This window comes from Sciurus carolinensis, chromosome 14 (genome assembly GCF_902686445.1).
Source record: "Sciurus carolinensis chromosome 14, mSciCar1.2, whole genome shotgun sequence".
Taxonomy (NCBI): Eukaryota; Metazoa; Chordata; class Mammalia; order Rodentia; family Sciuridae; genus Sciurus; species Sciurus carolinensis.
The window spans coordinates 19757332-20017672 of NC_062226.1; the positions used below are offsets into that span (position 1 = coordinate 19757332).

At 58.3% G+C, this 260341-nt stretch overlaps 5 protein-coding genes across 25 annotated transcripts; 3 read left to right on the plus strand and 2 right to left on the minus strand.

Moving 5' to 3' along the window:
* The first annotated feature begins 2094 nt into the window (after positions 1-2094).
* Akna (AT-hook transcription factor) lies at positions 2095-44926 on the plus strand. 12 transcript variants are annotated; one of them, XM_047524620.1, is made up of 25 exons: positions 2095-2198; positions 8417-9194; positions 9523-9653; positions 10352-10537; positions 11600-11976; positions 14400-15457; positions 17131-17205; positions 22329-22485; positions 23076-23230; positions 25305-25364; positions 27681-27808; positions 28191-28395; positions 28680-28966; positions 29060-29263; positions 30222-30450; positions 31218-31324; positions 31972-32183; positions 33721-33883; positions 36691-36867; positions 37488-37597; positions 38184-38330; positions 39678-39773; positions 41122-41238; positions 41356-41632; positions 43675-44926. In XM_047524620.1, the coding sequence occupies exons 5-25, from the start codon at positions 11724-11726 to the stop codon at positions 43904-43906; spliced, it is 4449 nt and encodes a 1482-aa protein (XP_047380576.1). In that variant the 5' UTR covers positions 2095-2198; positions 8417-9194; positions 9523-9653; positions 10352-10537; positions 11600-11723; the 3' UTR covers positions 43907-44926. The 12 variants fall into 12 exon arrangements, with proteins under 12 accessions (XP_047380576.1, XP_047380577.1, XP_047380575.1 ...); XM_047524621.1 differs by lacking the exon at positions 10352-10537; XM_047524619.1 differs by lacking the exons at positions 9523-9653; positions 10352-10537.
* A 1527-nt stretch (positions 44927-46453) lies between these two features.
* Positions 46454-49324, minus strand: Orm1 (orosomucoid 1). The gene is made up of 6 exons (XM_047524936.1): positions 49163-49324; positions 48723-48865; positions 48488-48558; positions 47762-47869; positions 47530-47633; positions 46454-46623 (listed from the first exon to the last, which is right to left on the minus strand). Exons 1-6 carry the CDS (start codon positions 49274-49276, stop codon positions 46558-46560), a joined length of 606 nt encoding a protein of 201 aa, XP_047380892.1. The 5' UTR covers positions 49277-49324; the 3' UTR covers positions 46454-46557.
* An 8227-nt stretch (positions 49325-57551) lies between these two features.
* Col27a1 (collagen type XXVII alpha 1 chain) lies at positions 57552-185163 on the minus strand. 4 transcript variants are annotated; one of them, XM_047524083.1, is made up of 61 exons: positions 185093-185163; positions 177750-177820; positions 172983-174733; positions 165393-165446; positions 161557-161610; positions 152201-152254; positions 150861-150914; positions 142378-142422; positions 141750-141803; positions 141343-141387; positions 138592-138645; positions 137367-137411; positions 130482-130535; positions 128588-128632; positions 122109-122162; positions 121477-121521; positions 118468-118521; positions 117342-117395; positions 116715-116768; positions 114299-114352; positions 114102-114155; positions 112694-112738; positions 111509-111562; positions 110348-110392; positions 106038-106091; positions 102199-102252; positions 101946-101999; positions 98716-98769; positions 94871-94924; positions 94305-94349; positions 94164-94208; positions 93843-93896; positions 92944-92997; positions 92242-92295; positions 90340-90393; positions 89702-89755; positions 85933-86040; positions 81432-81485; positions 81162-81269; positions 80101-80154; positions 79476-79529; positions 76509-76565; positions 76320-76373; positions 75788-75841; positions 75466-75519; positions 74815-74868; positions 74627-74734; positions 74194-74301; positions 73343-73450; positions 69178-69231; positions 68650-68712; positions 68277-68330; positions 68133-68168; positions 68029-68046; positions 67760-67795; positions 67423-67449; positions 65616-65681; positions 63322-63490; positions 62426-62535; positions 60512-60730; positions 57552-59367 (listed from the first exon to the last, which is right to left on the minus strand). In XM_047524083.1, exons 1-61 carry the CDS (start codon positions 185146-185148, stop codon positions 59221-59223), a joined length of 5553 nt encoding a protein of 1850 aa, XP_047380039.1. In that variant the 5' UTR covers positions 185149-185163; the 3' UTR covers positions 57552-59220. The 4 variants fall into 4 exon arrangements, with proteins under 4 accessions (XP_047380039.1, XP_047380038.1, XP_047380040.1 ...); XM_047524082.1 differs by lacking the exon at positions 185093-185163 and adding an exon at positions 183483-184013; XM_047524084.1 differs by lacking the exons at positions 152201-152254; positions 185093-185163 and adding an exon at positions 183483-184013.
* Positions 185164-231114: 45951 nt separating this feature from the next.
* Positions 231115-237889, plus strand: Kif12 (kinesin family member 12). 7 transcript variants are annotated; one of them, XM_047523714.1, is made up of 20 exons: positions 231116-231273; positions 231369-231434; positions 231525-231603; positions 231729-231856; positions 231953-232028; positions 232372-232506; positions 232672-232807; positions 233531-233622; positions 233798-233954; positions 234539-234657; positions 234737-234841; positions 235226-235273; positions 235390-235492; positions 235580-235670; positions 235872-235958; positions 236251-236341; positions 236415-236558; positions 237004-237104; positions 237192-237307; positions 237536-237889. In XM_047523714.1, exons 1-20 carry the CDS (start codon positions 231227-231229, stop codon positions 237673-237675), a joined length of 2061 nt encoding a protein of 686 aa, XP_047379670.1. In that variant the 5' UTR covers positions 231116-231226; the 3' UTR covers positions 237676-237889. The 7 variants fall into 7 exon arrangements, 6 of the variants coding, with proteins under 6 accessions (XP_047379670.1, XP_047379671.1, XP_047379672.1 ...); XM_047523715.1 differs by having other exon boundaries at positions 236415-236519; XR_007104852.1 differs by lacking the exon at positions 236251-236341 and having other exon boundaries at positions 231115-231273; positions 236415-236519; positions 237536-237678.
* A 10156-nt stretch (positions 237890-248045) lies between these two features.
* Positions 248046-258050, plus strand: Ambp (alpha-1-microglobulin/bikunin precursor). Its single transcript, XM_047525711.1, has 10 exons — positions 248046-248258; positions 249122-249264; positions 250498-250574; positions 251285-251401; positions 251789-251890; positions 252556-252602; positions 255560-255641; positions 256699-256866; positions 257150-257323; positions 257926-258050. Exons 1-10 carry the CDS (start codon positions 248112-248114, stop codon positions 257955-257957), a joined length of 1089 nt encoding a protein of 362 aa, XP_047381667.1. The 5' UTR covers positions 248046-248111; the 3' UTR covers positions 257958-258050.
* Positions 258051-260341: the final 2291 nt, after the last annotated feature.

Genomic DNA, 260341 nt, shown 5'->3' on the forward strand with positions numbered 1-260341 from the left:
CTCACGCATTCCAAGGTCAGAAAGGAGGAAGCCACAGCCCGAAGAAGGGAAGGGGTGTTGACAATGCCACTGATAACGGTCACTGATGTTTCTTGAATGCTGGCTTCGAGCTGCCGTGCCTGGGTTCTGCTGCAAGGAGGTCCAGGAAGGCTGAATCTCTTCTCTGATTTGTCCCCTCTGCTGTTCCCCAGTGCCCAATACACAGATCTACAAGATTCTGTCATTTCATTTCATGATATTGCCTTGGAGGAGATGTTATGGTTGTCCCCATTTTGCAGATGAGAAGCCTGAGGTTCAGAGAGGTTGAGTCACTTGCCTGAAGTCACACAGCTCTTCTCTAGGGTCTTTACTTCGGAATGTGCAAGGGTGTGGAAGCTGATGGTGCCCCCTCTACCCAGGGGTAATTCATGTGTGCAGTAATCTCATGTTGGCAGCTGGAAATTGGCCATGGTGAGGTAGGTAAGGAAATCAGTAAATGACACAGTGGGGCTTTTTCTTGTCTTTTTTAAGAAGCTGCGTGTAGAGTGCTCTGGGGGATGGACCTCCAGCCTCGCCTTTACAAGGGGGCTGGGATTGGGGGTTCCTGGCAATTCAGGGAGCCTGGCCCCCACAACAGGGTTGTTTGGTCAGGCCACCTGTGAGCCACGAGGCTCAGCCCACGGTGTGAGTCACGCAGTGGCGGCCCCTGATCAGGAACAGGCCCGTGGGAGCCCAGACTCCAGGCCAACATGACGGGAGCCATCAGTAGTCTTTAACCAGAATGGCGCCCAAGGAGATTCCCTGGCAGCCCTACTCCGCGCAGGTCCCCTTGCCTAGCGTGGGATCGAGCCTCATGTTGTCTTCCCCACTCACCCCCAGGAAGCCTCCTCCTCGGGGGTGGTCGAGGTCATTGGAGGCTCAGAGACACACCTGAGGTCTGACCCACTGGCCCAGGACCCAGGCCCTCAGGCCCCAAAGCCTCACACTGGACGCCTGGGACCCTCCTCCGACCCCACCGCTGTCCCCTCTTGACTCTGGTCTCCCCTGCCAAGGGCAGCCAGACTCCAGCTGGGTTGCCAGGTGAGACCCAGGGCTGCTCCCACACTAGTCCCAGGTCCCTGCCAGCATCTCCCTCAAGAGCACGTTTTGGGGAGAGACCCAGATCCAAGCAGTAGTGGGAACCCAAGGGTCAGTCTCCCTGGGGTCCTGGGATCACAGCCAAGGACTAGAGGGAGGAGTCAGGGTCCCAGGGGCTCCTCCCAGCATCCTTAAATAAGGAGTGAATCTGGAGGATAATTATTTGTGGATACAGACCCTGTTCTGCCCCTAATGTGCTGTGTGACTTCAGGCAAGTCATATAACCTCTCTGAGTCTTCTCTAATCTATCACATGCATGATTACTTAGGAAGGTCCAATGAGACAACTCGTCATACCCCAAAATGCTGAGTGGTTAAGACTGGAGTGACTGCTCCCTTTCCTTTTTGTGATTTCCACATAACCACATGTTGTGCGGTGGCTGCGTGTGCAGAGCGTGTGTCAGACCTTCGAGGGAGGAGGGGTGGCAGGCACGGAATGCCAGAGCTCCTGAGGCCTCACAGCCAGGCCACTGGCCCCCGTCTTCATAGGTGGAGAGCCGAGGAGGGACACGCCCCAGGTCTCCACAGAACAAAGCCCTGTGCAGACCCAGGGTGGTGTGTCTCACAGCTAGCAGATGTTCATTTAATGCTTATGTTAAAGCAGCTGTTATTTTTAGAAGATATGCATAATGAAAAGGTAAACTTGCCTACAACTCCACCTGGTGATAATCATCGCAAACATTTTCTTTCTTTTTCCTTGTCTCCCTCTCTTCTTCTGTGTTTTACTGTATTTTCTTTTCCATCTGTGGACTCAGACTCCACCCCTATCACTGTATAACTGGCTGGTTCTCTTAAGGCACCACGACTTTTTACCATTTTGATTCCCCTGCAGCATGCCTTTGGTGGCTGCAGAGTCTCCCTTTGAGTGGAATGCAGTTCATTTCACGGATCCCCTTGTGTTGGACACTGAGATTATTTCCAACCTTCTCACCGCTGCAGGTTTCAGTCACGAGGTGGTGAAGGTTGTGCTTCCTGGATGTGGACAGGCTGGAACCCACGTTCCCCACCTGTGACACGTCTGCCCCCTTGGATTGGCACCAGGGCTAAGTAGTGAAAACGAAGCAATGCAGAGGTGTTAACAAGGTACCGGTCGCATAGTAGGTGCTCAGCGAAGTTTTGCTGTGAGCAGTACACTGTGGCCTGTTCTCGTGTTTTTGATTTCTTGAAAAGCATTAATTGTGGGGCGTGGGCACCTGTGCCTCACCCTCCGGGTAACCTGTGTCTCGATTGGCTAAGGGAGGCCTGTTTCCTGCCTTCTGTAACTACTCAGGGTGGGGACCCTGTTTCTAGCTGGGTCACCAGCCCCCAGGACTGGTTTGGGGTCTACCGGGAGACGGTAGCATTTCCCTCCTCTTGGAAGGACTGGCTGTCCCTTTCTGTATCTGGGCTTCCAAACTAGAACTTTGGCTGATACTGGGGGGAAGCTCCAGAGTCAGGAACGGTAAAGCTGTTCTTGCAGGGATCAGGCTGCACGGGGTGTTTCGCTGAGGCCGAAGCCATTGTTTGTGAGTGCTAAGAACTTGAGGCACATAATCTCATTTAGCATCCCGAGAACCAGGTGGAGTCCACATTGCCTGCATCTTACAGATAGGGAATCTGGGGTTCAGAATGGTTAAGTGACTTTCCTGAGGCCACACAGCTTCCAGAGGAGGACCTAGAGTTTCCACTTGCTCACAAGGCCCTGGGCTGCCCGTGGGCAAATGAACGGAGAACCCTGGAGGTCGGGTTAGAGGATTATCTCTGAGGGCCTCAGAGAGAATCTCATTAAGCCCTGGCTTCTGAGAAGGGAAGACACTTGTCCTGGGTCACCCAGGCTGGGGTTGGGTCTCCGCTTCCCAAAGCCAGGCTTCTCTCTGTTCTTGGTCCACTCCTGAAGTCCTCACCTGCCCTCCGCCACCAACTCCCTTGGATTTTAATTCCAGGGGTGAATTAGCAACCTGGGCAGCAGACTGTGGGTGAACTGGAGAGGGGGCCATTGCTGGGGCAGGGAGAGGTGGGAGGCCTAGGAGGAGCCAGAGACAGAGCAGCACAGCGCGTCTCCTGAGGTCGCCGGCCCCGGGCTCCCCAGGGTGGCTGTCCTGCAGCCCTGGACCAGAGGACGAGGTCTGAGGGTTGACTGTTCAGGGCTCAGCGGGTCAGCAGCTGTGGCCTCCCGTGTCCTGGGTGTGCCCCAGGCTGGGTGAGCAGGGCTTGGGGGGTAAGTGCTGGCCCCCTGAGGAAGGCTGCCCGGGAAGGGCTTGGTGATCTGGGACCCGGGGTGGGGTGCCTGCCAGCGGAGCCACCTGGCCTGGCTGGCAGAGCTGCCCGCATTAATGACCAGGGAGGGTGGGTTGATGAGTGACAGGATGTCAGGGGAGCCCGCCTCTCTCACAATGGCCCACATGGGCCCCCGGGGCTTGGCTCAGCTCCACAGTGGGCTGGGGCGGGGGTGGAGCCCTGCCAGCCAGATGTGAGTGAAAGGCAGGGAAGACACGGAGGGGCGGGGCTCCGCCAGGCGTCCCGTGCCAGCCCCACTCTGCCGACTCTGCAAGCTGACTGTGGGGAAGGCCACTCACCCCCTCAGTCACCCATCCATCCACTCAGTCACTCAGTCACCCATCCATCCACTCACCCCCTCAGTCACCCATCCATCCACTCAGTCACTCAGTCACCCATCCATCCACTCACCCCCTCAGTCACCCATCCATCCACTCACCCCCTCAGTCACCCATCCATCCACTCACTCCCTCAGTCACCCATCCATCCACTCAGTCACTCAGTCACCCATCCATCCACTCACCCCCTCAGTCACCCATCCATCCACTCACCCACTCAGTCACCCATCCATCCACTCACCCCCTCAGTCACCCATCCATCCACTCAGTCACCCCCTCAGTCACCCATCCATCCACTCAGTCACTCAGTCACCCATCCATCCACTCACCTCCTCAGTCACCCATCCATCCACTCAGTCACTCAGTCACCCATCCATCCACTCACCCACTCAGTCACCCATCCATCCACTCACCCCCTCAGTCACCCATCCATCCACTCAGTCACCCCCTCAGTCACCCACCCATTCACTCAGTCACTCAGTCACCCATCCATCCACTCACCCCCTCAGTCACCCATCCATCCACTCAGTCACTCAGTCACCCATCCATCCACTCACCCCCTCAGTCACCCATCCATCCACTCACCCCCTCAGTCACCCATCCATCCACTCAGTCACCCCCTCAGTCACCCATCCATCCACTCAGTCACTCAGTCACCCATCCATCCACTCAGTCACTCAGTCACCCATCCATCCACTCACCCCCTCAGTCACCCATCCATCCACTCAGTCACTCAGTCACCCATCCATCCACTCACCCACTCAGTCACCCATCCATCCACTCACCCCCTCAGTCACCCATCCATCCACTCAGTCACTCAGTCACCCATCCATCCACTCACCCCCTCAGTCACCCATCCATCCACTCAGTCACTCAGTCACCCATCCATCCACTCAGTCACTCAGTCACCCATCCATCCACTCAGTCACCCCCTCAGTCACCCATCCATCCACTCAGTCACTCAGTCACCCATCCATCCACTCAGTCACTCAGTCACCCATCCATCCACTCACCCCCTCAGTCACCCATCCATCCACTCACCCCCTCAGTCACCCATCCATCCACTCACCCACTCAGTCACCCATCCATCCACTCACCCCCTCAGTCACCCATCCATCCACTCACCCCCTCAGTCACCCATCCATCCACTCACCCCCTCAGTCACCCATCCATCCACTCAGTCACCCCCTCAGTCACCCATCCATCCACTCAGTCACTCAGTCACCCATCCATCCACTCAGTCACTCAGTCACCCATCCATCCACTCACCCCCTCAGTCACCATCCATCCACTCACCCCCTCAGTCACCCATCCATCCACTCACCCACTCAGTCACCCATCCATCCACTCACCCCCTCAGTCACCCATCCATCCACTCAGTCACCCCCTCAGTCACCCATCCATCCACTCACTCGCCCACTCACTCCCTCAGTCACCCATCCATCCACTCACTCGCCCACTCAGTCACTCAGTCACTCACTCAGTCACCCACCCATCCACTCAGTCACCTGCTCACTCGCTCTCAGCAGACGTTCACTGCTGCAGAAGGTGCCCCAGGCCGCAGGACAAGCCCTCCCCTTCAGCCCATGGAGGGGACCAGAGCCTTGGACCTGGTCAGCCCTAGTAGGAGTGGTGGCGAGCTGGCTGCCTGAGTGCTGAGGTGCCCCTGAGGTGCTCGGGGTCCCCTGCCCCGCCCTTGGCAGGAGTCCTCTCCACACTGTGGCATGGCGACTCCTGTCCCCAGTTTGCAGGCCCAGAAACCTAGGCTTAAAGGAGGTCGGAGGTGACAGCCAGCCAGAGGTGGGGCTGGGACGCAGGTCGGGACGCCCTTTCTCCAATGGGGACCGCTGCTGTCAGCCACCTGGACCTCTAGGACAGCTCCAGGGCTCTCCACTGCTCGCTGCTCCCTGAGCCCCGTGGGCCGGCGTGCCCCTCTCCACCGTGGCTCCGCCACTCTGGCTGGCCTTGCTGGTCTCCTCTCAGGCCAGCCCAGCCGGCTCCCGCCTTGGGCCCTGCACCTGCCTTCTGGGAGGGTGGCCCAGCCCTCCTGCCAATGCTCTGGCCCCACCTTCCTGTCCCCTTCCTGCCTGTCCCAACCCTCCTCCCCAACCTGCCGCTCTGGTCCCGCGGCTTCTCCACGGGGCACAGCCCCAGCCACCTGGACCCTGGAAGTCACGGTGACCCGAGGGAGACTCTGCTGCTCTGGGCGAGCCCTGGCATCAGAAGTGCAGGCGCAGCCTGGGATGCAGGCACCACTGCCCCCTCTACACACGCGCTCCTCGTGTGTCTCAGGGCAGCGGGAGGCAGGGCGCCCCCAGCTACGCCGGCCGCCGGCCGTACGCCCAGCACAAGCCCTGCAGCAGAGCTCCGGGGCGCCTGCTGAATGAGCAGCGGGCAGCCTGGGGCAGGATGGCATGGCCACTGGATGAATCTGCCTGGATCTCTGGGGGGTCCTCCTGGGGACTCAAAACAGGGAAGTTCACCGGATCAGCCAGTTCCCTACCCCGGGGTGGCTGTGCGCCCATGTCAGGGTGATGCATGGCCGAGGCGAGGAACCTCACCCCCCCTGGGGTGGCGGGTCTCATTTGGCAAGTAGCCTTGGAGCTGAACGGGCGCCAGTGACCCCAGTCTGAGCTCCCGCTGTGCAGACAGGCAGCCTCGGCCAAGGTCATGGGAGGAAGAAGAAGCCCCAGAGGGTAGAGGCTTCAGGCCTCCTCCCAGGCACAGCTGTGTGACCTTGCCAAGCCTCTAAACGTCTCTGGGCTCCAGTCTGTCAGTCTGTACCTGGAGAGTAGTGGGTAAGATGGTCCCACGCCCGAGACATGAGAAGATCCCGCAAGCACCTTGCCTGGGCCGCCAGGACCTGCATTTGAACTGCAAGGGGTTAAGCCTCCGGCTCTTGCTCTGCACGCCGCAAACCCCCTCCTTCTGACAAACACTTGTAGGAAATCAGGCCGGGCGCTTCCTGCCGAGGCAGGCGGTGGCCTCAGCTGCGCGGGCGGGAGCGGTGGGGAGCGATGCTCGTCTGTGAGCGCAGCTTGGGCTGCCTGGCAGAGCAGCCCGCGGCGGGCCAGGGCGCAATGGGGGCAGGCGCCTCCCTGGAACAAAGGCCTCCCGGGCAGGTCCCCTGAGCCCCAGCGGCAGGATGGCGGTGGATCCCCGGCGAGGTAAGGAGGCGGGCTGGCGGGAAGGACGCCCTCCCTGCGGACCGGCCAGTCGCAGAGCAGACTCCGGACAGCCAGACCAGCCCAGTCAGGAAGTCGCCCTGCGGCAGCTGTTACCACTTCTCTCTGGGCTTAACGGGCCGTCCCCCAGGCCAGGGTGGACTTTAGGGATTTGCTCAGGCTCAGGGTGCTAGAGTCCAGGCCCAGCCCAGATTCCAGTCTCTCGGGAACTTGGATGGTGTTGTCCCTCTGTGTGCCTGGCCCTCCTCTCCTGCACATGCAGAGTTGGTACTCCGGGTTGCTAAGGGGCCTCAGAGACACGCAGGATGGGAAGCAGCTCGGGAGGCAGCAGGGGTCCCCCCAGGAGTGGCCTTTCTGCTACATAAGGGCAGGCAGAAAGCCCAGGTTCTGAGGGTCAGAGGATGGTGGGAGCAGAGTCCCCAAGGCCCAGGCCCCTTTCCTCTTCCTCCTCAACCCCTGCTGGGGAGAGTGGGCATCCAGAGGGAGTGGCCCGCACTTCTTTGAGGTCTGGCCTCTGCACAGCCCAAGACCAACCCTTGAAAGCAGCGGTCTGTGCCCTGCCAGCTGATCGGGCCACTGAGCTCCATGGCCAGCTCTCCTGCAGACCCAGCTGCTGGCCACGGGGCGGGTGGGGGAGAGGCTTCCTTCCCTGTGCTCCTGCTGCCCCACCAGTCTGGTGGCCTTCGTTTGAGTCCTGGCGCCCCAGAGCACCCTGGCTTGTGGCTGTGAGTCTCTGAGGGCCTGCTTCTTGTCTGTGCCTGTTTCCTCGAGTGGGAGATGTCAGGGTCGGGTGGGAGCAGAGGGTGTCCCTGGACAGCCTCCTTGGAGGGCACGAGGAGGCCGGGGTAGGCGGTGTGGCAGCACAAGCAGTAGCACCCAGGAATCAGATGGCACCAGCCCTGAGCCAGGAGGGAAGGGCCTTCAGTTTTGGAATGGCTGAGGAGCCCCTTCTGTGTGGGCTGGTGGGGAAGAGGAGTCTGGCCTTCCCGAGAACCTTAAGAAGGTCACCAGGGCGACATGGAGGTAGGGAGCCGATTTGCAGAAGGTGGGGTGGTCCAGGGCACGTGGGGACCCTGAGCCCAGAGGCCCAGTCCTTGGGGGCCTTGGTCCTGACGGGGCTGGGCCTCCTGGGGTCAGTTCCGGCTCAGGTTTGGCAGGAGGAGCAGCCAAGCCCACCCTGCCCTCCTGAAGGCTGCTGCCTTTGGCCCTGCCTGCCTAGCTCTCCAAGTTCAGCTCCTGCCTTTGGACCCGGTGCCTTTGCCTGCACTGTCCCTCTGCCCAGAGTGCCTTTCCTCGCTCTCCCCCAAATCCGCTTTCTCTCTCAAGCCCGCCCTAAAGCTTCCTCCTTCAGTGTCCCTTCTGTAATGTCCCCTTCCCATCCAGTATGGAATTTGGAAAACTTCTACTCTTTTCTGTATTCCTGTGTCTGTAGGACCCAGTAGGAGGTCCCAGGGTTGTTTTGTTTTGTTTTAATTGATTTGCACCCACTGGGTGTTCCGTATGTCTCTTTGGTCCTTTGCAGTGTGACCCCACGGAGGAGGGTGACAGTTCTGAGGCAGTCTTCAGCCCCCCTGCCTGCCTCCTGCCCAGCAGGGCCCTGCCCTCTCGGCAGCAGCCAGGGCGTGGTGTTTTCTGTGTACAGTGAGGACAGCTCCAGCCCGGTCACACACGCTGAGTGGCAGCAACACGGGGGCACACGATGCCCAGCCTGCTTCTCTTGTTACCGCTCCAGCACATGATGGGCACTAATGTGTGTCTGTCGACTGACTAGCTGGTGGGTGCTGGGCTTGGTGGCACTGAAGGCTTTGGCTGGCATGGTGGACATAGGTCTTGCCCAGGCTCACAGACTTAGGGGCCCGAGGGGCAATTGCAGAACTGCAGCCAGCGACCGCAGTGGCCTCTGACAGTCACATCCCCTGGTCACAGTGAGATTTCTGCAGTGACTGAGTCATCCCAGGAGACAGGATGTTCCTCTTTGTGCACACACAGGCCTCTGTGATTGGTCAGGCTGCCCTGTGGCAGGGCTAGAAAAAGGCCCTTCAAAAAGTCAGAAAACCACACACCTCCCCCAGCTCTTCGTCAGTGGAGGCTTCGGAGAGAGAAGCAGCAGGTAGTCGGGAGCACCTCCAGCACCTGCTGCTGTAGGTCCTGGGAAGAAGGAGCAGCCAGTGAGCTTCCAAGAGCGGCCCTGCCCGAGGCCCGGCTAAGTGCAGCTCCTGGGCCCGTCCCCAGCAGAGCCAGGCTCTCTGCAGCTGGACCCTGGCACCTACCTGCTCAGAGGATTCTCACGTACACTCAAGGTCAGGGTCACTGCCAGGGATTTCCGGGAGGGCCACAGTTTGTACAGAAGGCAGGGGAACCCAGGAGGACTAGCGCTTCTATTTAAAATAATCGTTTTCTATCGCACCTTTTGGAAAATTAACTTTTGAAGATATTCTATCTAATACCCATAGTATATTAGCCCAAGATTGTATATGTGAAGTTGTAAGAAAAATATGTATGTACACATTTACATATATACATGTATATCTATGTATGGGAGCGAGAGTATTCTTAACGATGAGTTATGATTAAGAATAAAAATCAGGAGCCCACCAGGCCAGGACTGACAGTTGCAGGTCTGCCCAGGCACTGACCAGCTGGGGGACCTTGGCCTCGTCACTAGTCTCTGCTGAGCTTCAGCTTTATCGTTTGAAAGAAGTTCACCTGTGACCAGAGGCAGGGGAAGCAGATTGAGAAGATATCAAGTGTCCAGCCAGGTGGGCAGAGTGGGGACATCACACGTGGTGGAGACGGTGGGACTGAGGGTTGATACGGAAGAAATTCTGGGGCTCGGCACTAGGGGAAAGAGAGGAGGAACAGGCAGGAGGGAGAGAGGAGAAGCCCTGGAGCCCCATCCCTGAGCGGGGCTGCACGAGCCGGGGAGTTGCTCCCTGTGCTTGCCCCAGTCCTTGAGAGGCGGCCTTTCCAGGGCTGAGCTGCTCCCTGGGGAGTGTGTGTCCAGAAATAGCTGCCTGTTCACTCTCTACTGAAGGGAGCGAGGCTCCTGCAGGATTCAGTGGCTCACAAGGTAAAGGCCTGCCGTTGTCCCCACTGGGCCACAGCACAGAGGGAAGAGCCCATGCCTGCCTGACCCCTGCGTGCCTCGGGCAAGGCCTTCCACTCCTTGGGTTTGCTTTCCCACCTGTAGAGGAAGACCTGTGCATGAGCTCGCCGGGCCCTGCCACCCAGACGAGGTCCAGTTCTTTGAGACTCCATGGCCGGGAGCTCCGAGGGTGGGCTGTGCCCCTGCTCTGTCGGCCTGGGGTTCCAGGCCTGGCACAGTGCTTGGCACAGGGAGTGCTAGAAGGTGTTTGCATAACAGGGGAGTTGAAAGCAGCAGAGGGAGGAAGGGCAGGAGGCGAGGACAGCGGAAGGGAGCCATGGGGCCTCCTCGGCCCGCCTTCTGCTTCACCAGGCTCTGTCCCGGCAGCCAGCCCTGTGGCCGGGCCTCCGACTCAGCTTCACTCTCCTGGAGAGCCAGAGAAGGGCCTGAAGCTCCCCTGGACCACACTCTTCTTGAGGGACCCGAGGGGCCCTCCGGGGCTGGCTGCCCTACCCTTGCCTCCCCTGCCATCAGCATCACCAGGTCCCAGTCGCCACAGTACGTGAAAGCCTCCTCTTGGCCAGTATAGTGCTCACCAGGCTCGCCCCCTGGTCCCCTTATCTGGAATACTCTGGTTTTTCTTCTTTATTGAAGTGAAATTAATTATAACACGAAATTAACCATTTCAAGAAGGGTTCAGTGGCAGTTAGTACGTTCACAACGCTGGGTCACCCTCCCTCTGCCGTTCCAGAACACTTTTGTCATCCCAAAAGGAAACCCTGTGCCCATCGAGCAGTTCTGGACCACTCTGTCCCCTACCTCGGCCACCCTGTCCTGCCTGCCCTCTGTTGACTTGCCTCGTCTGGACATCGCTTGTACAGGGCATCGTGCACAGGGTGGCTTGTGTGTCTGGCTCCCCTCACTTAGCATGACGTGAGGGACAGGTGTCAAGACTCCACCCCCTTCGTCCCCCTTCATCCCTTTCTGGGGCATCGTGTGCAGAAACCACAAATAGCCTGTGCATCCACCCATCCGGGACTCCCCGGTGCTTCACCTTCGGGCTGTTGTGAACAGGTGTGGAGTGTGTTTGTTTGAGTGCCTGTTTTCAATTATTTCAGATACTGAGATGATCTTTTCAGCATTCCCCACTTTGAACCTAAATTCTACCCCCAGGGAGGAAAGGGAAGGTCCCCAGAGGAAGTGGCCTCTGCGCTGGCCCCACTCCTCCCCCACCTCTTCTCACCTGGAGCTCTGCAGGCCTGGGTGTCTGTCTGCTCCCCCACCCAGGCTGTCAGTCCCCCAGGGAGCAGGGCCTGTGCGTGGAACCTGGTCCAAAGGAACAGTCCCTGGGTAGCCAGTGATAACAGTAACACCAGACACCTGTGGTCAGTGTGCGGGCCCAGGGCTTCCTTATCTAGTGTCCTGGAGGGAGAGGAATGTTCATTCCAGTGTTACCAATGTAGCAAATGAAGACAAAATGACTCCCCCAAGGTCCCACAGCTTCAGGAGGACGGAGCGGAGTGAACCAGGACCCTCTGACTCCTGAGTCCTGTGGTGACTTCTTGATCTGAACAAAGGGTCTACTGACATGAGTGTTGTCTCTTGGTGTGTCCTCAACAGGTCACAGGCAGGATGGCTGGTGCTGAGATGAGCCTGCGGTGACTCGGGGGTCCCCAGCAGCAGCTCTGTCTCCTGAGGATGAAGCGCCCGAGGTGAAGCCCGAGGTGAAGCCCGAGCCAGGCTGATGGCCAGCTCAGGGACTGAGGTCCGCTGGGCCGGGCCAGGCCTAGGGAAGGGGCCCCAGCAGCGGCGGCGCTGGGCCTGGGCTGAGGAAGAGGCTGCGGAGAGGAGGAATGCCCACGGCTGGGGGGACGGGCAGCCCTTCCCCGGTGGCGCCAGCCCTGAGCTCCTGGAGGACTTCCGCCTGGCCCAGCAGCACCTGCTGCCCCTGGCGTGGGCCCCAGGCCCCCAGGCGTCAGGAGCGTCTTCAGGAGAAGGTCAGTCTGAGCCCCCACTCCCACCCTGCAGTCACATCTTGTCCCCCAAACATCCCAGCTTCCCGCGGAGGGTGTGGAGTGGGGGAGCCTTAAGTGTCTTAATTAAACTGTACGAAGCCTATGACTTAAAACTTTAATGACCTCAAGGGTATAAGTAACGCTGCGCATTGCATCCGGGATGAAAATCGTTCTCATCCCACCCACCGAGAACCGCCCATGTCCCCAGCACGGGTGTGCAGACGGGACGTGGGTCTGGAACAGCGTCCTGCCCCTCTGCTCGCTTTCCGCTCCCCAGACACCTTCCACTGCCCCTCCTGACACAGGCCTTCACGCGCTCCTCGTGCTTTCTGATGGTAGATGGCACAGAGACAGGCTTGTCCTTGCTCTTGGTTCTGTAGCGTCTTTGCTGATGTGAATTGCTCAGTTCCAGGACCATGTTCATGTTGAAGACTTTTGAAATCCCAGCCGGCAGGGTCATCTTGGCATTCCTTGTTTCCCTTTGCATCGAGACCGACCTAGACCAGCCAGCTCCCTGGCTTTGCTTGGTGGCTCCTCCTCCCTGAACCTCAGTTGCCCCCTCTGTGAACGGAGCACTCGTGCCCTTGAACACAGAACTTGACACATGGGTGCGATTGCTCTGAGATCATGAAGGAAAGGCCCGTGTCAGGGCCCTGGGCATCAGCGGAGCCCTGAGGGGTGGAGAGACCATTCAGCTGGACCGTCTCGTGCCTGATCCACTCCCGTGCATCTGCCCAGTTGCTGCTCAGTGGCCTTTCTGAGCTCCTTCAGGGAAGGGGGACTGAGAAGCACTGGGTGACAGCAGAGAGGCGTCCTTCCTGGGGTCACATGGTAACTAACCCCTGCTATGATGTAACAGCTGCCACCATGTCCTGGTCCTCACTGTGTGCTGGGCACAGGACTGGACGGGGCCCGGCCCTCCCCTCCCTTCACTCCATGCTCTGCCAGGTAGGGCCAGGCCTCAAGTTTGAATAAGGACACCAGAGAGGTCAGTGACTTGCCTGTGGCCCCAGGGAGGGGTCAGAGGACCTGAGTGAACCCCGGCTCCAGGGTCCACTCTTCCCCTCGGGGACGGACACACTGGACTGCATGCCGGGCCTCGGTTCCAGGTCCAGGGTGTCTCTGAAGTTACCCAGGAGCAAGTTAATGTCTCTGGGCTTCAGGTGCACCGCTCTGAAGGGGCTGTTAAGGGAGGGGAAAGAGCATGGGAGGCGCAGGTGACACCGGGTGACAAAGTTGTGTCCAGCCAGAGCAGAGAGCCTGTTCTTGGCATCACCCAGACTAGCTCATAGAACTGTTTCTATCCCAGAAGAAGAAAGACCTGGTGCTCAGTGATCATAGCTGTTGGATGTCGGGCAGATGGGTGGGTGGGGGGTGAGAGGACGGAGTGCTGGGTGGGCGGTGAGAGGATGGGGTGCTGGGTGGGGTGGCTACTCCCCAGCACCTATGGTGTAATAATCAACGCAGCTCCTCCATCCTGGGGCTCCCCGTGCTGGACCGTCCCCCGCCCCCGCTTCCCGTCAGGCAGCGTGGAGTCGGGCACCCACTCTGCAGATGCAGCCGTGCCCGCCGGCGCCTGCCTTGCCTGTGGAGCGGGCAGTGGAGCGGGGCAGCTTCACTATGAGCTGCTCACATAACCAAATGGGCCACGGTCCCTGACATGGGTGTGGCAAAGTGCAGCCGCCCGTCCCACCGGAGTCCGTAAACGGGAGAACACAGCCTAGTCAGGGAGCTGCCGACTTCCTTCGCAGAGTCGAGGTGGAGCTAGCATCTCAAGGACAAATAGGAAGGTGCTCCCTGGAGAGGCAGAGAGGAGAGCCCTGCAGAGGGAGAAGGGTGTGCGCCCTGCAGGGAATGAGGGGGCTCCGTGGGGAGCAGGGAGCACCTAGGGGAACACGGAGAGAAATGGGTCAGAAGCCCGTGGGGTTGGAGTGGCAGGGACCTTAGGGCTCTGCTTTTGTCCTGGAGCAACAGGGAGCAATAGATGAGTTTTCAAGGGATGGGGTGTGGCCTGAGGAGAGGAGTAGGTGGCCACTGCAGTGCTCAGGCACGTGGGCCGGAGCAGTGGTACTGACAGACTTAAGAGCGTCAGCAAGTCTGAGATTGGGAGAGAAGTGACCAAGATGCCTCCAGGCCTCTGTCTTGTGCAGCAGGGTGGGGCCACGTTGCCATTAGCTGAGATGGGAGACCCGGCAGGGGGTGGGGCTCAACTGGGTGTGAGGTTTGAGTTGGAGGACTGTTGAGACCCCCAGAAAAGGTGTTATAAAAGGCCTTGGCTGTGTGGAGGGCTCGTCAGGATTCTTGCCATCCCCCCATGAGGAACAGTGCAAGCCAGAGATCGACATGGGGTTAGGTTACACAGCCCGACTGGACCCTTGCTAAGTGATGGTGGCCTGTCTTTCCAGAGGTTGAAGCAGAGGATGTGGACAGCCCAGAAAGTTCCACCCTGCCTCTCAACTGGCTCGCCCAGCAGGACCATCAGTTGGACATGACTGAAGAAGAGCCAGATGAAACCCCTGGAAGTCCTGAGGCTGAGGACCCTGGAGAGAGCTCCCCAAGGCCGGGGCAGGAGGCTGCTCTCCACCCAGAGCACAGTGGGAACACCTGCCCTATGGCCCTGGGGCGGAGTCAGGTCAGAGGCTGGGTGGCCTCTGGCGAACAAGCCAGTGGAAGCAAACTTCCAGAACATTCTGAGGTCAACCCATCTGTTGAACTCGGCTCTACCAGGTCTTGGAGCAGTGGGACCATGAGCATGAGCCGCAGCAGTGACAGCCTTGATTCTACCTGGGAAGGAGAGGCTGATGTCCCCCAGCCCGCTGCCCTGGCAGAAGCCCTGCCACAGAGCCCCCACCACCACCTAAACCCAGATGACAGAACCGGAGGCAGTGTTGCTCCGGCAACGCCCACAGAATTCCAGGACCCCTCAGCACCACCAGCCCAGAGCCCCCAGAACGCTGCCGGCAGATGGAAGAGAGAAACCACCAGCCTGCCCCTGCCTGCAGACCAGGCCTGGAAGCAGACCAAGACGTCACCTAGGCCGTTGCCCTGCCGCTTCACCGGCTCCATCAGCCCCCCGAATCCTCGGCCTCGGCCAGCTCGGAAGGACAGGTCTCTGCCCAGCCACGGAGCCACTCTGGCCAACCACTCCTCTTCTGATGCCCCCAAGTACGGCCGGGGGCGTCTGAACTACCCGCTCCCTGATTTCTCCAAGGTGGGGCCGCGAGTGAGGTTTCCCAAAGATGAGAGCTACCGCCCCCCCAAGTCCAGAAGCCATAACAAGCAGCCCCAGGGCCCGGCTAGGCCCCTGATCTTCAAGTCACCGGCTGAGATTGTGCGGGAGGTGCTGCTGAGCAGCGGAGAAGCCTCCCTGGCCAAAGACCCACCTCCTGCCCACCCTGTCACCAGGGTACCACAGGAGTTTCAGACGCCTGAACAGGCCACTGAGCTGGTCCATCAACTCCAGGTAAGCGGGGCTCCCATCGAGGATCAGGACACCTGGCTACCTGTTGGCTGTGATGGAGGCAGGTGGGGATCGGAGGCCTTGGGTCTGGCCAGGAGTCCCCTGCTGGTGGAGGGAGAGCTGTCTCCAGAGCCATGACGCAGAACTAAAAGCCTTTTGCTCAAAAAAAGCAACAACTCTGCTCATGTCTCAAGCTTGATCTGCTTGCATGATCTATTTGCTTGTTGTCAACTTCTGCTGTGAACAAACTCAAACATATTCAGGAGAGCAAATAGTGTAATATGGCGCCTTGTCCCTGTGCCCTGCATCGCCTGCCCAGCCCCTGCCAAAGCCTTGATTTTCATCTGTGCCTGACTCTCCCCCTCGAGCCCCATCTACAGGCAAAGTTCCAGGCACCCAGTCACTTCGTATCTCAGCGTGCCTGTGTGCGGAGATGAGGACTTACTTTAAGCATAACGGCAGTGCCACCCTGGTGCCTGAAAGCTAACACCGGTTCCTCACCCTGTGGTGTCAGGTATCCAGGCGGCTCTCGGCTCTTGCGGTCTCTGGGCCCTGGTGTTCCTTTCAGGGAGTTTGACTCAGGGTCCAGACACGGCTCCCGTCTGACGAGCCTGACGTGTGGCTCGCATGCCTTTCCCGCCACCCTGCCTTTTTCTTTTTCCCTTCTTTCCAAGTCTCTCTTGACCCATGTCTCTGCTCTTGCTTCTTCCTCCTAATTAATTGTCGGAGGCTGGATCTCTGGGAGCCGCCTGCATCCTGCATCCTTGCACCTGTGGCATTTCATGGTGCCAATTGTCCCCTTTTCCTGGCTGCCCGTAGGTTCTGAGCAAGAAGCTTTTTTGGGCCAGAGTTGTCTGTGCGTGATTGTCCCCTGTAGACCCAGGCTCCGGGGAAGGGGTGTGTGACCGCAGATTGCCCAGCAGGCCTGCTGGCCTCCCTCAGGGAAGGGCCTCGATTGTGATGTGCGCAGCCAGACGGTCGTGACCTTGACCACGCCCTTCATTTGGGGTGACAAAATGCCAGTATTCCTATGTTGTCACTCCTCGTGCTTCAGTACCAGAAATCTAAAAGTAAACGTCTGCCTCTCGCGGGGTGGTGGCCAAGGCCTGGCTGGCGTGGGGAAGCCCCGAGAAGGCTCCTCCGGCCTTTTCCTGACGTGTCTTCAGAGCCTTGAGTCGGCTGCCTCTCATCCTGCGCAGGTGATCGGTGATGCTGGCTTTTGCTTCTTGTGTGTGACGGACTTGTTTTGATGACAAGTCAAACAATCTGCCTTTGTTGAAAGCAGATTCGTCGTAAATGAAGCTGTGACTTTTGAGTCGTCTGTTTTCCTGTCTAGGGACTCTCGGGTGATTCACCCAGCCAGCCATTTAAAAGTACTTACAAAGCTGGGTGTCCTTACCCCAGTGCGGGGCAGGGACTGTGGACAAGGAAGAGAGAAGGGACAGCCCTGCAGGGTGGCGAGCACCCAGGTGCCCTGCCGAGGCCTCACCAGGCTCCCCGCAGTGGCCTTGCTGTCGGCTGCTGCCACTCCAGGGTCTGGAGGGGGTCTGTGTGCATGGTGGCCTGGTGAAGTCTGCTCAAGGACCGGGACCCCAGGAGGGGGCAGCCTGCAGGGGCTCTGGCAGGGAGGGCGTGCTGCGTGCCTGGCGTGTGACGCGGTGCTCTCCTTCCCGCAGGAGGACTACCACAAGCTCCTCACCAAGTATGCGGAGGCCGAGAACACCATCGACCAGCTGCGCCTTGGGGCCAAGGTACCTGGCGGGGAGGGGTCCAAGGCCCCCGGAGGTGGCACTTTCTCATGGTCTTAGGGAAAGGCCACCATCTCCTGCCTCACCTTAGAAAAGGAAAGGTCCCACATGCAGTGGTCCCTCCTGAGGATGGTGGGACCTCAGTTCTGATCCAACCTCAGTCTCTCCGTGACCTTGGGCCATGACTTTACCCTCTCTGGGCCCACTGCTGATGAGCTTAGATATCTGTGAACGCTTAACTCTGGGGTGCCCAGGAAATTCACCAGAAGCTTTTTCCTTCTTAGATGAGCTTTGGGGTAAGTCCGCTGGGGAGCAATGCCTTACTCCATCACTAACCAGCCATGTGACCTTAAGGAAATTACTTGGACTCTCTGAGTCTCAAGGGAATAGCACAGACTTTCTTCTGAGCCCCTGGTGCTTGTTTCCTGGGCCTCGTCTTCCTGGGTCACACCTTTGCTGTCTCACCCACATCCTGCCCCTCATGACAGGGACTGAGCAGCATGTGTGGCGGGTCGTGTGGAGGGGAGACATGTCCCCTGGAGATGGGCTGCTGGTGCTGCCCAGCTCCGACCTGTCTGGGGAAGAGGCCAAATCCTGCTCTTGGGACCTTCCTCTTTCCTGGGGTGAGGCAGGAAGTGGGCCCGTCACAGCCCCCGTGGCTTCCTGCTCTCCACATGCCCACACTTGCCCCTCGAGGCTGCCAAGGAGGCGTGGCAGCCCCTCCCCTGGCCCCTGCTCATCTGGCGTGGACGCACCCTCGCCCCTGCACAGGCAGCTTCCGGTGTCTCGAGGTGCTTCCGGGTGTGGGTGGATGCCACAGTGAGAAAAGAGAAGGGGCCCGTTCTGGGGCACGCTCTCCTCCGTCCCCACGTCCGCCACCCAGTGTGGACTCCCTCCGCCTGCTCTGATGGGCACCTCTGTGAGGGGGACTCAGCCCACCTTCCTCCTGAAGGCCAGACCTGGGCTGCGTCTCCGCCTCCTTTAGGCTCTCCCAGGGCTGAGCCAGAACCAGGGCTGGAAGGGAGGCAGCCGGGGGCTTGGCGAGGCCCCCTCTCAGGGGCTGCAGACCCCAGAAAGTCCCAGGAGAAAGGAGCTGGTCACCAGGGCTAAACCTGCCAGCAGCCCCATTTCACAGACTAGGAAACCAGGGGCCTGAGCTGGGGCAGTTGCTGAAGGCCCGGAAGTGGCCTGGCAGGGTGCCGCAGCTTCTCCTCCCTCCTCCCTCCTCCCACTGTTGAAGGGAGTGCTGAGCATGGAAGGTGCTTGCCTGGTGCACAGCAGGCACCGGGCAGGATTTAGGGGTGCTACTATTGGCACACTGTGCTGGGCAGGGGGGACACCTGGGAGCAACCGGGACCTCCTCTTCTGGGTGCTCCTGGCCCAGGACTCAGAGGCCTCCCTGTGGGCACTTGGGCTGCCTGGCTGGAGCCCTGGGCAGGTGCCTGGCTGGTGGACCAAAGGCGGGAGAGGCTGGGAGCAACCCAGCGTGGCTCCCTGTTCTTGCTTCCCGGAATGCCGAGCCTGAGGGCTCTCCCAGGAGAAGGGTGTGCTCAGTCAGCTGGACTCTGCTGGAGACACGGCTCTGCAGAGGAGACCGGCCCCAGGCCCCACAGCATGCTTATTCTATAGCCTCTGTACACTCTGCAGGCTCAGGAGACCCAGAGAACGCCCCTGCTCAGAGCCCTGGACCGAGATCCCCTGCCAGGGAGCCCAGTTCACACCACCAATCCTGCCCCTCAGGCTGAGCAGCAGGCATGACTCCCTGGGCCTGCTCAGCCCCCTCGCCCTGCCCAGAGCCCATGGGGGTGGGGACTGGAGCAGCCTGTGGCCACCAGGCCAGGCCTGCAGTGGGTGGGTGGGCACAGGTGTGGACCCATGGGAGGAGACACTTACCAGGCTGGTCAGAGGTGCCAGGCCCAGGCCCAGGCCCAGGGTCATCTCACTTGACCCTCTCCACATGCAGAAACTGAGGCTGAGCCGGGTGAGCGGTGAAGGTGGGAGTTGACGTCTGTCTGCAGGCTCTAGGTGTCCCCAACCCCACAGGCCTGAAGCCTGCTGGACCCTGGCACAGGTGTGACAGGCCTGGGCATGAGGCAGGCCGGGGCAGGTGGTGGCAATAAGAATGGCGGGCTGTGCTTGCTGAGGGCAGGCCTGGGTGGAGCGCAGGGGGCCTGTGAGCACTTGCCCGCGGCCCCCCAGCAAGGAGGCCTGGAGCTGGCGTCTGGACCCACAGCTCTGCCTCAGAGCGCCCCTTCACACCAGCTGCCAGAACTAGACTACAGGCTGCAGGGTCTGCAGCCAGGGAAGCTGACCAGCTAGTGCAAGCCCGGCCTGGAGACCCCAGAGGATCTGGGCCCGGCTCCCAGGGCAGGGTGGCATGGGGCTGGGCACCAGCATGACCAGGGGTCTGCTGGGCTCTGGCCGGAGTGTGCATGGCCATCACCACATTTGCTACCTTGTCACCAGCCCCCCGCCCCTACCTCTCCCTCTCAGCTGCAGGGAATGTGGAAGGGCTGAGGTGACCAGAAGTTACCCCAGAAGGAGAGATGACATCAACTGCCTCCCCAAAGCGCGTTCTTGGCCCAGAAGCCCCTGTGGGGGCGGGCAGGAGGCTGCGTTGGGGTGCGGCTCCCCTGCCCTGCCCGGCCCATTCATGAGGCCCATTAGCATTCTGCAGGCGCGGGAGCCGTCTGTCGGGGAATGCTCCTGCGGCTGACCCAGCCTTTCCCACACGCAGCCTGCCCTGCGCAGAAGCCCTCAGGGAGACTTCCGCCCGGCCTCAGGGAGCGGCGTGGGACATCTGTCTTAAAAGGGGTGCCCTAGCCCCAGGGGTGGTGTCTTCCTGTCCAGGAGGGACTGGCCACAGTTGCCACCCATCACCCCCTCCCTGCCTTCTCTGGGCATCTGCCGAGGCTGTGGGCCTCTACTTCATGCTTCTCTGGTCCCTCAAAACACAGGGGCCTCTGGCTCCTTGGGTGACCCAGCCTGGGAGCTGCCACCTTCCTGCTGCTCCCCAGGTAGGGCCTGGGTTGCAGGAGGGGAGGTGTGGGCGTGAGGAGGAAGGCTGGGCCTCCCCTGGGATTTGGGTCACCTCAGGAGGAGAGGGGTGCTGTGGGCAAGCCCCCCTGCCTGCCCCTGCAGGCGCAGGTGGAGGGCGAGGCTGAGCAGATGGCGAGGGGATTATTAAAATCCAGCTTTGTTCTCATCTGGTGGGGCTCAGCCTGGAAGGGGGGAGGCATGGGGCCAAGTCACACATGGAATAGATTTTTCTGCCACAGCCAGGACCTGTAGAGCAACATAAGCATGAGAAGCTGCTTACCTGGGGACCAGGGAGCCCCCAGCCATAGGCCCACTTTCAACTGCCTTTGACTTTGGGGCAGCAGGAAGCCAGTCAGGATAGCCCACCTGACATCATGATGGGGCCCAAGTTGGCTCTGGAGTGTAGTTGTTCCATGGACCTGCTCCATGCTGGCCATTGAATAGTTATGGTGGGGACGATGATGGTGGTAGTGATGATGGTGGTGATGGTGATGGTAGTAGTGTTGTGGTGATGGCGATGGTGGTGGTGGTGGTGGTGGTGGCGGCGATGGTGGTGGTGGTGGTGGTGGTGGTGGTGATGATGATGGTGATGGTTGTGTGGTGGTGGTGGCAGTGATGGTGGTGGTGGTGATGGTGATGGTGGTGGTGGTGGTATGGTTGTGTGGTGGGGGTGGTGATAATGGTGGTGATGGTGGTGGTGGTGATGATGGTGGTGATGGTGGTGGTGGCGATGGTGATAGTGGTGATGAAGGTGGCGGTGATGATAATGATGGTGGTGATGGTAGTGGTGGTGATGATGGTGGTGATGGTGATGGTTGTGTGGTGGTGGTGGCAGTGATGGTGGTGGTGGTGATAGTGATGGTGGTGCCAATGATGGTAGTCACGATGGCGATCATGATGGTCATGGTGATAATGAATGTGAGGTTGGGACCTGCTACTTATTGGGCACTTACTTTGTGCCCAGAGACATTAGCTCTGGGACTCCCAGGGGTGTGGTTGGGAGCTTGTTCAGGAAGCCGGGCTGTGACTGCCGAGCACGTGCACTAAGCCAGGACTGGCACACTGTGGAGGGCCAGATGACAGTTGGTTTGTGGCCCATGCAGTCTCTGCCTCAGGTGCTCAGCACTGCTGCTGTGGAATGGAAGTGGCCGTGGCCATCATGGGAGCTTGTGGCATGGCGTGCTCAGGAGGCCCTGTTCACAGAAGCAGACCCTCGTACCCCACTACTCCCAACCCTCGCGCAGAATGTGGGTTTCCTCTGCTTCTGAGCTTCAGATGGTCTTCCTTGGTCACCTGCTCACTCCAGACTCCCCCCTCCTACTGGGCTCATTAAGTCATTCTCAAATGGTGGAGATCTGCTGTAGTGGGGGACCCGTTTGTCCACTTGGTGTCTCATTCATTCATTAAAACTGCTATTGGTTGCTATTTATTAGCAATATAATGATTATTGGAAATATTTTAATTTTATTAAAAATATCAATAATTATAACTGTTATATATTATAAAATAACATAATCGCATCATTAATAGCAATTATTTTTACTAGTGGAAAACCAAACTGGGCACAGTGGCGCACACTTGTAATCCCAGCAGCTCAGGAGGCTGAGGCAGGAGGATCGCAAGTTCAAAGCCAGCCTTAGCAGTTGTGAGGCACTAACTCAGTGAGACCCTGTCTCTAAATAAAATACAAAGGGTTGGGGATGTGGCTCAGTGGTTGAGGATCCCTGAGTTCAATCCCTGGTAACAAAACAAAACAAAAAAAACTAGTGGAAAACCATAGACCTTGGGGTCAGATAGAGCAGTGTTATAATCCTAGTTCAAGGATTTATCAGCTGGAAATTTTGAGTAAGTGACTCAACCTCTCTGAGTCTCAGTTTTCTCTTCTGGAAAATGGGCCTGGTGGTTCCTGCCCCGCCTCTCTTTTGGGACACTGTGAGAAGCGGATGAAAGGGCACATAAGCTGTCCACCCCAGGGCTCGCTTGGGGCTGCTGGTTTCATCAGGCCTGCCCGGGGCTCCTGGGAAGGGTGGAGACGAGAGGCCCCAGGCGAGTCTGCCGGCCTGACTGCGGGGCCTCCCTCCTCCCAGGTGAACCTGTACTCAGACCCACCCCAGCCCAGCCACAGCATCCACATGGGGGCGATGCCCCCGGGGACCAAGGCCCTGTCCTTCACCATCCCTCAGCCCCGCTCGGTGGAGTGCTGGCCGGGCCCCACCCAGAAGCCCCAGGCCTCGGAGGCTGCAGGTGAGTCAGGAGGGGCCACGCTGGGGCTCCTGCCTGCGGTGCTGCTGGGGCCTCGGTTTGCAGGGGGCTGGCCCCTGGCCTCAGGCAGGGGACGAGGGAAGCAAGGTCACTCCCTGGGCCCTTCGACCTGAAGGGGTCAAACGGATGTGGAAAGTGCCCTGCTTTCCAGAGAGGCTTGGGTGAGCCTGGCTCTGCCGCTTGGTGGCCGGTGAGTCGTGAGAGCATCGTCCCCAGGGAGCCTGCATCACGCGTGCCACGGTGGTCTCCCCATCGACTGCGGCTCGCACCATCGTTACCCCGGGACGGCTGGGAGGTGGGGCTCGCGGAGGTCGTGCTGTGCCAAGGGGAAGGGTCAGGACCGAACCCGTGTCCCAAGCTGGAGCCTAGAGCGGCTCCGCTCCTCCCCGTCGAGCCATCGGGGCACCTCCGACCTGGTTCCTGCCTTCGGATGGGGTGACCTCTGCCCAGGCCTTCTCCTTAGGCCACCGGGTGCAGCCGTCCGAGCGGCAGACAAGGTGGCCTCGGGGTGGCTCAGGCTCTCTGCCCGTGAGGACTGCCCTCGGTCCCAGTGCCTAGTCTGTGTCTTTCAGGGTGGTCGTCAGCACGAGGAGACCTGAGCCCCTCCTCGCCCCCCAGCGTGCCCGCCCCAGGGTGGCTTCCAGAGAACCAGGGCGTCACCAGGGACCAGTCCTCCCCGGAGTGGACACAGGCGCTGGCTTCTCAGGCCAGCCGGTTCCTGGCCAAGGTGAGCAGCCCCCAGCTTTGCCCCAGCAAGACCCAGCTGCCTGGGGTCTCAGGGCCTCAGCCGCGTGGACGAGAGGCCTCTGCAGTACCCGCGTGTCCCCCTGCCCTGCACCTTCCAGACACCGTCCTCTCTCCTGGCTTGGAGGCCACACCACCCAGCCCCTCCCCAGCCCCCCGCAGCAGCTGTGACCTCTGTGGGCATCGCCTCCAGTCAGAAACCTGCATTTGTGTTCAACGTGTCTCCTGGGGACCCCAGGGAGGCTCCGCTCTTTGAGAATTCTGGAGGAGTGACAGGGCGTCCATCGCCCCTTTCTTAGTTCATTTCATTATTGAAAGCAATTCTGTTACCTCTCAAAGGGTCTTTATAGTCTCATCAAACCCTCCAAGTAACTGAATTGTTTGCAGGTTTTTTTCATAAATACACAGTTGGCCCTATTCCAAAAGCGCTTACAGCAGCTTATGAAAATACCTAACGTTTTAACCACATTCTAAAAACGGAAGTTAAGAAACTGGGGCAGAGAGGAAGTAAGGGTAGAGAAAAGTAGATGAACTCAGTGAGTTGAATAAACAAAGTGTTCGATTGGACTCTGAGCACTTGACCAGAACCCCACCGTGGGAATTGAGCTTCCCAGTTGCCAAGGCAAAAGTGGAAATACAATCATTACATGCACCATGACCTTAAAAGCAGTTCCTTCAGAGAAACACCAGCATTCTTTCTGTGACACTGTCCCTCCCTGTCCCACCGTCCCAGCCACCACAGCTGCTCACCCACTTTCTCTCTGTGTTGGCCTATTCTGGACATTTCACACGAACAAACTCTGTTGCTGGCCACGGTGTTTCCAAGGCTTATCCACTTAGAGTAGCAGGTCCAGGTACCTCACTCACATCTCCACCATCCTGGTCCTGTACCTGGACAGACATTGCTTCTTTATCCCGTGTGTTGTCCATAAAACAAAGCAAAGTCAGGCCATCACACGAGCAGGCGCTGGCCACCAGCTGGCCCCCTGTGACTCTTGGGGAATTGACACTTGATGGGTCTGAATGGAGACAAGCGGTGTGTGATCAAAGAGTGTGAGAAAGAGAACGTAAGCTACCCCCCGGGTCACTTGTTATATTGGAAAATGTTGAAATGATGTTGGGGTTAAATAAACTGTTAAAATTAGTTTTACCTTTTTTTTTTTTTTTCTTTTTACATTTTAACATGGCTCCTAGAAAAAAAATTTAATTGTCTGTGTAGCTCATATCACACTTTTAATTTATAAATTACATATTTTAGTATAATTGCATGCATATCTATATTATACTTCAGTACTGATCTAGAGACTTCCTAAAAGTGAACCCAAATCATCCTTTGCTATTTTTGGGGGGGAGGGGATAAAAAAATAAACAAAAAATTCTGAATAAATAGATGCATATGGCATGTCTAGACCCCCACAGAGCACAGAGGGTCTGTTCAATGGGAAAGACGTCTCCCCCACACAGAGGAAGATGCAGGTCATGGGCAGATCCTCCATTCAACATAAGAGGCTTGAGCATCTTCAGATTTTGATTTCTCTGGGGTCCTGGGACCAGGCCCTCACTGATACCAAGGGACAACTGTACAAGAAAATGTCTGCATATTTTCTGTTTCCTGTGGATTTTATAGACGGCATTGGTCCATAGACACTGTCCAGTGCCTTGATTTGACACTGAAGGTGTCTGCTCATGAGAACGCTGCCGCGTCCCCCTGCTGCTGGGGACAGCCTGGCGTTCCCTGGACAGGCATGTAGGCCTCTTACAGCCTGACCCCCAGCAGGCTGCAGGGACACGGTTCATGGCTTTCCATGCCCAGGACTGGACGTGCTTTGTTGTCAGTAGGTTCTGCAGGTTCCACTGGGCCTTCTCCCGAGGTGTCCTGCCAAGGCCAGTGGCTGTCTCTTTCTAGAACCTGCCTCTCTGCTGGGCAGAAGCCCCACATCCCCAAGCCAGACCCAGCTCTGCATGCAGACGCGCGACCGCGGCCGAGCAGGGCGGTCTGCAGGGTGCAGCCGGGTCTGGGTTAACGGAGCACATTTCTCTCCCCTCCCAATGTCCAGGTAGAATCCTTCGAGGGACTGGTGCAGGCGGGGCAGCTGTCACCCCAGGACCAGCTCAAGGTACTGACCGTCCAGGAGAGGCCATGGAGCCACTAGACAGTTCTGTCCCCAGAGCAGAATCTTGGGGGTCTCTTACTGCAAGACAGATGAGAGAGTCCCAGACAGTGTTTCCTTGTAGAGCAAACAGCTCCTGCTTAGCTTCCCAGGGCAGCGGTCACTGTGTCACCACCTTATCAGCCACAGCAGTGGCCTGCCAGGCACTGTGGTAAGCCCTCGATGTCCATTATTCCATTTCATTGTCATAAAAACCCAGAAGGCGATTGTGGCCATCACCCTATATTTAGCTATGGTGGGATTGAAGCCCAGAGAAGCTACTGGAGTGTCACACATCTTGGGCGGCAGAGCCTGGAGCCAGCTCCTCCTGACGCCCACATCCACTGATTAGCCTTCCCACAGCCATCAGCAAAGAGCCTTTCCCTTTCCCTTTCCCTCCTTTATAAAAGTAATCGCCAAAGTTTGGAAATTAGGGTGAGTAGAGGGAGGAGACCCTTAACCTGACCATGATGGCTCGCTTTCTCTGGACTTTGGAGCCTTAGATAACTGGGGTCACGTGGATACTTCTTGGCTTCCCACCGCAGCCGCCAGGGCCCCATTGAGGAGGGGCACCGACAGGGCTGTTAGCACAGGTGTGGGCAGCATGGGGACCCAGCGAGGGAAGCCCCCGGCAGAAGCAGCTGCACAGAGCTGTCCCCATTCCCAACTCCAGGGTCACATATGGGTCCCTCCCTCGGGACAGACAACCAGAAGCCAGCAGGTAGAGGGCCCAGCTGAGGCTCACAGCACAGGACACGGTGCAGAGGTAGCAGCGGGAGGCCCTGGGGGCAGAGGCAGCACCGGGGTTGTAAAGACGTGCCCTGCAGGAGCATGGCCCTGGGTGGTTACACACATTTTAAAATTTTTAATTGGCACATAATAGTCGTGCCTCTCTGTGGGGTGCAGGGTGATGCTCAACCCGGGGTGATGGGCATTTCCGTCTCCTTAAGCTTCCTTCCTTTGTGGGATCTTTTGAACTCCTGTCTTCCAGGTCTTTATTAAATATGTGAGTTATGGTGAACTGCAGTCACCTGGAGGGCACCAGAGTGTGCTCCTCCTGTTGGACCACATGCTGGGGCCTCCGTCCTGCCTCCCTCCGCCCTCCACTCCCCCCTTCATCTCTGGAGCTCACTCTTTCCTCCTCCCCTCCCCCCTCCTCCCCCCTGCCCTCCTCCCCCTCCCTCCCCTCCTCCCCCCTCCCCTCCTCCCCCCTGCCCTCCCCTCCCCCTCCCCTCCTCCCCCCTCCCCCCTCCCCTCCTCCCCCCTGCCCTCCCCTCCCCCTCCCCTCCTCCCCCCTCCCCTCCTCCCCCCTGTCCTCCCCTCCCCTCCCCCTCCCTCCCCTCCTCCCCCCTGCCCTCCTCCCCCCTGCCCTCCCCTCCCCTCCCCTGTCTTCCCTGCTCTGAGGTCACTTTCTCAGCCTCCTCGTTCAGTGAGGACATGCAGCTCTTGGTCTCCTGTTCCTGCCTCCTTTCACTTAACATGCTGTCCTCTAGTTCTTTGTTGCCCCAAATGACAAAAAAAAAAATACAAATCCCGTGCTTTATTTCTGCCAATGCCCCCACATCCCGGGAGGCCGAGCTCTGTGGAAGGTGGAGCGTGACGGGCAGCTGGAGTCTAGGTTGTCCTGGGAGTCGGGTGGGATGGCGGGGAGCGGGGAGAGGACCCCACCTGCTGGGGCTTCAGCGGCTCAGCTGTGGCCGCGTGTGCGTGGGGCCGGGTGTGATCGCCAGGACGGGAACTCCGGCCAGGGCGCGGGTGCAGACCTTGGCTGTGCCACTCACTTGGTCACCATGACCTTCAGTCACCAACTTCAGTGACCTCCCTGCACCTCCACTGCCTCCTGTTCAAGTGACGATGGTAAACCGTCCTCACTCGGCGAGTGCTTGTCATCGTCACAGGGAGCGTGTTCCCATCCGGCCATCTGTCACCATAGGCTACCAGGATTTGGGCGAGAGGCTAGTTTTCTGAAACCCATCAGGAGTGAAGACCCAGAGCCTTTCGAGTGTGCTTCTTACAGGGACGTAGTGATAGTGCGTTGGGCACTGCAACTGTGTGGCCTCGGGTCCCTCTGTGCCTGCCCAGGGTGGCGTCCAGGCTGAGTCGTGCCTCTGCCCGTTGGTCTGGTGTTTGAGAGCTGGTGACAGAGACCTGGATGGGGGCAACAGCCTCCAGAGTTCCAGCCCCACTCCTGTCTCCCCGGGGCCCCCACAGGTTGTCCACTGGGTGTGCAGGACAGGGTCTGCAGGCCTGGGCACTCAGGCTTCCTGGCTTGTCTGGTTTCAGGGCTTCCAGCAGCTGAAGGCCACCCACGCTGCCCTGGAAGAGGAGTACCTGCGGGCCTGCAGGGAGCCACACCTGGCTCCACACCCGGCCAGCTCCAAGGGGGTCGCTGGGAAATTCGATCCTGCCAGGTACAAGCTGGGAGGCCCCTGGGTTCCCCAGGTCACCAGCAGGGAGTCACTTCCTCATGATTCACACACGAGGGAGCCAAGAGCAGTCCCAGAGCAGACCCCCTGCCCAATCGGCAACACGTCCAGATGGCAGGGCACGGGTGCCTCGGGATCCGTGCCCCCTCTGAGCCACTGCAGGGGCGGGGCCTGGGAGGAGGACGAGCCCCTCACTGGGCAATGGGAAACCAAGGCCGGAGGGACAGTCTGGGGACAGTGGAGGGGCCTGGGCTGAAGTCTCCTGGTTCCCCGTGGAGTCCCACCTCACCTGGTGACATTAAGTGGCCCGGCATTCCCGGGGCTCCGTCTGACACCCGCTTCCTGGTTTTGATGTTTCGCGGTCCAGGGAGCTGGAGGTGGAGATCTACCACCTGGGGACTCGCCTGGAAGAGCTGAAGGGCCACATGGAGCAGACCCAGCGAGGGCCTGAGCTGGCAGGGTCTGACTCGGCCCTGGACCGGTCCCCCATCACCCACTTCCCCCACACGCCAGCGCATCCAGCCGCTTCTGGACAGGTCTCCACGCCAGCCTTCCGGACCCCCTACCCAGAGGTACCTCTGTGCCCAGCCACCCGGGGCTGCTGCTCCACTAATCACTCTCTCACGACCCGTGTGTGAAGTGTGTGCCACGTGCCGTGTGCCACGACCTGGGATGTTGGTGGCGGCTCAGTGGGGCGGGGAGCGGGGAAGGCGACCTCTGCCCTCGCGGAGGTTCCGGGTGGTTGGACTAGTTCCTGTCTGGAGGGGCCGCGTGGCTGGGAATTGCTGAGAGCAGTGTCTGTGTGGCGCCCGCGCCTCGCAGCTGCTCATCACGGGGCACTTCTGGGGGCCCACAGGCCAGGCCCCACAGCTCGCACACGCCTGACGGGTGTTGGCCGGTGGCTCTCAAGTACCTCACTCTTCAGCACTGGCCACAAGAACATCGAGGCAGGCGCGTGGGAGCCGTGCTTCACTCTGCCCCCACCTTTCTGGCCCAGCCCACCGCCAGCACCTGCCTGCTGCACACGAACGTGGAGGCCAGCCTTGGCAGCAGTGAGCTGGAGGACAGGCCTCCAGGCCTCCCAGCCCCACTCAAGCATAAGGAGCTGCAGGTGGAGCAGGACTTCCATGGCCTCCTGGAGAGGTGAGCACCCCCCAGAGGGAGGCCAGCCACGGGCAGGGTGTCGGTCTCTGCCGTCCCGCTGGGCAGAGGTCACCGCCGCCGTGTGTCCTGCAGGTACCTCAGTGTGAAGTCCCTCCCTGAAGCCTTGAGGGTGGAGGAGGAGAGGGAGAGGGACGAGGAGGAGCAGGAGGAAGAGGAGGAGCATCATGGCACCCTGGAAGTTGACGGGCCAGCTGCAGCTCCGGGGAGGGCCAAAGCCACCAGGGCTCTGCCGAGGCACCTGGTGCGGGTGGAGAAGAGTCACAGGGCTCCTCTGCAGTAAGTCACCAGGCCTCCCCTACGGGCCCCACACCCGTCTGAAACCAGAGACGATTGCTGTCCCAGCAGCTGGACGGCTCTTCAGTGGTCGTGACTAGCCCGTCCTGTCTCCACCATGTGAGGACATGAGCAGGGCCTTTGGGTGCTGGGGGACACGATTCTGAGCAGGGCAGGTGCTGTGTTAAGTAGCGTCCCCCCTCGTCAGCCTGGGACCTTCTGATGTCCAGGAGAATCTCAGCTGGTGCTCTCCTGTCTCTGACGCCTGTCTTGATCTTCCTTTGGAGAAAGAGACACAGAGGCTGGGAGACCAGAGCAGCGTGCGTGCGTGCGGGGTGGGAGGGGGAGGCAGCACGAGTGAGCACGCAGGCCACAGGCTTTCTCCAGAGTAGGACGTTTGCCATGGCTTCGTCATTTATTTCCAGAGTTGGTTTCTGTGTGTAACATGAAGTGCTGGTCTTCCAAGTTCAGTATGGGCTCAGTCTCTGAGTCTGTGGGAGCCCATGGGAATGACTCGGGGTGGGGAGGATGGGGTGCAGACTCCCGAGGTCTAGGAAACGCTGCCGCACCTCATGGATTTTCACAGAAGTTCTGCCGTGGTGTATCGGGTGGGTTTTGTTGGGATCCTCATTTTACAGTTAAAAAAATATGAGGTTCAAATCAAACAACATTACCCTGTGTAAATTTATGATTACACAAATGGTATGCCGTTACGCCATGTACAAACAGAAACAACATGTATCCCATTTGTTTACAATAAAAAAAAAATATATGAGGTTCAGAGCCGGGAAGTACCTTGGCCAGGGTCACACAGCAAGAAAATGGTAGAACCAGGATGGGCACCCCAGGGTGTCAGCCTGCAGGGCTTGTCCGTGGCTAGCCTGGCTCCCAGGAGGGGCTGAGCCCCAGGCCTGGCTGCCCAGCTCATGTCAGGGCTCAGAGGTGCTGGGCTTCTCTCCAGGGATGCCGGAGAGCAGATGGTACCCGTGAAACCACCCAGCTTCCAGACTTCCACGACCAGAGACGGGCACACGTTGAGCCCGGGCAGGGCCAGTGGCGCTCCTCCAGGGCCTGGCGTGCCACCTGACCGTGCGTACCACCAGAGCAGTCTGACCAGCCTGGAGGGAAGCGGCATCTCCGAACACCTTCCGCAGAAGTCTCTGCGCCTCGCTGGCCGGCCCCACGCAGAGGTGAGCGTCCACACGGCGGCGGGGCCGGACCCCCGCCGTCCTGAGCTCCTCCTCCAGGCTGGCTGCCGCTCCCACTCTGCCTGTCACTCGGGCTTAGGCCCAGGGCCACCCCCACCGTCCCTCCCTCCGCCTGAGCTCTCGTTCCTCCCTGGGGGGGTCACAGCGGGGCTCACCGTCAGAGCAGCTGCTCTCAACTGTGGCGGGGCCGCAGACACTGTGCCCTCTCCTGGCGTTAGTGGGGCCAGCGAGCAGACGCGCACACGCACACCTTGGGATCTGCCAGCCATGGCCCGGCTCTGCTCTCATGGAGCGCCCTCAGGGAGGGTGCCCGTCACTCTCACGTTCTCTGGGCCTCTCTTGAGCCCAGCGTGCGGGACGCGTGCATGTTTGTCGGGTTGTTTTCCGACGCGTTGGGCCTGAGTGTTTCTGCGGTCGGGTGAGGCCATGGCACCTCGGGCCTTCTGTGGATTCTGGAATGAGACCTCCTTTCCATGCCTCCTCGCCACCGTGCCTGCCCCAGGAGGCTGGCTGCCAGTCCTCAGGGAGGCTGGACTTGCTGGGGTCCTCTCAGTATGGAGATCCTGCTGCTAACTGGGTGCTCCTGTCGGGCCTGCGGACCTTCACGCCCTGGATCTGGCTGGGCATGGGAGCCTGGCAGCCTCCCTGGCCCCTGAGCCCTGGAATGTGAGGTGGGCAGCCCCTGGGAGGGGCTTCCCACGGTGCCCCACACACATTCCTCAGGCTTAAAGGGATGCGGCCTCTTTTAGGAGCCCTGGATGGCATCCCCAGAGACAGACAGTGGCTTCGTGGGCTCAGAAACCAGCAGAGTGTCACCCCTCACCCAGACCCCAGAGCACCGACTCTCCCACAGCAGGTATCCCAGGGCCCCCACTGACCCATCCGTGCACCCCTGGGACAGCCTGGGATTCAGATGCCCAGGGCAGCCCAGCACAGAGCTTGGGATCTGGGCGTTCCCAGGCCTGCATTTCACGTTTCATTCTTTGTTCCCATCTGAGTGCTGGGGGACAGAAGCTCAGAGAGGGGAGGCGCCTTGCTCATTGTCACTCAGCCAATTAGGGACAGTCCTGGAAGTTGATAGTCGCTGGACAAATAAACAGCTGAATGGATGAATGAGTAAAAACTTCAGGGCGTGGTGAGGTGAACAGAAGCCATGGATGTGGGGAGCCCAAGGGAAGAGAGAGGGCAGAGGAGAGGTGGGCCACCAAGCAGACTGGCAGCCTCCAGAGTGGGTCCCACATGTGTGTGAGGAACAGAGAAGACATGATTTATGTTGTCTGCAAAGGAAATGGAGCTCACCGTTTCCCACACGCGTGCTAGGTGTGCTGCTGCCATGTGAGGGCCTGTGATCCAGTGTCCTTGGAAACGTACTGCCAGAGCTTGAAGGTTGCAGGTCCCAAAGTTTGGGAGGCCATCGCTTTAGCATGTGGAGGGGTTTGGGTGCCAGGGCCTGAGGCCTATCTTGGTGAGACCTCAGTGTGTCTCTCCCTGCCTGGTCCCCAGCAATCCAGGAGCAGCAGCCCGGCACTTCACTGCATCTGCACCCTGTGACGGGTCCTCCCACCCCAAGACCAGGGGTCCTCTTGTTCCCAGAAGAACCTCTGAGCCCAGCACACCCAGGAGCCGAGCCCAGAGGCACCCCTCCAGCCAGAGCTGTCCTCTCCGGCAGAGGAAGCCCAGCTCCCACCTGGACCAAGAGCTGGCGGCTGAGATGGGTGAGTCTGGGTGGGTGGGAACCTGGGCGGGGCCAAACTGCATGGATGGAAATTTCAAACAACGGGAACTCTTTAGGATGCAAAACTGTACCCAGGTTCGTGGTCAGAAAATCTGATATTACAGATAGGGCTAACAGAAAGGAACAAAAGAAAAAAAATACCTGTGAGCTATTTTCCATGCTGATAAAGGTGTGTGTTTATTTACTTAAAACAGAAATGGGACCACACTCTAGATGACAGCCTCCTTTTTCCACTAAGCATTGTCTCATGAACATTTTCCACACCTATAAAAATCTATGTATGATACCATTTTTATCTTTATAAAATGCACACAAACTTTTTACTGAAATAAACACAGAGAAGAAATTAAATATTGATGAATTTGAACGTAGAACATGATCACAACTCCAGAACTCAAGCTCCTTCCAGCCACCACCCCAGGCGCAACCACTGCTGGAACTTGTGACACCTCAGATTAACTGCCTCTTCCTATGGTTCATCTTTAAAAAGAGATTTTTAATTAATTTTTTTTATTTTGAGAAAACGGTGGATTCCTGTGCAATTTGAAGAGAGAACACAGGAGATCTCAAGTGCCTCTCCCAGCTTCCCCCAGAGGTCACATCTGGCAAAACTAGTGCAGGGTCACAGCAGCTGTCTGCATTGATGACATCACCCTGGCCAGGAACCACTCATCTCTTCTTACGTCAATCATTTTTAAAATTTTTTTTGTATTTTTGGTACTGGGCATTGAACTCACGGGCGCTTAACCACTGAGCCACATCCCTAGCCCTTTTTATTTTTTATTTAGAGACAGGGTCTTGCTGACTTGCTTAGGGCCTCACTAAATTGCTGAGGCTTGCTTTGAACTTGAAATCCTGCCTCAGCCTCCCAAGCCATTGGGATTACAAGCATGTGTCATCGTGCCTGGCTTCATGTCTATCATTTTGTCATTTCGAGAATGTGGAATGAATGGAATCAGACAATGTGCGTTCTCTTTTGGGATGGGCGTTTTCACTTGGTGAACTACTTGAGATTCACCTGAATTGTCCCGTGTCAGTAGTGTCCTGTGTATGTTGCTAGGTAGTGTCCCAAGGGCCCTTGCTTTTACACATGGGCCAGAACCACAGGTGTCCACCTTGGTCCCTGTCCCTTTAAGAAGCCAGGGTTTGTCACGCTCTCCCCACGCACAGGTAAGGGTGTGACTGACTCCAGAAGGACATGGAGGCCCCAAAGCCTGTCCCTGAATGACCTAGTGAGATGGCCCCAGCACTTGGCAAGTGCTTCCTGGAGACTCGAGGGTGTGAGATGGGGGAGCAGGGTGCTCTTCAGAGCAGCCCAAGGCCCGGCAGCGCAGCCCCCTGTGCTCCCACAGTAGGCCAGGCTTCTGGTTCTGAGGTCAGTGGGCCGCTGGACACTCAGGAACTTCACCTGGGACCTCAGTAGAGCACCATCTCCTCACCCACCACCGCGCTCCACCCAGCTGAAGCCTCCAGCGTCCTCTGCCTCCACTCACGTCGGCCTCTCTCTGCCTCCCTAGTGGACCCGGGCCCCGAGTTCGAGGGGCGAAAGCAGATTTCTGAGCAGCTTTTCCCCAGCAGTACAATCAGCCTGCCTCCCACCCCAGCCCCTGCAGCTGCCCCTCTGCCTGGCGGATCTCGAGAGACTACTCCCAGCCTCCTCCTCTCCAGGACGGGACGCGAGTAAGTAGGGCACTTGGGCTGTGCAGACCCCAGCCCCGGGCAGCAGGGAGCAGAGGTGACAGGGATGGGCCTGCTAGCTCACACCCAGGTGCCAGGCTGGGGCCAGGCAGACCCAGGCCAGGGCTGCTTCTCTGGGACTTCCTTGATCTAGACTTTGGGGACATTTTCCAGCCAGGGGAAATGACCTAGAGGGTCACCTGCCTGGGGCCAAGACGTCCCCTCCCTCATCTAGGACAAGTCTGCCCTTCAGACAGGTGACTTCTACAGATGGCTTGTTCACTGTAGGAACTCAGAAGCCACTGCGTGTGTCTGTCTCTCTCACTCTGTCTCTGTCTCTCTCACTCCCTTTTTCTCACATCTCTCACTGTGTCTCTCTCACTCTGCCTCCTTCTCTCTGTCTCTCTGCAGTTTCTGCCAAGCTCCTCTGGTGGGAGAGGGTGGTAGGCAGCCTGCTCAGGCCTCGCCCTCTCCCCCTGCCCATGGCCTGCAGTCTGGCCAGGGCCCTTGCTGTGTCTGCCTCAGAGCTCAGCACTCACCTCCAGGGCTCCCGTGGCCCATGCACTAGTCCTCCCCACGTGCACAGTGGTGTCCAGCTGCCGTTGGGTGGTGTCCAGGCCTAGGTTGACCAGGTCTGTCTCTGCATTCTCCCCCATGACTACTTAGGCCTAGAAGCATATTTGCCTGTGTTGTGCCAGGTGCTGGGGACACAATGGCGGACAGTTCACTGTCCTTGGCTTCGGAAGGCTCGCTGTCTCATGAAATGGACAGAGAAGCAGGCAGCGGCTCCCCAGCGTGGGGAAGCAGGCAGTGGAGAGGCCCCAAGCTAAGGCAGTATAAGGGTTCAAGGTGCAGGGAGGGACATGGTGTCTCAGCCAAGACCCAGAGGAGGAGAGATGGCAGAAGGGACAGTGCGCAGAGGCCTGGAGGTGAGGAGGGCTGTCACCTTTGACGAGATGTTGGTGACAGCTGGGTCCTAGCGTGTGAGCAGGTGGGCGCCGAGCAGACAGGCTGGCAGAAGCTCCCTGCTCAATGCTCCCTCCTCAAAGGCCACCAGTCACACTGGACCAGGGCTGGGCTCAGAGAAAGCCCTCGTGGAACCTGCGCAGTGACTGAGGCCCACCTGAGGAGGGGGAGGGCTTGGGCAGGGGAGCGGTGTGGGGGGCTTTGTTTTAGAATGAGGCCTCTGGCCACCAGGGCTGAGGAGAGAGGCTGCCCCAGCAGGAGAGGAGGCTGGGGCCTGGACTCCAGGGACGGTCCAGAGGGAAGGAGGCTGAGAAGAGAAGTTTCGGCATTTGAGCCACAGGACTCAGTAGTTGGTTAGGAGGGGTGTTCAAGGAATCCGGAAGGAATCCTCCAACTTCCGGCTGTCTTGGGCAGGGATGGGACAAGTTTGCCAGGATCGATGGATTTCAGTGCCCCTGGGACACAGTGACCAAAGAGTTAAAGTCAGAAGTTCCAAAGCTTGAGGTGAACATCCCAGAGAGGGGGAGTGTGTGTCCAAGTTCCAGGTCTAAGGAGGGAGCTCCCCTTCCAGGGAGGGGTTAACTGTGGCAGGAGCCTCACTCTCCGCTCTCCGCAGCCTCCGCCCTGGTGGCTCGCCTGGGAATTGCCAGCTCGCGTCTCCCTGGGGATTGCCTGGGAAACCAGTTCCATTACACACAAACCTGGCTGGGACGTAGCCAGAGAGAGGGCTCCGGTGCCACCTTCCACACTCATTGGAGACCCGTGTTTGCTGGACGTGGCACTCGGAGACACCCAGAAGTCCAGGGACCACCAGGCGAGAACTGACCCTGAGGGCAGCCCCAGCCTGGAAGCCACCCCAGAGCCAGCATAGAGCGTGCCATCAGCCCAGAGGAGCACAGCAAGCTGGGCTCCAGCGCCGCACTGTGGGTAGGGGTCTCGGGTGCGGGCTGAGTGGTGGGGTTGCCTGCCACCATGCCAGCTTGGCCCATGGAATGCACCCTGTGGTGCAGGGGCTGATGGGAGAGAAACAATATGCTCCAGATGCTAGCGGCTTGGTGCCCGGCTTGTGAACAAGAGCAGGCTGTGCCTGGGTCCACAGGGGTCACAACCTTGCTGGTGGCACCCTGCACCTCCCCGCCCTGGCACTTCACCCTCTAGCTCAGCATGCTGGGTGCACCTAATGTCCCCTTATCTATCCTCCACGTGCGACATCTTGCTCCACACTCCGTGTGCGACGCCTTGCTCCCTCCTGAAGCATGAATCCAGCTCAGTGATGTTTCTGAGAACTGTCAGGTGTGAGGGTCTATAGGGTCAGGAGATAGGGACAACCTGGTCCCTGCCTGCCGGTGGCTCAGGGTTGAGGACATGGACAAGTATCTTCTGCCGGGAGCCAAGAGATGAACCATAGGAAATGTTTCAAGGATCCCAGGAGGAGGGGCTGAGCAAGGACAGAAAGGAGCCAGGCCCAGTCACAAAATTAAGGTTTCTAGAGAAGAGTGGTGGCAGAGGACAGCCCAGGGCCAGGGCAGGTCAGAAGGAAATTGTGAAGTGGACCTTTGGCCCGTGTGTCCTCCTCATCCCCACCTGGAGGATCACTGCTCATACCCTGTGTGGTAGGAAGGCTGACCCCAAAGGAAGTTTCCGATCTGCTCACAGAATGCTCAGAGACATGAACTCAGAGAGGTGTCCAGATGTGTAGCAAGAAAAGTAGATGCACAGGAAAGTTCTAGAATCATTCAACAGCAGCCTCGGCCCCTGTGCCTGCTGGGAAGGGACAAGACCACCGTATCTAGGCTGCCCTCAGGTTGCTATGCTCTGCTCTCTTTCTGTCTCCACCCCGCCAGCCAGGCCATCCTCGAACTGCAGGCGGAGGTGTCCCGGCTCCGTCTGCAGCTGGAGGACAGCCTGCACCGGCCACTCCAGGGCAGCCCGACACACCCAACATCCGCCTGTGACCAACCTGCCCTGACCCAGGACCGGCCAGCTGCTTCCTCAACCCCCTGGGGCTCCCACTGTGGCAGGTAGGTGACCCACCTCTGTTCCCTGTGGCAACTGTAGAAGATAGATGGTGGCCTGCCTCTGACTCTCCTAGACACAGGGACGTAGACCCAGCCACTTCCCCCGCGGTCAGTCAGTCCTTCGTTTATGCACTCTCAGTTTTTCATGGTGTGGTGTTTGATGCATAAAAGAATGTCTAAGCTTATGTGTTAGTAAGAAAGCGTGATGCAAAGCATATCCCTGAACCCACCTCTCACCCAGGAGCTGGTGCTCTTTCCGAATTCTCCTGTACTCATTTGGTGGACATGCGTTTGTGAAGACAACTTCTAAAATCAACTCACTTCTTTTGAGTGTTCCTGTGGAGGGCACTAGACTAAGGGTTTTATGGACAGTATCTCAATCCTTTCAACAGACATTAGAAGCCATCGCTCTTACAATCCCTGTTTGACAGATGAGGAAACTCAGGATCAGAGAGGCACAGAGCCACTTTCCCTGAGACTGGTTCCAGAGTCTGATTTTGTCCTCTACATTGTCCTTCTCCCACTGTGTGATTAACATTTCTCTGGGTGGCCTTTTTGTGGGCCATCTGTAAAAGCTGCACAAAATCTCATCCAGTGACATTACTTTCCTTCCCTATTGTTAGTAAATCCATAGAGCGATTGTCCGGGGAATCCGAAGGTACAGAGCAACCTGCAGGAAGGCAGCGAGCCAGGTCCTCCTCAGTGCCTCGGGAGGTGCCTCAACTGTCCCTGAGTAAGTGCTGACCAGGTCTGGTTTCTGGAGGCCATGGCGTGGGCGTGTTCCTCCGTGGTCACAGACCATGGCTGCAACCTTTCAGGAAACCAGGAGGAGGTCATTTGTGTATTGTGCCTGCGGCAGTGCTCTGAGTGACGGTGCGCATCCCTGTGTGGTCCCTGCTGTGTGAGGGGCAGCTGTAAGGGCTCTGCAGATGTCACCTTGCAGACCTGCTCTGCCGGGGTCATCCTGTCCATGTTCTGCTCATGAGGACCCTGAGTCCCAGGCCCAGAGAGCCTGGGAATGTGCCTGAGGGAACCTGGCTCTCTCTGGGTTGTTACCCCTCGGAGCAGTTAAAGGGATGCTGACCATGCAGTGGTGGTGACCTCCCTCCCAGGATTGCTGCAGAGGTGCAGGATTGCTCCAGGGTGACTGGACTGGCTTAGCACAGGGTCAGGGTTCCGAGGTGCAAGCTGTATTCCCGAGAGGCAGCTCAGGGTCACAACTCAGTCATGGTCCTGGAGCCTGAACTTGCCATGAGCTCACTCCTCGAGCTATGCGGCCCCACCCCTGCCCCCCTGAACTCCCTATTTTTTTACCCCAGGTTTGGACTCTGAGCCGCCCTCCCCCCAGGTGTCAACTGGGAAGAACAGGAACACAGAGGATGGTCCCTGGGCCTCTCAAGAGGAAACGAGAAGGGCAGGCAGTGGCAGACGGCCTGACAGGGTCTCCTTCCGTGGGCAGTACACAGGTGCGTCAGGCCGGGGACAGGGGGACATGGCAGAGTCCAGAGGAAGGTCTCTTCCATGGCAGGCTCTTTCCATTTACCCTGTGGCCACTCCAATCTCATCTGCCACTTCTGATAGGAGGAGCATCGGGGGTGTGGCATCCTAGTCCCAGGTTCTGATAGCGTCAGGGGTGTGGCCTCCTCTGCCATGTTCTGATAGGAGGAGCATTGGGGCGTGGCCCCTGCCAGCATTCTGATAGGAGAAGCATCAGGGCAAGGCCTCCCCTGCCATGTTCTGATAGGTGGAGCATCAGGGATTGGCCTCCCTGATCTGGGGGCTGTGTTCCTTCATCATTCATTGTGCAGACATCTGCCCCAGGCCTCCCTTTGCTGGAGCCCATGCTTGGTTCTGGGGTGCCCATTCAGCTCAGCCAGCTAATGATAAAGAGGTCCATGATCTCCTTTGCCACTCAAGCCTGGTCAAAGCACTGAATGTCACACATTGGCATCTGGCTTGCCCTCTGATTGCCAGGGACCTCTGCTCCTTGTGAACTAGACATTTGGCTCAGGTGATACCTAGTAGCATTTTAGAGTACTTGACACTTAGAAAATCCACAGGATTTTCTGCAGGAGCGTAGCTGGCCAGCAGAGGCACTGGCCAGCAGTTGCAATGAGCCAAGTGACAGTGTCAGGGGGCACCACCCTCAGTCCCCACTGTGCTGAGGAGGCAGGAATGGCCTCACCTGCCCACAGAGATGTCAGAGAGCAAGCAGTCCCCACCCCTTACGTGGCTTCAGGCCCATGTCAGGGGCCTCTTTAAGACTCAGACCTGCTCAGCAGAGGGTGGTGAGGATTTGAGAGCCCACCCAGCTTTCTAGAGGCATCCAGAGCTTTCCATTTTCCCAAACTGGGTGGAGACCTCACAGACATGGCCCATTTGGTTCACTCAGCGAACCAGGAAGCTGCCACCCCAACTGGCCCCTCTTGCAGCCAGAGCACAAAGGAAAAGCCACTGGGGTTCAAACCAGCAGGGGGCACTGGGGAGCAGCACTGCTCTTCGCCACAGCTTAGTTCAGCTCCCCACCCAGCCTGGGCGTGCTGATTGCTCTGTGTGGTGACCGCCAGGCAGCTGCTCCTAGGAGTGAGGAGGCAGGGGAGAGCTTACACAAGTGAGCACACCTTAAACGAGTTTTACACATGCATGTGCATGCATACATGTTTGACGTGTATGTGCTCATGTGCGCACATGAGACAGGGAGCATCTGTTAAGCCATTGAGAGGGAGAGGGCTGAGGTCACTCAGCAGAGTCCTCTGGGTTCTGCACACCCGGCCCCCACCAGGCTGATGCTGACTGCCCAGTTTCTCCCCCAGGTCAGGAGTACCACCTTCTGCCCTCCAAGGCTGCCCTGAGAAACAGTGGCACAGCCTCCTGTCCCCGCTGCCAGCCCATCAGATCACGGGACACAGGTAAGGGATGGGACCTGGGGCAGCCACAGGTGCAACTTCTTGCTGTCGGGACCCCATGTGGCTGGCCCTGTGGGCCTGGAAGCCCGCAGCTGGGGGTGGTGTGGACACAGGCGAGGAGGGGACTTTTCTGGGCTTCTCAGCCTTGCCAGGTACCTGCCACCACCCTATTGCTCCCAGGGCCACTGCCTGAAGCCACCTTCTGGGATTTTAGAAGTCCCTAAAGAGTCCTGGTGGACAGCCGTGGCTGCAGGGCAGCTGGCAGCAGTAGTTATGCCTCTTCCCCCATCCTGCCTTCACCCACATCCTTTCCCCAAACATAGCAAGTGTTGAAGAAGGTGGTGGCCTAAGAATCCAAGCATCGGGTTCTGGTTCCAGTGCTGCCACTAGCTTGCTGTGTGACCTTAGGTCAGTTCCTTGACTGTTCTGATCCTCAGGTTCCATGTCCAAAATGAGAGCCCCAGAGAGGGTCTCTGAGGCTTTTTAAGCAATGACAGTGATAATGACGGAGTTACCATTTATCCAGTCCTGCTGCTCAGAGGAAATCACACTCTATACTGCATAGCCTGTGTCGATCCTCAGGTCTATGAAGTATTACTGTTGTGTCCATTTTGAACTTCCTGATACAGGCTCAGAGAGATTAGGTAACTTGCCTGGTGGCACACAGCTTATGAGTAGTAAAGACTTGAATGCAGGACTCTGACTCAGAGCCTCAGCTCCACTGCCGGGCCTCAGCCTCTACTGGAGTCCCTACAGGCCCCTCCCTCCAGTCCTTCCTTCCTTCCTCATCCACTCGGCAACTACCCATGCCACCATGCCAGGCCTCGGGCCCGACCCCAAGCTGCCAGTGGCAGAGCTGGGATGGGAGCGCAGGGTGGGCTGGGGACAGCAGCTGTCGGGCAGGGGGCTCCCCAGAGGGCATGCAGGTCCAGCCAAGTCCAGAGGAGATGCAGGCGGCCTGGAACACCAGGTGCAGAGCGGGGATTTGTAAGGGAGAGCACCGATGCCCTTCCTGCTGCTCAGTGGGCTTCTGCTGACCTTGTCCCTGGAGGCCTGGACGCCACTCCCATGCGGGACAGGTCAGATGAGCGCTGCTTCCCAGCCCTGAGACCTTAGCTTGCAGAGCCTCAGTTTCCCCAACCATAGAATGGGAAGTAAACAGCAATAGCCCAGGGCCTGAGGGTGGGGTCAGTGCTGCAGGATGGCCCTCGGCCAGTGCCTGGCCCAGGCGGGGTGCACTCTGACGTTGTGCTGTCTCTGCGCTGGCTCCTGACAGCAGCTCGGTGCTGTGGGGCCTGTGGGAGCTCCAGGCCTGACGATCCAGACACAGTCCTCTCCTGCCCCCTTCCAGGCAGTGCCGCCACCAGGGAGCCACAGGGACCGTCCGCCACTGATGCCCTCCGATGTCCCTTGTGTGGTCACATCAAGTCCCTTCCAGAAGGAGATGGCCCAGGCTCAGGCACCCCTGGTAGGGACAAGTGCTCAGTGTCTGCTTGTGTCCAGACTGCAGCTCTGCCTGACCTGGGGACCGGGGGTGAGTCTAGTGGGGTGGCGGGAATGGGATTCCACGGAGCGGCTTCCCTAGGGGGCCTGCCCAGGAGCGCGAGGGGCCACGCCCACCCTCGGCGGAATATGCCAGGCGGTCGACGTGTCCTGGCTCCTCCCACAGGAGCGGAAAAGTCCTCCGCCAAGAGAAACGCACCTACGACTTCCAGCCCCAAGCAGAGGAGTCAGCGGGCAGGCTCGCCCGCACGGCCACCCCCTGGACTGTGGTACCTGGCGGCCGCGCCCTCAGCACGGCGTCCCCCGGCCTTCGCCTACGTCCCCTCGGTTCCCGTCATGCCTTATCCACCAGCCACTGTGTAAGAGCCCCCGACTGCTCCAGCCTCTGAATCACAGAGGAGGCTGCTGGGCACAGCCGTGGGGGGCGGAGCAGCACGGCTCTCCTGGGGCCCGTCCCGGGTGGCTGACCGCTGCCTCTCCCGGCGCTCCGGGAGTCCCTCGGCTTGCTGGGGAGGAGAGTGCTCGGCCCTGGGGGCCCAGCAAGGAAGGAGGCTGGCCAGAGGGAGACTGCCCCTGGGAGCTCCTGAGGGCCTGGAACCCTAAGGTCCCCTAATTATCCTCCAGGAGGGCCATTTCCTTGTGGCCAAGCAAGCAATGAAGCCTCGCTAGTTTTTTTAAATAGACTTCCTGTTTCAGAACAGTTTTGGATTTGGGGGCATTGAGCAGACCGCAGGGAGGTCCCTCGTGCCAGGCCCTCCCCACAGCGCCCGTTCTGAACATCTTAGGATGTTAGTAGGGTATGTTGGTCCCCAGGAGGGAGCCGGCATTAGCAATGGTGGTTAACCAAGTCCATGGCTTGTTCAGAGCCCTTTGTTGGTCTTCCGGGGTGCCGTCCAGGATCTCCTGCATTTCCTGCAGCCCCTTAACTGCTTCCCAGACTGACCTTGTTTCTAGGCGACATGGAGGTGCTCCTGCCAGGTGTTCTGGAGGATGTGTTACCTGCCAAGAGGGTAGAGAGTAGTGGGGCTGAGCGGCGGGGGCTTTGGAGTCAGGGAGGGCAGCTTTGGAATCCACCCCATGACGTGGCAAAGCTGCCTGCTCTGAGCCTCGGTTTCCCCTATAGTGAAACGAGCCAGTCAGGGTTCAGTGGCCATGCTCTGGGCAGCAGGTGCCTGGGCAGTGAGGGCAGAGTCACTGTGCAGGATGATGCTTGAGGGGAGCAGATGCCCAGGTGCCGTCCACCCTGGGCCTTCCCAAGGAGGCTGGCCTGTGCTGGGTTTCTTGCTGAACCAGGGCAGGCCCCCAAGGAACCTTCCCCCCAGCACCCGCCGGCACGCTCAGGGCCTGGCAGAAGCACGTGCACACACCTGTTGATGTGCCTACTCGCTGGGCGGGAAAGGCTTTGCCTGGAACTTGGTGGCCCTCTGGGTCTCCTTACTGCTCCTGAGGCTGTGTCTTTCCAGCCATGCCTGTGGGGACAACTAGCCAGGCAGGCAGCAGCTCCAGACCTGGGTGGGACATGGGGGAGGGGAAAGGAGTTAGGGGCCAATGGTGGCCTCTGAAAACGGCCTGTGGTGAGGATCAGGTGGAGGAAGCACAGGCTGTGCTCCTGGTGCGGAGGAGCTGGGCTCAGGACTGAGCATGCTCAGTAGTGCCCTGTGGTTCAGGAAGCTCTTGGCCTGGGCTGCCACCTGCTGGCCGCCACCCACAGCCCGCTGCAGAGGCTCTGCACCAGAGGGTTTGTGGGGGCTTCTACCCTAGGGGGCTTAGGGGGCTTCTTGGGCCAGCTGGTCATCCAGGAGCAGGTGGGGTGTGGGGAGCTCCCCAGAGGCAGGAGCGCGTCTGCCATTCCCTTGGCCCAGCCGCTCACCAGCAGGCCACTCCCTGACTGGCGCGTGCCGGAGATGCTGGCCTCAGCTCTGGGCTGCCTCCAGCTGCCCTTCCCCCTGCCCCTGGGCCTAGGAGCTGACCATGACAGAGCACCTACCTGGCCTGGCACGGCGAGCTTTTTACTTGACTTCCCGTTGGCTCTGCCCTCGGCGGCAGCTGACTGTGGCCATTGTAGGGGAGAAATCAGGCCTTGAATGGGAAGCTGACCAAGCAGAAGGACCAGGGTTCAGGGCAGGCCGGTTCCACTGGCCTCTGCTCAGGTGTGGTACCCGGTCCCTTGGTCACTCAGCTCCTCTGAGTTTCAGCACTCCTGCGGTGCTGGGTGCCAAGGGTGCCAGCCTGGCTCTGCGTACTGGAGGAGGCCAGCGGGCACTTACCTTCCCCAGCAGTGCATGAGGGTCCCGGTGGCCGCCGTCCCCCAGCACTTTGCTGGCCATCGTCCCCCTTGCAGCCCTCCCGTGGGTGCTGAGTGCCCAGCCCCATGCTGATACGCGCCTCCGCCTCTCCCCAGGTACTATGCGCCCACCGCGCCTACCTCAGCCCCTACGGCCTCGCCGCGGCCAGCCCGGGGACACCGGCACTCCATCCAGCTGGACCCCGAGGACCTGGAGGAGCTGCACGCGGCCCTGAACCAGGCAGTGCAGGCCGCGGAGGACGTGCGCTCCACCACCCGGCGGATGACCCGCTCGCTGTCGGCCGACCTGCGCCAGGCCCGCAGCCCGCGGGGCGCCTGCCTCTTCTGATTCCCTAGAGGCTCTGAGACCAGGAGGGGCGGGCAGCCCCTGCCGTCCCCTCCAGGAGGTGGCTGGAGCCCCTGATGCCAGAAAGCCCTCTGGTCCCTCCCCAGGAGAGCGGCCACCTGCTCGCCCGTGTGTTCAGAGTGGAGCGGCACCGCCTGGAAGGGGGACCAGCTTCTCGGGGGACCGGCCCCATCCAGAGGTGCTGCGCCCACGGCCACCTGCATCCAGGCAGCCTCCGCGGACTCTCCTGTCCTGCGCTTGTTCACCTCCAGCCAATAACATACATCTTATATCCGGATGGGCAGAAGCTTTCTGTACTGGGAGTCGCCCTGGTCCTTGGCCTCTTAGAGGGCCAGACACGGTGGGAAGGGCCAGGCTCTCTGGAGCAGCACTGTCCCCTCCCGTGTCCAGCCACCTCTGGGAAGGGCCTGGTCAGAGGCCTCACTCCGGTGACGCGGTCAGGGGGGCGTCTGTGGACTGTGGGACATCTTGGTCATGGGCCCAGGGCGACCTGCACCCAGCTCCTTTCCTGGTTGCGGAGGCCTCTCCCGTGGGCCGGCTGGGCTGAGGACAACTTCAGGGGCCCAGGAAGCCACCGCCAGTGGCTCTCCGCACCTCGTCCCAAGACCTGGGCTCTTCCCGGGATCTCAGTGGCATCTGACTGGTGACCAGCCACCGCCAGGCCCCAGCTGGGGGCCATGAAGCCAGGCCATCTTCTGTTCCCCACCCCGTAGCAGCACATACCTCGGCGTTCTGGAACGTGCGTGCGTGGCAGATATTTGTATATTTGAGGCATTTAAAAGTCTATTTTCGTTACAAGAGTAAATGAAGAAGAATGAATAATGATCTAACGAATAGAAAAGACGACCAAAAAGAACCACAAACATTCCCAAAACTGCCTGCGTCTGTGGTGTGTGTCATGGATCTGTGGTTTCTGAAGTCAAGTGTGTGGAGAGGGAAGGTCTGATGCCCAGCCCTGCCTCCCCCAGGGGACCTGTGGGGCGAGCGCTCCCTGACTCTGCCGCCTCCTTCTGTGGCCTTCTGTTCCTCCAGCTTTCCCCCACCTGTCCAGCCAAGCCTCTTTGTGGTGAGCCCAGAGAGGTCATGAGACACACACAGCAGAAGCCCAAGCCTGGGCTCTGCTTCCAGTGCTCTGTTCAGTAGAGAAGCAGCTGCTGGCTCCTGAGCCCTGCTCACCTGACCTGAGCCCCACACAGCCCACCCACAGGCCTCCTGCCCACCCCGCCACACTGATGGGCAAGGATGTTCTTTGACCTTTGCCTTCCGACCCCACCTCTCATGTCTCCCCGCCCTGCCGGTCAGCGCCCATGTCCAGTTCAGGTTTGAGCGGATCCTCTGCAGCCTTGGAAAGGCCTGTCCCTGGGACACACTGAGCTCAAAACCTCGCTGGTTCTGGGCCTCCAGGGGCCAGAGGCCGTCCCTTCCGCTCATGTTCTGAGGGCATCAGGAAGCGGGGGGGCTAAGCTGGGGACCCAGGGCAACCTTCCCAGCCTCAGTGCTGTGGGCCCACCAGTGTCCAGCTGTTGAGCAAGGGGTGCTGTTGCCCTTTGGGAATGGGGGCAACATGGGCCTTGGCTGGGGGCTCAGCGCTGGGCACGGGCATCTTGAGCTGTCACTCGGGAGAGCTGGGCAGCTGTGTGCGGAGACGGTCTGAACGGCCCGGCCCCAGCTCTTCTGCCAGCCGAGGGGTCTGCTTCCCTCCCGTACCCGAGGCCGTCCAGCGCGAGCTTCCCCGCGGCCTCCTGCAGGACTCCGGACCCCGGGGCTCGACTCTGTTTGTGCCACTCGGTGGACTCTACCTTGGGCGGGGCTCTCACTCAAGGGCTCCGACTGAGTTTGCCAGGGATGTGAGCTGGCTTCTGGGGGCCTCATCTCCAGGTGCCATTGTCCTCTGGGCACCCTGAGGACACTTCGCCCAGCCCCTCCAGCCGAGGCCTGAGTCCTCCACGTCACCCCTGCCTGGCCCAGGCAGCTGCTAGGATGTCCACTGCAGCCTCTGCCCGCCTTCTTGCCTCCAGCCTCCCAGCTCGGCTGGGCTCCCTGCATGGCGGGGTGGTGTGCCTGAAGTAGGGGCCCTGGCAGTGAGCACCCCAGGCCTGGGTCCCCCTCCTGCCCTCCTAGTCCTCTGCCTCCTGCTCCTCCGATGTGCGCCTCAGCTTTGCAACCTGCAGCAGGAGCAGCAGGTTCCTGCAGCCCCCGATCCTCCTGGACGGGCGCGGTCCCCCACTGCGGAGGAGCCCGCTGAGCCAGGCCCCCACAGCACGCCGCCGCCCGTGCACCTGGCTCCTACACCAGGCGCTGGGGCTTAGCCAGGGCCCCGCTCAGGGCAGGCTTGTCCATCAAGACATGAGCCGACATCAGTTTTCTACCAACTTGGTGCTGAATAGCACACTCATTTCATTGGCCAGAACAAGGAGGGGTTGGTAAACTGTGTACCAGTTGATCCCACCCAATTCTGTGTCCTTAGTGCCAGAGGAAAAAAAAAAAAAAAGACATGAGCCAGCGCAAGTCAATGGACAGAGGCCAGCAAACTGTTCCAAGCAGAACCTTTACTGATGCGGAGAGATCCCCAGCAAAAGGGGTGCGGGGGTGCGTGGCTCCCCGGACCTCCGGGGACGACCCCCCCAGGCCGGCTAGGGCTCCTCTTCTGCCTTCTTCCTCTCCAGCTCATGCTGCTTCTGCAGCGGCTCACACACGTCCTAGGAGAGAGCAGGGGCAGCTCAGTGGCTGCAGGTGCAGGGGCCTGCTGGTCAGGACACCAGCCCCTGCTCCCTGGCTCCCCAGCCGGAGGGCCTGGGCGAGTCCTTCCCTCTCTTGAGCCTCAGCTTGCTGAGCCTAGAGTGGGGGCATCTGCTGAGCACGCAGGCCCTGTGGGGGCCCTGATTTGCAGATGCAGCAGCTGAGACTGGCGGTGGGCAGGTGTCCTGTTGAGGTCCCCTGGCCCGGGAACGGGAGAGGCGACTGTGGAGTGGGTGGGCCGGCTCTGGAGGTTGCGTTCTTGAAACCTTTCCCAGGGCCCCCACGGCTGGCGACCAGGGGAGAAAGGGTCTCAGGTGGCAAATGGATGGCAAGGTCTAAAGTCTCCTGTGTGTCCAGTTGCACGTCACCAGCTCATCGGCTCCGTGCTTTTGCAGAAACGGCCAGGAGGGTAGCAAGGGGAGCCTTTCCATCAACACAGGGTCAGAGGAACCCGTCAGGCAGCTGTTCCCATGCACAACCGAACTCAGGACCGCAGTCCTGGGCTCCGTGCAGTTTGAGGCAGCATGGAGACCATGACCCCAACTCCCCATTGCATGGGTGGTAAAGACGGGGGCAGGTAGTGCCTGGGGCATGGGAGGTGCCTGCGATCTCTGCCTCTCCCCTGTGCCTCTTGCCTCTCCCACTGTCCTTTCCAGTCCTCCTCTCCACTCCAGTGTCCACCTGGCTCTCCATGGATGGTTTTCTCCTGGGCTCTCATCTCCCACCCACAGTCTCTGAGTCTCAAAGGCAGGTTCTTAAAATCGAGGGAACTGCTTTGCTGTGCAGCCTTAGTGGGCAGCTTTCCCTCTCTGGGCCTCTGGGGTTGCCCGAAATGGGGCCACTCCCACCTGGTCCCTCACGTTCACCTTTTTCCAGTCTGTGTACATGACCTCTGACTTGTTCATGCCCTTGCACACGAGAGCCTCGTGGAATTCCTCCAGCTGCTCGGGGGTGGCCTCGGGCTTGTCAGCTGTGAGGAGTAAGAGGCAGGCTGGGTGAGGAGTCTCGGGAGTGGGAGGCCAGGTGGGGTTGGGGTTCTGGGGTGGGGGACCGAGGGAGGGGCTGGGGCGAGGGGGAACTCGGGCTGCGGGGGCCCACCGTAGAAGGACATCCCCTGGTTCTTCTCGTCGTCCAGCGAGAAGGCCAGAATGTAGGTCCTGGGGTCCCTGAGGAGCAGCAGGTAAGCGATGTGCTCTCTGGCGCCCTCTGCAGGAGAACGGGATCTGGGTGAGCCTGAGGCAGCACAAAGCCGGGGAAGCGCTCTACGGACATGGAAGGTTGAGAGCCCCACGCAGACCGTGGCTGCCAGAGTCTCTGTCCCCAAGTCACAGATGAGGGAGACGAGACGCTCAGTCTGCTAAGTGGTACCAGTTCCGTCCCAACAGCTCATGTGTGCTTACTCTGTGCCATCTCTGGCGATAGAGGGGACATGCATGAAGTCATCTGCCCAATGCACAGGTTTCCACCCTTAGCTCCCAGACAATCTTAAAGGGTGCTTAAGAAAGAGAGGAGGTCGGGTGCTAGATTTGGATTTGAATTCTAATTCCAAGCTGTGTGATCTAAGGGAAAATGCTCGATGTCTCTGTTCTCTTTCCTCACCTAATCCTTGTAAGTGCCCCCTTAGGGTTATTTGTGAGTTGTAAATGGGTTAATTTCATAAAGCACTTGAAACGCTGCCTGTGTTTATTGCAGTGCCACAGAGATGTCAGGAGTAGCGCTGCCCCGAGTTTTCTGCGCTCAAAGTCCCCAGGGCCTTAGTCACAGCCCTCCTCCCTGGGCGGCCCAGGCCCTTCCATTGCCTCCCGGTGGAGGTCTGGCCCTCACCGAATTTGGAGAGGGTCCCATTCTCTCGCCGGACCTTCAGGTAGCTGGAGTTGTAGACGCACCGGTCCCCACTAAAGTCAGATGGAAGGCAGTCAAGAGGTGACTGTCCCCACCAGAGGGCAGCGGGGGGACCGTTGGAGGGTCAGCTGTCCCCCTCCCCAGTGGGAAGGGTGGCCGGGAGGGAGGGGCTGCCCGAGGTCTGGCCCCAAGCTGGGCAGGAGCGGGTGTGGCTCACACGCTCTGGTACTCATGGAGCAGAATCGTGTCCGCCGTCAGGTTGGGGCTGAAGTAGAAGAAGTCCGCTTGGATCTTTTGCGCCTCCTGCTTGTACTCAGGGTTCCGAAAAGCTGAGCCGATGTAAAACCACTTGCCAGAGAGCTGGGGAGGGGGCACCCACAGGGGTGGGACTTGGGCAACAAGCCTCCCCTGGTGGGCCTCGCCTCTCGGCACAGAGCTGTCCCTGCCGAGGGACTTTGCCTTGGAGCGTCTGGGTTTGGAGGCGCGGGGAGGCCGCCAACACCCCATGGCTGGTCAGAATCTCATCCCACCACCCAGGAAAGAAGAGGGCATGCCAGGAGCAAGGGGCTGACCCCGTCCAGTAGGGACAGAAAGGCCCAGAGAGGAGGGGAGGCTGTTGCCCCTGGCACCAGGGCCAGGCTGGCCCCAGGCACTTACCCAGTCCAGGGTGGCGTTGGTGATGGGCTTAACTGTGAGGTTGGCACACGCCGGGCTCTGAGCCTCCAGCAGCGGCAGGAGGCTCAAGACGGTGAGGGCCCAGAGCAGCGCCATGCTGAGAGCAGGAGGCACTTGGAGCCAGGCAGAGCTGGGGCAGGAGGGCACAGGGCCTTTTAACCAGACGTGGGCGGGTCACTTGGAGCAAGGGTCAGCCCAGGGCTGTGGCCCAATCCTGCCAGTGCTTGGGAAATCCCCCAAAGGTGTAAGTCCCGCCTCCAAGGCCAGGACAGTGACTTCCTCCCCCGCAGGGCCTGAGTCCAGGTCCCGGTGGGTGTGGGGCTGGGGGAGCGCACTCTTCAATCGGGCCGCACCCCACAGTCGCTCCTGCTGCCACCCGGTTCTTACCCCACAGACTGGAGTGGATCCAGCCGTCAGTCAAACGCTGGAGGCAGCGAGGCTTCCTGGGCAGTGTGGGGTGGCAGGCACTCAGGGGAGGGCAGGGGACCCACGGATGGAGTGCCAACTGCACCTGGCACCAACTGTGACCCCCGCCCGCACTCGAGGCAGGGACTTCTCCAAAAGGGGCCACCGGGGAGGGTGCCAACTTCAGTTAAGGCATTGCCTGGGGTCTTCCCCCAAAGAAAAAGCAGGGGACCATCTCCCCAGGGCCCCCACCTCCTGCCCCTGAAGCAGGCGCCCCCTCCTCTCACCCACACCCCTCGATCCTGGGCCAGCGCCGCGCTCTATACACATGGCGGACTGAACAACTCCTCCGCTCGCTTGCGCTCCTACCTCGTGGTGCCAAATCTTTATCCGTGTGAATAAGCAAGCTCTCCCCAACAGCACAGGAGTGGTGTTCCGGGGGCTGGCCAAGCCGTCTTCTTGCTCAGTTCACACAGGGACAGTGACTTGTCACGTTTCGGCGTATTTGTGGTTAGAATTTGGAGGAGGCACACATTCTCGTTCCTCCCTAAATTCTAACTTAAGGACGCCCTTGCTCGACATCTGCAGCATTGCACGTTGCACTTTTTCCCTCTGCTCTTGAGTATCGGAGGGGCCATCCGAGAAAGACAGGCGGGCCGCGTGCAGTATCTCCTGTGCATGGCGGCGTGTGCCAGAGGAGCCCGAGCTAGAAATCCACATGCCCCTCACCAGGAGGGCAAGAGTGGCATCTTGATGCAAAGCAGCATCACCCGGCAACAGAAAGACCCAAACTGCTGGTGCTGGTAACCTTGCCCACGGTGCGGCCCCAAGGCCACCGTCCGTCTGGGGCCCACGCCTGATTCTACCCGCAGCAGGAGTTCAGAGCCAGACCCTTCTGCAAGGGTGGCCTCAGGCGGCGGTGGCCTCGGGCAAAACTGTGACCCAGAAGGGCCTGAGACAAGTTCCTGAGGTGGGGGGAGTCCAAATTGTCTCTGCGACTGTCCCTACATAGGGACGCTTGTGACGCTCACTGAACCGTCAGCCTAAAATGTGCGCATTTTATTGATTCTAACTCAGTAAAGTTGATTCTGAAAACAACAACAACAACCGTCTTCCCCAAACAGAGACGGCAAAGGCAAGACAAGGCCCAAGCCAGCGGTGACTCCAGCCTCCGGCCACGCACAGGAGAGGCTTTCTTCGCCTCCTCGTCAGAGCGGGAAGCTCCCCTTGCTCTCTTCCTTCCGTAAGTTCAGTTTTAAATTTTTTTTAACCTTTGCCGGTCGGCTTGTCTCTTGGCTTGGGGGGGAAACCTCCTGGCGTTGATCAGGGAGACAGCAGGGCGAGCGTGCGGGGTGTGTCCAGGAACCGAGGCCCGTGCCAGGGACGGGAGTCGGGCTGGGGGTGAGGCCGCAGGAGCCGGGCTGGGGAGTGGGCAGGGCCTTGTCTGCCTGCGGGGTAGGACATGGTGACCCAGGAAGAGGGGAGGCTGTTACAGTGGCCCAGGGGCGAGAGGAAGCACAGGATCAAGAGACCGTTGATGGCAAGGAGAGACTGAGCGTGCTGTGGGGGCAGCATGGCCATTAGACCTGGACTAAAGATTAGACCAGCACCAGAGATTCAGAGGCAGGGCCCTAGAGTGCACGCGCTAGCGCTCTCTCCCTCCCTTCCTCTCTCTCTCTCTCACACACACACACACACACACACACACACACTCAGGCCCTCTCTGGACTGCTGGCCTGCTGCGGGCACTGAGTGGCCGTACCCCTGCTCTTTGACCACCAGCACCGTCAGACCCCATGGAAACAACTCTTTACCCCTGGCGCCGCCCCTGACCAGCACACCACCATGTCTAGCCGCCTCGTGCTTTGTGGGTGGTGCTGCTGCTGGTTTCGGGGCGCAGGGAGGCTCAGAGCAGACCTGGAGGTAAAAGAGAAGAGCGCTTGGTCGCGCTCGGGTTCCTCTTTCTCGGCATCGACGCAATACATTCTTTCATTACCCACCCGTGTTTTCCCAATAATACCGCAAGTCCCTTTTCTCAGCGTGTGTTGGGGACATCTTCCTGAGTTAAAAATAGGCGGAATTTGCAGCTGTTGCACAAGGTAGCTGAGAAAAGTTTTGCATTATTACATCATTCCCATTATTCCCGAATCTGTGGACAGGAGCGTGGCAGGCACATTCAGCGTGAATCAGGTGCTTGGCACTGGCCACCAAAGGCTGACTGCTAGCCTCTTGAAATGCTTTCAGTTGTACAAACCTTTTGGACAAGATTTAAATATTTAATTAATTGAATTCCCAAGGCTTAAATTTGAAAATGTCAACTTTATTGATACACTGTCGACTCTAATGCTTAGGTATGTAGACCAACATCTATGAGCTTCTATTTTGGTTCAGCGGCAGAAATCCAAGGGGTGGTTCACGTAGGGGAGGGGTGATCACAGGGAGGCCCGGCGCCCCAGGAAAGCCCATGAGTAACTGCAGTGCCACCCTGAAAAGAGCAAGGGTCCCCGATGTCCTCACTGTTGGTCAGGCTGCCCTTCTGGGGTCTCACTCTCCACCCAAGAGGTTGACTAAATGGTTCCTCTAAGTGTAGCCAGTTCCCACCTCGACACAATTCAATTCTCTCCTTCTTCTTACATCCCTGCGATTCTTAAGGGCCTTTACAAATCTGGGTTCTTGGTCAGCCCTTCCTAACCTGTCTCTCCACTGGGCTTTGGCATAATGTCAGAAGTTCATGGGAAACAAAGAGACAGAAAAACTGTCAGCCCTCAGGGCAGTCAAGAACGGTGGTGAAGCACCCCCTGGGCATTACCGTTTGCTAGCTGTGTGACCTTGGGCAAGTTACTTAACTGCTCTGTGCCTTAATATCTCTACCTGTAAAATGGAGATAATAATTGATCTGACTTCATTCAGTTGTTATGAAGATTTAAAGAGTTCATATTTGCAAAATGCTCATTACATGAAACCAACTTCCTTCTAAGGTCCACTGATAGAACAGCCGTCATCCAACTTTGATGTCAAGCTGGGGTGGGGAGGAAAGAAAGCCAGACTTCGGCACTGCCTGCGGGCTTCAGGGATTGCAGCTTATATTCTGTTTTTAAAGGCAGCAAGATGCACCAGAGCCTAATGCAGGTTGGAGAGAACAGGACATTTCCCCATTGTATAGACAGCTCGGAAAGGTGAGAGGACCTGGTAACACTCGGCAGGTGAGCTACAGGTAACCAGGGACATGCACCCATCTGAAATGATTTCTTTCCTGAAAAAGCCACTTCGCACCTTTCTCCACCAAGGCCTCTGCTGAGCCCCGAGTCTGAGGATCAACCCGCCCCACCTTCCACACCGGCGACCACAAAGGATCGTGAGCAAAGCCCGTGATCCTAATTAGGAAGGTCTAGGGACTCTGTGTCTCGGCTGAGGAAATAGACAAGACTTGTTCAAGCAACATCTGATGTGACCTCTTTAGACTCAGCTCCCGCCTGGGAAAAGCCGGAGTCGACCACAAGGCCGCTGAGTGTGAGTGTGTCACACTAGTCCTGTACCAGGATGGTGGCAGCCTGCAGAAATTGCAGCTTGGTCACCCGAGCGTGCCATGGTCGGGCTGAAGCATGCGAAGCTGGATTCCCCGTGCTCGTCCGACTCTTCTGCGACAGTAGCTCCTCCGGGGCTGGCAGGCAGCGGGGCCGCATCTCCATTTTGCAGAGAGACTGAGGCCCAGAGAGAGCAGGAGCCACCTGCCCAATGCCCAGGGCTGAGCCCCAGGCAGGACACCAGGCCCTCTCCTCCCGCCAGCCTCTCCCCTTCTCACTCTCCTTCCCTGGCTTTCCCAGAACTGGGCTGCTGGTCATCGTGGCTGGACAGGGTCCAGGGTGCACAGAGCGCGCAGAGCCACCTGGGCTTTCCCCTGGCGTCCTGACACCACCGGGTTGTGCAACAGGAGACTGGGAACCGCGGGCTCCGCCGGTTCAGGGAGAGCGGTCTTCTGTCCTCACCGCCTGCGCCCTGTCCCTGCTGGGAAGGCGCTGGCCCAGCTTCAGTGAACTCGCTGGCCAGGTCGCAGGGCCCGTGGATGGGCACCTGACCGAGCGTGAGTGTCACAGCTTTGACGCAGCCCCCTGCCTTTCCCCTCTGACCCCACTCGCTGGCCTGCCCCCGCTCTGGGGCGCTGACTGGGGTGCACACCTCTGTCCTGCCCACCCCTCCCCCGGCCCCACCAGAAGCCACCGAACCGCTGTGCTCCGGAGCCCGCACAGCGCACACCCAAGGTGCCAGCCCCAAGCCCTGCTCCTCTGTGCAGGCCCACGCCTCTGTGCCTGAGACCCCCAGCCTCCCCGCACACGTGGGTGCCGCTTGTGTTCCCAGCGTGCACACGAGGCCTGGCCCCTCCGGCTGCGTCCTCTGACTTAGAGCCACTCAAATGTGATGGCGGGCTGTTCCGGAGCCTAGCGTCCCCACACGACTGGACACGGGGAAGGTGCCTAAGGACTTGTCAGGGAAATGCAGAGGAGGGTTCCTTGAGCAGGTGGGACGGCTTTCCTGGGCCTGCGGGCTGTGACTCCAGCACTGAACCAGTCCCCTCTCCTGGCCTCTATGGGGAAAATAGGCAGGACAGGACTCAGCCTTCCCAGCTGGGAAGCCTGCTTCAGCAGCTGGCCGGCCAGCTGGAGGTACGAGCATCCCGCAGATCGCAGCCGACGGCTGAGGAAATGGGCCCTTCCTGCTCAATTTCATTTCTGATCATCAGTCCAAGAAGTGAGAAGAACATTCTCTCCATTCCCAAGTGTTATTTTTACTTTATCCTGTGCTCGGAAACCTTTCGACTGTAGGAAACAGTACAGGACCACAGTCCTGGGGCTTCAGTCGGCACCAGAACCTCCAAGGGGCTGCAGGACCCAGACTTGCGGGGTGTGATTTTTCCAGATTTGGGGTGAGGCTGAGAATCCCTGGTTCACACAAGCTCCATTGCCTTCAGGTGGATGCGCCTAGTGGTGCAGTCAGCGTGCTGGGCTTGAATCACAGCTCTGCCTGGGCCTACCCTGTGACCCCAAGCTCTTCTTTGGGCTTGAGTTGCCCTCTATGCAAAAGGGTAGTGTGTCCTGGACGTGGCGATTGTGATGGGTTGACATATTTGGCTCCATGGAAATATGGACCAGGCTACATGGGCAATGACCAAACAGACTCCATTTCACCCTGAGACTCCATGTTACGTAGGAAATGCTTCTCCCGTGGGAACACCCGCCTCTGTACCCATCAGTTGCTTAACATAGCAGGTTTGGCAACATAAAATGGCAGTTCTTATATAATGTAAAATTATTCTCTTTTGGATTCCTATTTTTCTTGGACAATGTACCATGTCAGCAACAATTGTCTAGATGTTAGTAACCATTCTTTAACTTGCACCCAACCAAGGTCATTTTGACCCACTTCCCCTTCTGCTTACTATTTTAGAGCTCATGATCACAGCAACAGACACATGTGATCGATGTACTGACTGGTGGTATAAAAACCCCTTGCAACCCTATGGTTGAGGCTGTTCTCCCAAGAGCCATTTTGGGTGTTGTGTGAGACAGTCAGACGGCCAGCTAATACAGACTCTCAGATTTGAACTTCTCAGTGGTGACGGTCTGTTCTTAAGTTGCGCCCACAACAACCACCCCTGTGCCTTCCAGACCAGGCACCCCACTCTGTGTGCAGCTCTTGGGGCCTGGGCAGGGCACCTCTGGGGCTCACAGTCTGCAGCAGGTGGCGGGAGGAGGTCCGGGAGACTGAGCTGGGTGTGGAAGCTCAGCGCCGGCTTTGGAACCCTCAGGTCACCTGTATGAACCCAACTGCTCGTGACTTGTTCTTTCTCCTAGATGAGGAAGGTAGGAAAGTTCTGATCCATCCACCTTCCCAGGGAAGGAGGAGAGAGTTAAAAAAGAAAGAAATCTGAACCCAAGGGTCAGGAGATGTGGATTCCTGACAGTCAACCCAGAACAATTTAAATTTAAGATAACAACTTTTTCTCCCTTAGCTTAAGTATATTGCAAATATTATATGGAGCACACTTACACTGAAAAAATTCTTTATTTTTTATCTGAAATTGAAATTTATTTGAGCACCTCTTTTGGGGGGTGGGGTTTGGGAGACCAGAGATTGAACCCAGGGGCACTTAACCACTGAGCCACATCCCCAGCCCTTTTTTTTTTTTTTTTTTTTTTTGTATTTTATTTAGAGATAGGGTGTTGCTGAGTTGCTTAGGGCCTCGCTAGGTTGCTGAGGCTGGTTTTGAACTTTCAATCCTCTGGCCTCAGCATCCCCAGCAGCTGGGATCACAGGCACAGGCCACCATGCCCCGCATACCTTGCATCTTTATTAGTTAAATCAGGCAGGTCTGTCATGTACTTCTACCATGGCAACTGCTTCTGCAACTTCTCTCAAGAATCTCAAGGCGATGCGGCCCAGACAGACACCCATCAACCGACCAGCAGACACACAAGTGTGTTCTAGCCACAGGGTGTGGGTGCAGCTTGACTCGGTTGCAGCCATCTTCAGTCACCACCACCAGGTGGCCCCTGAGCACCCCTTGTGGTGTTTTGCCTGCAAAGCTTCCAGCAAACTACAAACAGACAAAACCATTAGAGAGGTGCCTGGAGCATTATGGCTGGTCCCTGTGCCAGGACCGGGCCTGACTCTTTGATGTAAGCTGAAGATAAACCAGGTACAAGCCAGTTAAGATGAAGTCCTTTCGTCCCAACGGATATACACACACTCCTGCTGACCTGAATCGCAGGGATCTTGCTGGTCTCGCTGTTGCCCAGGACAATGCTTCTGTCAGCGAGTCCCGGGTGAACTAAGCTAGGGGCGGGCCCAGACCTGTCTTCCTCTTTCCTTATGCCGTGGTACCTGGAGCCAGTTGTGTACCCTGGGTTGTTCTAGAACAACGGTATCTTGTGTGGAAAAGGAGTGAAGTACTGATACATGATACGGCGTGGATGACCTTAAAGACATCACGCTGAAAGAACACTGTGTCACCAAAGGCCACCTATTGTATGATCCTCTCCACACAAAATAACCAGAGCAAACAAAGTCACAGAGGCAGAAAGTCAGTTGGTGATTCTCCAGGTTCTGTGGAGGCAGGAATAGGAGTAACTGCTAAATAGGTACGGGGTTTCCTTTGGGGCCATGGGAGTCATGGAACTAGGCGGTGGCCGCAGAACACAGAACAACTGTCATTTTGGTAAAGTCTATGTTACATGTATTTTGCCATAAAAATAACAACAAAAAAGAATTGCTTGTGTTAACCTCAGTGTATGTCCTCCCGACGCCTTATGGGCTGGATTGTCTTCCCCGAAAGACATGTTCAAGTCCTAAGCCCCATCAGTACCTGGGAATGTGCTCTTCCTTGGATGTCTTTGTAGACATAATCAAGTTAAGAGGGGATCATTAGGGTGTGCCCAAGTCACACGCCTGGTGTCCTTATGAAAAATGTGAACATGGAGAAACAGGGAGAACACCTCCTGACCTCCAAGGAAAAGACTGGAAGCCAAGGAATGCCTGGGGTACCAAATGCTGGAGGGGAGGTCTGGGGGCAACTCAGCGCCTGGCACATGCGCTGGCCTGGGGTGGGTCCCTCGTACTGCACATACTGATACTAGAGGAGGAGGAGGAGGAAGGCAAACAGGAAGAGGTAGATGGGGGGGGAGGAGCAGGAAAAAGAGACGGAGGAAGAAAAAGAGGAAGAAGAACGAGGAGGAGGAGCATCCTTCCCTAGGGGATTTGGAGACAGCCAGGCCCCGCCGCACTTTGATCTCCCACTTCCGGCCTCCAGAACCGGAAGAGAAGATGCCTGTGGGCTTTAAGCCCCCACGTTGGTGGGACTGGTTACCACACAAGCCGGGCATCCTCTGAGCGTCTGCCCTCCACCACGCGCTGGCAGAAACTGCCCACCCAGCTTTGCAAAGAAGCACGTGACCACAGACCATCGTTCCGTTGCCTCAGTTTTAAATATTTATTTAAAATCCAGAAGGGAAAAAGGAGAGGTGGAACCCACTGGGGTTTTAACGCACTGACATTTGGACAGAGAAAAAAAAAACGAGGACAGCAGATAAACCCAAGATAGAGACAGGGCCGGTGGAGCCTGGCGGCAGGGGGACATGGAGCTCTGAGATGGGGCCCCAGCAGTGACAAAGCTGCCCTTCCCTGGGGCAGCGAGGGATGCGGGGGTGAGGTATTAAATAATGCAAACCAAACCCAATTCCCAAAGAGACACGACTTTAGAAATACACAAAGACCTTCAGAGAAAGTTCCCCCTTCTATAAAAATAATTCCATAGATAAAATAACTTCAACACTCCGATCCAGGCCCTGACTCATTTGCTGATAGGGTCACAGTGAGTGCCACCAGCACGCAGGTGGCCAAGATACCCAGAATTATCCCTTTCTCCCCAGCCTGCATGGACGCCTGGAGCTAATGACGGTGGGTTTCTGCAGGATTTAATAACACTGAACAAGCAAGGATGACGACTGGACTCGGGGACGGGCTCCTGGGAGGGAGAGCCCGGGGACTTCCCCAGCTGTGTGAGATGGTTCGGTATTTACATTCCAAGGCTAGCCCGGCCACGCTGCCCTGGGAACCGGTTTCTTCAAGGTCAAGGCTGCTCCCAGGGCCTCTCTGGGGCAACAACCTCCCTCCAGGACTACGGAAGGTCCCGGCCAGACGCTTTGTACAAGACAGACATTTCCAAGTCCTTAAGTTAAAGGAAATCGCTCTACTTCCGGTTTCTGGTCGGGTTTTTCTTTTTTCGTTTTCTTCTTTTTTCCTCCTTAGCAGATGACCGGACAAGCATAAAGATGATGCTAGGAAAATCGAACAATTCCCCAAACTTTGTCATTTGGAGGAGAGAGAATGATGTGAACCACGTCCCACATCAGAAAGTTTCTTCAAAGTCTGTGGCAAAAATAGTAGCACCTTCAGAATCTTAAATAAGTTTTTTTTTTTTTTTTCCTTTTTTTCCTTAAAAAAAAAAAAAAAAATCACATACACTACGAGAGACGATTGTGAGCACCGGCGATTTCACAGTGGAGGTAGCAACGGCGGGTACCCCAGCCCAAGGATCTCACCTTCCCCACCCCGGCTGCTCCTCCTCACCCTCTCACCTCTTCCCCAGGTGAAAAAATAGTTAACACACCTTCTTTTGGTTTGTTTAAATAATAATAATAATATATATACTTCTTTCTTTCCTTTTCTCCTTTTTCATGTCTCCTTTCTAATATTGCACATCAAAAGCTCCCTGGCGGGGGCCAGCTGACAAGATGCCCCCTTCCCTCGAGTTGGCCTGACGTGGGGCTCTTTGGACTGGAAGCCGGGGAGGGAAGCCGGCAGCCGCAGAGCTGGAGACGGCCCGGGGCTGGCGGGCGTGGGCTCGGCTTGCTCTGCTGGCTCTTTGGTTGGTCTTGGGGGCTGAGCGGTGATCGGCTCTTCCCAAGGACACCCGTGCCCTGCTCCCCGCCTCCCCGGCTACTGAGCAGACAAGATCCAGGGGCCCCCGAGCAGAGCAGAGGGGCTGTCTCCCCTGGGTCACTGCCCCTGGGCGCCCTCCCCTCCCCTCGCCTCTGCCTCCTCCCTCTGCCACGGGGCCAGAGGAGCCAGGAGGCCAGAGGTCAGAGGAAGCACGCGGGTCCAACTTCGAGGCGGTACTGCTTCCCTGATGAGGCAGGAGGGAGGTTGTCCACACTGACGATGGGCAGCTGATGGGGGTCCTGCGTCCGGAAGGTGAAGAGCGTCTGGTGCCAGCGGCCGTCGTGGACCTGTGGGCAGAAGGCAGGGCGTACAGGGACCCGAGTGCTTCCCCTCGCGCTGGGGCGCATCCTCCCGGGTCTTCCCCCAGCTCCGGGGGCGCCCTGCTACCTCACAATAGCAATGACCTCTATTTACACACTTACATTGCTCCTGTTTTTTATTCTCATGAACACCCCGGAACTAAACCGTTCTGGATTGTTTCCCTACGGAAAAGTCTAGAAGGAAAACTGCCTGACCAAAGAATGGGTACCTATGTACAGTTTGAGATATATATTGGATATACATTTATACACACCAGCTTTCTGGAAAGTTCTACCAATGTCGTTTCTCCAATCTGTCCACCCAGGAGTGCTGGTTCCCCCACATCCCCACCCTGACTGTGTATTATCGGTTTTGTTTCACCTCGTAAAACTGGTTTTTTACCTTTGGATAACTTTCTGTCTCCCCCTCCCCCGACAATCCAGCAGGTTTGGAGCATTTTTTAAATGACCGAAACTATTCAGAGAAGAAATGAGTCCGGCAAGGGTGGGACGGGAGAAATATGTCCTCTTTCCAGAAGCCTTGCAAGTAAGACAGGCTTAGAGTTAAGCCAGCGCAGGATGGAGCTCACCAGGGAAATGGGTCAGCGTGCAGAACGCTGGCCTTCCTTATCCCACGTCATGAACACGCTGCCCCGTGTTACCGGCTAAAAGATGGAGGTCTAAAGTCCACCTCTGTTTTTGTGCTTAGGGTCAGATTGCATTGTTTTTATACGGAAATGCCAGTGTCTTAACGCCATTTATCAGAAAGGCCAAGCTTTCCCCATTCATCATCTCGCAAGGCCGACTTTGTGACACATCATGTCCACACACAAGCCCCAAAGAGAATTTCACTGGAATCATCAGTGGGGGGGGACACAAAGGCATCTTGCAGGCAAGCATCTGATCTATTAGTCTGCGTAATTGTTAGCAGCCCAGATCTCCCCTTAGAAGGTGCCCAGAGGAAAGGGAATAAAAACAACTTATGAAATTGCTCTAATAAAAGCAGTACATGAAAATAAGTTATACATAGCATGCTGCTGTGGTACAAGATTGTTAGACATAAAAAATAATTTTTTTCAAGCAAGTTTCCCCCCGTCCCCACGCAGAGTCCAGGATGGGCTCCAGTGATTACCTTACAGCCGTCCACGGACACCTCCGGCCTGAACTGGCCCCCAGCTTCAAAGATCTGCCCGTTCCAGGCCCGGAAGCGCACGGCCTGCTTGGCTGGGGTGCGCCCCGAGGTCTCCTGCCACACGGTCATGTTCAGGCAGTGGATGGTGATGTGCTGGGTCACCTCGGAGCTCAGCAGGTGCAGGAAGTTCATCTGGACCCGGCTGACGGCAAACTCCACCTGCGGGGGAGACGGGTCGTGAGGGTGGGGTGCAGCTGTCTGCAGCCCTCAGAGCTCCAGCCTCTCTCTGGAGAGGACAAGGATGAGCCCTTTCCTGGTCCGTGTTCCCCAATCCAAATGGATCCCACTTGGAAGACGGGGAAACTGAGGTCTGTGTGAGCTGGTGCCACAGCCCCTTGGCTGCATAAGGAGAAAAGGCTGCCTGAAGCCAGAGCAGGAGGATCTTGCCCAAGACGGAGAGGCATCTGGCCAGCAGAGGAAATGACAAGTGCTTTCTGAAGCCTACGTCCTGAGAGGCTGTGCGGGTGTGGGTGCTGCGGCCAAAGGCAGAGCCAAGAGCATCGGGGTAGGACTTGCAGCCTTCGCAGGCACCACTGAAATCCAGGGTCTTTCCCTGTGCTGTAGTTTAGGGAAGTGTTCCCCAGAGGCCGTCGGGTTGAAGGCTTGGCCACCAACCATCGGGAAGTGGTGGAACCTTTGAGAAGTGAAGGCTAGTGGAAGAGAGGCAGGTCACTGGGGCTGCCCTTGAAGGGGCTATTGGAACATGATCCCTTCTTGTCTCATTTTGCTTCCCAGTCATCCCGAGGAGAGCAGCTCTGCTCCCACCATGATGCCCTGCTCCACCACAGGCCCAAAGACAATGGGGCTAACCTACCACAGACTGAAACTCTGATCCTGTGAGTCAAAATAAGTCTTTCTCCTTATAAGTTGTGTACCTCAGGTATTTTGTTACAGTAACACAAAGCTGACTAACACACGTGCCATGCTTTCTGATGAGAACAGCAAATGCAAACAGGCAGTCACCTTGCCAACTCCGGCCTTACCCCTCTGCAGGGCAGGCTTGCCATGCAGCCCCTTAATCTCTGAGTCACAGGGGAGAGCCATCTGCAGTAGCCACTATGGCCTTGCTGGCCTGTGAGCTCTGGCTGCAGGGGCAGCAGCAAGTCTGGCTTCCTCACACCCAGCACCCTCACACCTTCCTCACACCCAGGGTCTGGCACCTGTTGGGACTTAAGGATGACTTGTTGACCTGCTGACTGATACACTGCATCCCCTCGAGATTCTCAAACTCCAGGGGTGGCACGATCAGCAGGTCGCACCTTTGAGAGCTTCCCAGGGGGTGGGGCTGGTGGGATAGGATGCAAAGGGCCCTGGGGGCCCAATCCCCTGCAGCCAGAGCAGCTTCTCACTGTGCCATGAATCACCCCCAAATGTGGAAGGCTGCAGACCCACAAACTGCAGAGGGGAACCCTGGGAAGGGAGGGTGGTCACTCCGTACCACCTAAAAAGCTCATTCCCAAAAACAGGCATGTGGCAAGCAGGCATTGAGCAGGAGTTCACGAGTGCATGTGCCTGGGAGGAATGTTCCAGAAGAGCATCACACTTATTTGCTTCATGCTGATTGCTCATGGTTCTGAGCCAGGCCCCGTGTGGCTGGTGGACTGCTCTGCTTCACAGAGAGGCAGAGGAGTGGACGTGGAGGAACCTCTCCAGAATCCCAGTGGGAGAGGACTGGGAAACCAGGCTGCTGTAACCCATCCCCAATGCACAGAGGAGGAAACTGAGTCTCAGAAAGAGGAGGTCTTTCTCAGGGCCATGCGGCAAGATGGGCAGGGCTCAGAACAGCACTTGGGTTGGCTGTGGCCCAGGGCAGGGCGGGGGCAGGGAGGGCCAGCCTGGGGCAGGGATGGGCACCTTGGAGGCCGTGATGGGCTTCAGACACGTCTGTCCACCGTGTGTGAAGTTGCAGGAGACTTCAATGGTGTCAGAGGAGCAGCCGAGATTCGGATCCACCCAGTAGGTGCCTGCAGACAGCGCGGGATGGGGGCGATGTACGGACCTGGGGAGGAGCCCAGCTCTGGTTCTGCAGAAGACTCTGCACCTGTGACCCACTGAGCCCCACTTGGGCATAAAGTCAGGGTGAGCTGAGCAGAAAAGGGATTCCCCACGCCCCAGGGAAGGTCCCATGTGGAGCGCTTCCTATGTTGCCACTGGGGTGTGTCCATCTTACAGAGGAGGTGAAGCCACATGTCCCAGGAGTGGGGGGTCATCTGTTGATAGCTTCCTCTGAGGCCCAGGCTCCTCCCAGGCCTTCCCAGGCAGCCAAAGGCTCAGCACAAAAGTGGGACACAGGCCACCCAGCCCCAGCTTCCCGTACAGAGGGGAGGGGACTCAGGTGATGCCACGGTGGGCCCCGGCACAAAGACGGGAGTTGAGGGAGGTGTAGACAGAAGGCGGAACCCCTGGCTCACCCGGGAAGCCCTCCTGGGACTGGGTTTTTTCTGCCAGAGCTCTTATCTCATTGCACTGAAATGGGTGTCCCCAGCTTGTGGGATCTGTGGCTCTGGAACAGTGGGACCATTCTGCTGTGTACCCCACAAAACCCTAGACCATGAAGTACAGGCCTGGCATACTGAGCTCAGCAACTGAGTAAGTGACTGTCCATCTGTCTGTCTCCTCAAGGACAGAAACTTGGCCCAGACGTGCCGAGAATCAAGTGCCCCATCTGCCCCAGCTCCTCCTGGAACTGCCTCACCCCAGTGCCACCAGCCAGGGCAGGAAGCCTCTTGAGCCCCCGCAGCTGCTCTCACCATCCGCCATCTTCTGCTCACAGTCCATGAGGTCCCGGCAGACCCGGGCGGGGTTCTCCTTGGTGCCCAGGGGTGTCTTAATGCTCTGGATGAGGTTGCTGAGGTAGTGTAAGGTTTTGAAGATCTCCCCTCCCTGGTCCAGCACCAGCCGGTCTGGATAGCTGTAGCCCTGTCACAGGAGAGGCATGGCCATTGGTCCCTCAAGTCCTGACCCAGCCTAAGGTCCTGCACCTGCGACCTCACGTCCTCACTAACTAGGAGAGCGCTGAGCTCCCAGGCTCGTGGCTGGGCCAGGCTGGGTCTCTTTCCATTTCATAAAGAAATGGGGCCAGGGATGAGTGGCAGGGAGGGGACGGGGCTGCCACCTGGGCTCAGATTTGAGCAGCACAGGAGATTCCCTGTTCTCCAGCACAGGAAGTGCAGAGCCCCAGGAGGAAGGAGGCAGGCGCACGGGACACTGGGGCACAGCCTGTGAGGGAGAGTCCGTGGAGGAGGAGCTGCCGACATGGGGGCTCCCATGCCCTGCGAGGCTCCCCTGGGTGGGAGCAGGAGCTCCTGGGAGGCACTGAGACACAGAACTGAGCCAACAGACACGAGTGCCCCGGGGGGAGGACTGCAGCTCGGAGATCTCCAGTGGGGGGCAGGGGTGGTCGGAGTGCTGGGGAGCAGGGCCTTCGGGTGGCCCTGAGCAGCCCGAAGCCGCTGCATGACCTCCAGCCAGATTCCAGAGTCACAGACCAGAGCTCAGTGAGACTTCTGCACTGGACCTGGCCGAGGTCATGTGTGTGTGTGTGTGCATGCACGTGGACGTGCACACGTGTGCATGTCAGTGTGCAGGTGAGTGTGCATGTGTGCATGTGGCTGGGCACGTGTACATGCATGCAGGTGTGTGGGTGTGTATGCATATGGATGTGCATGCATGTGGCTGAATGTGCATGTGCGTGTGCATACATATGTGCATGCATGCATGTGTGTGCATACATATGGATGTGCATGTGTGCACATGTGTGTGCAGTGTGCAAGCATGTAGGTGTGCATGCAGGTGTGGGTGTGCATGTGTGTGTGCACATGGGCATGTGGGTGTGCACATGCAAGCATGCATGTGGGTGTGCATGTGAGTACTAAGTGTGCACATGTATGTGTGCAGGTGTATGGGTGTGCATATGCGTGGTGTGAGACTGGCAGCTGCCTGCCCAGCCTGGGTCTTGTGTGTGGGCACAAACCACCTCCCGAGCCTCCTCTACAGTGGGTGGCGGGCAGGAGACCGTGCTCTAGCCAATGCAATGGCAACAAGGCAACGTGGACCGCACAAAGTCCTGACCCTGGTCTCCTGCAGTCCTCTGTGCTCTCTTCTTCTGGCCAGGCCTCCCCTGGCATGGGACAACCTTTGGGGATCGTGGATGGGGAGGAAGAGAGCAGAATCCCTGGCAGACAACCTAGGCCTGTCATTACCAAGCCAACAGCCTTTATGTGCACCAGAAATACACTCCCACGGTTTTCTGCGGCCACTGATCTGCTGTGCGTGGGCACGTGTGGAGGTGCTGCGTGTGCAGCCATTCCGTGACACCGTTAAGGGCGGCTACAGGCCAGCTGTCTCCCTGGGAGTGGTGCACCTGACCTCCGGAGGGGAGGGAAACTCTCCTTCTCTACCCCACTGAAAATCTGTCTCTCTCTCCACTGACCTCCCTGGGTGGATGGCAGGGGCTCATCCATGCTCTGTCCCCTGGATGGTGAGCCCAGCAATTGGCACAGGGAACAGACAGAAATGCTGTCTGGAGAGTGATTGGGGGCAGAGAGCCCCCATCAGGGCAGGGGGGCAAGGCTACAAGGGGCTCCCAACACGGGGTGGGGCAGGGGACCTGAGGCCCTCCTCAGCCTGGACCTTGGGCCAGGGTCTCAGCAAAGCCAAGCCCAGGGGCTGACTGTGAGCTTCCTGCTCCAGGAAGATCCCCGGGCAAACCATGGGAAGCTCAGTGCCCTGGGCCTAGGCGAGCATCTCTCCCTGCCTCAGGCCAGCAAGCACTTCGGGACCTCAGAGGCCTCTGGAGAAAACACAGGGCAAGAGGCTGCTTCTGGTCTAGCCCTGCCCTGCCCGGGCTGTGCTGGCCGTGGGACCTTGGACGTGCTGAGCCCTCGGAGCCCCAGGAAGAGCCTCCATCTGGGATCGTGAGCTGTCATCAGGACAGGACTGACACTCTCGGTGCAGGCCAGGTGGAGGGCACTGATCACACAAGGGACATGAGTGACGCTTCTCCCAGGACTGGATACCATGTGGGCAGAGCTCCCGGAGGTACCTCTGGTCTGAGCGCTCCATTAGTGTCCATCCACGTCTGGAAAGCTGCCCCAAGGTCATCTTGTTGCTGTGCAAGGAAAAGACAAGGTGTATATCCTGGTCCCCCCAGGCTCAGAAAGTGCCCCAGGACCCGAGTGCCCACTCCCCCACCCCACCTTGTCTGGCGGGATCTTGGCTAAATCACATGCTCCGCAGAACCCCTTCCTCCTGTGCAGAGTGGAAGCCAGCTCTGCCACTTCCCTCCTCCAGGCACTTCAATGGCTCCCCACTGCCCTCAGGACCAAGCTGAAACTTCTCCACACGGGTGAGGGCGTGGTCTACAGCCTTGTCCCTCCTCGTCCCCTCGCATGCACTGGGCACACTCGGAGCTTCTAAGTTCCTAAATGCCATGCTCTCTCTAGCGCTCCCTTTGCCTGGAAATCTTCCCTTTCTCCAGCTTTCGGGCTATCTCCTGTACCACTGCTCTCAACCGGGGTGAGGACGCTCCTGAGGGGCAGTTAGCAATACCTGGGGACATTCTGAATGGGAACAACTAGGGAAGGGGCACCACTTGCATCTTAAGGTCAAAGGCCAGGAAGTCCGCTCAGCATCCCATGAGGCCCAGAAGGAAGCCAATATCAGCAGTGCAAACCCCACGGGAGTTGGCGGGTGTTGGCAGGTGTCGGCGGGGCCGGGAGGCCTCTCCGATGTTCCTGGCTCCAGGCCGCTGAGGCCCCTGTCCCTACGTCCAGGTCCCTGTGTCTGGCTGTCCTGTACCACTCTCAGGAGCCTCCAGCCCTGCCCCTGGGGCTCCGCAGAGGCAGTCACAGCTGTGCCAGAGGACAAGGGCAGCGAGTGAAGCCCGGGAGCTGGAGGGACGCCTCAGGTTGCAACCAGCCTGCCACTGCTGTCCATGTCCCCGGGGCCAGCTGCTAGCTGCCCTTGGCCTCGGTTCTCTCATCCTGAAAATGGGCCCGACACCAAGATCCCTCACAGAACTGAGCAGCCGAACACAGGAGTGCGTGCACGGAGAGCTCTCCTCCGTGTCCAGCACCTGACCAGCCCTCGACAGACTTTAGCTGTGGTTCCAAAAATTCAAAATCCTCTTCTTTTCCATACTTTAGGAGGAAAGGCTTTTTCTTGGCCCCCTTGCCTCCCCAGGAGCTGTCTCCTGTGGCCGAGAGGGACCCAGGGAGGCTGGGGAGGAGAAGCCAGGGCTGCCTGCCATTTCTGTTTTTGTGGACAGTGGATGGAGGGGCGGTGAGAAACTGGGAGGAGCAGAGAAGCTGAGGGACTAGTGGCCCCAGGTGCCATCTCTGCCTGGTCTTCCTGTGGCCATGCCCAGGCTGCGGTCAAGGCCTGATCCAGAGGTCAATCAGCACAGTGGTAAAGTGGGGACACATCTGTCCCTGGGGGCAGTGAGGCCATGATCTCAAAAGGGGTGTGATACCCCGTGAGTGGCAAGGGGCCCCGTCTGTCTGCTTTTCTGTCCCTCTTCAGACTCAGAATCTGAGGCAGAGAGACCCCTAGCAGTCAGCCCATCCGTGTGGAGAGTACAGACAGGACCCGGAGCAGCAGCTGGGCAGGACTCTGAGCTCACGGTCCCCGGATATGCGTGCAGCCGGGAGGACACTCAGCTTTCCTGACTCCTGGCCCAGGCCTTCCTCGGGTTCTAGGGTCCAGGACTCCAGCATAAGGAACCAAAGGACATGGGCATCCCTGGGTCCAGCTTAGGACTCTAGCCACTGTGGCCAGAGAAGACTCAGTTCCCTCCCCTTCACCTCCCAGGCCTTACCCCAGAGAACCAAAGAGAATATTCTCCAACTTACAAACTGGATAGGGCGCCCTGGAGGTCCCTGCAAAAGAAGAGGGTAGGTCAGTACTGGACAGCCCGGTGCTGAGGTCGGGGCTAACAGAAGTTAGTGGGCAGTGGGGCGGGTGAGGACCCACCAAGCTGGTCTCCATTTTCCTGGAGGCCTGGATGACCCCCCACCCCCAGGCTGGTCTACACTGTCCCAGAAGTCTGTGGCTGCAAGAAGCATGTGTGTCCTGTGAGCCTCAGGGTCAAGGTTAGTCTGCGGACGAAGCCTTGGTCTCTTTCAGAGAGACCTCACCTACCACCCAGGAAGCCCACGGTGGTCCCGGCTAAGACACCAAGTTACCTACCGGTGGGCCAGGCCGCCCTCTTGGGCCGGGAGGACCCTGGAGGAAGAGAACAGTTAGCCTCGGTCAGCAAGGGCCTTCCTCCTCCCCACCCCAGGTTCTCGGCAGGCAGACCAGAGACCCAAGGGCCGTGGTTCCCCTGGTGTGACCGGGTGTGGGGGCTATGAGTGAGATCCAGAGAGAAAGGGCAGCCGAGGACGACGGTCGTCACAGAGAGGAGACCCAGAGCGCCCGCCACTCCCCGCCCTCCGCCCGCAGCCAAGCCCACTCACCCTCGGACCCTGTAGTCCCTGGAGGGAGACAGAATGGGGGAGAGAGAGTTAGGAGCCAGGGGCCGAGCTGGGGCCCACCCTGAGCCCCTCGCCCCTCCACTCACCCAGTCCCCTCGACTGCCTTTGTCGCCCTTCGGACCCTGCAACAAACCAGAGCCCAGGGAGACGGGGTCAGGGGGGAAGTCCAGCTCCCGGATGGGTCACTGAGACTCAGGCGAGCCGTCTTCCACCCCAGCCCCTGCACGTACCGGGAGTCCTGACGGTCCCAGGATTCCGAGGGGCCCAATGATGCCCTCCTTTCCCTAAGGGAGACAGAGAGGCTGAGCATCCTTGTTCCAGGCCTGGAAGAGTCCCAGGGACAGAGGGTGCGGGGCCGCCTGCGTGTCCCCAGGGACGGGAGGGAGACCTCCTCGAGCAGAGGCAGCGCTCCCGAGCTCCTCCTGCACACAGCCCCTTCTGTCGGCCCCAGGGTGGGGAGGAGGAGGAGGAGGAGGAGGAGGAGGAGGGGGGGGAGGAGGAGGGAAGGGCGGCGGCTGGTTGGTGGAAGGAGCAGGAGGAGGACGTGTGCCCGTCAGCTGGCGGCTGGCCGGCCTGGGGCTGGACCAGAGGGAGGGGCCTCACCATCAAGCCAGGAGGGCCCCGAGGGCCCTGGATGCCTTTGAAGCCGATGTCTCCCGGGGGGCCCTGAGGGAAGCAGAGGAAGGGCAGTTGGAGCCTGGGCAGCCCAGAGTGGGGCCCTTGCAGCTCCCTTGCCACTGGGGTCCGGGCCCCAGGAGGAGGGTGGTACAAGCCCATGGTCACTGTGCAGGTGCCAGCTGCGTGCCTGGTGGTGGAGTGGCGTGTGCCTCTGGCCTGAGTTTTTGCATCCAGCCTGGACTCACCCTTCCCACTTTACAGATCGGGAAAGCAAGGTTCAGTGAGACTAAGCCACGAGCCTGAGGCACGGAGCAGGTGAACTGCGGAGCTGGCCCGGGGCCCAGGTGTGCCGCAACAGCAGCGGGCGTGAGGATGCTCGTGGGAGCGGCTGGCCGTGTCCCCACATTGTCATGACGCCCACATTGTGAGCACTCCTCAATATTGTGGAGTGAATAAATGAATGAATGAGTGGGTGCAGGACCCCACAGGAGCGGGAGGAGTGGGGGTCCGTACCTTGGGTCCAAAGAGGCCGGACACTCCTGGGAAGCCCATCTCTCCAGTGTCACCCTGTGGGGAGAGCAGAACAGGACTAGGGTGCTGGCCGGTCACCTAGGACCCAGGGACCAATGGAGGAGCGTGAACAGCTCACACACTAGATGCCAGCCTGGGTGCTGAGGGGTCAGGAGGCTGTGTCCTGCGCCAGGCAAGCAGGGAATCCATGGGGAAAGCCCTGCGTCACGTCGTTCCTGTCCTGGTCCTCACGTAAGAGTGGAAGGACCCACGGAACCTCACCCATCCCAAGAGCTCAGTGAGGACAAGATCCCCTAAAAGTCAGCAGCACTTGGTGCCAGCTGCTTTGACGTTCCCACATCCACCCAAGAAGACACCAGAGGCCCTGTTTACAAGGACAGAACTGAGACTCAGAGGCGCAGGAACGTGCTCACAGTCACATGGATACTGTGCCACGGGGGGCGCTGGATTCAGACTGGGCGTGAGCAATTCCAGAGGCCCTGGTGCCTTCTCCCCTCGCCCTGACTCCCCATCTCCACAGGGTCAGATGACAACCAGTGAGGGGCACGTGGGGACAGGGTATGTTATGGTTTGGATGTGGGGTGCCCCACAAAAGCTCCCGTGTGAGACAGTGCAGGAAGGTTCAGAGGAGAAATGACTGGCTTGTGAGTCTTAACCCAATCCGTAACCTCCGATGGGTTAACCGACTGGTCACTCTGTGGTAGGTGTGGCTGGAGGAGGTGGGAATTGGGGCGTAGCTATGGGGTATCTATTTTGCATGTGGAGAGTGGAGACTCTCTCTGCCCACTGATTATTATGATGTGAGATGCTTCCCTCCAACATCCTCTCCCACCATGATGTTCAGCCTCACCTTGAGCTCTGAGGAATGTAGCCAGCCTTCTATGAACTAAGACCTCTGAAACCCTGAGCCCTCAAATAAAACCTTCCTCTGTTACAGCTGTGCCGGTCAGGTCATTTAGTCACAGTAGCGAAAAGCTGACTAAAACAGGGTAGAATAACATATTCTATTTGCTTACCCTATAGCTGTCCTATGCCTCTGCCACACTGTCCTGATTACTATAGCTCTGTCATAAGTTTTGAATTGGCAAGTGTGAGTCTTACTACTTTGATCTTTTCCAGATAAGAATCTATAGCACTTTAGCAGATTTTGATAGGGATTGAATTGAATTTGGGGGCCAGTTTGTGGGAAGTGTTGCACCATCTTAGCAATATTGTCTTCTGATCCATGAACATGGGATATCTTCTCACTTATTCAGATTTTTCTTCAATATTTTTCAACACTGTCTTGATTGTGTTCAATCCATAGACCAATATGAGAAAAATGGACATCTTAACAATATTGAGTCTTTTAACCCATGGACACTATGTAGGTATATGTGTATTCTTTAATTTTTCTTAGCAATGTTTTATAGTTTTCAGTATACATATCTTGCACCCTGGTATTAGATGTACCTCTAGGCATTTCATATTTTTATGCTATTATAAATGGTATTACTTTCTAAATTTCAATTTCTGGTTGCTTGTTGCTAGAAACTGCTATCTGGTTGTTTATTGTACAGAAATACATTTTATTGGTGCATATTGATCAGTTTCCTGTGATCTTACTAAACTTACTTATTCCAATAGCTTTCTTATAGATTTCATTTGATTTTCTCCATAGAAATCATTTCATTCTACAAGGAAAATTTCACCAGTTCCTTTTTTTATTTTTTATTTTGCGGTGCTGGGGATTGAACCCAGGGCCTTGTGTTTGCAAGGCAAGCACTCTACCAACTGAGCTATATCCCCAGCCCTCACTTCTTCCTTTTTTATACGGATGCCTTTTATTTCTTTTTCTTGCCTTACTACGCTGACTAGAAATGCCAGTATGACATTAGATAGAAGTGGTGGCTTGTTTCTGCTCTTTAATCAATCACTACTCCATATGACACTAACTGGGGTTTTCAAGGATGTTCTTTATCAAGTTGAAGAAGTTCCTCCTATAACTAGTTTATTGAGAGTTTTTGCTAGAAATGAAGTTGGATTTTTATTAAATGTTTTTCCTGCATCTACTGAGATGATCGAATGGCTTTTCTGTTTTAGTTTGTTAAATATGGTGGATACTATTGACTTATTTTCAAATGTAATACCATCCTTGCATTCCTGGGATAAATTCCAATTGGTCCTCTTGCACTGCCCTTTTTATATAATCTTAGATTCATTTTGTTAACATTATATTGAGAATTGCTGTGCCTATATTTTTGAGGTGTACTGGTCTGTAGTTTTCTTGTAATGTTTTTGGTTTGAACAACAGTTAATACTGGCTCATGGAATAAGCTGGTTCATGGAAATAAACTCACTTTCTGAATGAGTTTAGGTAGAATGGGTATTAACTGTTCCATAAATATTTAGTAAAACTCACCAGAGTTTTATTTGTGGAAAACTTTCAAACTAACTTATTTGACTTCTTTAAGAGATACGTGACTGCTTAGGTTGTCAATTTCTTCTTGAATGAGCTGCTAGTTTATCTTTGAAGAAACTGGTCCATTTCACCTGAGAGTTTTTTTGGCATAATGTTGTTCACAATATTCCCTTATTATTCTTTTAATATCTGTAGTATCTTTAAGGATAGCAATCATCTCTCTTATTCTGATACTAGTAATGTATGTATTCTCTCTCTCTCTCTCGCTCTCTTTTCCTGAGAAGTCTGGCTAGAAGTTTATCAGTTTTATTGACTTTCTCAAAAAATCAACTTCCCATTTTTCTTATTGTTTTCCTGGTTTTTATTTCTGCTCTTTATTATTTTCTTTCTTCTGCTTACTTGGTTTCTAATTTTTTTCCCTAGTTTCTTATGATGGAATCTGAGGCATTGATTTGAAAGCCTTCTCCATTCCTAACTGTATTTTTGCTTTCATAAAATGTTAATTTCCCTTTTGATTTCCTCTTTGATTCATGGATCATTTGGATGTTCTTTACATAGTTTCCAAACATTTGGAGATTTTTCAGGTATCTGTTATTGATTTTTCACTTCATCATGGTATAAGAAAATTCTTTGTGTGAAATGAATCTTTTTGACTTTTTAAGGCTGGTTTTTATAGGCTCACAATATGTTCTGTCTTGGCAAATGTTCTGTGTGCACTTGCAAAGAATGCCTATCTTGCTGGTATTTGGTGCATTGGTGCAGTGTTCTATTAGATTGCATCGGCCAATACTGTTGTTGGAGTTTACTACACCCTTACTGATTTTCTGACTATTTACTCTGTTCGTGATTAAGAGAAATATATAGAAATCTTCGACTGTAATTGTGGATCTATTTCCCATTATAGTTCTATCAGTTTTTGCTTAATGTATTAAACAAAATACAAGAAGATCTATTATTAGGTGTATAAACATTTAGGATTTCTATACCACCTTGACAAATTGACCCCTTGATCACTATGAAATGACCTTCTTCTTTACTGTTAATAATCATTGCTCCAAAATTCATTTTATCTGATGTTAAAATAGCTTCTCTAGCTTCCTTTTTTTAAAATAGTTTTTTGGATATCGATTGACCTTTATTTCCTTCATTTATTTATATGCAGATGGAACCCAGTGCCTCACATGTGCTAGGCAAATTCTCTACCACTGAGCCACAGCTCAGCCCCTGGTTTTCTTTTGACAAGTGTTAGCACAGTGTATTTTTATTCTGCATCATGACTTTAGATTATTTGTGTCTTTACATTCATAGGTCTTTACGTTCTTGTAGCAGTACATAATTGGGCCTTGGTTTTGCATCCAATTAAATTAAACACCTGTTTTTAACTGGGGTATTAGGGTCAGTTGCTATGTGTTTTCAAGGTCCCCTGTCTATTCTTCATGCGTTTCCCCCTCTTTGTCCAGGCAGGGTAAGGTACGGGAAGAGCACTGTCCTGGGAGTCCGCCGAGCCCTGGTGCTGGTTGCGATCCCCTCTCCTCATTCTGGAAAGCACAGCGCGGCACCTCCACCTCCTGCCCACCACCCAGCTCAGGGAGGCTCATGGTATTTGGTGGCCAGGGAGAGTATATCTCTGCCTTTGCCAACAAGTAGACAGGTGGCTTCTTGGCCTATGTGTACATGGATGAACACATGTGTCTGTGTGTGTGTGCATGAGTGTGCGGGCATGTGTGTGCCCTCCGACCCACTCACCGGCTGGCCTTTGGATCCTGGCTCCCCCTGCTTCCCAGGAAGCCCCGTTCCGCCCTCAGTTCCTCGCTTGCCAGGGGGACCCAGCTGCCCAGGTAACCCATTTTCACCCTAAAAGAAACACACCAAAGTTTCCAGTCACAGGGGGAAGTGACTCCAGGGGAGGGCTTAGGAGAACAGCAATTCCACAGGCCCCTTGCCATCTCGGGGCAGTGGGGTGACGGAGGGAGGCTGGGGAGGATGGGGCCACTCTGAGGAAGCCTCCTTCCTTCCTCTGGCTTCCCTCTCTTCTGCACTGCCCCTCCTCTCCCCAGCATGCCACAAGCCCCACCTCCAAGACCCGCCACAGTCCCTCCACCTACCACACCCCCTCCTCTTCTTTTCTCTGTCAAATCTCACTGGGCTAAAGCCATCTGTCCCTCTGCCTGCTGTCCTCTCAGGGGGTTCCAACCATTCCCGACCAGATCTCAAGCTCAGAGAGGGTGAGAGCTGTGTCTGGGTCCCTGGACTTAATCTTCCCCTCAGGCTCTGGGCTCAGCCTGATTCACAGCAGCCTGCCAGCCAGAGAAGCTTTCTAAGGATGCCCGCAGCATCCCAGAGGCTGTTCCACAAGGACCCACAAGAGGGCGCCCGCGGACAACTCAGCTACAGTGGCCATTTCCAGGGCCCCCCAGGGGGCAGTATTTATAGCTCCACGGATGAGCCACCCTTTAAGTCTGGGTCAAGACTGGGACGGGGCCCCAGAGAAAGGTCACGACATGGATTTCATTTTCACACAGGCCCTGGTAATCTACGAATCGGTACAGCCAGGCAGAAAGGGCAGAGAGCAGGTAAGTGGGTTAGAAGCACCTGACCTTGAATCCCGGGGGTCCCTGTGCTCCAGGCAAGCCGGCCACACCGGGATTTCCTCTCCTCCCAGCAGGGCCCACAGGGCCAGGGTCCCCGTCATCTCCCTGCTCACCCTGCAAAGAAAGTAGGCAAGGGAGGGTCTCCTGGGTTTCAGGAAACAGACAGCCCGGAGCCTGGGGGGGCCAGAGTGGGAGGGAGGTCACTCCTGCCTGTGTGAGACGGCTGACCAGCAGGGCCTGCAGCAGCTGAGGACTGCAGCACAGGCAGGGCGAGACCCCGAGAAGGTCCGTGCTCCCAGGCCCCAAGGGATGTGGCTGCGCCCACACCGAAGCATGCGGGAACTTCTGCCCCACCCCCGGCTCCCTACGGCTCCCTGGCCCGTGGCATGTGGAAGTCCCCCCTCCACACCTTTCTCACGTGGGGACACCATCTGCTCACCTGCGGTCCTGCTCGGCCGTCCCTGCCAGGAAGTCCATCTGGTCCAGCAACACCCTCCGGGCCCTGTCTTCCCACCACGCCCCGAGGCCCCGGCAGCCCCTGCAGCCCCTGGGGGTACACAGAAGGCGGTGAACGCTCCCCTGCGGGGCCCAGGGACCCGGGAGGCAGCGGCAGCCACAGGGACTCACCTGGATCCCCCTGCGACCTGGGGCCCCGGCCTTGCCCGGCTTTCCCTTCGGGCCCTGAAAGAGCAGAAGTGCGGGTGACAGGTCAGGCCACCCGCAGGAGGGCGCTCTGCAGGGAGGTGCCCGAAGATGGGGCCACAGCGCGCTCCCAGGTCCACGGTGCCCCACATGCTGGCCCCAGGGCCAGCTGCCTCGGGTCAGCCTGTGCTGTCCCCTGCTGCTCTGGCCCCCTGGCTGCTGAGCTCTGGGCATTGTCCTCATCTGGTGAGAGCAGGACCGGGGCTGGCTGGGCCACGGATGGGGAGTGTGGCTCTCCCGAGCAGGTGTGGGTGGATGGGCCGGCTGGAGGGCGTTTACTGGCCCAACCTTAGTGCTTCGAGGGGCCCTGGTCCAAGGCGGGGGTCCTCGTCCCTCTCCTGCTCCCCTCCCCGAGAGTGCCTGTCCACAGTGTGGTAAGGCCGTCAGAGAGGCCATTGTGGCTCCCGACTGCCCTGAGGTCAAGTCCCCCTGGCTGACCCGAGACAGGAGGCGCTTTCCAGGGCCCATTCCACAGGCTACGGGGCGCAGGGGCGAGGTCTGCTTCCAGGCCTGCCTCTGGCTGCTGTGTGACCGGGCCAGGCTCTCCCTTCTCTGGGCCTCCGTCTCCCTTCTCACCTCTTCGCCTTTTGATCCTCTGGGTCCCGGCCGCCCCCGGGGTCCCGGATGCCCCTGCAAACCAAGGGGAGATGACGCAAGGCAGCCCCAGGACTCTCTCCCGGGGAGGGTGGCCAGTCTCCGCCTGGAGGGGGAGGGGCGGGGAGGGGTTTGGGGGTGCAGGCTCTGGGGGTGCCCCCAGGGTCAAGCAGGAGAAGCCAGGATGGACTGTCCCCGCGGCCCCTGCAGGAGGCTCCCCTAAGCGTAAGGGCCCCCGCTCTTCCATCCCCACTGCTCCCCCCGCCTCAGGGCAGGAGGGGAGCCAACAGCAAGCACCACTCACGGGTTGGCCCTGCTGGCCGGGCTTTCCACGGAGGCCTTGAACACCCTCCTGTCCCTGGAAGCCAAGGAGAGACAGGTGAGGGACCCACCTGGGAGGGGCTGGGAGCCAGGGTGGGAACTGGGAGCCCAGGACCTTCCTAGCCATGTGTCACTGTCCCTCCCTGAGTCCCAGCTCCCCTGTCTGCAGAACCGGCGAGACAGTGACCCTCAGGGGGGCGAGAGCCCGGTGGCTCAATGGTTGCCACGGCTCCTGCTGGGGAAGCTGCTCCCAGCCACACCAAGGAAACCGAGGCCCTTGGAGGGAAGGGACTGCGCAGGACCACGCGGTGAGGGGACTGCCCACAGGCACGGACTCTCCCTCTGACCCCTCTTCTCTGTCCCTCAGCAAAGGCCAGGGCCCCTCCCTGGCAGTGTAAGTCCTGGCCTCTTAAAGGGATTTCGCTTCCATCTGGGCACTGGCCACAGAGGGAAGGACCTGTGTCCTGAAGAGGTGGCCTCACGGTCCTGCCTGCAGGTAGGGCTCTGGTACTTACAGGGTATCCTGGGTCCCCAGGCTCACCACGGTCTCCTCGGTCACCCACAGGGCCCTGAATGACGAGGATAATAGCAACATAAAGGCCACAGCCTCAGCTCTGCTCAGCCTGCCCCTGCCCCACAGCGGGAGGCTGGGGCCCCACCGGGAACCCCATCCGCTGCGGCCGGGAGGGAGGGAGGGGCCTTACCCGATCTCCAGGCGGCCCAGGGGGCCCCTCGGCCTTGCCGTCCTCACCCTGCTCACCCTGCGGACACAGAACCAGCTTTAGGCTGAGTCACCGTCCTGGGGACTCTGGGGACTCAGGGCAGCAGAGGCAGAGACACGAAAGCGTGCCTCAGGCAGACCCGGGGGTGCGACCTGGACCTGGGAGCATGGACCGCACCGGGTGCCCAGCCGGGCCCTGCGGAGGCAGGTGGCACGAGGCCCCTTCCCGGCGAGGCTCAGGGCCAGCCTGGGAGCCTTCGGCTCGCCCTGCGGACTTGGCTCTTCTCAGCTGGGGAAGGGCCGAGCGGGGTGAAGGGAGAATGGTAATGCGGGGCTGCTGTGCTGGCGGGCACTGCCCTGGGTCACCGGAGCTCAGGACAGCCCTGTCACTCCTCCTGTTTTGCAGAGGGCGGGGGCGCGGGGGGCCATGGGAGCGCTCAGCTGCTCCGTCCTCAGCGGAAGAGACCCTTTCTCTGATCCTGGCTGCTCCTGGAGACACCGCAGCTGACCAACTGTAGTCCTGTCCCTTGTCAGCATGGACAGGGGACAAGAACCTCCAAGAGGCCTGTGAGGAGGTGTCACCCCTCAGCCCTGCTGCCTGCCCGTGGACTCTAGATGGCTGTCCAGATCCCTAATGTTGATAATAGCAACAGCGGTGACCGCCAAGGACAGACTGGGGAGGAGCAGAGTAGCGCTGTGACCCTTGGCCATGGTGGACCCAGAGGCCCTGGGCCAGCTGCACCCTCTTGCCAGCCACAAGGAAGGCACAGGGCAGAATCAGGGCTCTGAGACTCGACCCCCAGACAACTGCTGTCACCCCCCCTGGGGACCCTGAGCCCCCTCCTTGTCCACGGGGATTGCAAGGAGCTTGAGAGGTGGGCAAGGGGGAAAGGGGCCCTGGCAGGCCATGTCCTGGCCAGTGAGCAGAGGCCCGGGCTCCGTGGCTCCTGTGGCCAGTGGCTGAAGCAGGAGGGACTTGCCTGAGGCCAAGACCCAGTGGCCTGGGGAGTGGGGATTCCCTCTCCTTCCCGCCCACTCTGGCTGGCTGGCCCGGTACTCGGTCCCTCTGTGGAAGGCGACCTGGTGGGTGGGCTTGGGCAAGGGGCCCGTGTGCACCCGGCGTGTGCTATAACCCGGCACTTCCTGGGGCTCGTGCCACACAGCTCCTCACAGGATCTACGTGACAGTCCCCTGCTGCTGGGGCTGCTGCCTGCACTTGACAGAAAGGGAAGCCGAGGCCCAGGGAAGGGAGGTCCTGCCAGGGCCGCCGAGAAGCAGGGCCACACCAGGCCCTGCAGGTCTGCCCTGCGCCCGGAAGCCCATGGGCCTCGGCAGCCTCTTCACAGACACGTGTCGCATGGGGTCTTCAAGCAGTGGCTTGGCTCATCACAGGGGACCACGTGGGGCTATGGGAGCAGGGCCGGCTGGGCCTGCCACCTTTGCAGTACCCATCCTAAGCCAGCCTCTGGGCGTCACAGAAGCTCAGTTTCCCCACCTGTCATGCAGGACAATGACGTCCTCACACGAGGGTCACAGGAGAAACTCCGGGAGAGGGCACTGCTCCGGCCCTGGGCCTCGGGGGTCTCCTACTCTCTGGCCTGTGATCGGCCATGCATCAGGTGACTGCACCCCCATGCCACACGCGGGCACTCCCATAGCCCATGGACCGCGGGGCCCATAAGATGAGCTCACTTAATGATGTCATCGCCGTCGGGGACCTCAGTACGCTCTGTGATGGTGCTACCTTGATGAGATTGCCTAACCCCAGGACCCCTGAGGCTGGGGTTCTGCGTGGCAGCTCCTGCTCAGGCCTGGCGCGCCCCAGGTTGGACGGCCGGAGGAGCAAACGAACAGCACTGTGCCTCGTGAGTCAGGAGATGCGGCAGCCTGTCTGCGTCCTCCGCTGCCCTGCGCCCGGAGTGGGACCCACTGGACAGATGGGACATGGAGGCTCAGGCGACCTCAGGGACCCACCGACGCCCTGGCAGACTCCGAGCAGATGTGCCGTAGGGTCCCCTTCTGCAGCCACAGGGAAGGCTTCTGTGGCTGCAGAGGCCCAGAGTGGAGGCCCCTGTGGGGGACACAGGCTCGTCCTGGGGTCAGGGTCTATGTTAACCCCTTCTGCGCCGGCCCTGGCAGGTGCTGAGGGCCGAGGGAGGGGCAGGGGACTGAAGGGCGCCTCCTGCAGTCCACTCAGGCCTGCACTCCTAAGCAGCCACACAGCCGCCAGGCCGGCGTGGCGCCCATACTGCGACTTGGTGGGGAGCTGACTCAGCAAACGAAAGGAGGGCTGGGGAGGCTGGGAGGCTGGGGAGGCTGGGAGGCTGGCACCAAGGGGCCAGTGGCCAGCCAGGCAATCACAGGGACGAGGGGAGGGAGGAGGGATTCAGAGACTCGACTCCAGGCCAGCAGGGTGCTGCCTTGGACCACGACACAGGGTCCATGCAGTGCACTTGCTGGCCGGCCATCTCCCCACCACCGGGTCCCTGGCCAGCAAGGTGCCTTCGGCAATTCCTCTCCCGCCTGAGCCCAAGCCTGCAGCCCAGGGTGAGGGATGGACCAGCTTCCCCTCGGCATGGCGTTCCGTCTTCACCCCTGCCCCTCCGTGCTCAGCACAGGCCTCTCTCCCTCTGGGTGGTCCCAGCTCTGTGGGAGGCTGTGGTGCCCACGGCACGGTGGAGGGGGTGGCCAGCCTCGGTCACCTCATGGCTGACGTCATGCTTCTGCCTGACCCTCACCCCAGCAGGGCAGGGGTGAGCCTGTGGTTGCAGTGCTAGGCACAGGGACGACCCTGGAGCCCTCATGAACATGGAGCTCAGCGCCTGCCTGCCAGGCCCAGCCGAGGTGGCATGCCTAGCAGGCCAGTGCGAGTGAGCAGGGCAGCCCCGGGACCCGAGGCTGGTTCCTGCTGGCCCCAGACACAAGGGGCAGCTGCTCCACAAATACCCACCTTTTCACCTTTGGGTCCAGGAGGCCCAAGGGGTCCTACAATGCCTTTGTGTCCCTGCAGGCAAACAAGACAGAGTTGACGGGCAAATGGAGACTTGGAGAGACAAAGGACAAAGACCAGGAACTCAGATTTGGATGGACACTGGACTGTAGGACTGGGTCCCCGCTCAGCCCTAACTTGCTGTGTGGCTCTGAGCGACTCCCTGAGTCTCTGGGCCCCAGCTTCCAGGCACACCTCTGAGGGGTCTCAGACCAGCTGGTGTGGCTGGGGCTCAGTGGACTCCCCAGGCTGCGGCCAGAGCTGCACATGCAGGCCCCTCCCCCCACTCTCCCCAGTCCCTGCCTTCCTGTCCCCTGTCATCCTTGCCCTCTCCTCCCGTCCCTGTAGGGTCTCCTTCACCAAGACCCAGGCTGGGACCCTACAGGCCTCTCCCATGCTCCCTCACCCCCGGCCTCATTTTCTGGTTCTGACCAAGCCCCACTGCCACCTGTTCCACCCATGGCCCCCCTGCCCCACCCTCATCTGTGGGCCCAGGAGCTGCCCGGGCAGGGGACACCCACATCCTCAGTGGCCCCGGGGCTCCAGAGAGGGAGGGGGAGGCTTCTGAGAGGAGGTGTCCACTTACATCATAACCAGCCAGTCCTGGCTCTCCTTGGACCCCCATCCGACCTGGAGCACCCTAGGAGAGGAGGAGACCATCGTTGGTAAGAGTGTGGCTCCCGCAGCAGGGACACAGAGGGGACCCTCTCCCCAGGTCCCAGCCCCACTCTGTCCCGGGCCTGACATGTCACCTGCCCACGAGGATGGGGTTGGGGGCAGGATGTCACCTGCCCATGAGGAGAGGGGGTGGGAGCAAGCCCCAGGCCTCCGCCCCAGCACCCACTCTGCCCTTCCTTCTCCTGGTGCCTGTGGTCCACCACGGCCACCTGCTTCCTTTCTAGAGTTTTCACGAGCCATGTAAACAGAGCTGATATTAACGTTTAAATTTTATGAACTTAAGAGTTAAATCAATTTTACTACAAACAAAGATAATACTCAAAACGCATCCCTTCCCAGCCCTATGACCCCATCTTCCCAGTGCTGGTGCCCAGGAGGTGTCTGGGAGCCTGTGGAGGGACACTGTCTAATGAAGTGCTCCTGGCCTCTCCTCCTGACTCCGCCTTTGATGATGTCCCGACCTGCGGGTAGCAGGCGGTCAGCCCCAGCGAGCCGGCACACTGTCTGCCGCCCCTGGCCTCCCCTGAGGCCCTCTCCCTCAGCCTGGCGCCCCTCTGGGCCCCTTCCTGGAGGGCAGTGCAGTGCAGCCAAGCTCAGGGACACCCTCCGGTCATCAGGGACCAGGCCTGGCTTCACGCACCTCAGGAGCCCATTTCCAGTCGGAGGGCTTGCTTGATAAAATGCCCCCGAGGGTCTGGCCCCTTCTCCCCCACCCAACAGCAGGACTTTAGTAATTGGGGTCCACAGAAAGATCCAGGAGACCCACGGACCCCTTCAAACTGCAAGAAATCCTTTGCTTTGTGTGTTCGGAGGGTGGAGGCTCCCTGCAGGTTCCCAAGGGATCGCAATCCAAAGGGACAGGGACAGTGAACACCAGGTGCTCGGCGAACAGGCGGGGTGGGCGGTGCCCTCAGAAATAAGCCGGTCCCTCCCTTCCTGCCCTCGGTCCCTCCATCCCAGAGTCCTCACCGTTGGGCCCAGGCTGCCCCGGGAGCCTTTAGGACCTGGGGTGCCAGGGGATCCTGGGTCTCCGGGGACACCCATCTCGCCCAGCTGTCCTTGGTAGCCCTTGGCACCCTGCAGGGGGAGGAGAGACAGGTGTCACGGGGCGGGGAGGGGCGCGGCCGGTGGGGGCGTGGCCCTGGTGGGGAGGGGCGTGGTCCCGGTGGGGCGCGGCTCTGGTGAGGAGGGGTGTGGCCCCGGTGGGGGCGTGCCCACCGTGGCAGTCAGGGAACCCACCTTGGCCCCCGTCCGGCCCTTGTCGCCTTGCTTCCCTGGTTTTCCTTCAGGACCCTGGAAAGAGAGGACAGGAAAGAGCAAGAACGTGTGAGAGCTGAGCTCAGGCCACTGTCACCCCAAGGCTGCTTCATCACTCTGTCCCTGTGACCTTGAGTGCGACCCAACTTCCTGTGCTGGGTGTCCTGTCTGCATAGTGGGCACAGCGTGGAATATGCCTCATGGAGCTTAAGGATCCCACGTAGGGTCACAATAGTGTCTGGCCTGGTGAACTCTCCCAGGAATGGTGGCTGTGGCCTCTGCCACCGCGGGTGTCCACGGCAGGGCCCTTGTGGGCAGGGCCACCGTTGTGTGCAGGGGTGTCCCCCTGAGAGCAGCGCTCTGTCCTGACTCTCTGCAGGCCTGAGCACTGTTCCACCTCTCGTAACCCGGCTGTGGGCCCCAGCCCTTGCACAGACAGGGCAGCCTAGCTCCCCGGCTGGGTTCTGACCAGTGTCTGGGTCAGCTGGTTCCATGTCTGCCTGGTTTCCACCTCCCACCGCAGGGTCCCTGCTGGGGACACAGGCAGAGGGGTGGTATCTGGGGCCTCCTGTCTCTGGGACGTCATGCGTCACCTCTCTACCATCCCTGAGGCATGTCCCGCCACAGGGTCCCCCTTGCCCACTGCTGTGGGCCTCCTCAGGTGTGTGCTGTGCTGGGAAGTCGGCTGCCCCCACCCTGGGTCCCCAGGCTGCTCCCTCCACCAGGCCACCCTGTCCTCTCCCCTGCACGGCATCCCAACATGCTCTGGCCCTCCCTTGGGGGGTAATCAGCTCACAAGACACCACGTGGTGACAGTGTACAGGAGAGGATGACTGTCCCCAGGAAGACCACTCGTCAGACCGCACCATGGCTTTAAGGAGGACCAGGCACAGACTCCTGCAGCCCAGGGCTCCGGTGCTCCCGGGACCCTGGACAGCTCCTCCTCTTCTGGGGCCTGTTCCCCCCTCTAACGGGAAGGCTGCGTGGCCCAACCCGGGGCCTCCGACCCGTCAGGCAGCTGAGCACGCGGAACGTAGCTCTGGTTCCCAAGTTCACTCAACTTTCAAGTGAAATTGAAAAGTTCAGGTCTAAATCAGCAACTGCAAAACTTGCACGTCTGTTTGAAACAACTTGGGTCTACGAATCTCCATTTCCAACTGTGCCTCTAATGAAATCTAAATATAGGTCAAGTATTGCCAGTGAAAACTGACACACAAAGAGAATCTTCACACCAAGTATTTCTAGTTGAAATCTGCCTCTGAATTGGGGTGTGCTGGGAGCAGAAGCCGCACACTGAATTTCGAAGACTCAGTGCAAAAACCAAAAAGAGAAAGAATGCAAAATAGCTTGTTAATGATTTTTAAATGTTGATTACATGTGGAAATAATATTTTGGATTTATTCTTTCTAAACGAATGTGATTAAAATTAATTTCACCTGTTTGTTTTTACCTTTTTAAAATGTGGCTACTAGAAATTTTTAAATTATATATGTGGCTTGTATTCTGTTTCTTCTTATCCTCCCTCCCTCCCACCCTCCCTCCCTCCCGTCCTTCCTTATTTCCTTCCTTTTGTACTGGGGATTCAACCCAGAAACACTTGAACTACTGAGCCACATCCCCAGTCCTTTTTCTTTTTTCTTTTGAGAGAAGGTCTCACTAAGGGTCTCCCTAATTTGTTGAGGCTGGCCTCGAGCTTGCGATCCTCCTGCCTCAGCCTCTTCTGTTGCTGGGACCATAGGCACGTGCCACCACGCCTGCCTCTGTATTGTTTTTATTGGACAGCACTGAACTAAGCAATCTCAAGGTCTCTTGCTTTTCCAGTAATACAATTCTAACCATCCTCACGCTCTTAGCCACGGCTCAGGCTAAAGAAACCACGGCTGAGTGAAACGAGGTACTGCCTGTAGCCTACCCAGATGGGTTAGAAGTGATGTGCATTGTCGTTTCCTGGGGCACCCCAGGTCCAGGCTGGCCCTGTCAGGCCCTGGGCAGTGCTGGGGGAATCTGCAGTGGACTGGGGTGACCACAGTGGCTGACGGATTCCCCGTCAGAGGAAAGATGAATCAGCACGGAGCTCTGGGTACAGGTCAGGGGACGGAGACCAGGTCCTCTCCAGCTGTTCTCCGTCCTGCAAGGTGGGGGACCCTGAGGAAGGCTGGAGCACCCAGTGGGCTGAGGCTGTGGGACCGGGATGGTCACCATGGCTGGGCCCCATCCATAGGCAGCCAAATGCCACTTCCTGATGGGGACACCTTCTGGGAAATGTGTTGTTAGGCAATTCCGTCACTGTGTGCACATCACACAGTGCACTTATACGGGGTGACATGGCCGTGATGTCACCAGGCAACGGAGTCTCATGGGACCACAGGCACAATGACGATCACCATCGACCAAACATGAGAATGTGCAGCAAGGCTGGGGTGATTTCTGGAAAGGCCCTGATGGCTCGTCAAATTCTATTTTTAAATACTTGGCTGTTTCCAGAGGCTGGGAGGTATTTGTCCTGCACCCAGATGCCAAAGAAACTCGAATGCAGGCCCACGGCCTTGGTGACCCCGGCACGCATGCAGTCTGCCCAGAGAATCCTGGTGTATGGGAATCAGAGGTGACAACTGCTGACATCAGCTGTGCTACCAGCACTGCCACCACCACCACACACTATCACAGCCACTGCCACCATGTCACCACCACCACCACCACCACCATTACCACCATTACCACCATCACCACATCATCACCACCACCAACACCACCATCACCACCATCACCACCATCACCACCATTACCACCATTACCACCATCACCACATCATCACCACCACCAACATCATCATCACCACCACCACCATAACCACCACCACCATCACATCATCACCATCACCACCACTACACCATCACCACCACCACCACCACCATCACCACCATTACCACCATCACCACATCATCACCACCACCAACATCATCATCACCACCACCACCATCACCACCACCACCATCACATCATCACCATCACCACCACTACATCATCACCACCACCACCATCACATCATCACCATCACCACCACTACATCATCACCATCACCACCAAAACCATCACCACCATCATCACCACCACTATCATCACCACCACAATCATCACCATCATCGCCATCATCATCACCATTAGCATCACCACCATCGCTATCCACCATCACCACCATCACCATCACAACCATAATAACCACCACCACCATGACCACCACAATCATCACCATCGTCATCATCATTAGTATCACCATCACCACCATCATCACCACCACCACCACCATCACCACCATGACCTTCACAATCATAATAACCACCATCACCATTTTCATCACCATTACCATCACCACCACTACCACCATCACCATCGCCATCATCACCACCATAACTGTCACCACCACCCTCATTATCCTTTCTACCATCATCACAATCACCACCATCACCACCATCATCACCACCACTACCAGCACTACCTCGTGCGGTCACCACCAGCACCACACACAAATCCATCACCTCCAGACCAGCTTCTAGTCCTCTCTCCTCCAAGCTCACGGCTTTACATTTCTGGTGCATCTCCTACATAAAGTTTCATCTTCTCTTTATGCTGAGAAAATCAAGGCTCAGAGAGGGTGGTGATTTTCCTACAGTCACAAAGAGGGTGGGTTGCTGAAGCCATGAACGCAGAATCAACCTTTGGAATCTGGTTCTAAGGCTGTTTCTGACATAGTTTCTTCCATGTCATGGCGTGATACTCAAAACTCAGTATAACAGGGTGCCTGGAATGTGGGAACTCGAAGTGAGCTTAAGCATACATTTTCCCTACCCCCAAATCTTTCATCACGACAGGGTGAGACCAGAGAGGGCAAGAGGTGAGTGAAAGGTCACACAGCAAGTTACTGAGGGAGAATGGGGCCAGTGGCCCTCCTGCTGAGCTCCCCCTGGCCCACTTCCCCGCAGCCGAGCCAAGCCTGGGGAAGCCTCTGGCATGGCGAGTCCAACCAAGTGGCTTGTGTCCCTCTCCAGTTCTGTGGTGAGCTCATTCTGCTGCAGCTGTTAAGGGGGATTAACACTTTGGTTCTATTTTTAGGAAACAAATATTTTCCCACAGCCGTTTTGTTGCAGGCTAATTTGGATCTGCCCCAGGTTAGTCATCTCCACGCTCCGGGAGGGAAAAGAATGTCAAGAGCAGGCCCGACGTGCGCCCACGGGCCTCTCCACCTGGGGAGAGGAGGGAGACGCAGCCTGGAGGTGGCTGGTGGCCCTGTGGCCGTGGGCGCAGTGGGGTGGCGGGCTTGCGGTGTGGGCGGAGTCTGCAAGCTGCCTGCCCCTCCAGCGCCCGCTCAGCCGTGGACACCACCCCGGCCCCACTGCCTAGTCAGGCCCGGGCGCCAGCCAAGGTGCGGTCCCCGCCCGACGTGCAGGGACCGGGCACCAGCGCTGGCCCACGGCCGTACACTTACCCGGACACCGGTGACGCCAGGAGGCCCCGGGGGCCCGTCCTCGCCCTTCAGCCCTTCCTGGCCTTTCTCACCACGCTCACCATCGGGCCCTGGGTCACCTCTGTCCCCCTGGGTCGGAGAGGCACGAGGAGGAAGAGAGAGAGCACATCAGTCGCCAGGCCCGGCGGGGCCGCGAGCCCCAGGACTCCGCGGGAGGCCCCTGGATTCCTCCAGGGTGGCTGCCACACGTCCTTGTCTGGGCTGGCGCCAGGCAGGGGCGTGGCTCAGAGGGAAGCCAGACCCCTGTGCAGAGCCACCAGGGAGGTCCCGGAAGGGCCAGGAAGGGCCAAGGCGGCCTGGCCACACTCGGAACCCCAGGCACTCGGGCTGTGAGTCTGCACCAGGGGCAGCACTGTCCCAGGGCCTGCAGAACCCGCCCTGTGGCCCGAGTCACTGTCCACTGCGCTCACACTGAACAGCAGCAAGCCACAGGCTGCGGCGCCGGTCACCGCGCTGGGCTCCGAGCAGCGAGGCCACCGCCTCAGGCAGCGAAGCGAGTCAGCAGTGACCAGGCCGAGTCCAGCCGCCGCACCTGCCCACCTCCTGCCACCACTGTGGGTTGTGGCCTGCCGTGGGGCCTTGCCGTCGGTGACCTCAGGGCCCTGTCGGTGGACGGCAGCTAACGCCCACACGGTAACCTGACCCTCACAAAGGCCCTTCACAGTCGGGAATCCTTTGGGCCCCGTTTTACAGAGGAGGAAACTGAGGCAGGATCAGAAACGGAGCTGGAATTTGCCGCAGGCCCGCACACACCTGGCCAGCTCCCGTCAAGCAGAAGCCCAGGGGAGGCTCTGTATTGTCACTAGGGATGTCACCAAGGTCCTGGGACTGCGAGGTCCAGGGGTCCTGAGGTTCTGTCTGTGGGAAGGGACCCCGGCGTGGGCTCTCGCCCAGGGCGCGAGCTTTGTCTGCTCCTCCGCCAGCTCTGGCCTGGCAAAGGGTCTGATGCGGCCAGAGAGCTCTGAGCTCGCCATCTCCACAGGGTCCTGGGGACGGCAGGGCGGCCGGGCTCCTCCGGGTGGGGTGGGCTGTGGGTGGAGCTGGCCGGAGGGGGCGGCTGGGCTGCGGCAGAGGCAGGGCAGGGTCCACCTGAAGGCCATCACTGGGCCCATGACAAGAGCCTGTGGTTCTACCAGGGCCACTCAGGAGGCCCAGGAGGGAGCAGGCTGAAGTCACGTGGGTGGGGAAGGGGCCGTCTGGGAGCATCTAGGAAGAGCAGCGGGTGGCTTGGCCAGTTTGTCCTGGTGTCACAGCCGATGAGGGACCCACGCAAGGTGGCCCGCAGGGTCAGACGCAGCCCCAGCTAGGTCTCCGAGGTCCCCTGAGGTTCTCAGATTCCAGGCAAAGCCTGGGCAGAGTCAGGGCTGGCCCAGGGGCCGCCTTGCAGACTCTGCTGCTCCGGGCAGCTCCTGGCTGGCCGTGCTGGCCGTGCTGGCCGCCCGCAGTGCTGCCTGGGTGCAGGTGGCCTCTCCCAGACAGCCGGGCTGGTTTTCAGCGAGGGCCTGGCCTGGGCCCTGCGCAGGACCCGGCTCCAGGGGCGGTGAGCCCCATCCAGATCCCCCACACAGCCGGGTGTGTTGGTGTGATCCTGAAAAACAAGCCCTGGGGATTCCTGGGGACTCCCCGGATCTCCGGGCGTCCGCGATGTCCAGAGTTCCAAGCCGCTTGATTCAACTCTCCATTTACAGAAGGGAAGACAGAGGCCCAGAGGGAGGTGGGGACACGTCACGCCTGGCAGGAGCCAGTGGCAGAGTGTGGTGAGGACACGGTTCTGGGACCTCTGCTCAGGGACAAGCCTCCCTCGGCCCCGGGGCTGCACTCAACAGCGGGTGACCCCAATCCGTTTCCTCGTCTGTGAAACAAGATTCACGGAGTCACTGTGGGGCCTGAAGGACAGACACCGTGCCCACAGCTTAGCACAGCACCTGGAAATGAGGCTGGGAGGGGGAACGGTTCCTGGGCACCAGCACTGTAGCAGAGACACTGGGTCCAGAAGCACTCCTTCAACTGTCAAGTGCTGTGCGACCCAAGACACAGCTTTCACCATGAAGGTGACTCCTGGGCAGACACCACAGAAGGCAGAATCTCTCCTGGGATTCGTGCAAGGACCAGGGAAGGTGCTGTGCATCCGAGCAACTTCTCTGGTCCAAGGACAAGAGTAGAAATGGTTTTTGGGGATGGGTACCGGGGATTGAATTCAGGGGCACTCAACTACTGAGCCACATCCCCAGCCCTATTTTGTATTTTATTTAGAGACAGGGTCTCACTGAGCAGCTTAGTGCCTCCCTTTTGCAGAGGCTGGCTTGGAACTCCCGATCCTCCTGCCTCAGCCTCCCGAGCTGCTAGGATATCAGGCGTGTGCCACTGCACCTGACTTAGAATTGGCTTTGAAGGGAGTAAAAGAAGAGGAACCCGCAGCCAGGGAGCCCCGAGAGGTGGAGGAGGAAGACTGTGAGGCAGCCGGCCTGGAGATCCTTCCCTGCCACCTGGGCAGATGCCCTGGAGAAGCCTCCTGGAAGGCAGTGAGGAGGCCCGGTTTCCTCATCTGTCAAGCGGGAAAGCTGAAGTTTCTGGCTGGCGGGTGAAAGGGTTAGTTCACAGGAAGCCCCAGAGCAGGCAGTGCCTGGAGCCTCAGCCATGAGGCTTGTGGGCACCTGGTCCGGGGAGGACGTGAGGGCTGCAGGGGCTCAGGGGCTCCGCGGGAGCCAGCTGCACCCCAGCACCAGGGCCGAGGCCCGGGGAGAGTCGGCAGGTGCAAGCCTGGGGCTCGTCACCAAGGTGCCCGGGGAGAGCAGAGGTCCGGGCTCAGGGGCACGGGTCGAGGCCTGGGGACAGGGAAGTGTGGGCCAGAGAAGGGGGTGGTTGTCTGAGGCCACGGTGGGTGACAGGGATCGGGGATCTGGCTGGGGGCTCACTCAGGGCCCTGGAGGGGCTGGTGGCAGGTGATGTGCACAGTGCCCACCTGAGGGGCAGAGGTGGAGGTGGGCCAGCCCTGGGCCGAGCTGGGGCTGGTGAGTCAGGGCCACTGCCCGCAGTGCCCATGAGCCCCTGCGTCCCTCTCAGGTCCCTGTGTCCGTGCCAACAGGCAGCAGCAGGGCTGAGCCAGGCCCACGAGCTTTGGCTCTGTGAGCCGTGAGTTTGAATTCTGAATCCTCCATTCGCAGCCTCAGACTCTCAAGAGACACCTGCTGCCTTCCTAGGAGCCTCAATCTCGCCACCTTGAGATGGGTGCCCCGTGCAGCCGAGAGAGCAGCAGCTTGGAGCCAGACAGACCCGGATTGGGGTCCTGGGTTTTCCAGGTACTAGCTATGAGTCCTCGGGCTGTTGCTAACCCTCTCTGAGCCTCAGTTTCCTTCCTAAAGATATAAGTCCCTTGCAGCATTGAGGGAGGTGATAAATGCAAAGGGCTCGGTTCCTGAGTGACTCGTCCTCCCTCGATACTGGCTGCACAGTGGTTATTATTTGGTGGGAACGTTTAGAAGGGGACGGATATCAAAGCCCTGGCTCTGGGCCACCACAGACTCCTCCTTGGCCACGGGAAGCAGATGTCTCAGGGAGAAGGGCAGCAAGAAGAGTGGACGGTGGCCAAGGCCCCAACCCAGCCTGCGTGGGCAGCGTGCTGGCCCTCTCTCCTGCTCCCAGCGGCCCCAGCTGACCGCGGAGGCCGAGGCCTTGCCTGGGAGGGCAGCACCGCAGACCCTCGCCCAGCCACGACGCGGAGGGCACATACCTTTAGCCCGTCGGGCCCTGCGGGGCCACCGTCACCCTCGAGGCCTGGCTCCCCCTGGAAAGGGCGAAAGGACAGACGAGGATGTTACTGGGAGGGACCCCAAGTGCGAGAGCCGAGCCACCAACCCCCTCTCCCGGGGCCCCTTCCTCGTCAGGAAGGGCTGCGTCCGCACACTGCCCGGGCCCTGTTCAGGCAGGGCCTGGATAAACCAGGCACGGAGCATAAGCAAGGGACCCGGGCCTTGCAGGCTTCCCAGCCCCGGCGGGCTTGGAGGGCGGGACAACTGTCCGTGACACATTCTGAGGGTCCAATCACCTGGAGCTTCAGTGGGCCTGGAGGCCCTGGGTTGATCTGAAAAAGCCACTCTGACGGCGGGCCTCCTTGGGCCTGCAACACGCTGCTAGCGGGTAACGGGGAGCACCGAGCACGCAGCGTCCCCGACCTTCTCACCGCGGATTGCTTTTCTCTACATTGTAGGAATGCTGGTGACCAGTGGGGATGACAAGGCTGAGAGACTCCTGGTCTGTTTCTAAGCTAGGACACTGGGGGTCGGGGGCTGAGTAAAGCCCTTCCCTTCCTTCTGCTCGGTGCCCAAATGCCCTGGGGCTCTCCAGAGAGAAGGCCCTGCTGCTACTTACCCGCTGCCCAACGAGGCCCTGCTCCCCAGGGGTGCCCAGGGGTCCAAGGTCGCCCTAGGAGAAGCCAAACACAAGTCCATGAAGGCAGGTAGGGTCAGACCCAGTCCTCGCAACCCCTTCCTGCTTCTGCCAGCTGACCCAGGGACAGGAAGGGAGCTGGGAAAGTCCTTCTTCCAAAGGACCAAAGACAATAATAAACCACCAACCAGAGGCCCTATTCTAGGTCAGCCCTGGACTTGGGCTTCTCCAGCACCAGAGAAGAAAAACCATCACCACCACCACCATCACCACCATCACCACCACCACCACCACCATCACCACCACCACCACCACCATCACCACCATCACCACCACCATCACCACCATCACCACCACCATCACCACCACCACCATCACCACCACCATCACCACCACCACCACCATCACCACCATCACCACCACCACCACCATCACCACCATCACCACCACCATCACCACCATCACCACCACCATCACCACCACCACCATCACCACCACCATCACCACCACCACCACCATCACCACCACCACCACCATCACCACCACCACAACCACCACCACCACCACCACCACCATCACCACCATCACCATCACCACCACCATCACCATCACCACCACCACCACCATCACCATCACCACCACCATCACCACCACCATCACCACCACCACCACCACCACCACCATCACCATCACCACCACCATCACCATCACCACCACCACCACCACCACCATCACCACCACCATCACCATCACCATCACCACCACCACCATCACCACCACCACCATCACCACCACCATCACCACCACCATCACTACCACCACCACCATCACCATCACCATCACCACCATCACCACCATCACCACCACCACCACCACCATCACTACATCATCACCACCACCATCACCACCATCACCACCATCACCACCACCACCACCACCACCACCACCACCATCACTACATCATCACCACCACCATCACCACCACCGCCATTATCACTACCATCACCATCACCACCATCACCATCACCATCACTACCACCACCACCATCACCACCACCACTACCATCACCATGATTATCATCTCCACCATAATCACAATCCAACACCATCACCACCACCATCGCCACCACCACCATCACCACCACCACCATTACCACCACCACCACCACCACCATCACCATCACCATCACCATCACCATCACCACCATCACCATCATCACCATCATCACCATCATCATCACCATCGCAATCACCACCATCACGGGTGATGATGCACTGTTCCTTGATGACCTCTTGCTATGGACCCCTCTGACTCCCGCCACTACCCTGAAGGGAAGGATTCTGTCTGTCCCTGCACAGGGGTCTCATCTTTGTTCTTTGAGCAGAGGTTCTGGAATCCTGCCAGGTCTGACAGTCCCAGCTCCTGCTCGAGTGGCAGGGAGACTCAGGTGTGGAGGGGTGAGCCACCCCAGCCCACGGCCCTTGGCAGCTCCCTGGGCCTGGCCTCCGTGATGCCATTGGGCAGGCCAGCGTCACTCTGGGCTGCCAGGCCAGCCGGGTGGCAGGTCCTCTTCCAACAGCAGAAGTGGGAGGGGCTGTCCCCAGGGCCCAGGTATCGGTGGGCATCGGCCTCTCAGCAGGTAACGAGGGACAGCGGCGCTGAAGGCAGACGGTATCGCACAGGCCCAGAGGTGTGGCCACCCCGGCATGCAGGCCAGGCAGGTGCCAGAGAAAGCACTGCCCAGCAGGGGCCCTGCTCCCAGCCAGAGCACAGAGAACCCATTGTCTCGGGCACAAGAAGCCCTGTTTCCTTCCACGGGGGTGGGGACATAGCGACCAGCCGGTTTCAGCAAGTCATTTTTCTCATCTTTCGTCCCGCCTCACCTTCATCCCGGCTTCCCCAGGAAGGCCTGGTTCTCCCACTGCACCTGGTGGCCCCTGCAAGAAAACGCCATCAGTCTCTCCCACAGCAACGGCTGCCCCTGACTGTAAGCAAGGGTATAACTGAGGCCCAGAGAGGGCAAGGGATATACTCAGGTCACACAGCATGAGAGACACAGGCGGAAGCAGGCTGCAGCCTCTGGGAGCCTGGAACTGTGACTCAGGAGGGGTGGTGGGGCCTGGACTGGCCAAGCCTCAGGACTACCAGGGGCTGCTGGACCTCTGACCCTCTCCCTCTCCACGAGTGTGGTTTACCACACAGGAGTCCTTGGCAAGCCCGGGGGAAATCAATGATTCACATGAGGACGGGAGGAGGCCAGGGTAGGTTCAGGGCTGAGCAGTTCCAGCTCTTCTCTGCAGCCGGCCAGGATGACAAGGGCAAAGGGGCCCTCGTATCAAGGCCTGGCCTTGCCGTGATGGCCCCGGGTTGCTCTGCCCTCTGGACGAGGCCCTTCCAAGCTCCTGGCTGCATGAGCCTCATCTCAGGCTACACCTCTGTGCTGGGGTGAGTTCTCAGGGGAGGGGGGACTTTGAATGATGCAAGAGAGGCACTGCCAGCCCCCGCGAGGGCCCCCCACCCCCTGCATGCCCTGGGCCCGGGAGCCCAGCAGCAGCAAGGGACAGACGAGGGTCCTCAGCACTCACCTTGGGTCCCATCTCTCCCAGGGGGCCCACTGGTCCCTGGGGCCCCTGAGGGCCCTGCAAGACAGACAGACACACCGACAGTTGGGAGACGCCAGCTTCCTGTGACAGGTCTGGCGCGGTGGGTGAGGGAGGGGCCCGCAGACCCAGGGACAGAGCGGCCACCCCGCAGCCCGCCCCAGGCGCACCGCAGGTCCCGAGGTCTGTGGGTCCCCACCCCCGGCCCCTCCCACACCCCCCCAAACCAGCGGAGCCGGGCTCGGGAGCCACGCTGGCTCTGCCGAGAGCCGTCCAGTCTGGAGCCACCCCTGAAAGCCCCCAGCCCCGCCCCTGGTCCCGGGCAATCAGTGCTCACAGGGGCCTCTGCCTGGGCTCCAGAGGGGGCTGCCAACCAGGCCCTGGGGCAGGGCCTCCTGCCCACCCTCGGTGCCCTCTGGGGAGGCCCAGGGCGCCTCCTCTGACTCCTGGGGGCCCTCCGACCCCATCTCCAGCAGCAGCACCGACCCCACAGCCTCTGCAGGGAACGGGCACACCTGGGCCACCCCCAAACCCAGGCCTGGCACCTCCTGGAAGGCCCCTCGCCCTCGGGATGAAGGCGGGCGCTGGCCGAGGCGGCAGCCTCCCCTCCCGGCAGCCCGCGGCCCTGCCTCGCGCTCTGCTGCAGGTGCCGCAGCTCGCATCCCACTAACGAGGATGGGCAAGGCCGGGGCAGCTGTCCCCACCCCGCTGGCAGGACAGGCTGCGGGAAGCGCGCTGAGGCCAAGCCCGGGCTCCATCTGGCCAGGCCCAGGGGACAGCGGAGCCCCGCATGGTCCCTGCCCCGCCCTGCCCCTCGTCTGGCCCACCCCTGGCAGTGGTCTGAGACTGCCCGGGACACAGGTGCATGGGGTGCGGACACTAACCGGTTCTCCTGGGAGGCCCTTGGTGCCTGGGGGGCCTGAGGGACCTGGGATGCCCTGCAGAGAGAGACACAGTGACCACAGTCCCTTCCCCACCATCACCCCGCCTACCGCTGGACCTCAGGTGAGTAGCGCAGGTGTCTTAGGTCCCTCTGTCCCTGCAGGTGTGACCCCACGTGACAGGCCCGGAGGCTGAGACCCAGGGAGAGGAGGTGGATCAAGGGGCTAGAGCCCTGTGGGATGTCCCCGGCGGGTCAGGAGCCCATGGCTAGTGCACCCCACTCAGCCCCAGGGCCCCGCCCTGAGGACAGAAGCGTCACTTACGAGGAAGCCTCGTGGGCCCAAGTGACCTCGCTCGCCAGCCGCGCCCTGGAAGCACATTTGGGGGTCATTAGAGGCACACGTCACAGAGCAGGGAGTCGGGTGGGGGCTGGCGGCCAGCCGGCCTGACCCCGGCCTGCGTACCTGCTGTCCAGGCTGGCCGGGTCTGCCCCGAGGTCCGGCAGGGCCCTGCGGGAAGCGGAGCGCATCACGTGGGAGGGGGCGCTTGGGAGGACCCTTCCCCAGGAGGGGCCCACCTCAGGGGGGTCCGCAGGGCCCTCCCCTGTCCCCAGTGTGAGGGTGGAAAACCAAGGCCTGTGGGGAGAGGCTCTCCCAAGTCACCAGGACCCTCCTACTAACGGGGGCGTCAGGGGGGCTCAGCCTGGGAGCCTGGTGAGGCTGGGTCCTGGGGTTCCCAGGCTTGTGGGGTCCCCTCCCCTCACCCAGGACCCTCCTACTAACGGGGGCGTCAGGTGGGCTCAGCCTGGGAGCCTGGTGAGGCTGGGTCCTGGGGTTCCCAGGCTTGTGGGGTCCCCTCTTGTTCGCCCTTACTTCCCCTCCTCTGGGCCTGCAGGGGGCAGGAGGCGACAGGCCTGGGCCTCCCCAGGACTCTCTGCTGTCCCTCGGGTGGTGCTGAGGAGGGACAGACCCCTGGCTTCGGCTCTGGAATCCCTGCCCTGTGGGAGAAGGCCTGACATGGGGCTCGGTACCTTCAGGCCCCTGGTCCCCGGCTCCCCAGCTGGTCCATCTGGTCCTCTGGGGCCCTGAAAAAGGAAGCAGGCTCTAGCACAGTGGACAGCAGGAGTCCCTCAGGCTGGGAACCAGGAGGGCAGGGCCGCCAGAGCCCTGCACAAGCCTGGCCTCTGCCTCACGTGCCCCCCACACGCTGTCCTGAGGCACGTCACCCTTGGGCACCAGCTGAGACGGCTCTGCAGAGGGCCTGGCCAGGGAGACCCCGTGAGGCCCACTTCCCGGACCTCGTGTGACCCAGCCGACCCCCCCACCGGTGCGGAGCCTGAGGTCCAGGGCTGAGCGGCACGTGGCCACGTGCCCACGGCAGGGTCCTCGGACTCTGCTCCTCCCCGAGCACATTAAGGCGGAAGCAGGCATGTGGACTGCAGCCCGTGGGGACACTGAGAGACGGACACAGGAGGGTCTGTGGCCAGATGTGTGGGGCAGCCCCTTCCAGCCAGATGTGTGAGCTCGCCCGGCCGGGCTCCAGAGGAGAGCGGCAACAGGAGGGGCAGGGGCGGGTCGGAGCTGCGCACAGCGGGGCCACTATCCCCTGGAGCACTGTGCGCGGTTCTGACCCTGGAGACTGGGGCCTCAGTCCCCAGAGAGCTGGGCGGTCCTGGGGCAGGAGCAGCCCGGCCCCTCCCAGTGCACAATGGGGACACTGAAGCCCAGGCCAAGGAAGCAAACCACCCAAGGTCCCTCAGCACATTAGCAACTGGTCTGTCCTTCAGGGTCCCCTCCAGGGGGACTCCCACAGAGCCGCAGTGGGGTGCGGGTTCCTGGAAAAGTCCCTGGAGAACAGTTCAGTGTTTGTTCTGTGGGGCTGGAAGGGGCCGTGCGGGTGGGACAAAGCGTCCTGCAGAGGTGGCTGGCGTGCCGCAGCCCGGGAGGAACGGTCCGGGACACTCCCCCAGACCCAGAGGATGGGAGTGTCTGGGTGGGGGAGGGGAGGAACGCCAAGACCCGAGGAGGAAAAGTCACTGGGAAATAGGAGGGGACATTTTCAACAAAGAACGGGACAGAAAAAGTGTCCACTCCACTTCCTCAGCTGCCGGGCACTCGAGGAGCGGGGCCCAGAGGCGTCCCTGTGCGGCCTAAATGCCACAGCACCCTGCTCCACATGGGACTCCAGGCCCCGTGGGGACGTTGGCCAGCGGTGACAGTCACAGTAAGCAGCAGCAGCAGCAGCGATGAAGAAGAAAGCCGCTGCTCCTGTCTCACCCGAGGAGCCGGCTCTGGACGGAGGTCCCCGGCTACCCAGGGAGAACTAAGATCCGAACCCCGTCAGCCGGAGCCCATTTTGCCTCAGCCCTACCTCGCCCGCTGCAGGGGCGCAGGGGCGGGCAGCAGGCCTGGGCGCTGGAGAAGGCCTGCCCCGCGTCTGGGAGACCCTGTTAGGGGAGCCAGGGCAAGGCCAAGGCCTGGCTCGGGAGCGGGCAGCAGGCGGGGGACTCTGGAGAGCCCGCTCTGGCCTCCACGCCCCGGGATGTTCCCCTCCAGCCAGGCCTGGGGCAGACTGGGCGGAGAACCTGGCCACCTTCGGGCCCCCTGAGGAACGCTAAGGAGGGGACGGAGCAGCGTGGATTCTGCGGATCCCACGGGCTGCTTGTGAAGCGGCAGAATCCCTGAGCCATGCCCCTGGGGGGCCCTGTGGCCGCCCACTCTACAGAGGAAGAGCCAGAGGCTCAGAGGGAAAGGCCGTTGACTGAGGTCCCCAAGGGGGCACTGGGGACGAGCTGTGGCCCAGCCAGGGGAGCAGTGCCCAGGCCTGGGCCCCTGGATCTGAGGGTCCTTCTGACCCCTCAGAGCTACACACCGAGCGGAAGGAGAAAGCGCAGGGAGGTGGAGAAGCCGCAGGAGTCCCACCGCTGGTCAGCAGGGAGGCCCCCTCTGACCAGAGCCCTCCTTCTGCATCTGGTGACAGCAGCCACCGGCTCCCTGCCCAGAGGCCCCGCCTCAGCCCCTCAGGGCCCATTCGTCCCAGGGCGGGAGGAGGCTGGGCCGCAGGGCCCACCCCACACAGGGCCTGCTTCCCTCCCAAGCCCTCTCCCCTCGGGACTATGGGGAAACTGAGGCCCAGAGGGTAGCAAGGCCCTGCCAGGGCCCAGGGCAAACGGGAGCTTGTCTGCAGGCCTGCCCAGAGCGAGCACCCTCCCCGACGGGGCGCCTCTCCGGGTCCCACCCTCGGTGAGCGGGGAAAGCGGCCAAGCGAGGCCTGCCGGGCGGGCCTCAGGGTGGGCCTCAGCGTCTGCGCCCGGTCAAGCCTCCCTGGAGAGGGGCTCCATCCCCACTCTCCTCCCATCCCGGGACGCTGATGTGGCCGGGAGCCTGGGTTTCCTCAAACGGGAGAGAAATTCTTCAGGCTCTGCTGGGAAAGGGAGGTGCGGACGCCGGGGGACGCCGGGGCTGGGGCAGGGCCAGGGAGCTGGACCACCACAGCTCACCCTCTGACTGTCCGCTTCCCGGGCAGAGTGAACGCGCCGTGCTTGGGCCTCATCCCCCTGAGGACACCCGGGGCCCTGAGGGCGGGAGGCTGGGGACCGCCTCTTTATCTTCCCTGCCTGGGTCCAGCCACTCAGGCCATCTGGTGCAGGGAGATTTTAAACACTAGCTGAGATCCAGGCAAGAGGTGGACAGCGGTCAGCGCCCTCTGCCTGGGCGAGGCTATCAGGCCCCTGAGCTGCCCGCTCCATCCTGTTTCCTCTTCAGCAAGGGCTATATGGCCTGGCACCTGCTGGCCAGCTGGCAGAAGACCATTCCGTCCACCCTCCCTGCATGATCAAGGAGGCTGAGTTTGGTATGTAAAAGAGTCAGACTCCCTGGGTTCAAACCCCAGTTCTGCCCCCTTTCTAGCTGTGCAACATGAGGCAAGTGACTTAACCTCTCTGCATCTGTTTCCTTGTGTGTAAAATCAGAATAGCATCTACCTGACAGGGTAGTGCTAAGGGCTGGATGAGTTAATGTATGTGATAGAGACTGCCTGGCAGAGAGTCAGGGGTGACCCCAGGCCACTGTGCTCAGGCCAGCACTTCTCTAAAACCTTCTGTGGCTCCCCACTACCCTTAGAGCACAGCTGTGATTTTTTTTTTTTTTTTTTTTTTTTTTTTTTTTGGTGGTGCTGGGGATTGAACCCAGGGCCTCGTACATGCTAGGTAAGCACTCTGCCCACTGAGCTCTATCCCCAGCCCTGGCTGTGACAGAATTCTGAGACCCTATCTGGCATGCTGCCTTCTAAGTCTTGGCCCCAACCCTCTGCCCATCCTCTGTTGACCATGGATCCCTAAGTAAGGCACCCTTTCTCAACCTCAGGGCTCCCTGCAGCCCATCCTTCTGCCTGCAGCCTGGCAACAGCGCAAGCGTGGCCCTCTCGAACCTCCCCAGGTGCCTGCCAGGTGAGGCGCCTCCTCTGGGCTCCCAAGCGGCCCGTGCTCCCGCCACACGCGTTCTGATAACCCTGCAGCCTCTCGATGGGTCTGCCCACCCGTGTGTGCGACCTGTGATCAGGTCCCGAGGGCACAGGGTCACGCCCATGCCCGCCCTGTTCTCAGCCATGCTCTGGGGCCTCCAGTGGCGGTTGGCACGTGGAGGGCGGCCGAGTGACTGAGCGAACAAGTGGCTGGACGGAGCTCTGGCAGCCGAGTCCAGTTGTGCCCACTGGGCGTTAGAGCCAGGCCCAGGCCCAGCGCAAGCCCGGACCTTCCTTCGTGCTGTGAGAGCCACACGTCTCGGAGCTGGGCGGGGGACCGGGCTGTGTCTGCCGCAGGGGCCGCATCCCCAGTGTTCCGTGCCCAGGTCCGCCCCGGGACCTGGCCTGACTTACCCGGCGTCCCTTAGGTCCCCTCATGCCTGGCAGGCCTCGAGATCCTGGAGGACCCTGCAGGGAGGAACGAGGTTTAGAGAAGTCCTTGAGTGAGAGCACTCGGGGGCCAGGAGAGTGGGGGCGGAGCTGAGGCTGCAGCCTCCACCAAGTGCCACGCAGGAGCCTCCCTGCCTCCACCCAGTGGCCGCAGGCTGAGTGCAGGGTGCCAGCCCACTGGGAAAAGCAGCTGAGGGCCACCACCTTGGGCCAGGCCAGTGCCCTGGGCTACGGCTCAGCCTTTCCCCACAATCCCAGGAGCGGGCGGAGCCCATCTGGACGAGCATTTCCCTCTGGATCTCAGAATCAGCCAGACAGGTCTTCGTGACAGGTCTGGCGGAAGGTCTCCAACTCCACGTCCCCTTCCTTTCCCCAGCCACCAAGTTCTCTCCCTCATCTCCACCCAGACTCCAAATGTGACCCTGAACAGGTCTCCCCAGGGCTGGAAGAGCCCAGAACTCGGCCCAAGGGAGGCCGGGAGGCCAGGCCAGGTAGGGGAGAACCCAGGGGAGGCGGGGAGGCGGGGAGGCCGGGGCAGGAGGAGGGAGGGCCGCGGGGAGGGAAGGGGCAGGCCCAGCAGGATGCCCGTTACCCAGCTGAGCAAGAGCCAAGGGGAGAAGCAAGGGAGACAGGAGAGGGCGGGCAGCTCGGGGCTCTTGTTCTCCGGGGTCTCAGCACCGGCCTGCACGGGATGAGCAGGGGCGGGGGAGCCGGAGCGAGCAAGGGTCCTGGCAGGGGACGAAGAGGACCTCATCCCTCAGAGAGCTCAGGGGCCTCCCCACGCAGCACTGGCTCCCACGGCAGGCCGGGCTCCTCTTCCAACCAGGGGACAGCCATGTCCCCTCCCAGCCCCAGGGAGAGGCCAGCCCCCTTCGCTGCCTCCATTCCTCCCCACAGGGCCTCCAGGGGGACAGACACAGCCACAGCCACGCAGCAGACCCGACTGCAGCTGCGGGGCCCGGGTGTGGGCTGCGCCTCGCCCGCCCCTTAGCAGAGCCAGCGGGGGAGTGGTCCCTGACACCACCCAGGAGGAGGACCATCTGGCCGGTGGGAACGATGGGGCCAGACGAGCCCTCACTCTCACGAGGCACCGTGTGCGCTCGCAGAAGGGACCAGGGGCCAGTCTCCACGCAGAAGCCACAGCGCCACAGAGCCCGGTTCAAATCCCACCTCCGCCACTGACGGCCGCCTCCCCTGGAGCCGGCTATTTAAACTTGGGCCTCAGTCTCCTTCTCTGGGGGAGGACACAGGGAGTCCCTGCCTCCTGGGGTTGCTGGGAAGAGGGACAGGAAGGTCCTCAGTGAAAGGTAGCTCCCTGCTCTCCGACAGCAAGAGGTCAGATCTGGAGACCAGACCCAGCTTGGGTCCCCAGGTGCCCCTGGGCCTGCCCAGACCCCTCCCACCTGCCCCCACCCCCAGTTATGGGGCTCAGACTCTTGACCGACCTCAAAGGGCCCTAGTGGAAGGCAGATGTCAAAGTGACCGGAAACGTGGGAAAACGCTGATCAGAGGTGGAAGAGCATCACTCTAATGGTAACAGTGTGACAGTGGCCGTCAAAGTTGTCACAATTAACACACAGTCACTACCACTTGCTGAGTACCTGGTAACTGCAGGAGGGCTTGCTTAGCACTCCTAGGTCCTAAGCACCCTCTGGGCCAGGTGCTGCTCACAGTTTCTCACACTGAGGAAAAGATCACACTGACTTACAGAGGAGGAAACTGAGGTTCAGAGAAGCCGTGAACACTGCCATTAAGCACCCACACCACAGGCTCAGGTGTCTGGTGCTGAAGCAGGTTTCCTGGGTCTCTGTGCTGTAGGCACCTGGCTGGCCAGAGGGAGCCTCAAGAGACCCAAAGGACCAGTGCCACGTTGGGGCAGGGAAAGGCCAGTGGTGACCATCACATCGCAAAGTCTGGGCCGCCCCACTGAACAGATGGAAGCACTGAGGCTGGTGGGGATGGCGAGTGGAGCCAGGCAGAGATGCAGAGAAGGCCTGGCCTTCTCACTGTGCCCAGTCTGTCTGGTGGCTTTGCCACCCCAGCCTTCCACCTGTCCCAGTGACTCCTGTCCACTGGGACATGGTGGCCCAGGACCAGGGCACAGAAGGTAGAACCGAGGCTGGATCCCGAGCACCTCCCGTGCTGATGGGCTCCTTCTCTCCACCTTCCGACGTGGGGGAGGAGACTGCATAGCTGTGGGTCTGTGGGAGCTGCACCCTCGGCTCCACGGGGGCGCCTCAGCTGCCTGGGGCGCCCCACCCAGCAGAAGGCTGGTCCTCCGACGCCCCCTAGGGGTGAGACGCCTAAGAACAGGATCTGTTTCCTGCCAGTGGGCTCCTCCAAGTGTGCCGACCCATGCCCGGCACGCGGCAGGCACGTGGAAGGGTTTGGGGACGTGGGCCTTGTCCCCTAATCTGCACAGAGAACGGGTCTGCGGAGCCGGCCCTGGTTCGGACCATCGGAGGCACCCCGCCTTCCCGCGTGCCCCGCAGGGAGCTCCTCGGTCTGGGGTCTGCGGAACAGCAGCCTGACCTCATCCTTCCTGGCTCCGTCCTGGGACGCGGGCCTGGGAGGGCCCCCAGCCACCTGCAGGAACCCCACCTGGGACCAGGCTCCCAGACCTGAGCCCGGACTTGGGCCGAAGTCAGTTTCCTCCCCCAGGTTCCATCCTCGTGAGAAGAGGGACCCCAAGCAAGGGCCCCCGCTCTAAATGAAAGCAGCCTCCCAGTGACCCTCGGGGGAATGAAAAGGCCCCAAATCTGGGAGTTCCCGGCCACGCCTCTCCCGCTGCCCTCCCGTTGGCCCACCCCCTCAGGAACACCCCAGCTTCCTCAGCCATCACAGGAAGCCAGGTCCCCCGGGCCTGCATGTCACACGGTACTTCCTGAGTGGACAAGTGAACGGACCAAAGTGATTATGGTGACCAAGATGCTCCTGAGCAGCCTCGTCCCTCTGTAATGGACACTAGCTCATGGTTTCATTTAACCCACAGGATCACATGACCATGACCATGGTCACTTTCTGTTTTTCAGATGAGCAAAATTTGAACTCAGAGAAGTCAAAGGATCTGCCCCCGGGATGCGGACAGGCAGGGCGGAGCTGGGTTTCCAGCCCAGGTCTGTCTGATCTGAGGCTGGGCTCCGTGTCCTCACCCGACGGTAAGTTTGCACCCAGGAATGGGGGTCCTTGCTCACCGGGGGTCCAGGCTCTCCGGGGATCCCAACACCACCTGGCATTCCAGGATGACCCTGCCGTGGAGGAAGAGGAAGGGAGGGGTCAGCTGCGGCCTGCGCCTCCTCCTCCCGGGCAGGGAGGGCACAGGCCAGGCTCCTGGAGGGAGAAGCAGCTGGTTGCCCTGACCATCTTGGGAGGTGCAGGGAAGGAAGGCAGGACGGTGACCCAGGCTGCGACAGGAGAGGGCGAGGGGGAGGCAGACTTACTCCTTACCATCGACCCCTTGGGTCCGGGTGCGCCTGGGGGTCCCATCTCGCCACGGTCACCCTGTGACGGAGACAATGCAGAGAGGTCGCAGCTGTGGCTGCGGGTGACTGGGGGCAGCTGCAGAGGGCCTCCAGGGGCCCAAAGAGGGGCTGGGACTTGGCCACTGTCTGTAGAAAGTCCCTGCCCAGCTCACAGACGCACCATCCAGGTGGAAACCCAGACCAGTCCCGGGAGGCCGGGGCGTGCGCCACCATGCAGAGGGGCCAGGAAGACAAGGAGGGACACACTGGCCACTCAGCACCTTATCCCCCGGATCCTGACCACAGGATGGTTCTCGTTACTCCTGGGCTGGGCCGTTAAGGCAGGAAGGGCCACAAAAAGCCTTCCCTCCACTCTGCTCCCCACCGCCACACCCAGAGGAGATGCTGGAGGACCAGAGCTAACTCACTCCCTCTCCGCCAGTCCAGACTGAGGGTGGGGGCTGCGCACACAGCTATGGCGGGAAGACAGGGGCTCAGAGCTCACGTTCCACCTCTGTTTATGTTCAGCTGCATTTTCTGTCTCTGTCCAGCCAGCCAAAATTTGTTGAGCACCTACTATATGCCCAACACTATATATCAGGCCCTGGATATTTGATGAGGAGCAGAAACAGAGATTTGTCCCATGAGGCAGGATACTCAGTGTGGCAGGGAGATGAGGGGTCCCTCCAGAAGAGAAGCAGCCTGGAGCACTTGCTGGGAGGGAAGTCACTCCGGGCGGACCAAGAGCTGCGGGGCCATTAAGAATCATCCGAGCATGGTGACACAATTCCATATGTAGACGATCCAAAAAAATTCTACTAGTACACGTCCAGAACTCATCAACGAACTCAGCAAAGTAGCAGGATATAAAATCAACACCCATAAATCAAAGGCATTCCTATACATCAGTGATGGAGCCACTGAAAGAGAGATTAGGGAAACTACTGCATTGACGATAGCTTAAAAAAAATTGGGAATCCATCTAACAAAAGAGGTGAAAGGCCTCCACAATGAAAACTACAGACACTAAAGAAAGAAACTGAAGAAGACCTTAGGAGATGGAAACACTTCCCATGCTCCTGGAAAGGAAAAATTAACATTGTCAAAATGGCCATACTGCCAAAAGCATTATACAGATCTAATGCAATTCCTATCAAAATCCAATGACATTCTTCACAGAACTAGAAAAAGCAATCGTGAAATTCATTTTGAAAAATGAGAGGCCCAGAATAACCGAAGCAATCATTAACTTAACAAGAAGAGTGAAGCAGGAGGTATGGCAATACCAGACCTCAAACTATACCACAGAGCTATAGTAACAAAAACGGCATGGTAGTGACACCAAAACAGACATGAAGACCAATGGTACAGAATAGAAGACACAGAGACAAACCCACATAAATACAGTTATCTCATATTAGACAAAGGTGCCAAAAACATTCATTGGAGAAAAGATAGCCTCTTCAACAAATGGTGCTGGGAAAATTGGAAACCCATAGGTAACAAAATGAAATTAAATCCCTATCTCTCACCCTGCATGAAACTCAACTCAAAGTGGATCAAAGACTTAGGTATTAGAACAGAGACCCTGTGCCCTAATAGAAGAAAAAGTAGGCTCAAATCTTCCCTGTGTTGGCCTAGGATCTGACATCCTTAACAAGACTCCTAAAGTGCCTGAAGTAAAATCAAGAATCAGTAAGGGGGCTGGGCGCTGGGCTGTGGCTCAGATGGTGGAGCACTTACCTAGCACGGGTGAGGTACTGGCTTTGACCCTCAGCACCACATAAGTACATAAATAAAATAATGTCATTGAAAAATAAAAAATCTATGGGATGGATTCAAACTAAAAACCTTCTTCTCAGCAAAGGAAACAATAATGTGAAGAGAAGGCCTACAGATTGGGAGAAAATCTTCACCACATGTACCTCAGATAAAGCATTAATCTCCAGGATATATAAAGAACTCAAAAAACTCAACACCAAAAATAAAAATGATGACCCAATCAATAAATGGGCTAAGGATCTAAACAGACACTTCATAGAAGAAGAAATACAATCAATCAACAAATACATGAAAAAATGTTCAAAATCTTTAGCAATTAGAGAAATGCAAATCAAAACCACACTGAAATTCCATCTCGCTCCAGTCAGAATGGCAATTATCAAGAACACAAGCAACAATAAATGTTGACAAGCATGTGGGGAAAAGGTACACTCATACATTGCTTGTGGGACTGCAAATTGGTGCAATTGTTATGGAACACAGTATTGAAAATCCTCAGAAAACTTGGAATGAAACAACCATTTGACCCAGCTATCCCACTCCTCAGTTTATACCCAAAGGACTTAAAATCAGCATACTACAGAGATGCAGCCACATCAATGTTTATAGCAGCTCAACTCACAATGGCTAGACTATGGAACCAACCTAGATGCCCTTCAACAAATGAATGGATAAAGAAAATATGGTGTATATATACACAATGGAACATTACTCAGTCTTAAAGAAGAATAAAATTATGGCATTTGCTGGTAAATGAATAGAGACGGAGAATTTCATGCTAAGTGAAATAAGCCAATCCCTAAAACCAAAGACTGAATGTTTTCTCTGATATGCAGATGCTAATTCACAACAAGGTGGGGGCACTAGGGAATAATAGAGCTACTTTATATTAGGTAGAGGGGAGTGAAGAGAGGGAGCAGGTAAAGGGGTAGGAAGGATAGGACAGTGAATTAGATACTACTACGGCATGTACATATATAACTATTAGAGCGGTGCGACTCTGCACCCTGGACAACCAGGAGAAGGAGAAATTATACTCCAAGTATGTATGATGTGTCAAAGTGCATTTGACTGTCAGGTATAACTAATTGGAACAAAAACAACAGCAAAAAAAGAATTATCCAGGCAGAAAGGGTGGGGCGGGAGGGAGTGGGAAAGCGTGCCTGGCCAAGGCAAAGGTTTGTAGGTGAGGAAGGACCGGGAACAACCGAGCAATAAGACAGGCAGAAGGGCTCTGATGTCACATGCTGGGCATGTGAGCTGCCAGCCCTGGGGAACAGGTGAAGGGCACCTGGGACCTTTCCGTACTACTTTCTTGCAATGTCTTGTAAATCCGTAATTATTTCAAAATAAAATGTTAAATTTAAAGGAAAAGGACAATGAGGAGTCAGGGGGCAGCAGCCAGAGGGTCCCAGCCAGAGTGACAGAGGCAGCAGGGCAGGGGCCTGGAAGTTGGCGGGATTGACGGGGGTGGGCCTCATTCCCCTCCGGGGACGCAGCAGGCAGGACGCCCTGGGGTCCACAGGAGCTGCAAGGAAGGCAGGCCTCCCTGGGGGCCACCGTGGGACACGGGAAGCCGCAGGCTGCTTTGAGAAGGCAGAGTGGCTGAGTGGGCAGGTGCAGCCTTTGATGAGGAATCCGGTTCAAATCCCAGCTCTGCCACTAATCTGGGTGGCGGCCAGCAAGCCACCTCCCCTGCTGGAGCCCGGGTCACCTCACCTGTTAGAGCAGCTAGGAGCTGCCAAGGTGCCTGAGGGGATGTCCCCCTTCATCTTTCCAGAAGACAACTCCTCCCGCCTTTGCCCACCCCACAAAGTGCCTGCAGCCCAGGTCACAGGCGTCCACTGGCCGGCACACAAGACGTCTAACTGTGCCTGCGGTAAGGACAGGAGCCCCAGGGGGTGTCGGGAAATGGGAGGCAGGCCTCGCAGGGCGTGGAATGACCAGTCCCGCAAGAAGCCGGGCGGCGGTCTCAACGCGCCCTCTGCCTGGTCCATCTCGGAAAGCGCGTGCTGCTTGTGGATCGTCCACAGCACAACTTACCTTTTCTCCCACGATTCCTGGCTCCCCGACCAGACCAATGAATCCCAGAAGACCCTGCAGCACACGTTCATGAAAACACGAAGGAGGAAACAACATGAATCTGGAGTCGGGCTGAGTTTCCATGGAAACAGTCCGCACCTCCCCTCCCCTGGAGCTCAGTCCCCAGGTCCCTTCCAGTGTGCTGGGTAAGCCGCCCCTGATCCAGCCGGCTGGGGCTGCCACGGAGGAGAGCGCTGTCTTCCTGGGCACGGTCCCCACTTCCCTTGCTCCACAGATGGTTCTGATTTGGGAGCCAAGCGGGGCCCCTGCCAACATCCCTGGGAGTGCCACACATTCTTCCCGCGCCAGAAGCGGGCTGGGAGGCGGCCACGCTCGGAGAGCTGGGGCTGGTGGGGGGCCATCTGTCCCATCTCTGGGGGCTCTGGGGCTGTTTCAGAGAGAGAAACAAACCCGCTGGCTGGGACAGAAACACCGTAACAACATCTGCCAGAAGACCTGACTGGAATCTGGAAGCGAGGCCTCCCTCGGGTCTCCTGAAGGGCTGGCTGGTCCCTGACTGAGAGGACAGGCTGCGCACGCACACACGGGCTCCCTGGCGCCTCCGGCTCTTTTTAACTTCCCTGGGCGACAACTTGCCTCTGTGTTCCAGAGGCTCTTCTAGGTGGCCGCAGGCCCTGCTGCCACCCTAGTGGGCAGCACAGGTGGACAGCTGGAGGAGCCCCCCAGGAAGGCGGGCCAGCAGCTGGGCCTCCTCCTCCCTGCTTGGGATCCCAGCAGAGGGTTCTGCTCTGGTTCAAGTGCAGACGTGGCTGTGTAAGGACCCAGATGTGCAGCCGAGAATTTGCAGGAGTACCAGGAAAGGTGGGGGGTGGGGGTGCATTTGTCCCATAAGATCGACGACCTGTCCCCCCAGCTCTGGTCAGAGTGAGACCAGACCTGGAGCTGGTAAGAGCGGAGGTCACGTGCTCCAGCAGGAAAGCTGGTTCACCTGCCACTGGGCCGGGCAAGCGCCTGCCGCCCACGCCCAGCCCACTCCTCTGAGTCGCACTTCCTTCTCCAGCCACTTCGGCCAGGAGCGTACCAGCCTTGCTGCTGCCACCTGTGGTGGCCACTGTGGCCAGCATGACTCCAAATCCCACACACTTCCCCCGACCCCCAGGCCTCCAAAGCTGGTGGCCATGAGGAGGGCCCCATCTCCCTGGCCTGCTGGCACCATCACAATGGGGAGGGGACTCCCGGGCCTGCCCCTGGCTCCCTGGGCCCAGAGACGCTTCAGGGGTGAAGCATGAAGGGAGAGGGATGCAGCCCGAGGTCCCGATCGGCTGGGGTAGTTCTGAATAGTCCAGATCGCGTGTGGCGTGCGTGTGGCGTGCGTGGGTGCTCGATACAGGCTGGAACCTCCATCCCATCCGAACTTACTCCAAAAGGGCACGGGCTTGGGACAGTGGGCCCAGCTCCCCACGGGGAGCACTTGGACATGTAGAAGAGGCCAAAGGAAGGGCATAAAAACGGCTGTAAAAAGGCCCCAACCGACTGGCCCAGAGGAAGAGAAATTTCATAGCTACTTTGAATTTATGAGATGTTGGGACCTGGAAGACAGGCGGGTCATAAACCTCCAACAAGAAGCCAGCCGGGGTCCTAATGAAGGAGGGCCGTACAGTGAGTGCACCCACCCGCACCCCCTGGCATGCTGCCCCGGGACATCCTGGCAGGCCTGCCCTGTGGACCGAGCTAAGGCTGGCCCAGCAGAGCCAGCCTGAGGCCCAGGGCTTCCACCTGGCAGGCCGGTGGAGGAGCAGCCCCAAAAGCCAGGGGAAGGGCCAGCTCCTCTCGGGCCAGCAAGAGGGCACAGAAGAGGACAAGGTACTGTTACCTAGGTGGGTGCTGCACAGGCAGGACCTAAGCCCCCAGTTTTGGGGAGCAGTCTGGCCGGGTCCTCAGGCTGCCTACTGATAAAGGGCCACTGTCTGCTCTGGGATCTCCCCGCCCTTGCCCTTCCCTCCTGCCTGACATTCTGCTAGGCGCAGGGATACCACTGAGAACGAGACAGCTGCCCACCTCAGAGGGACCACACAGCTCAGGGTGGCAGGCATTGGCATGCTAGGCTGTCCTCAAAGCCAGGTGCTTTGTCCCCAGCACCTAGGACAGGGCCCTGCAAGCAGACTGCACTCTCACTGGCAGGTAAGCGCCCGGGCTCAGGAAGCCTGAGCTCTCCAGCTCCTGCAGTGCAGCCCCCGAACCCAGCAGGCTCCGCGCCGTCCGGGTTCTGACACGTGAATTCCTGCCCGTGCTACCCTGGACCAGTTACTTAACTTCTCAGAGCCTCGGTTTCCGCATTTGCAAAATGGGAGTAACAAGGCCTCCCATCACAGCACTGCTGGGGACACAGGGTGCACAGGGTGTTTGGCACAGGGCCTGGTAACCAACAGTAAACAGTAACTGGAGCTGTCACTGTGACGAGAAGGAGGGTCTGTGCCGCCAGCTCTGGAGCCCTTCTTGGGGACTCAGATTCTGATTCTGCCATGGACAGGAGATGCCTGCCCTTTCACCAGGGCCACCTCTGAAGGGGGGCCCTAGCAGGCCTGTGGCCACTGCAGGGGTCCCGCTCTGCCTGGCTCAGCTCTTCCTCCGTGGACAGCCGACTGGGGACTGTGGCCGGCCATGAGAGCCTGGGCTGCCCCCCAGGTAAGGTCGCCACGCCTCCCAGCACGAGTCACCATCCCTCCTGGTCATCTTGGTTGAGCCTGTGTCTCTTCTGCGGACCCTAGATTGTCAACATGGACCAGAATCCAGGCGTCCTTAACCAAGGGTCTCTCTGAGGTTCTAACAATAGAGTTCAGAGGGTCTATAAACCCAAATGGAAAACATTACAGTGTTTATTTTCATTAACCTCTAATTGGAATCCGGCCTTTCCTTCGAATATAGGAAACAAAACCCAGTCAACTCCTTGCACCCGCGACTGTCCCAGAGAGTCACATCTGACCTCAGTCACTGGTGCAGAAATCTTGAAATACCTTGAGAAGCCTGTCACCATTTCAAAATTGAAGTCATCCCTAGACCAGCTGCTAGATCTCATCATTTCATGCACTGAACAAGAAGGGTAGATGCGAGTATATCACATTTGGACAGATTTTTGTGACTATATTTCAATATAATAGGTTTCTTTTGAGTCCTTTGTTCTTGAAGTTATGCATTTAAAAACCAGTCTGAGGAGAGGGTCCAAGGACTGAGGTTTGCCAGCCTGGCACAGGAATCCGAAGCACTTGGACCAAGCAATTTCCAAGGACCCTTTGCGTCCTGCCATTCTAGGATTCTGGGTATCTATTTCCCGAGGGCCCTACCATTAGCATAACTATGAAATTGAATTTGCTGATCATATTGCCTTTCTTTTTTTTTTTCCAATCAGGAAATATATCCAGGCTGAGGCAGCCTTTCCAAACTCCTGGGCTTCCCACAGAATGCGCTCGAATGACACTGGAAAGATTTCAAAAATCCAGGCCTCTCCTGGCTTCAATTCCTTTCTTCCCCCCAACAGATGTTGCAGGGCTGGTGAGCAAGCCCACGGTGTGGACTCTCACGCCACTGAGGCTGCTTCTAGGTGCAACCGGACCCTTCTGGGTCCCCAGCATCGCCCCCTGACCCCAGGCCATGCCGAGGAGGCCCTTCCAGGGTACTCAGGGAGGGGTCCTTGCGCAAAGGGGATTGCCACCTCTGAGCCCAGAGAGCAAGCCTGAGGCAGGCGCCAGGGCTGGGCAGGAGGGGCTGAGGCTGCCAGTCCACTGGGCCCTGGGCTGCTTCTCTCAACTGTGAAAACTGAGCGTGGTGATCCACAACTTCTTACTTAATGACCAGTTGTGACCACCTCTCTCCCACAGACCTCGGCCTCCCTTCCCAGCGAGCCAGCTGCTGGTTTGAATTTCATCCTCTTTATAATTTAGGGATGCCCAGACCAAGAGCCCCTGGAGGGGTTCCACTTCGCCAGCCTCAGCCTCCTGGGCTGGGGACCTGGGACGCCTGGCGATGACTGTTAAGGGACCCTCCAGTTCTAACTCCAGTTCTGGAAGTGAAGTCACATAACATCTTGGGCAAAGGTGCCAACACCATCTGTGCCGAGTCGGGCCTGGGGAATGACTTCCTCATTCAGAGACGTCCCCCGAGGGCCGCCATCCACGTCCGTGGAAGGGAGAGATCGGCACGGATGCCGCAGCTGTTCTGGGATCGCACGAGGTGGTGTGTGCAGGGTACCTAGCCAAGGGCCTGGCATACAGCAGGCGCTCAGTCAAGGAAGCTCAGAGATGTTGATAACTTACCTGCTCGCCCACGGGCCCCGGTCGCCCAGGATCTCCTGGTTCCCCCTGCAAAGAAACAAGGAGGACGGATGGGGATGGGAGATGGGAGTCCGGGCCTCCTGAGGAACTCCCCAGGCCCTCCAGGCCACTGGCCTTGGTTGCCGTTGGTGCCAGGTCAGCTCTGGTTTCCAGGCTTGGCAGCCTGTCAGGGCCTTGCCCGGCATGAGCGAGAGGCGAGCAGACCCAGGGGACAAATCCCCCCAGACAGCGTCGCCTCCCACCCCAGAAACCCAGCCTCCATCTGAGGGATAGCAGGGAGACCTCGGCAGGCAGGACGTGGACTCAGACTGGCTGGGAGTTTGGTTGGAAAACAGAGTGGCCCACAGTGTCCTGGTGCAGCCTCGTCCCCCTCAGCTCCTTCACAGGACCACGTGTTCAGAGAACCCGAGGGCCAAGAAAGACACGTGGGCCAATCTCTTGAAGGGAGGGAGTCATGGGCCACCTGGGCTCCCTCTGGCTCTGCTCTGCCCTCCTGTGGGTTGGCCCACCTGAAAATCTGGCCCAACAACCTTGGCCAGAATTGAGGAGAACATCTAACCCCATCAGCATCCTCATCAAATGACACCGGCTCCTCTCCAGGGGAGTCCCTGGAACCCCATGAAGTGAGGGCCTTGATCTCCCACCCTGGGCCAGTTCTTTTGTGGTAACTGTTTAGGAATTCTGTCAACAAACGTAATACATATTTATTGCACACAAGGGGGGACATACAGAGGCCCAGAGAAGAAAATGGAAATCCCCTATTTCCCCATTACTCAGAGATGACCTGTCAATTTTCTAGTGTCTGCTTTGTGCCTGAAGACCCAGCACCAACAGCTAATGCACGTTTTAAAACCTGGTCCCCATCGCTATCCCACCACCCCACACAGAGGCATCTTCCCAACACCATCGTGGGCAGCTGTACTACAGTGCACTATTTGAACAATCCCCCTCTGTTGGACATTTAGGTTAGTTCTCCTTCTCCTTCTCCTTCTTCTTTTTTTTTTTTTTTTTTTTCGTTTTCAATACTTTGTTATAAATGAGGGCCAATTTTTTCTCCCTTTTCCAACTGGCCATGGGATTTGGGGCTCATTCTGGGGCTTTCATAGGTTGGACCCTCCCCACTTTCATCCCAGGATGCCTCACCTTCACACCATCGGGGCCGGGCCTCCCAGGAAATCCCTTCCTGCCAGGTTGACCCTACAACAGAGAGAGAGATGTGAGAGGAGCTGAACGGGAGCGTTGCCGGGGTCCCCAGGAACTCCGAGGACATGGCACAGGGTCCCCTCCTTGGGCTGGGAGGGCCTGAAGGGTCCTGGAAGGCAGGGTCAGTGAGCCCCGATGCCACCAGGCAGCCTGTGTCCCTCAACACAGGAAGGGCCTCCAGCCGGTGGCCTCAGAAGCCTCCCCACTCCCTGGTCTCCTTACTCATCAGTCAGAATGGTGACAACTGCCTTCAATGGCAGGTCACAGGGTGGTGGGTGTTTATTTAGTGGGTCTCAAAGTGTGACCAGAAGATCCTGCGTGTCCCCCTGACCCTCCCAAGAGGGTCAGGAGCTCAAAACTACTTTCACGAAACTCGGATGCCATTTGCCTCTGCGGCTCTCCCCCTCAGGAGCAAGAGGAGTCTGCTGGAGCCGCAGGACGCGTTCTCAGGGACAGACCAAAGGCAGAGGGGGCCGCGACTCCAGCGGACTCGGGTAAAGCCGGACGTTCAAGAGATTTGCAAAAATGGTAAAACAATGGTACTTTCTCCACTCGAATGTCTGGTTTTGGAAAAGAGAGTGATTTTTTGTAAAAAAAAAAAAAAAAAAAAAAAAAATCGTTGACATGCAGTGGGCTTATTATTAATTTCCAACGAATTAATAAATATATTTAAAGTGTCTGGATTTTAATGACGAATATCAATAGACAAAAGCCACACAAACGCAAGCCAAGCCCGTTGGGTCTTCTCCGTTTTAAGATGTACGGAGATCCGGAGAGCGAGCGCCTCCTGGCCTGCGGTCTGCAATGCCGGGAGGACGGGTGGTCAGGCCTCCTGGAGAGCGGCTGGGGCCCCAGGACACGGTGAGATCCTGGCTGACCCAGTCTCCACGGCCTCCCCTGAAGCAGCCAGGGAGAGCTGGGCCCCAGCACCCAGCCCACAGTGGGGACGAGGGCAGGTGCTGGCCTGCTTCCTATCCCTCCTCTGGCTCTGTCCCGGGGCTCTCGCCCAGGCCCAGGGCCCTCGCGGCTGACCGCCCTCTGGAGCACTGCCCAGGCGTCACCTGCCTGTTCAGGCTGCTTCAGCGCCAACACGTCCCCCACCCTCCCCAAGTCAGTGACACTCACCTCCAAGCCAGGGGTTCCTGGTGGCCCCATGGGTCCCTCATCTCCCTAGAGTTGGGAGACAGGAGAAAGCAGAAAGATAACTGGGTGGGAATCTTGGAGAACTTGTCCTGTAGGCAGGGAGAGGGGTGGACAGAGGGGAAACCTCCTGGACCCGAGGAACCTGTGCCCGGCCCGCCTGCGTGGCTTCACCCAGGTCAGCGGCAACACCCATCCCGGCCCAGAGGTCAGGTCACGTTCCGGTGGCCATGGGAGCAGAGCCTCGGACTGCAGTTCAAAGACACGACTCTATCCTGACTCCGCCAGGTGCGGGCGGCAGCCCCTAGCCTCTGGGCCTCAGTTTCCCCCACGTGGAGAGGACTTGGGACGTGATAAGTGGCTTCAGCTGGGTCCCTGGGGACAGTGACGATGCCTTGTTCTTTCTAGAAGTCCCTCTCCAAAAGTCACCACACATGGTGCAGCGTCCAGCGGGCGTCTGGTGACGAAGGCGGCCGTGGAGGAGCTCATGAAGTCGGGGGCGGTGACGAGAGTGTGACAGAAGCACGTGGCGGCCGTCCCTGCCTCTCTCCCTCCCTCCCCACCCTGCTTCCAGGACTCGCCAGTCCCCCTGTGGCCCCTGGAGCCTCCAAACTTGTCCCTCTGGTAGGCCAGGCCCGACCAAGGGGCCCCCCGAGCTTCCAGGAAAGCAGCCCCACGTGGCGGCTCCCAGAGCCAGTGCTGGGACCCTGCCAGACCAGACCCAGCGAGGAGAAGGGACGGGGTCAGCGGTGCCTGCCTGCGGTCAGTCCTGGGAGTCTGTGCCCATGTGCCACGGCCCTGGGCCACGTGTCGGGGGGCTGGGGGCGCTCGGGAGGGCCTCACGCACAGGTCTAACCCGGGGCTGCCTCTGGGTGCCCAACGGGCCCACAGAGACCCTCCTCGACCCCCGTGTGAGCGCAGGTGAATGAGCAGATCCTCACCCCACTGCTTACTAGGCCGCCAGTGAGCGCTGTGGCACTCCCAGGAGCACAGACGGTGACAGCGGAGACAGCGCAGGACCCGTGGCCAACACTGCAGGCTTAAGGAGCCCTGGGCTCATATGGAGGCCTTGCCTGCACCACCATGGGGCCTGCAGACCCTCGCCCCTCGGAGGCCCAGGGCCTCATCTGTAGATGGGCTGACAACCCCTACCCTCCTGGACAGACGTGCCAGCATGCCGCTGCTGTGCCATGGGACGGGAAATGCTGGGGCCGGGAGGGACAGGGCAGCAGAGAGGGGAGCGGCCTTCCTGCCGGCTGGGCAGACACGGTGCCTGGCTGGGCACAGGGGCAGGGGCAGAAGGGACAAGCTGGATGTGCTGGGGACGACGTCCTGGCTGAGCCCGGGGGCTGCAGAAAGGCCAGGGTGGGCGGTGGGGCAGGGCAAGTCTCACCTCGGGCCCCAGCTGTCCTCGGGGTCCCGGCAGGCCTCGAGCTCCAGGCTTTCCCTGAGGAAGGGGACGAGCGTCTCAGAGGCGGCGCCCGTCTCCACCACAGGCCAGGGAGACTCCCGCTCCCCGGCCAGGCGGCCGCTGGCCACGGCCCCGCGGAGCTGTCTGCTTCAGCTGGGGCGACGGGGGCAGGAACTCACCTTCTCGCCTTCCGGGCCGTTGTCCCCAGGGGGGCCGATGTCTCCGGGGAAGCCCTGAGGGGAAGCGGAGGCGGGGTCACCAGGGACCCGAAGGAAAGGGCTCAGGGCGTCCAGCAGACGCGGACCTGGGTCTGCACCCGTCCGCGGCGGGATGAGCCCCGGGGCTGCCACGCAGGAGGCCACCCGCGAGCTGGTCTGACCCAGAAGTCCCCAGGTCCGGGGGGGTCCCTGGGACGGAGTCTGGGTGTCGTGGGACGTTGCTCCGGCCATGCACCCTGCCTGGGAAGCCCTGCCCAGGAGCTGCGGCCGCCAGGCCACTGCCTTCCCTTTGTGGACACAGAAGGGCTGGGAAGCGCTGGCTTGGTCACCTGCAGCCCCTCCTGTCAGAAGCGGAAATCCCGGTGACACTTGAACCAGGAGTGTGGGACTCAGCCCTGCGCCGCCCACTGCGGCCCACAGCCCCCTGGTGAAGCCTGTCCCCACGGGACATGGGCAGGAGAACCGCTTCCCCTCCCCCTCGTGTCCTCCAGTTGCCCCTCGGGTCCCACAGGCACAGGGCTCCCTCGCTGTGGGTGCTCTTTGCACAATCTGGAGACCAGTTCCCATCCCCAAAGGTGGGCCCTGCTCTGGGCCTTCAGTGGCTGCCAGCCAGGGGCCCAGGGCCCCCAGCCTGGCTCTCTCCGATTGGCTGGTTGCCACTGCTGGTGACCACCAGGACACCCATGCTTCTCCTGGGGTGGGCTGAGTGGCACGAGCCAGTACAGGAACATCCCCTTCCTTGTTGTAGGTGCAAGGCCTCTGTTAATTCAGCCAAGAACCCCATTAGCTTTTAGGGCAGCCCCACTACTTCAGTTTCCTGCCAGCTAGAAACCAAAGACCTTTTATGAGTCTCTGTGACCAAAATGTTTCCTTTTGCTTTGCCTTCATAAGTTGTCTAGATTTTTTTTTCTTTCCTCTTTTAACCTTTTAGTAACTTTTATACAATTCTGGCTCAAACATCTTCTCGCCCTGCTCACAGGCAAAAAAAAAAAAAAAAAAAAAGCAAGAACAGTCCTGAATTTGGGGTTAAATCCATGAACCAAAACCCCATCCATGTCTTTTCCTTCATAATGGGAAGATTGAAATCTCCCCGGGCCGCTCACTCACTGTGTGGCAAGTTCCTTAGCCTCTCTGGGCCTTGGATTCCTCATCTGTACGGCACACCTTACCGGGCTGTACTGAGGTTTAAGTGAATAACACAGGCCAGGTGCTTAGTTTGGTGTCCAGCACGGAGTAAGTGCTCAATAAAAAATCTACATCCACAATGATTTTGAGTCCCTTGTTCTGGGTGGCCGAGGTCCAGTGAGAACTGGCATCCAGGATGCTGATAAATTCTGGTGCTCCCTCACATCCGGCCCAGGACGAGCGAGGGAGAGGATTCCCCGGGTGCCGAGGGCAGGAGCGGCGACCCACCCACCAGCTCCTGCCTGGGCCCAGCACAGTCCTGGCTGTGGAGTCAGCCAACCACAGCAGCGCCAAGGTGGGAGAGGAGGCCTGTCTGCCCAGGGCCCTGAAGACCGTCAAAGCCGCCCTGATTCACCGCTACACGCGGAGAGACCCTGAGGAAGCCCCTTCCCTGGGAAGGAGGGAGACCCTCCCCTCCCTGCCCGTTACGGTGGCGGTCCAGGGAGCTCTCAGCCTACGACACGCAGCCTGCTGGCAGCAGATGGGGCTGAGGAACCCCAGGGAGTGGGCCCTCCACCCTCCCTGGCCAGACTGCTGGGAATCCCGGACTCAGAAGTCTTTTTCCACAGTGACCAGCGGAGGGACTCAGGGCCAACTTCATCTGTCTAAAGATAGGGCTGTGTGGCGGCCAAAGTCAACACGGTGGAAAGTCAGACCGCGGCTTTTAGGAAACATTCCCTCATCTGCCCAAGAGATACTAGGAGTGATCTTTGGAAAGGTCCGCAGAACCCGCAGAGCCAGACTCTTCCCTTGGAGGCAGAGACAGCATGGAGGCTGGAGGCCTGGAGGCCAGGGGCTCTGGGTGCAGGGGTGGGGGGCTCTGGCTGGGGCTGGCCTGGGTGCAGGCGACCCTGACACAGACAACGGCCCTGGTTGCAGGAACATGCTGGGGGTAAAGAGCTCCTGTCATCCTACCAGAGGTGACGGTCAAGTGGACTTGGGTTCCACCTGGACCACAGAGTCAACGGAGGGAGGACTCTGAGGCCAGTTCCTTGTCTTGTTGTCTTTGGGAGCCCCTGGGCATGGCGGGAAAAGCAGCAGTAAGAGGAGAGGCCAGGATCCCAGAATCTGCACTCGGCTTCACTGCTCACACTCAATGACCTCAAGCACGTCCCCCCACATCCCTGGGCCTCAGATTCTCAAGGACAGCACCCAGTCGGAGCTGCAGCCAGAGAGACAGAGCAACACGTACCTCGGGTCCAGGGGGCCCAGGAAACCCCAGGGAGCCTTTGTCTCCAGCTCTGCCCTGTGGAAGAGAAGAGATTGGGGTGTGGCAGGTAATAAGGTCCCAGCTTCCATCAGCGCCCTGGGTCACCTCCTGGTTGTAGGCGGGTGGAAAGTTCTAGAGCAGATGGGCATGAAGTTCACCTGAGTTGTTAAAAAGAGCAGTTTCTCAAATGCCAACTTCTACACCCTCTAGTTGGGGGGACCCCAGGCAAGTGACTTGAGAATCTCAGTCTCCCCATCAATGAAGTGGGAACAAGAAGACTCCTAACTCCGGGGCTGTTGGTAGCCCTCAAAGAAACACAGGCACAAAGGGCCTAATGGGTGGCCTCGCCAACGACACTCACTGCTGTGACGAACAACCTCACTACAGTTCCCATCAGAGCCCACGGTGAACGAGGCCATCTGCAATGCGGTGACTGCTGCCCCTCGGGCCACAGCGTCCACATCAGGAAAATGGGAGCCCTGCCCTCCCGCCTCTGCTGGAGAAGGAGGGAGGTCCTGGTGTGAAGGCTCCCCAGCTACGTCCTATGACCAACGGCCTCCGTTTCCCAAGGACAACGCCCAGGCTGAGGGGTGTCGGGAAGGTACTCACCAGAGGCCCGGGCTTCCCCCGTGCACCCGGGAACCCTGGCAACCCCTGGCTGCCCTGGAAAAGACACGGGGCAGCTGGGTTAGTGAAGGGCGGCTGCCTGGCCCACCTTGGAGAGGACCTTTCTTTCCCGCTGGGGGTCACACCTGCCTGCACCCCTGTCCTCACCAGGACCCCAGGAGCCCTATGGGCCTGCAGGGCCTGGACATCATGGCCCAGGGAAGCAGCAACCGGGCCTGTGCAGCCACACCCTGGGGGGTCCCTCATACCCTGGAGACACCAAGGCCGGGTCAGGACAGCCAGCCAGGAGGGAGGGCCACAGAGGTGGAGCGAGAGCTGTCAACATCTGGGCCTGGTGAACAGGCTGGGAGAGGTCCAGGGGTAGCCACATGGCGTAGACATGGGCAAAGGGGAGCCTCAGGCCACGGCTGGCTCTGGATGCCAGGCCACGCTTGTGGTGATGAGCCACCTCTCCTGCTCGAATGGTCAGCAAGGCCAGTCGCGCCCTCCTTCCCACACCGGTCCTGAGTACAGCTCTGTCAGGCAGCCCAGCGTCTGCCGGGGAGCTCGCTATCTGGGGGCAGGTGCTGCACACAAGTCTCCACAACCAGGGAGAACGATGGTATCAGAACAGAAAGACAGGCTGTCCAGGGCTCTGCGGAGGGGAACCGCCACTTTCTGAGCCGGGAGAGCGTGTGCCCTGAGCAGGGTGGTGCAGAGAGGAGCAGGGGGCGGTCTGTCAGGCAGGCGGCAGTGTGGGCAAAGGCCCTGAGGCACGGTCGGCAGTTGGGGCTGGAGCCCAGGGCCACAGTTGGGAGGGGCAGGAGAGCGTCAGAGGGGCCCTCTGACTGGGGTCCTATGTGACTAGGCGAGGAGCTGGGACTTCCCTCTAGGAGTAGTGGGGGCCCACGAAGGGTGTGTAAGCACAGACCGGGACAATGTCGGGCAGGAGGAAGAGCGACCAGAGGGAAGAGGCTGGGCATCTGGAAAGGGGGCGGCTGGATGGGGAGGGACAGACAGGACTGTACGACAGAGCATCTCAGTGGGCCCTGGCCCATGCTGGGCTCTGGGAAGGAAGCCAGGACCCGGGAGCAGCAGGGTGGGGCCAGGGAGCATCCGATGCAGTTACCTTGTCTCCTTGGAAGCCGGGATCTCCGGACACACCTGGGACCCCTTGTTCGCCCTGAGTGCACACCAGCAAAGAAGATTATGAGCTGCGTCACGCAGACCCCAGAAATCTCCCCACGGCCAGACCGCGGGTGAGGGACAGCCCTGCGGAGGCCCTTCCCGAGTGGGACCCAGCCAGCAGCAGCCCTGTCAGAGTCAAGGAGGGGCCACCTGGGTGGAGAAGGCAGCCCCAGGGTGGGCCTGGCTGCAGACCTGCTGCGGCTTTCCCTGCTGAGGCTGGAGACGCCACCAACAGAGGCTCGGCGGACAGTTGCCTGGCCTTCAGTGGAGACCCTACACGTGTTCAGGAAAGGAACCATTTCTCCAACCTCTTCCTCCGCGGCAGTGAGGGACTGGTGCGCTGGCCCCGAGGCTGTGGCTTCTGAACGTGGTGCCTGCGGTTTGCTAGCTCCCTACCAGGCTGCAGGCTGTCACTCCTGCTCCCGGGCCAGCAGTCAGCCCCAGCCTTCTTCTAATTAGCTGCTTTCAATCAGCCGGAGAAAGCAGGTCACCGGAGTCCTTAAGAGCACCCCTGAACACCAAGCACAGTGCGCCTGCCTGCGGGCTGGTGTTCCTTTAGCAGAGGCTGGCGACCCTGATTCTGGCCCTGGGAGCCTTCTCTGCTCCCTCCCTGGGCCGGCCACATTCTAGTAAATGAGCCCTCATAGGCCGGGCGGAGAGATCTTTCCTCTTAGGGCTGGATCCAGCCCTGCACGCTGGTCATCACCCACAGCCCACTGGCCCCAGGACTCAGAAAGCTATTTCCGGTCCTGGGAGCAGGAGGAAGACTGGGGAATCTTAGAAAACCCACGTCATACAGCTAAGGCCCTGACCCAGCAGAACTTCCTTAGCAGAACAAAAGCCAGAATTAAACATAAAAAAAAAAAAAATTGAATTTACTTTGGTTTTTCCAATTTGGAAAATCCTGTACAACACCCTGGAGTCTTGAGAACCAAGGAACATTTTACTATTATTATTTTTAATGTCTAAAGGAAGAGTGAGGGAGCTTTAAAAAAAAATTAAAATAGAAGAGGCAAGTTTAAAAGGCGCCTCGGAAATCAGGACAATGGACTTGGAGAGAGCTGGCCTGAGCAGGGCCACGGTTCCAGAATGTGCTTCCATGCTGGCGGCAGGAGCCAAGAGGTCGTAAGTGGCCCCAGGCCAGGCTGGGTCATGGAAAATCTGGGATTCTGGACAGGAGTATCCACGGGACTTGAAGGGACAGCTCTATCATCCCAGGGGAGGGTTTGGGGGCGGGTGTGTCTATGTGGCTGATCTTAACACAAGACTGAGACCCCTCCCCGACAGGAGACTGAAAAGAGAATCCCCCCTCTCCCTCTCGCAAAGACTTCCTTCATTGGTTTTCCTACAAACTATGGCCATGAAAATAATTTCCTCTCTCTCTCTCTCTCTCTCTCTCTCTCTCTCTCTCTCTCACTCTCTCTCTCCCTCTCTCCCCGCTACCCCCCCCACCTGGAGCTTAGCATGTCTAAGGGACCCAGGCAGCTCTGAAGCAGCCCAGCCATTCTGTGTGACACCTTTCTTTCCATGTTACAGGGCCACTCTGAGCCCGGCCACTCTGAGCCCGGCCGCTCTGCAAAAGGACCTATAAAAAGCTCGCTGCTACACCCATTTCCCCCACGCTCCTCTCCCTCGACCATGACCTCAGCTTTTCCACAGCACGATGTCTCGGACCTCAGGATAGACAGGTTGGTGAAGGGAGCCCCCCCACACCTAGGGAGGAGGCCTGGAGGCTCAGCGGGCAGAGGCGGGCGGAGCTGCAGGGGTCAGGGGCGGGCGGACGGCAGGAGACAGGAGGGCCAGCAAGGGGGCTGCTCCCTGGGCCTGGGGCTGTGCAAATCAACCCCATGCGTCCACTCTGCCCAGAAGCTGTAGAGAGTTGGGGAGCCTGGGTCAGCCCCTCAGGAAAGCACAGTGCTTCCTTCGGTGACTCTCCTCCCTGCTCTGGGACTCAGTTTCCCCCGCTGTGACGTGTGGGCCCTGGGTCAAAGGACCTCGCAGAGCCTCATCCACTCTGTCTTTCTGACCTCTGTTCTGCTGGGTGGTGGGCGTTTCTGGAACCAGGTGCCCTTTGAGTCCTGATCCCCCACTTAGCAGCAGTGTGGCCTCGGGGAGCCCCGTGTCACGTGGGGTTGGAGGAGGAGAGGTTAATGTCTCTGGAGCATCCCTGGTGCCCGGCACAGGGCGCCTGCTCCTTTGCCCCAGGTGTGGGGGAAGTGGAGGCCGAAGACAGGTGCACTGGAGCCTGGCCAGGGGAGCGGGTCCCGCCACACCCCTGTGACGCTCCTGGACTGCCCAGAGGTGGCCCTCCACAGGGCAGAGGGAGCGCTGCTCCTCCCTGGCCCGTCGTGCCACTGCTGCCAACCAAGCCAGGGGCTGCCCCTCTCTGGACCCCAAGACCCATCTCCGCCCTTCGGTTCCGGTTTGGTACCGGTGACATCACTGGGGTTCTGCAGCTGTACAGAGGACACGTGGCGGGGGGCCTTCCCCAGGCAGGGCAGCTGGAGAAGCAGGTTGGGGCTCAGGCTGCCGGCTCCCCTGCACTTCAGAGTGCGTGCGCCCTGGGCTGGGCTCCCAGGCCATGCCAGGACACTTCGTGGGCAGTCGGTTCCTTCCAGGTCACCCCCGCCCTTCGCGCTCTGGGGCTTCGCCCTCCACGCCCATGCCTGGCCCCAGGTCCCCTCTCTGGGTTCAGAGACCTGCTTTGACTGAGCCTGGCCCGCGGCGGCGACCTCTCGTGCCCTCTCTGCCAAGGTCTGCAGGCCCCCAGGATGGTCTGCCTGAGCCCCACCCAGAGGGACCAGAAGAGCTGGGAGCCCGGACTCTGGGGACAGAGGGAGGCGGGAAGAGCGCAGGGCAGTGGACCTGGCCAGAGCTGAGCGGCAGCCTCCAGGCGCAGAGGGGCGGCATGCAGAGAACCCACGGTGCGACAAGGGAGTATTCCGATCACCTTATCACCTTTCAGTCCGGGCTCCCCCACGCTGCCCATCAGTCCCTGCAAGACAGAGGCCAGAGGTCAGCTGTGAGGGCTCCACGCCACAGAAGCAGGACTCCCGACGTGCCGCGGGACCCCAGCTAGGTCCCCAGCCCTGGCTCCCTGTCCTCGACTGCAAAAGCAGGTGACAGCTCCCGTCTCACAGGGCAGGGGTGTGGAGCAGCAGCTGGGGAGGTGGCCGTGGTCACCAGCACCGGGGACAAGCCCAGAGGAGGAAGGTGCCAATGCTGCGGGAAGAGGCCAGACTGAGCTGTCCCCAGCAGGGTCCCAGCAGCACTGGCCTGTCCTCCGTCTGCTCCTCCTGTTCAGGGTCCACTGTTGCCCCTTACGGCTTCTATGGCCCTGGCGATGACCCCCAAGCCCGGAACCACATTGGACTCATGCTCAGCTAGAGGGCTGGTGTCCAATAAAGACATCTGGCCTAAATGACATACAGATGACAGCTGGCTCTGAAGCCAGGGAGGAACCGAGCTCCCAGTAGACCCAGCTGCTGTCCAGCGCCCGCGGGGCACCCTCCCGCCCGGCATCCCCCAGGCGCCCTTCCTCTGGCTGCAGTGAGACCCGAGCTGAGGGAAGCCCTCATTTACCTTCATGCCCTTGGGTCCCGGGTAGCCGATCGGACCCAGTGCTCCCATGTCACCCTGGGAAGAGAAAGAGGCTGCTGTGAGAGGTGGCCCAGGAGGCCGGCAGGGTGGGGTGACGCCCAGGGACCCGGGCTGGGCCCTCCAGGACGCAACGCCTGCGGTTGGCCTGGAATCAGCACCGTCGCTCCTGTTTACGTCCACAAAGGTGCGGGGATAAGCCCACAGGGACCCGGCCAGGCCCAGGCCATGGCTGCTGCTGTCCACCAGCACTTCTCAAAAGGGCTGCCAGCTGGTCCTCTCCCCGCCGGCCCTTGGCAGCGAGGGGTGGAGAGGCCAGGATGCTGCTAAGTGTCCTGCAAGGCACAGAACAGTCCCCACTACAAAGAATGGTCCACCCCAGAGTCGCAAGTGCTGAGGTCAGGGCTGCGGATGTGGCTCAGTGGAGCAGGACTTGCCCAACATGTGGGAGGCCCTGGGCTCAGTCCCTGGGGAGGGAGGGACACAGAGTGGAAGGGAAGAGAGGTGAAGAAACCCCAGTTCCGGATGAAGTGGCAGGTCTCCCAAATCACGTTCCCGCCTGACTCCTGCAGAAAGGTCCAGGCCTGGGCAGCGCATTGCCCAGGAGAGAGCTGGTGCCCATCCGCTGCCGTCCCCAGAACACTGCTGCCTGGCCTTGCCCTGGCCTGGCTGGTGGGGTGGCCTCGGCGAATGCCGCCCTCACTGGACCACAGGATGCCGGCTTCACTGAGTTTGACAAACCTGCCAGCTGAGCCTCTGCTACCCAAGTCTGCCTTCACGCCCGTGGAGAAGCTGTGTCACCAAGAGAGCAGACCTGCGCCTCCTGACCACAATCACATACCGAAGCCACTCTGTTGCCAGGCACTGAGCCACGAAGCCCTTTACAGCCACAACAGCCCTTAAAGACCCGTTGCACTACTGTGCCCACACTGCAGACGAGGAGACTGAGGGTCTTAGAGGTCAGGGCTCCAGCCATGCCTCAGAGCAGGGGCAGAGCTGGGAGACGGCCAGGCAGTCGTCGCCAGAGCTTCTAGGCGGTTCTGAAGTCTTTGGGGAGGACTGAGGGGAGGGAGTGGAGAAGGCAGAGCCCTGGCTGGGTCGAGGAGGAAAAGCCAGCCCTCGGAGAGTCGCATTTTATGGCCTCTGGCTGTGGCTCCCGCCTCTGCTGGATGAAGGTGGCCGCCCAGAGTTCCCTGTGGTGTGCGATCAACAGGGAGGCTGCGGGGAGGAGGCTGCTCCCCGGACAGACGGCAGCCCCGGAACAAGGCTCCTTCTTCCAGGCTCCAGGCCTGCAGGCGGCTTGGGTAGGGACTGCACTCAGTAGGAGCAGGCGCGGGAGCCCGCCCCCCAGGACTCTCCACGGAGTCTGAGCGTGGCAGGTGTGCGTCCCCTGAAGGATTCCAGCCCCCAGGGGGAAGAAACCCCCGGGAGAGGGACCCTGGCCATGGGGCAGACCGGGCGGCCACACCAGCAGCTCACAGGGACAGGTCACCCCCTGAGAGGGACCCCCCGTCTGGCCCATAAAAGCAGGGGGAGGACAGAGGAAACTGCCGGCCACCGTCCCCAGGACAGTTCATGCAGCATCTGTCAGTGCACACAAGACACCCTCGAGCGTGGCTGGGGGACCATCGCAGAACGTCAGGTCCCCAGAGAAGAGCACCACGAGGAAGGCCCTTAGCCTGGGTCCTGGGCCCACGTTTCCGAGCTCCCAGGCACCGTGGGGCTCTGTCCTAGGTCTCCAGACTCCCGCCAGGAACACCGCGGACCTGTCCGCAGCCACTGAAAGGCCCCCACTGTGGGCCAGACCCCTTACCGACGGCTAACTGCTACCCCGCCCTCGGCTCGCGGTGACCCACGGGGACCCGCATCTGTCTGCCCCCTTCCACTTCACAGATGAGGAAACCGAGGCTCAGACCCAGAAGCACCTGATCCGGATCAAGGAACCAGCAGGCAGCAGAGGCAGCACCAGACCCCAACAGGTGTCTGCCTGTCCGAGCCCGAGTGGGTCCGTGCTCACAGCTCGGGTGGGCCCTGGGCTCCAAGCAGGGAGCCCTGGAGGAAAACTGAAGCACTTCCTGTGCCCACGCAGCAGGTATGGGCAGGCCCTTCCTCCCTCCCTGCCCTGCTGCTCCTCTGGCTGGGACACACTGGTCACCGACAACAGCCCAGATGGAGCTCAGGTGCGTCCTACACCTGGGGAGCTCTGGCCGACACTCAGCCTGTGAGCGCCCCCCACTCCACTGATCCTAGAGGCCAGGGGGCACCACCCTGCCAGGTCCACAGCCCTGCGCCTTTCACCCGCAGCTGTCCCCACGTGGCCATCATCTGTGTGCCAACAGGGCTACCACGTGCCCTGCCACCAGACCCAGGGCAGGCGCCCCATCTGGGGATCTCACCTCTGAGCATCCAGCCAGGGTGTGGCCACCAGAAGGTGCTCTATAAAACTTCCTTTGAAGGCCCAAAGCCTCCTTCCAGAAGCACCGAGGACAGTGGCTGCAGCTAAGTGCATCTGGCCCGTCTTGGCTCCTGTATGGTCCTACTGAGCACCATCCCTCACACCCGGGTGGCTCCCGGCACCTCCAGCCCACGCTCCACGCGTCCACTGTCTGTTCTCCACAGAGGCCTTGCGGAGCTGGCGACGTGCAGCTGTGCTGAAGAGCTTGAACTAGAGACAGGCCAAGGTCAGCTTGCCAGCTGTGTGACTCCAGGCAAGCGCTTTGCCCTCTCTGAGCCTCAGTTTCCTTCACTGCAAAATGACAGTCCCACCCCTACCCTCACAGGGCTGTGGTGGCAGCTGGATACTCAGCAGGGTCAGGCTCACGAGGTCTTGGTGCAGGTGGGCTACAGGGGCTCCCGACTGCCTTTATGAGCAAAGAAACAAAGTCGGATAATCAGCCAGGGACAGAAGACAGCGGACTGCCCGCCATGCCCGCGTGCTGGGTTTTTGGCTGGATCACAGGTTCTTTGGATCTCATTAATGTGTTGCTCTGAATAAAACAGACAGAACTGGTCTTTGTTGAGCTGATCTGGATGCAGCAGTCTCCTGCAGCCAGCCAAAGGGAGTCCATTACCAAGAGGGGCTCCCAGCCCTCTCACCTCGGAGGCCGCAGGAGCCACTGGCAGCTTATTGGGATTGGGGACATTCAGGCCTGAGTGGCAAGTGTGAAGTGTGCACTCGTAGCTGGTGGCCTTGGGCCTCACAGGCCTGCAGAGCCCAACAGGCGTCAGGCGCACCGCTCAGGCGGACGGTCGGTCACTGTGAGCTGGTCCTCTCCCGCCATTCCTCCCCCCGCAGGCCCCGGACGGCTCGGCTCTGTCTGCATGCACGTCCCCTCAGCTGGCCGGACAAGGCACTGGATAACCGTGAATCTCCACACTAATGATCATCAATACGTGGAATTCCCGTTGCTCAGCTAAAAACCCACATCCTCTGGAAAACCACAGGTGACTCACGGCCCTCTTCCTCAGCTCCTGGGGAGAAACTTCCTTTTCTTTCCAACTCTAAGGAGGCAAATTTTCCCCCCGTTATAGAAACTGCTGCTCCCAAGAATTCAGGGTGAAGGGGGGCACTTGCTTAGGGCACAGTGGGGACTCGGTGGGCTGGGGTCCAGCCCGGCACCCCCAGGTGCAAGGACAAAGGGTTTCACTATGGCACCCAAGCAGGGGAGCAGAGGCCAAGAACAGGGAGAGGGAGCGGGGGACACGGGGCTGGCACAGTCACAGGGAGAGCTCAGCTCTCTGCAAAGGGGCATGTGCAGAGGACACAGGGCCTGAGAAACAGGGGTGTCCAGAGTCTGGCCCCCTCAGAGGGAGGACAGGAAGAGGAATGCCCTGCAGGAGGAGCTGGAGTCCGGCCTCCAGTCTGCCCCATCCTCTCCTGCCTGTGTGTGTCCTTGACCTAGGACCTCAGTTCTCCCATTTGGCAAATGGGATTCTGTGAAGTCCCAAGGCAAATGGGGTCGCCAGACCGGATGCAGAAAGACAGGAAGCCCAGTCCATTTGAATGTCAGATGACAGTGAATGATATTCCAGTACAGACGCGTCCTAAATACTGCACTGACATTCAAAAGTGACTGGGCGTCCTGTGTTTTATCTGGCAGCCCTAATCACGGAGAGCGGGAGGGAAGGAGCCCTGTGGAGTCGGGAGGCCAGGCCGGAGGGCACCGTCTGCGCCTCCAGATTCTGCACCTCGGCGGCCAAGCAACACCCTTGCCACTCTCAGGACCCAACGGAGCGGAGCCTGGGATGATGACAAACAGGGGCACATGCCAAGGACGACAGTCAGGGTGTGTAAACATCTCTTCCAAAAGCTCTGGGGACCAGGATTCTTGGGCAGAGCCGACGGTGACCATCTTACCCCTGGAACAGCCTCTGCGGGGATGGCCAGGCCCACTGGGGCTCCCGGACAGGAACACTTTGAGCGATGAGGGCTCTGTGAGGACCCCAGGCCCAGCGAGGGAGGGCTCCCACCCCAGGGGGTCCCGGGCGGAGTCGGCCACCCGCTGCAGGACCACGAGGCTCCAGGAGGGGTTCCCTGTCAGGCTCAGGAGTCGGACTACACGACTTCCAGAGAGTTCTCTAACTCGCATGGCAGATGCTGCTTTTTCCAAAACATCCAGGCCAGTCCCTCGTGCATGGCCAAGTCCCGCAGGCGGACACCAGGGACCAGACGGGCATGACTCATGGGTGAACACCCACAACCCCAACCACGGCAGGCTTCACGAGTCCCCAGCAGCAACTCTACCACCACGTCACGTCCACTGTGACGCGAGCCCGTCCTGGGCTCAGCACACAGACAGACAGCTGCTAGGGGGACGCGCAGCGTGTGTTCCAGGAGCACCAGCCTGTGTGACGTCACAACGCCAATGGCTACCACAGCACTTCCTGGGCTCTCCTCTGAACTGGGCACGTCACGCGTACCGGCTGATTTAAATGCCCACGACAATCCCGAGTTAAGCGTTAATATCATCCCCCTTTTACAGATGCAGTAATCGAGGCACCAGGAAGCTCCTAATTTGCTGAGTATTGCTACGAATGGGTGGTGGGTGTGCACCCTGCCTGCCTGGCTCCAGGACTGCCCTTCGGCCCTGGGTGGGATTCCCTGTGCGCACCTGCAGTCCCCACGTGGATGGTAACCATGTCCCCCTTTTACAGGGGGGTCCCCGAGGCTCAGGGAAGGGGATCCAGAAGTGAGGTCCACAGAGCCGGACAAGGCCAGGATCTCCACGCGGGCTGCTGTGAGCTCAGGTCCCATCCAGACTCTGCTCCCGCCATCTGACACGAGCAGATCCACAGGTACCTCTGGGCCCTCCCCTGAGCAAGGGGGGGCCTCAGCCTCCCCGGGGCCTTCTCCAGCCTCCCCGGGGCCTTCTCCAGCCTCCCCGGGGCCTTCTCCAGCCTCCCCAGGGCCTTCTCCAGCCTCCCCGGGGCCTTCTCCAGCCTCCCCGGGGCCTTCTCCAGCCTCCCAGGGGCCTTCTCCAGCCTCCCTCTGAGCAGCTCTTGGCACAGTTGCTGCAGGGCAAAACTGGCCCATCTGTCAAGCTAGGGGACAGTCTACCTGTGCCCCCCACCTAGGTCTCTCACAGACTCAAACTCCGTAAGGAATGACCCAGAGGACAGCAGACGGGTGCAGACTCCAGGCAACGCCCCCAGAACGACTCCAGCTCTCCCACTCGCTGGCCCTCCTCCTGGGCCCAAGGCCAAGACTCACCCCTGAAGGCTCAGCAGCAAGCCTGGCACTGGCCTGTGGGCTGCTCCCCCAGGCCTGCCCAGCCTTCCTGCCCCCTGCGTACAGGCCTCAGTCCTGGGCATCTCAGATGGGGGCTGATCAACAGCAGCACCCTCTCCCACCGATAACTGTCGTACTGATGAATAACAGTGACTGATTCAACAGTATTTTCCATTAATTATTTACTGAGGGCCAGATCCTGGGCCACACGCTGTACATGTGCTGCCTCCAAGGGGATTCTACTCTCCTCTGTACAGATGAGAAAACTAAGGCTCAGAGAGGGTCAGGGATTTGGCCTGAGTCACACAGCAAGGATGTGGCAGAGCCATGACTCGGTTCTGAAGACTCCTGACACAGTCCAGTATCTCAGCTCCTCTGACAGCCACTTCCTGCCTCTGGACAGGAAGCACCTCACCTGTTGAACAGGCAGGCTGTCTCCTGTCCAGACCTCAGAAACAATGAACAAGCAGCAAGTATGAACACACACGGCAGTCATGGGCCCGGCACGACTCCTCATTTAACTAATGGGAACGCAGGCTCAGAGAAGGCAGGAGACCCACCTGAGTTCACACAGCAGCCTCCTGTCCAGGCTGGACTGTCCTGCTCCCCAGGCTCTCCTGGGGTCTGAGGACACAGGGAGCTCTTCAACCTCCCCTGCAGGGAGCTCGGCTTGCTCCTCACACTGCAGCCACCTGCCACTCTTCCCCACCCGGTCCCCAGGCATCTGTGTACTTACGATGAGGCCGGGGACTCCTGGAGGCCCTGGCAGGCCCAGCTCTCCCTGCAAACGCAGACACAGGTGGTTACTGTCCTGCTTCCCTCCCAGCCCCCTCCGCGTGGGCATCTGGCGTGGCCATCCCTGCTCCAGTCACGGGCCCCAGGGCCTCTCCTGCGTGTGGCCTGGAGTTGGGACGGGCCCCTCCTCCCCTGCCCGCCTCCCCTGCCCTGTCTGTGAAGTGGGGAGGCGGGGCTTCCAGACCTGGAGTCTTCCCGTTGTAGGTGTGGATGGGCAGAATCCCCAGGGGATGAAGAGGTGGGGGCTGCCTCCCCTTACGGGCACCACCTGGGCTTCCCGAGGCCCAGGTCAGGTGCAAGGGCCCTCGAGACTCCGCCCCCACTCCAGGCTGCCCTGGTCTCCTCCGTCCAGCTGGGAGCGGGAGATGGGCCAGGCGCGTGGTGGCCCTCTAAGTCCCAGCCCCCAGATCTCCGCGAGGATCTCCCTTGCTCACACCGAGGACAGGTGGAGGGAGTGGAGAATAGAAACGGGAGGCTCTGGGAAGCCAAGGGGACGGCCAACGTCTCGGGGCGGTCTCCCTGAGCGTCAGTCCCGGGGCTGCCCCAACGTGGTGGGGGACACAGAGGCATGGAGGACACAGCCAGCGCTGTAAGCAGCAGCCTCGGCTTCGAAAGGAGAGGCTGAGGCCCAGCTCTGGCAGGCTCAGGGCTGCCCGCACTCTGCTCTGCTAGGCCCTAAGGAGAAAGACGGCCCTGCGTCTCCCATGGAAACTTCTGGAAGGTTCTCATCCTAACGTGCTGCAATGGTCACCCAGCAAGTCAAGTGTTGAGGAAAGGCCCTGATTTCCCCTCCCACACCACCTGGCATGTCCCCTCCCCTCTCTCCTCACTGTCCCCAGGGGTCCTCCCAGCTCACTGGGTCTTGTGCAATGCATGGGGAGGTGGCCAGGACTTCTCTGTGGACAGGGACTGCCCTGTGGCTACCTCGCATCTTAGTGACTCCATCCATTGAACCCTGTGCCAGGTGGTCCCTTTCCTGACCTCGTTCCCTTCTCACGACAGCCCGCAGAGGCGGGTGTTCTGATCCTCGCTGGGATGAGGAGGTGCACTGTCCACACTCGCAGGCCCGGCAGACAGGATTCAAACCCTGGGAGGTGCACCTGGCTCAGGTCAAGGCCTCAACCCGCAGGAGTGGAGCAGGGTGAGTCTCCAGAATTGGTGGGACCCAATCAACACATAATGGGGTGCTGATGGTGGACCCCGCAGTCGCCTCTGCAAAGGACTCGGCTGGGTGTGACTGCTCAGGCAGCCCCACGGAGAGACGGGGATCCCCACAGGTGTTCCAGGGGGCGCTGGACCTGGTCAGCACCCAGGCAGAGAACGCGTGCGCTCTCCCCTCTGGGCCTGGAGCCTAGGACTGGAGGGGAAGAGCAGACCCAGCTCCCCGGGGCAGGCTGACCTGCTCCTCCGCGGACAGAGCCTGGGCCTCGGGTTATTTACACACTCTATAAACACGCCCGCGGTGGAGATTCCTGGGAACGCGGCTCGTCTTTCCAAAGAGGCCTGCCTGCCATTTGCTCTCCCAGGCTGCAGTGGCCATAAACATTTCCCTTGCTTACAAGATGGCAGAAGCTGGGGCCCCTCTGATGGGCAGTGGTCCAGGAACCCTCCTCCAGCCTGGGGGTGGGGAGCAGCCCAGGAGCCCAGTGGGCTGGGACTCCCCATGGGGTGTCAGAGGGCACCCACAGGAGAAAGGACAGGTTCAGAGAACTCAGGGAACTTGTCCAAGGACACCCAGGCGGTGGGTCACAGCGCTGGCATTTGACCCAGGTCTCCGACCCCGAAGTCCCGGCTCCCGAATCTCTCTTCAGCCCCCGAACACTCGCGATACTTACGGGGTTTCCATCGAGTCCAGGGGGGCCTCTCTCCCCAAAGTCTCCAGGGAACCCCTGAGAGCAGGAGAGAAGAAACACCTGTAGGTTAGGGTTGGGACCTGCAGTGGCTTTGAGCCACACCCCAGGGGGACGCGAGGCCTGGGCAGTCTCATGCCCTCCACCTGGGAGGCGGCGGGATGCTGAGGTCACCCCTGCCACCAACAAACACTCACACACAACTTCTCAGGGACGGGCCACTCTGGAGGACCCGGCCAGGTGACCCTCTTCTTTACTACGTGGAGTCTTTGAAAAAAAAAAAAAAATGGTACAAACGCCAGCCCCCTAATCTGGGACCTGGTCCCGGTGACGTGGGAGGGACACAAACTGGGGCCTCAGGGAGCAGCCCCCGGACAGCAGCTGCTGGCTGACGCCTGACGGGGTCCTTTCCGGGGCTCCCAGGGTCCTCGCTGGGCATCTCTCAGCTCAGATCTGTGATGACCATGCGCCCCTCAAAAGCCACCCTGTGGCCTCAGGGTCCCCGTGACAGATAAGGCGAGGAGGCAAAAGGGCACGTGGCCAGGTCGCTGCTGGTGACCACTATGGCCTCCTGGGCAGGCCTGACCCAGCGGTCCCTCTCTGACCCCACTCTGAAGACCCTGCCGTGCTCCCTGGGGACCGGACAGCTGGGAAAACAGCCGTGGGGACAGCTCTGGGGCTGTGGGGACACGTGCTGACTTCAAAAGGGAGGCGAGTCCTCGGCCTGCAGTCTGGGGGGACCTGTGTCCCACCTCCCCATGGATCCTTTGTTGTTCCAGGGAAACTTCATAAACCACGGAGCAGGGCTCTCCAGGCAGGGCAGGGCTGCCCAGGCGGAAGGGGCGCTTTCGCTTCTGAAACGACTGGGGAGCCCAGTGGGTGGCTGAGGCCGCAGAGGTCACCCCGGAAAACCAGAGCCGAGCAAAGCAGCCCCACGGCCTCTGGGGGCTGCTCGGAGACCTGGACGTGCCCACCCAGGAAGATTGGGTCAGGGGGACATCCCCCAGGGGGTCCGGGAGGGACGGGGATGCGGGGACGGCTTCGCTCTGCAGCAGCACCTCGCTGGTGATTGACATGCATGTGGAGGGAGGGGCTGCTAGCTCCGTCCAGCAGACAGGGAGTTGAGGCTCAGAGGACACGGCCAAGGCCACAGAGCGAGTTTGCAGCAGAGCTAAACCTGGTCCCCGCTCTGGACTCTGTCTCGCTCCTGGGAAGCGTGCAGGAGAAGCCCGCTGGCAGGAGCTGGCTGTGCCCCGCTGGCTGCAGAGGCCGGCGAGGTGTGTGCGTGGGTGCGCAGGTGCGCGTCCATCTCTGCGGGCACATCTAACTCCACCTGAGCCTGGAGTCCCCACTGGAAAGTTCTAGCTTCCCTAATCAAGGGCATCAGCCAGGTGGACTGTGGTCAGGGCCACTTTCTGAAGGCACTGGGGTCCCACTTCTGGCTTTGGAGGTGGCAGGGGGCTGCTGTCCAGCTGCACACCTGGCTGACCACGTGGTTCCTGCGGGACATGACCTGAGAGGTCCCTGCTCTGTTCTCTAAATCTAGGAATGACCTTGGGTCTACCCTAGGCTGGCCGTGTGACCGGGGACAGGCCCTCCCTGGACCTTCTATCCTGCCCAGGTTGAGACCTCTAATGACCATCTAGCTTGGGCGGAAGCTGGACAGGTCAGGCGGAGGGAGTCTTCCCCTAGGCACAGAATGGTTCCCAGGGGCGAGACAGAGAGGGGCCTGAGCCCACCGCAGTGGCAGAGGACATTGGACTCACCAGCAGCAGCAAGAGGGTCTCCACCCAACAGGCCTCCACTCAGAGGCGGCTCCAGGCTGGCCCAAGGGCCCAGCCACCAGGCCACCTCCCCGTGCCAGGCCTGCTCCTCTATCCAGGGCCTTGCCTGCTACCCCACAGAGAACACGGTGACCACTGGGCCCACGGGCTCCCAGCAGGTCATAGCAACATGTAGCAGCCTCTGAAGCAGGGAAAAGTCACCACCCCAAGGGAAGTCACCTCCACAGACACAATGCAGCCCGAGGACAATAGCCAACTCCAGCAGCATGACCTCCCAACAGACCCTTGATTGGCCCCATTTTGCAGATGGGGAAACTGAGATCCAGAGAGGTCAAGACACTTGTCCAAAGTCACCCAGCTATGGAATAGCAAGGCTGGGCTTTGAACCCAGGCGGTCTTCCCCGCTGCTCTCTATAGGGTTGGACTAGGGCCAGCCTGGGGTCCTTCCAGTGGCTCATCACAGCCCTGGACTCCTGCACCAAGGAGGACACGGCCAACATGGAAGACTGCTTCTGCGTGGACACATGGTGCCCACCCATCTCCACCTGTCTTCCCTCCAGGCATCGGGTTTGTATTATGCACAGCCGGGGAGAGGACAGCGCTATAGAGCTGCCGGGGCTCTCCGGACAGGCCGGTGGAGGGGCTCACAGCGTTCTTTTTTTGGGGGGCCGGGGAGGGTACTGGGGATTGAACCCAGGGGCACTTAACCAGCGAGTCACATCCGCAGCCCTTTTTGATGTTTTGTTTAGAGACAGCCTCGCTGAGTTGCCGAGGCTGACTTTGAACTCACGCTCCTCCTGCCTTGCCCTCCCGAGCTGCTGTGGCTGCTGGGATGACAGGCGTTGGTGACATGTGGACTGAGGCCTGGAAGCCCCTCGCTCCGCCAAGCCCCTCCAGGGGCATGGCCCCTCTCCAGAAGTCACCCAGGGCCTCCAGCGCGCGGGCCCTCGGGATCTCAGCGGGGTGGCACCGAGCCGGACGTGGGGTCCCACTTGTCCACCTGCCTCCCTGGCCATGCCTGCTCGGGCGAGGTGACCACATGTGAGCTCCCCAGCCCAGTGGCAGCAGGCCCGTCCTCTGCAGGCCACGTCCTGGCTGCAGCTGGCTGGCCCGGGGCCCAAGGAATGAGCTGGGCTCCCTGCCGGGTCCAGCCACGTGGTGCCTCCCGCCCCGGGTCGGGCCCCTCTGGGAACTGAACGCCTGGTCCTCTGAGCAGAGCCGGGCCCCGGGGGAGACAGGAGAGCTGGGGCTGAGGCTCTCTTGGCGGCCACAGCTTAGAGGAGCCGGGGTCCAGACAGCAAGGGGCCCCGTGACCACGTCCCAAGCAGGACGCCAAGGGCTGAGACCACCTCCAAGGCCAGCTCAGACACTCTCCTGCCTCCAGGCAGGGTCTATCCGACTGCCTGCCCCCAGGGCAGGATACAGGAGCATCAGAATCAGAAGCCCTGGCCACGCCTCTGAGGCTCGGCTCCCTGGCCCGCACAACAGCCAGCTCTACCAGCCGGTCCCTGGTAAATGCCAGTGGGCCACCACTGACTAGTTAGGTTAATACCAACAGTGGGGATAACAGACAACCTCCAGGAGGGGCCTGAAGAAAGAACTCGGACCTCCTCACAAAGCATTAACCCTCCAAAGCCTGAAAGTTCCTGCACAAGTCTAACCTGCTCCTTGCCACTGCACTTGACGTAGAGGCAGGACCCCAAGTGTGCCGACAGGGAAAGACCCCTTGCAGGTTTCCTCACAATGCCCGAGTGTTAGTACCCTGTCCTGCAGTCAGTCCATTAGGAAATGCACCAGAGAACGGAAGCGGGGTGGGCAGAGCTCCCTCCAGGATCCCCGAGTCGTCAACAGCTCAGACTCCAGCCCAGGGCACCCCGTGCAACGGGCCCTGCCCCTCGTGGGCCTCCGCGTCCTGGAGACACCAGCGCTCGGCCGCTGGTCTCCCTGCTTCCCACAGCCTGGGAACGCGAGGCGCTGGGCTTGAAGCCACATGCGCGGAGTTAGACCGGCGGGCAGCCGACAGCGGGTATCCCTCGGCAAATTCCAGCCACCCCGGCCGGACGGGACCCTGCTGCCCCTGCCTCGCCTCCGCCCTCCCGACTGCGGGCCTGGACCCTGGCCGGCCTCCCCGCAGGCCCACGGTGGCTCCGGGGGACCTGCTGCAGCATCTCCCAGCCCCCACGAGGAGCCTGCTGGCCCTGCAGCTTCGGCGGCCCTCTCGGCCGCAGCTGCAGCCAGGCCAGCCTCGCCTCCCGTCTCGTCCCCTTCTCGAAACATTCCAGCGGAGATGGCGGCGGAGTGATCGGCCACCGCGATGCGGAGGAATCCCGCTCGTGTCGCTCAGGGAGAGCGTGGCCCGGCAGGGTAGCCCCCGGGAGGCATCGAGAAAGCCAAGGACTCGCGAGTGCGCGGTCCTGGGACACCCACGGTGGACACGGCAGTCCGCTGGCTGTGGCGGGGGGGCGGGGTGCCGCGTGGGCTCAGGGCTGCTGGCCGCAGAGGCTGGGTCCTCTCCTGACCCCCGCGCGGGGCCGCTCCCATGCCGGGGTCAGGGCTGATCTGAGGGGATTAAAGCCTGGGAGCAGGAAGCAGAAAGGAGCTGTGGGCTGTGAGGGTCGAGTCTGGGGCCTCAGTGGACCTCGGGACAGATGGCTTTGCCAGCTGGAGCCTCGGTTTCCTTATCTGGACAAGAGGGAATATCAATCTCATCTTGAAGGCTCTTTGGGGGAACCACATGGGGTTCAAACACCAGGCACACCCAGGGCCTCCAGGAATGTGGCTTCCCTTAAAGGTGCTGAGGGCCCCAGTTCTGCCCTCTTCATTCTGCTTGGTGGTAGTCCCCACCCTTGAAATTGAAGCTCTGTGACCAAAGGGTGTGTCTGTTTTGACTGCAGTGCTGTCTGCAGTGCCTGGTATGTAGCAGGTGCTCAATAAACACTTGTTGGCTGGGAAATGAGCGAGTGGCCTCGTCTGCCAGGGGGGTCGATTGCATGTCACCTCCACCATGAGCAGCGCACAGCTTTGGACCCAAGGAGGAAATGTGCCCGCCGCAGGGAGAGGTGGGTGCGGCATGGAGGTAGGAGGTGGCGGGTACAGCAGAGGCACCACCCCACCATGCCAGGCTGCAAGAGCCAGGCTACCCAGAGCTCCCGGGTCTCGCCTCTTCCATGCTCAGGAGGTTCTGGAACCAGAGCCCGCTGGGGCTGCACTCTGGGCAGGAGTTGAGAGCTTTGGTCGCTTTCTAGTCCAGTCCAGACCCTCAGCAAACACACGGCACCTCCCTGAGTCTCCATCTCATCTGTGGAGCAGTCCTACCAGGCTCCTGGGATAGAGGCTGAACCAATCCCCCGAGGGGGGCCCCAGAGGTGGGCCTGGGGATGGGCCCCAGCCCAGGCAACCTGAGTAATTAGTCTGCTCCCACTCTGCAACTTAGGTCATGGGAAGCGGGCCCCAGAGAAGGTGACAGCACTGGCCTCCAGCCACATGACACAGGCAGCCCCTCAGCCATCCAGGAAGCTACAAATAGAAGCGATGCTATTATTTACTATGTAACAAGTGCAGTGGTCTCATGAGCTAGACACAATCGTCATTTCTTAGATGAGAAGACCACAGTTCAGAAAGCTCGAACCAAGCATGCTCCTGCCCCGGGACCTTTGCACCTGCTCTCACCGCCACCTGGAATGTTCTTCCCTGGAAAGCCACATAGCTCTATCCTCACCTCTTTCAGGTGTCTCATGAAGCAAGAAGGACTTCCCAGACCAACTCAGCCCACACTCCAAGGCCTCACTGTCCCCTGTCCTCGCTCAGCACTCTGGACTATCGGACATTCATTTCATCATTCTTTCCTCCATTTCCCTATTCAGTGATCGCCCACCCATCTGCCCCACTGGAGTGGGCACCCAGCGGGTGGTCACTGACTCTCCCTGCCTGAGGGGCCTGGCCTGAGGTTGAGGGTCAGTGCTCCTCCTGCCCCACATCAGGGTGGCAGGTGTTGGACCCCAGCGCACGCCGCAGCTGTCGGGCCGTCGAGAGGCTTGTCTCTGCTGGGGACCCTCTGCCGGCTCCCAGGGCGGGACTGGATCCTGCCATGCTGCAACAGAGGACGCGCCCCCCCACATCAGACAGCCCCTCCCCAGGGTCCCGGAGTGCTGCTGCTCCCTGTCCAGGGCTAACCTCCCCCACGCTCCCTTCCATTAGCAACGAGCAACAGGAGGCCCAGGGCCTGGCTGACCATGGAACTGGCGGGACCAGGATAGCCTAAGCCATGCATGGGGGCCAGGCCTGCAAGAAAGATGCCTCCATGACAGTCCTGGGCCTGTCCTCCCTGTACATGGGGACCTCTGACATGCCACTCTGCCTCCGAGCCTCAGTTTCCCCTTCTGAATAATGAAATAACAGGAAGAAATAACTTCTAGCCAGGTGCAGACTGTAGGAAATCGACTTTTACAAGATTAGCATCAACTATTGACCCTAGGAGATCAGCAACCTTGAGGACAAACCCACCCATCTAGAATCCTAGCTTCGTTATTTACTTGCTGTGCAACCTCAGGCATGTTACTTAATCTCTCTGTGCCCGGGCTCTTTCTTCATGCCTGCAGATGCCAAAACAAGGGGAAAAACTATTTCCTACCACAATGCAGGGGCATACACAAGGTGCACTGGGGACACCAAAGAGTCCCTCTTAGGGCTGTGCCCACACCCCACTGTCTCCAGATCTGTGTGCACAAGAGAGAAAATGGACAGAGCCAGGTGACACCAAGACAGGGTGGAGACCAGTGCTCTCTGTGAGTAGCACGCACCCTGCTCTGGCCTTGGTCCCCCCACAGGCAGGCCCACAGACACAAACACCCCACAGAAGCACCCCACGCCACTGCACCCACGAGCACAGAGCGGGGACCCATCCCGGAGCAGCCCAGAGCCACAGCAGGCAGCAGCCACTCAGGGTTCTGGCCACAGGACTCAAACACTCAGAGCAGAGCGGAGACCAGGCAGAGAGAGGCAGGACGCCAGGGCACGAGCGGACAGGGCGGTGAGGCCAGCAGGGGTCACCCATGGAGTCTGCGTAATAGACACGGAAAATCTTTACCGGCCTACCCATCTTGCCCCTCTTGCCAGGAACGCCAGGCAGACCCTGTAGGGGAGAGACAGGGGACAGGTCAGGACAGGACTCCAGCAAGGCACTGTGGGGTGCCCCACACAGCCCCAGAGCCACCCTCAGAGTTGACAGAGGGCCTGATGCATGTCACACACAGCATCATCAGTGACGTAGGACGGATAGACGGCCCCAGGATTTTGCAGGCTAGGGGGCTGCTGGGGAACGCCTAAAGAAGGCACCCAGTGCTCCTGGCATACAGCAGGTGCTCACTAATTGCTCCTTCTCCTGCCTTCCTAAGACCCTCTATGTCCAGTTCACTGACAAGTTTGCAGCTGGGTCCCCAAATATGAACTCAGGCTGGAAGTGGGCCAGGGAGGAACCCTGAGGCCACAGTCCCAAGCTTCTAGGGGACATCCAGGCAGGGTCAGGGGCACAGGAGCAGCTCCGGCCTCGTCCAGACTCCCCTGACTTGGACGCTCGGCTGGAAGGACAGGGCGTCCTAGGGAGTCTTGGCACCGCACCCTCCTCTGATCAGAGCTGGGGGTGCAAGCCAGAGAGTCCCCTGCCCCACCAGCTCCGCCGTTCCCACCTGGAGGCAGCCTCTGCCTTCCTGTGCCTGGACCCGCGCAAGGCACGGCTGCCACCAGTATTGGGTCCCAGCCCCTCCCCAGCCCCAGTAGAGGGCCCGAGCTGCCTAAGGCAGGAGGACGGGCGCTGCGGGCAGAGGGGCAGGAGTGGGCCTTTTTGGCTCCGCAGGTCAACTGGGTTCTGCCACTGGCGCGGGAAGGCGGCCTGGGCCGACAGTGGACAAATGGGCAGGGCCGTGCTCAATAAAACTTTATTTACAAGCCGGACACCCACCCAGTCTGCAGCCCTAGATCTAGAGTAGAAAGTGGGCCGGTTTCTCATTTGCTGAAAGCCTGCCAGAGGCTCCCCAGGAGAGTCCCTTTCCTGGCCTGGGTTCCTGAGTCCCCGGTAGCCTCGCGGGGCCCCTCCGGCCTCCCGGCCTCCCGCTCAGTGCGGGGACCTGGGCCGTGGTTCAGGGGGCTGCCTGGGCGCTGCGCTCCCGGACTGGAAGGCACCCGCCCTGCCCCCTCCCAGCCTCCCAGCCTCCTAGGACTCCAGGGCGCCGCCTCCGGGAGGGACCCCGCGGCCTCCGGGCTCCGCCTCCCATCGGCAGCGGGTGCGCGGCGCACGGCCGCAGAAGCGCACTTACCCGCTCCCCGTCGGACCCGGGCAGGCCGAAGAGCCCCGGGAGTCCAATGTAGCCCTAGGAGAGAGCGGCGGGTCAGCGGCGCGGGGCGGAGCGCCGTCCAGCCCCGCCCGCCCCGCCCCGCGGCCCCGCCCCCCGCCCGCCCCCGCCGGCCGCAGCGGCGCTCGGTGGTCCTCGACGACTCAGGCCTTGAGGCAAGTGTATATGCCCATGGACTGCATGGTGCCGGCTTCCACGATGTAGTCCAAAGGCACATACCCTCACGCCAGGGACGGCGGGCGCTGCCAGCCCGCCCCACGCCGCAGGGCTCCGCGACCTGCTGGAGGAAGCCTGGCCGGTTAGGTGCTGTGCCCGCCCCACCCGGGGCGCTCGCGGGCGGCCCTGGCTCCTGCAGTGCTCCTCCTAGGCCTCCAGGATCTCGGAGGGAGGCTCAGTCCACCCCACCACCTGAGCGCCAGCAGTGATAGCAGGGCCATCCCGCGGTGCTGACATCCTGCCAGGCCTGCAGGGCCCTGTGGGGCTGGCGGTCATCTCCCTCCCTGCACAGACAGAGAACTACGCCCTGGAGATAAAGCAACCCTGCCAGTCCGTGGTGGGGCAGGGAGTCCCCTTAGCACCCCCAGGTCAGCTCCTGGTCACCCGTGTGCATCTCCAAACCCCTGCCCCTCAGCCTCAGGGCGCTGGCCTGGAAGGCATCTTGTTTCCTGCTTCCCTGCCTCGGTGCCCCCTGCGCCCTCCACTGGACCACTGTTCCCACCTTCAGGACCACACAGCCGGAGCAAGCCCACCTTTGATACTCTCTACCCTGGACGCCATCTGGTTCCTAGCCGGATGCAATTTTCCTGCACTTCGCTGCCCTGTTTGCACATCTACCAGGCAGCAGTATCTCCCACGGACTCCCAGGCATCCATGTTCTCTATCCTCTTTAGCCTGGGAACTTCCCAGGGCAGGGTTCTGGTCCACTGTTGGTACCACTATCTGTACCCTCTAGGTGTTTCTGGAATGACTTGATGATAACTATAACAAAAACCTGACGTTTGTTGAGCACAAACTATGCAGCAGGCCCAGCTCTCAATGCTTTGCATGCTTTGAAGCATTTACTGCATCCCCACCACACTCTTAGGAAGCACACAGGAGAGGTGACAACATTCAGGCCCAGAGAGGTGAAGTGACTTGCCCAGCGTCACACAGCAGGAAGGTGGCAAAACTGGCATCTGAATTAAAGCCGTGTGATTTCCTGAACACTTTGCTGCACTCCCTTCCACCGAGGGTCCACAACCAACTCTTCTTCCCTGATGCCTCTCAGCATAGAGCAGGATGGCTCTTCACAATCCTAAAGAGTGATATCTACCTACCCTTCCAAGTAGGGTGCATGTCCTAGGTTTACGAGTGGGAAAATGGGCTCAGAGAGGCCCAGGGCTTGCCTAGCACCCTGCAGCTGGTGAGTGGCAGAGGGGCTCACACTCAGCCGTGCTGACCATGGACCCCGGGCTGGTTTTACCGACGTCATTAACAAGAGGACGGCAGGGGCAGGGGTGGCAGGCAGCTTGAGTGGCCTGGTTTCCCTGGAGCTGGAGGAGGCAGGAGTGCCCAGCCGTAACGGCCTCTCCCCACATGTGGCCTCAAGACGCTGCCATGACAGCAAACCCCAGGCAGCCCCAGAGGCCACTGGTGTGTCCTGTCCTTGGATGGTAGATGGGCACTGGGGGCCGAGCAGACCTTTCCCTCTGGGCTTAGAAGGCCCCACTGAGGCCGCAGCTCACAAGGGCAGCTGGAGAAAGGACGGGAGACCTGCGTCCCTGCACAGGCGCCTCCTCAGGCTCTGCATGGCACCAAGTCCTGGGCACTCGCCTACCTGCCTGCCCACCTCCTGCCCCGGGGCCGCCCTGGACAGAGACCGCAGCAGGCATGTCGACCCCTCCCTCCTGCCGGGGTGTGCACAGCTTGGGCTCAGGAGCAGGGGACACATCACACGTGACCACCCTGAGTGAGGGCTGGGTGACCCCTGGGGAGTGCCCCTGAAGTGGCAGCAAGCCCAGCCTCAGGACACCCGTGTCCCCACCCCACTCCACCTTAGGGGTGCCGCGTGATCTGCGGCCCAGACCCCACCAGCACCCCGGCTTCCTTGTGGGCAGCAGAGAGGATGGAGCCAGACCATCTCTTGGTCTTCCACCTCCACTGACCACTTCAAGTCACCCAGAACCTTCTCCGCCCCCCCGTGGCCCAGGGGAGCCCCCTCCTGGCATCTCCGTGCCATGCCAGAGGAGCAGACCCGGCTACGCGTAAGACGGGCAGGCGAGGAGGATGGCGCTCAGTTTGCCTCCGTGGGGCTTAGGAGAGGCGTGGTCCAGAAGCACCCTGGGCCTCCCGGCCAGGGCACCACGCCCTCCAGAAGGGAGGCCCCGCCCATGGCTGGGAAGGAGGCTGCGGCTTCTGCTGACAGGCACTTCAAGTGGCCCCACCGTGGGCTCCCTGGTTTCTTGGGAGGGACAGGTGGACACATCACGCAAATGCCCCGTCGGCTGCTGGAGCGAGGCCGCGCCCCAGTAGAGGCCTGGCTGCCTGGAGTACCAGACTGTGGGACCAGCGGCTCCTCGGGTGGGGGCCCAGGGCCAGCCCTCCTGCTGGGAGAGCCCAGGTGGGAGAGCCTTCCCCAGCCCCCGGCCCCTGCTCACAGCCTGACCTCCACCAAGCCCACTGGAGAACAGCGGAGGCCAGCAGGCCCGCCCTGTGCCACCGGCCAACGCCACTTACCCGGCTGCCTTTGGGGCCAGGGTCTCCTACAGGCCCAGGTAGCCCCTGAAACACAAAAGACAGAGAGACAAGGACGTGTGGAGATGCCCTGCCTGCCAACGACATCCCGGCAAGTCCTGCCTCTGGGGCCTCAGCTGCCCCCTGAGAAGGCCCTCTCCTCTCCCTTCGCAGGGGAACGGAGCGGGAGGAGCCTCAGGAGCCCCCTGCGCCCTGACTCCTCTTCCTGAGCATTCCGACCCTGCTGCTTACAAAGAGCGGCTGCCCTGCTCCACTCCTGGACAGCCCTTTCCTTGGGCCCCACCCAGCGGGGCAGCTCCTTGGCCCTCAGCCCACAGCCTCCCTGTGCCTGGGGCACCCATGGCCATGGCCACCATGGCCACGGAGCTTCCAGAAGCCATATACTGCACCTGCCTGCCAGGGTAACCTTTGGCCCCTGGGCTGCCCTCAGGTCCTGGCGGCCCCTGCAAAGGAACAGAGAGAAAGGCATGGAATAGACAGGCCCTGCCCAGTCCAGGGGCGCCTGGTGATGGGGCACAGGGACTGACAACAGACAAGGAGAGAGACAGGAATGTGAGATGAACCCGGAGGAAAGCAGAGTAGGGGCCTGCCGGGCCCCCTAGCCCACCCCTCTGCAAAACCGGTCAGACCAGCTCTGAGGGACAAACCCCTCAGCATGCAGCCCAGGAGCAGAGAACACCCAGGAGGCCTGGCTGGCCCCCCTCGCTGGCAGGACTGCTGTTTGATTTGGGCCGGGGGGGCCCAAATTCCTGCAAACCCCGTGGCGCGTGGATAATATCCCCTAACATCGCCTGGAACAGGCCTGCTATTCACGGCTCTGACCGGAGTGGAGCAGCTCCGGCCAACCCAGGCCGCCCTGGACCCGGGCTCCTTCAGGGAAATGGTGGGTGGGATGGGGGGCCGCAGGACGGGAGGCGCACAGCCTGGCCCCGGGGCTCGCTCATCGGCAGGTCGAGGCCAGACAGGGAGGAGCGGGAGGAGGGAGAGAAGCAGCGCGGGGCGGGGTGGAGGCCTCACCTGCTCTCCGGGGTGGCCTGCCGGTCCAGGATGGCCCTTGTATCCCTGCGGGGGGAGACACTGCATCAGGCGGGGGATGCAGCAGGCCCGGAGGGCAGGGCCAAGCCCCCGAGGGCGTCGCTCGGCGCTGCCCCGGCTGCACCCCCGAGACCCCCTGGAGTGCCTGCAGGTGCTGGCAGGTGACGGTTCTCAGATGCCCAGGGCGTCCTCGCTGCTCTGGTGGCTCTTCCGCCAGGCAGACCCAGGAGGTTCTGAACGGGGATGAGTAGGGACGGAGCAACCGAGACCCGGTCACGCCTTGAAATCCAGAGCGAGGGCGAGGCGGGCAGAAGCAGGGGCAGCAGGCTGTCCGGGGAAGGTGCTCCCCACCTCACCGAGGTCCCCTGCTGTCAGGACCTGCCCGCCTCCTAAGCCCCATCAGCTCAGCTCCCCCACACTGAGCTCGCAGGCTAGCCGGGGTTCCCGTCCCCCGTCTGGCCTCTGTGCCTGTTCCAGGGAGGAAGGGGGCACCCAAAGGTCCTGATCCAGAAGGATTCTGTCCCAAGGGCCCAACCACCATGGGGTCCAGGCCGGGCGTCCAGAAGCAGATCATCAAGCCAAGGGTGACCCTCGGGTGGCACCAGTGGGCCAGCAGGGCCACTTCATGAGCACTGGGTGGTCTCCAGGGGACACCCCTGCCTGCACCTCCTGCCTACTTAGTGATGTCGTGAAAACAAGACTGGGCCGGGGGCCACACTGACCCGCTGGATGTCCTTACCCAGGGAGTCCTGCAGTCCTGGGCCTGGTACAGACTCTGTCAATTACTGTGCATCTCTGGGGAGTTACTGCCCTTCTCTGGACCTCAGAGGCGGGTTAGAACTCTGAGTCCCCTTCAGCTCTGAGTCTCAGAACTCAAGAGCGCGAAGCCTCGCCCGGGTCCAAGCCACACGCCCCAGCTCGGGAGCGCCATCCCAGGCCTGTCTGTAGACCCTCCGCACTGCGTCTTCTTGGGACTAGCGGGGAGCGCGTGACCTCATTCAGCCGCTGCAGCAGGGTTGGGCGGTTACATCTCCATTTCCAAGAGGGGGAAACCGAGTCTCAGGCCCTGAGGTCACGTGCCCGAGTCCCGCTGGTGAGGAGCTGCAGCCCTGCGGGTCCCGGAGGCCACACTGACAGCCTGGCAGGCATCCCGGAAGGCGCAGCTCTGTCCGCGCCGCACACACACGAGCACCTCCGCACACTCCCGGGAAGCAGGCGCCCTCAACCACGAGCAGCAGTCAGTCTCTCCAAGAGGCCGAGGAGTTTGCAAACATTCCTAGTGAGCCTACTCACACCCCCAGACTCCCAGCAGGGACTGCATCTCACACCCAGGGGCCTACATTCCTTCCCCAGTAGGCAAACTGGGGCTCGGGCCACAGCCAGCGGCTAGATCAGACCTCTGGTTTCAGGTTGATCCAGATTCCAATACTGCTCTGCCTGCTGACTAGCTGTGTGACCTGCAGCCAATGACGCCACCTCTCTGAACCTCTTTTTCCTCAATTACAAAATAGAAGGATAAGGGTTGATGCATGAGTTATATGATATTATGTAAAGCCCTTAACACAGTATCTGACATTGAATTCAAGGGTCCTGTAAAGATTAGCTGTTTCAATCAGGGTCTTCATCTCTCTCTCTCTCTCTCTCTCTTTTTTTTTTTTTTTTTTTTGATACTGGGGATTGAACCCAGGGGTGCTCTACCACTGAGCCACATCCCTAGCCCTTTTTATTTATTTATTTTTTTGAGACAGGGTCTTGATAAGTCCCCCAGGCTGTCCCGAACTTGGGATCCTCCTGCCTCAGACTCCCAAGTGGCTGGGATTGTAGGCGTGTGCCCTCGCACCCGGCGGTCCTCATCTTTCATTCATTCATGTAAAAAGCACCGACTGAGTTCGCCGTGCCAGGACTGAACAGGCACAGGAAGAGAGAGACAGGAAACGTCCTGTGACTTAGTGGAGTTTACATTCTTACTAAGGAGCTAGGAAACAAATTAAGTATGAGAGATGGTGCTGGGTGGGGGCGGGGAAGGGAGGCCTTGTGCAAGAGCCTAGGGTTCCAGTTCTGCAGGAGGAACAAGTCCTGCAGATCTGATGTGTGAACGCACTTCACGCACCAGACGGCGCACTGGACACAGTGAAGGCGGCAAACTCTATGCTAGACTTTTTTTGAACCACAGTGAAAAGCAAAATTTTTAAAAAAGAGAGAAATAATGTCTGGTAGTAACCAGAGCTATGAAAAAGAGAAAGCAAAGTCAAGAAACAAAGAATGGCAAGGTGACAGTGGGGTGGTGGTCAGGGAAGGACACGCTGAGGAGACATGGGAGGTGGGACACAGGCCCGACTCCTGGGACAGCATGGGCAAAGGCCCTGGGGCTCTTCCTCTTCGAGGAAGCTGGAAGGTCTGTGACGAGCAGAATGAGCAAGGTGGTCAGAGAAGGAGCAGGAGATCAGAGCATGCATGGGATATGACAGAAAGCCCCAGGAGGGCTTTGGGCAGGGACACAGTGTGACATGATGCATGTCATCACCGCTATCCTAGTTTCTCCACTTTCAGCTTGTGAATGAGGCAGAACCAGCAGAGCCTTCTCCCAGGGAAGCAGTGAACCCAGCCCGGCACCCTTGGCTGCGTGACTTAGCATGGGCCATCGCCCTCTCTGAATCTCATTCCACTTCCTCTGCCTGCCTGGAGAGTTGCTGCAAAGAGCTCATGGACTCATGGGGGCCGGGACCCCAAGAGCATCACAGAAGGGTCATCCAGGAGCCCCTGGCCATCACCAGCTTTTGTGGCTTCTTTCTTAGCCACAAAGAAACCTGCTCAAAACCAGTTCTTTCACATCTCCCTCCCCCAAAGGAAGCAACAAAAGCGTCTCCAGGGAAATCTCAGGAGATTTAAAGCAACCTTTGCTCAGGATGCAGCTATAAGTCAAGAATGGCCCCAAGCCTGCTCAGCAGGAAAGCTCCACCCCTCTAGGAGGTAGGATTACCAGCCCATTGACCAGGTGAGGAAAGTGAGGCTCAGAGAGATATAGTGTCCTGAAGCCACACAGCTTTCTAGGGGCGGTGCCAGGATTGCGCCTCCAATTCCTATGTCCTTAACCACCCCATCTCTGAGGCTGAGGCTGAGGCTGGCCTCACTCCCTGGGCTCCAGCTCACAGGGCATCACAGCCCTCTTGGGGCAGAGATCAGTCCCAGAACCCCTGAGCATCTGGGTCAGAAGGGAACTGAGCCATCAGGGTGACAACCTCCCTTCTGGCTGGACAGACTGAGAAACAGGCTCCAACGTGGGACTTGTCCCAGGTGACCTAGGAAGTTACGACCCATCCTAGACGGTTCCCCAGGTCCCTGGGCTGAGTTTTGTCCAGAAGACCACCATTCCCAGGTCTGTCCCCATCAGTGGACCCCAAAGGGCCAGAACCTCCTTGACTCCAGGGACAGAGCGGAGTCCCGGGGAAGGTGGAAGTGCGGAGGTGCCCGCTCTCTGCAAGCTCCTCCCAGTGTTTACCAGGCCGGGCCAGCAAACGGCTTCAAATGACAGGGCCCACGACGTGTAGGAATCTAAACCATTATTTTCTCCACGGCCCCAGCAATTTCGTGGTAAGCACTGACCGCAAGGTGGACCCGTGGGCAGTGATTTCCCAGTTTGTGATGAGTGCCCGGCGGGTACTAGGGGGCAGGGAATGCTTCGGGGGAGCTCCAGGGACCACAGTGTCTGCAAGGGGCCTCTGGCCGCCGGGCAGGCGGGTTTCCGCAGGACCTGTGTTTATAATAGAGCTCGGTCTATATTTTGATTTGAGAGCCAAATTAATCATTGCTTACAATGCACGAGGAGAAAGCAGACATCACCTCACCGTCGCCCAGACAGTCTCCCCATCCGGCTGGGATGCTATTTGGGCTCTAGGAAGGAAGGGAGGGGGGTCCTGTGCTTGCCTGGGGGTCCAGGCACCAGTGCGTGCTCAGACCTTAGCAGTTCACCAGGCTCCACCTCAGCCCACCCAGGCCTCGACTGTCCTTGTAGTAAGATGGAACTCGACCGTCTTGCCCAGCACCACAGAATTCCCACCAAGATTACCCAAGCATCCTGGCAGCTCACTTGACCCTCCAGCAGTTGGCAGGACAGAGGGTCAAAGAAGAAGCAGCACACACCAAGTGGGAGAGTGACTTGTGTGATACTGCACCAGTCCCTGCACTTCTCTGGGCCTAGGTTTCTCCAGCTGGCCTATCAAAGTGCCCTGTTGGCTCAGGAGTTAGAGGATTCTGAAATCTATGGCTAGTTTGACACCAACCCCTGTTTGATGGCAGGGCAGAGGACAGGAAGTATCATTTGAGTATGTCTCATTCATCGGTCCAAGTACTCATTCATTTAACAAACATTTGCTGAGCCCCAACAACGACCAAGACCCTGGGGTAGGCGTCAGGAATACACTGAACAAAACAAATTCACTCTTGCTTTCTAGAACACAGATTAAATGGGTGGAAGGGGGAGAAGCCAGGGCTAGGAGACACAGCTGCACCCAGTCAGGGTAGGCCATGCTGCAAACTGCAGTGGGAAGCAGATGCAGGGTGGGTGGGAGAGACGGTGGAACAGCCCCGAAGCCCAGAGCCAACAGCAGGGAAGCCCAGAAGAGCTTCCCCTGAAAGTCTCCAGGGAACTGGGAGTGCCACTCAGCAACACCGATGGGTCTGCAGAAAGCGAGTCACCTCGGGCAGCCTTGGCCACGTTCCCCCCAAAACATTCCCAGGTGACCCCTCTGCCCGCCCCCCATTCATCTCAGCTTTCCGTGGACAGCGGCCAACTTAGGGGGGCTGGTGAGCTCGGGGGAGCCAGGCTGGAAAGAGCAAATACATTTCAACCGGAAGACCAGTTTGGTGCTCTGAGTCACATCTACCTGGGGCAACTTGTTAAGAAAGGTTCTGAGGCTGCGTCAGAGCTCGGCGAGAGGACCATTTGGTGATCTCGGTAGGACCAAGGGAAGGGAGCCGGGGCAGGAGCTCAGGCCCGGCGCCGTGCTCAGCCCCACCCGGGGCACAAAGACGGACAGGCTGGGTTCTGGCCCCAGTTGAGAAATGTTTGCCAAGGACACCAGTGAGTTGGCACCAGGCAGAGTCCCAAAGAGGTGAGGGTAGGCTGGAGGGTCGGAGGGGGCTGCTTCTACTGCCTGGGGAAGCTGGCACTGGAGAGGAGAAGTAAGGGACAGATATGTGACGATGGGGGTGGGAGGCCAGGCATGCCAGGGGTCAGCAGAGCAGAGACCGGGGCAGGAGGAGGAAGGTCCAGGACTCAGAGTATGGGGGAGGGGAGCGAGGGTCCCACGCGGCGGGGCTTCTCAGCCTTGGCATCGCGGGCTGCACACGCCCTCGTGGGTGGCTTTGCACTGGGCTGAGCAGTTTCTCTGGCTTCTACCTATTAGACGCTAGTAGACCCCCCAGGAAGCACTGAGCTGAGCCTGGCGCCCTCGGCTGTGCGACTCGGCGTGGGCAATCGCCCTCTCTGAAACTCATTCTACCATCTGTCTGCCCCCACGCCCACTCACTGTCCCTGGGGGGCAGAATCACCAGCAGTTGAGAACTGCTGATCCAGGGAAGAGGAGAATAGGGTTAGACCAGAGACCCCATGGGAGGTGGAAACGGGGTTCTCAGAGCCTCTGGCTAGGGCTGGGTGGGGAAATGGCAACTAGCAAGACAACCGAGGGCGCCAGATGGGCAAGGCTTTGTCCCTTGAGATCGGCAGGCTCAACTCATTCATCACAAATGGATGAGCAGCCCACCATGTGCCAACCAAGGGCCGGGCGCCGGGGACAGGACACCTCATCTAACCCTGCCAGCCATCCCAGGATGACTGAGGCTCAGCAAGGGGAGGCCACTTTCCCACGCTCACCCGGGCACAGAGGCACAGAGCCGGGACTGCACCCAGGTCCACCTGAAGCAAACTTCTCAGGCAGGAGCCTCCTTTTAGCCTGATGAACCCCTTCTTGATGAGGAGCTCTTTCCACCATGGAGAAAGGGCCCGAGGGTCAGAGCAGACCTGGGTTCAAATCCCGCCTGCTGCCTGATAAGACCAGAGGAGGCATTTCCACTAAGCTGGGGCCGCAATTCGGGCTGTGGGAGAATCGCCTGGGGTTTAGAGCTGCCGACGCCCGGCCGCCACGTGCAGACCGGAACCCGGGCCTGGAGCTGCCGCTGCACCCTGCACCCTCCCTCAGGCCCTGGGCAGGCTCGCTCGTCCCCTAGGACCAGTGTCGGCTCAGAGCCGAGGACGCAGGTGCGTGTTCACGGACGGGCGGGAAGAATGAGCGCGTGAGGGAGTGAATGAGATCTTTCTGGACCTCAGTCTTCTCAGCTAAAAATGGGCAGAGTCCAGCGTAGCCCTGGGAGGTCTCTGTGAGGGAACACTGAGGACAGTCGCCCGCCCGGCCGCCCCCGCCGCACCCCACTGCCCTTCCCATCCGCTGTGTTCTCACTCCTTCCTCCGGTCTGTCCACTGGGCGCAGTGCCCACTGAGGATTCAACACCTTCTCATCGAATGAATGGATGGATGGGACCAGGGGTGTCGACTGGGAGGGACACCAGAATTCAGTGCCCTGGAGATCAATGAAGATGGCGACCTCCCCTCTCACTCCCGTCCCTTGTTCCCCAGGGATCCCACGGAGATGACGAGAAAGGTCAGGGTAGCGCCTAGTGGCCACAGTGGTCACTAGAGGCATGTGGGAAAGAGACAGCCTGGAGTCCTTCTGCTGGACACTGCCACTGGCCAGGGCCACTGGCCCTGCCGCAGGGCCTGAGCTGCCCCAAGCTCTGCCCACTACTGCTGTGGGTGACGCCAGCCTGTCACAGGACCAAACTACTGCTGGTTTGGCCAGAGGGACGCTCAGAGCATGTGGCTTTGCCAAAGAGTCTCCAGCGGCTCGAGGCTCTGGGTCATCCTGGAGGACAGGCCTCTCCTGGCTCAGGAGCCGCTTCCTCCAGGTTGGGGCTCTCGGCCTCAGTGGGTGGGTACTGGGTGCAGGGAGCCTGGGACCCCAGGAGCTGGCCCAGGTCTGTGTCCCATCTCCTGCCCCCTGGGCTGGACTCCCACCCCAGGCAGGGTGAGCCCACCGCAGGCTGCTTCACCAGCCGGGACTAAAAGGAGCCTTTTCCACTCACACCGCGTCCACCAGGAGGTGCTGGAGCCCAGAGGGAAGCAGGCGGGGTGCGGAGGCCGCAGTGTGACCTGAGCCAGCGTGCCGACAGCTGAGAGGTAAGCACGCCTGCTCCGGCCACGGTGAGTGGAGAAGCGGAGGGGCCGTGGTCCTCCAAGTCCCGTGGCCATGGGGATATCAGAGCAAGGGCAAGTGGGAGCCAGAGACACCACAGCTGCCCAGGTGAGGACCAGAAGGCCCAGAGAGAGGGCAGCTGTGGCCGCAGCTGGGAGCCAGGGCGGAAGCTCAAGATACGGCCCAAGGCCCCTGTGTCTCCCGGGGTTTTCCTGCAAAAAGTGATCACCTACAGCGTGCTGTGCTGTTTCCTGGACACTGGCTCTGGGCAGGCCCCATGCTGGGCTCAGCAAGCGAGCAGCACACCCGACGTGCGTGCCCTGGTTCGGGGCGGGGGGGGGGGCAAGACTCCGGGCTAAAAATAACTGTGCTAAGATGGGCGGCATCCTCCAGCAGAGTGGAGGCTGAGGGCAGGAGGGCCGGTGCTCCCGGCAGGCTTCCTGGTGGACATGACAGAGTAGTCCGGAGGGATGGGAGAGCAGAGCCGGGGAGGTCAGGGAGGAAGCAGCCCAGGGGCACTGTGCGCCGAAGACCCCCGAAGACCCCACCGAGAACCAGGGCACGCGCCTCCCGCCCGGGCGGCTGGGACGGAACTCTCAAGCAAGGCTGGAGGGGTGGGTGGCCAGCAGGGCCCACCAACTGCCTTCACAGTCCATTCCCCACTGCAGCACCTCAGGAGGGTCAAGTGCCAGAGAGGCCACTGACCTGCCCATGGTCACCTAGCCAGGAATCGGCAAAGGGAGAGGAGGAGAATCCAGGTCCAACCACCGCAGAGCCCGCCCGCCCGCTGCTCCCGGCCTAGTCCCTGCGTCAGAGGCCCAGTCCTGGGGGCTCACTGTCTGTTTCTGGTAGGACGAGGGAGGCCCAGGCCCAGGCGACCAGCCAGTGGGCAGAAGAGCCAGGGCCGACGCAGGCCCCCAGCTCCCTCAAGCATCCTTGAGGGTGGCCTTCCCAGGAGTGGCCGAAGGCCAAGGAGGAAGCACAGCAAACCAGGGTCACTTCTTGTCACACCTCATTAATCACGCTGAGAGGACCCGTCCACATCGAGGGCCCCCATCCAGCGCTCCTCCAGGACCTGGCTCACCCCCACACAATGTGCCCAGGGCCGAGGGAGTGGGTGGGATCCGGGGGTGCAGGTGACCCCCAGTGCTCCTGCCTGCGGCCCCAGCTCACGAGCAAGCCCAGTGATGGAGGCCAAGCCCCAAAGCCAAGGCGTACCTTTCTTCCGAGGGGTCCTGGATTGCCGGAGAGTCCAGGCAAGCCCATGTCGCCCTGCAAGACACAGACGAGGGGGGTGAGGTGGTGGCGGGAGGGCAGATGCTCTGCGCTGGAAGGTGACCTCCGAGGGCTGGTTTTCTCCAACTTCTCGTGGCGCTTCCTGGAGGCCTCAGAGGAGAGCCGGGCCACCAAGCAGGTGCCGGCAGAAGACAGGGGTCCCAGCCTCCCCCCGGACTCACCAGCTCCACGGATCCACGTAAGAACTGGGCCTCTCCAGAAGATGCCTTTTGGGGAGGGGGTCCTGACACTAGAACCCCGATTGAAAACCACACTCGAGACAACCCGCGTTCTCCTCCCCGCATCAAGGGGCTCCCTGTCCTACACCTGAGATGCTGTCCCAGGGCCGGCGTGATGGCTCCAAGCCTCGACATTTCCGCTACCACCATGAGACCCGGAGCAGTCGCACAGGGGCAGGAGAGAAGCCCAGACCCTGGGAACAAGTCCCATTCTGCACCCCATGTGGGGACTCTGTTTTCCCATCTGCAATCTGAGCCCATCTGTCCTGGCTTGTAAGTTTGCAAGGAGGACCAGATGGAGGGGAGTCTGTGTGGACACTGTCCTGGACCCAGGCCACCCAGGAAGGGAAGAGCTTGGCAGGGAGGATGTGGCTCTAAGTCACCGTGGCGCACTGAAGCACAGCGGACGGCTGGAGGCCCAGTGCTCTGGATGTCAGGGTGGCTTTGGATCACGTCCGGAGGGAAGCCAGACTGTCTGGAGCTGTCCTTCCAGAGTACGCATGTGAGAGGCTCAGGCGACCTCTGGGCTCCCTCTCCCAACCCGTCCTGCGCTGTCCACTTGCAGAGCCCCAGGGACAGATGGCATCCTCTGCTCGGAGCGGCTGCTCCCCACTGGTGAACCCCGGCAGCTTGAGAGCCCCGAGCCCTCAGCCAGGTTCCACTCTTCAGGAACCAGACCAGCCCGCTCCTTAGAACAGCCTTGGATGTGTGTGGGGAGCTTCTGGGTCTGGGCTTTGAGGAAGGTTCTAGGTGCAGGATCACCTGGCAGGTCCTGCAGAGAGCCACACAGGTGTGTCCCAGGCAGGCTTTTCTGTTTTACGAGTTGAGCCCTCAGAACAGGCATAGGAGTGCTGTGGCCCAGGGCTGGGAAACCCTGGAGGCTGTCGAGGAGCATCCAAACCACACCCACGTTCCCAGACTCTCCTGCCTCCCGGCCTCCGGCCTTCGTCAGGAATGGCCTCTGCCTGGACAGTCCTCTCCGAGCATGGTGGTTTCACTACAGTCCACCCCTCTTCCCTCAGCACTGGGGTCCCTGGAACCTACCTTTGCCCCATCGAGGGCCTTTCCTGGTGAGAGCCCTGGGTCCCCTTTCTGTCCCTGAAACAGAAACAATTCTGCTTTGGCCACCAAGTCATTTGGAGAGAACGTCTCCCCACAGACTCTTCGAAGGTTCAATGGCTCCCCATCCATCTCCCCACTCACACCCCAAAGGGTCATCTTCAGGTCCACCGTGCCCCTGCCCAGCACCTTCCCGGGTCCCGCTGACTACATGAGGCGAGGCCCACACTCCTCCTCCTGGCGTCCAATTGTCATAATCCCGCCTCAGCCATGTGATCCAGTCTGTACCCTCCTGGTACCACCAGGCCCACAGAGAGGGTCACTGGGTCTCTCCCCAGGACACAGTCTCCTGCTCCGCCCTGTCTGCTGCCAGGCCCAGGCTGTCAACCCCCAAGGAAGCCAGTCTCATCGACAGTCCTGGTCGTTAGCACGTGTTGGAATGTGCCCTCCCCGCTGCAGAGCTCCAGGCCCCCATACAGGTGACCAGTCTGCTGTGCGTGTGGTTAGGACAGTTTCCCGCCAGGCCCCCAGGGCTCTCAGAGGGCTTCAGAATGCTGCCGACTACCTCCTTGCTCTCTGGTCACCTGAGGGTCAGAGCCCTGACAGCCACTTAGTTTCTTCTGTGCACGACTCGGCACAGGTCACCCCCTAGATTCCCATCTCGGTCTGAGGAAGCAGGCAAGTGGAGTGTTACCACCCAGGATACGTCTGAGGAAACTGAGGTCAGGAGGAAGAGGCGAGGGCGGGACTGAGACTAAACCCTGAACTCGTGACTCCAAGAATTGGAGTAGGCCATGAACTGGGGAGAATCTGACAAGTAGCGGGTCCCCATTAGGGGCAAAAGCTGTGTGTCCAGTGTGTGGTGCTCACAAGGACCCTGGCCCTGGGGAGGCTGGGGCACAGGCAAGGGCCTAGAGTTCACCAGCTGGTCGCTCACAGTGTCCCCAAAAGTGCTCCTGCCTGCAGTGCCTCATTGGTCAAATCTGGTTAAATGACTCAGGAAGCTGCCCTTGGAAACTCAGTCCACCCTGATGCTCTTCCTAGGAGCTCCCAATCCCTGTCCCTGCACCCTCACTCCAGGCTCCCTCCTCTCCTTGCCTCAGCTGGTCCCAGAGTCGCAAGTCCTGGGGTGAAGGCCCGGACCTGCCAGGGCCTGGGCGTGAACCATGGGAAGGTCGGCTTGGCCAACTTTCCTTCATTAGAACGCAGCCCTTCCAAATTCAGACAGTCACTCTTCACAGGAAATTGTCACTTTCTGAACTGGAAAGAGCCTCCCAGATCGAGGACAACAGCCTTTCGCTGCTCACCTACTATGTGCAGATACCATTAGGCATGCGGTCTACATCAGTTCAACCGTACAGGGTTCCAGGGAAGCTGACCAGCCCTGCAGAGGCTCGCAGGCTCTTCCCCTCGGCAGCTCAGGAGCCCCACTGCATGCCTTTGACGTCCACCATGCGAGGCCAGGGCCAGCGTGCCAAGGTTCCCATGGCCAAGAAAGGGCTGCAGCTTCCCTCACCCCTTCCTGGCCCACCTCAGTCTGCAGCTGATAAAGAAGCTGGACTAGAAGGTTCACAGGGGTGGGTCTTCACGTGTCCTATTCTGTCATTTGCCAAGAGGGGAGACTGAGACCAAAGACATGGCAGACTCGCTCCCTGTCCCTGGGTCCTTGGTTCTTCACGGCTTTCCCTCTGCGTTCTCCAAAGCCAGGACAGGGCTTGACGTGTAATCCCGGCCCGAGGAATACACAAGGACCGAGATTTATGGAACAGCCACTGCAAGCCACGCCTGGGGGTGAACACAGGGACTGCCCTGATAAAGAACGACACAGCTGGTGCGCACGGGGATTCTCCAGGGGAAGCGAGACAGAGCAGGAGTGACGGCAGCACAGGTGTTGTGCAATAGACTTCTACGCCAAGCTCAGAGGCAGGAACCATCACGACCGCCATCTTACAGAAGAGGAAACTAAGTCAGAGCAAGGCTACATCACGTGTCCTAGGCCAGATGATTCATATGTGGGACTTAGATGCAGGCAGTCTGGTTCCAGAGTCCACGCTCTGTATGCTTCAGCACACTGTGGTGAAATGAAAAGCCATGACCAGTGATAAGGGGGAGACAGGAGGCTGGGGAGAGCGTGCCCTTAATGCAGGTAAGTTCCTCCAGGGACTCACAGCTGGCTTGAGACTGGAGAAGGACAAAGAGGAGCCAGGGACAAAGGGGATGCTCAAGGATGCTCAAAGTACCCCTGGTCAGGGGAAGGGTGACTTCTGGGAGAGAGAAAACTATACATCTTCCCAGGCCATCTCCAACAAATGCCTCAGAGAACGATAAAAGCGTATATAAAGTCGAATGAATCATTTACATCTTGGTTAGGGTGACAATCTGGTCACCAGATACATCTCTGCAGCCAGCAAGCCCAGGTGACTTTCAGCAAGTCACTGTCCCTCTCTGCATGGAGAATGTGGACTACTTCATGGAGTCTTGTGGGACTAGAAGACCGTGGGAACTGTCTGAGCTCCTTCCTGCAAGTGAAGTTGAGAGATGAGAGAATAGAGGGTTCCAGGTGACCGTGGCTTAGAGAGGGGCTGAGACAAAGGAGGAATAAATAACAAAGGATTGGAAATTCCACAATGGAAGTCCCCTGTAAAAGTCATCTCTGATATCAAGTATGTGGCACAAACCCTGGTTCAGAGGCAGCATCCTAAAATTGTTCATGAATAAGCAAATGAGCAAATGGGAATCTCAAGAGAGGACAGTAGGGGTGGGACTGAATCAAATCTGGCCCAGTCCTGGAACCTCCTCTGTAGATTCCCACTATTACTACTAGTATTTCATGAGTTTAGAAATTCTGGCCAATGCAATAAGGCATGAAAAGCAATAAGATCCACCACCTTTTGAGGAGAAGGAGACAAAAGTAAGTCCTTTGTGAGCTACATAAGTACCTGTCCAGAATATTCAAGAGGACTGACTGAAATGCCAGTAGAACTTAGAAGATAATTCACTGAAGGGGGGAATGGCCATAGATTAAACACAAAAGTACAAACACAAAAATCAGGACTTATCTTCAGTAGCTGAGAGCCAGCTAGAAAATATAACAGGGAAGAATATTCCAATAATAACAGCAGAAGAAACATAAAATTTCTAAGTATAAACATAATAAAGAAATGTGCAGATATTATGCAATAAAAGCTATAAAAGTTTACTAAGAGATGTTTAAAAATTTCAACCAAATGGAAGACCAAGCCATGCATGTAGGTAGAAAAAGTTAACATCTTAAAGATGCTAATTCATAAATTAATACATTTATGAATTTAATACAATTCCAATTTAAAGGAAATTAAGATGGTCATAAAGTTAATATGACAGAATTATTTTAAAAGAAGTTAAGGGAGATATAGAGTACACAAAGATAGTAAATGTCAAATAAAGTATTATTTTACTAACATACAAATATGCAAACAAAACAAATGAAACATAATGGAATGACCAGAAGTAGACGTTTGCCCATCACATTAAAATCAGAGGAGGAAAGGTTTTTTAATAAAGGGTTAAATGCAACAGGGAAAACAACATTAAAGCCCTGTTTCAGACCTCCAACTAGGATTAATTCCAGAGGGTTTTAAATTTTTAGTAATACAAATGATATTGTGAAATGACTAGGAACAAATAAAAAAATTTAAATGAATACTTATCTGATCTTCAGCTGGAAAATAAATTTCTAAGTATAAAAACAAATAGGCTTGGGGGTGTAGCTCAGAGAGAGCACATGCTTAGTCTGCACAGGGTCTGAGTTCCATCCGTAGCACCAAAATTTTAAGAAAGTAAAGAATTATAAATTTTACCTATTGGTAGGCCCCTCTGAATATCATCTAACATATGATAAGCTCCTAATAAGTGTTAGCTATTATTGTTAGTTCAAAAAAAAAAAGATAATACTTTCATTTGTGAAAATCATCATGAATACTCTTCATAGGTATACAACGAATGGGAAAATTTTGTAGGGTAGGTGATGATTTAATAACCTTACATGTAAATTTAAACAGACTTTACAAGTTAATAACAAATGACCACATCCCAATTCTCCAAATAAACCAATCCAAAATGGTAAAATGCAAATGAAAATAGACATAAGAAATACATTTACCATAAATGATCCCTGAAGTGAAAATAATACCGAATTATTTTCTTTTAATATTAGCAGCAGCACAAATTGGTTCAGCCTTTCTAGAAGATAGCTGCTAATGAACTAACTGCTGAATGTTCATATAGGCATTATGTGCAAGGCACGTTATAAATTATTCATATGTATGTGTTTGCATGTATACCTTATTTTTGCATCTATATCTTGATTTATATAAAGATACACCCATCCCCCTCACACAGCTTAATCCTCAGAACCATCTTACGAGGTATGAACTACTATCATCCCATTTTACAGATGCGGAAACTGAAGACCTGTGAGTTTAGGTACCTTGCCCAAAGTCATCCACCCAGCAAGGGGTGGGGCCAAGATTCAAGATTCTTGAGACCACCTAGCAAAGCTATTCCTATGAATTTATCCTAGTGATATAATTAGACTGTCCCACGTTCACATAAATAAAGTTCAAGATGTTACTTGTTTAAAAAAAAAGATGTTATTTGTATATTAATAAAAAGAATCTTTAAAAAAGGAGCTCAGTAAATAAAGTATGGGATACTGGTGTTGGCAGGATGCCATGCAGCCCCTAAAGCATGTGTCGGGTAAGCAAATTTAAGAAGCTGGAAGCTCACAGTGAATGTCAAGTGGGGAAGGTCAGGTCCAGCCTGGGTGCAGTGGGTCCACACTCACCCGCCAGGAGCCAGGAGAGCCCAGCAGCTGGAGGCTGAGCTGCCTGGTGACTCATGTACTGGGTCCAGCCGCAGACGCTGGGATGCTGGCTTTGTCACCTACTAAAAATGTGACCCTGGGCAAGTTACTTAAACACTCTGAACCTTAGTTTCCTCACCCATAAAAAGGGGTGATAACATCTGCCCTACCAGTGTGTGAAATTCTCCAGCAGTGCCTGGCCACAGCTGCTCAAAATGTTCTCAGTGCGTATCATGGGCGGGGCGCTGTGCAAGGGTCACTTTCCTGTCCATACCTTCTGGACTTTGCCACACTGCCTTAAAAAGCATGCCCTACCTCGGTCAGCAGAGGAAGGTGCGGGGCCCCAAGGCCTGAGAATGCACCGCACTGCCTCCACCCACTCCCACCGGCTCAGCCCGTGGCTGCCTGGTCACCAAGCCCTGCCCCCCTGCCACCTGAACTTCCCTGGTGCCCTGAGCCCAAAGTAATTCTGGCCAATTCAGTGCAGAACGCGTGGGCCAGACCAGGAACAGGGCAACCGCTGCCTGAGAGCCAAAGCAGTACCGCCCCTCCCCACAGGAGCCCCGCCTCCTCCTGGCCCCGCCCACAAGGCCCCTCTGCACAGGGGCCTCGAGTCCCACCTGAGCGCCGCGCCAGCATGGGCACCCCAGCAGGGCAGCGCCAGGCCTCCCTGTAGGCCTCGGGCCAAGCTGTGCTTCCTGGACAGCCTGCATGGCCTCACAACCTCCCCATCAAGTCCCCTCTGCCAAATCTTTTCCATGTCTTCCTGCTGCTCCTGGGATAAAGTCCAAAAAACTTCCCCAGCCTGCCGCCCTCCCCGGCCTCCTCCTGTCCCTTTGCCTGGTCACCCACTGCCCTTTAGAGGTTGGCTCAACCTTCCTGCTCTCTGGGAAGGTGGCCCTCACGTCCCACGTCAGATCAGTCTCAGAGCAGCCTGGCCCCTCCCAGGAGACCCAGGCCCTACGCATTCTGCATTTATTAGCATGATTGGCTCGTTTTCTTTCTTGTTCGCCTCTATGATCCACTAAGGCAGGGACCAGCCCTGTCTGCGCCCCCTGAAGACCCGGCACCCGGCACATGTCCATGGCAGACCCGCAGGCCAGCCCTGCTTGACGCAGGCGCTCAGACACTGCTCAGGACAACCGGAGGGGGCAGCCACTCTCACCGCCCCACTTTTCAGATGAGGAACCTGAGGCATGGGACGTTCAAACAATTTGCCCACAGTTATGGAACCAGGAAGTGATGGATCTGGGATTTGAACTCGGGCCATCGGGCTCTAGAGTCCATGCTCTTAACCACTGTGCTTTCCTGAAGTGACGACTCTGTGCCGATGGAAGAAGTGCACCCACCCAGGGACCCGCCCAGAGACACTGGGGTCAGTCACCTTGGCCCTCCCAGGGCCCAGTGTCTCGGTGGCACTCTTGGAGCCCCTGAACTCAGCTTGGGGAGGAAATGGATGAGCCCTTCCCTCGCTAGATCTGAACATGGCACCTGGGCACAGCCTCGAGCTCTGGAGGAGGCAGGTTCGTGGAAGCCCCGTCTGATCTGTTTAGCGCCTCCCACAGGCAGACCCAGGGCCTGAAACAGCCTCCAGCTGCTGCCAAGACAGCAACGGAGTGAGGATCCTCAGCCCTTTACCTTCCACTCCTACCAGCCTCAAGAGCACAAGGCCCCTACTTGTATTTTTTCTCCCTTTCATGATCTTTCTCAACCCATCTGTCTCTCCCACCCTTGAGGCTGGCAGGGGACCTTCAGCCTACAAGGCCATTGGTCTTGAGGGTGGAGATGGTGCTAAAAGTGACTGCACCGTGGCCGAGTCAGGTGAAGGGCAGCTCTGGTGGCAGGCTCCATCTGTTTGGTTGATTTCTCTGTCCACGGCACCTCGTAGGTGCTCAATGAAGGATACCAGATGGCTGGTCCCAGAGGCAGCTCTGGAAGCAGACACCATGCTGAAAGAGGAGGGCCCAGCACTGGGCCTGGGGCAGGCCAGCTCTATGATCCCACCAGGTCACTGCCCAGGGGCTCTGGTGAACAGCAAGGACCCTCTCTGCAGAATCCCACCCATGCAGATGCATGACACTCATTCAGTCTCCGCCAAGCCACCAATTCCTCCCAGGGAGAACCTATCCTGGTCATGCCTCATTGAGATTAAGGACAGCCTGGGGCCTCCACCCGACTGGTCTGCCCTGGGGCCACCTCTGCTCACTCCTGGGCTCAGGGCCAAGTGTCCAGGCAAGGGCCTGCCTGACCCTTACCTTGCATCTGCTTGGAAAGGTAAGGACTTATACAAGTCCCAGTGGAAGAAACGGCCTCTGATTCCAGTGCTTTCTCTGGAACTCTTCCATGATACACATAATGCTGGACACTCACTCTCTGTGTGGCCTGGGGCCAGTCAATCAATGACTTGCATGAAGTCACTTGACCTTTGCAATTGGGTTAGCAAGGAATGACCTTGGGGCTCAGTCAGTGAAGCTGGAATCCTGTCCCTGAGGCTGAGTCCACAGGTCCCACCCCAGGTGGTAGCAGAACTCACCTGCTAGGGACAAGCCTCAGTGGCCAACTTCTCCAAGTGGAGAAGAAGCTGCCGGCAGGACCCCTCCTGCCATGGCATATCTGTTAGCAGGCTGCAGTGGGCTGCTGTGAGCCCGGCACTGAGGACCTGCAGGGCTCAAAGGTCGAGCAGGGCCAGCATGGGCCAGAGGGCGGAGCAGATGGGACATCCGCAGCCAGAGAAGCAAAGGGTCAGCCTGGAAGCGGGGGAACAGGCCCAAAGCAGAACAGCAATTCAAAACAGCTGCTGATCTTCATCATCTTGATGTGCCCGTGACCTCAGCGCAGCTGGAGTCTCCCCTCTCCCGCCTTTCCCCCTGACCCACGGGGTCAGGTTCCTAGACAGGGTTTTATCTGTCTGCCTCTCAGCTTCCCCATCTGTAAATGGGTACAGGAGCTCGCTCATCTCTGGGTGTTTGTGGGGCATCCAATGAGACAAGCCCGGTGGAGTGTGGGCCCAGTCCCGCACGCGGTAAGGCTCCGATAGATGGTGTTTTAGGGGTCATCATGGGCGTTTGCCTTATTAGAGCACCCCAGACAGCTGCGGGCACAGGACGCCTGAGAGCCCCTCACTCACCTTCTGAGAAGGGGTCCCAGTCCAGCCTGGCCTGAGAGTCACTGACCAGAAGGGACCAAGCCCAGTGCCCCCATGACAGCTCTGGACAAGGGCTCTGCCCAGGAGGCGAGCAGCATAGATTGGCATATCCAGGGCTACTCACATGTGGCCTCTGTCCACAAGGAGAAGCTGACGGGCCACAGGAGCCTGCTCGTGAGGCAGGACGGCTCGGCCTGGGAGGACGCTGGCCAGCTGGCTGGCCTGGGGCCTGCCGCAGGCTTCCCTTCAGTCTTTGACCTCTGCAGTTAGTTGCATGAGCAAAGGGGAACCTTGGGTCTGGGCCTGCCAAAGTCCAGGGGTGCTCTTCACCTCTCATGCCACGGTGGGCACAGGTGGGCCGGGAGGCCTCTGAGCAGGAGCCCCACCGCCCTTCCTGGCCCGCGCGCCCACGCTCCCTCCCTCCGCACAGTCGCTGTTCTTTGAACTTCCATGACTTTGCATGATTCTTCCCTCCCCCGACATGTCCTGCCACTCCTGAGACTTCGTTTCCCCTGACCTCGCTGCTTCTGCCCCATCTGCCTTCTTAGTGCTCGGAGCCACTCACTCCATGCATCACCCAACACCAGCCGCTGCCCACCCTCCAGGAACGGGCAGAGTTCAGCAGCCCTCAGAGCGCCAGCCGCTAAGCTCTCACACCGGAGGAGTACGCTGGAAGCCTCCCTGGGGGAGGAGGCACTTGGGTGCTCACCCATCTCCCTCCGCAGGCTCCCTCGCCAGCCCCGGGGCTCCCCATGAACCACCGCCTGGCTGGAGGACAGGTTCCCAGAAGCAACACGACCCCAGTCCCTCTGCTGGGTTCCAGGTTCAGTCACCCAGGCCGGTGCCAGGAAGCCACCCTCTTCCCCTCATGCTCATCGGCATCCTATCAATCCCACCTCTCTCCCGTGTCACCCCGGCCGCCCTGTCTTGACTCTGGTCCCCACCCGAGTCCACCCTGCACGCGGCACCCGGCGATCTTTCTACAGCACGATTCTTACACATCCTCCCCAGCTCTAAAACGGTCACGCTCACACCCCAGTAAAACCTGTGCTCCTCACAACTCTCCCTGGGGGCAGCACGCTCCTTTCTGCCCTCTGAGGCTGCAGGGCAGCCGCCTCTCTCACCCCGTCTCCCCCAGCCGGAAGCCAAGCCCATGACTTCTCACAGGGGCCCCAGACCAGTCCAGGGCCAGCAGGAGAGGGCTTTCAGGTGTCTCTGGCCCAGATGGGAATCCTCTGCCATGACCTTGCAGCCAGCCCCTCCACCAGAGGCCCCTGGGGGGCACCCCAAACGTGGCCCCGGCCCCAGCACCCACTCCGCGACAACATCTCCAGACCCACAGCAAATACTCACTTTGGCTCCAGGAGGGCCGGGCAGGCCTGGGTTTCCATACGGCCCAGGAGGACCCTGAAAGGGGAAAGAAACAAAAAAGTGAGAGAAAATAGGAAACCACCCCACTTCCAGCAACATCTGGAACCTTCCTCCTGACTACCACCAAGTGATATCTCCCAAAGCCTCCACGGTCACGGCTACTTGCCTTCTTTTTCGAAAGCCCCTCTGTGCCGAAACTCCACACAAGCACTTCCCGGGGCTCACCCTGCTTCATCCCATGAGCGCACGCAGTAGGTGCCAGCCTTATTTTGGAGATGACGAAGCCAGTGCTTTCAGAGGTTGTAACTGTCTCGGTCACTCAGCTGCTAAGGGCAGAGCTGGCCTCGACCTCTGAGTACAAGCCCTTACCCTCTAGATTTTGCCGCCTCCCCACGTTCTCTAGGTCTGGCCCCATCCGCCCTTTCCTCTTCCTCGAGCTCAAGCCACGACGCTTAGTGATCAGCTTCTCTCCAACATGCCTGGTCCTGCTTTCCTGGCCACTTTGGCCATGCCCTTCCCATCGCAGGACATGTCTTGCCCATCCGTCGGTCCTTTCTGACTGGAACCAGACCCGTCCTTCAAGGCCTGGCTCACAGGCCTGCCATCTCTTCGAGGCACTGGGACTCCTCTAGCCTAAGGAGGCCTCTCTACCCTTTGGACTCCAGCTGGACTTTTGTACCAGGCTTTGGAGTTCAGAGCTCACGAAGGATGCACCTGACCTCTTCTGCACAAGGGTGCACCCCTGTGGCCACAGCGCATGGCCAGAACTCCCTGAGGCTGCAGGCCCTCCAGGGACCCTGGAGCAGGACCTAGAGAGTCCAAGAGCGTGGGCCAGGTTGCAGAGCAGAGCTGCGGCCGTGGCCGCGTGGGAGTGGGGTCCTGAGTTTGCAGGCTTCAAACCCAGTGATCCATGGCCCTGCAGTTTCCCAGGCAGCTCTGAGTCCCCAGACAGCTGGCTCCTGTCATGTCCACTGTCCCCAGCAAGAGCCCTGGCTGCATTCTTCCAGCACGCCAACACAAACCCTCCAAGTCAGGCGGCACCCAGGGGTCTTTGCTCAACAGGAATAGCCTGGGGCAGCATGGGTGGGAATGGGCACCTAGAGGGGTTCACTGCCCCGACCCCTCTTGCTGGGTGACGGGGCCCTCATCCCAGCCCCTCCTGGCTCATGGAGGCGGCTGTGCAGACTGTCTTCCTTCCCCTCTGAGGCTCGCTTCCCAGCTGCTGCCGGTCACATTCCAACCAAGGCGCCTCCCTCTTCCTCGAGGCCTGAACTGGGACCCTCCCCTTCTCTGAAGGCATCAGGAAAGAAGAGTGTCCAGAATGCACTCAGCCTGGGGAATTTACAAGTGCCACGTGTGACCCTCCTAAAATGACCAGCCTTCCCAACCCTCCTGTCAGCCCACCAAACACTGAACCCCGGCACCCAGACGAAACCCCAGTGTGTCGGGCCCTGATCCTCAGCCTGCGACTCCCCTGCCCCAGCCTCAGTCTCCTCATCTGCCCTGGGTCCCAGGGGTCTCTAAGGAATCTAGAAACCTGAAATGTCCGGTCCAGGCAGGATCCTGGGTCTGACTGCAAAGCTCAGGCTGGGTGGGTGCTTGAGGAGCAACCCTGACACCCAGCCCCCTTCCCCAGGACCAAGCATGGGCCATGTAATGCCAGGGGTGGCTGCCTCCCCTCAGTTGTGCCCCCAGCTGCCCCACAGATGGTGGGCTGGAGTTCTCGGTTACCCCATCTGCAGCCTGTGAAGGTGGGGGCTTCCTGCTTCTCTGCCCCGACTCCCCACCCCTTTCCAGCCACTGCCTTGCAGAGAGCCGAAGCCCATAGTTGACTGGAAGCCAAGCAGACTGATTCTAAAAATGTCGCAGCCCAGGGAGTGGGTGCAGGAAGGGCTCAGGGATTTCCCCCACATCCCTCGAAGGGCTCAGGGAGTATCTGGAGGTGGGAAGGTGCAGGGGCCCTGAGATAAGACCCTGTCCCTCCCTGGGACCCAGAGCTGCCATCTGTGCAGAGCAGCCCTGGGATTGCTGAATGCAGCTCTCTATTATCTTTGGAATTTTCTGATCTATGGAATTTCCAGCCTAGAAACAGGATGAGGGGGTGGAGGGCCATGGAGCCTGGAAGCACAGCAAGAGGGTCATGCACCCAGGACTGGGTGAAACCACAGACAAGCCATACCCAGATCCCAGCTTTCACAGATGGGGACACTGAGGCCGGGAGAGGAATGGGGTTTGCCTGAGACCCCACAGCTTCTGGGGGGAATGTTCTTGACTTCCACAGTGGAAAACTTTTCCAAGCATTTGCCCAGCCCCTGCCTGACCCAGGACACTCTGCAAGATGAGGGGGAAAATAAGGCCTGTCTCCACCCTGGGGGGCTAGTTGAGAAGACAGAAAGATTAGCCTGCGGCAGACTGCCTGGTTCAACCCTGGCTCTGGCGTCCACTCTCATTCATTTGAAGCAGCTGAAGCTCTCCAGCCCCGTTTTCTCAGACAGGGGGTGGTCTTGGAACCTGTCTCAGGACGGTTGGGAAGACGGAGTGAGGCATGCCTAGGAGCAAGGAGCTCCGTGGTCAGTGAGAGCTTTGAGAGTGTGATCTGCATCGTCCAGGGAGGCAGATGCACTGCTGCAGAAACCTGGGGAGGGGACAGTCATCAGAAAAGGAGGTGGCATTTGATTGTAACCATAACTGGAAGAGGAGCTTTCAAAGGAGGGCTGCAGGGTAGAGAGGAGGGTCCAAGCAGAGGTGAGGGGTCGGAGCGCCCAGGGACAGCTTGGGGGTGGGGCAGATTGCTTGGGCCTGGAATGCAAGGTCGAGGGGCCTCATGCGGGCCCAGGCAGTGAGGTCCCACAGCTGGCAGTGCCCGTGATACCTGTGTATCCCCAGCTCTGAGCCTGTGCTTCCTGGAAGCACCAAAGCCAAGAGGAAATGTGACTTCAGACAGGAGATTCCAGAGCCCTGGGCCCAGAGAGCGCAGGGCCAGGTCTGTAGGGCACTCGGGCTCCAGTAATTGCATAACCAGAACCAGCGCTAAAAATATGCCCCAGGCAGCTACCTCGGCCAGGGCCTCGCCAGGCACCCAGCGTGGGAAAGGCTGATTCAGCCATTGGTCCCTGCCCACTAGGAAAGGGGGCAGACTTCCCTCTAAGGGTCCCGAAAGCGTCCCAGAACATGCATAAGAGCCTAGACTCCAGGCCTGGCTTGGAGAGGTGCTGCTCGGTTCTTGTCCCAAAGAAAAGAGTGATCACACTGGCCCTCGAGGTTGGGGCTGCTGGTGGGAGGGGGCGTCAAACAGGCAGTGCACATGGCACGCAGGTCGCGGGCACGGGAGCTGCTGTCTCTCTGAGGCTTGGCTCACTCACATCAGTCCCTGTAGCTCAGCCCAGCTGTCCTGCAGCCTCCCTCCCAGGCTGGGGAGCTCAGCCTCTCCCTGGCAGGGCCCATCCAGTTGACGTGTTGATGTGTCAACATCCCTAGCCCAGGATGGCCCTGCAGAAACGGAAGACGCACGCAACTGTCACATCCTCCCCAACGAACACTGCAGCCCAGTGGGGGATGGTCTTCAGGAGCCCCTTCCCCACCTCAGGCTGCAAGGGGTGAGGCTCACAAAGAGCAGCTGAGGCCCTGCAAGAGGTCACTGCTGTCCCGTGCCACATCGGTCCTCAGAGCAGCCCCGAGGACCCCACAGCCCCTCCATGCCCCAAGTGGAAGAGGGACAGGGAAGGGCCTGAGGACACACAGCAAGCTGGGACCCGACGGCCAGGAAGACAGGCCCAAGAGCCACCCAGAGCTCCGGAGGACAGCATGTGATCACTTACCCGAGGCCCCCGTGTGCCAGGAGGTCCAGGCAGCCCAGGCAGCCCAGGGGGACCCTGAGGAGAAGCAGAAAGACAGTGTCAGACAGGGCCGAGTGGCAGCCGGGAACGGCACCTACCAGTCGTTCAACATCCCTACCCAGAGTTCTGGGCATAGCAACCCCATGCTAAGTAGAGGGTCCCTGAGTCGCTGCCCCTGTGGAGCTCATGCTCTTTGGGGGCTTCCCAGTCCTTCAGAAATAGCCACCACGACTGCTCCAGCTCTGAAGGCCTCGTCTTTGTCACTCAGCTAGCTCAGGGTGTAACCCTCTCCCCTCTCCTTTCAAGAGCACTATGTCACTTGAGGAAAGATCTGCTTAGAAGTCTCCCACCACACCATGGTCTCCTCAAAAAACTAATGGCTATGAGTCATGTCGCCTTCCCCAGGGCTCAGCCAAATGTTTGATTAAATAAAACAGCAAGAAACCTCCGAGTTCAGCCAAGGTCTCTGCAGAGCCAGAGCAGGCGAGGACCGGCCAAGGTCACGCCAAGCATTCTTGCACCCTTGAGAGACAGCGAGCTTACAGAGGGTTCATCCACCACGCAACCCCTTCATTTAGCAGCAAGGTTTAGGTAAGTCACCATATATCACCACATAATCGTCCCAGATTTTACACCAATTTTTGTGGGTGTTTTTTTCTTTTTTGCAAGAAAGTGGGGTGCAACCATTACGTAAAAACTTTTTAAAAATTGTGCTAGGGGGGCGCAGTGGCACACATCTGGAATCCTAGAGACTCAGGGAGGCTGAGGCAGGAGGATCACAAGTTCAAGGCCAGCCTCAGCAACTTAGCAAGGCTCTTAGCAACTTGGTGACACCTTGTTTCAAAATAAAAAATAAAAAGGGCTGGGAATGCAGCTCAGTGGTTAAGTCCCGCTGGGTTCAATCCCTGGTACAAAAAAAAAAAAAAAAAAAAAAATTAAAAAATTGTGCTTCTATTACTTAAAAATCATTATTACTAAACTGCCTTTGGGGCACAATTGGGATGCGTGGATCGCCCATGCAGCGTGTGCTAATGCAGTGGTGATGATTCCACAGTGAAATACGGTAACCAGCCTGTGCCTACAGAAGAGCAATACCCCCTGCGTGGGTTGTTTCAAGGATGATGAGACTGTGTCTAGCGCAGTGCCTGGTACATACGGGCACTCGAGTGTCCTGTGATGTCCACCCTTCACCGTGGCCCCCTAAGAACCTGCAACAGTGCTGGTGGCCTCCCTGCCTCCACTCTGTCCTCTGCACTCGCCCCTCTCAGGCCTCCTCCACAGCCTCACTCACCTTCCCCAGGCTCACCCCTGCTCAACGATATTTAACGGCTCCTCATTTCCCGCAGGAGAAAGGTCTAACCCGCAAGCTTGGCCTTTAAGAGGCATCTATCTGCCTGTCCTCACTCCCTTCCATTCGCACAGAAAGGGAGGCAGCCGAGCAGATCAAGCAAGTCCTGGGCTGACCTTCCTTCCGCTCCTGGTTTTTCCTGCGTCAGAGCTGGGGACTCCGCGCGGTCCCTTCCGCCTGTCTGAGTCTCCCATGTTCCCCTTTAAGATGGTCTGATGGCAACTGTCCTGTCTCCCCCGAGGAGTGAATGAGGACTAACTAAAGTGCCTGATGTGATGCGCTGGGCCCGCGGCCTTCGGAGGAAGCCAGGCTTTCGAGGATGTGTGAGGCCTGGGGAATTCATTTGTTTCAAATAACCATCAGCGAGATTCCAGGTTTCCTGCCCAGAGCTGAAGTCGGCGCTGAAAACAGCCCGCCTTGGCTGGTCATTAATCCCCATCTCACGCTGGGCAGCCTCGGCCCAGGCTGGCCCGTGAGCACCACGTGCTCGCCGGTCCATGAATAAAAACCAGAGCGATCCAGATGGGCAGATACGGGCACCAAGGCCTGGCGGTCACTGGGCAGGAGCCCCAGGGGAGGGAGGATGAAGCTGCTGCCTGACCTCAGATGAGTCCCAGCCTCCACTGCACATCCGGGTTCCTCCAGCCAAACTGGCACTCGGGGACGGTCTCTAGTCCTGCATCCAGTCCTGTCCCAAAGGCTTGGGATTGGGCCAGTCCACCCTCCTCTCCTCCCCAGCTGGTTTCGGTGGGAGCAGCAGAGTACAGTGCACGGGTCCTGGGGTCATGCTGGGCTGCGTGGTTTGGGGTAAGCTACTTCCAGTTTCCAAGGCTTGCTTCCGAAACTGTCAAATGAGGCGAGCCGTAGCATCTAGCCACAGATAATCTATAAAACATGCTAATCCTGGTGCCTGGCACATAGTGAAAGCTCAAAAAGCGTTCGCTGCTATTTTGGTTAGGCATGCTCCTGGAACTTCCCCACTCGAAAGTTTAAGTGCCCCCCCCCCCCACCTCTGTTTTGGGGAGAGAGCCAAAGGTGTCCCCCTTAGAAAACTGTCCTTGGCCCAGTTCTCCCAGGTGACCCAGAAATGAAGGGAAACTCTATGGGGCTAAGCATTGCTGTAAGAAAACAATACCCTTTCAATGGACAAGAAACCAGAGAGAGGCTCAGAGAGGCAAAGTGACTTGCCCAAGGTCACACAGCTAACAAGAGGCAGAGCCAGGATGGTCGGACCTGTTCTCCTACCATGGGCAATACTATCAGGTGTGTCACTGACTGGGCATGTGGCCTTCGCTGAGTCCCTCCCACTCTATGTTCATCTGGAAAAGGAACATTCTGGAGCCTTGCAGGCACTGGCACTTACTGAGCTATGGGGTTCCGGGGAGGGGTTATCGGAGGGAGAAGAACAGTCAAACCATTTCCACCTCAAGGAGGAGAAGGTCCAGGCCCAGGGGGGGAAGGAGAAGCAGTTCATGGAGTTGGGCTCCAGCTGCGGCGTGGCCATAGCTGCAGAGCCTGGACACTCCCTCTTGGCATTTCTTCTGCCCTAGAAATGGGGGCATCCAGGCCGGATTCTGACCTCATCCACGGCATCTGCAGGACAGACTCCAAGTGCCAGTCAGGACCCACGGCCCAGCCTGGTGACGTCAGCCCGGGGCCCAGCAAGGGCCCGAGGACCCTGCACTCCACTGGGGGCCACAGCGGCTGGACCCCTCCCCGCTCAGCGCCCACTCTGCTAGCTGCGGGCCCCGCGCCCCCTCCCCTGGCCCGAGCCCCTGTCTGTCCTGCCTGCTGCCATTTCTTCCCAGGGCCTGAAGCCTGAGCTGTGGCTCGGGATGATTCACGGCCGGGTGGGATTTTCCACTCCACTCCGCAAACAACAGGGCCTCTGAGAGGGCCGAGGAGGGGGCGGGCCAGGCCTGCGCTCGGCCACGCAAACGCCCCCACAGCCTCCCCAGGTCCTGGCCTCCAGCAGCCAGACCTGGGGGAAGCCCGTACTTCGAACAAGCCCGCCCTGTGTCCAGCTGCAGCAGCCCGCCCGCCAGGGGGCCATTTACAGGCCTGGGGTCCTGGGACGGCGTCCAGGCCTGGGTGTCCTCTCTGCCGTGTGACCCTCTTGGTCTCTGCTCTGTGTCTGCAGCCGATGGGGTGGGCAGGAGTCTCAAAGGGCCCTCCCTTCTCTGACCACCCAAGTCAACGATTATTCCCAAGAACAGCTGGGTCCAAGTTTCTCGATGGAATCCAGCACCGAGTGGCCCTGAGCACATCCCTGCGTCTCCCTGAGCCTCGGGCACTCGGTTTGCTCAGCTGCCAAATGGGGGTGGAGCCCTTGGCGTGCACGTGGGTTGTTCTCCCTTTGCCCCCAGATCCATTCTGACCCTGGGAGCCAACCCTACACCAGCAGATCCTGGCTTCCTTGCCTCTAGCAAGGGGATCCATCAATGGGAGACCCCAGCAAGCCTGCCACAGGAGAGGGGGACATGTCACTTCTCTGTGCTTTCTCCTTGCTGTGGCCGGCCGCAGCTCTCCCAGGGCTGGGGAACCCGTCCCCTCCCCAGTTCCTGCAGGCCAGGGTGTCACCACACATCCTGTAGGTTCCAGCTGGCTGACCGGTTCCTCCCACGCTGCCCACACCTCTGCAAACAGCCTCCTGACCTCTCCTGCAGCCCTGACCCTGCCTGCATCCAGTGCCCAGCATACACATCGCCCAGCACACAGTAGGGCCTCCAAGATGGCTGCAGAAGGCAGAGCCAAGCACTCCTCCATTCTCCTGGGGCCAGAGTAAGTGTGGGGGTGGGTCTCAAGATCTCGCCCCAATTTCCAACCGTGAGCCTCCAAGACGACCCTCAGGTGAGGCCCTGGCGGGGGGGTTTCGGGCTGGGACGGAGCCTGGGTGTCCTCCCTCCCTCCCTCACTGCAGCCACAGAACCTGGAAGGGTGAGTGGCACTGTGTCCCCATCTTACAGGGACAGAAACTGGGGCTCAGACAGGTGGCGTGCCTGCCACCGCACCAGGCCCCTGGAAGGCACTCCAGCAAGAGCGTGCGGAGGAGGAATGGACGGCGGCTGCGGGCAGCCCTCCCGCCCAGGCCGTTCCGGGTCCAGGGTGCGCCTGCTTCCGCGGCCACCCGGAGCAGTTCTGTGCACCTCCAGGAGCCTGGCAGGTGGACAACCTGGGCTCCGTAAGGATGGTCACAGAGCCCCTGCCTGAGGCCCCCGGCCCACCTCCGAGGGGACCTGGCAGGAAGGGCTAGTGGCTCAAATGCCAGAGGCGGGCGGTGGGCAGAGAGGCCCTCAGAGCGCCCCCGGGGCCTCCCTGCCGCCTGGGAACCACCCTTGCCTCCGGCCCACCTGGGCTCCCACCGAGCACCTCCCACAGCCACGACCGTCCCTCAGGCCCCTCAGACCTCAGGGACCCCAGCCCAGCCTCTGCCAGCCTCGCACCCCTCCCCTGGAGCCTCGCTCACACAGACTCCCCCAGGAACCCCCTCAGGCTCTGCTCCTCTGATGCCCCATCGCAGGGGAGACGGAGCCCCTGGGGAGGGAAAGAACTTCCCCAGTCACTCTGAAGAACAGACGAGATGGCCCCACGCGCTGCCCCTCTACGACAGCTTCCTGTGTGGCCTCTTAGCCAATTTGCAGGTGTCCTCAAACGCGGCACCTGGAAGCTGTCATCCCCCCGTCTACAGAAACCGAGGGTCAGAGTGGACCAGTCACAGTAGGAAGGCGGGGCCAGACCTGAACCCAGGTCTGTGTGTCCCCAGAGCCAGGGCAATGCAACCCTGCCGCTGCTTAGATCCTGAAGACTCTGGGGTTGGTTGAAGATGAGAGAGGACAGAGAGAAGGGGAGTCACTTCACTGCTCAAAGGTGCCACTGACATTATACATTGGTATCTGGGGTGAAAGGAGAGACCTGTTTGCCACCTGCCACACAGTGGGCAAAGATTCTAGAAGCTTCTTGGTCCCTCCTGGAGCACGCAAGGCAGGCAGGGTAGGGGCAGCATGGGGGGGTGTGAGCAGGTGGAACCCTTGGTGGTCAGGCCTGGAACGGCAGGAAGACCTCGAACAGAGGCAGGACCAGAGCTGCAGCCCAGCTCCCACAGGAACCCCTGGGCCCCGCTCGCCAGGTCCTTCCTCTCTCTCTCCCCAGCTTGCCCACCTGTCCAACAGGGGTCAGCAACACATCCTGACCCCTGACCAGCCCACGAGGGGCTCCAGGAGATGCTCTGCAGGAGGAAGCAGCTCATCAACTTGACTGGCTACCAAAGCAGAATGTTCTGTGGATACTGAGCCCTTCCTCTGAGGCCAAGGAGAAGGCCTGACTCACCTCTGAAGCCCTGTCCACCCTTCCCTGTGACCCAGAGCCCTGAGAGAATAAGAGGGCGTGGAATGGAATGCACTGGTCTCCCAGTCTAGTCTGAAGTGCCAACTTCAACTCTGCCCTCTTATGTGCTGTGTGGCCTTGGGCAAGTCCTGGCCCTCTCTGGGCATAGTCTTCCACCTCTTCAACTGCCTATTAGAGGACTGAACTGAATAATCCCTAAGCATCTGTCCACAGACCAGGTTGATCCAGTACCTTTTTTGATAATGGAGAAGTTCAAGGAGGAGGTTTAGCAGAAGGAGACCCAAAGTTACAAGCCCCAGGAAAGGGCAATTTGAAAATAAAATAGGCCCCAAAGTCAGACTCTAGACTGAAAAGAAAATCTGTTCCTATTCCAGTTCTGCTCGTTAGACCTGGCCTCCCCCCTCCACACCTCCCGTGGCCTTGGGAGGGAGAGCTGGCCTCCACCACTGAGCTGGGATATGCTGTGTGGCCAGAGCTGGGACCCTGGGCCTCCCCACCCCTGTGGAAGGGAACAGTTCACCGGCTTCTGACCTCACACACAGCTAGGGAAGCTGAGGTGTCAGGTCCCAAGAGCAGCCGGGGCCAGAGTCAGGCTGCACAGCCTGGCGGGGTGGCGAGTTCCTCACTGTCTCCTCAGGAAAGCAGTGGCCCCCAGGTCCCTCCACTGCCAATTTCAGAACATGGAACTCAAAGGAACGTTGACATAATTGCATTGCAATGCATCGCATTTCCATAAGGTCTGCAATATGGTTATAATAAAAGCGGACGCTCCGTCCCCTTGGAGACGGGTTGAATAAATATTATTCCTAATGATTATTAAAACTCATTAAGTGTGTTTGTAAGGCCTGGGAAGTCCCAGCATCTGCCACTGTCTCCACATCGTAGGGAGCCCTAAGTTCCAACACTGCCCAGTGGGAGACCCGGCTCCAGGCCACCACACCGGGGCCATTTCCAAGGAAGAAGGAGCAAGGAACAGGCCCAGGCCTTCTGGAAACTCCACCCCACCATTCCCCACCCGGAGGAATTGGCCTCCAGCTGTGGGAAGGTCGTTGCCCCTGGAGACGGTCCCCGGCACACCAAGGCATGGACCCTGAGACCACCTCCTGCACATGGAATGTTCTTGATTTTCCCTCCCCGCACTCTGGCCCATGCTGACCTCCCTCATCCCCAACTCTGCTAACAGGGGCAAAGCAAATGCCCACAGGTACCGGCCAGGCAGCAAGAGGAATGAGGGACAGGCCTGGAGGGATGGCTCCAGTGGGAACCCTTGGTGACAGAGGGTTTGTCCTGTCCAGCAGAGCTGCCCACCGGTCACCCTACCTCCCACGTTCCAAGAGAAATTGGTCACAAAGACTTTTGTGAGAAACCTCTCACATTTTTTAAATATTGGTAACTCAATAGATTTCTCAAAAAGAGAAGAACACTGCACATGCCAGACCAAACTCATCCAGAGCCACTTCGGGTCGACCCTCACCCACGACTCCCGCATGCCTGCTGTCCAGAGAGCCAGGCTTGGAGGCCACTCTGCTGCTCACCCTGCTCACTCCGCCTGACCCGGGGCCAGGATGTCAATGGCTCCTGAAGCCACTGGACCTTAGCAGTGGGGTTGGCACAGAAAGACCCTGAACCTGGGCCAACCGGGGCACAGGGCTGCCGCTACCTGGGGCGGCCCCAGACCTGAGTCCCGCCCAGTGGACCAGGGCTCTGCCGCAGGAGGTGCAGATGGAGCCCGGCCCCCGAGGAGTCGCCCAGGGTTCCAGTGAAGACTCGGCCACCCAGCTCCCTGCCCGAGGTCCCTCCCTCCCCCGCCCGGTCAGGAGCAGCCTCTTGACCAAGCCGCCCTCCGCCACCCACTTGCTGCAGACCCCAGCCAGACTCACCGGCAAGCCACAGTCTCCCTTGGGCCCTGGAGGCCCCCTCAGCAGGGGGAGCGGTGTGGGTCCTGCCAGGTGGACGAAGGCATGTCCGCCACTCGAGGGCGGGGCACTGGGGGACAGGACTCCTGAAGGGGCTGAGACCAGGGCCGGGCCGGTCTGCTCCCCGGGCAGGGACTGGCTGGGACTGGCCCTGGTGGTCGGGTCCTTCAACAGGACATCGCCAGCTGCCTTCCCAGGTCTGAGGGGGACGGGCTTCTGGGGCCCGCTCTTGGATCCGGCTTTCTTGGAGGGTTCCGATCCAGTGGGTTTCTGGCTTCTGGTGGAGACTGAACCAGGAGTGCGAGTAGGGGGTGCGGGTCTGGGAGTTCCAGTGCCCAGGACTGGAGCCACCGTCGTGGCTGGTGGCCGAGCCGCTCCGGGAGGGCCAGGGCTGGTGGGCCGGGGAGGTCTGTGGGCGGCGGGGTGGGCAGAGGCTGGCCTCCCGGCCTGGCTGGCTGGCTGGGCCTCGGCCTGGGCTACTGTGGAAACCGACTTTTTAGAGACGGCGGCGGGAGTCGGGGGCCGGGCACGGGGGGCTGGAGGTCGGGGCGTGGCCGGGATCCTCTGGGCCTGCTTCGCGGTGGGATGGGGAACTCTGACAGGCGCTGGGCGGGAAGTGGGTGGCACCAACTTCTGGCTGGGTGGAGCCGGCTTTGTGGATGAAGGCAGAGCCGTTTTCTGGGTAGGATGAGGGCTTTTCTCAGGGGCGACTGAAGGAGAAAGGACGGAAGGCTTGGCGGAGAGACTTTGAGGGACTTGGGTGGCTGGGACTGGCAATGGTTGGGAAGCTGCAGGAAGAGTTCTGGTGGAGCCAGCCAAAGGGGCGGGGGACAATCCAGGAGGGGCTTTGCTGCCTGACCCTTTGGCAGGTGGCAGTGGGGTCTGGGCTGGACCTCCCACTGGGACATGCTGGTGAGGATCTGTGGGGCTCGTCCGTTGGGGCTGGGTGGGCCTGGCAGGAGCCACTGTCACTGTGGGCCCCCTGCCTGCTGGCCGTGACCCCAAGGCAGGTGTGGCAGTGGTCAAGTTCTGCAGGCCTAGCAGGGCCAGGCCACTCTGGAAGGTGAAGGGTCGGCTGGAGTCTCGGGGATAGAGGGGCCGCAGCTGGGGCCAGTCCACATCAGCCTGTCCACACTGCTTCCTCAGGTGGGCGCAGTAATTGTGAGTGACCCGTGTCACCGGGTGGATGCTGAACTGGCAGAGGGCACCTTCGAACTGGACAGCATGTGGGCTCATCTTCCCAAAGAGGAAGGTGCCCTGAGGGTCGAGCATGGGATCCCTGCGGAACGGCAGCGGGACAGGCACCCGGCGCTGCCCGCAGGCCGTCACCAGAGTGACCGTGCGGCCACGGAGCTCGAGGGCCAGGTGGTGCCAGCGACCGTCGTGCACGTCCAGGTCGAAGGCCACGGAGCGCCGGGGCCCCAGGTGGACCACGGTCTTGCCGGGGAGGAACTGCAGGCCCAGCTGCAGCTCACGCCTGCGGCCGCGGATGGCAAAGAGGAAGGCGTGGTTCACCCGGTGCGAGCAGAGACTCAGCACCAGAGCCAGCTCCGGGCCCAGGGCGGCGGGCACCAGGGCAGCCGTGGGGGCCTGCAGCCGCGCCCTCTGCGTGAAGATGAAGCCCGACTGGAACGGGATGACTCCCGGGGGCACGGGGCTCCGGCCACCTCCGGCCTTTGTCCAGCTGAGGCCCAGCTGCTGCAGGACGTCCACATCTGAGAGGAGGGAAGAGGGAGAGGACATCTGAACACAGGCCGTCCCATGCCAGTGGCCGAGGGCGCTGCCCTGGGGCCGCCCAGCATGTACCGCGACCCCTGGCGGCCTGCGTCATCTTCCATGTGGTGACTGAAAACACAGACCTCCCGGGTTCAAATCTCTGCCACCTCCCCGTGACCTCAGTGCCTCGGTTTCCCCACCTAGTAAATGGGATGATCACAGGATCAACCTCGGAAGAACCTCATGACAATTCAATGAGAGAATACACTTTTTTTCAAAAAATCCGGCACTTATCATTAGCAAATGATAGCTGCTAATACCTAACGTCACGAGGACACCACTGCCAGTGTTCAGTGCTAAGGAGGCCAACGAGGACACGTTTCACAAAGCCACCTCCTCCAGGAAGCAGTCCTCTACCTGAGGGGCCACAGGGACAGGAACTGACTTGTCACCAGAGCTTGGTAAGGAGTCCAGGGCCCTGACTGGTCTCGCCACCCTCTCCAGACCCTGCCTAGTCTCCTTCCCTGAGCGGTCTGTCCCTGGCTGGGCAGAGCCGACACTCTTCTGCTATCTGAAGAGTGACACTTGTGCAGACTTTGTCCCCCGGCATGGCTTTGAAGAGAGCAGGGAGACTCAGGTATCCCTGCCGCCTCTCTCCTCTGGTCAAGCGTGTGGACATCTGACTGTGGTCGATCTGCCCAGTAATTACGTTGGCGGGGTTTGCCGGAGCGAAAGGAAGGGTTCCGGAGTGTTTATGGAAAGGCTTCCTGACCTTCCCTCTCCCGGGTCACTTGATCTCCTGCAGTTAGTTGGCTGAGCTGCCAGCATCTGCAGAAGCCGGCTCCCGAGCTCCGACTCCGCGGGGAAGCGGAGGCTGCCTCCAGAATTTCCATCTGGGTCAGGGCCTCGGGATTCTGCCCAAGTGCTGAGTGCTGTCCCATCACCCGATGCAAAGGCTACGGCCGGGGCTGGATCCAGCCTTGGCACGTAGTAGGGTCTCAGCTGGTAACTACGAAATGGGTGAGTGGGTGGAGGAGGGAGGGGTCCCTGTAAGAAAACAGACTCAGGTGCTGCAGCACTGCCAGGTGGTTCCAGAGCAGGCTCTGGATCAGCCAGTGAGACACCACTCGCCTGACAAGACCACCCGTGAGCCGGGACGCCGAGCCTCCATGCCCTGTGCTGTCAAAGGGGCTCTGATGCGGGTCTACAGCCAGGGCTGCTGGGAGGACGAACCTCACTCATCCCGCGTAACTCTGCTGGCCTGGATTTCCCTCCCGTAGCCCGCAGGAGCGGGGCGAGCCCTGCAGCCGATGCCACCGTCCAGTGTTCTCAGCAGAGCCCGGCTGTCGGCACGGCTTTGGCTGGGCGTGGACGAGACCCGCTCTTCCCTGGGAGGCCAGGGCCTTCCCTCGCCTCCAACCTCCTTCCCGTTCTTTCTCACACCTTCCCCGGTCCCAAGCTCCAAGCTGACAGAAACCAAGATTCTTCATGGCAGATCTTACGTCTTAATCAATGAAACCCTCTTATTGTCATGAAATGCTATTTGCTATGAACAACTTAAAACAGGAGGAGCCTGTGCTGAGGAAGCCCGCCCCCTTACCCCTCCGCCAGCCCTGCCCCGGCAGCGCTGGGCATCCCTGCCCACGCCCAAGGCCTCCACCTAGAGGACCACAGCTGGCCAGGGCAGGCAGCGGGCGTGAGATGTCCCTTATTACCCTCTCTAGGTGGCTTTCAAAGTCAAAGACCAGCCTGTCTCCAAGTCCCCCGAAGACCTTCTGTAGCTAAATGGCAAAGTCCCAAACTCTGATACCTGGAGTTTCTGTGAATCTCTGACCACTGTGGATAGGAAAGGACTATGCTTGTCCCCACTCTTCAGATTAACAAGATGATTTTTAAAAATAACAAACGAATATGCTTCACATGCATTTTTCTCTCAACTGATCCAACCATCTGTGAAGGTGGAAACCTTTAATATCCCACTCCATAGATGGCTTGCACCGAATTACTTGCCCAAGATCAAACAGCTTATCAAAGGCACAGCTGGGGTTGGAACCCAGGGCCCCTGACCCCGGGCTCTCTGTTCTTAGCCACTATGCTATACTACTCTGGAGCCGCCCAGATTCACTGGAAGGCAGAGTGGAGAGGCTTCCAGAATCTCGTCAGGGGGGAAGAGATGGGGACAGGGAGTGAATTCAGCCCAAGGCCAAGCTGGAAGGGCCCGGCCAGCTGGCCCCAGCAAGATCCCTTTATTACATAAACCTGGCTCCACACAGCTCCGGCCCCTCCCCGCCCCCTCACAGCCTGACTCAGGACTCTGGACAGCTGTTCACCTACTTTGTGGAGGAAACAGCAAGAGCTCGGAAAATATGACATTTGCACAAATGCTGCTGGCCAGCAGAAGTCTCTTCCGGGCATGGCCCTCCCTCCCATGGGCCCAATCCCTGCCCAGTGGCCAGGTCAGGCCACGGGGACTCCCGGAGTGCCCCCTGCCTGCCCCAGAACGCAGGCAGGCGTGGGGGACAGGGAAGGGTGGCTATTTTAAGAGGCATTGTGGCCGCTCGACAAACAGATGTGGGAAAGGTTTCGATTTCCGTGGGCAGCTCTGTAGCCGGCCTTCTGCTGCCCTGGTCCCCTCAAGAGCTCCTCAGGGACAGGCGGGAAGAGAGGATCTCATGGGAAGCAGAGGGTGGGATCCCAGGCCCGAGAGATGACAGTTGCGGACTTACTGTCTCCCTTAGAAGTTCTCAGCGTACCTACTGGACAGACAGGGGCAACTGAGGCTTACTACATCAAAGGGCCTCATCAAGATCTGCCCCAGATAGGACGGTGACGATGGCCCTCCCACCCCTTGCAAAGCTCCGTGGTTCCTGCAAAGAGAATGTGCCAGGGAGCCTTTCTCCTGATGGGAGAGCAGACACCGAGTCCCAGTTAGGGGCGCGGATGTCAGCTACCCCGAGTCCTCAGGCCCCTTCCGCCCTCCTTTGTCTCCCCTGGACAAAGAGAAGAGAGACTTACCTTCAGGAGCTCCTTGGGTGGAGGCCAGGTGACAGGCAGACGAGACTAAGATCCAGGCCAAGAGAAACCCCCTAGGGACAGGCAGACACAAGCACACAGCATCAGTTTCCGTCCCTGGAGTCCAGATTGGCGGAGGAGCCAGCAGTGATGGCCCAGTCCCGGTCCCACCCAGAGGGGACACACAGGCTCCAGGAACCCATCAGAGCCACCCAAGCTCCCAGGTCCCTGGGCCCAGGCTCTGGAGCAGGACCTGCCTCAGGGTATCAATAGGACCACCAGGTCCACAGATGGCCGGGCCAAGGTCACAGGGCAGGAAGCCTTGAGAGGGGTGGCAGGAGATCCAGGGACCAGCTCAAACTCCAGAGCTGATGCACTGAGCAACCAGGGCCTGTCCCTCCCCGACCCTGGGTCTCAGTCTCCCTATCTGTAGTGTGGCCTCAGGACCTTGAGACTCTGCTGAAGACCCCCACCAATGGGTGACAGAGCCAGAGTGGAAAGGTCAGGTGGGAGGGTCAGGCTTGTCCACTTGAGTGACCACTGTCCTTACAGGACAGGGGAGAGAGAGATCCCTTGCCCGGGCCCAGCATTGTGCGGAGGCAGTTGCCCACTGGCTCGTGCGGATGGAACATGCGAGGGGAAACCAGAAGTCAGGAGGAGGCAGAGCCAGGTGGACACCTGGCCTGGGAGCTTCCCAACTGGTGACCCCAGAGTGAGTCACTCAGCCCCTGAGCCCATTGTCCCTGTCCCCTATCCTGCAGGCAGGCATGAAAATGCACATGCTAAGGGCTCAGCCTGAGGCCAGCCACCGTGCCCTGAGGCCGTCCCTCTGCTCAGGGGCTCCTGCCAAGACGGGCAGAGGCAACGTCTGATTTCACCTCCCCGAGCCAGCAGCCATGGTGACACCCGAAGCCACCCAGGGCATCTGATCCCCAGCCGGGCAGAGGGGAAGGCGGCGTGTGGCCAAAGATGGTGGAATGCCGGCAGAGAGAGCTGGGCCAGTGGGTGGGGAGGGCTAAGGCCAGGGTCCCTTTCCAGCTAGGACGACGCACGGCTAGGGAGCCCTGTAATCCAGGAAACCCACCTGAGAGAATGGGGGACTCCAGGTGGCTTGGAAAACAAGTTCACAACCTCCTTTACCTTTCCCTACTTTCAAATTGAATAGGATTATGCTCAATGGCAGTCATAACTCGGGCACTCTGGAAGACACCGGTGCCTCTCTACCCACGGCCGTCCCTCCATCCTGCAATCTCACGTAGACATGGACTTCAGAGCACACCAGAGGAATCTGGACAAGCCTAAGTCAATCCTGGGAATTTGCCTGTGGCTAAGTTAGACATGCAAAAATGACCCAAATGTGGCCAATGAGATGGGAATGATGCCTGTCGGGAACCTTGAGAAAATGCTTCAAAAGGACAGAGAGGTTTTCTTCTAACCCCTGTATGTCATTGAGTGAGGACATCCCACTTGGAGCTCTTGCAGCCATTTTGTACCCATGAGGCAAGGAGCCTCAGGTACCGATGAGGATAGCAGAATGGAAAAACAGTGGGTGTCTGATGACACTGTTGAGATGCTGAATTAACCAACCCTAGCATTGCTCTTCTTTGGGGTCTCCTGCTAGGGGAAGCAATAATCCCGTTATTATTCAAATCATGCTGAATTGGGACTTCCCTTCCTTGAAGAAAACTCAGTTTTGGGAGAGTTGGCTGGAACAGCTCTGGGGTGCCGATGACAGTCCCTCTGCACATCCCGCTTCATGCACTAACACTGCTCTCTGCCTGGTCAGGTCCCACATGTCCATCGGCTCCCAACGTGGTGTGCTCTTCGAGTCACACCACACCTGCATCGCACACACGGTCACCTCCTAGACCAAGTCCCCCGCAAGGGCAAAGTGAGCTGTCCTGTTCCCTTGTCCACGCTTGGCAGACACACAGGGCTCTGGGTCTTTCTTCAAAGTGTCCTCCCAGCAGCTCTGTCCCCCGCTCTGGCTGTCCCCAGGCTTGCTCCCCCACTCCCGCTCTCCCAGCCGCCCGCAGGGCTGTGAGTGTGCTCACCAGGACAACCGCCAAAGGTCAGAGCGCCCAGCCGCCCTGGTGAGACGGGCAGGGCAACCCCCTGCAGAGCTGCCCCCGCAGAGCCAATGGCAGCTCTGTGGTGCTGGGACGGGATGGTGGGTGGCTTTGTTTAATTTGACAAATGGAGAAAACTAAGACGGGGGCCCGGGGGACAGGCACCTCCTGGTCAAGGCCGCTCTGCGCATAACCCAGAACCCGTCCTTCCTAAGTTCTATCTACTTCCTACCGGGGACACACTGGGGGAAACTGTGGCGGGTAGGCGGGAAGAGCCGACCCGCATCCTGGTCTGGACAGCACCGGCATGCTGCTACCTAAGGCTCCCTCGGGTCCTGCAGAAGAGGAGTCGCCTGGCTCTGTCATCCGACAGTCCCATCTAGAGGCCCAGGGAGCTGTTGGTGGCCTGTCTCAGGAGACAGGTCGCGCCAAGCCCCTTCTTTTCCCGGCCCTTTCTCGCCAGCCTTCCTCCGGGAGCTCACGGAGCCCCGCCCCATCCGCCCTTTCCCAGGCTGAGAGGCCAGGTGGAGAGGAGGCTCAGGAAGCGCCATGTCCTCCTTGGTGACTGCTCTGGCCGTGGCTAAGGCAGGGTGATGACTCTTCAGAGCGCGAGAGAAGAAATCCCAGGGAAAAACTGTAAACCCTCAAAGCCCAGGAGAAAGAAGCCCCCAGGTAGGAGGGAATCGAATCTTCTCTCTGACTCGCCTTTCGGACACCATGGCTTCTGGTCTGCGGATCTGCTCCCGTTCATCCTCTGCTGCAAACCCGGCCGGCCCTATCGGGTCAGGATGTGGCGTGCACCGACCCAGAACTTCCCAAGAGTAGAGACACTTGAATGGGAGAAGGTCCTTAAAGATCAGCTAGGGGACAGACCCCGATCCCCTCACCTCTTAGGAGAAATGGACCACTGAGGCCCAGAGAGGGGACATGACTTGCCTAAAGTCACACAGCACTTTGACTCCACCACTCCACAGACCTCACTTGGAGAAGAAACTGGAGACCTGAGGGGACTTCCAGTTTGCCAGAGACCACAGTTCCTGCCTTCACCAACAGGAACAAACGCAGCCAGAGAAGCCACTGAACCATCTAAGTAAGTGAGCTCCAGGCCTGGAAAGTTGGCTCCCGGCGGCCCTGCCGCTTCTTTCCTCTGATTCCAATCCTGTTCAGCTACTGCTAATAACGTCCAGTGCCTGCGTTGGCTCTGGCTTTGTTCTTACAGACTTCTGTTTTCACCGCTGCCTTGCGCAGCCTGGCTCAGTGAATCCCGGGCTCCAGGATGTCGGGAAGACTCGTGCACAGGGGCCAGGGAGGGCCAGAGGTGGGCCCAAGAAGGGCACCTAGCTGTTCCCGTCCCTTGTCAAAGGCCCTCTGCAGCCCATCAGCCATGACTGCTCCTGGATGGCGGGGTGACCAGAACCTGTACCCTGTCTGAACAGGCTTTCTTCTATCCTTGTCACCTGGACACACACAGGACCCGGAGATCCACCCAGCTTGAACACTCCAGGACAGCTCAGTGCTCCAGCAAGAAGGCAGCCCTGTGGACACTGTGCTCCCGCCAGGCGAGCTGGGAGCCACGGAGTGGCAAGGGGGTGGCCATCTTCCTGCCTCCGTGGCACAGGCAGACCCTGTGTGCCCAGTGGCCACGCCCAAAGTCCTTTCTCCGCACCTTGCTGCTCCTCCATGGTAACACAGACAGGTCATCTGTCTGGACAGGATGCAGCCCAGAACTTTCCCATTGACTCACACACCCATTCAAGAAGTGTGTAGTAACACAAATAACAGCTGCCATGTTTGAATACTTACTACACGTCAGGCACTGTTCTCAGCTCCCACCAGAGCTGCCGTTAACCATCTCCAAACCCTGCTAGCTGAGGATGAAGATGCCCCGTTTGTGGATAAAAAAAAAACCAGAATCAGAGGGGTGAGAGGCTTGCCCAAGCTCAGGGGGCAGGGGCCAGGTTGCAAAGCCTGCGCTTTCTGCCTGCAACCCACCTCCCACTGAAGTAAGCCCGGGAGCTTTTCCCTGCCGTCCTCCACCACCAAAGGGGTGGCACTTCCCCATGCCAAGCCAGGCAGTGAGGGTATCAAGAGGATTCCCCGATGCAGAGATGGGGAAGAGATCTGCCAACGAAATAACAGGGAGAGTGTTCTCAGGAAGGGCAGAGAAAATAGGTGACATTTTGAAGGTAGGCCCCTCCCAGGGCACCCCCGAGGGCTGGTGGCTGTGAAGGGACAGCAGGACCTGCGGAAGCATGAGGAAGGGAGACTGTTCGGAGTGCACAGAGGAAAGGCGAACAGGGAGCAGGGATGTCTCCCTGTCCTGGAGCCCGCTCTGGTGACGGGTCAGGGAGCAAAGCTGGAAAGCACCATAGGCCCAGATCCACGGCCAGGGAGACAGGAGAAGGCGGGAGCTGGCCTCCACCGAGTGGGACTGCCCATTTGCCCAAAGCTTGGACCGGGTGTTGGGGTGCTTGCCTGGCACCACTTCTCTGCCCAACCGCTGGCATCTGCCTGGCTCAGGGTCTTCTGGAGAAAATGAGTCAGCAGGGCTCACTGGTCCTGTGTGCGTGTGTTGTGGTGGGGGTGGGGGAATCTCAACTAGCCAGCTTTTTCCAGGACATGGGGGAGAAGGGGGGGGCAACGGCCCCCTGATTCCAGCTCAGAGGGGCGGGGCATCGTGGGCCCAGGCGGGGCTTCAGCCCCGACCTGCCTCCTGGGAGAGCCCTTTGGGTCCTGCAGGATGGAAAGACTGAAAGTCCTGTGCTTGAGCCCCAGGAGCTGCTCCCAGCCTCGCTCACTCCCACGCACACCCACATGCAGTGACTCGCTCTTGTACACCCTCGCTCTCTCCAGCAACTTCTACCCAAGCTGGGAATCCCAGCCCCTGGGTGCCAGCTGTGCTCAGCCCCGCCTGGAGATTCCCTGCCCCTCTCTGGCCTCGTCCCCATCTGTACAAGAGGTTGGATTTGGTGATCTCCCAGGGCCCTTTCTGCTCTGACACTCCGACTCTCACTTTTTCTCTCACACTGGGGAGAGGCACAGGAACTATGCGCTCCCCTGAGAAGCTGAGAAACAGACACCCAGACCCAGGCAGACACAGATATACACACACACACACACACAGGAGATTTCCAGAAACGCCAGGACGTGCAGAGCCACACAGACGCTGAGTCGGGAGCAGAATCCAGGACCGGAGACCGAGAAACTTGTCCACAGCCTCACAAGAACCGAAGGAACCAGAGACGTACAGACTGCAGCCACCGAGCCACCGGAACACACCGAGACAGCCCCAAACGGAGATCTCTCCTCCGCCAAGCATCCCCAAAGTCCCCATTCTGCGCTCTGTCTCCTGCCGGGCGCTCCCTGCACCACCGCCCGCCCCCGCTCCCGACCCCCCGGCTAGCTCTGCACTGACCCTCCCCGCTGGTCCCCGCCCCAACGGGACAGGCGGCAGAGCCCGGCGCTGCAGGGCAGGCAGCCTCGCCAACCCTCGCCCGGCCGGGGGAGCAGCCCCTGTTAACCCCTGGAGTCCCGCCTCGCGGAGAAGCAGGAAGGGACAGGAAGCTGACGTTCCGCTGGAAGCGTCCGGCGCGGCGGGGAACCCCAGCCCTCCCCAGATCCCAGCAGCAGGAAGCTGGGGAGGGGGCGTCCCCGGGCTCGTACTCACCCCCCGCGTGCCGCCGCCGCTGCTGTGCCTTGGGCCCCCCGCGCGGATCCCGCTCCCATGGCAGGCCCCTACTTCATGCTCCCGAGCCCGGGGGGCAAGTGTGGGCGCGCCCCATGGGGCCGCCAGCCCCCCGCCCCGCCGCGCCAGGCCGGCTCAGAGCGCGCGGCCCCCGCGCCCCCAGCGCAGCCCGGCGCCCAAGGGCGCTCCAGCAGGCAGGCAGCTCGGCCGGGGCCCCGTGGGCGCCCGCGCCAGGCCCATGGTCCCAGGAGTCCGGGCGCAGCGCTCGCCCCTGCCTCGCTCTTTTTCTGCTTCCACGGAAAAGGAAGAAGAAGCAAGAAAAAGAGAGAGATGATCAAACTTTTGGAGGCGGGCTGCTGGAGGTCCCTGGAGGCAGAGCAAGGCCGGGCGAGGGCGCGCGGAGGGCGGTGGAAGCTGCCTCCCCGCCGGCCTGGGGGAGGAGAGGAAAAGGAAGGATTTGGGGGAAATGAAGGCGATTTAAAGTCTCGGCCCGCGGCAGCTCTCCACCTTCCCCCTCCCCGCGCCGGGCCGCCCTCGGCTGCCCCCTGCTGCCCCCTGCCGGCCGCTGCCGGGGACACAGCCTCAACCGGCCTGAGACGGCCCGGCTTGGCACCCGCCCCCTCCTCGTTGTAAAGATAGGGAAACATTCACCGAAACAAGGGATTGCCCAAGGCTGCACAATGATTGATGGCAGTTCCTGGACTAGGAATTTCTGACCTGTGAGACTGCGGGTCCTGAAATCGACGGGCGGGTTGGAGGGAGAAAGGGGATAGATTCTACTACTGAAAGAATCCCCAGAGTTTCAAGGACAGAACTGGGAACAGGACTTGAAGTTCAGAGTTCCACAACAACCCGCGTCTTAACCCCCCACCCCCACCAAAAAGATTGCTCCATCAGCTTTTGAGCTCCGGGGAGAACGAGGTGGGTGGGCGTGTTTATGTTTGTTCGCCCTCCTCTCCACTCTCGCTCAGTCAGAATCGGGGATTTAACCACCCAGAGCCTGGCACCCCACACTGGAGCACAGAGCTTCACGCCTTTACCCGCCGCGGGCAAATTCTCACGTCCCCAACCCCAGGTCAGCACTGAGACTAAACCCCCTTCTACCCACACCTCCACGGGCAGACGATCACATTCACTGATGAACGCGCGCGCGCCACCCGCCCCCCCCCCCCCATATCCCAAATTCAGACCCACGCTCACACTCATTCACATGCAGGTATGCAGCCGCGCATCTTGGGCTCACGTGAAACACACCCTGGGATGCCTGGATTCAGCGCATACTCGTACTCCAAACACGTAGAGGCGTGCACAGGAGTGCTTGCACACACATAGATGCACACTATTCTGTCCATATTCTCAACGTACGCACTAGCGCGCACACCGCACATACACACTCCCACGTGCACATACAGCCCACGTACCCAACCAAGTGCACACGCACGCACGCACACCCCTCCACGAGTGTCCACTACACTCATACACACACACACACACACACACACACACACACACGTACCCATCTCTGCAAACGCGCGCACCTTTACGCACACACACCAATAGTCCCAGCGATCCAGGAGTCCCCAGGCACTTACTGGGTCCCTAAGTGCGAGACTGGCCGGTCCGTCCTTCCACGGGCGCCTAACGGCATTTGTATTCATGGGTCCCCGCAGCCCCAGGCTCGGGCGCGGGGGCGGGGGTGTATGGTCCCCTTCCCTAAACGGGGCGCGAGCGCACAGAGCGCAGCGGCACCGGGAGGGGCATGGGCGCGCGGGACTGCGCCGCCTGCCCGGTCCGCCTGCGCTCGAACTTGAGCCGCTCTGCGTCCTCGGGCTCCGGCGCGAGCTCTGGGCGCTGGGGGCGGCTCATAGGTGCTGGGGCCGCGGCGCCCGCCGGGCCTTTTGAAGTCTCCGCTGGGGGCGGGGAGGGGGCGCTGAAGGCGGCCTTTTAAACCGTGGCTGCACGCGGGCTCCGTGGAGCAAGGTGTCTGGTTTCAACAAACTTTAGGAAAAGTCCCAAACCGGAGCGGGGGAGGGAGCCGCAGAACTGTGTGCTGCTTCCTGCAGGGGGCAGAGCACCCATGGCTGCCAGGAGAGAGGCTGCCTGGGTACCCAAGAACCGCAGGCGGCTGGATGGCGCGCGCAACCACCGCCGCCGCCCCGCGCCCCTACATTGAACCCGAGTGCTTAACCTCAGTGTAGAGGAACCCTCCATGGTGCAACTGTGCACCAATTGTGCACGTTCGCGCATTCTTCTGGAGAGAGGCGCCACGGGTTTACCTCGGGTTTTCAGAAGTCCACAGCCCCTGAAGGCTGAGCGCTCTCTGTCCAATCACAGCTGGTATTTTTTGAGCTGCATACTTTGTGTCAGGCACATCGTGTCTTTGTTTACATTTTGGTATTTTGTCCATGGCGGAATTTTTTTGCATTAATTTTGATACTTTTAAAATATTGTATTAAATATTATGTATCTTAATTACTTGGGGGGACTTTTGACACCCCTTTAGATATTTGTCTCCATGACTGAATTATATTTGTGTGTGTGTGTGTGTGTGTGTGTGTGTGCGTGTTCCCTAAGATCATGAATCTTCTCTTGCCTTCTGGTTCAAGCCCTGGCAGGCGCTGTACTAAGTGCCACCTTTTGAGGGAGACCTGTTACTGTCTCTGTTTTCAGATGGGAAAGTGGGAGACAGGCCTGTAGGTGATCGGTGGGATTTGAACCCGGGTAGCCTGACTCCAGTCTTTGGCATCTCAGCAGGATGCACGGAAGCTTAGCCTCTGAGGGATTCTGAGCACAGCTTGTCACTTCCTCAGCTCCATATCCCACCCCTGAGCGCCAGTCTCTGCTGCCTGCACCAGCTGGGCTGCTTCAAAGTCTGTGTCCCTGTTGTTCCTCCCAGGCTCTCTCTTTCTCTCTCTGCCCCATTTCTGCCTGTTCACAACCTCTGTCCTAGTCACCTCACTCTGGTTAGCTACTCTGCCACCCCACCCATGTGGTAGTGCACATAATGATATTGTCATGGTCAGATCCATCTCTGTGTCCAGCCAGCATGGAACCTGGGACACATGAAATAATCCAACCGCTAGTAATTTAAATTAAATTCATTAAAAAAAAAAAAAAAAAGAAACAACTCCCACAATATGCAAACCCCTGTACAAGTCCCCAGAGGAACAGGGTCTACCACTATGGGGACAGGAACAAAGAAATTTGCACATGGTTCTGGCTTCTGGGCATATACCCACGTGTAGTGTGGACAGAAGACTTGAACAGCAACTTGGGGTGGGGAGGAGAGCCACACGGGTAACATAAGACCCCACCATGCCACAGAGAGCCCCCTGCAGCCACATGAAGACAATACAAGGATATGCCATGGATGTTGTCCAAGAGATCTGATCACTGAAATTGCCAGGCAGACTAAGGGATGGAGAGAAACCAAGGAAGGGTGCCAGGAGAAGGTAGCTTTTGGGTCCTGAAGGATGTGTTGAATAAACCTGCATCGAGGAGCAAGGGCATCTCTAGTGGAAGAATCACAAACCACCAGGAAGGTGGGGGTGGATTTCAGGCAGGTTTTGAAGGCAGAGTAAATGGAACCCAGAACTATCCAGCTCTTCCCATTACAGCGTATGGTGACACCATGTGACTCACTGGCCGCAAAACCATCTCCAGCCAAGTAAATGCATTTCCTCAAAAGTCAGGTAGCAGGTCAATGGCTGAACACCAAGTCCTTTCCAAATCTCACCTCCAAATCCAAGTATGCACTGAATGGTCAACAGCAGGGAGCCCTACTCCAGTGAGGACAACCCAAAAGACCTAAGAGAGACTCTTGAGAGCCCAGTGGGGTGGAGGCACCCCTCCCAGAGCCTCACTCTCCCCATCGGTAAAGTAGGTGCACTGACATGGCACTTTGCAAGGACCCTTTATGCTTGGAAACATGGGACTGCAACTCAACAATGAGTCCCATTCAGTCAGTGGTCACGGGGGGCTCACTGCATTTTGCCAGGTGGGGAGGAGTACGAGGCTGGTGGATTTCCAGAGCTCATGGTCAGCGGAAAGAGGACATGAACACTGATAAGAACTCCGGGGAAGGGCCCTGATTCCTGCTTCCTGCTTCTGCTGCCACTTCACTACAAAGTCCTGGCACAGAGCCAGTGCCCAGGCACGAACAGTTCCGATGGCAGCTGCGTCCTGGAGCCACTGAGCCACTGCTGTGGTCCTGAAGGGGAGAAGTGCCCATGGACTCGCTGACACCAGCACAGGCACAGGCCTGGCACCTAGTAAGAGGCCCACAACTGCAGAATGGACGGACGCATTCGCGCATGCTCACCAGGTTAGACCACACCAGGTTAGACCACACCAGCTCCCCCCACCACCTCCCACCTCCTTAGGTGCTGCACCGAGGGTCAGAAAACACCCAGCCCAGTCTGCTGGCTGATGTCAGGATGCTGAGAGTGCCTGACGCCCGCTAAGCCGGCAGTGGGTGCAGACGGCTGGTGAAGCTGTCATTCACAGGGTCCCGGGGGAAGCCTCTCTGAGGAGCTGTGGTCTGAGCAGGAGCCCGGAAGAGGTGAGGGGCCGAGCCACGCCAGGTAAAGAACCAAGGCCAGCAACAGGTAAAGAACCAAGGCCAGCAACGGATGGACAGGCAGACACAAAGAAGGCACAACACCCGCTGACTCTTCCTCCCTGTCAATCCTCGGTCTGGATTCCTACCGCACATTCCCTGGGGCGGCTCTGCTCCACCCCTCGCTGCTGAGTTCCCAAAACCAAGGACAAAGCCTTTCAGGAAAGTGAGTGAGCTGAACCCCAGGCTGGAGAGAGAGATAGCTGGTCTCCAAAGTGTCCCCCTAGCCACTCCAGGTAACACCAATCCAGTCCTCTCCCCAGAGGAGGCGGCCCGCTGTTACTGTGGCCGGCTGACCTTGTAGCAGCTGGTCTCTGGTCTAGCTCCACCAAGAGAACAGCGGCTGGGGTCTCTCATCTGAGGGAGCATTTCCTGGGCAAGAGCTCCCACTGTCCGGTCACGGTGGCCCTCTTCTCTGTTCATTTCCTGTTCCCAGTCTGGGTTTGTGTGCTCTGGCTAGGTCAGGTGGCTGTGAAATATCCAAAGTCCTCTGTGCAGTGGCCGGTGCTGGCCCAGAGGCAGGGCCCCAAGAGAAATTCAGACCTGGAGGAACCCACAGAGCTCCACAACTCAACTTGAACTTCCTCACTTTATGGGCGGGGAAACTGAGGCTCGGAGACGGGTGTGGTTTTCTCGAAGCCACAGTCAGTCATTGGTGGGGCTGGGGTGAGGCTCTGCCCACTTTTATTTCTAACCCTGGAATATCAACTCCGGTCCTCATCCTGGAAGAACTAGCCTCACTTTCCGATGGGAGACTGAGGCAGTCAGTCCCCTGGGCTCTCCCTGAAGCTGCGTCTGGACCCCGCAGGCCGTTAGTGTGGAGCTCTGGGCCCCCTCCAGCGGGCCACAGCGGAGACCAAGCGGTGGATGAGCACGGAGCGTCTCCAAGCCTCGGCTCCTGGGGCCACCTCCGCCTGGAAAGTCTGGCCTCGCACACCTGCCTGATTCTCGGCTGGGTCATGAGTACCTCGGTGGGCGTGGGGTGAACCAAGGGAGAAGGGAGGAGAGAAGCAGAGGGCACAGGTGGCCCATTAGCCCAAGACAGCCCCGGACAGGCCAGACCCCCACCGAATTCCGTCCTCGTCCACTCTTCTTGGGAACTGATCCTCCTAGGTCAAGGTTGAATCCTGCCTGGAGAATTTGTACCTGGTCTTGGTGAGGTTCCTGAAGGTCTCTGCCACCAGGGCTGTCCTCACAGTAGGCTACCCCAGTGCCACCAGCTGGGGATGGGAAAGGCCTGGAAGACTCCACCATGGCAGTGTCCCTCCCCGGCCACTGAGCTGTGGGCGGAATCCTCTACCCCGGGGCCTCTGGAGACAGCTGTCCTGGAGTACCTGCTGTGGTGGGCTCGGCTGTGCTGCTTGGAGAGGTAGCAGACATCTTGCTGCTATGGGTCCCTGGCCAAGAGACAGGATGGCGGAGAGGAAAGGCAGAAAGAAATCAGGTCCTTAAAGACTTGTTTTTGCTTTTCTGCGACCTGACCTGTGACCTGACCTGTGCAGGTAGGGTTCCAGCTCCGACTGCACCCCAACCCTTAAAGACACTGTTGGATGCAAAGTCAGGCAGCCAGATGCCCTTTCTCAAAACCACTGAGGTCACTTTAGTGTTTTTCCCCCGCTGGCAGCTGAAAGTACCGTAGGTCACGTACCAGAGGAGCCAGAACTTCAGCTCAAAGAGCACACTGACCGTGACAGTGAGAGTCCCCTCTTCTGCAGATACAGCTCCACCCGGGTTCATGTCCAGCCTCTCGGGTGTCCACACAGCCACATGGGGTGGATGGGACGGACGGCTGCACCTCTGGTTTAGAGACGAAGGAAACACACATGAGAGAGCGTCTCGCCCCGGCTTGGCCAGTGGCAGAGCGATCACTTGGTGCCAGAACGGTGCTCCCAAGTCCAGGGGCTGAGGACCAACCTCACCCGAGCACAGCGGAGGAGGTCCTCCCGGCCGAGGTGCCTGCAGGTGACGGGGGCCAAGCGGATTGCAAAGCGGTGAGATTCATGGAGTCCAAGGCCTGCGACCTCTTCAGTCAACTCCTGCCCAGACACCAGAGGGTCGCGTCAGGGAGCCGCCACACGCCTCCCGCCAGTCACCTGATTCCTCGGTCCCGTGCCCAGGCCACGCAATGTGACATGCCCATCTGCGGGCAGCTCCAGGACAAGCTGGCCAATGCGAACCTGTGGATGCTGCCCTGGTCACAGGGTGGGAACAGAGGAACCCCCACAGCCACACACCAGGCTTCTCCCACCCAAGAAGCTAGTTCTGCAAAGAGCTCTTGGATGTGTCCACCAGTGTCCCCACGGCAAAGCCCCTTTGCAGTGACTGTGGAGAACTGCAACTCTAAAATGAACACAAGCCCAACGCTAGCTAAAACCACTCTGAAGGTAACAAGTTCGCCCCCAAGCCACCGTTTCTTCAGGGCCAACATTCTCTTATCTACAAATCACTCCTCATCTTCTACCAGCATCCCCTCCAAAAACATAGCAGGTTTTCACACCCGATCACTTCCAAGTGACCGTCACAAAGCTCAAGGGTTCAGGTGGCAGCCAACTAGCATGAAGTTGAGCAAGACTTTGTTCACCTCCCCCCATATAGAGCTGTGCTCCTGTTAATGCAACCCAAGTGCATATTAGCTTTCTTGGCAATCACACTGCCAATGCTCACACTAAGTTGATGACCGTCAAGAAATTCCAAGATTCTTTTTTATCTACCTCCTCTGGGTCCGTTAAAGTTTGTCCCCCATGAACGGAGCCCTTGTTAAATACGATCCATCCTCTCAGCTTATCTGCTCGCTAAATACATTTCTTTGGTCTTTGTGGCTTGAGGGCCTGTGACTCCGTGGCACCAGCCACCAGTCCAAACGTGAGGTGTGCTGATTAGCAGCGCGGCTTTGGGTCCGTGGGTCTGAGGAGTTTCGGGGTGGTCTGGACAACCTGCCAGCATTCTTTACTGATAACAGGGAGAGCAGTAATTTGTACCTGGTCTTGGTGAGGCTCCTGAAGGACTCAGCCACCAGGGCTGGCCTCACAGCAGGGTACGCCAGAGCCACCAGCTGGGCTTGGGAAAGGCCTGGAAGACTCCACTTGGGCTCCCTGGTTCAGGGCTGTGTTGTGCGCATGTTGGTGGCTCCCGACTGAGCGAGGGAGCATCCTGGCAGGGAGCTGCAGGAGGGGACAATGGCAGCTGTGGCTGGCCTCTCAGAGCCTGCAGGGAGGCAGCCCTGGCGGTGAGGTGTAGTCTTGCCTGGTGCGGCTGCCCCTCCCTCCTCTTTTCCTGCAAGGGACCGTGGGGGGCAAGCACCTCATCTTCAGTCCGGGGTCTTCCCAACCTGATCAAACAGCGCCACCTGACCTGACCGCTGTCCTCAGAGCAGGCACCTGCAGGCACCGAGTGCGCCTGAATGCAAGGGAGGGAGCCACAGTTGCTCCCCTAGGGGTCAGAGATGGTGACCCTCCCTCTCCTGGACGGAGCCTGCGCTCACTGAGGGGCACCGCTTCTCAGCCTGGTTTTTGTTCCATGGTCTTGTGGACCTGGATATCTGGGAAGGCTTATGATGTGAGATCAGTCTCAAGCCTGCCTGGCACCTGAGGGCAGCCCCAGGGTGTGTCCAGGTCACGGCCCCACCTTGCACCACCCTGGCATCTTGACAGACCCTCTCTCCCCTCTGAGCCTCTTCCAGGGTGAGTGTTCATTTCCCCAACTCCCTGCGAGCTGAGCCGGCAGTGGAATCCAGCTGTCGCCACTGGAGTAACTGAGTTCATGGGCTCTCCTTGGTTGCCTTGCCCTGCTCTCTGCTATCCTGTCCAGGTCAGGAGATGTCAACAGCAGGCTGTCCCCAGGTTGAGTTGCTGGCTGGATGTGCTTTTGAACTCTTTGTACCCACATTTCTCTAGCCTTTGAAGTGGGATAATAGCGCCCTCGTATTTTTAAATTGCAATAATAATACCTACTCAGTGCCTGTGATAGGGAACTAAATGAAAAATAACAACAGCCATGAGGCACTTAGAACAGCAGCTGGCGGGTCAAGGCAAAGAGCAGCTTGTGGTAAAGCCGGTCCAGTTTCCCCAGCTGGGAGAATGAAGCCCAGGGAGCCAGGGACCTCCACCCGCCATAGCCGTGCAGCAAGTTAGGACCCCAATCCTTCCGGTGTGTGCTGAGCCGGCTCAAAGTGCTCGGCAGGCTCACAGGAACAAGCAAAAGCTTGCATAAGCTTACCATTAAGGAGACTCTTACAGACCAAAGTGATATATCTGAAACACATCTTTCTAGTATTCACTACTTCCTGGTCCTTGAGGTGTTTCACATCCACTGTGACGAATGGGGAAGTCCATCATAACCACGTGCTACTGAGCATCTCTCCCCGACTCCACGTTCAGTGACATCACGTAGGCGACTTGGAGTTGGCCACGAGGGGAGGAGCTGCACCTCAGAAAGTGACAAATACTGTTAGCCAGTGCTCTTTCCCCCGCCGCCGACCCTATGGTCAAATGCTGAGTCACATGCCACTCACACTGGCCAGAGCTCTGGGCACATAAGGAGCAGGACATATCCCAGATGCTGCTCAGTCTCGGGCATCACTTGGTGCTGTGACCCTCTCCACCTTCCTGAAGTGTCCTTGTCTGGCATCATCACACATTCCAGCTACATTTAGCTCCTTGCGGTTTCTTAACGACCACACGCTTTCCCATCCCTCTGGTGCTTTGCGCACGGAGTTCCGTCTTGCTGGAGGTGTTCTTTCTCTCTTTGTCTAGATTCTTATTCTGTAAGATCCAGAAGGTGCCAGGAGTCGTGGTGCAAGCCTGTTACCCCACCTCCTCCAGAGGCTGAGGCAGGAGGATCACAAGTTCAAGGCCAATCTGGCCAACTTAGCAAGATCCTGTCTCAAAATCAATAACAAAATTAAAAGGATTGGGGTTGCTGGGTGTGGTGGCACTCACTTGTAATCCCAGCAGCTCCAGAGGCTAAAGCAGGAGGATCGCAAGTTCAAAGCCAGCCTCAGCAACTTAGCAAGGCCCTGAGTAACTTAGTGAGACCCTGTCTCTAAATAACAAATAAAAAGGGGTGTGGATGTGGCACAGTAGTTAAGAGCCCTGGGTATAATCCCCAAAACAAAAACAAAAGAGAACTGGGGATATGGCTCTGCGGCAGAGCACCTCTGGGTTCAGTCTTCAGTATCCTTAAAAGAAAGAAAAGAAAGAAATCCTGAAGTTATCCTTTTGGAAAACACTTTCTTTTTTTTTTTTTTTTTTTTTTTTGGGTGCTGGGGATCGAACCCAGGGCCTTGTGCTTACAAGGCAAGCACTCTACCAACTGAGCTATCTCCCCAGCCCCTGGAAAACACTTTCTTAAGCCCCCCACCCCCTGGGTGGGCTAGAAAAATATTTAAAAACCAGCTCTCCAGAGAGGAAGTGGGGGAAGGTCCTGATTTTTAGCTTCTGCCAATTTTTAAGGTGTAAATACCCCCTGGTGGCCAATTTCAAGCTACCAACATGCTGACTTTGAGAGTGCAGTTGGGAAGAGAGATACACCAGCAGTCCAGCACAGCACTAGCCAGATCAGATGTCTTTTCTGTCTCACAGTCGCCCTTGCCCTGCTCATCCCCCATAATACAGGTCTATGGCCAGCCGGATCAGAGAGGAGGCCAATGCCAAGAGCAGCACTGATCATATCTTTATTTAAAAGTTGGATCTTGCTGGGTGCAGTGGTGTGCATCTGTAATCCCAAGAGGACTGCAAGTTTGAGGCCAGCCTCAGTAACATAGCGAGACCCTGTCTCAAAATAAAAAATAAAATGACCTGGGGATGTAGATCAGTGGTAAAGCACCCTTGGGATCAACCCCCAATATAAAATTTTTTTTTAATTGAATCTTTTGTTTACTGTGATTTTTAAATTAAAAATACTGCATCGAAATATTGTTTATCTTCATCACTCTTTTTTTGGCACCACACTGAATTCCATCACAGTTCACATGCTGGACGTTTTCACTGGACCCAGTCTGCAGAGGTTTCCAGTCTGGGAAGCAATGAAAAGAAGTTAAATCTGGAAAGTGGAGACCACACTAGGGCTAAGGGCAGGGAGTCACAGAGAGGTGACATCCCCTAGTCCCCAGGCTCCAGAGGCAGCAGAGTCCCTGTTTCTATGTGGGTCCCAGGATACTGCCATTTTTCAGGGGCGATGGCAAGGACACCCCAGTGCCACATGCTTTAGGAAGACTTCCAGGTCTGATTTGGCGGGTCGTCTGCAGCCTGAGGGCACCGGGATTTGTTTCTGTGGTCCCTTCCGCACTGTGGAGAAAGAGGTTTCCTGGAGATGTCCCCTAGCTGGCTTCCCAGGCTTCTCCCTAGACTGCAGCCGGGGTGGGCCTGGAGTTGAAGGACTGCTTTTCTGTAAGATCTGCCGTGGTTCCTATTTCCAATCTGAGTCCATTTCCAAGTGCAGACCGGTGCGCCCCTGGCAAAGAGTCTTGCAGGCGTGGCTCATTGGTTGCTCACAAATCTCAGTGCAGGGACCCTTCTGCCCATTCTACAGAAGAGAAGCAGAGAGGTTGACCGTTTGCCCAGGTCCCACCACTAATCACTGAAGAGACTAAACTCCTGACCTAGAACCATCTGATGCTAGAATCCATGGTCTTCATCATCTCTGTCCAAACAAGGCATTTCTAAGATAAGCTCCCTGCTGCCTGGGGAAGCCAAAAGTAGGGGTGGTAAGGGGACGAGGCAGCCACTCTGCCCTTCCTCTGCTCAGCCTTGGCACTGGCTGTAGGCAGGCGCCTATGTTCTCCATCACCCAAGTCCCTTGATCCCTTTCCACCACCACCCCATGGGCCTCCCCAACCAGTTTCCAAAAAAGAGTTGCAAGTTCCCGGCTCAGAGACTCTTGGGAATTCTCACTTTGCGGGGTCAGGAGAGGGAAGGCCGGGAAGCAGCATGTGAACCCGTGAGCTCCTCTCCCATCAGTGGCTCTCTGTATTTGTATGAGTCCTTCTCGCCCCAGCCAGAGGGTTGGCGCCTCCCCATTGTCAATGCAGCCTCGTCCAATATGGTAGCCAGAACCACCGACGCCTGTTTAAATCGACATTCCTTCAAATTAAAACAAAAGCAGAAATGAAGTTTCTTAGTCACCCTAGCCACATTACAAGCGCCATATGTGACTATTGGCTACCGAACTGGACTGTGCAGATATAGCACATTCCCGTCCTGGCAGGAGTCCTACTGGATGTAGCATTGTATTGAGACAGAAGGAGGCCTCTGACGAGGCCTTGCCTAGAGCCACACAGGGAGTTGTAAACAGAGCTGGGATGAGACTCATCCTTCTTGCTTCCAAAGCCTCTGCTTCCAGAACTCGGAATATATTTGTACCACCTGGCTCTGGAACAAGGAGGATTGTTTGCCCGGACTGGTAGGTCCATTTGGGAAACCAAACAAGAGATCAGAAGACTGTGGGTGAATGCTAAAGTGGAGAAAGGGAGCCAGCAGCTCTGGAGGATTATTTTTATCCAGCCCAGATAGTCTGTGAGCTGCCCCTCCCCCCTCAGAGCTATTTTTATCTTCTCAGAGCAGGAATGGGAACACTGTCTTTCTTGGATGGACCCGGGATCCACTAACACATGCTCATTCCAGCAGCGGGGATCTTTTCTTGCTTGCCGATTTCCAAGAAGGGCCCATATGTGTCCTCTAAGGCCATTCTCTACCAGCTTGTGAAGCCCCCAGAGCAAGTGGGGCGTGTAAGTCTCAAAGTCCGCACAGGGAAGCTGAGACTTCCGCGGGTGCCTGGAACCGTGTGCAATAGAGCAGGGAGTTAAACTCAGGCTTAGCAGGCCCTTCCTTGCCAGGCACAGTGGCGCACTCCTGTCATCCCAGTGGCTCGGGAGGCTGAGACAGGAGGGTCGTGAGTTCAAAGCCAGCCTCAGCAACTTGGCAAGGCACTATGCAACTTATCAAGACCCTGTCTCTAAATTAAATATTTTTAAAAGCTGGGGGTGTTGCTCAGTGGTTAAGGCTCCTGGGTTCAATTTCCAATACCAAAAATTAGAAAAAAAACAATAAGGTCCTTCCTCTGTTTGCCTAGCGTGTGTGAGGCCCTGGGTTTAATCCCAGCGACACAAAAATAAGAAGGGCTCCTCCTAATGGGGTGGGGGTTGGGTTTCATGAGAGGGGAGCCTGCCCAGTGATCCCAGCAGCCTGGCTGGTGAGGACGCCCTCCCTGCCCCTGGCTGAGCGAGCAAGCTGCTCGGTACCTTTGAATTTCTCCTTGCTGGTCCCTGCGTAGGGCTTTCTGATCTTTCTCTTACCACCTCAGACTCATGGGGAACCTAGTCAGTGGGCTGTCTTTCAGTAAATTGGAAAATGCCCAGTATCAGGAAAAGATATCATCATCATCATCACCATCACCTTTGTGAACTATGAGATCCCGCTCCCTCTCTGGACCTCAGTTTCCCTGCCTGAAACCAGAGCAGTTTGGCCCAGGGACTCTCCAAGGGGCCTTCCTTCCAGCCCCGGCCTGCCATTTCTATGACCCATTCATTCAGTCAACAAGTGTTGATTGAGCCCGAGCGCCTGACCTGGTGGGGAAAGGAAGGACGGCTTCTCCAGAAGGCTCTCTGTTTGGGCTGTTTCAGACACATACGCAGATTTCCTTGTGCTTTCAAAAGGCAAATTATGGGAAACATGTTATTCACCAAAACACACTTACCCCATCTCTCGGGGAAAAAACTTCGCTGGCTCCACCAAGAACTGAACTAACAGAGGACAGAAACCCACCCTTGTTCCTCTGGGCAGCTTTCCAGGGGCTCACGTCCCAGCTGCGGAGGGGAAGCTGTCTGTGACCGTGGGTCTCTGGGGCTCCTGCAGGCCCAGTAAACAGCCTGTGTTTGTCTCAGCTCCTGCCATCCTGACCGGTCAGCCATAGCCAGGGAAAAACAGCCCATTCTGTGCCCCGCCTGTCCCCAGAGCGAGGAAAATTGTCCATAAATATTTTTATCTTCATGGTCACCAAGGGAGCTGAGAGGAAGGCTTTGATTCCCCCAGCCCCTGGCCACTCCCTTCCTCCAGGGACCCCATGGTCAAAACTGACCTGGGCGTCCCATCTCCCAACCCTAAATTATAGGCTGCTGGCCCCTTCGCCTGCCCCCAGGAGGTGGTGGGATTAGAGGTGGGACCACACTGTACACCACAGCCAACCCCAGAGCTGCTGGAATAGCTCTGCCAGCCAGCTGGTTTCCTGCCAGGAGCCGGGTGGTCAAGGCAAAGGAGGGGAAGACCAGGGATGGGGCTGGGGTGGAGGAGGCCCTGGGACTGGGCAGAGACAGTCCAGGGTCGCGTTTGGACCTTTTGTTGCTTTGCTCACCAGAGCAGGGCCAGTAGAGAAGGTCCTGAGAGCACGGCTGGCCTGGGAAGCAGTGCATGGAACAGCAGATCCTTGAAGATCAATGGCCTTCAAGATCAAAGGAAAGAAGAGCTAAGGGTGGAATTTCAGGGGTAGCCGTGGACCAAGACATTCAGGGTGGAAATCCAGCCCCAGGCCTTCTAAAGCTACCCAACACAGCAACCTCCTGTGCCCTGCCCATGCTGTAATCTCTTTGCCTATCTGAAGAAGACTCCACTACCATCTAGAAACTTCCAGAAGGGAGTGTTGCCTCAGAGTTGGGAACAGTCAAGGTCATCCAAGGGCAAAATTCTATGTTCCTTGGGTTCCTAGATCACTGGAGCTACACAGTTTTCTGCCCAAAGTTCTAGACTTCTAATGTCTTTTGATGCTGGAACTTCAAGGCTCTAAAATCCTGGAGCCCCAACTGGCACCGGCTTTTAGCTTCCATGATTCCAACCTCGGAGGTTAAGATTTCTGTGACCCTTCAACTCTGTGACCTACTTCAGGCACACAAGGACAGGGCACAAAGGGGCATTCATTCCTGCCAGGGATTTGGGGCAGTGGAACCCCACGGGGGTGGCCCACCCTCCTCCATCTGTGATGCACAGGATTCCGTGGCCCCAGCTCCCAAAGCCCAGCTGCCTCCTGACCTTTTCCAGGCTGTGTCCTCACTCGGCCCCACTGAATGCTGCCCGCCCCACCCAGCCACGCCACCAGGTGTGGGCAGCAGGCTGCAGCCTCTGGCGCCCATTCCCTGTCCTCCCTGGAGAGCATCCATTCCCACAGAGCAGAGAGAAGGGGAGGTGGTAAATACGCTTCCTCAGGCCGTGTGTCCCCAGGGATGCTGTACCAAAGAAACAGGAGAAGGTGGGTTTGACCCTGGATCCATGCTAATGGTTTCATCCTGATTCACCCACCCAGCACCAGAATGGCCGGATCTGAGTGACTCAGAGTCCCCTGGCTGCCCTTGTTGGGGTCCCCTCTCTATAAGATTCTCCTGCTGGCAAAGGCCTCTGTGAGCTGGAGGGAAGGAGGTCTTCCTTCCCCTTCTCTCGTCATTCATGGATCCAACACACACAAAGGCCAAGCCTCAGTTCATAACCCAGGTACCCAAAATGTGACCTTCCCTTGTGTGATTTTAATGAACTAAAATCCAGCTAGAGCCAACATGTCACTAGACTGGCAGGAAAATCAGTCTTGGCCATCACTGAGCCTCACAGCCCCCTACGCTGGCTGTGCAAAGGCCCTTGGGTCTCTTGCAGAATAACACATTCTGGGAGGCCTGATTTCCTGCTCCCGTCAGTGGCCCTTGCTGTGCTCATTGCACAGAGGTCACTTGGTGTGCCTGGTGGCACACTTTGGACACAGAAAATTTACTGAAGCTTTCTTTAGTCCAGCCTGGACTGAGGACAGCCCGGGTCCGTCCTGCCTGAGGACGGCATGGAGCATCTCCTGGGGCTTCTCCTGGTCTAGGGACTTGCGGCGTTTACCTTCCTGCCTTCAGACAGCCTGCGCCTCCTTTCCACCCCTCCAAGACCCTTGACTCCCCACAGGGCCCACGGGAGACTTGGCACCAACAGCCCTCGGTCCCTCCAGAGCTTCAGCAGCCAGGCCACCTGGAGGCTGACCACCTGCCTGAACCGGGTTTGAGGGAGGAGCTCGGCTGAAGCCTGCACTTATTTGCATCTGATCCTGGAAGACTTCTTGGAGAAGCCGCCCGACTCCTCCTGACAAAGGCGGGCGTTGGGCCCTGGAGAGGCGGGCTCAGCCTGAGCCTGGCGTGTGAGGTGAACACAGAGGTGAGGCAGAGCAAGGGGGCCTCTGGGAAATTACAGAGGAAGGTCGGGAGGGCGGGCGAGGGAGGTGACGGGGCCCCTGGGAGGCCTCAACCTGCAGCCTGAGGAAGGGTCCTGCCGGCTGCTAAGGAGAGAGAAGCCACACTCATGAGTAGGATCTGCCAGTTGTGAAAACACAGAGATCACCAGGCATGGTGGCACACGCCCGTCTTCCCAGCTCCTTAGGAGGCTGGGGTGGGAGGATGGCATGTGGCAGCCAGCCTGGGCGACCTAGCAAGCCCTGTCTCAACAACTCAAGACGAACCAACAGCACAGGTTCATAGTCTGGAACCCCACGGGCTGGCTCGGGGTCTGCCACCGCTCACCGTGAGACCTCGAGGAAAGCCCTGCCTGGGCTCCGCCCTCCACCTGTGCACAGAGCGTCCGGTGGTGCCGGGCCGTCCCCTCCCGTAGGGCAGGTCCCGATCACCCAGCGCCCAGCGCGGCGCATCTCCCGTGCACTGTCTAGCACCTCGTCTTCTTTGGCTCCCATTGTTACCCTGCTGCCATCTTGAGTAGAGCTGCCGGGCTGTGTGAGCGGAGTCTGGTCTGCGGTCCCGGCAGTGGCTGCATCTCCTGGCTCCTTTCCTCCATGCTGCCGGGTCTGGCCTGGCACTCCTCCCGCCCCCCACGACCCCTCCACACACGTGTGCGCATGCTTGCACACGCACGTGCGTGTGCACTGATGGAGCCTGGTCCTCTAGAGGAGAATGAAGACGCCTGCCCAGCTCAGCTGCAGGCCGCCCGCAGAGCCCGGCAGCCACCCCAGCGGGTCCTGCTCCCCACGGGTCCAGCCCTGTCACAGCTCTGCAGACTGCCACTAGTGTCTCTGGCCCGCTGGCCACACGGATCAGGACAGTGGTGGGCCGTCACGGTGGGAAAGAAAGGCGAGAAAGAGACAGATGGTAAAGGGGACAGAACTGGAGACAGAGGCAGAAAGGGAACTGGGGGTGGGAAGAGGAGAGGAGAGAGAGGGCAGTGAGGGGGCAGCGTCCAGAAGGAAGATGGCAGAGAGGCCTGAAGGGAACAGCCATAGGGACTGTCAGTGAGATGGAGGCTCAGGAGTAGAGGGACAAGGACCAAGGAGGGAAGGGAGGACACAGAGCACATGCCACACACAAGACCACGCATGTGTACACACAGACCACACACCACACACGCACACACGTACACACCCACGTACACTACACACCAAGCACAGGCTGGGAGAGGAGCTGGGGGCTGGGGGACGGCACTTCTCACCAGGGCCCTTCACTCATCACAGTAGTGGGGACTTGGAGAGGAGGCCCGGGTGTGAGGGACACCAGCCAGGGGAGCTGAACGTGGATCGCCCTTGGGTGAGGCAACCTCCCTTCAGCAGCCAGGGCGACTGTGCCCGGGGCCTCCTCTCCCCTGCGGGCACAGAGCTCTCTCAGCCCTGCCCAGAGCAGCCACTCAGGAATGAGGACTGAGGCCTTGGCTGCAGAACCAGCCACATGGAACAGAGGCTGGAAGCCAGCAGATGGTGGGGGGCTCCCATCAGGAGTGCATCCCACCCAGAGATTCAAAGCTCCATGCTCTAGGAGGAGCAAGAAAAGGAGACTCCTCAGGTTAGGACTGGAAAGTTCCAGACTCCCTTCACCAACCACCTAGGCCGGGAGTGAGCCACTCCTCCAACCTGAAGAGCAGACACCCCCGCCCTTCATGTGTCGCCTCATGGCCTTGGAGTGCAGCTCCCCTGGCCTGCCATGTGCCCATCTCAAAGCCAAGGCAGCTACAGCGGCCTTCCCCAGAGGCTTGCCCCTGGAGACCAGGCCCTGTGTGGGGCCGAAGCCTGGCATGCTCAGGCACACCTGGTGCAGCAGAGCCCTGACATCACTCCTCCCCTTCCTCATCCTACCATCCCGAGTCACCCTCACACCCAGGTTTTATCTGAATCTCTCTCTCAGGTTTTGTCTCCAGGGAGCTCAGTCAAGATACCCACCTCTCTGTTTCCATTCTCACTGAAAAGAGGGCTAATAAGATGTGCTCCTCAGGGTTGTTTTGATAATCAAATGAAGGGTGGTATGTACCTGTGCTGTGGGACTGGCACCAAAAATCCTTGAAGTTTGCTTGTCGTCATCACCACCACCATCACCACCACCACCACCATCATTACCACCACCACTATCACCACCACCACCATCACCACCACCATCACCACCACCACCACCACCACCACCACCACCATCACCACCATACCACCACCACCATCACCACCACCACCACCACCACCACCATCACCACCACCATCACCATCACCACCACCACCTTCACCACCACCATCACCACCACCATCATCACCACCACCACCATCACCACCACCACCGTCACCACCACCACCACCACCACCACCATCACCACCACCACCACCACCATACCACCACCATCACCACACCACCACCATCACCCATCACCATGACACCACCACCATCACCACACCACCATACCACCACCATCACCACCACCACCACCACCACCACCACCATACCACCACCATACCACCATCACCACCACCACCATCACCAACACCAACACCATCACCATCACCACCACCATCACCACCACCATCACCACCACTATCTCCACACCACCATCACCACCACTATCTCCACACCACCATAACCTGACCACCACCATCACCACCACCATCACCATCACCACACCACCATCATCACCACCACCACCATCACCACCACCAACACATCACCATCACACCACCACCACCATCACCATCACCACACCACCATCACCATCACCACCACCATCACCACCACCATCACCATGATCACATCACCACCACTATCACCACACCACCATCACCACCACCATCACCAACACTATCTCCACACCACCACTATCACCACACCACCATCACCACCACCATCATCATCGCCACCACCATCACCATCACCACCACCATCACCATCACCACCACTATCACCACACCACCACTATCACCACACCACCATCACCACCACCATCACCATCACCACCATCACCACCACTATCACCACACCACCATCACCACCACCATCACCATCACCACCATCACCATCACCATCACCATCACCACCAACACCAAGACCACCACCATAATCACCATCATCACTATCAATACCACCATCATCACCATCATCACTGCCATTGCCTCTGTTACTACCAAGACTGCACAGAGGGAAGTGGGGATCCTGAGGCTGGGCAAGTTCTTGGGTTGTGTGGCCTGTCTCTAGCACGATCATCTCCCGTGAACTTCATGCCTATTTACCCAACTCCCCTAGGTCCTCCCCCGCTGTCTTAAGGACACATCAAATTCAACCTGTCCAAGACTAAACCGTACCTCCTCTTCCCCGCCTCCAGTGCTTCCCTCCGCCTCCTGGTGCCCCATCCCCACCCTTGCCCAAGACAAACACGTAGAAATCATGCTAGAAGCTGTCCTCTGCTGTGAAAACTTTGCAGTCTCCAAGATCTTCCTGCCCCTGAGAAGGAGTTATTTATATTTCCAGTGACAAGGACAGCCAGGCGTAGAGGTGATACTAAAAGGATGACCAATGAACAAATGGGAAATGTCAACAAGGAAGGATGTGACTTGTCCAAGAACACACAGAGCATGGTGGAGACAAGTCACTCTCCCCCCCCCCCACTCAGCAGGCTGCAGAAGCTGCTGTGCACCGGCCCCGGGCAATGAGTGTGTCCCCAGCCCCGGTGCTTGCGAATCTGAAGCAGCCCCCTCCTGCCAGCCTGGCCTCTTCTGCCAGCCTCCTGAATTATGGAAATAGTGAGTGGCACCAGAAGAGGCCCAGGAGACTCACAGGCTCTGAGGAAGCTGGCCACAGGCCTCTGGGAGCTCCCACCCCCCCTGCATGGTCCATCCTGGCACCACCAGCTCGCTCAGCAGGCGCCCGTGGGATGGAGGCATCTCCCCTCCTTGGAGCAGGCAAGCAGCTGCTGGTCTCCAGCTCACTGGGTTCCAGGGCTGGATAGCCCTGGACCACTGCCCACTACCCAGATGGGAAAATGGAGGCCTGGCGGGCTCACCCAAGGTCACCCCAGGGCTGGCACTGTGCTTGGTCAAACACATCTCCTGGGGTCAGAAATACCAATAGCTTCGACAGCTACAATTTATTTAGTCCTTGCTCTAATCCCAGCACCGTGCCGAGTGCTCCAGCTATGGAATTGTGAGGCGTGGGTCTTATGGTCCCCTCTGCAAATACAGGCTGCCCTGGCCTAGAAAGACCAAGCAAGCTTCCTGGCCAGGCTGGAACGCGGTGAGCCCGGGCTCCTCTCAGAGCCAGCAGGGACACAGCCCCTCTCTCTGCAGATGCGCCACTTGCCCAGGGGCCTGGGCACAGGTACCCAGTCGATGCCGGGGACAGGGGCTCTCAGTTCCACTCCCTCACCAGGCAGCCCTCAAAGCCCCTTTCACGGGCCTGCTCCACACCCCACTGGGGAGGCCAGACAAAACCGCTAGTGTTGGGATTATTTTTCTATTTCCAGATGGATCCGTTGGCTGGCTCCATCCAGGGCCTCCCATCACTGCGTGGGGGCCGGGGGCGCAGCGCCAGGTTAATATTAGGAGGAGCAGGAAAGAAAGACAGCCCGACGTAGCTCCTCACAGAATTCTGGGCCGTTCCACCAGTGCAGCCTCCGAGGACTGTTCCCAGGACATTTGAGGGTCCTGGCAGCCAGATGGGCCACGAGGAATAAAAAAAAAAAAAAAGTACTTTTTTTACTCCCCCCAGAAGCTCTTGAGTGTCTCTGTTTGGGCCAAGTCCAGAGCGGAGTCCCCAGGTGATCTGTGGAGCTGAGCTGGGCTCTCCACACACACCAAGCACATGAGGGAGTTTTTAGAATGCACCATTCACTTACCCAACTGTGACTGAGCCCCTACTACTGCCAGATGACCCCAAGGATGCATAGGTTTCTACCTGGTGGAGAAACCTAGTAGGCCTAGAAGGGAGGTAGACACTCGCTAGATAAAATCACACAACGAATAGCAATTCACCACTGTTCATCAGGTGCTGTGGGAAAGGAGGTCGGACAAAGACAACATCAGATATTGGCTTTTTATTTTGATCATCCAATCTGAACACATCGCTTTTTAAAAAAATGAAAAATAGGTAGGTCATGATTCTCTCCTAAAAAGGGTTCGTCCTGGAGCCAGAATTAGGCCCATCACTTAGCCTGGGCCACAACAGAACAGTAGACAATGGCAAGATTCTGGCACACTGCCCTTGACCTTGGAGAAGTTACATGAAGATCAGGGTGTGGAGAACTCATTGGTGACAATTACTGAAGCCAAGTGTGTAAGAAAATTATCTTCAAAGATCTGATCATGGAAACCAGATTCAGTTATGAGATAAATCCAACCCAGACCAAGGGCAGAAATGTCTCATCCATCTTTTGGCCTCTGTCTGGACCTTTGGTTACCAAGGCCCAGGCACAAAATGGACAGATATGGACAAACTATTGTAGGTCTGGATGGGAAGCTGGGGCGCAGAGGCAGGAGGTCCTCCACGGACCACTTCAAGCACCAGGGGAATTTGACCAGAAGCCATCATCTGAGCGGAAGAGGACGGGGCATCCTTTGCCTTCAGAAGGGTTTCCTGTGTCAGTCATCCGTGCCGTCTGGAGCCTCAGCCGGTTGCTCCGGAGGGCCATTTCACTTGTGCCTAGGAAGAGGGTCAAAGGATGAAAGGGGAGGCTGGGAGGAGGCATAAACAGCCAGTCCTGGGAGGGAAGGAATGGCAGGAACAGAGATCAGTGACTCCTTGGCAGAAACTTGAAGGGAAACCTCTGGCCTGGTTCAGGACTTGGACCAGAATCCAGGGCCAAATGAGGTCTACAGATGTCACACTCGGGATCCTGGCAGGAGGTAGTCCACTCTCAAGGGTTCAACTGAAAGAACACTTAATGCTCCAGGAAAAAAGACCAATGAACTTGTAAACAATAGCACTACTACCACTACTGATAATCATCAGAAGGATGCGGATGAACTTCTCAGTGGAAATATTCCCAGCAGCCGGTCACAGGGGAACAGGCAGGTTTGTGGGAACCAGCCAGGGCCGGCAAAGGACGGTGGACTAGCCACGGAGGGAAGTCCTTGCCCTCCTCCCGAGGGGCGCGGGAAGAGAACGTGTTATGGGGCCAGACGAGGGTGGGAGCCACGGAAGGGGGTACCCACCAGGAGCTGTGACATTGAGAAGGCAGCCATCGCCCGAGTAGGTACCCTGATCTCTCTTCTCTCCTGCCCACTGGTTGGCCAATGCCTCTCACAGACCATGGGAGCAGGAAGCCAGGGAGCCAGGGCACAAACCCTGGCAGAGATCCAGGGGACCAGGGAACCCAGGTGAGCAGCCCAGCGTGGAGAGCCCACGCTCCAGGGCAAGGAAGGGCAGAGGTGGACGGGGGTGTGCCCATTCGTGTGGCCACTGACTGGACCAAGGCGTGCCTGGGTGGAACCCGGCCCGGGGTCTGCGAAGGTGTTTCCCGACGGGTGAGCATTCGAGTCAGTGGGTTCAGCAAAGCAGATGGCCCTTGCCGATGTGGGTGCGCATGGTCCAGCATGTGGAGGAGGACTGAGGGACTGAGCTGGAGCCCAGAGGGGTCGGCCCCGCCCCCTCTTTCTTCTTTTTCTTCCTCCTCCCCCTCCTCCCCTCCCCCGTTTTCTTCCCCTTCTCTGTTGAAATGGAACATCTCATTTCATCTTCTCCTGCCCTCGGCCTGGAGTTACACCATTCAACCCTCTTGTCCTCAGGCCTTTGGACTTGCTTTCCTGGGTCCTAATCCCATGAGCCAATGTCTCTTAATAAATCTTCTCCCTCTCCCTCTCCCTGTCCCTCCCTCTCTCTCCCTGTCCCTCCCTCTCTCTCCCTCTCCCTCCCCCTCTCTGTCTCTCCCTTTCCCTGTCCCTCTCCTTCCCTCTCTCTGTCTCTCCCTCTCCCTCTCCCTCCCTCCCTCCTCTCTGTCTCTCCCTCTCCCTCCCTCTCCTTCTCCCTCCCCTCTGAACCTACAGTCATGCATCACTTAGTGATGGGGATGTTGAGAGATGTGTCAAAAGGTGATTTTGTCCCTGCACAAACATCCTAGAGTGTACTTACCCAAATTAAGGTGGCTATGATGACATGAGCTGATATAATCTTGTCACGTTGCTGTTATATATGCAGCCCATCACTGAGAGAAGATTATTATGCAGTGCCTGACCACATAGATGTAGAAACAGATATAGATTTATAGGTGTATGTTTTACACACACACACACACACACACACACACACACACACGACCTGTGGACTCTGATGGAGGCTACCAAAGAACAGGAAAGTCAGAAGAGATATCATTTTAGTAGGTGTCCAAATGTGTCCACAAGTTGGCCTCAGGCCTTAGCACTCCCAACTGTCCTACAATTCAAGTGGCTGTGCCCAATTCCTCGCTGGCCCCAGGAGGCATTCCAGTTTGTGACCCCCAGAAAGATGAACTCAAAGGTGCCTTCCAAGCCCCCTCTGCTTGACAATCAATCATCAGGGAGGAGAGCATTAGCTCAAGAGAGTCACTGTTCCACATACTCTGAGTCTCTGCTCTGTGTAGGGGCCTGGCCAGGCTTCTGGGAGCCAGGGATTGTCAAATCAGATCTGCTTCACTGCCTGATGGAGGGACAAGAATTTATTCACTGAACAAATATCCGCCAGGCATGGGCAGGATAGAGCAACAAGCACTGATTCCCCTGGCCTTATATTCTGGTTGGGGGAGACAAAAAGTAAACATGGAAATACACGAATGCATAATTTTATAAGTCCTGCAAAGAAAAACCAAGCAGGCTAAGCAGATTAAATACAAGGAGAAAGTGGAGGCTTATTAAAGTCACCAGTTGCTGTACCAAACACAACCACCAACTCAGGACTCCAAAGCCACAGCCGGTAATGTGTTTTTGAATGCTGTGGGTCAGGGATTTAGTCAGGACACGGCAGCAGGGCCTGTCTCTGCTCCACCATATCAGGGGTCTCAGTTGGAGAGACCCAAGCTGGAGCTGGAGTCTCTGGAGGTGTCTTCATTTGCATGTGGTGGGCACAGGATGTCCCCACCCAGTGAATTTCACATCCTGGTCCCCAGTGCCTATACTACCTTAGGAGGCAAGAAGAGTTTGCAGGTAGGTTGGGCACAGTGGCACACACCTGTAATCACAGTGGTTTGGGAGGCTGAGGCAGGAGGATCATGAGTTCAAAGCCAGCCTCAGCAACTTAGAAAGACCCTGCCTCTAAACAAAAATGTAAAAAAGGGTTGGGGACGTGGCTCAGTAGTTAAGTACCCCTGGGTTCAATCCCCAGAATGAAAAAAAAAAAGGAGAGAGAGAGAAGGGTTTGCAGGTGGGATCCAATTAAGGATTCCAAGTGAGGAGGTGATCCTGCATTACCTGCGTCGAACCAAAGTCATCCTGAGAGATATCAGGGACAGAGGAAGTCAGAGAAGGAGGGACCACAGAAGCGGGGTGGCCATCAGAGGGGAAGCAGAAGTTGCCAGCTTTGGAGATGGAGGAGGGGGCCCTGAGCCGAGGAGCACGGGTGCCCCTGGGAGCTGCCCCAGGCGTGCGTGCAGCCCAGCAGAGCCACGTTGACTCTGACCTCCAGATCTGCTGTTCTAACCATTTGTTACGAAGACCACACGCCTGGCGCCTTGGCTGCATGACTGGAGGGTGGGCTCAGCCAGGCAGCTGGCCGGAGCACCCACGGACGCCCTCTCCAGGTGACCAGGCTTCCTGGCCGCGCGGCAGCCTCAGTGGGGCTGGATGGTCCCTGGTGGCTCAGGGCTCCAAGAACAGGTGGTCCTGAACAAAGTGCCAGAAGCTCCCTGGCCTCTTATGAGCCAGCCTCAGAGGTCCCAAGGTGGTACTTCCCCCTCCACTGGTAGAGCATTGCACGCCACCCAAATCCAAAAGCGGGGACAGGGCACAGAGAGCTCGCCCCGCAGGAGGAGTGGCGGAGCACGTGGTGCCAGGTCACCACGAGGTGGTCAGGGAAGACTCTGGTAGCACTGAGGAGAGCCTGGCGGTAGCAGGGAAGGGTCAGGAGAGGGACCAGCAGACCCGGGGGTATGACAGGTGAGACTGCCAGGGCTCAAGGGCTAAGGGGACTTAGCTGAGAGCACCCGACTCAGCCTGAGAAGGATCCGGAAGGAAGGGATGGATGAGCAGAGGGCTGGCAATTGGAGCTGGGATGCTCCACCCTGCTCCTCCTCCCCTCCCCCGCCGTGGAGGCCCAAGGACTGGGCCCTGTTTCTCAGTCCGGCCCCACTGGACGTGGGCCCCCACACCCAGGCACCCAGTCAGGCACCTGGGGCAGGGCTGTTGCCTGGGCCTCTGGGCAGCCCTCTGCCGCATCCCCTGTCACCAGCGCGGCCTCACAGACATCCTTTCACAGATGAGGCTCTGCGTAATCAGTGAGCCGCGAGCGCACTTTCTTAGAGGTAAACAGCCAACGCGGAACAGAGCGAGGCAGTGTTTGCAGGGGCGCCGGCCTCAGAACCGGATACCCCGGTGCCCGGCCGCCTGCCTTTTGGGGCTGCAGCCGGGGAGGTGGAGGAGGCCCAGGACCAGCCTGTGAGGAAGAGCGGGGCGGAAGCCGCCTCTGGTGCAGGGTCAGTGCTGGGAAGCAGAGCCCTCTCCCGGAGGCCAAGCCTTCAGCCCAGCACAGCCCGGAGTGCAGAAGATGCTCAGCGAGTGACTGCTGGGTACAGGAGAGGGGCGGCGGCCCCCGGGGTCACAGCAATGATGATTAACAACACGGGATCTGGCTTCCGTGGTCTTGGGTTCAAATCTTGGTTCTGCCTTTTACTCACTTACTATAGGCCATTCACCTTTCAGAGCCTCGGTTTCCTCATCTGTAAAATGGGGATTGTTACACCCACCTTAGACAAATGCCAGGAGGATCAAAGAGGAGGGACAAAGACGATGCTGGTGAGGAGAACGACAGTGGGAGGTTTAGCCCCTGCACAGGCCACGTACACCCAGAGCATCTGCATATCTCATCCCCACAGCAACTCCGGAAAGCACGTGATAGGTGGGGAAACAGAGGCACAGAGTGGGTAAGTAACCTGCTAAAGGTCGCACAGTTGATAGACCGTGCAGGATGCAAACCGAGGAGATGTGGACCCTCAGCTTGCGCTCGTGCTGCCCCCACCCCCGCCCCCAGAAGAACCTGACCTGCAGAAGGTCCGGAAGGGCCGATTCCTCTCCCCAGTGCCTGGCCTGGGGCTGAGTCCACAGGAGGGTGGCCCAGAGGGATGTGCCACCCATAGCAGGGTTGCTCTTGGCACATCCCGTAGCAGGCTCTGAGAGCTCTGCAGTCGGGAACTGGGGCGAATCCTGGCACCAACATTTACTGGCCCTGAGCCTCAGTTTCCCCAGCTGTCTGCCAGCGTGAAATCAGAGTCTCCATCTCTCTCGGTCTCAGTAGTGAGGTGAGAAGGCACGAAGCCCAGCAGAGGACAGGGGTCCTCTGGTGTCATGTGGGATCGGTCCCAGGGCCCACGGGGGTACCCGAATCTGAGGCCACTCGTGGTCCCTTCTGTACAGTGGTTCGGTATGTGCACGCACGCTCCTGTAAGTCACAGTACCAAGCCGTCTCTGCCGGGCTGCCGAGCCCTCTGCTGCACGTTACCACGGCCACGCTTCACCCTCTGGCTGGTGAGGTCCAACGCTTCTATTCTTTTGCTTTGATCTATTTCTTGTTTTATATTTGAGTGGGTTTTTAGTTTTGAAACAGAGACTCCTTTGGGTTTTTGTACCCGTTCTGACATTCGTCTTTTATTTGGAGAATTTAACCCACATACTATTTCACCCCCGCACCCCCGTCCTGGAGATGGAACCCAGGGCCCTGTGCATGCTAGGCAAGCCCTCCGCCATGGAGCTCCACCCCAGCCCTTTTTAAGATTTCATTTTGAGACTGGGTCTTGCTGAGCTACTGAGATTGACCTTGCGCTTATGATCCTCCTGCCTCGGCCTCCTGAATTAGCTGGGAGTACGGGTGTGCACACGGCCCTGGGCTAGTCTGAGCGAGACACTCAGATCCACGATGCTCAAGTGCCTATATAAATGGGGTGGTATTTGCCTATAACCTAAGCACATCATCCCTGGATGACTTATACTATCTTATGGAATGGAAATATGCTGTCAATATAGTTGTGCTATGTTATTTAGGGAATAACAACAAGAAAAAAAGTGTGTGCATATTCAGGACACACACAACTTTTTCTCCCCATACTTCTGATGCTCCTTTGGTTGAACCCGTGGACGTGGAACCCTCGGATCCGGAGAGCCGACTCTACGGGGCTCGCCTTTATTCCCGAAGCTCTTCTATCCACCCCCTGGGTGCAGGGACCACGCTGCCCTCCCAGGCACAAAACAGTTAAGCAGGCTCTTTCTGGAGACCGGTAACTTAACTCCCGTCTCCCAGGAGCAGAGGCCGAGGCCAACGCAGAAGCGGAGCTGGAAGGTGAGATGGGCCCTGGCCGTGTGCTCCGCAGCTAAATGGCCGGAGCTTTCACCCCAACCCTTTCTTCTCCCGCCTTCCAGAGCAGTGGTCACAGATAGAGTGAAACCAGATCAGCCTCCAGCACGGCTGGGCTAGGGGGTGTTGGAGGTGGGAGCAGGAGAAACATGAGCTCTCTCAACCGCTCTCCAGACAACACCCAATCCACCCTCCAACTCCCCTAGAGGCTCAGAGAGGTGAAGGGCCTGGGCCAGTATCACACAGCTGATCTGGCGGCCTGTTGGACTTTGTGAACCTGGAGGGATCTAATTCTGGAGCCGTGAAACACTACCCTCTCCCCACCAGCCAGCTGGGATTGCTTCTCGAGGGGCCAGGGACAGTGCCGAGGGCTCCTGGAGGTACACATAGGTCTCAGACAGGGAGCCAGCTGGGGCGGGCAGGGAGCCCTCAGGCAGCAGGATCAGGTACCAGGCCTGCCCCTTTGCCAATGGGTTGGGCCCCTGGGAGGGATCAGAGGCTGGAAGGAACGGAGGAGGGTGTGGGGAAGGCCGGGATGCAGAGGCGGAGGCCAGGAGAGGCCTTTCCCAGGGGAGGCGGAGGCCTCTCGGGCCGGTGCCCTTCCCTCTCCGCCTGGCCTCTGCCTCTGGGCCTGTCCGTCCTGGGCGCTCCGCACTGCTCCGCGAGCTCCTGCTCTGTCTGCACCTGTGTGTCCCGTGTCTGCGTCCTGCCTTCCTGGCTCAGTCGGTCCTTCTCCACGCACCTCCTCCTTCCTGCCCGTCTCTCTGCTCTCCTTTTCTTTCTCCCGTCCAGGTCTCTCCACTCTCCCACCCGGTTTCTCAGTTATGTCTCTCTCTCTTTGTCTCCCTTTCTCTTCCCCCTCTCTCTTCTCTCCCTTCTTCTCTCTTTCCCCTCTACCTGATCATCCAAGTCCCCTGGGAGGAGACAAGGAATCCGGGGCAGGGGAGTGATCAGCAGAGCCGGGAGGTCGGCCCAGGGCTTGGAGGTAGAGAGAGCCCCTTGGTCGGACAAGAGGCTACTGCACCAGTCCAGGCGCAGGGTGCGCGCGCAAGTTCTGAGCCTGCGATAGCACAAGGGTGGAGAGGAGAGGGCGACTCTGAGAAGGATGCAGAGGCGGAGCCCAGTGCCGTCATGGGCTTGACCAGAGGGAAGATTTCCTGGAGGGGAGACAGGGAAGCGGGGATCTCAGTGTAAGTATGTGCAAGGCGGCCCCTTAGGCCAAACTGCAGGCCTCTGAGTCAAGTTGGGGAGGCAAGAGAAGGGGCAGGAGCTGAGGCCAGGAGGCTAGGCTGGAGCAGCCTGGGCAGGGCCCCGAATGCTAGCCAAAAGCCTGGACTTCAGCCTACGGGCAGCAGCTTTTTGTGTGAATCTGATGAAACTCCAAAATTGCCCTCAGACAAATGTGCATGCCCCCATTGGCTGCGCAAAAGTCATTGCCTTTGCAGCAGCTGCCATTATTAAGTGCCTACTGTATGCCAAACACATGATATGGTGCGACCCTTGTGTGTGTGACAATGTTATTCCACTGTATAGATAAAGAAGCCGAGGGTCCTCTGAGGGATCAAAGTGACCTGCCTATGAGCAACGACAGAGGCAGGAGAAGGAGCCTCTGCGCCTAGCTCCTCCTCCATGTGACATCCCTTTCCCTTTGTGTCATACACCAGGGGCATCAAACCAGCTTGTCCAGAAGACCTAGCAATCTGCCCCAAAGACCAGACCTGCGGATGGCCACACCTGCTGGCAGCCAAAGTCCCACCAGGGAGACCCTTGGCCACCCGCCCGTCCTCATGACGGAGCCGTAGGAGAGTGCAGGACCCCATGCACCTGACTGCCAGGCTGCTGTGGCTTGCTGTGTGACCGTGGCCTCACCACCCCTCTCTGGCCGTGCCTCTGCCTGCCCTCTGACCCGGAGAGAGAGGGCCATGCCAGCCAGGTGCCGTGTTCCTCTGGCTGGAGGAGATGTGTCGGTGCCCTCTGCTCACAGGCGTGCCAAGCCAGGGGTTTGGCATGCCATCTTTGCCTGCTCTGTTCAAGGGTGACTGTCTTCTTCCAACAAGGAGCCACCCCCAGGGTGGCCCACTCCAAACCCCAGTGAGTCACTTACAGAGTGAGGGGCAGGCGGGCGGGAGCTGTCTCTGTGGCTCTTGGCGACTGGCAGAGCCCACGGGCCCTCGAGCCCACGCCGGGCGGGAACTTGTGTCAACCACTGGCTCCTATAAATTGCGGGGGAGGACAAGGTGGGACAGTCGGGGGCCTTGGAGAGAAAGCCCGGCCTGTGCGCTCTGGGGAGGTGACCCGGGGGGACCCTGGCCGCTGCGCGGGGGCGTTAATGAGCGCTCCATCTGGTGCCACCCTCACCCGCTCGCTGACGCTGACACAGCATTTCAGGGGAGAGCGCGTGTTCCAAGGCTAGCAGAGACTCAGCTTTTCCCATCCGGAAAAATCCGTTCAAACAGGAAACTCGAGGATGAGGAGCTGAAGACAGCCTGAGTCCTCGGTCTGTAACTTTCAGTGCTTAGAGCAAACTGCCTCCCTCCTGGTGGAGCTGAGGACACTCAGGTCAAAGAAACCAAGGACCCCTGGGCAGCCATGTCAGGACCAGCCTGGAAATGGGACCTTTCTTCTCCCAGCCCAGGGCTCTGACCACTGCACCCTCCTGCCTCCCTCAGCCAGCAGCCAGCTCTGCCCCTGGCACCAGGGGAACGTGTGCCCTGGAGTTTTCTGACCCTGGCTTGTCTTTCAGATCTTCCTTTCTCTGGACCTGCACCATCAACAGATGTTGTATTAGTAGGCACCCAGCTCCCTGCCTTCAGAAATGTATGACCTTCAGGAGACACAAGGGAGCTTAGAAGTAGAACCAGAAAAATAATCATAATGACCAATGTTCGTGTGAAACCAGGATCTGCCCAGCACAGGTCAGTGTTAGGGGCTTTCTGTGTATTAGTCCACTTCATCCTCACAGCAACCTGTGTGGTATTGTGGCTCCATCTTACAGATGAGGAAACTGAGGCACCCTAAGATTAAGCTAGGGAGGTGAGGCATTATGTCTCCGACTCAGACAGTCAGATTCTTGAGTCTACACCACCAGAGAAGATGCTCCTGTGGCAAGTGTTAGCAGGCACCATCCTCAGTATTGGAGACTCAGTTATGGACAGAACAGAAAAGGGCTCTGGCCTCGAGAAACTTGCCATCCTTCCTCCATCCACCTACCCATTCATCCATCCATCCATCCATCTGCATGTACATCTGTCCACCTAACTACCCGTTCATCTATTTGCCCTTCCATCACCCGTCCATCCATCCAAGTTCTATTCATCCATCCATTTACCCATCCATCCATCCACACATCCATCTACCCTTCCATCATCCATCCATCCAGTCATCATCCTTCCATTTATTCATTCACCCTTCTATCACCCATCCATCCAGGTTCTATCCATCCATCCATTTACACATCCATCCATCCACACATCCATCTATCCACCCACCCATCCATCCATCCATCCATCTATCCATTCGTCGATCTACACGAACATCTGTCCGCTAACCACCCATTCATCATCCATCCATTTATCCATTCACCCTTCCATCACCTGCCCATCCAGGTTCTATCCATCCATCTGTTCACCCATCCATCCACCCACTCATCCATCTGTCCATCCATCCATCCATCCATCCATCCATCCATCCATCTACACAGTCGCCATCCAGAACAGCCATCCATTTCCGTTTTCACTCACTATCGCATCCTCCACGCTCAGCACGGTACCTGGCACACACGTCCTCAGCCAATACTTGCTGAAGGAGTGAAAACAGATTGGGGCTCTGCCCAAGAGCTCTGGGTTCTTAGCCGTTCCCAGTCTCAGTTCAAATGGGGTAGTGCATGCTGCTCACACACTTCATGGGATTCTTAGGAGGCTCTGGTGGCAAGTAAGCAAATGCTTTGCAAACTGTAAAGGGCTGTAAAGACGCAGTCAGTGTCAGGCGACCGAGCTGGTGTGCAGGCACTGAGGTCCACAGAGCTGTGTCTCTCTTGGGGTCTGGCTGCTGAGACCTGTCAGACACTTCCCCTCAACCTGCCAAGAGGCCCAAAAAGGAAAGGAAATTGACATTTAATGAGCGTCCATGATGTGCCAAGGAATTTCTCACATTTTAACCTCTCTTTTCTTTCTTATACAGGTCAAAAAAGGAGAAGCCCAGAGAAGTCATCATTTGCCCAAGGTTGCACAGGTTGAAACCCAGGTCTGTGAGCCCTAAAATCTGTGCTCATGACCATGTTCGCCTCTCCCTGAAGGGAGTAGGGTCAACTTCCTGCCATCCAAGTCCCCTTTGATCCCCAAGGTTCAAAGTCACACAGGAAACTCCTGGCCAAGGTTTTTAAAAAAATGTTTCCATGATTCCTTGTCTTGGAGTCACTCCCCCTTTGATTTGCAAAGAAAAACCCATGTCGTTGTTCCCCCACCCACAGATGAAGCCGTGTCTGACAGGCAGATTCTGTGCAGCCATGGAGGGAACGGGTGGAGGGTCATGCTGCTTGGCACAGCTTCCGGCCACCCTGTCCTTGCCAGACTTCACACACAGGTGTGATCACGTCACCTAGGGCCATGTGTAGCAGAAGCCCCTGACTCCCAATTTGCCAGCTTCCCGTGACCCTCAGCACAGGACAGATTTCTAGGATCCAGGCAGAAACCACCCCTGAAGCCCAAAGCCAAGGGCACAGTCTTCCCAGAGGCTCTGCCCCTATGCCTCAGGCTGGGACAGAAAAAGAAATGTCCACAGCCTCCGTTCCCGGGCCACCCACAAAGTGGCTGGCACAGTACTGGGCACTTCACCAACACCCTCTCGCTGAGTCTTCTCTGCAGGAGGCCTGGTCTCCATGACCCCATTTTACAAATGGGGAGGCTGAGGCTCAGAGAGGCAGTCACCCGCCCAAGGACACGCAGTGCGCCAGGGGAAAACTGAACGTTAAGACAACAGCCTCGGTTTACGAGTTACTCAAGTCCAGGCTAAAAATAGGACGCTAGAGACGTGAAGTGTCAAGTCACAGCCTCGTGCTCGGCACCACCCTCAGTGCAGGCTCCCGGATGCAGCGGGACGCGGGAGGCAGCCAGCACCAGTCCTGCTACGGACCTGCTGAGCCAGCCTCGGCGGGCGGCTCTCTGGGCCCCTGGCTTTCCTCGGGCCTCAGTCTGTCTTTTGTGTCTTTCCTACGGGGCAGCTGGGTAGCCACGTCCAAAGTGGAGTGTGGGGTGGCAGAAGATGGCGAGCACTGCCCCCCGGCTGGGAGTCCTCCACGGCTCTCCTCCTTCCACCCGGAAGGAGATCCGCCACGGCACCCAGGGGATAAAACTCCCATCTGGGCGTTAAGAGACGCCTGGGCCTGGGGCTGAGCAGAGGAGCTGCAGGCCTTGCCCAGCTCGGCGGGAGGAAGGGACAGTGAGAGGCACTCTGCTCCTGCGGGGACAGGACCTCCCTGAACTCCCGGGGCCACCCAGCCCCTCTTCTGAGCAGCCCCCGGCCCCAGCCCCTCGCTGCGGCTCCTCTGGAGCTGGCCCCAGCTCCAGCACGCTGGCCATTTAAGGCTCCACCTCACCCCTTTAAATTCTATTTTTTCAGACCACATTCTTGAACTTGGCAGATAACGTGGCAGCCCGACAAGAGCCCTATTTACCCGAGAGCCGTGAATGGGCCCTTTATAAGAAGCTTCATTAATATTTCTACCTATTGGCCGGCTCTGCGTTTCCTCCCCCTGTGCAAACAGATTCTCCACACAGAAGACTTTTCAACGCGCCTGTTGACTTTGTCCGCGGGAGGGGGCGGGGCGCGGCCAGCGCGGGAGGGGCCGCCCGCCTGCAGGAAGGAAAGAGGCCGCTATTCAGGGCGGCAGCCCAGGTATGCCGCTCACAAAGGCACACTGAGCCCGGCCGCCGCGAGTTCCAGAGCCCTGGCGGGGGGAGCCGGAGGGTCCCTGTCCCTTTGCATCTTCCGCAGTCTGGGCCTACTGTCCACATGTGAGTCCGGTCCACACCCAGAGGGCAGCAGCAGCAGCCCCAGGAGCATTGAGAAGGGCAGACTCTCCAGCAGATTTGTTGAACTTGACCTTGCCCCTCGGCAAGCCCCTGGAGGGTTCCTGAGCAGGACAGGCTCCGAGAAGCACCGGTCCGCCGGTGGCTGCTCCTCCAGCACCCTCCCCGCAGGCTGTTCCAGGGCCCAAAGGCATAACAGGCCTGAAACGGCGGGGAGATGGCGGCCACCAAGGCTGATTTGCTGTCTCGTTGGTGGCCACAGGCCTGGCCCATGGCTGGGGCTCAGGAAATGAATGAACAAACGCAAGAGTGAGTTGTCCAGATCCCGGAGTCTCGTGCCAGGGACAGCAATGACTCCCCGTCAGCAGCTGAGAAAACTGTGACCTTTTCTGTCATCTGAGGTCACACAGCATTGGGACACGGTGTCTAACATGACATCAGTTGGGGTGAGCGCCCTGCCCTTTGGAGATTAGCAAGCAGAGCCGGAGGACCCGGGAGGAGAGCGGGAGGCAGACCTGTGGAGGCGGTGTGTGGAGGCTGGGCCTCCAGCTGTGGCAAGAACACTGCGGGATGTGGTGTCACTGCGCATGCTCCGGGGTGGCACGGGCACAGGGCAGGCAGACCCAGTCCAAAGGCTAGTCTCCAGAAGGGCAGGCATGGACCAGTACCTTCCCTTGCATGTGCTCCTAACCAATGTTCATTCCAAGTGTCAGACCTTCTGCTGGACCTTGGGGACACAGTGTCCATTAAGTAGACTGTGTTCTTGCCATGGCAGGGAAGAGAGATAGACACTCAGTGAAAGTAAATGTGAACTCTAGGGCGAAGTAGAGAAGGACGACAGAGAGGACATGAGTGAGGGAGCCTGTTAGCCAGGGGAGTCAAGGAACATGTCATTGAAAGGTGACTTTTTAAATTCAAACCTCAAGACAGGAATCAGTCATGTAAGGAACCAAAGGAAGGGTACTTGTAACAGAGGGAACAGCATGTCCAAAGGTCCTGGGGCAGGAATTGCTTGGCGATTTGAAGGGGAATCCACATGGCAATGACATTCCTCACTTAAGTGGAAGGTTTGGAATCACCACCTCGGGGAGACGCTGGAGAGAGGGCAGCATAGCGTAGGTGCTCAGAGGCCTCAGACCCCTGCAAATGCTCAGGGTCCTATCAGCTGTTGCTTCCCCTTCTCATCTCTTGGGGACAGCAGGGACAGTGCCTCAGCCTGAGGTGACGGCCCAGGACAGGCTTGGCTGGGCTGCAGGGGCTGAATAAGGTACCTGTGTGTCTTGGCTACCTACGTCTTGCCCTCCGGGGGAGGCCTGCCAGCTTCTGCTGGCCTGGGCAGCCTGGAAGGAGCTCCTGACCCCCTGCCCAGGTCTCAGCAGCCAAAGGCCAGGCCCACATGGGAACCCAGAGCCCGCCAGGCCATACCCACACCCTGGCCAACCTCTGAGGCCTGGGTTGGAAATAACTTGTTCTCTCCCCGGGGGCCAGGGCTGGCCCACCACAGGGGCTGAGGTGGTCGGACCGCAGGGGCCGGAGGGCTGCCCCAAAAGAGGCTTCTCGGACTCCCGGCCAGGAGGCCCCTATCCCGGACGGCTGTTTCGAGCCTGGGATGTCCACACATGCCCGGGAGTCCTTCAAAGGCTGCTGTGACATCTGAGCCCCCTTCTTACCTATGAAACAGAGCTGATCGCCCAACGAGGGTGGTCGTGGGGATTAAAGGGCCTCACCGCTGCGCGAGCTCCGCAGACAACCACACACAGCACCCAGGGGAGCGCATGGCCGGTCGGGTGGGACCTGGAGACCTGGCAGGGCCAGGGGTGGGGAGCAGCCCTGGGGCGGGTGGCGGTCATGTCCGAGGCGCGGCCAGGACAGGTGGTGGCATAGGAGAGCCAGGGTGGGGCCTCCTGCCAGGGGAGGGAAGGGAGTCTGAGGGAGCCCAGGCCCCTCAGTTCTGGGGAGAAGGAAGAGGGCCCGGATTCAGGAAATTGAAAAAGAGAGGGGTCCAGGTAGAGGGGGGCTGGCAAGAAGAAATGAAGGGGTGCAGAGTCCCAGAAATGGGTGCTGGTCAACCCCCCGAGCCTGGCGAGAAGCCGACTTGGGGACAGTCTTGGGGTGTGGGGGCTGCATCTCCCACCTCAGGAAGACAGAGGCCATGTTCACTCCCAGAAATTCCAGGTCCCTGGGAGCAGGGGAAGCCTCAGATGCCTCTGGCCGGCCTCCTCCTCCCTGAGCTTCAGGGGTGTGGGGGGCTCTGCTGGGAACAGCTCTGGGGACATGCTCTGCTGCTCCTGGGGACCCACTCTGAGGACTTGGCTGCTGGACCAGGATCCTGTGCAAGCCCCGGCTCTGCGCTGCTGCCGGGCGGAGAGTCGGCAGCAGGGCCTGGCAGCCACCCAGGTATTGGGAACTCAGTGTCCTCCATGCTGATAAGGGGTGGGGCTCCTGGGAAGAGCCCAGTGGAGGGGGCGTGCCCACACTCGGCTCCTCCAGAAGAGTGGGTGGAGGAGAGCTGTCCGCCAGGCCCTTCCCCAGGCTCCCAAGCGCACTCGCATCCTCTGGCAGATGGAGAATGGCCCCTGACGGTGCCACCTTCCATCCCACTGGGCAGCAGGTTGCCCTTCTGCTCAGGCCACCTCAGGGCCTTTGCACGTGCTCTTCTCCTTCCACCTGCCCCCATGTCTACCTGTCATTTCAATCCTGCTCCAGGGTCACCTCCTCCAGGAAACCTTCCCAGACCCCTACCCACCGCCCTTGCTCCCAGGAAGGGTTCACGTTCCTCTCCTGTGCTCCCACAGAACTGAACCTGCTCAGACTCTCCCATGGATCCCTGCCCGGAGAGCTGAGGGTTCCATGAGGCAGACAGATGTCGATGCTTTATCCCCACCCCTGCCACATCAGAGAGCATGCAGCCACTCTGTCCACAACCATAGGGCACAGGGGATCCCAGCCCCGAGTCTGTGACCCGGCATGTCATGGAGTGCTGAGTTTACACCCGAGTTGAATGCACAGCCAAACCTCATGGTGGGTGGGTCTCTGTCACTATGCAGAGGAAACTAGGAGGCAGGACGGGGTTGGAAAGCTCTCAAAGGATCCCAACGGCCCCACAGGCAGGACTGGTGAGCTGTTCCCGTGCTGGCCTATGATTCCTCAGTGGATTCCAAGTTAGAAATGCAGAGACCATCTGGGGACCCCGTGAGATGGCGCATGAGAAAGTCTAATCTCAAGACTCCAAGAGAGGGGTGGGTAGACTAGTAAAGCAGACACAAGGTCCCCAAGTGCCCTCAAGGGTCCAAGAAATGGCTGCCTCAAATTCAGCACAGGGCACCTGCTGACCAGGCTCTGGTCATCGAGAAAACCCAGAGGCTGAGGTTGCCAACTCAGGCTGGGCTTTAAAAATACCTCCGCCTGACTCCACCTCTCAAACTAGTGAATCAGAGATTTCTGGGGTGGGGCCGAGTTTCCAGGTGATGCCAGGGTGGAGATCCACTGCCTTCAGCCTCCCCCAGGGAAGAAGGCAGGGCAGGGAGAGATCACCTGGAAACGTGTTTCAGCAGGGACGACTAAACTAGGTCAAGGTGTGGATTTGAAAGGTCGGCCTCAGTGTTCCAAGAAGCTCAACTGCTCAAAAAGCCTCCTGGAAGGAAGCTGCCGAGGACAGAGGACAGAACCCAAGCTCTCCACTGAGTCGTGCACGACTTTGAGCAGAGCACTGAAACTCTCTGAGCCTCAGTCTCTTCATCTGTGAGATGGGTGCAATTGTGCTGGTCCCAGAGGGTCACTCTGACAATCAATTAAAACAAAGTAGAATAAGTATTGAACTATGGTTCCATGAACACAAACTCCTATCCCTCTGACTCAGAAGGTTCCAGATACATGAGGCACCATCGTGCAGGAGATGGTCCTGAACGCCCTGAACATTCTCATGCGTTAACATGATTGTTTTGAGAGGGAAACAACCAGCTCACGGGAAAGTGTTTCCTGGGTGAGTTGTGGGCAGTCACAGACCCCGGGGCAGCTCTTTCTAGAAGTATGGAGTGGATCTGGATCCTGGAGATGACAGCAAGTTTCAGCCACCCTGAGTCCCTTGATTTCACAACTACCCGGAGAGACTCCTCTGGACCCAGAGAGGAGGCTGGCTTCGGGGGTTCACTTCCTCTTGGCCCCAACCCTTCGCGAAGCAGGGCATGCCCCTGGGGCGGGGCCAACTCTAGGCAGCAGGAGGGACCTTGTCCTGGCGAGGATCCTAGTGTGGGAGGAGAGGGGACGGTCCTTTAGGAGCAGGGTGCCGGGGGCCTGTCCACCTCCCCGTCTCTTCCTGAGGCTGCATCTCTTGACCATCAAGGCCATTGCTGCCTCGCCTGGATGAGCCCCTCCTTCCGTTTTCTCATCTGTGAAGCGGATCGAGGGCCATGCGGAGGTTCATCCGCGACTCCCGAGGCCCTGGCTGAGGAGAGTTTGGTGAAACGAGTCCTCTGGCCCACGCTCACGGTTTAGTGAAAGATGGGGGCACCTCCGGAGATCGCAGCAGGGCCCGGACCCATCTTTTCCTGCAGCCGTGGGGTGTCACACCTGGAGTGCTGAAAACGAGTGCCCTGTGATCCGGGGAGAGCTTCCTCTGGGATTTCTCTCTGCTGCTCAGTCTGACCTCTGCTCAGCTCTCCAGCCAACACAGCGCTGCCTGGAACGGGGAGCCCAGGCAGCCCCAGCCTGACAAACGGGGACCAGCCCTCCTGCATGTCACGGTGGTGTTGGAAAGAGCAGAGGGCTCTGGCCTGAGGGCACACCTGGACCCAGCGGAGCTATCCTCCAGCTGCTGGGAATTCTAAATTTGTAGCAGATGTTTGGGTTTGAGAGGCCAGCTCGGCCCAAGCAAGAAAACTGTCACCCCATTTTTGAGCACACTTGAGAGTTCTTTGTAGCAGGACTGATGATCTCCATGATAAACGAGTCTCTGAATGAATCCTTACATCATGAAATGGAGCGTTTGTGGTTAGCAGAGAGGAAGGGAGGGAGGAGACCCGGGCTGGGGAGCGAAGCAGGGGTGCCATCCGCAGCCTCGCCAGCCTCGTCCTCCATCCTGACTCCATCTGGCTCCTTCCCTTCCTGAGCTACTCCTGTGTGCTGGGCCTGTGCTGGCTCAGAGACCCCAGGGACCAAGCAGACGCTGTCCCTGGCTCCCACCAGCAGGAAGAACACCCCAGGGTGACTGAAGGGAGGCTCAAGATGCTGTGGGGACACAGACACAGGCTCCAGCCTGGCTGGTGGGTGGTGGAGAGGCAAGGCTGTCCAGGGGAGGACTTGCAGGACAAGTCCACTGGGTGAAAGGGTGCCCTCCTGGAAGAAGGGACAAGCTTCCCTCCTGGAAGAGGAACCACAGGAAAACTCTGGGGGCTGGTGTGCGGGCTGTAGGAGTCGCTAGTGGATGGGGACAGCCAGATGGAGATCAGCAGAGGGGCCCAAAGTCCTCAGCAGGCTTTGCACTCTCCTCAGAGGCCCAGGGGCGTCCCAGCAGGGTTTTCCTGGCTGGGGCTCTAGGGAGGAGAGGTTGAGGAGGATGGCCCACGGGCAGAGGAGTCGCGGAGGGGCCTCTGATCACTCAGTTACCCTGTCCACGCCCTCAGAGTGCCTCTGGGGGCCCGCTCCTCCCTCTCCACCACACTGGCTAGCCAGCCCCTCCGAGTGGACAGGCTCTGGAGAAGGTGTGGAAAGAGCAGGACCATACCTGACAAGGAGTCCTTTGTGGTGAGCCTGGGGCCTGGCAGCACGGTGCTCTGCTGCCCCCTAGTGAGGCCCGGGTGCGTCTGCAGAGGCTGCCCAGGAGGCCTGAGCTCCCCAGCACCTCCCCTCCAGGCCTCCCTTCCATCACCCAGGGAGGAAGAGGGGCAGCCTGCTCACGAGGAGAGACCCAAGGCAGAGCACCGAGGGGCGGGGCACACAGAGGAGCTCAGTGCCATCGCAGCGGGGGGGCTGCCGCTGGCTGGGAACTGGTGTTGCATGTTTAATTTCCTTGGATGAATAAACAGACGCCAAAGGATGGGGATCAGTAGTGGAAACAGAGACGGTGGCAGTGGGAAGGGGAGAGAGGTCAATGGTGCTGGTGGCAGCAACTGCATGGTCACGGTCCTGCCGGGTTCGTGGTCCTGCTGCTAGGTACTGGCACTGATGACAGCGTTTTGGGGGTTGGTGAAGGGCTTATGATGATGGTGACCATGGCAAGTGGAGGTAATGGTGGCTAAGAGGACTCCAGAGCTATGTGAGCATTCCTGGGTGTGTCCTTTGGTGGAGCAGTGCCTCATCTTCCCCAGCTCAGCCCGAGAGAGGAAATGCTGGGGCCCGGGACGAGCCGTTTCACTTTAGGAGAGACTAGACTGTCAAGCAGAGGCGTGTCTCTGCTCTCACCTGTAACACAGGAGAGCTCCCGGTGCTCATGTCCCCACAAACACTTAGTATGCCGTATCTTCTTAACTGCGTTTGATCTGGTGTGTGTGCCTTGGTCCCTTACTATGGTTTTAATTTCTCCAGCATTGATCAGACATTTGGGTATCGCCTTCTATGAAATGTCAGTTGAAATCTTGCTGTCAATTATAAAGCGGGTTGTTAGTTTATTTTGTATTGGCTTGTAGAAGTCTTCTGTATATATTTCAGACATAAGTCCTTTGTCAGATAGATGACTTGCAAATAACTTCTCTCTGACTGTGTCTTGCCTTTTAATTCTCTGGTAGAATCTTTCAATGATCAGAATTTTAAAATTTTAATGGGGTCAGTGCATTCATTTTGCAATGGTTCATGCTTTTTCGCGAGATGTCTAGGTAATCTTTGTCTCCTCCTAATGTCATGAAGACATTTTCCAGACTTTCTTCTAAATTGGGGCGTATGTTTCATTTCAATATTGTAAATGGTATGAGGATGAGGCCAAGGATTCTGTGTTTCTTTTTGTAGATACCCACTAAGTCTGGCCCAATTTATTGAAAGGAACATTTTCTCCCAACTGAAGCACAGGGTTCTTTGTCATAAACCAGGTGATGCAAGCATCTCCTGTTCCTCGCACCTGTCCTGCACCAGTACCGCACTGTCTTGATTATTGTTGCTTTATATGGTTTTGATATCTGATAGTAAAGTACTCTAATTTTGTTCTTCTTCATTATTAACTTCACTGAATTGTATTTTCATGTAAATTTTAAAATCAGTTGGTCAATTTCCATTTTAAAAAGTCTGCTGGAATACTGATTGGGATTGAATTGAATCTACATGTCAGTTTGTAGAAAAGTAACATGTTCACAATACTGTCTTTTTATTCATGAAAATAGTAATAATCCCCTTTTATTTAGATCTTCTTAAATATCTGAATAATATTTTGCCATTTCTAATGTGCACTTTTTGCACATTTCACTAAATTCATTTCTAAGAAGTTCATTTTTTGAGGCTGCTGTAAATGCTAAATTTTAATTTTTTATTATTTCATATGTAATTAACATATAGCATATGTGTTAATCAATTTTCCATTACTATAACAAAATACCTGAGACTGGCTACTTTATTTTTTAAAAGGGTGTTTAACTCACGGTTCTGGAGGTTCAAGGGCACATCAGAGGCTTTGACTCAGCTTGGGTGAGGGCCCCCTTGTCTGCATCATATCATGGCAGATGGTATCATGGTGGGAATGTATGAGAGGGAGAGATCACATGGCAAGACAGGAAGCCAGAGCATGGGGAGAGGTCAGGCTCACTCTTTTATAACAACTCACTCTTGAGAGAACTAACTGCAACTAACTGGAGATCTTACAAGAACTATGTTAATCACTTGCAATGATTACTGCATGGCAGTAGCCCCAGTGACCTATCTACTTCCCTTAGACTCCACCTCTTAAAGGTCCCCCCCACCCCTCATTCTGCCACACTGAGGACCAAGCTTCCAATGCTTGATCCTTTATGGGTCAAACTCAAACCATATCCAAGCCATGGCAATATATATGTATAGTTACAATGTATACAGAGACTTTTCTAAAGTCATTTTTTAACTTTAGTAATTTGTTTAGAGAGTCTGTCTGAATTTTTTATACATATATGTACCTGTGAACATGAGTTTTCCTAACTTGACTTCTTTCTTTCCAGTTGCTACATCCATTTTTTTTTTCTTTTTCTTGTCTTACTACACAGTTGGACCTCTGCATCTGTGGGTTTTGCATCCAAGGATTCAAACAACTGTGGATCAATAATGTGGTTAGTTCTGCAAGGGCTTTATCTGTACAGAATGTGCCCGACTTTCTTTCTGGTCACTATTCCCTAAGCAATGCAATATGATGATGATTTACATAGAATTTACATTGTATAAGGTATTACAAGGACCTAGAGATGGTTTACAGTATATGGGAAGATGTGTGTGCATTATATGCAAATACTAGGCCATTTTTCATCAGGGACTAGATGTTTGGGTAAGGCAGGTCCTGGAACCAATCCCCCAAAGACATCGAGGGACAACTGTACCAACTACATACCAATGGTGCTGGAAGAAGTTATTTTCATCATTAGATACAGTGGTACCTGTAGGGTTTTTTGTTTTTTTTTTCAGATAACCTTTATGAAATTAGGAATTTCCATCATATGCCTCCTAGTTTTTGAGAACTTTTATTTATATCATAAACAAGTGTTAAATTCTATCAAGTTTTTTCAGTATCTGTTGAGATAACCATTTGATTTTTTCCTTTTTTTTCCTATCACTGTGTTAAAATTACATGGATTGATTTTTAAGGGTTGAAGCCACTTTTGAGTTACTGGAGTAAATCCACATATATTATGCAATTACATATTGCTGGGTTTGATTGGTTAGTATTTGGGATCTTTACATTTGTATTCATAAGAGGTAATGACCTGTAATATTCTTTTTGTGTGATGTCATTGTAAGGATTGGATATCAGGGTTAGGTTGGCCTCATTTAGAAAAATGAATCTGGAAACGCTCCCTCTGGCTCCATTGCTGAAAGTTTGTGTAAGATTGATATTATTTCCTTAAATGTTTGGAAGTTTCCCCAGTGAAGCCATCCAGGCCAAGAGCCTCCTTCACAGGGAGGCTTTTAATTACAAACTCAGCTTGTTTAACAGATACAAAACTATGCAGATAGTCCGCTGTTTTCTTCTACCCATGTTACTAAATTGAACTTTTTAAAATAAAAAAACACTTTTCCAATGTTTTTCATAAATACAATCAAGTTCAAATTTATTAACACAAAGAAGCTTTTAATGTTTTTGTTTTGTTTTGTTTGGGTTCCAGGTACCAGGGGCTAAACCCAGGAGCGCATAACTACTGAGCCACATCCCCAGCTCGTTTTCATTTTTATTTTGAGACAGGATCTCATTAAGTTGCTCAGGGCCTCCCTAAGTTGCTGAGGCTGGCTTTGAACTCACAATCCTCCTGCCTCCGCTCCCAAGTCACTGGAATTACAGGCGTGCGCCACCGTGCCTGGCTATAATGTACCTTTATTCTCTCAATGTCTGTGAGATCTGTAGCTGTCTTGTTTTTTATTTCTGATATTCATAATTTGCATTTTTCTCCTTTCATTTTTTTGAGTGGTTGGCTGAACATTTGCACAAGTTAATGATCTTATTGAAACACCACCTTTTGGCCTCATTGGCCTTTCCTGGTATCTTGCAGCTGTGGATTTAACTGACCTCAGCTCCTGGCTGTGCAGTTGCTTTCCTTCTTTCTTTGGGTTTCATGCACTCTTCTTTCTCTAGCTTTCTGAGATGGAAATCTTGATCACTGATTTTTCAGCCTCCTTCTTTTCTAACGTTAAGTATTCCAAACCATAAAATCTCCTCTGAGCACAGCTTGTATATGTGTTGTACCAGCGTTATTGTTAATTTCAAAACATTTCTACTAATTCCTGAATCTTCTTTGATTGGAAGGTCATGTAAAAATGTCTTTTGTTTGATTGCCAATCACTGGGGGGCAGGGTTTCTAGTTACCTTCTCTTATTGATTCGAGGTTCATTCCTCTATTGTTGGAGAATATATTCAATCCACTTTCCATCACTGGAAATGGTCAAGGCTGACTTCGAGCCCACTGTCTATTTGGGGAAGTGTGCACTACAAGAGAAGGCGTATTTTGTAGTTATTGAATCTGGTGTTCTGTACCTGTCATTTAGAGCAAAAGATAACAATGTTGTTCAAATCTTTTCTAAACAAATTTTTACCTGTTGATCTTAGCTACTGAAGGAGTTTCCCAAAGATTACATTATGATGGTGCATTTGTTTGTTTCTCCTTTGAGTTCTATTGTTGGATGAATAATAATAATAATAATAATAATACAAAAACACATTTTACTTTTTGTATCCAGTGTGACAATCTTTGTGAGGATCCCCAAACCCATGATGCTCAAGTCCCTTGTATAAAATGGAAGAGTATTAACATATAACCTCTGCACACGCTCCCATACACTTTAAACCATCTCTAGATCACTCATAATACCTAATACAATGTAAATGGTTATTTATACTGTGCTGGTTAGGACATATGACAAGAAAAAAATCTGTACATGTTCAGTACTGATAAGTTTTTTTCTACCATTTCCATCCACATTTGGTTGAATCTGCTGATACAGAACTCACAATCAATAGTATATACTGAAAAAACTGGACTTAATTGTATTTTGTTGTTTCCTATTTGTCTAACTTGTTATTTGTGACTTTATTTCTTCTTTTTTTTGGTTCCCTTTTGACTCAATCAAGTAGTTTTGATTCGTTTTTCTCTATTATTACCATCTCAACTCTTTCTTTCATTTTTCATTTTATTTTGAGACAGGGTCCTTCTAAGTTGTTGAGGCTGGGCTCAAACCTATGATCCTCCTACCTCAGCCTCCTGAGGAGCTGAAATTACAGGCATGTGCCATCATGCCCCCCTAACTCCATTATTTTCAAAGCCATTACCTACAAGATGTCACAATACATCCCTGATCTATTACCTTAGATCTACCTTATGTTAGTGCTTGTATCATTTCCCAAACAATTGAAGAATTTCACCAGTTCTACAACTGAACTCCCCGCTACCTTTTAGTTCTGTCACGTATGTTTGTGACATATGTATATAATTATGACAGCAGGACATAGTGTTTCTTTCAAGCAATCGCAATAATTATATACTCGTTACTTCTGATGTTCCTTAGTTCTCCCTGCGGTCCATGTTCCCCATAGGATCATTTTATCCGATATTTAAAAAACCAAAACATGACTTCCTTTAGTTTGTCTTGCTGAGTTGATCAACCAGAGGTGAATTAGATCCGCAACTCTTCATGTGAAACGTCGGTTTAGCTGCACCTGTGAAGGATACTTTTGCTGAGCATCTAATTCTAGGTTGATTTTTGTTTTTTAAATTCAGCCCTTTGAAGATGTCACCTGTTGTCTATTTGTAGTCTAAAGTATTGTCCCATCTTCAGGTTGCCGTTTTGAATGCCTTGTAATGTTTTCCTATGGCTGCGTTTAAGGCTTTTTCTTTGTCTTGGTTTTTAAGAGTTGAAGATGTGGCCGGGCGTGGTGGCACACACCTCGAATCCCAGCGGCTCAGGAGGCTGAGGCAGAAGGATGGCAAGTTCAAAGTCAGCCTTGGCAACGTAGCAAGACCCTCAGCCACTCAGTGAGACCCTGAAAAAGGGCTGGGGATGTGGCTCAGTGGTTAAGTGCCCCTGGGTTCAATAAGAAGAGTTGAAGATATGCCAGGTGTTTGCATTTATCTTGATTTCTCTTACATACGTCATTCAATATTTTAACGGATGTTGTGAACTCTATTCAAGACCCGGCCCTTCTCATCACCTCCATCAGGAACCCAGAGTAAAAGCCCGAGTCCTTGAGCGTGGACTCCTCTGTTCCTTGAACGCAGGGGTCATGCTGCACCCCAGGACCCTCCCACTGATATTTCTTCGTCTGGGCTAATCTTCCCCCGCATAGTTTCTTGCTTGGCTAACCCACTGTCCTCCTTGAAGTCTTGGCCCCCTTCTTTCTCATGGTCATTCCATGACCACGCTGTGTAAACTACCTTTCCCACCCGCAGCGTTCTCGGTCCCCTCCCTGCCTGGGACTTTCCATAGCACGCCTCAGTCTTTAACATGCTCTGTGGATTATGTAGGTGCTTCTTTGGGTCGTTGGCCTCTCCCACCTCACTCAAGGCGAGCTCTGCCTGGACGGGGATTCTGGCCTGTGTTGTTCACTCAGGATCTCAAGGGCCAGGAAGCCCGGCACGCAGAGAAGGCAGAAAAAACTTTGCTGGGGGGGGGGGCTGTTGTGGCTCAGTGGTAGAGCTCTTGCCTACACATGTGAGGCACTGGGTTCGATCCTCAGCACCACATAAAATAAATATACAGATAAAGGTATTGTTCATGTACAACTAAACATTTTTTTAAAAAAACACCTTTGCTCGTGAAGGCTTAATTTGAGGGTAGCGAGGTCTGCACGTGCTGTTAGAGAGCAGGAAGGAACAGAATCCTGCTTGTGCCCTCCGAGGATGCACACGTTCTGATCCAGGTCGGAACACCTAGTGCAAAGCCCCCTCGGAACAGCCCTCACACCCCCAGCAGACACTTATCTTGTCTTTGCACCTTTGTCAAGCTGCACTTGGTGGCTCGTCTCACAGCTGTCTGAGCAAGGGCGGCCATCTGACTAACCCAGTGCCCACCAAGAAGCGAATGCCCAATGGTCCTTAACGATCCCGAGCGCATTTAAAGATGCAACTTGTTCACTTACTGGAGTTACAGCTGTAAAACAGCAGCCACCCCCTCCACAGCCGGCTTCAGGACCTCAGCTGCAGTGTGTGGCTTACACCCCTGCTGGCTGTGCAGCACTACCTTCTCCTCGGAGGGCTCCCCTGCCTGCCTGTTTTCCTTTTTGTTTTTTTCATCTGAGAAACAGGGACAGTAATTCTTTTCCGATCCACCTCGGGATTCAAGAAATTGAAAGAAGATCATTTAGAAGATCATTTAGGGATTTTTATGCTTGTAGGGATTCTTTACCATGTATGAATAACTTTCGATTCTGTCTCATTGAACTCTCAAAACAACCATGTAGACTAGGAGGGGTATCACTCGCCCCTGTCCACAGGAAGGAGCCAGGCTAAGGGAGGTCCCGGCTCAGTGGCCAAGTTAGTGGCAGAGCTGGGGGCCCTGCTTCTTTGCTCTACAGTCCCCTCCCTGTACAGCCAGCCAGAGGATCCTGTAACTAAAACATCAAGTGACTTTCCCATGCATGGATTGCCAGTGTTCTAGAAATGTGGCTTTGAGAGTTAACTGTTCGTGCCAGTAAAGAGTGGGTGGATTTTAGGGTTTTCAGCCTACTGCGTGTTTAGGGGGAGAGGAGTTTATGGAAATATTCAGAGAACACATATACGGAGCAGTCAGTGACAATACTACTACTAATGCCAACCTGAGGAGTGAGCCTGGCTCCTTGATGTTCCCTCCATGAAATGGGTCGCCTCAAACCACCTCTCCTTGCCACACACATTTCCACACTCCACTGGTGTCTTCCTGAAGCAAGTGTCCTTTCCTGGAGCACCCTTATCTCCTGGTGCTCAGCTCCTATCGGCCTCTGAGCTCCCCCAAAGGCCCTGCACACTGGATTGTTCTCTGTCCCCTCAGCCAGCTGGGGGCTAGGAGGGGCAGTTCTGCTCAAGATTCTTCTGCCCTGGTGGCCAGCCAAGAGACTGGAACAGAATGAGCAGTTGCCCAGGCTGCGCACACTCACAGACATCTCTGCTGCTCTCAGAAGTCAGACCGGGAAAGTTAAACAGTGCGCTGGCCTTGGATTAGCCTTGGCATTACAGAGGAAGGTGCTCCAATGTTTAACTAGATGATGGAAACCTGCTCTCAGCTCAGCAACATGAAGCCAGGACCTCCCTAGAGCTGACTGAGACCAGGGCCCCTCCCTGCTGCCCAAGCCCCTCCTCTCCCTGTGTGCTGAACCGAGAAAAAGTTGGAATTGTTGGGAGAGAGGCCGGAGGGACAATCCTGTGTAGGCTCTGCTCAGTCCAGTTCTATGGATTTGATTGAGTCCTTCACATCCCGATGTCCTGTCCCTTTGTGCACAAAGGAGGCTAGGCTAGGTGACCCCTTGGGTCCCTGCTGATGGGACTGGCCAAGAGTAAGGGAGGTCTCAGACTCAGAACCCGCTAACTATGGGGGCCCCTAACTTGGGACTTTCCCGGCTACAGTGGTGGGGGTGGGTAAATCTTTAACTAGCTTGCCCTGGGCAGACGGAGTCTTTACGGATGGATGACTGCCTGCGTCGGCGGGATGGGGGCGGGAATGTAAGGTGTGTAGACAGTCCCCGTGTGGTAGAGAAGGGAGGGTATTGGAGATCGAAAGGAAGCAGACTCGGGGGGAGCCAATGCCCAGCGCAGAGCAGGACATGGAGGAGCGTGGCTCTCCCGACGGGTAAGCAGAGCTTGGGGACTGTTCCAGGCGCCCTGAACGCCGCGCCTAGCAGACAGCGCGGGGCGCAGGGACCGTAACTCACGTTGCTGCCACAGGGACCCTGCGTGGAATCTGGAGCAGGGGTCAGAGAGGCCGGAAACGCCCATCCAAGTGGTGCTCAGGTGGGTATAGGGTGACTAGGAGGTACCCGGGGGAAGATGGGACCGCCGGAGGTATCAGGATGGACCATCTGAGCCCCTTTGGAATCCTAGGGTGCGTCCCATGAACGCGGCCGAGCTGCGTCGAGGGGAGCAGACCGCACTGCACTGCTCGGGGACCCGGACTTTGCAGGTGAGAAACCGCTCCCGCCCGCCCTGCTGACAGGACACCAGCCTCTCCCCAGCAACTCGGCCCCAGGCTCCTCCCTCCCGCGAAGCGTCCCGCCCTCTCCAGAGCGCCCCGCCCCTCCTCCCCAGGTGAGCCCCCCGGGCGGGGGCCCCGACGTGGCGTTCCGCTTCGGCGCGGTGCTGGACGGGGCACGCACGCAGGAGGACGTGTTCCGGGCGTGCGGCGTGCGGCGGCTGGGCGAGCTGGCTCTGCGCGGGTGAGTGGCGCGCGGCTGCTGGCGGCTGGGCTCCCGCCCCGGCCCAGCCCGCCGCCCCAGCCGGCCTGGAGTTCAGCCGCGCCCTGCCGCCCGCAGGTTCTCCTGCACCGTCTTCACCTTTGGCCAGACGGGCTCCGGCAAGACCTATACGCTGACCGGACCGCCGCCCCAGGTGTGCCAGGCGGGCGCCCACCGAGCCCTCGAGGGTCGGGGTTGGTGGGCGGGAAGGCCCTGCCCCATTTATTTGCAGACAGGGAAACTGAGGACTAGAGAGAAGGGACTTGCCCGATTTGGAGCCTTTGGGTTCCATATGTGACCCCTTTACTTAACTAGCTCTCAGTTTCTTCTTCTGGAAATGATGAAAAAACTGATAAGGATAGTGGGGATTAAATGAGATATTTTGTCGGAACCGGGCACGGTTCCTGGCGCACAGTAGGTGCCCTGTAAGAAGGGAGTTCCCGCCGAGCCGCTGCGCTGTGGAGCCAGCCCCTAGGTTCAGCGGGTTTTACCCCCAGGGGGAGGGGGTGCCTGTACCCCCCAGCCTGGAGGGCATCATGCAGAGGACTTTCGCCTGGCTGTTAGACCGCGTGCAGCATCTGGGTGTCCCAGTCACCCTCCGCGCCTCCTACCTGGAGATCTACAATGAGCAGGTAGGGGAAAGGAGGATGTAAGGAGTCCGGAAGGCGCGTGGCTTTCCAAAGGAGCCCGCGTCAAGGGGCAGAAGGGGAAGAGGGAACTGTTGTCAAGAAGGGCTGGGTGGGTGAACCGCAGAATCAGAGGAACCCCTGCCCTTCCCCTCCTCCCTGGTCTCCCAGGTTCGGGACTTGCTGAGCCTGGGGTCTCCCCGGCCCCTCCCTGTTCGCTGGAATAAGACCCGGGGCTTCCACGTGGAGCAGCTGCGCGTGGTGGAGTTCCGCAGTCTGGAGACCCTGATGGACCTTCTTCAGATGGGTGTGCCCCTCTGCAGGGCAGCTCTGGGGTGGGGACTGCCCATAGCTGCCCCCAGAGTGACTCTGATGGAGGAGAAGGACTAGCAAATCTACAACTCAGACGCGGCCCAAGAATGTCCCCAGCTCCACCCTAAGGCCTGGGATTGTGCCTTCCAAACTCCTTTCAGCCCAGACCTCTTGGCAGGTCAAGCCTCCAACTGGGTCAGGCCTCTTTCTTGCCACCTCCAGACTCCCCCACCAGCCCATTCTCCACGCCCCAAACCACACCCCTGTAGGCTCCAGAACCTCCCCTCCCCTAGAGGTAGAGCCTCTTGTCCTAGGCTGGTAGGCCCTCTTCTTCCAGCCTCATCCCTTCATCCTGAGAATAGTTATGAGGCCTCGCTTCTCTGGCAGGCACCGCGGGCGCTGGGACTTTGGTCCTGGCCCCAGCTCTGCCTCTCCTCTCAGCTCACCTCTGCCTCCGCTTCTCTCTCCTCTCCTGCATGTCAGTGGGAGAGATGTGTATGAAATGTCAGGGTGACGCCATTCTTCTGCTCCGTTCTCTCTCCTTTGCTTACACTTGTCTGTGCTAGAGCCAGACCCAACATCCCATCATTTCCCCAAACACCTCTCCTGCCCCTGCTCTGCACGCCTGGCCCCTGCCCGGGAGCCTTTGCTCTCTTGTCTTCCTTGGCAATGACCTTCTCTTTCTACCAAGTGCAGCTCCTCATGGTTTCCCCTCCAGGTCTCAGCCGGAGAAGGAAATCAGCCCACACCCTGAACCAGGCCTCCAGCCGAAGCCACGCCCTGCTCACCCTCTACATAGGCCGCCCAGCCGTGAGTGCCGGGCTGGGGAAGGAGCTGGCCCAGTGTGCATAGCAAGGGTCGGCCTCTGTGTAACCAGCTTGGGTGTGTGCAGGAGGTGGGGTGGCGGTGCAAACTCCTGACCTGGCAACCTGTGACTTTGATAGGGATGGTCCCTCCCAGTCCTCACCAAGCCCTGGTCCCCCAGCCCCAGCAGATGCCTCCCATGGACCCCGGGGAGCCCCCTGCTGGTGGGAAGCTGTGCTTTGTGGACCTGGCTGGCAGTGAGAAGGTGGCAGCCACAGGATCCCGTGGGGAGCTGATGCTGGAAGCCAACAGCATCAACCGCAGCCTGCTGGCCCTGGGTGAGACCTGGGGGCTGCCAGTCTGGTTTCCTGCATCCCTCCTCTGCATCTGCCAACAGCTGCCCACATGGGGACCAGAGAAGTCGTAATGCATGTGGGCGGGGGGGCTTGGGAGCTCACCGGAAGATCGAGGCCTCTCCCAGCCCAGTCCTAACTTCTCTTCTCGAAGTCTGTAAACTCTAAGGGTCTCTGGAGTGACAGTCTAACTTAGGAGATGCTTGTTCACTTCGGAGACGTTGAGTTGGGGAGACTGAGGCCCACTAAGGGAGCGGAGTGCACCTGTGTCCCCACCCCAGTTTATGGGCCCTGGACCCTTACCCCCTGTGCCACGCATGGGAGGTGCTCACTCAGCCATCGATTAGAAACTTCCTGGGTCCCTACCAAGTGCCGAGAGCCTGCTAGGCACGGGGGTTCGGGTGGCTCTCAGGAGCCCCAGGCTGGCTGTGGAGACCAGTCTGAGTGAGCAGTGAGATCAGGTGGAGGACGGAGCTTGAGAGTCGCCTGGGTCGGGTAGAGCTCCTGGCTCTGCGGCACCCAGCCATGTGCCTCGGTGTCACCTTTCTGGACCCTGCTTTCCCCGCTAGGCCACTGCATCTCCCTGCTGCTGGACCCGCAGCGGAAGCAGAGCCACATTCCTTTTCGGGACAGCAAGCTCACCAAGTTGCTGGCGGATTCGCTGGGGGGGCGTGGGGTCACCCTCATGGTACCCGAGGGGCCTGGCTGGGAGGGCAGGGCCTGGGGGAGGGGCTCCCAGGGAGGAGCACTCAGGGGGTCCTTCCCAGGTGGCCTGCGTGTCCCCCTCAGCCCAGTGCCTCCCTGAGACTCTCAGCACCCTGCGATATGCAAGCCGGGCCCAGCGAGTCACCACCCGGCCTCAGGCCCCCAAGGTGAGAGGGCTCCCAGGTGGAGGGACGGGCAGGGGAGATGGCCCCTCTTCAGCAGGCGGTAGTTGCAGCCTGAGCTGCCTCAGGCGGAAATCTGGGACCGTCAGAGTCAGAGTGAGCTGGCGTCCTGGAAATGATGTCATGGTTGGGCAGATGGGGCCAGGGTCCCAGCCAAGGTCCTAGCCAGCTTTGGGCAGGCCTGGGGTTGGAGTGTGAGTTGGGATATGACCCAGGGTCTAGCCAGGATCTCAGCCGGCATCATGGTTTAGTATGAGTTGAGTTTGGGTCTGATCCGGGGTATTTTGGGGGTCTGATCTGGGCCTTTGGTACAGAAATGAGTTTGGAGCTGAACTTAAAGCTAAGTCAGCTCCAATTGGGGTCCTTCAGGATGACGCAGTGTGCGCTGCCTGCTCGCTCCAGCAGCGTGCGAGGCTGGCAAGTGAAGCATGGACTGGATTTTAGGCCCCACTCACTCCCCATACCTGCAAGGTCTTATGCAGTGCACAACTTGTACAACCTTAAAGGGCAGCTCTGGGCCTATTTCTCTGTAGTCCCCTGTGGCAAAGCAGCCCCAGCGTTTGGAGACTGAGATGCTACAGCTCCAGGAGGAGAACCGTCGCCTGCAGCTCCAGCTGGACCAAATGGACCCCAAGGGTATGCGCTCCCTGGGGTGGAGGTGGGTGTGGATAAGGCCTGAGTCTGCTGTTCCCGTGGGTCTCGCTACCTCTCCCTCCCACACAGGCCCAGCCCTCCGCGAGGCCCGGGTGGCCTGGGCCCAGCGGAACCTCTATGGGATGCTGCAGGAGTTCATGCTGGAGAACGAGAGGCTCAGGTACAGCCCAGCCCCGGCCAGGGGACTCTGACCCCCTCCCCTCCCTGCCAGGTTGCCTCGGCCAAGATGCTGCCCTTCCTGGTCCCTGGCTCCGGGTCCCCCCAGTTTCCTACAGCAGGTGCTTGGCTGCAGTGAGTGGGGCCTGATTGACAGCCCCGGCATCCCTGCCCCTGTCACCTTCTGGGGCCTGTCCTCTCCCAGGAAAGAAATAAGCCAGCTGCAGAGTAGCCGGGACCTGGCCCGGGATGAGCAGCGCGTCCTTTCCCAGCAGGTCCTCGAGCTGCAGAGGTGAGCGGGGCCAGGGCCCAGGGAGAGGACCTGGGACCCGGGCAGCTGGGGACGGAGGGGCTTAGCGAGATGACCTCTGTGTCCAGCCCTGCCAGGACAGTCACTTGACCTCTCTCTGCCTGGGTTTCCTCTGCCCACATTGTGGGACCTGGTGGGCCTGCACTAATGAGTGACGCAGGGAGAGGGGCCGGGCACCCAGGAAGCGCCCCTCGAGTCTGCTGCAGGGCCTGGGGGCCGCCCAGGGTGCCGGGGCAGCTGGGGCCGCAGGCGCAGCGCGGGCTCTCCCTTCCAGGCGCCTCCTGTCCGCCCGCTCCCTCCACCAGCGGGACCCCGCCCCTGCCCCACCCTGTTCCTGCCTGATGGTGCCGGTCGCCCCCTGCCACGTGAGTCTCCCCACCCGGCCTGCAGGGGTGACGAGCTAGGATGCCACAGAGCCACTGATATGCCCTCTTGCAGGCACTGCCACCCCTCTGCTCCTGTCCCTACTGCCACCTGTGCCCTCTGTGCCGAGCGCCTCTGGCCCGCTGGGCCTGCCCACAGAGGGAGCACCACCTGCCGCAGGTAGGAGAGGCTGGGAGGCCTGGAGACCTGGATCTGGAGGTCAGCGGCCAGGGGACTCCGACCCCAGGGATCCCTGGGCTCCGTCTGCATCGAAGTGGGTGAAGGGCTGGCTTGGGGCGCCCTCGCCTGGGGCGTGGAATCCGCCTCCTCCCACCGCCGTCTGGGGAGCACACTCGGTGGTCGCTGGTTCATTCCTTCACCGGCGCATTTGCCCACCTGTGTACTCACTTCTGCTCGCGCCCGCTGGCTTCTCGGCACCCTCCCCTGAGCTCCCAGCCATGGGCACCAGGATTGAGAGCTAGCCTAGACACGGGCTCCCCGCCTCGGGGCGCCACAAGAATCACCTGCAGCCCACAGAGGAAGGCGACCCAGACCCCACCCGTTGTGCTGGCCCGACCATGGCCAGGGGTCACAGCCAGCACCAGGAAAGTGGGACCCAGAGAGGCAGGCTGAGGACCAAGTGTGGGCTCTGGTCTCCCTCTAGGTGCCAGGTCCTGCGGCCCCAGCTGGCTTGCCCCTGTCTGCCCGGCCCCCCGCCTGGGCACCCCCGTGCAGCCCTGGCTCTGCCCAGTGCCCAGGAGAGAGGTGAGCCCAGCCCTGGGGCCGTCTGAGTGGGGGGAGCCTGGGGATGCAGGGTAGCCTCCCCTGCTACCACCCGCTCGCCCTGGCCAGGAGCCACGGCGACTGGACTCAGGCCCGAGGCTGGGCAGAGACGCTGACTGGGGAGGAGGTGGTGCCCTCTGCACCCCCACTGCCCGTGGGGGCCCCGAAGACGCCAGTGCTGAAAGGTGAAGAGGGGGAGGGGCGCCCGCGCCCGGCACCTCAGGCTCCGTCTCTGAGCGGGGTGGGGGTTTGGAAGTGATTTCTCAGACCTCTCTGGCTCCAAACCTTGGAGTTCTCTTGTTAGGGCCCCACGGCCCAGAAATCTGTAGGGGAGGGTGCAGCTGCTACTCCAGGGGGTTCTGGGCCTGACGGGAGGCCCAGGCAGGGCAGCCTCCGATCTCACTGCTCCGTAGGTGGGGTCGGGGCCCCAAACCTTGCCCAGAGACTGGAGGCCCTCAGGCACCAGATCGGCAGCTCCCTGCGACTCGGCCAGGGCCAGCCACCCGCCAGCAAGGGTGCTCAGAGCCCGAAGGACGTCCTCCCTCCCTGCTGAAGTCTGCCGTGTCCCAAGGGCTGGCTCTGCACTCTAGAGCTTCGGTCGCCCCGGTCTGGGATGCGGCTACTCCACCTGCAGTGGACTGGGCAGAGAACACCGGCAAGGCTGGGGCACGTCTGGAGGGACAGATAGAGGATGCTGCCCCTGAAATGAGACCGTCCTGAGAAGCCAGGCAACGGGTGATGAAACGCATGAATAAAGAGAGGTGTCGGCTGCAGGCCTGGTTCTGTGTGTCGGTCACTTCTCTTGGGAGAATCTGAGACGGGAAGGGCTCTTGGGGAGTCTGAGCAGGAACGTGGACTCCAGGTTCCCATGTGTGTCCTCTTCTGATCTGGTGTCCTAGTCTTCCCTCCCCTTTCATGTACTAGACTAGTTTTAATTGAGCAACTACTGTGTGCCACTGGCAGCCACGGCACTGGGCAGACATGGGGTGGGATGTTGAACGTCTCCCTGGGGGAGGCTTGAGCTGGGGCGGGCGAGCAGGCAAGGGACCCATTTGCTCTGTGCCAGCTGCGGGTCCTGGTGCTGGTGGCTCAGGAGGCCTGGCTTCGGATGCTTCAGGCCCTCCTGCTCCTGGACCACTCTCTGGTTTTCAGTCACTTAAATGGGGGACACGGCTCCTGTCCTGTGAGTGCTCCTGAGGATCAAGGGTTCAAGGAATGGCATGATCCCTGGCATGAACACCCAGGAGGAGGTTGGGTCTGTGGTCATGGAGAAGTCCAGCCATGGCGGGAGAGATCGGGGGTGGAGCCGGAGGAGCTCAGCTCAGGAAGCCGCGAGGCCATCAGGGTCCCGCTTAGTCAGGGACGTTGAGGCCCACATGGTTCTTTCATTCAGCACACACCCGGGTCACCTGCACATGGAGCTGGAGGCTGCACATGAGACCTCCACGGGACAAGGTGGCTTTCCCTGGGGAGCCCGGACTGCGGGGACAGACAGGCATTTCCAACCTCACTGTGCTCTGATGGGGAAGGTCAGGGACTGTGGAGGCACCAAGGAGGGTCACCCAATAAGCCATCGTGGAGGGTCAGGAAAGCTTTGCCAAGGGGTGGCCAGCAGCTGGCCAGGGAGGGTGGACGGGCTGGGAGGCAAAGGCCCAGAGACCTCTGAGGTTCCAGATTTTTCAGTGGGCCACATCCTGAATTGGGCTGTGTCAAGGACCAAGGGGTGCCATGGAGGGGACTTGAGACCAGGCTGGCCATGCCGGAAGGCGGAGTGGTGGGGTGCAGGGCCCGATAAGGAGAGCAGCACGGGGGGAGGTGAGCCCCTCAGCCGGCAGTGCTGAGCTAGGCCTCTGGGTGGGCACTGAGACCTGGGTCCCGGGCCTGGGCAAGTCCCCAGGCCAGCCTTGGCCATAGGCCCGGTGAGCTCTAGGGGAGGAGCAGGCCACGCCAGCCAGGGAGGATGTGGAGCGAGGTGGAAGTGCCCGCAGGAGTCCCCCACCTCTGCAACACGGTGGCCTGACCAAGCAGCTCCCCGTGCCAGGCGGCCGGGGAAGACCTGTGCTCCCCTCCCCAGCACGCTGCCCAGGAACCTCGGGAAGGTCCCGGGATTGGCCCCAGGGCAGTGAGAACCCAAAGGAAACAAGGGACCTTGAGGCTGTGCTGAGGGCGCCGTGTGACGGGGACAGGCTGCCGGGCCTCTCTGGACCTCCTCAGCTGCAAGGCCCCTGGCTCCCGAGTTACGCGTGGCGGGACCTGGGAGCGAGGCGAGCAGGGTCAGCCAGGCTGGAGCCCTGGTCAGGTGCTGGGAGGCGTGACTGTGACGGGGCATTGGGGTGTTCACCAGAGGTGTCCCTGGAGGGCCAGGTTCCACTGAGGCAGGCCTGGGGCTGGAGGGCGATGGCAGACACAACCAGCCAGCCAGGCTGGGCCGGCTGCGGTTCAGCCACACAAGTGCCAGCCTGGCGTCTCTCATCGGGAGTGGCGCTGGGCAAGCGAGGTCACTGCTCTGCGCCTGAGTGACCGTATTGTCCAGAGTAAGGAAGTCCCTTTGCAGAACTGTCATGGGGATGAGCCGCCCTGATATTTGGAGAGAACGTCCGTCGCAGGAGGCCTTGCCTGCTGCAGTGACTTCGCCAATGGCAAGCTTCGGCAGCACCACCGTTGGAGGGAACTGGCCGTTCGGGCTCATGTGACGAGTACCTGCTGAGAACCTGCTTTGGCAGCTCAGAACTGCCCCCATCACAGAGCGTAGACGGCACGGGAGAGGACGGATGTGACATCTCCGCCTGGCGTGTGGGACGGTGGGGCAGGGTAGAGCAGGCTGGGCTGTGCTTGCGGGGCACACTTCTACAAACGAGGCTCTGGAAAGGTCTTGTGTGGAGGTGACGGTCGTGCAGAGACCCGAAGTGGGGAGCCCGATGACCGCCATGACAGGCTGAAGCTACGGCAGCTCCAGGGGCTCTGCAGCTCGTGCCGGCTCCTCCCCCTGCCAGCGCCCTTGTCTTGCTGCCTCGTGGCCCTGCAGCTGGGAGGTCCTTGGCCTCGGGCAGGGGAGGCCTGGCACCCAGCATGAGAGGATGGGAGGCCTGGAGAGGATGCATGGGGACCACCCAGGGGCTGGCCGCCTGGCTCACTTGTGTCTGGACGGATCCCCTGGAGCGGCCACGATCCCCCAGTTCCTGCTGCCAGCTCATGCTGCAGCTCAGCAAAACCCCAAGAGAGACCCGGACTTGGGAGAACAGCCCTTTGCTGCCCCATCCCATGAACCACGTGCCCACCTCTCCCTGAGCATCCTCCCTCCAGGACCGGGCTTTTCCAGGACACCTGAGACCCTGGGAGTTCCACTGGGCTCACGTACCAGGTACCAGATGAAGACTTCAAGTCCATTTGGCCCTTCCTGAGAACTCGTGCACTCAGGAAGGAGCGCTGGACCCCCAAAAGCCACAAGCCTTCTGCAGATTGCTGGATCCTGGGGACAATGCTTTGTTCCCTTGAAACAGGTAGTAGTTCTCAAGAATGGTCCAATTTCAAAGAAGGTCTCTGATACCTTGGGACACTGGACTTGAGAGAAGCTCTTGGAATTCTGAGGCTCTACGAGTTTCCCAGAGTTCCAACTCCTTAAAGATCTCTCTGGAATTGTAAAACACTGTCTAGAAGTTGGAAGGGATTCTCTGGAATCTGCGGCTGGGCATGCCACTCAGGAGTTCCTAGGACCCTGACAAAGTCCAAGTCACCTGGATGCCTAGACAGGCTCCCCACATCCTTGGGGACCCCAACTTCTGATCAATGTAGAGCAGGTAGCGTGAAGAAAGTGTTGCTGTGTGATTCAGGGAGAGAGCTCCGGCAAATACTTGTGTTTAAAAGTCCATGAGGCCTCATAGGGCAACCCCAGAGAGACGGCGTGAGACGGAGTCAATGGGAGAGGGTTCTGAGACCCTCTTGTCAAAAGAACGTCCCTCTGCTTTGGCCACCCCCCCCACCTGGTCCTGTGTTTTCTCAGGGTCTTTCTTCCCTTTGCCTAATAACACATTGCCAAGTTCATATTCGATTCCAGCCCCTGATAGTCTATTTTATATCTTCTTAAATGGCTTTTCCATTTTCAACTTGTCAAAGTCCCAACAAGACATCTGCCTTCATCCTAAGCACACAAACATGGCGGACGAGGTTGCCTGCAGGTGTGGTCCTGCTGCGGATCAGGAGCAGCAGCTCCTGGAACTCACAGAAAGGTTAGGCTGGCGCTGGAGAGCAGGACCGGAGGTGGGAGGCCTGGGTCCCAGGCCTGCGATGCCATAGACCCAGCCCCCTGGCAGCCAGTGGGGAAGAGCTTTGACTTGGGCAGAGGGTCTTCCTCCAGCAGCTACATTCCACTCCGCTCACATCGCCCCTTGTTCATAAAGATCAGCCTGGTCTTACCAGGTATGAGCAGCTCAAACCGCCTGGCCTGGAGCCACTGCCTGCTCGCAAGGAGCGGCTAACCACGTGCGGCATAGGGAAAGCAAAGGACGGAGGTCGCGATGGCCGGGCACTAGCAATCTGTAACAGAGTATTTAGCGGGGCCAAGCGCTGCTCGCCGCACCTGCCACTAACTCATTCATTTCTAGAACTCTGGGAAGGGTACTGTCGAGAGCTTCCTTATACAGCGAGGAAATCCAGAGGTGCAGGGACCTGCCCAGAGGCCCAAGCCCGTGGATGGCAGAGGTGTGATCTGCACCTGAGCAGTCTGGCTCCTGGCCAAGTGCTCTCAACCACCGTGTGGACTGCCACCCCGTGGGACCGCAGCGCGAGGCGGTTAGAGGAGCGGTTCCCTCTGGCTTAGGAACCCCTGAGCCCACACCCACACATCCCAGCAAAACCAGGCCCCAAAGATGCCTCCTAGGTGCCTCCCCAGCTCCATGAGGTAACTTGGTCCCAGGAGTAGGACTCTGTGCAGCCTGAGCTGGAACCCGAAGAGTGGGAGGCGTTGGGGGGCAGAGCCCTGGGGGGCACGGCAGGACATCCGGGTGGTCTCCAGCGGGGCGGGCTCGCCCTTCCTTTCTTAGCCTTCCTCTGCCCAACTTACCAACCGTGGGATCCTGGACGAGAGAGTTGACCTCTTTATCCTCAGTTTCCTCCTCTGTAAAGTGGGGATGAGCTAAGTGTTCACAGGGGACGTGAGGATGAAGTGAACCCTCAGACACTTGAGACCCCGGCCCGCGGCCCGCTAAGAGATTGCTCATTGTCATTGCTGTTATCACCACTGACGACGGCGCTCGGGGCGCTCCCCATGCCCGGCCGGCCAGGAGGAATCGCGCCAGTGTCTGCACTCTGCCTCTTACAGATTTCAGCTCTGCTGGCTCCTTCCCACAGGGTGTTCCTCCTGACCCACATTCTTCCAGCGAGAGCAGTGGCCAGGCGGGGAAGAGCCAGGGAAGGCTCCCGCTGCCATTCCGAGTCAGCTGAGGGGGAGAAATTCCCTTGTCTTTACTGAAGAAAGGACAGTGGGACTTTCCAGAGAGCCCGCTTGCCTTGCGGTTTCAGGAGAAGTCGTTTCAGTCCTTTGGAGGATGTTGGGTCGTGTCCACTCAGTCAGTCGGGGGTCAGCAGGCCCAGACCCGGCAGCCTGCAGGTGCAGGAAGACGCCTGCATCTCCTTCCTGCACCAGGTCTTCAGAAGTTCTCTCAGGGACCCTTCCTCAAGGTGCAAAGGAAGCTGGACCCTGGACCCCAACCTCCATCCCCAGGGCAGCTGGCTCTAAGAACATTCTGAAGCCAGGTGCGGTGGCCCACGCCTGTAATCCCGCAACTGGGGAGGCTGAGGAGGAGGACGGTGAGTTCAAAGCCAGCCTCAGCAACTCAGGGACACCCTGTCTCTAAATAAAACCTAAGAAAGGGCTGCGGATGTGGCTCAGTGGTTAAGCGCCCCTGAGTTCAATCCCTGGTACCAAACAAAACCAAACAACTAAAAACAAACAAACAAAAAACCATTCTGAACTCCAAAAGTGTCCCCCTTTCTGAGCAGCTTCTTCAGGCTGAGCCACCTGTTCCTACAATCATGAACCCGAGATGGCAAAAGGGTACCCTCAGCTAAGCTGAGCTCTCTCCAAGGAGCAAGAAGGTGACACGCTTCTTTTCATTTCATCTCCTGCATCCTATGAGCTCTGGTCAGTTCATTTGATGGAGGAAAGACTCGGGTTCATGAGTCGCTCAGTGAAACTCAGACTGGCAGCAGGGATTGCAACCATGTCCAGCCCGCTCGCCATCTGGGTGATGCTGAACGGCCGCTCCTGGCCACAGCACAAACCCCAAGACGTTGACCCAGGTGGACCCCTCAGAGCCAGAGCGCTTTGCTTTTTAAATAGTGCCTCTGAGTAGCCCATTCACTCATTCGTCACTCACTCGCTGGCCATTGCAAGGAGTGGATCGCCATCTCCTAGTCTCCATCAGCAGTCTTCTACGTGGGTGGCCCTTCCTGGGGTCTGACCCGAATTCTCCCTCTGGTTCCAAGTCAATCTGCATCCATCATGTGCCTTGCGCAGTACTGGACCCCAAGGAGAAAGAGGGCTTGAGCTTGGTAGGGCAGGTCCCGCGCCCTCGGCGGAGGAAGGGAGAGACAGGCTCGCCCCCGCTTGCCTTCCGCCGTGGAAAGTACAGTGACCAGTGACGGGAGACCTCTCGGCTCCACGGGTCCAAAAGAACATGGCCAGAAGGGCCTGCTTGTTACAGGGAGAATGTCTGGGAGGCCAGCAGAGTGCCTGGGGTGTTAGGGAGACAGTGCTGGGCTTGCATGGCAACTCACGGGCTGGGTGATCTTCAACACCCCATCACCTGGCCTCCCAGCCTCAATTTTCCTATCCGCAAAATAGGGCTATGAGGATAGCCAGAACCTGAATAGAGAAGTCAGGAAGACCGGCTGGGAGCTCAGCACAGGACGTGGCAGATAGTGAGAGCTTACTAAGTTGATCATTCAGGTCTGCAGCAATTGCACGTAACTCTGTTTCCCTGCAGAGTTCCCCAAGGACCTTTCTGTGTTTATTTTAAAGGGGCCTTCTCAGCCTCCAGCTCTAGCCAGGGTGGGGCTGAGCAAGGTAACAGCTGAACGTTTTACACTCACCAGGAAGTAAGGAAGGCAGGGCTGGAACACTGGCTCTTGTGTGGGCCTAGGCTCAGGTCCCCAGCCTGGGGTTTGCACAGAATAATCTGAGCACAAATCCTCATGGGCTTTCTGGAAGTTCTCTGCTGCCCCCTGGTGGACATGCAGGGTTCGCTCCTCAGTGCAATTCCAGTCCTGAACCCTCAGCTTCCTGTGTGGTGCCAAGTGCCTGTGACAATGTGGGCCCCTCAAGGTGCACTTCTTTTGGGGTGGGGGTGGGTACCAGGGATTGAACTCAGGGACACTCAACCACTGAGCCACACCCCCAGCCCTATTTTGTACTTTATTTAGAGACAGGGTCTCACTGAGTGGCTTAGTGCCTCGCTTTTGCTGAGGCTGGCTTTCCTCCTGCCTCAGCCTCCCAGGCTCCTGGGATTACAAGCGTGCACCACTGCGCCTGGCTCAAGGTGCACTCTCAGGGAGCATTTTCACAAATGTCCATCACTTAGTCCTTATGTCAGCCAGATAAAGAACCTAAGCCAGAGGGGAGGCCCGCCCCATGGCCACCGGTCAGTCCCATCTCTGGGTGGCCTTGCTCTTTAGGACAGGGTAAGGGAATGAGTACAGTCTAGAAATAACTGGGCAGCAAGAACATTCCCTCTCACATTGCTGGACACGGGGTCCTGAGTTCTGCCACCTCCAGCTCTGCCTTGGTGTCCCTGAGGGGACAGGCTGGGGCTGGGGGCTGAGGAGGGCCAGCGTCTGAGGCAAGGACCTGGGGGTCAGGAGGGAAGGCCACCCTGCCTGCTGTGTCCTTCCACCATTAGCAGAGGAGACCTAAACTTGGACTGCACCCTCTGGTCAGAGCTCTACCCAATGTCCCCGGTGTCCCTAGGCTCCAGGGACTGGAGCTGGTCTAGGCTCCAGGCCCCGCTTCTTCTGGAAGTCCCTCCTAGGGAACGATTTCTTGGGGCTCCTTCCCCTGGTTGCCGACTGATCTCTCCTGGTTTCTAGCCCACTGGGCTGTTCACCTCTGAAAGCCCTCGGTGCTCCCTGCAGGCCCCGGAAGAGGACCTGCCCCCACCTGCCCCCGCCCTCTGTCGGGCAAGCGCGACTCTTCGGGGTTCACCCCCTTGGCCTCTGCTCCCCAGCGCTGCCTTTCCGTCTTCTTACTCAGCTCCCAGCCCTCTCGGGAGCGTCAGGAGGCTGCCACGTCCCCGTGCTGTCCCCGCAGCAAGCCTGGCGCGTGCGTTTGGTGAGAGGATACGCGAGCGGATGACGGAACCCCCAAGAGCCGCTTCCCTCCTGAGTCCCGGGGAGGCCTCCTCTCCCTGACGCCCTCCCTGGGGGGCCAGGCTCGCCCCCCTTGACATGGTTCTGGAAGCCGGCTGCTTCCTGTGGACTCTTGGACCCGTGGGCCGCCAAGGAGGGCAGGCGCCCGGAGCTTCCACCTCCCACCCGGCCGGCCAGGAGGGAGAGGCCCCCGTGCGGCCGCCTGGCCTCTTGGTGTTCTGGGCTTAATGTTTAAACAGCGGTGCAAAGTCCAGGGGGCCTCGCCACACTGTCCCTCTCTGTTTGCTCTGGTTAATAATCTCAGGGTCACAAACATCCCCGGAGGTGGGAGAGATCAACATCCCGGGCCCGTCCTGGGCCTCTCCCCGACCTCGGGCCTCTCCCCGACCTCGGGCAGGCTGTGCAGGGAATGAGCAGCCCCGTCCCGAGGAGGCAGGGTCGGGGCTGGTGCACCCTGAGAGCCTCGTGCTTCCGGTCTGATGACCCCCGTCCTGCCTGCCTGCCGTGAAGGTCAGGTGAGCCGTCCTGGTGCACCGCAGCAGCCGGAGTAGGTGGCAGACGCTCTATATTGTCACCAGGGAGGGCAGTGGACAGGTCACACGGTGCTGTCACCAACAGGGTCTCTCTTGACCTCTTGGCAGACGGAAGAGGGACTGTTGTCTTCAGTTTACAGAATGGGAAAGAAGGCTTCAGAGAGAGAAAGCTGCCCCAAGTTCACCCAGAATGAGAAGTCAGAATGTCTGCCTTCCAGTCCTGGGCGTGCCCTCTGAGTCCACACTGCCTCCTGCCACTGCTGTCAGCTAAACCGTAAAAGTCCAAGAAACCACGTGAGCACGGGGGGGTTAACTATTCCAGAAAACTAAACCAAAACATAGGTCATGGCTTTGAGCTTCCTGGCAGCCAAAGCAAAAAGGAAGTGCAGTCAGTGGCCAGGCTGTCTGATGTGGAGCAAAGGAAACTTAAAAACAGAGACCCACTTACTCTGGATAAGGAGGAAGGAGGGTGTGACTGGACCTCATGATGCACCATTTGTTCATGCACTGCAATGTGGGGACCCACCCCCCAATTCTCACATGAGCAGGGGTCTCGTTCTGGAAACTGCCTTTCTGAAAGGGTGGCTCTGGGCTTAGCAGGGAGGCTGCTGCCTGGATGAAAGGCTCCTGTGCAGGAGCGGGGACAGAGGGGGACAGAGGAAGGACAGCACCTTGAACCCCTGGAGAAGAGAACGTCGTGGGGAGGCCCACGGTAGTGCGGGTGACACCGAGCTTGGGAGGCACGCAGATCCGGTTTCCTAAACTTCCCATTTAATGTCTTAAATCGAAAGATGACCCTCGTTTCCTAAAGCCACTGTCGCAAAGCACCGCAAACCAGGTGGCTGACAACAGCAGAAATGAAATCTCTCAGGACGGGAGGCTGGGGGTCACAGAGACCGGCTCCCTCTGGGGACGTGGGGTGGGGACAGTCCCTTACTTCTCGCCAGTCTAGGCAGACGGGCCTGTGGCTGCACCCCAGCCTTCTGCCTCATCTCCTCTGTGCGTCTCTGACTCTGAGTGTCTCTCTCGGGACATGGGACTCAGGACTGCTGTCACCCAGCACATCCTTATCTTAACAAATCACATCTGCAAGTAAGGTTGCGTTCTGCAGTTCCAGGTGGACCTGAGGTTTGGAGGGGACACTGTTGAAGCCCCACTAGCAGGTTTGGCTGTCCCCACGGGGCGGGGAGAGGGTGAGTGTCTCCCCAGCCTGAAGGCCTTCGGTCTTCACCACAACGCCGGGAACCAGCGACGGGCGTTATCCTCATTTACTGAGGAGAAAACCAAGGCACCGAGAGGCAGAGCGACTTGCCCAAGGTCACACAGCTGGAATGCCATCACAGGCTGGCTGTCTCCTCAGTCCCTGCCTTGACCACTGCCCAATGCTGCCCCTCCCAGCAACTCCACGTCCCAGCCGGGGGACCTTGGCTGGTCACTTCACCTCTCAGAGACTCAAAGCCTGTTTGTAAAGGGGGAAGGTAGCACCTCTGCCTGGGTTGGGGGCGTGAGAGTCAGTCCTGTGGCCTGGGGGTCAAAGCCTGGTACAGCCGGTGCTCAGTGAGGGGCTATTGTCCTCCAGTGTCACATCATCATTGTCTCTACTATCATTTGCAAGGACCTCGGGAAGCCAGGGCAGGGTGCCGGGTTCCAGCCTGCTCTGCAGACTTGCCGTGGCCTCTGGGCCGTCACTTCCCCTCCCTGGGTCTCAGTTTTCTCATGTGAGAAACAAACCCAATCGGGCTGGAATCGATGGCTTTCAGCGCAGGTCCAGATGGAATGAACCAGAAGGAAAGGCCAGGGCTGCCTGCCTCCCTCGTCCTCGCCTGGCCCCGAGGCAGGTGGGAGGCTCTCCAGGGGCTGAGCCCCCTCGCGCTGAGCCTGGGTCTCTTCTGAGGCAGCCGCCTGGCCTCCCGTCTGCAGGGATCAACCCCAGGCAGGCGACAGTGATCGATCCCAGCTAGCCTTGGGCCCTGATTGGTCCCATCAAGCAGAGCAAACACCAAGGTCACCTACAAGCCTCCGTCCCCTTCCCTAGCCTCAGTCCCCAGCTGGCCCTGGCAGGAAGGCTGTGACCCCTCTGTCCCCAGATCAAGTCATGCAGCCCCGGAGGCCCAAGAGCAGAGTCACACAGGCTCCCCGAGCCTTGCTTCTGCTGTTGACCGCTTGCCTGGTGGTGAGCGCTGACCCTGTGCCCACCCTGCCAGAGGACATCCAAGTGCAGGAGAACTTCGACGTCACCCGGGTAAGGCTGGCCTATGGGGGAGGTGGCCATGGTCATGTCCAAGCTGCTGGGCCTCCTGGGGTCTCAGTCTCCCGCTCGGGAACTCCCCTGGCATGCCAGGGGTCAGTCTCACGGGCCCTCCTGATCACGCCGTTTGGGACCCTGGGGTCCTTTGAAGCTACAGCTCTGTCTGTCTGCCCTTTGTTCCGCGGGACCCCCTCTCATCTTAGGTCCATGAGTCAAGCATCCTGCCCTCGCCCGCGCCCAGGAGAATCCATGCTCCCGTGAGAAGCCGCCCGAGTGCAGGCTTCCTCTGGGGGCCACCGCCCTGTGGCCCCTCGCACAGCCCAGGGTGGTGTGAATCTCGGGGGTCACCCTGTCCCAGCCCTTGGTCCTGCAGTGACTCACCTTTCCTACAACATCCTTCTGTTAGCTCTTCCAGGGGCCTCGTCCCACATGCACGGTGTGGACAGAACCCGGATGGCACAGGGCAGGCGTGTGCCCGTCAGCTTCGGGACGGGGTGGGAGATTATGGGAAGGGGAGAAGCAGGGCCAAGTTTGATCAGGGCCTAGTGGAATCGAAAGGCCTGGTCCCAGGAGCTCCCTGCCCCGGAGCAGTGAAGACAGGACTTGTCTCTTGGCGAGGAGTGGCTGGTGGCCTCAGAGCGTGGGGGCTGCCCCCATCCCCGGGGCAGCACAGACTCAGCTCTGTGAAGCCTTCCGAGCGGCAGGTGGGGTCCTCCTTCCTAAGCCACCTGGCGCCTGTGACGCCACTGTCAACCATGAGGCACTCTTACTTCAAGGGCTGCCCAGGGAGAGGCGGGAGGGGAGCAGGCAGGCGCCTCCGGGTCGGAGGGAAGCCGGGTCCTGTGCCTGCCTCCTAGATCTACGGGAAGTGGTTCAACCTGGCCATCGGCTCCACCTGCCCTTGGCTGAAGAGGATCAAGGACAGGATGAGCATGAGCACCCTGGTGCTGGGAGAGGGGACCACGGAGGCGGAGATCAGCACCATCCAAACTCACTGGCGGTGAGCAGGGGCGGGGGGCGCCCACCTCGTCCCGGAGCCTTCAGGCCTCTGCCCAGCCTCAACCTTGCCTCCCACCGGGTCCCTCTCTGCCTCCTCCAGGAGGTGGTCCTGTCTGCACCTCCTCCTCCTCCTCGGGGCTCCCTCGCCCCAGGGGCCAGCCTCGCTTCTCCCCCCGCACTGCCACCCCCGGGCCAGGCCGTCTTCGCTGCTTGTCTACAGCAACCGTCGGCTCCTCCCGGTCGAAGGCCACCCTGCCCTCCAGCCCATCCTTCACCCAGAAGCCAGGAAGCTGTCAAAACCTCACATCTGCTTAGGGGGCTGGGGCTCATGGGCCCGTTCCCTGGCTCCCCGCTGCCCCTGGGAATTAGACTGAGACCTTTGACATGGAGGCCTCTGGCCTCCCCCGCCACTGGCCAGTTGCCACCCCGTGCTCTCCTGGTCACTGTGACCTGCCCTGTGGACCTGCGGTTTCTGAAAACCTTCTCCCCTTGCACCCCAGGCCTTTGCCCGTGAGGCTCCTTCTGGAAGCACCTGTCCCTGCCCCTGGGGTTAATTCCCACCCGTCCTCAGGGCTCTGGTTCCATGACACTTCCTCCAGGAAGGCCCCCCGGACCCCGGGTTCAGGCCACAGGCCCTCTTTGAGCTGTGGGAGCACCATGTTCCCCCAACCTGGCACTGGTCACTCTGGTCACATCTGCCTCTGGCCAGCCTGCTTGGCCCTCGGGAGGGCCAGCTGCAGGAGAGGCCCCGGCCTTGCTCGCCTCGGAATTCCCAGCATGGCGCATGCGCTTGGTGCGTGTGTGCTGCCCCGTAAACGTCCGCTGGATGGATGAGAGGCCTCCTACCAGTAGTGGCCGGCTGTGTAGTGCTCACCCAGCTCTCTAGGCCTGATCCGCTTGGCCTTCACAGCAACCCGTGAGGTCCCCATTGTTTGGATGGGGACACTGGGCAAGAGACACTCGGAACAGGAATGACCAACACATTCGCTCATTCCGCCCACCCCCGGGGCCATCGGCGTGATGCACAGGTTTGGTTGAGGACGGTGATGTCGGTGCTGGCTTTGCCAAGCAGATGGCATGGACTCGTCCCTTTGTCCTCTCGTATGTAAAGCGGGTATTAGACAAGATGCTTGGAAACGTTCATTTGAAATTAAAGAGAAGCATGATGTTTGGAAGGAGCCCTGCGGGCGCCCTGTCCACCAGGGGTGACCTCCGCTCGCTGGGTTCTCTCCAGGAGAGGCGTCTGCGAGGAGATCGCGGGGGCCTACGAGAAGACGAGCACGGCCGGCAAGTTCCTCTACCGCAAACCCAGTGAGTGCGCGTGGAGGCCGCGGGCCTCTCCTTTGCTCAGAAGTCCCTTCCTGTCCTCAGTTCCCCTTCCCTCCACACCGTCACCTTCCCTCCCACTCAGCTGAGATGTCGCCTGGCTTCCTCCAGACGCCCCCTCCATCCCTCTCCCTCTCCTCCTCCCGGTCATGAGCCTGTGTGCAGAAGAGGTGGTGCTGAGTGCCCAGGGCAAAGCCCAGACCCCTCCAGCCCCAGGTCGTGCGGTGCCTGGCGCTGAGTGACAGAGGGATCTGGGCACCGACGTAGTCGTTAACTCAGCAAATTCGCCCCAGGTGCCAAGTAATCACGTGAGGGCTGAACCTACGAACTTTTACTCGGAGGGAGGGAGGGATACATAAGCGAGCAAATGAGTGAGAGAGTGGTGAGTGAACAGCGGTGTGGGTGCCCGAGGAATGAGTGCAGGGATGAGCCGATGCAGTGATAAGGAAAGAAGGAAGGGAGGAGGGAGGATGGACTAGAGAGGACTGATGGACGGGGTGCGGGGCGAATCGGCACACGCGTGCAGGAGAGGAGTCGGTGCCTAGAGAGACCGAAGACGGGTGAACCTACAAAGAAAAGCCCAGGAGGGCTGGGTGGCCAGGTGACGGAGGAAGGCACGGTGTGACTGGGCAGCGGGTCTCCGGGTGCAAAGCCTCTGACCACTGACGCGGTGGCTGGCTGCATCTCCTGTGCAGGATGGAACGTCACCATGGAGTCCTACGTGGTGCACACCAACTACGACGAGTACGCCATTATTCTGACCAAAAAAATCAGCCGCCGCCACGGAGCCACCATGACCGCCAAGCTCTACGGTAAGGAACAAGGCCGAGAGGAGCCCGGGGGGCTGGCGGGAGGGGACTGTTGGGTTATGGATGGCGAGTGGGGTAGAGCAGGGGCCTTGTGTTTTCCTTCTGACGAAACTCCAGGTCGGGGAACGCGTTTACCCCTGTGAGGCACAGTCCCCTGCTCTGATCTCTAGAATCAGTTCCCGAGCCTCCAGGACCCTGACGGAGCCAGTGGAAAGAGCCTGGCGTGGGGACTCGGGAGACTCGCTGGGAGCTGGGAAGGGGCGCTTCCTCCTTCTTGAGAACCTCTCTTCCCATGCGGGTGTCCTGGAGATGGAAGGGGCCACTGGTTTTCATAAGTGACAATCATCACACAAACTCCCCTGGGCCCGGTGTCCTCTGCTTCCCCCGCAGGGCGAGAGCCACAGCTGAGGGACAGCCTCCTGCAGGCGTTCAGGGAGATGGCCCTGGGAGTGGGCATCCCCGAGGACTCCATCTTCACAATGGCCGACAGAGGTAAAGGGTTCCGGTCCCCACCTTGAATGTCTGTCCCCTCTTCACTCTTCATTCCCTGCCCCCAAACCACCCGAGGCCCTGGCTCTTTCCTACCACCCTCAGAGACAAACAGGGACAGCAGTGCCCTCCCCTTCTGACAGTCAGAGCCGCTGGATTTGTTCCATGTCTTCCATTCTGCACCTGGTGGAGCCAGGGCTGGACTCGATTCCAGGTTCCCGGCGAGGCTGTGTGCAGAGCCCAGACCCACCTCTCGGGAGGCAGCAGAGTGTCGGCGCTAGGAGCGCAGGCTTGGGGACCGCAGCATCTGTGTTGGGTGGCTTCTGGCTAGCCAACCTCTCAGAGCCTCATCTTCTCATCTGTAAAATGGGAATAATACACCTTCCCAAGTGCTGCGAGGGGTCAGTGAGGTCAAGCCGTCAGGGACCACAGCACGTCCCACTGCTCCTGGGGCGATGCTGATGGAATGATGCTGGCGGGGTGCACAGATGGGGGTGAGGGTGCAGTGACTGACCTTGAGCCAGCATAGTTGGGGGGATTCATGAAGGGGCTGCGGCACAGGACGGTTCCCAGCAGGAGGCCTCCCGGCACCATAAGAGAAATCGGGGTCTAGGATTCCCCCGAGCCTGGTCCTCTCATTCACTCCTCTCTCCCGTTTTCTGACCTAGGGGAATGTGTCCCTGGGGAGCAGGAACCAGCACCCACCCCGCTCCGGGTAAGTGCTGCCCCACCAGAGGCTCCATACTGTGGGCTGTGGCTGGCCTTGCCCAGGCCTGCGTGGTGCAGGGGTCACTGAGGAGGCTTGAGGGGCCTGCACTGGGGCGGATGTGGAGCTCAGACCCACCTGGGCTCACTCGGTTCTGCCCCTTGGGCTAGTTGCTGCCCCACTGGGACCTCACTGTCCTGTCGGTGGAATGGGGTCATTATGCTCACCTTCCAGAGTTGTGCTGGAGTTCAAGGACGTGTTAGAAAAACTCTGAACAGGGTGTCTGAAAGTGTCGCAAAGAAGGGAGACATTTAACAATGAAGGAACAGTATCCGACGAGGAATGGTGATTTCAGTGCACGAAAATAAAGGCAGTTGATTTCCCTGAAAAGCAGCAAATCTAGAACAGGAAGATCCTCTCCTCAGCTCCTTCTGAATTTGGGGCTTGCTTCCCTTTTATTTTCCTGCCTTTTGCCATATTGATTACACTTTCTTCATTCTTGTGTTCTCGGATTATTTGGGAATTACAGTCATCATGCTGATGTATGTGTGTGTGTGTGTGTGTGTGTGTGTGTTTATGATATTTATTTATAAACATATTCTTGAAATTTGAAAAATGAAAAAACAAAAATGAGATAAGAATGTCCTTATTCCACTGGGCGAGGTGGCACACACCTGTAATCACAGTGACTCAGGAGGCTGAGACAGGAGGATCTCAAGCTCAAGGCCAGCCTCAGTAATTTAGCAAGGCCCTAAGCAAATTAGTGAGACTCAGTCTCAAAATAAAAAATAAAAAGGGCTCAGTGGTTAAGAGTCCCTGGGTTCAATCCCCAGTACAAAAGAAGAAATCCATATTCCTATGTAAAGTTAACACTATTAACATATTATATTTACCCTTATATTTTTAAGAAAAATTACCATTGATCTTATCAGAGTAACATATGCTCATTATAAAGAAATCCATAAGAAAAGCATCAAGATAAGCAAAAGTGTTTTTAAAAAAAATTCCACCCCCCCAAACTAGCAGCATTCCTTTATGACAGAAGGAAGGACAGATGGACGTACGGATAGACTGTTATTAAATGGGATTATGCTGCAGATGTCATCTTTAATTTTTAAGAACATTAATTATAGTTTTACTTGGATTTAAAAACAAAGAAATTGAAGTGGACGTCTTGAACTTCAAATAAATAGTTCTTCACCACAAGAGAGGTGTGTCCTAAGGACCAGCAAAGTTAGAAAAAGACATCTGAGAGGCTGGCGCGGCTACCGGTGACTTTGCAGAATGGTCACTGTTCTGATTAGCTAGACGTTGGCACTCCGGATTTGTCCCCTCTCCTCCCCCTTTTCCTTTCGCCTTGTCCAGCTTGACTGCAGCCCTGCCAGGCTGTCGCCGTCACCCCCAGGGTGGCGGGCAGGGCGGGACGGCACCCGCAGCTCTGGAGTTCTGCAGAGCTGGCCCTCCGAGCTGTTTCAGTGGATTCTACCGGTCACCGCTAGTGAGCGTAGCTACCGGCGCTCCTCTCCTGAGTCCCTCCTTTCTAGAGATCTCCTAACTGGTGCCATTTCTTTGCCCGGTGGGTTTTTGTTTTTGTTTTTGTTTTTGTTTTTTTTGAGTTGTTCTTGGGTGTTTTAACCCCTGCATCGTGCAAGTTTGAGAACAACCGCCCGATTCCTGAGGATCTGGCGGCCATGCTGCTTGGACACAGCATCCCTTCTGTCCCTCAGGACTGTGTGTACATGGCTCCGTTATTCTCAAGCCCTGATTACCGTGGTGGAAAGGCCTGAGGCCAGGGTGATATTTTCTCTCCTTCTAGGCAACTTGTTTTCTCCTGCCCTGGTGCCTTGGTGCCTGGGAAAAGTGTCTTCAAAGTCAACATGGTAACAAGGACACATGGCGGTGCTGAGAATTCTGTACACACACTTCCTGGCATGTGCTGCTCCCCCGTGTGCAGACTGCGTGTCCTCCATGTTTCAGGAAGTCTCTTGCACAATACCACTGAATTCCCTTCCAGCCCCCTGCTGGGGACACCCATCCCCTCAACCCGGCGCCTTGGTCTTCCACGTCCGCTATCTTCTCCTGACTCTTCCCACTTCTGTCTTTTTCTCACGTCTGCTGGGAGTGTCGCTTCCTTCTCCTGCGACGGCCTGTCTGCTGTAGCCTTTGTGGCCATTCTGTTCTGTGGATGGCCAGTTCATTCTGCCCCTTACCATTTTTATTTCTAATTTATTTGCTAGCTCCAGATTCATGTCGATTGGAAACCCTGACTCTTCCTAGTTATCCGTTGCACTTTCAAAGGAAAAGGGGACATTTAAGGTTCTGAGATTCCGCTCTTGAAGTTCCAGGTCTCGTCTGTGGCGGAAAGGCTGCCTGGTGGCAGGCGGTGTCCCCGCTCATGCCTCATTTGGTCGCACCGGGGTCCTGCCTCAGGAGAGCCTACTCAGGCAGGTCTTGACAGCCTCGGCAGCCCGCCCTGCTCTGCGGGCTCCACTCAGTGGCCAGGCGTGTTAGGGTCAGTCTTGGGGTTCCTTCTTACTCTCGGGGTGGAGTTTTCGTTCACAGGCAGCTAATGATGGCCTGGTCAGTTCCTCCTGCACAAAGCAGTTGCACCCAAACTCCACGGTGCAAAACTGCCTTGCATTCCAAGCATGGGATCGCTGCCCTTTCCGGGTCTCTGGCTCTGGGAGAGTCTTTTCCATTGGTAAATCCCTTCAGGCCTTTCAGCCAGAGGTTGGATATGGAGGTACTGTACCTTATGGTTCTGATTTTCATTTCTGACTAGAAACCTACGCCGTGATGCCCATTATGGAACTCAGGTTGGTGTTCTTGGGAAGAGTTCATTAACCAGTCTAGTAGCCATGCTTCCATCTGTATCCCGGTTCCCACAGCGAACCATCATGCATTCCAGGGGCACAGGGGAGCAACAGTGGCAAGGTCTTGGCAACAGCTTCTTTTCTTCTCCCCAGAGAGCCCGGCGGGCAGTGCTGCCCCAAGAAGATGAAGGATCAGGGGCTGGGCAACTAGTAATGGGTCTCGACAGGAAGGAAGGTAATGAGCACCTGCCTCTTCACCCACTCTGCTGTGCTCGGAGAGGAGGGCCCACGGCTGGCTTACCCTGCTACCTTATCCCTGTGAAGTTCCTCTCTCTCTGCTGGAGAGTCAGACTGGGCTGAGAAAAGGCAAATGAAGTACTCTGTACTGCGCCAGGGTTGACGCAGGAGCGAGGAACATAGGGCATGGTCCTCGGCGCCTTTGTGTCAGTTCTTGTTCTGCCAGCAACATGGTGTGGCCTCCAGGCCTTGGTTTCCCATCTATGTGATGCGATCGTAGCCAGTGGTCTGACCACTGGGCTTCCGTAGGAGGGAGGGGGAAGGGCAAGAGGATGCCTGGTGTACTTGGCAGTGCTCACCAATCACTCTGTCTCCGATTCACTCAGCAGATATCAAACCTGCTGCATCTCCGGCCTTGTGCTGGGCACTGGGGTCACAGAGACAAGCCACAACTCTTGTCTTCTTGAATGTTCTGCTTTAGTGGGGAGGCACCCAAGGGACAAAGTGATGGATCCCAAAGCTCTCTTTTGGTCAGCGAAGGGCCAAGGAAGCTTAGAGGATACAGGGATGAGGACATCAGGAAGATTTCCTAGACCAAGGGAAATTCATGCTGTGTCCAGGCATCTGGGTCGAATGGAAGGCATTCCAGAGTCAGGGATAATGAGAACAAAGGCATGGGGGCAGCAACCCAGTGCAGGGGTCAGACTGGCCAGCGTGGGGTGGGGAATGTATCACCAAGTACTATGATCACAGATTCCCTGGCAGCTAAGACGAACACAGGAATGGTGGGTTGGTGGGTCACTGGTCACTCCCCATGTTAATGGAGTGAATGAGCATTGGTTTTGGAGTCCCATGGACCTGGTTTAGAATCTTAGTTCTGGGTAACCCTAGGTGAGTCACTTCACCTCTCTTGAGAGTCAGTTTCTTCATCTACAAAAGGAGCTGATAATCTTTTCTCTAGAAGGGAAAATTAAAAGAGATGATGCATACTAAGTGCCCAGCCTGGTAACAGGTATACAGTAAGCACTAAGTGATGCTCTTTTGCCCCTTCCCAGACTCCTGCCAGCTGGACCACTCAGCAGGCCCCTGCCTGGGCCTGTTTGAGAGGTATTTCTACAACGGCTCTTCCATGGCCTGTGAGACCTTCCAATATGGCGGCTGCCTGGGCAACGGCAACAACTTCGGCTCCGAGAAGGAGTGTTTGCAGACGTGCCGCACCGTGGGTGAGCGTGGCCCCTGCCCTGTGCCCTCAAACCCCACACACACCCATTCTCCCAACAGACCCCTGCCATGGGAGCTCCAGTGTCCAGTGGTGGAATTCCAGGGCAAGCTTCCTGAAGCCATGGATATGGATTTGGTGACCCTAGGCCAGGGCGAATTCATTTCCCAATTTGTCAAAGAGGGACCGTGTGTTCTAGCTAAGCAGAGCCCTGGCTGGGCAGCCCTCGTATTCCCAGTGAACAGTCACAGTCTTACCAAAGCTCTGTGCCTCTCTCCACCACACAGCGGCCTGCAATCTCCCCATAGTCACTGGCCCCTGCAAAGCGTTCATGCAGCTCTGGGCATTTGATGCCGTCCAGGGGAAGTGTGTCCTCTTCAACTATGGGGGTTGCCACGGCAACGGCAACAAGTTCTACTCAGAGAAGGAGTGCAAGGAGTACTGCGGCGTCCCTGGCGATGGTAGGCCCTGGAGGGTGGCGGGCTGGAGGGCGGGGCTGCCAGGGTGCAGGTGGGAGGAGCCTGGTAGGGGGTGGGTTCTGGGTGGGTTCTGCAGGGCGGAATTCCTGGTGAGCTGGCCACCACCTTCAGGGCCTCGGCTTCCCATCTGTCAAATCGGCCAAGCCCAGGGTGTTAACCCTGCTAGGTCCGGGCACACTCAGAGCTGGGCTCCAGTTCTCATGCTGCTGGGTTCAGGCTAGCCACAGAGGGGAGGGCGAGAAGGGTGATTTGAGCTTCCATTTTCTCTTGTAAAATGGGATGAAATACGCACCTCCCAACTTCACCGTACCTGGCAGAGCTGGTGCTCAGCTAATGACAGCTGCTACTGATAATGGCAATATGGGAACAGGAGCCACAGATTTCTCTGCCCTGATTTTCTCACTGCAAAATGGCCCCTAAGGCAAATCAGAAGCAGCAGGAAAAAAAAAAAAATCAGATCGCTCTGTGGCATGCCCAAGTGCTGTCACTCAGCAAGAGGACTCAGCAGGTGGCCTTCCCTCCTCCAGGCGGCCCCCCAGGAGGCCCCCACCTGGACCCCCTCCTGAGTCTTTCTCTGCCCACAGGGGATGAGGAGCTGCTGCGCTTCTCCAACTGATGGCCGGCCAGTCTGCAAACCAGAGGCTAGCGTCCCTCCCAAGGCAGGGGGTCTAGGGACCCAGGTCAAATAAAACCAGATTGCACCTTGCTGGAATGCCCTGTCTTGACTCTGCATTGCCATCATACATGGAACCCAACGGGGGGCAGGGAAGGGAAGAAGCGGGTGGGGCATGACCCACCCAGCACTCCCAGAAGTGGAACGGCCCCCCTTCAGTCTGCGCCAAGGATGCCGCATGCATCACAGCCCCTTGTTCCACGATCATGCGTGGTGGGTTATTTTGTTTTGCTTCAATCAAACTCTGGGCACTTGTTTCTGGGAGAAGTTGGCGGGAGGTCGTGGGTGGCCCAGGGTCAGAGGAAATACTGGTACCTTAGTGTGCTCAGGGAGCTCAGGTGAACAGCAAGTGCCTGGAACCATCCCCGGTCCCTGACTGCACCTGACTCCTCTCTAGCGCTTTCCCTCAGCCATCGCCCCGTCCCCACCCCCAGCTGCCTGGCCCTTTCCACACCTCATTCCAAGTGCCTGTCCCCTAGAATCCTTGGCTCTTGCCTTGGAAGGAGACTATTCCTTGGCTTCCTAAGACAGAACCTGGACCTGAGGCAGAAGCCCTTGGGTGGGCTGCCTTCTCCTATGCTTGGGAAGGAGCAGGTGGGCGGACCAGGGCTGCTCCCGTCACCTTGGCCAGAAGACACACCACCAGGACGCTCTGCTTTACACACTGCTTTCATAAACGTCGGATTCATAAATGTCTCCCGCTAACTGCATCCTCCCAAGTCCCCACGCTGCTACTGCAGAAACCAGGCATGGCCGTACGCCTCTTCCCCGGGGAGTGACCGGCGTACTGAGGGCCAGACGACAGGTCTGTCAAGGGCTTGCCTCTGCTGCCTGACTCAGCCTATTTTCTGGAGAGGCCAGGAAGGAGGGAGGGAATTCCACCTCTCTTGTTGAGGGGGTGACCCAGAGGCAAGATGTGGGTGTAGAGAGCTCTGCAGCCCCTCAGTCAGACACAAAGACCCTCCTCCGAAGTCCAGAGCTGTGGCTTCCAGGTTCCAACAGAACTGACCTGAAGGACAGGGTGCTCGTGGCCAGGACTCCCTGGGCAGAAGTGGGTGGGTCAGGAGCAAGGGGAGACAGCTGTTCAGAGAGGAGTGACGGGGACTCCTCAGCCTGGCACTGACAGACACGTCAGGTCCGCCCCGTCCTCTCTGCACATGCCTCACACGCTGGGTCAGCTGCTGAGGGTACTTGGAAGGTGCCACTCTGAAGAGGGGTATTTTGAAGTGGCCTGAAGGACAAATGCTTCACCAGGTGGAAGCTACTGTGCCCGGCTGGCTCCTGCCATGGGGGGATACTGGGCTCCCAAAGTACTTCTGTACCGTTCTGAAACCAGCATTGAAACACAGCTTCCATAAAAACCCGGTCCTCTTACAGTCTCACCACAAGCAAATTCTGGCCACCCTGGGCCTGCATCCCGAGGCCAAGAGGGTGACAGATGCCCCTCTGGAGGGGCCTCACCTTGGGGTTCGCCAGCCCTATCCCCGACCTGCCTGCTCCCTTAGTCATTTGTCTCTGTGCCACTTGCCACCAGTTTCACCAAAATGAAATAAACCAAGGTAGCCCGATTTTCCCTCTGGGGTGGGGTGGGGTGGGGGTGCACCTACCTGTGACCCTCCTCGCAGGACTAGGCAGGTTCACCTCAGAAGGCACCAGGGATCATTCCCAGGCAAGTGGCTGCCCCTTCCCTGAAGATGCACCTGGTTCTCAGTTTCAGCTCCAGATTTTCTTTTAAGAGTTCTGCTTACGTTTGTTACAAAACAGAAGCGGCTGCCTAGTGAGGAAACTCATCCTTCTCGGGCCTTTGTAAAACAATCCTGTAAAACCCAGAGGCTGGCCCTTGGCTGCAAGGGCTGGGAGCTCACAGGCCACACCCTGGCCTTATTTGGTCATGACCTTCCAGAGGGTCCCCCGCAGGCCTCCAGGCTGTTTGTTTGAGAAGCAGAGAAGCTCCTGCCTCGACTTCCACTCCAAGGCACATCCTCTTAAAGTCCAGTGACCCGATCCTGGAGAGAGGGTGAAGCAGGGGTGGGGCAGGGGTCCTGCTACTCACTTACCTGAGAACAGAGGCTGTGGAGCAGTGGGCTGTCTGGGGAGCTGTCGCCCTCCCTCCTGCTCGGGCCCCAGCTCTTCCGGAAGCCTCTTCTCTCTCGACTCGCCTTGGGTCTGAGCTACTTTAGAGACGCGCGGATGATGTGGGGCCTGGACACGTGCTCCAGGCAGGTCCTCAAGCTCAGTGAGGGCGCTGAGGAGCGCCCAGGTACCACGAGGAACTGGACAGAAACCACTGACGCTTCTCCAGAAAGTGAACCATGACACATAACGGT

What these genes read in the sequence shown, in the direction of transcription:
- Akna (XM_047524620.1), top strand. Translation starts at nt 11,724, where the DNA reads ATGGCCAGCTCAGGGACTGAGGTCCGCTGGGCCGGGCCAGGCCTAGGG. An exon ending in AGCTGGTCCATCAACTCCAG is followed by an intron (nt 15,458 to 17,130) that starts GTAAGCGGGGCT and finishes TCCTTCCCGCAG; the next exon opens with GAGGACTACCACAAGCTCCT. An exon ending in CCTTATCCACCAGCCACTGT is followed by an intron (nt 41,633 to 43,674) that starts GTAAGAGCCCCC and finishes GCCTCTCCCCAG; the next exon opens with GTACTATGCGCCCACCGCGC.
- Orm1 (XM_047524936.1), bottom strand. Translation starts at nt 49,276, where the DNA reads ATGGCGCTGCTCTGGGCCCTCACCGTCTTGAGCCTCCTGCCGCTGCTG. An exon ending in TGGGACCCTCTCCAAATTCG is followed by an intron (nt 47,870 to 48,487) that starts GTGAGGGCCAGA and finishes GTTCTCCTGCAG; the next exon opens with AGGGCGCCAGAGAGCACATC. An exon ending in CCAGGGGATGTCCTTCTACG is followed by an intron (nt 47,634 to 47,761) that starts GTGGGCCCCCGC and finishes TACTCCTCACAG; the next exon opens with CTGACAAGCCCGAGGCCACC.
- Col27a1 (XM_047524082.1), bottom strand. Translation starts at nt 183,541, where the DNA reads ATGGGAGCGGGATCCGCGCGGGGGGCCCAAGGCACAGCAGCGGCGGCG. An exon ending in AGGGCCTCCCAGGAGAACCG is followed by an intron (nt 92,998 to 93,842) that starts GTTAGTGTCCGC and finishes TCTGTCTTGCAG; the next exon opens with GGCCCTCAGGGGCCCCAGGG. An exon ending in ACGGCCGAGCAGGACCGCAG is followed by an intron (nt 74,302 to 74,626) that starts GTGAGCAGATGG and finishes CTTTCTTTGCAG; the next exon opens with GGTGAGCAGGGAGATGACGG.
- Kif12 (XM_047523714.1), top strand. Translation starts at nt 231,227, where the DNA reads ATGCCCAGCGCAGAGCAGGACATGGAGGAGCGTGGCTCTCCCGACGG. An exon ending in GGACCAAATGGACCCCAAGG is followed by an intron (nt 235,493 to 235,579) that starts GTATGCGCTCCC and finishes CCTCCCACACAG; the next exon opens with GCCCAGCCCTCCGCGAGGCC. An exon ending in TGCCGGTCGCCCCCTGCCAC is followed by an intron (nt 236,342 to 236,414) that starts GTGAGTCTCCCC and finishes GCCCTCTTGCAG; the next exon opens with GCACTGCCACCCCTCTGCTC.
- Ambp (XM_047525711.1), top strand. Translation starts at nt 248,112, where the DNA reads ATGCAGCCCCGGAGGCCCAAGAGCAGAGTCACACAGGCTCCCCGAGCC. An exon ending in CTTCACAATGGCCGACAGAG is followed by an intron (nt 251,891 to 252,555) that starts GTAAAGGGTTCC and finishes TTTCTGACCTAG; the next exon opens with GGGAATGTGTCCCTGGGGAG. An exon ending in GGGTCTCGACAGGAAGGAAG is followed by an intron (nt 255,642 to 256,698) that starts GTAATGAGCACC and finishes GCCCCTTCCCAG; the next exon opens with ACTCCTGCCAGCTGGACCAC.